Here is a 285466-nt window from a genome sequence, read left to right on the forward strand (position 1 = left end):
GAGCGCAGAACAGAATGAGGGCTGGAGGCGGCGGTGCATTTTTGCAAGTCCCGGGGATCAGAGCTCTGGAGGCGGGGGTGGAGAAAGTCCATTGCCCTGGCACCTCCAGGTGTGTGGGCGGGACTTACGCAGAGCCCAGCAGCCGCTCTAATGAGGGTGCCCCCTACCCACGCTCCTCTGAAGGGATGCGCTACATCTTCACCCTCCTACCCTTCCCGGCGGCGCCCAATCCCACCTTCGCTAGCGCTCCGGGAGCCTGTGGAGCAGCCGGGAGGCGTGGCCTACCGGCGGCCCGCCCCTTTGATGTGCTCCGCCGCCGCTGTGATTGGACAACCGCTTGTGACGTGCGGAGACTGCGGTGGGCTCCGGTGCTGCGGCAGCCGCAGCGCCAGCCGCGGCTCCGGCTCCGGCTCCGGCTCTCGGGTATTTAAAGGGGACGCGGCGGCGGCCCGGGGGGATGGGGGGCAAGTGGAGGGGACGGCCCAGACGCACATCATCCACGGCCCCTCCCGACTGGAGGGACTTGTGAGAGCCGAAGCCCAGAAATCCGGGGGTGGATAAGACACCGCATCCCCTCCAATTCCCGTAAGCACCCCTTGCTCCATCCTGAGCCCAAATACCTCAGCTAGCCCGTGTCCCCCTACTCTTCACACTCCAAACTCAACCGGGACAGACCTCTGCCGCCGCCGCTCCCCACGTGAGTCCTGGACTCGCCGAGGTAGGGGAAGGCTGGGGTCCCAGTGCGGGGTGGGGGCTGCGCTGGGTCTCAGAGCGCTCCTTCACGCGCGTGTCCGTGGGGGAGTCGCTGGAGCAGAGGAATGAGTTCCTCTCCTACCCAAGGGACTAGGCGTCCGGCTATCGCTCTATTTCCGACACAGACAAGGCGAAGGAATCCGTGCTCCCTTGCTCCCTGCCACCCACGAGTCCCCTGGGCTCCCGAACTGTCCCCCCTCCACCACCCCCCGCCGCCCCGCACTGGAGCGAAGCACCGGCCAGCTGGGGGTGTGCCAGAGTGCCTGCTTTCCAGCCACCTCTAAAAATATCTCTCCCCAGACTCCACCGGCAGCTGCCACCTCCTTGCCCACTGAAGATCCCCTCCTAGTTTGTCTACCCGGTCAGGGAAACACAGAGGTGACTCCTGGTCCTTTCTTTCTCACTGGCACCAGAGCTCCAGGACGTCAACCCAGCTGTCAGGACAACAAGCTCACAACCCAGGGGAGTCTCCAGGGCAATAGAGGCAGTTTTGGCTGCAATTTTCCCAAGAGGCAGAAGAGACCCTTGAGTTCTAGCTCTAATCCTGATTCTGATGCTGTGTGACCCAAGATGTTAGCTTGACCTCTCTGGGCTTTTGTTTTTCTTATTCACTGCTAGCGGTGAAGGAAGGGACCAAGGAAGAAACCATGGTGAAGTTGGGAGTGCTGTCTGGGGGAGGGGGAGAATTCCAGCTTAGTGGTGGAAAGTGATTTCTAGTGATTGATACTAGAAGACCTAGTCTTGAGCAGAGGACTTGTTACTGTAGTATTTCTGAGATCCTTGCCCCTGCCATATCCTTATCCTGCAGTTTCTTGTGAAACAGTGCCCTGTGGACTCCAAGCATCCATTAATGGGAATTTTCAAACTTTGTTATTCCCATGGATATAATGTAACAGCACTTGTGTAAAAAGGTGCAGGGATATGAGGGGCCAGTGTAGGGGTGGGGAAATGCTGGTTTTAGGTAGAACTAGAATATGGACTCCCTGCCAGCCCAATGAAACCCTTCTGTCCTCTGCTTTAGCCTGCTGGAAAAGCTCAGAGGTCCTGTCCCCCTTTCCTCTGAGGGACTCTATTTGGTGACCACAAGAGGATTCAGTCACTCAGGAGAAAGCTTCCAGAGGTGAGTGACCTCTCTGAATGTCCCAAGAGTCAGATTTCAGTGGGGCCTGGGGTGCCTCTGACTACTGTGGGGTAGGGGTGGGTGTTGCAGCATGGCCACCTCAATTTCGAGGGGAAGAAATCCACATTGTCTGGCTTTCTGCTCTGGGGACTAAAACAAACAAGGGCAACTCACCGACAATTTATCTAATTTCCCTGAATACTAGTATTAGATGAAAAGAACCTAACTTTTGCTGAGAAGTTTTGAACATGATTAAAAATAAGTAGACTATTCCACCAAATTAAAAAAAAAAAAAGAATCAAGGGCAAAGAAATGAAAGCTGGTCTCTGGGCTGGGTGATTCCTGGAGACCCTTTTATCTTCATATCTGCCTGGCACGTGTCTGTCCATGTTTGCTTTTACAAGGGGTGTGGCATCCTTTGACCTTTCCTCTTTGGACTCACCTGTCCCCTGGGGGACATGTGATATCAGCCAGGATTCTGGAAGGCTGAAAGTCCGTCTAGATGGGACCTGGGACAGCCCTCCCACCTCTAACCCCCCAAACGTGCCCTTCCTTTACCTCACATGCCTCCCTCCCCTTCTCTCCCATCTTTTTGACCTGTGTCTCCTCTCCCAATCCCTTCCCTCTTTCTGCCCACTGACCCATTCAGCTTTGTCCACAACTAGATTCCTAGACTACAAATTCTTAGAGAAAAGGCTGAAACCCACATTCCATGTGTAGCCAGGGAGTGGGGACAGATGGGGTACCTCAAGATGGAGGGACCCCTTCCTCTGACTGGTGCCCTGCTCCTGCGAAGTCCCAGTCTCTTTCTTGAGAAGCTGTTGCTTCTCCTTGCTGTCCTGGGATGGTCTGGGGAGAGTCACCTTGACAAAGTCAGAGGGGTACCCAGTGTCACCCACTCTCACCACCAGAGGGCAGCAGCCAGCCAGACCTTTGCTCCTTCCCCTGTCTAGTCTCCTGGCTCACAGAAGCGGTCCAGATGTGTCCCAGCTGCATCTAGTCTCTCATTTAAACCCAGGGTGGAGGGGAGCAACTGGGACCTGTAGGTTTGAAGCAGCATTGGTGAAGCCCCCATGAAGCCAAATCCTGTCCCCAAAGTTACATAGCAAAATCTGGCAGAAATTTCAACCTGACTCCTGGCGGACTGCCAGTCTCTAGAAGCACCAGGGAGTGAGACAGTCCTAGGTCACCTGTGGTACCCAGGGGTCCTAGTCCTCCAGCTGCAGTGGATGCCCAATCCTGGGCATCTGCCTCTTCCCTTTTGAGGACAGTGGACAGGCAAGGCTGTGGCCAGGTGTTCACGAACCAGGCTTTGCCCCATGGAAACATCGTAGCCTTGGGCAAGTTATTTAATCTCTGAGTCCTTTTCGTCTGCTGAATCCATGGAATTGTGATGAGCAAGGACAGAATATGATTGAAGCTGATTTGTAAACCATGATGTACCATACACAAGAAAGGGGCAATGAACATATAAAGAAAAAAACACTGGTCTCAGACTCTGAGATCTGGTTTTGAGATCTGTCTCTGCCATATATAGTGGGTGATGTTTGCACAAGTTGGTTACCCTTTCTAGGTCTTCAATAATATCTGTAACCTTTCCAGCATCATGAGGGATTGTTAAGAGGATGCCCAGCAAGGGCCTTGTGGTCCTTAGCTTATTTGATGGGCTGTTTCTACTGAGTGGTTCCTGGGGCTCAGGAGAGGGGATAGGATCAGGTGGATGTTAGTGGTGGAAACAAAGCCACCTGACCGGGCACCCTCACACGGACCTTGTATGGTTGTCAGGAGCTCTGGACCAACGGCTGGAGGCCAACAATCCCTACAGGTGGTGCTCAGGGTGATGTGCTGACAATGAGCGGGTGTTTTCCAGTTGCTGGCCTCCGATGCCTGTCTAGGGTAAGTGGGTCCCTCCAGGGGTCTCTTAGGATGAGGGCTCAGCTCCATGTTCCCATCATGGGGTGGGAGGAGCCCTATCCAGCCTCTTTTAAGCCTGCCCTCACCTCTGTTGCACCTCCACTAATCCCTGGAAGCTTCCATCCCAAGCGTGGGGCCCTGATGCTTTATATCCTCAACTCCAGGAATCCTGGGCCATCAGATAGATGTTGGTGAGACCAGAGAGTAACTGTAGGCATGAAGTTGAAGGGACAGACAATTCTGTTAGGGAGGCAGACAGCCAGGTTCAAATCCCAACTCAGAAGTTAGGAGCCTTGGACTTCCTTTTTACAGGATGTGCCAGGCCATAAACATCACAGGAATATTGGAAAGGGAGTTAGGAAGAAACCAGAAAGAGGAGTGGTTTTGTCTCAGCTAATTGGGGTGGAAGGTTGAGAGGGAGAAAGACAAACGGTTTACCCTGAAGCTGTGCAGTGTGCTTGCTGTCACTCTGTGGCGGGGGCAAGCTGCAGAGGGCTTCTGCTCTCCACATGCTTGCCTTCATGCCCTCACCCTTGCGTGTTGCCCCGCATCCTCTCCCTGATCCCCCATTAACATGACCAGCCAAGGTCTTGACGTCCTGGAGCTCCCCACTCCCACTCTTCCTATCCCTTCTGCCCTGTGCTCCCCTAGCATGAGGTGCTCCCAGCCCTCTTCTTCCCCACGCCTTCCTCATCCCCTCCACCCCAACCATGCCCCCATTGCCTCTCCTTCCGCCTTCTCAGCCACTGCTGCTCTCTTTCCTCTTCCTTACCTATCTCCCAGGTATGTCGTGGCCTGGTGCGGGAGGCTCCTACTTCCCCAAGTCCCACTGCTTCTCCTGCTGCCCACTTGCTTCGGACTCTGGCAGAAACCCCATCCGCTGACAAGTTCCTCCCAGGGAATTGGCAAGTGATTAGTGATGAGCTGTCAGCACAGGGCCCTAAAACTCCCCAGAGAAGTTGTGTGCCATTCTTGGACCCCTGCCCAGTGCCACCTGGCTGGAAGCAGCTCACAGAGTCTGCCTGGATTTCGGGTGGTCAATCCACCTACCTGATTCCTCCAAGAGCTAAAATCCAGTTCTCTGGCCAATGCAGAAGCCCAGGCACCTCACTCTTCAAGTCTGGCACTGATTGCCCACATGCCTTGGGTAGTGCCAACAAGTCTTCCCTGGCTTCTACTGTCCACCACAGTCCTACAAGCCATCAGCTCTACATGGCTGAAAAGTGAAATGACGAATCTGCTCCAGTTGAATGAATGAATGAATAGTTTCCCTTGACTATGTTAGGGAAGAGGAGTGGAGAGTCCCTCCCACCTTCCTGTGTCCATCACCAACAAGGGGTCACTGGAAGTCTCTAGAATGATCTGGTCCAGAAATCTTCCCAACGGAGTGACCCCTTGGAAGCTACTTTCCCACTCTCCTGAACCTCGGTTAAGCCCTCATGGCCCCAGATGAGAGTAGAAGAAAAGTGCCAAAGCAGCCCTTCAGGGTTCAAGAGGATGGTCCCCTGAGCCCAGAGCAATTAACACAGAAGTGCAAGAGGGTGGACAGGGAAGGCAGGGGTGGGGACGCCGGCGTTGCTTAACCAGCTTAACCAGCCTTGGGTCCTCCTCAGGTCTTCGACGTGCCAGCGTCTCTGGCCGTGGCCCGCTAACCTGCCTCTCCCGGGCCGGCTCCTGCCGCGCCCCCTCTCGCTTGCTCCCTCCTCCTCCTGCTCCTCTCTCCCCTGCTCCCAGGACGGCGGGATGGCTGCGCAGGGCTCGCCGCGCTACCTCCTGACCTTCGACTTTGATGAGACTATCGTGGACGAAAACAGCGACGACTCGATCGTGCGCGCGGCACCGGGCCAGCGGCTCCCGGAGAGCCTGCGTGCCACCTACCGCGAGGGCTTCTACAACGAGTACATGCAGCGCGTCTTCCAGTACCTGGGCGACCAGGGCGTGCGGCCGCGAGACCTGCGCGCCGTCTACGAGTCCATCCCGCTGTCGCCCGGCATGGGCGAACTGCTGCAGTTTGTGGCCAAGCAGGTTTCCTGCTTTGAGGTTATTCTCATCTCAGACGCCAACACCTTTGGCGTGGAGAGCGCGCTGCGCGCCGCCGGCCACCAAGGCCTGTTCCGCCGCATCTTCAGCAACCCTTCCGGGCCCGACGCTCGTGGGCTACTGGCGCTGCGGCCCTTCCACTCACACAGCTGCGCGCGCTGCCCCGCCAACATGTGCAAGCACAAGGTGCTCAGCGACTACCTGCGCGAGCGGGCCCACGACGGCGTGCACTTCGAGCGCCTTTTCTACGTGGGCGACGGCGCCAACGACTTCTGTCCCATGGGGCTGCTGGCCGGTGGCGATGTGGCCTTCCCTCGCCGCGGCTACCCCATGCACCGCCTTATCCAGGAGGCACAGAAGGCTGAGCCCAGCTCCTTCCGCGCCAGCGTGGTACCCTGGGAAAATGCCACCGAAGTGCGCCTCCATCTGCAACAGGTGCTGAAGACGTGCTGAGGACGCGGCCTGCAGGGGGCGCCCGGCGGGATGGGGGCCAGGGAAAGACAAACCTAGTTTTATTATTCGCTTTCCCTTTCGTTTTGGTGGGTCCCTCCGGGAATTTCCGGAATCCGGAGCTCGTCCATTTGGGGGCTGGAGGAGAGAGTTCGGAGCTGTCCCCATCTATGCAGTTAACCCAGCTTGGCTGTCTCCCCCAGTTCCACTGCAAGCGAATTCTGGAGTTTGGCCCCACCAGGGTGGGGCGCAGACCCAAGCAGGCAGCAGTGTTTTCCAAAAACCTTGCCCCTTCCCAACTGGGAGGAAGGGGTTGCCTTTCAGGGTAGAGAAGGAACATCTCCCACTGTGTTGCATTAACTGTTGCCTTGGGCCGCATGACTTCCTTCCCCTAGATTTCTGTCAGGGGGACCCAGGTCCTGAAATTTCAGCCCCGGACTCCCCGCGGAGAGATGGTGCTCTCCTCCGACGCCAGTCTCAGGCCTAGGTCTTGCTTTACCTTCTGTGACCCTACACTACACTCCCGCCTTCCCCCACGCACGCGGTCAGCGTTCCCACAGGAAGAAATGCCAGAGGGAGCAGTCGCCTCCTGGTGGTGGAATGAGGTAGCACACTGTCCAGGGCTCGGGTCCAGCCAGCCAGGGACCTCAGAGAACGCGACGACGTCTCCTCCTCGCACCCCAGCCTCTTCTATGCAGCAAGAAACCAGGGACTTAACCAAAGTCGCCCCGCCGGCTGGACCCTCTGAACCCCTCCCCTCCCCTATGGAACAGAAAGCCATGATGTTTTAAAGCAGAGCCAGTGAAACCCAATCCCTTCCTCTTTCGGTGTTTCAGAGCTATAAAGGAGGTAAAGGGGCAGAGGTGAGTGAGATCTCTCGCGCCGCAGTCTGAGGGATGAGGGTGAGATGATCTCTCAGAAAGCCCCACTTAAGTGAGGGAGCTGGAGACCCCACTCTTGGAGGAGTGTCCAGTTTGGGGAACCAAGACGGGAATTCATAAAGTAAGGAACAGGCAAAAGAGCAAGGTGCAACCTGTCTTCACAGAGTGGCACAAGGGTCTCATGGAGAGGGCTCAAGCAGGGAGGAGACGGGAGATATTCCTGCTTAGGGCAGGCAAAGGGACTCAATCAGTGGGAGCCTATTAACTGGGTTACCTTTCAGTCTTTCGGCACACCCCGTTCCCCACCCTGCAGGGCAATCATCAAGAGGTCACCAGTTTTATTCCAAGTTGGCACTTGCAGCTGGAGACCCTATCTTGCATGGTCCAAGGGTCTCCTGTGGATAAGATCACCAAACACCTTGGCTTCCAGTTCTTTCCTGTCTCTAACAGGCTTCTGGGTACCTCTCCCAGGACCCCCTCCCACTGCAATGGGGGGAAGGGACAGACAGTTAACGGCCCAGAGGTGTGCAAGCCTGGTCCAGTCTTGAGTGAAGCTGGCTTTGGTGTGGGACTCAGGCTCACTCAAGGCAGTGCTTGAATCAGCATCGCAGAGACCAGGCTGTCAGCTGATGGGCTCCACATAGTTCCCAGGGAAGAATCCAGACCCCTCAGAGCAGACACCCTCACACCATCCATCAGAGTAGCGGCGGGTGATGCAGATAACTGTGCCCTCAGAGAAGGAGAGCTCGTTGTCCTTCTGGCGGGTGTATGGGTACAGTGTCACCACTGGAGGGAGAGAGGGGAGGGTGCCGTGAGATGTGCCTCCTGCTGCACCCTGGGATGCTGGGGCCCACACCCTGAACTCTAGAGAGCACCATGGGGACTGGGGCAGGAGATGCCTTCTACCAAGCCCTGGGCTCCTTCCCAGCTGAGCTAATACTCAACATCAGGCCAGCTGCTTTTCTGTGTGGGTGTGTGGGGAATAACAGGGTCACACTTTTGCAAATGGAAGGGAGGATGGCTCTGGGCTAGAAGACTGGGGGGAACCTGACCCCACGATCTGTTGCCTTTCAGTCCCAGAACTCAAGTACCTTTCTCCAAGTATGCGTCAGGGACCCAGCTGGGCTCTTCAGACCCAAAGCCTGGTGGGGGTGGAGGTGGCAGCTCCAGATCATCTACATCCAGGGGTGGAGGAGGGGGCAGGTCGAGGGGCATGGGCAGCTCTGGGGCTGGGAGAGAAGCAGAAAGGCTGCAAGTGTGACACAGGCACCCCCATCCACTCCAAGAAACTTCACTGTTGGAGAGCAGGGCCCCAGGATCTACCCATTCGATGTACTCTGCCTGCAGCCCTTGTTCATCCTGCTCCTCCCACAGTGCCTCTAGCAGGTGGTAGGTGCTCAGTAAACACAGCAATGTTTTACAGTGTAGGGTGATCAGACTCTGCCACTTGGCTGGGCAAGCCTTGAACAAGTCACTTAATTTTACTTCACAGGCTCAGTTTCTTCATCTGTTGAATGGGAGTGTGAAAGATCCTAAGCGGTCAAATTTAAGCAAGAAAATGGATGAGAAGCTTTGACTTGGTAAAAAGCAAGGGCTGAATTATGTAAGCTTGCTTCCTCTGTTTTCTTCCTGTCAGTCCTACCATGGACAAAGTATTCACAGACATAGGCCCGGTTGGATCCAACTGGGGTGAGGTGGGAAGTATCGAGAGGTGAGAAGACAACCCCAAAAGTTGAGATAGGAGGAGGAGGCGGGGCTCCTTACCCGGTGAGGGCAGAGACAGTTTCTCCAACGAAGGGGGTAGCAGGAAGAAGTCAGGGGCAGCAGGGGGTGGGGGTGGGGGTGGGGGGGCTGCCTGCCCCTTGGTCATGGAGACCCCACCGACACCTTCGGCGCTGCTGAAGAGCAGAAAGAAAGGGGCTTTGCTAGGTTGGGGGACAACTTCCTAACTCAGTGCCGAAGCTGACCCCGCCCCTTCAATCACAAGTTCCGCCCTTGTCCGCAGTCTTAATCCACCTTCACGACCACCCGCAACCTAAAACCTGTGGGGCTCACCCGGCTGAGGCCAGTGAGGAGGCAGAGGAGGCGGCGCAGAGTCTGCCGTCGGGCGCCACGGGGGGCTGCACCGGTTCGGGGATCCGGGCCGCTCTCCTGGGGTGGGGAGATAGGAGGGGTGACGTCGAGGGAGAAGGCGTCATGCGAGCAGGGGTTGGTTCGGGGAGAAGAGGCAGTTGGAGGAGGAAGTTTGGCTCCTGGCTTGAATGGGCGGGTGGTGGGGAGTAGTTTCTGGTTGGGGGGAGTGAGAAGAGGGGGGCAGGTTAGGATTGTGGGGAGATCTCACCCTAGGGTGGCGGAGGCGGGAGTAGCAGGCGCCTTGATGCTCTTTCGAGACAAGGTCCCGGTCCGCGACAGCTGCGTGCTCAGATCCTGCGGGGGGGAGCAGGGGGCGGGGGCTGACACCCACAGGGGCCTGCAACAGCCCCCCTCCATCCCAGAGAGGAAATGGAGGAGGGGCAGACGAGAACTGGGAGAGTGGGGAGGAGGGAGAGCAGGTTCCGGCTTCCACTTCCCAGCCTGCTCTCCCACCCCACCCCTCTCAGTCTTGCTCTTGGCAGCCCGGGGCCTTAAATCTGCCATAGGCTCAGGCAGAAACAGGGTCTGAAAGCCACTTCCTCTTGCAGGGCCTCAGCGGCTGAGCCCCGCTCTCGCCCAAAGCCTCTGAGCACTCAGCTTTGTGGGCCTGAACTCTGAGAAACCCCAACTCCAGCCCGCGGCTGAGGAGGTAGGGGTTGAGGTAGAGACCTCCACCTGTCATTTTCGCGGGCCTGAGAAGCTGGCTTTGGGGTTCAGGGCAGAGAGGAGCAGAATGTACAGTGTACAGGTGACAGACAAGCCGTGAACTCGTGAGCAAGAGCGCACTTCAGCTGGTGATGGAGAATAGGCACATGAGGAATGATGTCCTCTGATACCCTCCGCTAGGGATAAGCCAAAAGGGACTTGAACTCAGGCAGAAAGAATTTAGGCTGGATAAAAGGAAGAACTTACTGGTAAGAGGGCCTGGCGACTGAAGGAGGGAGTGTGCTTTCTGTTTTGGAGGGAGATGCTGTGTTAAGGAAATCAAGGGGCCATTTAGATACAGGAGAGCAGCCAATCTAATCTGGAATGTTGAAGGGTGGGGACAAGGAATGGATAAAATGGGATTAAGGGTGTGTCCCCTCCACCTCACAGAAAGCAGTGGGCTGTGAAGAAAATGCCAGTCTTTACCATGTCCTCATTTGAGTGCCTCCATCCCCCGCCCAACAGCAACTCTGGGGGACTGTTCAGCCCAATGACCTCAAACCTCCAGACAGAGGAAGTTGCTGTTCTCACGTGGCTGGGGAACCATTCTCATGCACCCTGACATCTTCCCTCTCTGCTCTTCCCCTTCACACACACACCCATCCTGTACCCACAAGTGTGTGTGTGTGAGCCCAGATGGCATTCTCAGCAGGTCGTGTGATAAGGGTAAAGGTCAGTTATTAAGAGAAAGGTCATGATGAATTTTGCAGGAAGAAGATAGGCCCCCTCTCCTATAAGGGGGCCCCATGGGGAGCAGCAGAGCCACTTAGGGTGATGGCTTCAGGGAGTGAGGAAGGACAGGGGCTGCAGGGTGGGACACGAACATGGTCCTGGAAGAGAACTGAGGATCTAGAGAGAAGGGAGCCATGAGGCAGAAGAGGGTGGGGGGACTTCCCTGGTGGTCCAGTGGTTAGGGCTCTGCGCTTCCACTGCATGGGACATGGACTGCGGAAAAAATCCCCATGAGATGTGGCCTTAAAAAAACAGAGGGTGTGCTATGGAGAAAGAGGAGGGGCCCCTGTCTCTACCTTGATCCCATGGCCAATGTCATCCAGGCAACTGAAGTTGAGGGGTCTCCTGTAGTAGGGCGTGAGGTGAGGCAGGCTCTCAGGGGCAATGATTTTCTGGCCAGGAGGCAGCCGCTGGACAGTGGCTAAGGTGCCGATCTCCCTTCGGGCCACTTTTTCCATATGCATGTTCACCATCTGTGGGACAGTGTTGGAGGTGACCGCTCTTTCCCTTAAGACTTTGGAGAGGGGGAGAGGCCATGGGAGGCAGCAAGGTGCAGAGAAAGAGTGAGTTTTGTCCCTAAGGTCACATGGCATTTGGGTAAAGAGTTGCCAGGAGAGGATGGAGCCACTTTGGAGCAACTTCTGGTGGGAGAGAACAAGAGTTATTATTAGCTGAGCAGGAACCAGAGGAAAAGAGAAAACACAGTATCCTTAAGGGGTGCTGGGAAGAGACTGGGCCAGCTTGGGAGCAGAGGGAGATAATGTGGAGGTGGCTAAGAATTGTGGCTGAACCATCTCTCCCTCTTGGGGGACAATATAAGCGAATCAGCTTCCTCTTGGAATGTTCTCTGGAGAAACCTACGTCTCTGAGAGGGTGGGAACTTCAGTCTGCTGGGGTGAGAGAAAAAGACAAGCTCACACTGAACGTGCGAGTGATGCACAGGCCAGGCTGATGTGTAGCTCCGTGCGTGTGGTTTATGGGGTAATTCCTCGGCCAAGGATTCAGGAAGGAAGGAGGAGGGTGTATATGCGAGATGGGGTGGGGCACTGTGTGGTGGTAGCAGTGCTTCCAGGGCTGAGAATGACCTTGCCAAGCAAGCAGTCTGACTTTGGGATATTTATAAAGTCACCGCCTGTGTTTAGATGAAAACAGTGTCCGTTTGCTGCTTTTCTGTGCTATGTAGCCACTGTGATGGGGAGAGCCTGCTTTCTATCATGTAGGAAGGAATTCAGAAAGAGTTCTGCCATCAGGGAGTTCCTGGTCCGAAGGGGCAGCAAGGCCCACCCCTGAGACACAAGGAAGCGCAAAAAGCTTGGCAAGTGCCAACTTTCTGGGATAGAGTGGGTGTTTGGATGTAGAGGAAGGCAGGAAAGAACTTTTGCTGCAGATGTTCGGGTGGGGTGTAAGAGTTAGGGGCTGAGGCGAGCAGCCTTTCCCCAGCTCTCACCTGGCCCAGTGTGCTCACGCGGGCTTCCACCTGCCGCAGGGCAGCTGCCTGAAGATCCAGCATACGCAGGGTGTGTCCAGCCAGATTGCCCACCTGGTAGGCCACGCTGGCCAGGGCCTGGGTGGTGAAAGCCATGGTCTCCTCCAGTGCTTTTCGCTTGTCTGTGGCCTGAAATACACACAGCCCTGGCATGTTCCACTGGGTCCTTGGCTGTGGGCTGGGATGGGATAGGGTATGAAGAAGTTGGGGTCTGAGTTGGGAGAAAGCGGTTACCATCAGATGTTTGAGGAGGTTTCTGTAAGAACGACGCGGTAAGAAGGACTCAAGGGGTATAAGGAAAATGAATCTGCAGCCCTGTGGACTGGGTCCAAGGGGAGGTAAAGACACCCTTCTCAGATACTCACACTGAGGATTAGCCCTCCCTCCCTCCTGAAGACATTTTTTTTTGGAGGGGGAGTGGTAAATGGCGAACAGTAGAAAGGAAAGAGGAAGTCAACACTGGCTGGAAGAGATATTATTGGACTTGAAAACCAAACAACCAACCTCAGGCCCTCATTCCAGACCTTCTAACCAGAATCCCCTGGGCATGCGGCCAGTGAATCTGTACTTTTAAAAGCTCCTTAGGTGACTTCTGAGCTCCTGGCTTAGCTCTGGTCTGCAAGGTGGTGTTTGGGAACCAATAATTTGGTCCATTTTATAGATAAGAAACTGAAGCCCAGAAGGGGTAGAATAAAGCAATGTCTAACTGTAGCCTATATAGTGAAAATGTTAGCTGCCTAGTTGTGTCCAACTCTTTGTGACCCCATGGACTGTAGCCCACCAGGAGTGGGTTGCCATTCCCTTCTCCAAGGGATCTTCCTGACCTAGGGATCAAACCCAGGCCTCCCGCATTGCTGGCAGATTCTTTACTGTCCGAGCCACCAGGGAAGTTTAGCGTGTATAACTGGGGCCTATACAGGGTCCCACAAGGCTGGCTCCTGTTTTTCTCCTCACCTTCATCCCCTTCCTCTCTCCCTCTCACTCATGGTCCTCCAGCCACATTGGCTATTGGGTCTCAGCTCCTGATTAAGCTGAGATTGCTTGTACCTCTACTTCAGGTCTTCAGAGACACTTGCCTTCACCACCCGAAGATCTCCCCTAGCCCAGCTCTGTATTGACTCTGAATTAGATTTACTATTTTCTTCATAGCACTTAGTACCATCTGAAATTTTTTTTATCTATGTACTTTATTATCTATCCCCCCATACACACACATACACATCCACACACACTAGAATGTAAGCCCTAAGAGGGAAGGGAGCTCATCTGTTTTATTCTGTATCCTGTCCTGGAATAGTTAGTGTCCAATATACAGATGAAATTTGATGAATATGCATTTGTGAATTAATCAGTGGGTTGAATGCAAACCCAAACGCTTGCTGGCCATCTTCCTACTGCCTGCCAGGCATTGTGCCCGGTGCTGGCCAGTGCCACACTTCCAGACAGTGGTGGTGGGGTGGACAGGGAGTGTCTGAAGACAAGAGGGTTTGCTTCTCTAGTCATTTGTTTCCCCAGGCAGCTTCCTCATCTCAGGCTGGGACACGAGGGTAGGGGCCAATCCAGGCCAAGTCTGGGGAGAGACCAGCAGACTAATCAGTAAGGCTGCACCCTGAGATCTCCTTGTTAAGGGCCTTCGGTTGTTTCTCAGGGTCCGTAGTGGAGAACAGACCTAGAACCTATCTAAGCAGGGTGCTCAGAGAGACCTGGGAGCATCTAGTGTAGCCCAAATGAAACTTGAACCAAAGGGTGGACCCAGAACCTTCTCCCCTCAGGTGCTTCTCCATGCCTTTCTGTTCCAAAGAGGCTAAGAACTGATTATTTGCATCCAATTTACATCTCATCAGCATACAGAACTGAGTGCTTTGAAAAGGCAAAGAGATCAACCCAGAAAGAATAACAGGTCTAATTCTAGTTCAAGACTGTCCTTTAGTAGATGAGGAAATGAAGGCCCAGAATGGAGCAGTGACTACTCTGTATTAGCTGGCATCTCTTGTACTCACCCCTCCCTGGACTGGCATGTGGAATTCATCACTGTATTTTTCCTGTGAGTCCAAACAGGAAACATGTCTGCTTGGGCCCAGCTCTGGGCGGACAGAGCCTAGATGCCTACCGACCCCTGGCTTTGGTCTTAACCCAAAGTCAGGTCTAGAGAATCAAAGGTCTGGGATCCATCTTCATGGCTGACTGCTTATTCATCATGCAAATTACCCTGTCTACAAACTCAATGGACCCTGACAGAGAACTCTGCAGTTGACCCCAGCCTGTCCTCCCCCATTCCCCAAGGGTTTCCTGACACCTGCTTGAGATGGAGGGGGCGGTGTCGACGGTCGTGGGAACCAGGTCTTATTTAAGACCAGTTTTGAGAAGTCATCCAAATCCTTCCTAGGCATTTGCTCCTCAGAAAATCCTCAGAGAAGTCAGGAAAGGTAACTGGTTCTGTGGTCTATTAGTGTTCTGCGTGAAGGAAGCTGAAATCCAAGGATTCTGACCTGGGTCAGGGCTTCTGATTCCCTGAGCGGTTTTGCAAGGGCTGCTTCACCTCACTAGAATTAACTTTGAATATCTATATTTGTCTTTCATCCATCTGATGAAAGATGATGATGATGGTAACAGCTGCCATTTATCCTGCCCTTCTTAAGGGAGAAACACGGGGCTAAATGTGCTAATACATTATTACGTTTAACCCATGTGACCACTGTGATAAAAGGTATAAGAATCACAAGGGAAACTTGCCCCATGTCCCGGAGCTGGAAATTGGACTCAGGTCTTTCTGACCTCAAATTCTGTGTGCACACCATGTGTGCAAATGAGAACCCATCCAGAAGTGCTTTGAGATGTGCAGAAGTTATTGAAGGAATGGGAAGGAGAGCCTCCATCCTAGTCCTTAGGAGGAGCTTGCCTTCCACTGCTGGGGGAATGCAGCTAGTTCACAAGCCACATTCCAGCTCAGTTTCAGTGCCCACAGTCACTCAAGATCTACAGCGGGAGTAGCATTTGCAACTAGAGGTTTGGGGGGCAATGCTCTGGAGTCAAAGTTGCTTGTTCAAATCCGGGTTCTACCATTAGCTTGGAGACCCTGGGAACGTAAGTTAACCTTTCTGAAGCTCAGCCTCCTGGTTGTGAAGTGGGAGTGGTCCTCACCTCGCAGACTGGGTTGAGGAATGAAGGGGGCAGTGAAGGCAGTTCAGGTGCAAAGCACTTTTATCTGCTGTTACCATTCTCTTTCTTTAATCTGCCATTTTCTCATAAGCGTTTTCTCCTTTTATTTTTATTTTTTTTCAACACTCACTCCTACGGAGCCGGGAGGTCCCAGTGCAAATAAACTGTCTTAAAATCATACAGCGCGTCAGGGAGGGAAAGGCAGAGAGGAGAGGGTTCAGCTTCAGAAGTCGGGAAGGCTAGGCTGATGCCCAGCTCTGCCATTGCCAGACGATGTGAACTTGGACAAGTCACCTTGCCTCCCTGCACCGCTGTCCCTTCATCTATGAAACAGGAATAATGACACTGTCTCACGAGGCCGTGACAAAGGCTGTCCTCTTCTGTCATCCAAGCAGCTACTCTCTGTCCTTGGACAACCCCACAGTTTAGAAAACTGTTCTGAAATGCCACTCTCCTTGCATTTCGCTGGTAGTCTGCTGCATGCAGTCACATTGTCCATCCCCCTGCCTCTGAGTCAAACTCCATCTCTTTAACCCAACATAGTGTGACATCTCTCAGCTCTCCCTCAGATATCAGGGACAGAGTTTTCTCTTGTTCATCTCAAGTTCGAGACAATGTTTGGGAAGTTCTTCTGAAGTCTCACCTAGAGCCAGCATGAACATGGAATGATGGCACCAACAGGTACGTGAGGACAAGTCTTTAGGCCTCTGGATCTGAGTGGGAGGTTCGGAAGGAGAGGAGCCTGGGGTGAGGCCTATAGCAGGACGGGGTAGCACTGCCTTCCCTGGGCATCTCTGAGGCTCTGGGAAAGAGGAGTACAGGAGGGCCTGGGAGCACGAGTCAGCATGAGAATTTAAGGGTCTGGGATGAAGCCGACCTGGAGTGGGAGGATAGCTCAGCCAACGCCCAGGCCAAGCACCTGTCAGGATGGGCTCTGGGCCCCTGGAGGGGCTGGGGCGCCAGGGCTGCACCCGCTCTGCTTACCTGCACGTAGTTGTCCTCACAGTAGTCTGCGACTCGCAGCAGGGAGCTGTGGTTGCCCCTCAGGGCCTCCCGGCCCGTGGGGATCTCGAACTCCTGCAGTTGCTGTAGCTCCGCCATGGCCCCTGGCCTCTGCCCGGCTCCCCGGGGAGCCTGCCGGTTTTGCACCTCACTCTGCCCTTGATTGGTCGCTCTGCCTTTCCTCCCTCTCGCTGCTTTTGGTTTCCTCTGCGTGAGAGACCCAAACCTGCTAGCGAGGGGCAGGCATGCTCATGCGGGGACAAGAGGAAGTTAGTCCCCTCTGCCTGGGCCTGTGCCACTCTGTCCCCTGCCCACAGGAAGGGAGAAAAAGGGGGGCCCCTTTGGGGGCCCAGCCCCCCAATCCCTCCTAGCAGAGGAAGCCAAGGTCGGGGCGGCTGTGATTGCTCCCTGGGCCTGGAGAGGAAGCTGCGGCGGGGGCTGGGGTGGGAGACAGGAGGAAGGGGGCTGGTCTGCTCTGGGAGGTGGAGATGGATTTTCCACTCATGGAAGGGGAGGAAAGGGCAGAGGGTGGGGGCTTCCTTGGGAAGCTCGGGATGAGTCACCAAGAGACAGGGGACTGGAGGGTGGAGAGGATATGGAGACGGGTCATGCTGGGGGCCCATAGGGTGGTGCCGCAACAATGGAAAAAAGCCGATGCGGCAGCCAGAGGAACCAGGCAGGACACCGAGAAGATACAACCAGAGGTCCCCTGAGAAGTGTTATCAAGTCTCCGAAGGGTTACCTGCAACGAAGATCTGGTGTGCGGACATGCTCTGTGCCTGGTGGAGGCCGGACAAGATGAAACTGACCAGGTGGAGTGTAAGGGACTCAGATTAGACAACAGGAAGGACTTGGCTTTGAGAAGCACCAGGTTTAAATTCCAGATTGACACGTCAGTCATAGGAAGCAGCAGTGGCCAGAGCACCGAGCCCGCTTCAGGAGGTATGTGCTCCATTTCCTGAATTCACAAGAGACTCAGACTGGATGATGTCCGGGGTCCTGCCCTGGTCTCAAACTCTTAGAGCTCAGAGCTGTCCGTGGGACTTGATTCCTGGAGTAAGGGAAGTTAGGAGGGACTCTGGACCTCCTCGCTGCCCCTCTTACTGGGGAGTCTGTCATTCTAAAGTCAGGTGAAAAAAAAGAAACCCTCACTGACCACGTTGGTCCCTTAATATCTGCTCCTTGAGAGGGTCCCTTGTCACTGGACAGGCGTCAGGTTGAGCAGAAGCTCAGTGACTGTTCAATGACATAGCCCTTGGGTGGTCCTGGGAGAAGACCAAGAGAGAGATCAGGATGTGACTCTGTGCTCAGGGACTGCTGAGGAAGACACGTATGCCGGGCTCGGAGGGAGGCATGGGGACAAAGAAGCATGGACGTAGGTGTTGGCAGTGGCCGTGGCCCCTAGCTGATGGGCATAGCATCCTGAGTACATTTTCATGGAACGAGTGAATGAAATTTGAGCTCGGAGAACCTTGTAAGGTGAAATGGTGGGGCTTGAGTGAAGGACACAAAGGCTTCTCGAGGAGGGAAGTTAGGAGGTGGTGTAGGACTAGCCTCATTGGAAATAGCCTCAGAGCAGGCTCAGACGTAAGGGAGGAGAGGGCTTGGGAGAGAAGACTGGGGAAAGGGAGCAGGCAGGGCTGGAGGGTAAGATTGGGGAAATGGGCTCTAAGCCAGAGGGGTCACTATAGGAGAGGGGCTGATTGCGGGGGGTGGGGCAGGTTGCCTGCAGTGGTGGTAGTCTGGAAGCCTCAAGCTGCTGGATGGGCTTAGAACCTTGAGCCTATGATCAGCTTAGGCATCAGAGATTTGGGCTTCCAGACCATCTGCTTTGTCTAAAGACTTTCAGCTGATGAGGACCTAGGAGGCTCAAACTTCTTCCTCTGGGTCTTGAAGTGCACGCTCTTTCTTGGCAGGTGAGAGGGGCTGAGGTTACACTGGACTGGGACATAGTCTTAGAATTATTGAGGTTAGGAACCAAGCCAGGCCTTCCTGATAACCCTGTGGTAGTGATAATGACGATAAACATATTGTGTTTATTATATGCCAGGCAGTGTGTTAAAATATTTTACAGACATTATTTTCTTAATCCTCACAATAATCATATAAGGTAGGTACCATTATTATACCATTTTGCAGATGGGGAAACGAAGGTTGAAGGAGGATGAGCAACAGCTTGGAAGTTGCCAAGTCACAATCAGAATTGGAGTCTGGCAGACTCCAGAGCCTTTCTCTTAATCACTAGGGTAGTCTTTCTTCTGACAGGACCTGTATTTTCCTGAAAACTACCTAATGACCTACCTGTGTTGTTAGGTGCAACAATAACTTTGCTTCCCAAATCTGTCTCACTGAAAGAAACTGCTCTTCTCTCCCTTCTTCACACTCTGATCCCCATTTTCTCCATAGACAGATCTTATCTAAGGGCAAAGACTGTGTGCGCCTCCCCCATCCTCTCCTCCTGAGCCTGGCTCACAATAGGGTAGGGGCAGGGGCTGCAGTGAATCCATGGTGAGCGATGAGAATATGTGGTGAGCAGGGATGAGGTTAGAAGCAGAGGTATGGAGAGTACAGAGAAGGAGCTGGGGGTGACCAGGGGATTTAAAGTCCTGGCTGTGGATGCTTTCCAGGGCCTGGTCTCTCCAGGACAGGATGGCCCAGGAGCTCAGCGAGAAGGAGCTGTTAAAGATGGAGGTAGAGCAGCTAAAGAAGGAAGTGAAGAACCCAAGAGCTCTGGTGAGCCTCCTCTTTCGCTCCCTGCTACCTCCTCTCTGTCCCTTTCTGGTCCTCGTGGAGACGGGACGCAAAGGAAGGTGTGATGAACAGCAGGGTGGTGGGGCCTTTCCAGGGCAGCAGAAAGGGCAAAAGGTGCCTCTGGAATGGGCTGGGAGGCGGGGTGTGATCCCACAAAGGTGCACAGGAGATACCCCCAGAGCCTGGAGGGCTTGGTGTGGCCAATTTGGTCCCTGGACTGCGCCTGGCCAAATATCCCTCACGGTAAGAGTCAGGCTTTCAGGTTCTGGTCAAGGAACTCATGCCCCTCTCACATCTGCCTGTGCCTCTCATCTCTCTCCTCTCCGGCCTCTATCCCCACCCTGCCCAGAAGCAGGGACTGAGCAAATCATGAATCCTAAGCAACAGAAAAGGGCTAGAACCACACTCTGCTTTCTCCCAGATTTCCAAAACAGGAAAGGAAATCAAGGATTATGTGGAGGCTGAAGCAGGAAACGACCCTCTTCTTAAAGGCATCCCTGAGGACAAGAATCCCTTCAAGGAAAAAGGCGGTTGTGTGATAAGCTGATGGTGCTGGAGCCCCTCACCCTGAATGCCTGCCCTCCTCAGCCCTCTCCCCACCAGAACCAAGTACCCTGGGATGTGCAGGGAAGCAGTGGATGTTCACTCTCTTAGTCACAGGACGAGTAGAGGCCCGGCTGCACTCATTGTGAACCCATTCCCCAGTTCCACTGTGAACTCTTCTCTCCCATTACCTCCATCACCTGCTGGGTCACTGCTGACCCCACCCGGAAGCGCTCCCAGGAAAGCCTCCCTGGCTCAGGACGCAATTCCCTGAGAGCCCGGACAGTCCTTGGGAAATAGTTACTCCTCCTTAAAACTCCTCCTATTTCCCCCTCCACTGTCTGCCTAGGAACCAGCATTTCCATCCAGAGCTTCTGGGCTGAAAATTGGAGTTGCGGGGGGCATCCTTTGCCCCCACCTCATGTCTGGTTCTGTGGAACTCCCAGTCATTTAGATAACCTGAGATGGCCTGGTGACACAAAGAGCTTGTAAAGTCATGATGTCATGATTTATTGAATATTACTGAGTGTCTGTTCCACGTTGGGCTAGGATAGAAGAGCAAGCAAAATTCAAGTGGCTCTTATTGTCATGGAATCTAGCAGAGAAGACACGAAATAGAGTTACAATTAAATCAGTAAGTGCTACAGTGGCAAAGGGGGAGTTGAGGCTGGTGTAGGAACACACAGCAGAGGGACATTCAGGGCAATGAACAAGGTCAAGGTGAACTGTTGCAGACAGTTGGGAGGGGAGGGTGAGGACAAAGCCAGCCAGCTGGAGCTGAAGATGAAGTCAAGTCTAAAGGACTTTGCTGTGAGCTCAGGTAAGAACTTTCTTTTTTATTCTCATTGCAACAGAGAGCTGACGAAGGTATTTAAGCAGCAGAAGGCCAGACTTTGATTAGCATAAGGGAGGCTGGATCCTGCTTAGGGCTGAAAGACTAATTCCTAGGCCTTGTTAGCAAGAAGATTACTGTCTAAAGAAGCCACAGACAGACATTCATGATACAACGTGTTCAGTGCAATGTCAGAGAAGTCTGTGTGGAGTATGAGGGGGACATAGAAAGACTACAGAATCCAGCTGAGTGGCTGCATTGCATCCCTGGAGAGAGTGAGATAGATGGGCCCCAGGCTGAACAGTTTGTCCCCTGTGGACAGGAATTCCATAATAGCAGAAGCTCCATAAATGCAGGATGATAGAGGAGGCTGGGCCCTGCCCAGATAGGAGATAAAAGACCACATATTCCTCATTCTTGAAATTAAGGAGACCTCCCAGCCTACACATGCATAGAAAGGCTCCTTGGAGGTCGGAAGAGAGGGGACATCACCTCATAGTAAGTGATGCAACTACCCATAGGCCTCTTCACTAAAATCTACCTTGGCTAAAAGATGCCCATACACACATGGGAGAATGCTGAAATATACCAAATACAGACTCAGAACCAGGCAAAGCAATATGACCGACGAAAGGAAACCCGGAAGAAATGCCTCATAAATGATTGAAACTACCACAGTGGTGTGACTCTCTCTCCGAGCCCACCATGTATCTGTTCACATGTACTATAGTCTTTTTCCCTCCTAATAAACACTGTTTCACTACTTTCCATCTCTATGTGGAAATTCATTGCTACACAGCTGATGGGCCAGGGCCTTATCACTGGCCACTGATTCTGGTGGTCTAGTGGCCAGGATTTAGTGCTCTCACTGCCACCGCCTGACCTCAGTCTCTGGCTGGGAGCTGAAACCCTGCTTCAGGTCGCTGTAGGCCAAGGCCACCTGAGATCGAGAAGACAGGAAAGGCCTCAAAAAGGAGGTGATGTTTACAGCTGAGTCCTACAGGATTAAGTTGTAAATGGGTGATATAAATCTGGCTGAAGGGACAGTATTAACAGAAGAAAAGATCAAAGGTTTGAATGCAAACATTCATCAGGTCAGAGTTGTTGGAATGTCAAGGGAAAGGCCTAGATATTTAGGATCTGCTGCTAGAGAGGTGGAGTTGCAGGTGATCAGAGGGTCTTGTTTGTGATACTGAACCACCATTTCTGCTGGGAGTGAATTGGTAATGTTTGCATTTAGAAGGGTTTTGACAAGGCTTTTGACAAGATTGAAAGGGGAAAGAGCGGAATCAGAGTGGAATTAAGGAGATGACTGTGAGCTGGTTAAGGAGAAGTGGGTTAGGGCAGAGGCTGTCTAGAGGGGAGGGGGGGGTGAAGGGTTCTTTGGGAAATGAAGTTTTCAGATCTTGACATCTCATTAAGTGATGGGCGAGGGACAGGAAGTGGTCAAGGATACCAACAAGTTTCTAGCCTCGGGGGTGTAGAGAGAAGGATTGAAAGCAAGTATTTGCAGACAAACTCAACATAATACATTCATCTGATTCAGTGCTGCCAACTCCCTCAGCCCCTCCCCAGTGGGCCACAGCCCTGGGGCTTGTCCGGTAAGCTCGTGGGCCACTGGTCAGAATTCAGGGTCTCCCAGGGACTGTCCACTCCTTTCCCAATTCCACAGTCACCCTGCTTCACCATTCTGCAACCTCAATAATAAATGCAGCCACTCCAATACACTGTCCAAGAGCAGGAAAAGAAGAGAGGCGAGAAAGAGAAAATATTTAAATACATCTTCTAATTTTTTTAAATGAAGAAGTGTTAATATTCCAGTAAGACGGGAAAAACAGATGGGGGCTACAGTCACATGGGTGTAGATCACGACTATAGCCTCCTTCTTGGTTGGAGTTCTTGGTTCAGGGGGCTGACTCCAACCTTCATTCCTCAGGACTCTGAACCCTTACTGAGGATCCAGGTAGAGCAGTGGTTTCTTCTGCTAGCCTGTGTTACCCAAAAAACCCAGTCCAGTTCTTGGTCAAGCTAAAAGACATAAAAGCCAAAGAGCAGGAGACGGATTTATTACTTACAGCACAGTAAAAGAGAACACCAGGGATCTTTCCCAAAACAGAAATTGGAGAATTTTTTAACTAAGGATACATGCACATTCACGAAGTATCCACAAAAATCCAAGCCTGCGTCAATTGAAGTCACAAGGGTCAGAAAATGTCAACATCATCACCTCTTAGGTTCCAGTTGATCTGATGGTTTGAGCGCTTCAGGCTAATTTTTAGAAGTGAAACAGAACCTGGAAATCTTTACAACTGATAAATTATCTTTACTATGGCAACTTCTCTGTCCTGATAATAGTCATTTGTTTTTGCATTCTTCTGTTCCTTAAGATATTTGATTCATGAGACCTGTCCAAAGGCAAGCACTGTGACCAGGTTTAGATCACAAAATAGCTCAGGCCAAAAACGGCTTCTCTTATGTCAAGACGGCCACCCCTGGTTCTCTGGAGACTCCCTACCTATCATTTTATACATTTACTCAGGGCTCAGTGCCCCAGGGGTTCTCTTGATTCCACCTATACCCTTCTGACCCCCTAAGATATGGTGACAATCATAGAACCTCAAGATCAGTGATGGGCCCAACACCCTGACTCCCTTTTCTGTCTGTTTTCCTAGTGCCAGAGGAGACTTCAGTGGCTGAGGGCAACCCCAGCTTTCACTTGGAAGGAATTAGTATTTTGTGCCCTGGTGGCAGCATTCCTTCCTTCATATTAGGAAGTTCAGCAGAGGAGAACTTGGTGTTCTGAGGGTGCATCATTGAAGTAATCTGAGCCACCCCTCTCCAGTTCCACCCCACAGATTCCTGAGCCTTTTGACTGAAAGGAAGGCCCTGATGGATGTTGTTACCGGTTCAGGTCAAAGCACATCCAGGAGCCTTCCTCACAGCCCATCTTTGGAACACGATGATACCACACTGGGCCTTCACCAGACCAGTCCTCACTCTGTGAGCCCACCAGCATCCTGATGATGGACACATGATGAGACCAGCAAAACCCTAGGGACCATTGCTTCACCGAATGGAGGAAGAGGGCAGTGAAAAAGCCAAGCAGGGAGGGTCAGAGGTGTAAGGACTCCAAGCAGAGATGGAATCACTGAAATTCTGATGACCCTGAGGAGTAAAATCATGCCAAGCCAGGAAAAGGGGCAGGAGGGATGCCCTTGAACTCCTGATTTCTGGGTCAGCTAACATCCAATGAATGATTCCCAAGTTTCAAATTCTCTCTCACCTTTCTTCCAAACTGCACATTCACCAGAGGCTCCCAGAATGGGATTCCCAGGCATCAGAAGGAGGAGAGGGGCAGAGGGGACAGATGACTAGTTTATTCCGGACTCAGCTCCTAGGACTGCCTGCAGCTTGAAATCCTGCCTAGTGGATCAGGCAGCTTCACCTGCCCCCGACCCCCGCCTCCAAATGCCCTTCTGGATGTCACTCCCACACCTCTAGGGAGTGGAGTGGGGGTGGAGTCTTATCTGCATGGCGTGTTGGGGCCTCAGGCAGAGGGCAATTACCCAATCTGGACCTCAGGGCCTCTGGGAAAGTTAGTCAAAGCGCCTGCTGCCTCCTACCAGTTCCCCACCTGAACCTAAGACCCGGAGGCTAGACCAGCTTTGTGGCTGTATTATTCCACCTGAGCTGTCACACAGGGCCTCCTGCTTAGGAAGGCCCTTGCTTGGTTTAACACTCTGCTGCCTCCATCTCGAAATTCTTAATTTTTGACTGCACGTCCTACACTTTGATTCTGTCTTGGATGCACAGATTACGTGTCCGGTTCTGTGTGGGGAGACAGAGACCTCCGCCTAGTGGAGGAGGCAGGACACTTATCCAGGAGCAAGGTTTAAAGTGGGGTTTAAATAGCGTCGAAATGCTTGTACTCCTGGCCCTCCTCCCCCATTTCTGAGGGTTTGAAGCTGGGGGCGGGCCGGTAGTGGAGGCGACTCTGCGGTAGTTTCTCAGCATCCCCTTGGCCCCTTTGAATTTTCTCTATCAGACCACGGAAATGGGTGAAGTGGATGACATCACCCGCAGCATCAGAGCTGAGGACAAACCAGAGAGGCCAAGAGAGGAGAGAAAGGCCTAGAAGAGCTGCAGACTCTGCCCACTCCCCCATGCTGTCTAATCAGATGCAAATTCTTTAAGAGTCTACCTTCTACCTCCCTCACACATTCCTCTGTTTAGCCCTTTGCTCCAACAGGCTCGCACAGAGCTCCCCTCACCCTGTCCCCTCCACCCCCACCCCTAGGCTGCTGTGTTTCTCTGTGGCTGCCTTGCTTACCTCCTATAAAACCAAGCCAAGACTTGTGGGTTTAGCGCCAAGGCCCGTCGTCCCACACCGTAGGGTTGGGCAGGAGGGCCCTGCTTACCCTTGAGGCCTCAGCTCTCCCCACTGCTCCCCCGACCTGTCCCCAGGGCTCCATCAGTGGAGCTTTTCTTAATTCCTCCACCAGCTCATGCTGTGCTTGAGATACTGTCTATATCCAGCTAATTCAGATAGAGTCACACGCTTTCCCATAATCTCTCCTTTATGACTGAATGAATAAGTCATTCAAAATTAGGTAGTTCATGGAATCCCCTCCAGCAGTTGTGAAACAGGAGGGGAGGGGCAGGGTACAACCTCTGAAAGAATGACATAGCCCAGGGGCACAACATAAATTAGTTAGAACCAAATGGGTCCAAGATGGCAGAAGAGTCAACTTGACTAGATCCTGATCCTCAGTATATGCTCATTGTAACACAGCAGCAAGCTAAAAGACACACCCAGAGGCACCATCACAGTTCCAGGGTCAACCATTAAAGACCAAAAAGCGGGCAGTGGCCTGACCCCTGGAAATCCCCGCCCCTTCCCCAAAGTAACTGGAATGATTCTTTCACTCATTAGCCTATGAAATTACCCAGCTCAGAAAAGCTAATCACACCACATTTCAGGGCTACCACACTCACCCTCTGCGATGGCCCACACTCTGTCTGTGGAGGGTTTCTCTCTGAATAAAATCCACTTCTTACCTATCACTTTGTCTCTCACTGAATTCTTTCTGCCATGAGATACAAAGAACCTGAACCTCAGTAAGTCCAGTCACTAAGTGAGTGAGTCTAATGAAAAAAATCACAGGTTCAAGTACCCAGCAGGGTTTCGGCTGGATTTGAGTCCTGGCCTCCTCAGTTCGAGTGTCAGACTAGGTTTTGGCTGGGTTCAAGTACTGGCACATGGGTTGAAGTCCCAGTCGGAGGCAGATAGTTTCAGTCAGGACTTTGTACTCCCACTTCAGGGGCATGAGTGCCCTCCCTGGTAGGGGAACTAAGATCCCATGTGCCATGCAGCACAACCAAAGAAAAGAAAATTAGGTAGTGTAGGATTTGAGAGGTGTCAAAGGCATGCTGACACTGTTTCCACTGCTTCCCCATCTATGATGCTAAAGCTGAAACTCCAATACTTTGGCCACCTCATGCGACGAGTTGACTCACTGGAAAAGACTCTGATGCTGGGAGGGATTCGGGGCAGGAGGAAAAGGGGACAACAGAGAATGAAATGGCTGGATGGCATCACCGACTCTGTGGACATGAGTTTGAGTGAACTCCGGGAGTTGGTGATGGACAGGGAGGCCTGGCTTACTGTGACTCATGGGGTCACAAAGAGTCAGACACGACTGAGTGACTGAACTGAACTGAAAGGCATGCTATGAGCAATCACTCCCTCCTTTTCTCCTAGACTCCTTCCTGGAGAAACCAATGTTAGCCACTTATCAAGTGTGCTCTTAGAGATCTTTTATGCATAAGCAAGCCAACACATATAAACATTCTCCCCCTTTTTACACAAATGGTAGCCCTTACATACTGTTCTGAGCTTTGGTCTGGATTTCTCTGTTTTTAACCTTACCTAGATGGATTTCATTTACTTTTGTGTCCACATGTACCCCCGAGCCTATAATCTTTCATTTTACTCTCTTTTATTTTATATTTTTATTTTTTAAAATTTTATTTATTTGGCTGTGCCAGTTCTTAGTTGTGGCATGCAGGGTCTTTGATCTTTAGTTGTGGCATGTGGGATCTAGTTCCCTGACCAGGGATCGAACCCAGGCCCCGGCACTGGAAGCAGGGAGTCTTAGCCACTGGACCACCAGCAAAGTCCCTCATTTTATGCTTTTAATCTTCCATTTATTAGTCAAGTTTCAAGCTCCTTGAGGGCAGGTATCAAGTCTTTGTTTGACTTTTTTGTTTTCCAGCACCTAGAACATAGTAGGTACTCAACAAATGGGCGTGGAATAACTGTGTGGCTCTACTTTATAGGCTTACTACGGGCCAGGCATTGTGTGTTGAATACACACTATGTCCTGTACAAATGAATAAACAAGAATGGACAGCCCTGGGCATCTAGCATAAGGAGTAGGCAGGCCTAGGCACAGACCTGACTTCCCTGGAGGTCCCGAAGCTCTGCTGGTCCCTCTGCTGGTCACTCCAGGCAAGGACATCCTGTAGGCAATACGTTCCAGACAATGCTGCCCTTAGGGGCCCTTCACAGCAATAAAACCAGGGGGGTGGGCTCCTTAGACTGTTGGAGAGGCGGAGAGAGTTCTCCCCTCAGATATTGGGACTGGAAAGTGAGGGAATGTGGGGCAGGGGGTGGGGTTGTCTCAGCAAAGCTGAGCTAGTAGGGGAAGGAAGAGAGGATGGTGGTGGGTTCAGAACCATTAGTGAGTAGTTGTGATACCAACTTAGTAGATTGTGATCAGCTTAAAAAAATAATAAATAAAAACCATAGAAAATATCAGAGTGTACTTTTACACGGAATAAAGGTAAATATTGTTTCTCAAACTTCTATTTCAGCTTCGTGTGTGTGTGAAGTGGTTGGCAATATAAAACACCTTACTGAGGATCTTGGTAGAAACAAACAAATGGTGACAGTCACCAGAGAAATGATGAGATAGGTCCTGGTGAGTAAGTCCTGAGTGGGGACAAGGATTCACAGCAGAATCAAACCTTAGGGTGGAAGGCAGGGCATCTCTATCTCAATGCAGCATCTTCCTATACCCCTGAGGCAAAGACCTTGAGCTCCCTGACTCCAGCTTCCAGGCACCAAAAGCTCAACATTTCTCAAGCCTGTTCCACTGATGGACAACTCAGATTGTTAGAAAGTTCTTCCCACACGCCCCTTTAACTTCCACCCGAGAGTGCTCATTCTTTCTGCCTCTGTTACAACCAAAACCAGGAATAACTAGGCAAATAAACTGACAACCAACTAGTGTCCTCTAAATTTTATTTTCCTTCCCATATGAGCATTATTCTTTTCTCAAGAGTCTGAGTTTTTATCTTTCTGGTTATCTTTCTAGCTGTTATCGTTACTGAATCTATCGTGGATGGGACACAGAGAAAAGGACTTTTTGCTTACAATTTTACTAACTCTCACAGCACTGCTAGGTAAAAGGCACTGTTATTATCCTTTTACGGATGAGGCACAGAATATTGTTTCCAGCTTTATTAAGATATAATTGAAATATAACAATGTACAAGTTTTAGGTGTACAGCAGTAATGACTTTATATATTATATACTGCCAGATGATTATCACAATAATTTTAGTTAACACATTTATCACCTCACATAGTTACCATTTCAGAACATTTAAACTTCTTACCCAAGTGCAGTCACCCAGTTAGCAGCAGGATAAATTTATCAGTGCTTTTGTGTGATCCCTAGAATGGAACCTGATCCTCTGAATATGGTTCAGATGGCTCAGAACAGAGAGAGGAGCTTTATCCTAACTCCCTCTCTGTGGACAAACTTTGATCTCAGATTCCTCATCTATGACCCGGACACAAACACGTCTTTAGGCAGGTACTTTTTGACTTTTTTGTTCATAGACTTGTTTTTTATTTTATTGAAGTACAGTTGATTTACAATGTTAATTTCTGCTGTATAGCAAAGTGATTTAGTTACACACAAATATACGAATACATTCTTTTTCATATTCTTTTCCACTATAGTTTATCACAGGATACATTTTTTAAAATAATTTTATTTATCTTTGGCTGTTCTGGGTCTTCATTGCTGCACAGGCTTTTCTCTAGTTGCTACTAGAGCTAGTCTCTAGTTGCACTGTGTGGGCTTCTCATTGTGGTGGCTTCTCTTGTTGAGGAGGCGTGTGGTCTCTATAGTTGCTATTCTGGGGCTCTAGGGTTAAAGGCTTAATAGCTGTGTAATACGGGCTTAGTTGCCCCACTAAGGCATGGGGGATCTTCCCAGACCAGGGAGCAAACCCATATCTCCTGCATTGGCAGGAGGATTCTTTACCACTGAGCCACCAGGGAAGCCCCATCACAGGATATTGAATATAGGTCCCTGTGCTACACAGTTGGACCTTGTTATCATTTTTTGGCTTTTTAAATTGAGAAATATAACACAGGTTCAGGACAGTACATACAACATAATGTGCATTTTAACAAAAATCTATAAGTGAACAATTTATCTAACTTCCACCCAAGGACAAAAAATACAACAGTATCAGTACCCCTGGAAGACTGCTGGTGGCCCCCTTCCAACCACAGCCCTCTCTCTTCCCCAAAATATTCCATACCTTCACTTACATGTGAATTCCTTCTTTGCTTTGCTGGGTAATTTTACTGTTTAAGTTTGCAGCTCTAGACAATCAAAAACTTTTTCCTGTTTAGAAATTTTAAACAAATGGAATAATTTATTATTTATCCTTTCCTACCTATCTTCTTTTGTTCAACAGGTTTTGAAACAATTATTCATCCATTTTGTTGCATGGAGTTGTCCATTTGTTTTGTTGCTGTGTGATGTCCCATTGTGTGGCCTTACTGCAAATTATTCATCCATTCTACTGTAGGTGGACATCTGAGTTCCAATTTTGGCTATCATGTTGACAAAAACACTCTTACACATGTCTCTAAGTGCACAGAAGCAAGCATTTCTGTGGCTATATGTTGCTGTTCAGTCACTAAGTGGTGTATGACTCTTTGTTACCCCATGGACTGCAGCACGGTAGACTTCCGTGTCCTTCACTATCTCCTGGAGTTTGCTCAAACTCATGTCCACTGAGTTGATGATGCCATCCAACCATCTCATCCTCTGTTGTCCCAACCCCTTCTCCTCCTGCTCTCAATCTTTCTTGGCATCAGGGTCTTTTCCAATGATTTGGCTCTTCACATCAGGTATTGGAGCTTCAGCTTCAGCATCAGTCCTTCCAATGAACCCCTGAAGAGTTGATTTCCTTTAGGATTGACTGGTTTGATCTCTCTGCTATCCAAGGGACTCTCAAGAGTCTTCTCCAGCACCAAAATTTGAAAGCATCAATTCTTCCATGTTCAGCCTTCTTTATAGTCCAACTCTCACATCCATACATGACTACAGGAAAAACCATAGCTTTGACTATACAGACCTTTGTAGGCAAAGTGATGTCTGCATTTTAATACACTGTCTTGGAGTAAATACACTGTCTAGGGCTTCCCTGGTAGGACAGATGGTAAAGAATCCACCTGCAATTTGGGAGACCTGGGTTCGATGCCCGGGTTGGGAAGATCCCCTGGAGAAGGGAACGGCTCCCCACTCTAGTATTCTTGCCTGGAGAATTCCATGAACAGAAGACCCTGCAAGGCTAGAGTCCATGGGGTCACAAGGAGTTGGACACGACTGAGAGACCTTCACTTCTTTCAGGAGTAGAACTGGGCTTCCCATGTGGCACTAGTGATAAAGAACTCGCCTGCCGATGCAGGAGACATAAGAGACTGAGGTTTGATTCCTGGGTTAGGAAGATCCCCTGGAGTAACACACGCCAGCATCCTTACCTGAAGAATCGCACAGACTGAGGAGCCCCCTGAGGTGGCTACAGCCCATAGGGTCACAAAGAATCAGACACAACTGAAGCGACTTAACACACACACGCACAAAACTGCCAGATTATAGGGTATGATATCTTCAACTTCTCACCAACTTACATATCTCTGAGAATTCACAGTATTCCATAATCTCGGTAACATTCAGCTTAGTCGCTCAGTCATGTCCGACTTCAGGCAAGAATACTGGAATGGGTTGCCTTAGCCCTCCTCCAGGGCATCTTCCCAACCCAGTGATGGAACTCTGGTCTCCCGTGTTGCAGGCAGCGGATTCTTTGCCATCTGAGCCACCAGGGAAACCCAACATTCAGCATAGTCAATCTGGTAAGTGTGTAATAGTATCTCACTGGTCTTTTAATTTGCATTTTCTTGATGATTGATGCGTTGCATCATCTCATGTGTATTGGTTATTTTGGATTTCCTTTTTTTTTATGAAGTGCCAGTTCAAGTGTTTTGTAATTTTCCAGTAGGTTTCTTTTTTTCTTATTGAATTTTAGGATTTTTTAATATACTCTAGATACAAACTGTCAGTTATGCATTACAAATATATTTTCCTTTTCTATGGCTTAATTTTTCACTTCCTTATTGGAGTCTTTTGATAAGAACATAGAATATCATATTAATATGGTGATATATATCAAGCTTTTAGAATCTTTTGTGTCCTAAGGAGACTTTCTCTACCCTGAGGTCATGAAGATAGTCCCCTGCGTTGTATTTCAAAACTTTCTTTTTTTTCACATTAAAGTCTATAATTCATCTAGAATGTATTGCTGTGTTATTGTAAACTGGGAGGAATTTGATTTCATGTTTTTCCATATGGACACTCATGATCCCAGAATAATTTATTGAAAAAAGGCCCTTTCCCACTGCTCTGTTGTACTATATTTATCATAAGTCACTGTCCAAGTATATGTGCATCTGTACCTGAGCTCTCTATTCTGTTCTACTCGTACGTTTGTCTTTCTCTGCCCTAGTATCACACTGTCTTAATTCCTACAGCTTAAGAGTTGATAATAAACTTTAATATTTGATTGTGCAGGTCCTCCCACATCTCATGCCTAGGTATTTTTGAAGTTGGGATCGCCATACACACAAATCCATTCAAATGTTTAAGCAGTGTGTGGGATGGGTTGGGGAGGAACGGTGCTCAGGATGAGAGAAGGGAAGACCAGAGAGAGTATTCTGTTTCCATGGCATTCTCCCAAGGGCGGGACCACATAATCACAGTGCCAGTCACCCTGTAGGGAGAGCACAAGTGCGTCAGCGGGCTCCCTCGTCACTTATTCCCGAGAGACAGACAGCTCTTAAAACCCAGATACCAACCCAGAAGACAACACTCCATTCCCTTCTCTTCGCGGCTATCCCAGAGGTACAACCTTTCCTGCAAATCACGTGCGCGTGCCCAGCACCCAAATACCGACCCTGGGCAAATTCTCCAAAAGAGATTCGCTCCGCCTTGTGGGCGAATCCCACGGAGATCCCTATCGTCTGCTTGGGAGAAACAGCCCATCGATACGACGAGAAAGCGCTAGCAGACAGCCTGACCGGCCGAAACGGACTGAAGAACGGATTCCTTGACTTAGGGATTTTTTTTTTCCACTGAAAGACACAAACAAGCTCGAAGTCTACTGCCCGTGTGGCGGACAGACCTATTTCAGTATCAGACCGACTTCCGGGCGGAGCGATCCCCAAACACACGCCTCACCCTCGGCTCGCTCGGGCCTTTAGTGCCCAGCGACCAGAGCAGAATGTTTGGCACGTTAGCCAATGGGAAGAAGGATTCCGGGCAGCTTGCGCGGGCAGGGGGCGTCTCCCAGCCCCGAAGCCTGCGACTGATCCCCGCCGGAAGCAGGGTGCTGGAGACCCTCCGGGCGCCTTTGGCAGTCCCTGCGGGGTAGAGTCTCGCTCCGAGTCCCACAGACACGCTTACTTTTCGGCCCGGGCTCTTGCGCATGCGTGCGGCAACCTTCAGGCCGACCCTGAAATGAAAGCATCTTGGGAAAGACCGAGGGAGCCTAAACCGCGGTCCGATGGGTCACTGGAGAGAAGGCAAGGCACGAGATAGCCACCACCGCCGGAGGCCTCCAAAATAGGAGTTGTAGAACCAAAAGGTTTGGAGAGGTCCCACCGAGATTTGAACTCGGATCGCTGGATTCAAAGTCCAGAGTGCTAACCATTACACCATGGGACCTGCTGGCTGCTTTAGGCGGCCGGGAGTCTCCTCAAGCCACATAGCGGGCGAGTGGGGCTGCCTTTGGAGAGCAGCAGTAGATGCCCAGTGTCCGCCGGCGCTGAACTGGGGGCTCTGGGCCCCGAGCCGCAGGAGCGGGCCGAAGCGGAGTGGCGAAAGGGCTTCTGCATCCCCGGCGTCCCGTACATTCCCGGTCCCGGGGTGTCATTTCTTGTCGCCTCTCTCTCTCTGCTCTCCCGCAGGGGTCCTCACCGAGTTTGGGGAAGCACGGAGTGCGGCAGGCTGGCGGGTTCGGTCTTAGCAATGATGGACTTGAGAGGGCCGGCTCTGATCTCCAGCTCACGAGCAGGAGGCTCGGCGCTCCCATCCTGGGCTTCTTATTGTTTATTTATTTACACGAAGGGTGCGCTGGATAGGTTATCTTGGCGGAGCCGGGAGGGAAGCCTACTGGCGCGTGGGACGAATGCGGCTCAAGGCCCCGGTGCCCCGAGCGCGAATCGCTGCCAGGAAGTGCGCCCCACCTGGTTCCTTGGCGTTCCACGTGGCTAGAGCGCCAAGAAATGAGCACAGAACGTCTCACTTCCATTTCCCTCTCCTGCTACTTGGTGGATGGTTCCTTCTAACAAAATTAGAAGCAGATCAGTGAAAGACAGTCGATTTTGGACTTTCTTTTTAGTTAAGGTGTAAATGGATAATGTCCCTTAAAGTCGATCTCGCGACAGATAATTTTATAGGCCGTTTGCTCAGCAGTTTCACTTTTGGAACTTTATCCTTAGGGACTACTAGGATGAGTACCAGTTGGTCAAGAATGTTCTCAGCTGTGTGGTTTATAATAGTAAAAAATAAAAATAAATGTCCATGGTGTGAAAATTGATTAAATAAATATTGACAATATCTATACAATACATCGGAGAAGGCAATGGCAAGCCACTCCAGTACTCTTGCCTAGAAAATCCCATGGATGGAGGAGCCTGGTAGGCTGCAGTCCATGGGGTCGCTACGAGTCAGACAGGACTGAGCGACTTCACTTTCACTTTTCACTTTCACACATTGGAGAAGGAAATGGCAACCCACTCCAGTGTTCTTGCCTGGAGAATCCCAGGGGCGGGGGAGCCTGGTGGGCTTCCGTCTATGGGGTCACATAAAGTCGGACACGACTGAAGTGACTTAGCAGCAGCAGCAGCAGCATACAATACATACTGTGCAAGAATTTAGGGGGAAAATTATTGTATTGGCATGAAAAGATACACTGTCCTAAACAAACCAAAACAAAACTCTGCCTACCAATTAGTGTGTATAATAAAATCTCAGTTACACACAAACAGAAAAGCAGAATGCATACAGATACAATGAATATTTGCCCTGGGCCATATGATTTCTTGAGGGATTCAACACTGTATGGGGCTGGGTGACAAGCAGAGCTATGCGATATACTCAATCTCCAGGCTCCTGGCTGCCAGAGTGAAAGTGTATGTCCTTACCCTAGCCAACTGGATTTAGAATCCAGAAGCAGGAACATTTTAGAACTTAGCTGGCTGCTCAGGGTGGCTGTGACCCCGAGTCTCAGAGGCAGTGATGGCAGCCATGCCATGTCCACTGGCAGCGAACGCAGCGTCCTTAGTAAATTGTCCAGGATCCTGACCTTGGCAGGTTCCTGGTTGCCTAGTTTCCCTTTATTCTTGCCCGTCTTTCTGAGTTTGCTTTCCTCTGCTGTTATGAACTAAGATCCTCCTAATAAGCCCCTTTTCTACTTAAGGAACCTAGAGTCCTTTTCTGTTACATATAGTCAAGAACCTGCCTTAGTCCAAATCCAAAAAGCTCTCTTGATGACAGTTATCGCCTGGGAATAAATTTATGAAGGCCTTTTTTTAACTCTTGTATATTGTTAGAAGAAACATTAATGATTTTCCTTTTTGAAGAAATAACCAAATTCCCCTTGAGTTTCTATGGTGAGATAAGGGTATCCCTCTCTCGAGGCTGGAGTGATGTAATATCAACTTGACTTAACATCAAATGACTTGGGCAGCTCTGGACCTCAGCCTTCCTGTTCTAGTTTCTTCTTGCAAGGGTTCAGTACAGGCTAAAGTGTATTGCAATTAATTTTTCAAAAGCTACTGCAGAAAATACTAAAGGGTGATGATTATATCCTTTGAAAGTATATGCATAGTCCCTCTCTCCAGTGTGAAGGAGGATTGATTGTCCTCCTATTTCCATTTCTCCCTACTCTACTCCCTAGTTCTTCCTTTTCAATTCCCTCCACCTTCTTTCTCAGCTTGAACAAAACCTTACCAGCCCTACTTTCTCATTCCCCAGGGGCTGTAAAAGAATCATCTCTCTTACAACTTTTGTCATGACTCATTGGAATGATAAGAAATTGTGTTCTGTGGCCCAGTCTCTCCCATCTTCTCTCCCTCTCCTCCTTGGTCAGGCTATGAATTCCTTGGCACTTGCTTATCTTTGAGCGTGGCTAGTGTTCTTGCTTGGAGAATCCCAGGGACGGGGGAGCCTGGTGGGCTTCCGTCTGTGGGGTCGCACAGAGTCGGACACGACTGAAGCGACTTAGCAGCAGCAGCAGCAGTGCCTTAACAGACATGTTCCCTGAACCCCATTAGAGGGCACAGGGTAACTTAGGAGGGAGAAACAACAATCTAGTTTTGTGTTCAGAGGCCCTTTAGCATCACACATACAAACACACTATATATTTATTTTTAATATATATATTATACACTTTAAAAACATATATAGTGTGTGTATATATATATAAATGATAACAGAGACAACATGTAATCTCCCTGCCCCAGTATAACTAGTTTCTTTTAACCCACTGTGTGTGACATCCTAAAGATGGCATCTCATGACATCTTTGAGGATAGACTCTCAAGCCTCCACAAGGTGGCTCCTGAGCTAGGGGATTTGAGGGCTCTGCTGGAGGTGGGATTAGCGTAACTTCAGCTATAGCACCTGTGACTGAGGGCTAAACTGGGGCAGAATGTACCCCAGAAAGTACAATGAGGCCAGGGTTTAAGAAAACAGGGGTGAAGTCCAGGATTAGTAACTTTAAAGATATTCTCCCATTTCTTATGAGCCTGTAAATGAACAGACCATGGAGTAGGGACGATAATGCTTTGAGTAGTCAAGGTGGAAAGTATTCATATTCACTCTCAAGGCTGTGTTCAGTCTGTTTCTTGTAACCATGCTAGGATGCTCACAGTTAACTGGGGTAGAATGAGCCTTGATCTTTTTCCTGGCCACCCATGATAGGTGAGATCTGCCACAAGTCACTATTTTGCCTTGAGAACCCTGATTATGCCAGGGAAGCCACCAGTGCCGACTTGTGCAGGGCGACATGCCCTGTGTCTCCACTGGCCACATCCCAACCCCTCCTGTCCAGCCTCCTGCTCTGAGCCTGGCGTTCCCCAGGCTCTAATGAGGAAATCTGAGCCACTTCATTTTTTCTGGCTGCCCTGGGTCTTCATTGCTGCATGTTGGCTTTCTCTTGCAGCAAGTGGGGGCTACTCTCTAGCTGTGGTGTGCGGACTTCTTTTTGTGGTGGCTTTTGTTGCTCTAGGGCACGCGGGCTTCAGTAGTTGTGGTTCCCTGGCTCTAGAGTACAAGCCCAATAGTTGTGGGACATGGGCTTAGTCACTCTGTGGCTTGTGGGATCTTCCCAGATCAGGGACCGAATACATGTATCCTGCTTTGACAGGTGGATTCTTCACCACTGAGCCACCAGGGAAGCCCTCCACCTCACTTTTTAAAAATCATTTTATTGAGATATTATCTATGTTAAGAAAAGTGCACATACCTTTACTGAAGAAATCAATTATTTTTTACAAATGTATACGAGTAAAGACTCTGCCTGCAACGCAGGAGACCAGGGTTCAATCCCTGGGTTGGGAAGACCCTGGAGAAGGAAATGGCAACCCACTCCAGTATTCTTGCCTGGAGAATCCCATGAACCGAGGTGCCTGGCAGGCTACAGTCCATGGGGTCACAGAGTTAGACACGACTGTGCAACTACCACTTCACTTTTGCTAAAACATTTTTTCAACGTTCATCCATGTCATTTTATATACTAGCAGGATGTTTTCCAGTGCTGAGTATTCCATTCTATGAATATACCACAGTTTGTTCATTCATTTTTCAGTTGACGGACATTTGGGTTTTTTCCAGTTTGAACCTAATGTATCTGGATCCTTTGTCAAATATTTATACTGAAGATATTTTCTTCTAGTCTATGGCTTGTCTTTCTACATTCTTAATAGTGTCTTTTTGGAAATTTCCTGGTGGTACAGTGGTTAAGACTCCACCTTTTCACTGCAGAATGCCTGGGTTTGATCCCTGGTCGAGCAACTAAGATCCCACAAGCCACACAACCAAAGAAAAATAGTGTTTTTTGTTTAGCAGAAGGTTTTCATTTCAATCAAGTCAAAATTATTCTTTTTATTAGTACCTGTGTTCTTGCATGCAGAGATCAGGGATATTTCCAAGCACATGGGATACAGGGGCTTGTGCAGTTATACAGACTACTCAATTACATAATGAAAACTTTGATAATATCTTGGTAAAATTTAAAGAGGTTTGAGGGATATAGGTTTTATATAGCAGACATGTCTGAAGCTGGAACAGGGAGGCTGAAGGACAGAAAGGTGGCTGAAGCATCCAGGCAAAGGATTAAGAAAAAGAGCTGTATATAGACAAGAAAACTGTGAAGGTCATTAGGTGTAGGTTTGAGCAGAAAAACTGGAGTAGACAGCAGTGACTTCTTTGGAAGCTGATCCTGAAATTGTTGCTGGGATCTGGAACACAGACTATGGGCCTAGCAAGACTATATCAATAATGGCAAATGGTAGGGAAAAAACAGGATGTTGGCATGTGTTTGTGATTTCATGCCGTCTTCATGATGGTCCTATGAGACAGAGGAGTTTTAGGCTGAGGCAGCCTGTTTTAAAGCAAGTGTACTATGGCTCTGCTAAGAGTGGCTTGCAATCCAAATTTACTGGCTGTCCTGTAACATGGAACCTTCAGGACTAGAAAAGCTGAAATCTCCCACCCAAGAGAAAGCACCAGCAGAGACAGAAGACCTAGCCGGAGACCAACTGGAGCAAAAGCCTAGCCTATTACACTGAAATGCTTTTACCCTGAGGAGGAAAAACCTGGGGGCGAAGAGATTATAGATGGTCTCTCTGTACCTTAGATGCCTGTAACTTAGATGATAGCATCACGGCAAAGGCCAGGTGTGGAGACCTGTGGTTACCAGAATGGATTTCCTAGTCTCCAAGGCTATGTCTAGACAAGGTGTCTGGACTGAAATAAAAGAAAAGAATTGCTAATTCCGTAAAAATCTGACTGATAACAGCTAGTGTGTTTTAACTCCGGGGGCCAATCCTGGGCTTGTGAACAGCACTAGCAGGAAGTAGGCAGTTATGGCTGTGGAGGCCTCAGAAAGGTCACCCTACCCAATGCTCACTCAGACGGGGAACAGGAAGGTAATGGACTGGGTGGCTCCTCTTAGAAGAATCTGGATTCTTCTGGGTGGTGCTAGATGGGCTAAGAAAGGCGCCCCCTCCACTGCCAGGGCTTGGAATCCCTAACGCCTATTCCTGTCAGTGACAGGAAACCTGTGGTCTGCTCCACCTCTGGGCTTCAAACTATAGACGAGACAGTTTAAGACAGTTTGGGTCAAGTTTCTGGTACATGCAGACAAATGCATTCTCATAGATACCCTTTATAAGTGGCTTGTATATATTGTTGGTCAATTGATAATCAAAAAACAGTTGGGGAGATACCTTCCTGAGTCAGGGAGAGTATCCAAAAGGAAGCAAACCCCAGTCCCATTTCTACTTCAGTCACATGAAATGGACACACCTCATGTATGCAAGAAAAAGGCCACTAACCCAGTAGCCAACAGGATTCCTCTTTCTGACACTCAAAGAAATTTTCCTTTCTAGAGCTGGGGAGTGGGACTAAGTAGAGGGGAAACGGACTGGACCTGAGCTCCCCCTGGAGGCCCACACAATTATTTGCACCAATTTGTCCCAGGCTTTGCAGGTGGCGCTAGTGGTAAAGAACCCACCTGCCAATGAATGACAACTAAGAGACACAGGTTCAGTCCCTGGGTCAGGAAGATCCCCTGGAGGAGGACATGGCAACTCACTCTAGTATTCTTGACTGGAGAATCCCATGGACAGAGGAGCTACAGTCCACAGGTCGAAAAACATCAGATACGACTGAAGCAACTTAGCACGCAAGCATGTCCATCAGTCCAGGAGTTTGTTATTGGTTTGATCCAGGCTGCTCTTGGATCAAATTGTGTCTGAAATTCAAGACTGTAGGGAGGCCCAGGCAGGGGTTATTCTCTATGACCTGATTTTTGCTTCCAAACTACCCAAAGAGAAAACATTTTATTTATGCCTGTTTTGAAAACACACAGATACACAGAATAGTTGTATTATTTAGGACACTTTGCTTGTAAGTCACAGGAACCAACTCAAGTTAAGAAAAAAAGGAGAATTATAAGGATATAGTGTTTCACAAAACGCCAGGCAGGACCATAGCCAGACCTCAGGAAAGAACCAGGAGGCTGCCAGAAGTCCCTCATTTCAGCTTCTCTTTGCGCTTTTGTTGAATTCCTTTTCTCACTGCAGACTAGCCTTTTCTGCTCCCCAGTCCAAATAGCATACGGGAGCACTCTGCTGTCCAGTGACCCACTTGATGTTTTCAGATCCAATTCACATTCCAAGAGCGACAGTCGGCTTGGGTAGTGGTTCAGCTTCTCTTGGTCCAATATAGTAAGACCAGGATGTGGAGTCACACAGTCTCTGGGAAGTTGATCTATTACTAGAGAAATTTTCTTGGAGAACTGGCTCATGGTTTAAGCAAACATCCTCCATTTTAAGAACTCCTCTTGGAGTCTTGGCTGGAGTAGAAGGTTCCAGATCTTGGGAACAGGGATTCCTGGAATCTACTGATGGTAACTGCAGCACATCACAACAGTCCCTGCTGGAGGATGTTGAAAGATGCTACAGTTGCCATGACCTCTATCTCCCTGTATCAAGAATGCAAGAGACCTACCTGGTGGTCCACTGGTTAAGACTCCATGCTTCCACTGCCGGGGATAAAGTTTTGATCCCTGATCAGGGAACTAAGACCCCACATGCCATGCTGCAAGCAATTCATGAGGAAGACAGACTTTTTTGGGGGGGAGTGGGAAACAGGCCTGGGACAAATTAAATATGTCTCAATATTTAAATATTTAATGTATATAATTATATTTATCATTATTAATATAATTAATTTTGTATATAATTATTTTTATACATGTAAAAGCTGTAATAACTAAAGCTAGCAAACTGTTAAAGTAAATGTTTCCCAGATAGCTCAGTTAGTAAAGAATCTGCCTGCAATGCAGGAGACCCTGGCTTGATTCCTGGGTTGAGAAGATCTGCTGGAGAAGGGATAGGCTACCCACTCCAGTGTTCTTGTCTTTCCTTGTGGCTCAGCTGGTAAAGAATGTGCCTGCAATGTGGGAGACCTGGGTTTGATCTCTGGATTGGGAGGATCTCCTGGAGAAGGGAAAAGCCTAACTCCAGTATTCTGGCCTGGAGAATTTCAGGGACTGCATAGTTCATGGGGTTGCAAAGAGCCGGACATGACTGAGTGACTTTCACTATCCTCTTACCTTGACAAATTTATCTTTAAAAGGCAAAATCCAAAATATTGTAAAGCTGTGGTTTTTATAGTTAAAGTTTTGAAAACTTAAGCATGATACAGCTAGAACCACATGTATAAAATTAAAGAGTAATGAAAATTACCTATTTTAAAATGTTCTTAAGCCACACACACAATTGTGAACAGCACACTACTTTTCTAGTACTTTTGTAACCATGCATTGAAGGGCGAGAAAATACACCTAGGTAGTGAGCAAGACTTTATTGTTATTTGTTTTGAGAAGAAGAATTTGGCAAATTTAAAAATGTGTCTTTTTCTTTTACCTAAGCACTTTGCTGCTCAAATCTTACCTACACTTCAAAGCACTGTCCACAGACTTTCAGTGCATTTGGATGCAACTGTCTTTTTGTTTTGAGAACACAGGGCAAGAGGAATAGAGAAGCATTTCTCTGGGGCCTGGACAGTGTCTAGTCTCAGAGGAGATATTTAGGGAAACAGGTTATGCTGTCCTGGTGCTGAGCACTAGATCCTGAGTGACAGAGATGCCCATCATGAGTAAACACATGTGCCTGTTCTTTTCCTTCAGTTCTATTGAGATATAATTGACCAACAGCACTGTATAAATTGAAGAAAGTAGGGAAAACCACTAGGCCATTCAGGTATGACCTAAATCAGATCCTTTACAATTATACAGTGGAAGTGACAAATAGATTCAAGGGATTAGATCTGATAGACAGAGTGCCTGAAGAACTATGGACGGAGGTTCATAACATCATACAGAAGGTGGTGATCAAAACCATCCCTAAGAAAAAGAAACACAAAAAGGCAAAATGGTTGTCTGAGGAGGCCTTACAAATAGCTGAGCAAAGAAAAGAAATAAAAGACAAAGGAGAAAAAGATATCCATCTGAATGCAGAGTTCCAAAGAATAGCAAAGAGAGAGAAGAAAGCCTTCCTCAGGGAACAATGAAAAGAAATAGAGGAAAACAATAGAATGGGAAAGACTAGAGATCTCTTCAAGAAAATTAGAAATACCAAGGGAACATTTCATGCAAAGATGGGCACAATAAAGGACAGAAACGATATGGACCTAACAGAACCAGAAGATAATAAAAAGAGGTGGCAAGAATACACAGAGGAACTATACAAGTTCATTAAGATCTCTTAATGACCCGGATAACCACGATAGTATGATCACGCACCTAGAACCAGACATCTTGGAGTGTGAAGTCAAGTGGGCCTTAGGAAGCCCACTATCACTTTGATTATCACTATAATCAAAGCTAGTGGAGGTGATGGAATTCTACCTGAGCTAACTCAAATCCTAAAAGATGATGCTGTTAAAAGTGCTGCACTCAACATGCCAGCAAATTTGGAAAACTCAGCAGTGGCTACAGGACTGGAAAAGGTCAATTTTCATTCCAGTCTCAAAGGACAATGCCAAAGAATGTTCAAACTACCGCACAATTACACTCATTTCACGTGTTAATAAGGTATTGCTCAAAATCCTTCAAGCTAGGCTTGAGCAGTCTGTGAACCCAGAACTTCCAGATGTAAAGCTGGATTTAGAAAAGGCAAAGGAACCAGAGATCAAATTACCAAAATCCGCTGAATCCCAGAAAAAGCAAGAGAACTCCAGCAAAATATCTACTTCTGTTTCATTGAGTACGCTAAAGCCTTTGACTGTGTGGATCACAGCAAACTGTGGAAGATTCTTATAGAGATGGAAATACCAGACCACCTGACCTGCCTCCTGAGAAACCTGTATGTAGGACAAGAAGAAACACTTAGAACCGGACATGGAACAACAGACGGGTTCCAAATTGGGAAAGGAGTACATCAAGGCTGTATATTGTCACCCTGCTTACTTAACTTACATGCAGAGTACATCGTGCAAAATGCCGGGCTGGATGAAGCATAAGCTGAAATCCAGACTGCCAAGAGAAATATCAATAACCTCAGATAGGCAGATGACACCACCCGTACGGCAGAAAGTAAAGAGGAACTAAAGACCCTCTTGTTGAAGGTGAAAGAGGAGAGTGAAAAAGCTGGTTTAAAACTCAACATTCTAAAAACTAAGATCATGGCATCTGGTCCCATCACTTCATGGCAAACAGAAAGGGAAACAATGGAAACAATGACAGACTTTATTTTCTTGGGCTCCAAAATCACTGCAGACGGTGACTGCAGCCATGAAATTAGACACTTGCTCCTTGGAAGTAAAGCTATGACAAGCATATTAAAAAGCAGAGATGTTACTTTGCTGACAAAGATCCGCATAGTCAAAGCTATGGTTTTCCTCTAGTCATGTATGGATGTGACAGTTGGACCATAAAGAAGGCTGAGTGCCAAAGAATTAATGCTTTTGAATTGTGGTGCTGGAGAAGACTCTTGAGAGTCTCTTGGACTCCAAGGAGACCAAAACAATCAATCCTAAAGGAAATCGACCTTGAAAATTCATTGAAGGACTGATGCTGAAGCTCCAATACTTTGGCCACTTGATGCATTGGAAAAGACCCTGGTTCTGGAAAAGATTGTAGGTAGGAGGAAAAGGGGACAACAGAGGACAAGGTGGTTGGATGGTATCACCAACTCAATGGACATGAATTTGTGCAAACTCCGGGAGATGGTAAAGGACTGGGAAGCCTGATGTGCTGCAATTTATGGGGTGGCAAGGAGTCGGACACAACTGAGTGACTGAACAAAAACATCAACTACAACTGTTTAAGTTTAAAATGTAGAGCATAGCAGCCGCCATTTCTTCTGCCTTCAGTCTCTGGATCTTTTGTAAAACTTAGAACAGCGCTATGTTGGGACAGAGCATCCGGAGGTTCACAACCTCTGTGGTTCGTCGGAGCCACTACGAGGAGGGTCCAGGGAAGAATATACCATTTTCAGTGGAAAACAAATGGAGGTTACTAGCTATGATGACTTTGTTCTTTGGGTCTGGATTTGCTGCATCTTTCTTTATAGTAAGACACCAACTGCTTAAAAAGTAATCCATGAGACAGATAGGAAGAGGAGCATATTAAGAGGTGCAGTCTCTTAAAAGGATCAAACCCTTGAACTCAGCATCCTAGATATGTTTGTAAATAAACTTATGGCATAAATCCTTAAAAAAAATTAAAAAATAAAATGTAGAGCATAATGATTGGACTTCCATATATCATGAAATGATTATCACCATAAGTTTAGTGAATATCTACCATCTCATATAGATACAAAATTAAAGAAATAGAAAAATAATATTTTTTCTTGTGATGAGAACTCTTAGGATTTACTCTCTTAACCATTTTCATGTATGACATAGAGCAGCATTACTTATATTTATCATGCCGTACATTGCAGCCCTCGTACTTACTTATTTATCTTATAACTGGAAGTCTACACCTTCTGACCACCTTCATCCAATTTTCCCTTCCTCTACCCCCTGCCTCTGGTAACCACAAATCTGATCTCTTCTGTGAGTTTGTTTGGTTTTTAAAATAAATACATGCGTCTGTGATATGCCGAGTTCTCTAAAGCACAGGTAGGGGTTCATCTTGCCTGGGTCTAAGCACAGTACTGAATGGAGCAAGCCAACATCGTCTCCCTTTATAGCTATGGTATTATACACAAAATACATATACTATTATAGTAAATGGTTATGCACATTAGTTAAAGTTATAAAACTTTTGCAACAGAATCCTTATGACATATGCAATGAAATGAGGTATGTGCTTTATTCTGTTTGGGAGAACAAAAATATTATGGCCAGTCTGTATCTATATCTGCTGCTGCTGCTGCTGCTGCTGCTAAGTCGCTTCAGTCGTGTCCGACTCTGTGCAACCACATAGATAGCAGCCCACCAGGCTCCCCCGTCCCTGGGATTCTCCAGGCAAGAACACTGGAGTGGGTTGCCATTTCTTTCTCCAATGCAAGAAAGTGAAAAGCGAAAGTGAAGTCGCTCAGTCATGTCCGACTCCTAGCGACCCCATGGACTGCAGGCTACCAGGCTCCTCCATCCATGGGATTTTCCAGGCAAGAATACTGGAGTGGGGTGCCATTGCCTTCTCCAATCCATATCTGAGAAATGTTGAATTGAAGTTAAGTCAATTTCTTCACACCAGGACTTCTCAGAGCCTTGAATATACTAATATGAATTGTGACTGTCAAAGAGGGAGATAGAGCATGCAGTATATTTTTTAATTATTTGACTACCAAAACATTTGTCATGAATTAATATCTCACACATTTTTCAGAGATTCTGAACTACCGTGGCTGTCTTCAGTAGGAAAGAGTAGAAACAAAAAGGCAGCGCAGCGGTGGGAGAATCCACTGACTCCCAAGGTAACAGAGAAAACCCGTGTCATCACGATGGCTCCATTCTGCAGATGACGTCAGTCTTGAGTAGTAAGCAACTGATCTTAAGGCCCTGGAATTTAGTGGCTTGGCCACTGCGCTTACAAAGTATCTCAGCACAAGGTCCAAGTTCAATCCCAGGCATTCTGTAATGTGTCTTTATGGTAGGTATCTGATGCCAGGGAAAGTTTTACTCCAGCAGTGAGTGGACTACCCCAGTGAGCTCTGCCCTCCACCTTCCTGCATCCTATCCATGTGCTGGACTTCAGGCGAGCTGACTCCACAGAGCCCTCCTCACCTGCATGGGCCCTTGTGAGTTCTCCCCGCTCTGATCCTCTGAGCCTGGCTGCCCAATGCTACTAGTGGAATGAATTGAACCAGGCTGCCACTTCCTCAAGGTAAGGACTCTGGGTTATTCATATTATTTGAGTCCACAAAGTAGGACCAAAAAAAAATTTGTGGATGATAGTTGATGCTGGAGATTATCTGTGATGTAATACCCACCAAATAACCCTCAAGGACCCAGAAGGATACCAATCCTTTTGATCCTTTTGAGCCAGCATACCAATCCGTCATGTGCTCTTTTGCATGATATGATGTGAAACAAGAGTTGGACACGACTTAGTGCCTAAACCACCACCACCACCACTATATGTACAGTTCAGTTCAGTTCGACTCTTTGTGACCCCATGAACTGCAGCACGCCAGGCCACCCTGTTCATCACCAACTCCCGGAGTTTACCCAAACTCGTGACAATTGAGTCGGTGATGCCATCTAACCATCTCATCCTCTGTTATCCCCTTCTCCTGCCTTCAATCTTTCCCAGCATCAGGGTCTTTTCAAATGAGTCAGCTCTTTGCATCAGGTGTGTACAAGTGTTTCACAAATGTAAGAAATCAAACAATAATTATTATTAATACAACCTCTATTGCCCTGATCAGTGATTGGTCCATTTCTAATGATCTACAGTAACTGAGCCAGACCCATCTGCCCTACTCATCTTATCAGGAGTTCACATTTTCATAGCTTATCCTCCAGTTTCTCTGTTTTAGATACTTGCAACTGGCTGGCCTAGCACTTTGCCGACGCCTAGGCATCTTTATGTGGCACACTGGAGACGGTTCTTGAAGTAGTGGAGAGCTAGCTTGAACTGGACCTTATTATTGGTGTTGGCCCGGTATATGCTGTAGGTCTTCTCCAGGGCTGCCAGCTCTGGGTCCTCCACTGAAGAATGGGGCTGGTGACCTATAATCACATCTGAGCAGGACCCCACGAGCAGGCTCCCGAGCCCATCAATAAAGAACTCTGCCAAGAGAGGGGAAGCATGAGAAGGAAATGTGACCTTCAAGCCACAGACCCAGGGCCCTACTGCAGGTCCAGAAGGACAGTCAGGGGGAGGGGACATGGTTTACACCCTTGGGGCGGTTCCACCCATGTGGAGCCACCTGCCCGAGCTAATGAGTTGGAAGGACAGACAGTGATATGGACAGATTAGCTTCCAACGGGACGGAACTGTGGACTCCAGGACTGAGGACAATTTAAGACGGGAAGTTCACCAGCTGCAGTTACAGAGGAAAGGAAGTCTGGAAATGCAGGAGCAGCAGCAGGTAGGGGCCAGAGCTGTAGGGAGAGGAAGGGGAAGGGTATCTCAGAGAAGTAGGAACAGCCTGCGGGAGGCAAGAAGGCAGAGAGAGTGGAGGGAGGCAGGGGAAACTGTGGGCTCCCCAGTCTGGGGAGAATGGGCAAGCTGCCTGACCTGTGGCAGATGGCCTTCCCTCCCTCCCTCCCTGGGGGAGAGCGGACTTCTGAGGTCAGTCCACAGCCCAACTCCCTCTTCCCTCTCCCAGCCTCCCCACCTGAGTGAGCCACTCGCTTCAGGCGGGGGTCAAAGCCAACTCTTTGGAGCCGCTCTGTGTGGGCCAGGAAGAAGTTAACGACACCGCTGGTCACCACGCAGTTGGGGAAGCCGTCCAGGGGCTGGAAAGATCCTGTCCGCCGATGGAGACAGTCCCCGTTCTTACTGTGCTCCAGGAACAGCTTAAACTGGAACATATTTCCAAGCACACTGCCACCTACCTAGCCAGTGGACAGAGAAATCTGCATTAGAGAACAGACGATATCCATGTAGCCCCTGCCAGGAAGCCTTACTGGATTGAACCTGTTATGACAAGAATCACACCCTTTCTCTATCTACCCTTCACACTAGGCCTACACCAAGTCCAAAGGGCAGACAACTCTGCTGTGCTTACCCTCCTGCAAGCTCACTCTTTCCAGATGGCTCGCTCCCTTCTGACAGGAGAAGCAGTGTTTGGATGCAGGTGAGAGGCAGCCTGCATATGCAAGGGTCCCTATATGGACTTCCTGCAGCCAGCCGTCTGTCTCAAGCTCCTTCCTCCCATTCTCTGTTCTTGGCCCACCTCTCTGCGCTGTCTGTCCCTGCCTTCATGGGAGATAAGTGCATCTCTATGTTGGAGCCTGGGCAAAACAGGACAAGCAAGAATATCTGTTCCTGAACCATCACAATCCCCCAGAGGGACACAGCAGTCTGTTGTCTGTTGTCCCCTGTTCTTTCTCTCCTCCTCTTAGTAAATGGACTGAGTTTTGATGGACTAAATTAAGGTCTAGCTACTATCCCACTAAGGTTGAAAGTTTCCCACTTCCCTCACAAGTTTTGACCATGTGTTTAAGTCCTGGCTGAAAGGATGTGATTTAGAACAGATGCTTGCTACTTTTATAAATATCACACTCTTAAAAGAAAACGGCTTGTCTTTCAATTCCCATCTTTCCCCATTTCTTCTGACCATACAGCCGAGGACAACAAAAATAGTCGGACAACGGGGAATGGATCTGGTCCAAAATGCCTCTGGAAGGAAAGTCCAGCACCAGCTCTCATTACAGGGGCAGGAACTACACCTTCTATGTCATTTACGCGACTCTGATTGGGTCTCTAGAGACATCTTAGTCAAGCCAGATGCTTTGGGGACTGTCCGCTTGGAGTAAGAGATAACCATGGTCACTGTGCTACTTCTTATCCATTTTCTTTCTTTTTAACAGGTTTTGCTTTGACATATTAAAATCGCATATTTTGAGGTTATAGATCTTGTTGTTTTGATAGATGTATACATTGAGAAAAGATCACTGCACTCAAGCTAATTAACAGCTCCATCATCTCTACACAGTATAGTTATCTCTGCAAATTTCAAGATACAACGTAGTGTTATTAATTATTGTCACATTTTTCTTCTCTTTCCTGTATGTGAATGGATTTTTGATGTTTTTGTTATTCTTTTTAATCTCATTAAGGCTACACGTGCTTTCACAGCTTCGTGCCATTTGCATGTTTCTAAGAGTGTGTGACAGAACCCGAGCCCTGCTTGCCCTCTCCCACCCCTGCAGGGAGGAAGTTAGAAGTGATGCATAAACGCGACATTTCAAAGACGGAACAATGGTGCGTTTGGGGATGGGGGTTGATGTAATTTGCTCAAAGAAAAGTAAGAATGGAGGCAGAAGCAGAACTCGCACATCTGACTCCCACGTGAAGGTCTCAGCCCCGGCGGCCCCACCCCTCCTCCTCCGGCCCCGCCCTCTCCTCGCTCTCTCTCCCCGCCTCCCCTGAACACCTCCCTCCCTGCCCTTCTCCTTCCCTTCCCCTCTGGCTTGTCACACAGCGGAGACAGACCAGCAGCTCTCCCTTACCACATCCAGTTCGGTCTTCTCTAGGACATCCACCAGCACCTCAATCTTGGTCTTGTCACTGAAGAGAAAGTCATCGTCCACCCAGAGAACGTATTTGGTGGTGACCTGAGATATGGCCAGGTTCCTCCCAGCAAACCAACCCTGTGAGTAGAGTGAGGTTAGATGGTGGTGGCCTGCCCTGCTACCTATCAGCGTCACCTGGCAGCTTTCTCAGTTCCCAAGAGCCACGTGGCACTGCCCTCCAAACAGTGGTCGGGAAGCTCTAGGTTAAAGGGAGTCCATGCCTCAGAGACACTGGGAGAAGGACAGGGGCTCTCTGAGACCAAGAAAGGTGGGAGCGTCCTTCCTTGGCCCTGTGGCCAGTATGGACTGATGGAATTCTTTTCACCTGACAGAGTCTCTGGGGCTCTCAAGCCCTTTCCCCTCATGCAGCCTGGAAGCTGTTGCAGGGGGAGGGCACTCTGGTGTGTATCATGTCCACCTCCTCCTTTGCTTGAAGGAGAGTGAGTGGAGGAGATGCATCAGAGAGGGAGAAATGACAGGGAGGAGCGGTTTCTCTGCTCTTGGACCTGCAAGCCAGAAAACTAGACTGTCAGACACCGCAAATCACTTAGAAGCATCGCAATCAATTTCTAAACCACGCATGAGAAAAGGTGGATTAACCACCCTGTTAATGCAGAAAAGGGAAAGTGACCTGAAATCTCTGTGAATTTGAAGTCAGCAAAAGGACTCAGAGGAGAATCCCACACCCTCCCGCCAGGATCTTGCTGCCTTGCGAAATCTACTGAAGCTGGCCCCTCCGGGGTAAGGACCTGACTCTGACTGAGGCCTTCTTGTCCCAGGATTCAGGTGTCTCCCCACCCGGGAGGGACATACCTTGCCGAAGGGCATGGTGTAATACTCCACATGGCTGTCATTAATTTTCAGGGGCTCCTTGCTGTCATCAGCCACGATCACGGTCAAGTCCGGGTAATACTCACGAATGCTCTGGAGCATGGTCATGAGCTTGTGGGGACGGAGGAAAGTTTTGGTGGCAATGGACACCAGGTTTCTGAGCTTCCTCTCTAAGTAAGAAAGGGTAGACATCAGAGTTCTGTCTTTGGGAAGCCTCACTGTCTTGACTTGAGCCGTTCTGAGGGTTTCTCTATATCACGACCTCTCAAGTGTTTGTGGACCTCAGGCCTCTTGTATACAGTCAGTACTTAATAAGAGTTCATTAGTTGGATTAGAAAAATACATTTAAACATACCCTATTTGTTTTTCATGGCATCTGGTTCCATCACTTCAAATAGATGGGGCAAACAGATGGGGGAAAAGTGCAAACAGTCTTGGACTCCAAAATCACTGCAGACAGCGACTGTATGAAATTAAGACACTTACTCCTTGGAAGAAAAGCTATGACAAACCTAGACAGTGTGTTAAAAAGCAGAGACTTCACTTTGCCAACAAAGATCTGTATAGTCACAGCTGTGGTTTTCCAGTAGTCATGTACAGATGTGAGAGTTGGACCATAAAGAAGGTTGAGCACCGAAGAATTGATGCTTTCAAATTGTGGTGTTGGAGAAGACTCTTGAGAGTCCTCCCTTGGACTGTAAGGAGATCAAACCAGTCAATCCTAAAAGAAATCAACCATCAACACTGAATATTCATTGGAAGGACTGATGCTGAAGCTCCAATACTCTGGCAACATGATGCTAAGAGCCAAGTCATTGGAAAAGACCCTGATGCTGGGAAAGAATGAGGGCAGGAGGAGAAGGGGGTGACAGGATAAGGTGGTTGGATGGCATCACCAACTCAATGGATGTGAGTATGAGCAAGCTCCAGGAGATGGTAAAGGACAGGAAAGCCTGGCGTGTTGCAGTTCATGGGGTTGCAAAGTGTCAAACATAACTTAGCGACTGAAAAATAACAATAATGATTTGTTTAAATTTTGTCTGTGTTCTATTCTAAAGTCTTTTTCCTGGTTCTGTTGGTTCCATTCTGCTGTTTCCTACTGTCTACCTGGACGTTTCATTTTATGCTTGCCTGTGTGTACTGGGCTTGTATCCGCTTTCACGCCAGGAGTTGAAATGCATAGAGCCTTGCCCATCAAGGGATTAGCTGTGTAGAGTCACAGGGCCCAGGAAGAGGAGAAAAGCTCTAAAGGACTTGAGACCTGCCCTGTCATCGCTGCACTCCTACAGAGAAACTTGCCTGATCTTTATCCTCTGGAAGATATAAGTGGAAAGAGGTCCACTTGGAGATCGGAAGGGGGTAGACCAGGTTGTATGATTTATAGAAGTAGCTGGAGAAAGGATAGCCTTTCTATGGAAAAGACCCTTAGGTCAAACAACCGTAGCTGCTGGTGTGTTTAGGAGATCTAGCCAGAGAATGGAGCCATGCCAGTTGATAGGCAGGTGGGTCATCTGGTGGGGTGGGATCAGCTGGAGTTAACACATGCTGAAAGTCACACCCCACCAACTGTGCATGAGTGCAACAGAACCCCACTGCAGAGCCACTTTCTCAGAATGACAGAAATCAGAGGTCATTCCAGACCCCCTTTTTTAATACATGTTGCACCATTACCCAGCTCCTCCTGAGTCTTTGGGAGTGAGTGCGAATAAGATAGGAAGACAACAGTACAGTGATTTCAGAAAAAGACTGGCCTTGGGCGGAACAAGCCTTGCAAACTAAAGAACAAAGGCCCTTGGGGTCCAAGTCCCGGGAGGAGAAACCAGGATCACAGAAATAGAAGATTAACGTTACCTCTGGTCCACTACTGAGTATACCTAGTTGCTACAAGACAAGAAGCTCAACTGTAAATTTTAACCATGTATGTTCCTGGGCTTTCTTGCAGAAAATTCTCAAGCATTTCTTCTCATGCACAGAAACAATTCTCTATTCCTGACAGCCATCATGCAGCTACCTGCTGCTGATCCAAGAAATTTGATGATTTCTGGAAATTATCAGTGATCATGAGACAAACCATCCCTTTTGCTATAAAAGCAACTCACCCCATTTCACCTAGGGAGCTGGCATTTTCCCTGCCTTCTCTCTTATGCACAGACTATCTCTGTGAATAAAAGGCTTTGCACGCTGAAGAGTCTTGTGGAAGTGATATTCATTTCTATGGTATGGTATGAAATCTGGTATGATGTGGTATGGAATCTGGAAAGGGCTCAGTAACGGAAAGAGTTACGTAAATCATGTTCAAAAGCATGTTGAATGAAAGCTCTACCTTTTCTCTTCTCAGGCCATGTGACAAGTTTGGTTCTTTCATTACAGTAAAGAGAGAATCAAGAGCCTAAGTTACCACAGGAGGCAGTCAAGGTGGGATACTCCCGGCCAGAGGGGTGGTGTAGCATTCTGCTTTGAGATTCTTTATTGTTCCAAACACAGAGCAAGGATAAAGAAATATGCAAAGACAGAGCCATGTTCAAAAACAGATGACGCTTCTTCCAAGGAACAGGAATCAAAAGCAGTGAGCAGAGCTGAAGCTGGGTCTGCTGCAATCTGGGGTCAGAACAGCAGAGGCTGGGAGGCAGAGTTTGAGTGTTAATGGAATAAAAGTGTCTCATGAGGTATGTGGGTCTACAACCAGGCTTTTTGCTAGAAACCATGGACTGGAGCCAGGCTGCACTCCCTCCAGCTCTCACGACATACTACCCGCTGGGCAAGGAACCTCAAAGAGCCATCATTCCCAAACACACCTCTGGGTTCAGAGATGACAGCACCTCACACAGCCATGTCCTGTGCCAAGCTACCCTCAGGCCCAGCAACTGGCTCTTCGGTGATGCCCATATCACTAGGGGACAGGGACCCCAAGACTATAGTATATAATGATGGACTGAGAATCTGGGGCAACTGTAAAGCTCTGGGATGGGAAGGAATCAGGAGAGAGAAAGAGGGAGAGAGGAGAAAACAAAACAAGCTTGAAAAGCCTCGTATTCAAGATGAGCCACCAGCAAAAATCCCAAGACATTCAAAGAAAACTAGTTTGAAAGAACAACAGCCGGCAAATCCACCCTGTACTAGAAGTATCCACTCTAGATAGACAAACAATAGACAAATCTGAAAGGGACTTAAAGTGAGAATGTTTAAAGTCTTTAAAGTGATAAATCACAGAATCACATATATGAAAAATAAAATATGAAACAAAACAGGCATAAAAGAAATGAGAATATTAAGATATGAAACCAACTTAAATTATTTAAGATATACACAAAGAATCAAAAGGGAGACATGATTTAAGATATTCAAAAAAATTTTAACAAATTTAAGAAAATATGGACCTAACAGAAGCAGAAGATATTAAGAAGAGGTGGCAAGAATACATAGAAGAACTGTACAAAAAAGATCTTCACAATGAAGATAATCAAGATGGCGTGATCACTCACCTGGAGCCAGACATCTTGGAATGTGAAGTCAAGTGGGCCTTAGAGAGCATCACTACGAACAAAGCTAGTGGAGGTGATGGAATTCCAGTTGAGCTATTTCAAATCCTGAAAGATGATGCTGTGAAAGTGCTGCACTCAATATGCCAGCAAATTTGGAAAACTCAGCAGTGGCCACAGGACTGGAAAAGGTCAGTCTTCATTCCAATCCCAAAGAAAGGCAATGCCAAAGAATGCTCAAACTACCGCACAATTGCACTCATCTCACACGCTAGCAAAGTCATGCTCAAAATTCTCCAAGCCAGGCTTCAGCAGTATGTGAACCGTGAACTTCCAGATGTTCAAGCAGGTTTTAGAAAAGGCAGAGGCACCAGAGATCAAATTGCCAACATCCTCTGGATCATGGAGAAAGCAAGAGAGTTCCAGAAAAACATCTATTTCTGCTTCATTGACTATGCCAAAGCCTTTGACTGTGTGGATCACAATAAACTGTGGAACATTCTGAAAGAGATGGGAATACCAGACCACCTGACCTGCCTCTTGAGAAACCTGTATGCAGGTCAGGAAGCAACAGTTAGAACTGGACATGGAACAACAGACTGGTTCCAAATAGGAAAAGGTGTACGTCAAGGCTGTATATTGTCACCCTGCTTATTTAACTTATATGCAGAGTACATCATGAGGAACGCTGGGCTGGAAGAAGCACAAGCTGGAGTCAAGATTGCCGGGAGAAATATCAATAACCTCAGATATGCAGATGACACCACCCTTATGGCAGAAAGTGAAGAGGAACTCAAAAGCCTCTTGATGAAAGTGAAAGAGGAGAGTGAAAAGTTTGGCTTGAAGCTCAACATTCAGAAAACAAAGATCATGGCATCTGGTTCCATCACTTCATGGGAAATAGATGGGGAAATTGTGGAAACAGTGTCAGACTTTATTTTTGGGGGCTCCAAAATCACTGCAGATGCTGATTGCAGCCATGAAATTAAAAGACACTTACTCCTTGGAAGGAAAGTTATGACCAACCTAGACAGCATATTAAAAAGCAGAGACATTACTTTGCCAACCAAGGTCCGTCTAGTCAAGGCTATGGTTTTTCCCGTGGTCATGTATGGACGTGACAGTTGGACTGTGAAGAAAGCTGATCGCCGAAGAATTGATGCTTTTGAACTGTGGTGTTGGAGAAGACTCTTGAGAGTCCCTTGGACTGCAAGGAGATCCAACCAGTCCATTCTAAAGATCATCAATCCTGGGTGTTCATTGGAAGGACTGATGCTAAAGCTGAAACTCCAATACTTTGGCCACCTCATGCGACAAGTTGACTCACTGGAAAAGACTCTGATGCTGGGAGGGATTGGGGGTGGGAGGAGACGGGGACGACAGAGAATGAGATGGCTGGATGGCATCACCGACTCGATGGACATGAGTTTGAGTGAACTCCGGGAGTTGGTGATGGACAGGGAGGATTTGCGTACTGTGATTCATGGGGTCGCAAAGAGTCGGACACAACTGAGTGACTGAACTGAACTGAACTGAAGAGAATTCTATGAACAACTCTATGACCAAAAAAAATAGATAATTTATGTTAACTTTAAGACAACTTTATAGAAAGATTTTAAAATTTGACTCAATGTACATATAGATCAATAACCATTGAAGCAGTAGAGCTGTTAATTTTAAATTTCTTCCCTTTCTCTCACTCTTTCCCGTTCACATTCCCACCCCAACCACCTTCCCCAAACCTTGGACCAAAAAAAAAAAAAGACCAAAGGACAGACAAGTTTTAATAAAACCCCAAGAGACATATTATTCCTATTTTATTACAATTCAATTCATTTCAGCAAACAGTGAAAAAAGGAAAGGTATCTAACTTGTCTTATGAGACTTGTATAATATTGATAACAAAACTGAGCAAGGACATTACAGAAAAAGACAGTCTCAGTTTTGAATACAGATATAAGAATCATCTATATAAAATAGCAACAAATTTAATTCCACATTTAATCAAATAACACACTGCAGTCAAGATGGGTTTATCCCAAAAATGCAAGAACAATTTCAACAGCAGAAAATCAATGTAAGTCTCTTCATGAACCCAGTTAAAGGAGAAAAATTATTTCAGTGGGTGCAGACAATTTCTTTGATAAAATTCAATACTTATTCGTATAAATATGAAAACTCTCAGCAAGGAAATAGAAAGTAGAAATAGAAAAATTCTTAGAAACAGAAGGAAAGAAGGAAACTTTCTTACCCTGACACATCTACCACACTCCTACCCAGCAAACGAGAACAGTGGTATAACATTAGAATGCTCTTAAAGTCAGGAACAAGCAAAAGTGTGTGCTACCTCCGCTATTATTCAACACTACTGAAGATTTTACCAAAATGCATTAAGACAAGAAAAAGAAACAAATGACAAGAATTGTAAAGGAAGAGATAAAAATCACTATTTGTTTAACAGACTCTATATGTTAAAAAAAACACTAATATGTGTGCAAGAAGGATGCCTATTAAGTCCAACATTCAAAAATCACTAATGTCCTATATACTAACATCAATCAAAATGTAGAACAAAATCCAATTTATAAAAGTAAAAAAAATAAAAATAAACTACCTAAGACCAAATCCAATAAAATGTACAATTCCTTTACAAATAAAACTACAAAATATATTACTGCAGAACCTATGAAGAGGCTATGACATGAGAATATCGCATGGAGAGATATATTCATGGTTGTGAATTTCCAACTTCATAAAACTGTCAATTCCTCTCTAATTAATCAACACATTTTAGAAAATTCTAACCAAAATCTCAAGGCATTTTGGAGGATCTTGATGAGCTGATGCTAAAACGCTAATGAAAAAGTAAATGACCGAAAAGCTAAGAAAATTTCACTAAATAAAGTACAGTCATCCTGCAATACAGAATTTATCTGCACTAGATAGAAAGCCTCTTATAAAGCACATGGAAATGTAAAATGAGCCCCAGGATACAGATCAATGCGACCCAACAGAGACTGGTTCAAACCCCTACATGCAAGAAGCTGTGTGTGTGAGGGGCTGGCTGTTCAAGCGGGACAAGGCTGGACCACTTGGTCCGTGGTGGTGGGACAATAGGCTCTCCATGTGTAAAATATTAGGTCCCTATCACATGCCACGCATAAACATAACTTCTAGGTGGATTAAGTATCTAAATGTGAGAAACAAGCATATGTAACTTTTGAAAAAAATACAGGAGAATATCTTTATGGCTTTAATGTAGGGAAGAATTTCTTGAATTAAGGCAAAAAGGCAAAAGCTAGAAAAAAACAATGAATCAGTTTTATTAAAGGATAAAGTTTTATAACACAAAAGACCCCAGAAGCAAAACCAAAAGACAAGCCATGGACTGATAAAAGGCCAGAAACTAGAATTTTATGCCGTACAATGTGATAAGTTTTATGAAAGGTTCAAAAATGCATTGTACCACACTGTAAGCTCTGTGTGTGCACCTGTGTGCAGGAGTAGAAGTCTGCATATTAAAGTGTGCAGAAACCAGGAAAGGAATGGCCATGACTGCTGGAAGAAGGAAGGGAAACAGGACCGTGGAGATTTCCATTTTATGGGTAATACTTCGCCTTTAAGACAAATCTGAAGCCAAAAAAGTTTTTTTGTGATCTTCTTGTGCTGATTTCTTTTATTTTCGAGATAGTTATGATGATGTTAAGCACATACTGTACATTCCTCTCTGCAGATATTTAATCCTATTGCTTTTAAATAAGTTATATTTTTAATAGAATCTATCTGAATACGATACATTTTGAATATATAGGAAATATCGTCAAAAATGCCAACTAGCTCAAAATTCCAAATATACTGAAAGTTACACCATGAAAATACTTCTTCCCATCTCTGTCCCCAACATTTTGGTTCCTCCCCAGGAGTTTAACAGGTATTACTAACTTCTTGTTTATTTTTCTATAATCAAGCAGCTATGTCTTCTTTACCCCTTTCTTTTTACAGTAGCTTACTTTTCACTCTTTTCTGAACCTTGCTTACATCCTGTAAAGCATTTTGTATCAGTATAAAAAACACTTCCGGCTCATGTTTTCCTCCTCTGTCCTTCTGAATGTCATTGCATGGCATTTCATTATACCCATGGACCACACTTGATTTAACCCCTGGTGACTCAGATGCTAAAGAATTTGCTTGCAATAAGGGAGACTCAGGTTCAATCCCTGGGTTGGGAAGATCCCCTGGAGAAGGGAATGGCAACTCACTACAGCACTCTTGCCTGGAGAATCCCACGGGGTCACAAAGAGTCAGACATGACTGAGCAACTAACACACACAACCATTTTTAAGGTTTTTGTCATTGCAAACAATGCTGCAATAAACACCCTCAAACAAATGTCTTTTCACACAGATGTAAGCATCTATAGGATAACTCATACAAGTGGAATCGCTGACCCAAAGTGCATATACATTTAAAATGTTGCCAGACATTGCTAAGTTGCTCCAGAAGGGTTGTGTCAATTTACATTCCTATTGGCAGTTTAAAAGAATGTTTCCTCACTACTCCTCCAATACTTTTTGATACGGATGTAGTTTTCATTTGCACTTAGTGTGAGACTGAACTTATATTTTAATGACAAAGTATTCTTGAATTTAACTTTTTGTGAACTGGATTATTCTTCTCTTATTTGTTCTTTTCCTACTGATTCACAACATCACTGACTCAGTGAACATGAGTGAACAAACTCCGGGAGATAGTGAAGAACAGAAAAGCCTGGCATGCTGCAGTCCATGGGGTCACAAAGAGTCGGACATGACATGACAACAACAACCTACTTTATAGGACTACAGTGAGAATTTATTTGGCCACACTGTGGAGCATGTGGGACCTTAGTTCCCTGACCAGGGGTCAAACCAGTAACCCCTGCACTGGGAGCATGGCATCTTAACCACTGGACAACCAGGGAAGTCCTCACAAGTGCTCTTAAGTAAAATTAGATCTTTGACTTTGTGTTGAAGGTATTTTTCCCCCAGTTTGTCCTTTGACTTTGCATACGGTAGGTTTCTGCCCCCAAAAATTATTAAAAATTGGGAATTCCCTGGCAGTCCAGTGGTGAGGACTCCACGCTGTCACTGTTGAGGGACCAGATTCAATCCCTGATCAGAGAACTGAAATCCCACAAGCCATGTCAGTGGCCATAAAAAAAGAAAAACCATTAAAAATAGTTATGTATTTTATGTTTCCAGTCTTTTACGGCCTTTGGGTTTTGTATCACATTTAGAAAAATCTTATATTCCAAAGCTATTTTTAAATTCCATGTTTGTTTTTTTCTCTAGTTGTTGTTTAGTTGCTAACTCGTGTCTAACTCTGGGACCCCACGAACTATGTAGCCTGCCAGGCTCCTCTGTCCATGGGATTTCCCAGACAAGAATACTGGAGTAGGTTTCCATTTCCTTCTCCAGGGGATCTTTCCAACCCAGAGATCAAACCGGGGTCTCCTGCTTGGCAGGTGATTCTGAGCCACCAAGGGAGCCCTTTTTTGAATACTTAAATTAGGATTTGCTCTATTAGGAATTTATCTTGATGTGAGCTGTGAGATATATTCAACCTGTCATTCTCCACATAACTACACAGTTATCCCACATGATTTCTTGAATAATCCATCTTTTCCCCCTTTAATTTGAAAAATTACCTTTATCATATAGTAAAATTTCAACTTGTCTATTTCTAGATTTCTAATTTGATGCTATTGATATATCTAATCCTCCTCCAGTACCACTCTGTTTTTATAATTATTCTCCTACTCTGTCTCAGAGGGGATCCCTTCTGAATCTCATCAGTAGTCTATAGGACCCACTATGGAACCCCAGGGACAGGGCCTTACCTGGTCCAGGGTCATATAACTTGGGCATAACAGGAAAGCGGATGGTCACTGGAAACTTGGCCACTAAGGAGTTGGACTCCAGACTCACTGGAGGGAGAAATAAGGTCAGAGTTGTGTACTGCTTCTGGGTCACTCCCCATGCTGCCCAGGAAGCCAACGAGATGGGGGAATGAAAGATTAGTGGAAGGAGATTGAGGACAGCACAGAGTCTGCAGCGTTCGAGCTTCTGACTCACTGTGTGTCCCTGGGGCAACCCGTTGACTGCCTCAGAAACTCACATTTCTTCCCCGTGAGGCTCTGGAGGGTGAAGTGGGCTTGGAATCAGAGGGATGGGTTAAGTTCGACTTTGTTATTTATTATCTGAAATACCTTGCGTACATCATTCATCTCCTTTGCCATCTATAAAACCGGGAAAACTCTACCTGCCTCCTTTGACCTCTCAGGTCACTCTGTGATAAGAAATATTTGAAAACCTGAACGTGGAGGGAACTCTCCCCCTAGTTTGTGTTCATGGGAAATCTGTCCCACAGTTCATTTAGTGTGTGGGGGGCTGTCCTGGGAATGCATCCTGTGGAGCTGCTCAGAATGGGAAAGAGTGCCTTTAATTCATCCAGAAAGAAATTGGGGCTGCCCTTAGCGTCAGCAATTATTCTCCCAGGAATTCTGGGGCTGGGATGGGAGGAGGAAGACAAAGCTACTGTCCTCCCAACTACAGGTTTCCTCACATCCCCACTTTCCAGTTAGTGCCCAGGACAAGACACTGGTGCCCAGACTGCACCCTCTCTACTGCAGCTGAAATCTTCAGCTCTGCTCGCTGCCGAGAATGAGAAACGGAGCTGGGTACACAGCACGAATGATGTGCCTTCATGGAGAGACGAGCGGGCATTTTGCCTGCCCTGTGGGGTCAATGGCAACGGGGGGTTATTACTGGATACATTAGCTGGCAAGTTCAGTGTTTAGAGTTAGAGATAGGAGCCAGGGAGGCAGGCTTCTGGGAGGAGGAAGCCTTTGAGGGCTGGCAGTGTTTTTCTGGGTCCCTAAGCATTTTGTCATCCAAGGAGAGGCTCTCACCCACATCCACCCTGTTGTGCTGGTACTCTGTGCTGGTATATGTCACGTGCTGGAGGATGAAATTCAAAACCTTCCGGCTACTGGTCAAAATGGTCAGCTGCTTCTGGCTTCTGCCCTGCACCACACTGTCTGGGGTGTCAGCGAGGGTGTTCAGTGTCCCCAGAGAAGCTTTCAGGGTGACCTAGGGTGGATGAGACAGCAAGAATAAATGCAAAGAATAGTACATACTCAGAATGGCCAGCAGGGGACAGAGCGCATAAGGATGAGAGGATAGACAGTGCCCCTGAAATTTAGGGTCTGTCTCTGCAGGAGTTACTGCCTCAGCTTCAGTAAGGAAGAATCTAGTCCTGAGACCTGGTGTGTTCAAGGGACACTTCTGAAACATTCTTAACTCTTGCCGTGCAGGATACCATTTTTTTTTTTACTAGTTTATTTTTATTGCAATTATTTTTGCCTGTGCTGGGTCTTTGTTGCTGTGCGTGGGCTTTCTCCGGGTGCAGCAAGTGGGGGCTACTTCGTTGCCGTGGTGGGCTTCTCACTGCAGTGGCTTCCTCGTCGTGGAGCACGGGCTCAGTAGTTGTCGCGCATAGGGCTTAGCTGCCCCGAGGCATGTGGGATCTTCCCAGACCAGGGATCAAGCCAGTGTCCCCTGTACTGCAAGGCAGATTCTTAACCACTGGCTCACCAGGGAAGCCTCAGGATACCATCCTTAAGGATTTCTTCCTACCCCTGCTGGCGACTCCTTGAATTCAGTTTGCTAATTCCTCCTCATCCATCAGACCTCCAAAGAGAGTTTTTCAGGGCTTGGTTCTGAGTCCTTTTCCCTTCTTAACCTTTCTCATTCCAGTTGAGCTACTTCAAATCCTAAAAGATGATGCTGTGAAAGTGCTGCACTCCATATGCCAGCAAATTTGGAAAACTCAGCAGTGGCCACAGGACTGGAAAAGGTCATTTTTCATTCCAGTCCCTAAGAAAGGCAATGTCAAAGAATGCTCAAACTACTACACAATTGCACTCATCTCACACACTAGTAAAGTACTGCTCAAAATTCTCCAAGCCAGGCTTCAGCAATACGTGAACTGTGAACTTCCAGATGTTCAAGCTGGTTTTAGAAAAGGCAGAAGAACCAGAAATCAAATTGCCAACATCCGCTGGATCATCGAAAAAGCAAAAGAGTTCCAGAAAAACATCTATTTCTGCTTTATTGACTATGCCAAAGCCTTTGACTGTGTGGATCACAATAAACTGTGGAAAATTCTGAAAGAGATGGGAATACCAGACCACCTGACCTGCCTCTTGAGAAACCTGTATGCAGGTCAGGAAGCAACAGTTAGAACTAGACATGGAACAACAGACTGGTTCCAAATAGGAAAAGGAGTACGTCAAGGCTATATATTGTCACCCTGCTTATTTAACTTACATGCAGAGCACATCAGGAGAAACACTGGGCTGGAAGAAGCACAAGCTGGAATCAAGATTTCTGGGAGAAATATCAATAACCTCAGATATGCAGATGACACCGCCCTTATGGCAGAAAGTGAAGAGGAACTAAACAGCCTCTTGATGAAGGTGAAAGAGGAGAGTGAAAAAGTTGGCTTAAGGCTCAACATTCAGAAAACAAAGATCATGGCATCTGGTTCCATCACTTCATGGGAAATAGATGGGGAAACAGTGGAAACAGTGTCAGACTTTATTTTTTGGGGCTTCAAAATCACTGCAGATGCTGACTGCAGCCAGGAAATTAAAAGACGCTTACTCCTTGGAAGGAAAGTTATGACCAACCTAGACAGCATATTAAAAAGCAGAGACATTACTTTGCCAACAAAGGTCTGTCTAGTCAAGGCTATGGTTTTTCCAGTAGTCATGTATGGATGTGAGAGTTAGACTATAAAGAAAGCTGAGCGCCAAAGAATTGATGCTTTTGAACTGAGGTGTTGGAGAAGACTCTTGACAGTCCCTTGGACTGCAAGGAGATCCAACCAGTCCATCTTAAAGGAGATCAGTCCTGGGTGTTCATTGGAAGGACTGATGTTGAAGCTGAAACTCCAATACTTTGGCCACTTGATGTGAAGAACTGACATTTGAAAAGACCCTGATACTGGAAAAGATTGAAGCAGGAGGAAAAGGGGACGACAGAGGATGTGATGGTTGGATGGCATCACCGACTCAATGGACACGAGTCTGAGTAAACTCTGGGAGTTGGTGATGGACAGGGAGGCCTGGCGTGCTGCAGTCCATGGGGTCGCGAGTTGGACACGACTGAGCGACTGAACTGAACCTTTCTCACTAGAGGTGTTGGCTTTAATACCATTCATATGCTGATGATTTGAAGATGCACATCTTTAGCTCCAATCTCTGCGATCCAGCTGATTGCTCTGCTAGGAAGTTTCACCATCTTCAAAACTTGAACTATTGATTGTTTTCGATAAACCTGTTTTCCACCCCACCATGGTTTTCCTTGCTTTGTGAACAGCACCTTTAACACTCAGCTGTTGAAGTCCCCAGCAGAAGTCACTCCTGTCCTGCTGTTTCCCTGACACCTGCAGTCAATCTATGAGTGAATCCTGTCGGGTCCACCGTCAACGTGTAGCTAAAATCCATTTGCTTCTCTTTATCCCCACTGTTATTCTCTTCCCTTCCCTTCTTGTCTTCTGCAACAGCCAGTTATCTTTAGGAAAAGTAACCTGGATAACTTATATGCAGAGTACATTATGTGAAATGCCAGGCTGAATGAAGCTCAAGCTGGTATCAAGATTGCCAGGAGAAATATCAACAGCCTCTGATATGCAGATGACAACACCCTAATGGCAGAAAGCGAAGAGGAATTAAAGAGCCTCTTGATGAAAGTGAAAGAGGAGAGTGAAAAAGCTGGCTTAAAACTCAACATTCAGAAAACGAAGATCATGGCATCTGGTCCCATCCCTTCATGGCAAATAGAGGGGGAAATAATGGAAACAGTGACAGATTTTCTTTTCTTGTACTCCAAAATCATTGCAGATGGTGACTGCAGCCATTAAATTAAAAGATGCTTGCTCCTTGGAAGAAAACCTATGACAGATCTAGACAGCATATTAAAAGGCAGAGACTTCACTTTGCCTACAAAGGTCTGTATTTTCAAAGCTATGGTTTTTCCATAGTCATGTATGGATGTGAGAGTTGGACTGTAAAGAATGCTGAATGCATTCTTTACATGCATTTGAACTGGTGCTTTTGAACTGTGGTGTTGGAGAAGACTCCTGAGAATCCCTTGGACTGCAAAGAGATAAAACCAGTCAATCCTAAAGGAAATCAGTCCTGAATATTCATTGGAAGGACTGATGCTGAAGATGACGCTCCAATACTTTGGCCACCTGATGCAAAGAGGAAAGTCACTGGAAAAGACCCTGATGCTAGGAAAGATTGAAGGCAGGAGGAGAAGGGGACGACAGAGGAAGAGATGGTTGGATGGCATCATGAACTCAATAGACATGAGTTTCAGCAAGCTCTGGGAGATAGTAAAGAACAGGGAAACCTGGTGTGCTGAGGTCCACGGGGTCACAAAGAGCTGGACATGACTGAGCCACTGAACAACAACAACCTGGATAACGTCATTCCTGCTGAAAATAGTCAATCAACAGATACTTTCTGAGATCCAAACTACAGGTACTGGGAAAAGAGTAGACAGACTTCCTGACTTCCTGCCTTCGAAAAGTTTATGTTCTAGTGGGGAAGAGTGGCAATAAGCATATCATGTACTTCGGGTATGATAAAAGCCATTAGGAAAGTAACACAGTAGAAATGACAAAGGTGGGGGAGGGAGGAGGGAGGTGAGGGTACTTGGGAGCGAGGTGGGCAGAGGCGTCCTCTGGAGAATAGAGCAGCTCCATCACCGCCCATTCCAGCCTCTCCCTGGGAAAACTAAAACCACACATCCCAGACTCCTTTTCAGTTAGGGTTCTGGATGCAATTTGCATCTCACCCCTCAGACATACTTGCAGAGACCTTAACTTGGAGCTATGTTAAGTAGCGAAAGAAGGACAGGCCACGGAGCATCCACCTTGCTGGTGCTGACACAAACAGAGGCAACACAGCCCAGCTGTGGCAGCAGCTACCCTTGAGCTGAAACCAGCAGGAGCCTTGGTGGTCATTTTTTTGGAAGTCCTCCCTGGAACGTTAGCCACCCCATGGCTGGATAATTCATGACTTTTATAGGTACCCTTCCCCCACTCCCCACCACGGACTCATGTCTAATATTTAATCAGGACAGAAGTTCTGTCAAGATCTGAGACCAGTCACCACTGGGGGAAGAAAGCATAGGTAGTGAGCCAAGGACAGGATGTCAAGAGCTAAAGGAAGCTTGCCTTATAGATGGGAGCGTCTGGTCCTTCAAACTGGAGACCTGGAGGACACAAGGAAAAGGACAATCAACACCATTTGAGAGGATGCCTCGGGCTTCCTGATGCTCTCACCTTCCTGTCCAACTCCTACATGTCGCTCCAGAGTCATCCCAAGTGTCACCTACCCAGGGTGTTTGCTGACCACTCCCCACTTCCCAGGGCTCCATTAGATGGTGTCCCATGGTCCTCTTCAAACTCTGGTGGTTCTAAAGCCTCTGCTGCCCACCATCAGTTTTGGATGGGTGCTGTGAATTAATCCAGTCCCTTCCAGATATCTCTGATACTGAAGGGAAGAGAGCAATAGATAAATAATGGATCATCCATATATGAGTTTCCCTAAATAGTCAAATTCAGAGAGACAGAAAATAGAATGGTGGTTGCCAGGGGCTAAAGGGGAAAAGGGAATTAATGTTAAATGGATACAGAGTTTCAGTTGTGAAGGTGAAAAGTTCTAGAGATGGATGCTGGTTGTAGAACAATGTAAATAAACTTAATGAACTGGACCCTTAAAAATGGGTAAAATGGTAAATTTTATGTTACATGCATTTACCCACAATAAAAAAAAAGAACTATGCGAAATGGCAAATCACTTTTAAATGACTATTCAAAAACACTAGCAATTTATCCCAAATGTTTTTTACTTTAGCATCTATCTCTGTTCTTATAATATGACTAATTCAAGTTCTAATTCAAACATATCCTTCCTATGTGCTCTTAGATAACTTACTAAACTCATCTGTGAGGTTGGCAAAATAATATTTACCTCACAGAGAAGTGATGCTGAACTATCTAGAAGAGTGTGTAAAAACTACTCATGGAGGGGAGTTTTAACTGGCATAGACATCCTTTTCTTATGCACTCCGTGGAGACGGGCTCATGCTTTGATGCTGGAGGACACCAAGCAGTCCATTACGCCCTAAGATTCCTCGAGGCACCTAGGTTTCTGTCCTCTTCTACGTTATCTCAGATCCCCATGGAGGTCACAGCTACTAAGGGTGATTCCCAGTGATGGAAAGAGTGAGACTAACGTTAAATGAAATCATATCAAGCTTTGTGCATTGTGCTGGATACGCAGCATGAATGACTGTTTCCTTCTGCCCCCACCTTTTGCTTGAGAAGGAATAAGAAGAAAGTTGTTTCAGTCTTCTGAATGGAGAGGTACCTACCTGGGATGGGAATTGTGTGCAGGGGCATCACCTCCACCCCGTGGATCGGGTACCCAAAGGGGAGGTTGGCCTGAGCCAGCAGGGGCGGTGGGCGAGGCAGCCCTTCTCTGTAGGGAAACAAAACCATTAGCAGCTACCTTGACACCTGTCCTGGTTAGTTCTTACAGTGATGTCTGTACCCAGAGCTTTGTGCTGCCAATAGGGAGGAATCATTCATAGATGGTCCCAATCTGCCCTCCAGTCTCTCTCCTTTATTCCTGCTCCTCTCTCCAACCTCTAACTCCACAAAGAATCGAAGCAGATTACAACAAAGCACATTCAAATCAAAACCACAACTAGCAGGACTTTCCTGGGGATAAAGAATCTGCCTGTCAGTGTAGGGGACTCAGATTTAACACCTGGTCCACATGCCAAAGGGCAACTAAGCCCATGTGCCCCAACTACTGATTCACACTCCCTAGAGCCCATGCCACCGCAATAGGAACCCCACGCACCGCACGTAGACAGTAGCCCCCACTTCACCGCAACTAGAGAAAACCCCATGGAGCAATGGAGAACCAACACAGCCAAAACAAAACAAAAAAAGGTGAAAGGGAATTCCTTGGTGGTCCACTGGTTAGCACTCTCAAACTGCTGATGGTCCGGGTTCGACCCAGACCATCTAGTTGGGGAACTAAAATTCCACAGGCCACCAAGAACGGCAGAATAATAACATGATAGCACTCAGCGTTTGCAGCTATTACTGAGGCATCATCACTGATGCAATGAAAACGAACTTGGGCAAACTTCAGGAGATGGTGAGGGACAGGGACGCCTGGCGTGCTGCAGCCCATGGGGTTGCAGGGAGGCCTGGCGTGCTGCAGTCCATGGGGTCGCGAAGAGTCAGACACGACTGTGTGACTGAACAACAAAAATTCCTGAGGCAGCAGGCATCCCAGGCAATAAGAGTGGCACCACCAGGCTCCTTTCCTGGGAACTACAGACAGCATCTAGCATCAAGCTACTGTAGCTTTGGCATCTGTGCTTTATCTCTATTTATTTTGTGCATTCCATTAGCAAGATGCATCCAGAGGTAACTGTTTCTTTGCTCTACACCATTTCATTTTATGAAAAATTTCACAGAAACTGTCTACATTCAGACAGCAAGGGAAACTTGTATCTGTATAGAAGGATATTGTTGTTGTTCAGCCCCTAAGTCATGTCTGACTCCTTTGTGACCCCATGGACTGTAGCCCACCAGGTTCCTCTCTCCATGGGATTTCCCAAGCAAGAATACTGGAGTGGGCTGCCATTTCCTTCTCCAGGGGATCTTCCCAATTCATGGATAGAACCCGGGTCTCCTGCATTGCATGAGGATTCTTTATCGCTGAGCCAGCAGGGAAACCTGTCTGTATAGAGGGCTGTGTGTGTGTATGTTAGTTCCTCAGTTGTGTCCAACTGTTTGCGACCCCAAGGACTGTAGCCCCCCAGGCTCCTCTGTCCATGGCATTCTCCAGGCAAGAATACTGGAATGGCTTCCCATTTCTTTCTCCAGAGGATCTTCCCAACCCAAGGATCAAACCCAGTTCTCCTGCATTGCAGGCTGATTCTTTACCGTCTGAGCCACCAGGGAAAACTCCTGAGAAACCAGGGCAGCCCATATAGAAGGTTACCTTTGGTATAAAAGAAATATTCTCAACCACAAATAGGATTAAGAAAGGAGGAGGGAAGAATTAGTAGTAAATAGAAAGAAAACTAAACAAATGAAAGAATGAGACAGTTAATTCCAGGCAAACTGAAATATTACATACAAAAGGAAATGTAATTATAGTACAACAACCTCAGATAAGCAGATGATACCATTCTAATGGCAGAAAGTGAAGAGAAACTAGAGTCTCTTGATGAAGGTGAAAGATCAGAAGAGTGAAAAAGCTGGCTTAAAGCTTAACATTCAATCCCTTGAAGGAGGGCATGGCAACTCACTCCAGTATTCTTGCCTAAAGAATCCCCATGGACAGAGGAGCTGGGTGGGCTACAGTCCATGAGGTCACAAAGAGTCGGACACGACTGAGTGACTAAGCACATACACACACTCACACACACACAGAGTTTTTCCTGTAGTTATGTACAGATGTGAGACTTCGACCATAAAGAAGGCTGAGAGCGGAAGAATTGATTCTTTCAAACTGTGGTTCTGGAGAAGACTGTTGAGAATCTCTTGGACCGGAAGGATGAAATCAAACCAGTCCATCCTAAAGGAAATCAACCCTGAATATTCACTGGAAGGACTGATGCCGAAGCTCAAATACTTTGGTCATCTGATGTGAGGAGCTGACTCACTGGAAAAGACCTCGATGCTGAGAAAGATTGAAGGCAGGAGGAGAAGGGGACGACAGAGGATGAGATGGTTAGATAGCATCACCGACTCGATGGACACAAATCTAAGCAAACTCTAGGAGACAGTGAAGGACAGGAGAGCCTGGCATGCTGCAGTCCACGGGGTCACAGAGAGTCTGACACGACTTAGTGACTGAACAACAAACAACAACATATGGCTTAACTGGGCGTCACAGTCATTCAGTCATACAATGGAAATATTAAATGTCGAATTAACCAAAAATTATGTGGCGTGTGGAAGTGCACAAGAGGAGAAGTCAAGAACTGAAGGGGGCTCTGTGTTCATCTACTATAATAAGTAAAATGGATAATGTCTAATGCTGAGAAGTTTGGAGTTAACGGTATAAGTATTTTACTTAGAAATATGGTGGTAATTCCAGAGGAAACAGCTCTAAATGTTAGATGAGAATAGTGGCCTCTGAGGAGTAGGACTGGGAAGTAGGGAGCGGGGTTAGGCCTGTTAGTATCATTTGCCTTGAAACAGTATACACATATTATTTGACTTTTTTAAAATGCTTTTAAATTAAAAAAAAAAAAAGGAAAAGAAAAGAACAGAAGACTCCGTACTAGCAGTGACAGCTAGTAGAGTGTGAAGAAAATTGGGGAACCCACTTCTATTCTCACTTTGTCAAACCACATTCTATGCCCCAATTTCATCAAAGACTGCACAGAGGGGAGTATCTCTGGCAATTATTTGACCACATCCTGAAATGTCTGGGTTTTTTTTTTTTAAACAGAACAGGAACTTAGCTGGTGGTCCAGTGGCTAAGACTCCTCATTCCCAATGCAGGCAAAGGATCTGGGTTTGATCCCTGGTCAGGGAATGCTGCAACTGAAAAAAAAAAAAAGAATCCCACATGTGGCAACTAAGACCCCACACAACCAAATAAATAAATATAAATATTTAAAATAAAAATAAATAAAGCAAAACAAAGAACTTCAGTTGGGTTCTCTGGGAAGCAGATGCCGAGCAGCTTTTGAGGACATAGTGTTATTGGGTAACAATTCCAGGAAGCATGGGCAGAGGCAGGGTGAAGGGAAGAAGCCAACAAGGGTGAATTATGAGCTGAAGGTGCTTCCGTGGGCAGTTGGGCTCAGGCCTGAACAGAACCCATCCCAGAGTTCTCCTAACCACGAATAAGACAGCTGGGGTGTTTATCCACTAACTCCTACCCACCATCAACTGAGGGCCCCCCAGAGCTGTTCATTCCCAAGTGCTGCCCCGTTTCTGGCCCATCCCAAGGAGGCCAGCACGCTTCCACAGCAGAGCGGGTCTCGGTGCGGGGGCGGGGGGTGGTTGCAGGCGTGTGAGGTGAAGAGCTGTCGGTGTGGAAGGGAAGGTCCGTGAGGGCAGAGTGGACGTGCGCGGGAACAGGGGGAGCACTGGCGTCCTGAAAGGACTGAAAGGAGCAGAACCTGCTTTCCCTTTGTCCAGGGCTGATGTTTCTCAAGAAGGGGCTGGGATGCACTGTACTGTGTGTCCTCCAAGAGGGAAAAGGAAGGAGAATTGAGGGGCAGAGGAAGCTGAGTGAGAGGGACCATCCACATTAAACACCCTCCCTTCTAAGGCCTGGGATGGGAACACCCTTCCCTTGTATAGTATGAAGGAACATATAGATAGAACTACTACTTGTTTTTTTCCACACTGCTGCTCTTTCAAGCTCCTTTATTCGTTGTTGCCTGGTGTGTGTTTGATGAAGTGAAGACAGGACCACCAGCAGACAGGGGTCTGCTGATGTTGTTTTCAGTCACTCAGTTGTGTCTGACTCTTTGCAACCCCATGGACTGCAGCACGCCAGGCGTCCCTGTGCTGCATCATTCCCCAGAGCTTGCTCAAGCTCATGTCCTTTGAGTCGGTGATGCCATCCAAACATCTTATTCTCTGCCGTCCCCTTCTCCTCCTGCCTTCAATCTTTCCCAACATCAAGGTCTTTTCCAATGAATCAGTTCTTCCATCAGGTGAAAGTATTGGAGCTTCAGCATCAGTTCTTCCAATACACATTCAGGACTGATTTCCTTTAGGATGGATTGGTTTTATCTTCTTGCAGTCCGAGGGACTCTCAAGAGTCTTCTCCAACACCACAGTTCAAAAGTATCAATTCTTATTCTTCGGTGCTCAGTTTTCTTTATAGTCCAACTCTCACATCCATACATGACTGCTGGAAAAACCATAGCTTTGACTAAACAGACCTTTGTTGGCAAAGTGATGTCTCTGCTTTTTAATACGCTGTCTAGGTTAGTGATAGCTTTTCTTCCGAGGAGCAAGTGTCTTATAATTTCATGGCTGCAGTCACTATCAGCAGTGATTTTGGAGCCCAAGAAAAGGAAGTCTGGCACTGTTTCCATTGTTTCCCCATCTATTTGCCATGAAGTGATGGGACCAGATGCCATGATCTTAGTTTTTTGAATGTTGAGTTTTAAAGCAACTTTTTCAATCTCTTCTTTCACCTTCATCAAGAGGCTCTTTAATTCCTCCTGGCTTTCTGCCATTAGGGTGGTGTCATATGCCTGTCTGAGGTTATTGGTATTTCTCTCATCAATCTTGATTTCAGCTTGTGCTTCATTTTGCGTGATGTACTCTGCCTATAAGTTAAATAAGCAGGGTGATAATATACAGCCTTGACATACTCCTTTCCCAATTTGGAACCAGTCCATTGTTCCATGTCCGATTCTAATTGTTGCTTCTTGGCCTGCATACAAGTTTCTTGGGAGGCAGGCAAGGTGGTCTGGTATTCCCATCTCTTGAAGAATTTTCCACAGTTTGTTGTGATCCACACAGTCAAAGGCTTTAGTATAATCAATGAAGCAGAAGTAGATGTTTTCCTGGAATTCTCTTGCTTTTTCTATGATCCAACAGATGTTGCAATTTGATGTCTGGTTCTCCTGCCTTTTCTAAATTCAGTTTGTACATATGGTAATTCTGAGTTCACATACTGCTGAAGCCTAGCTTGAAGAATTTTGAGCATTACTTTGCTAGCATGTGAAATGAGTGCAGTTGTGCGGTAATTTAAACATTCTTTGACATTGCTCTTTTTTGGGATTGGAATAAAAACTGACCTTTTCCAGCCCTGTGGCCACTGCTGAGTTTTCCAAATTTGCTGGCATATTGAGTGCAGCACTTTCACAGCATCATCTTTTAGGATTTGAAATAGCCCCACTGGATTTCCATCACCTTCACTAGCTTCGTTTCTAGTGATGCTTCCTAAGGCCCACTTGACTTCACACTCCCAAGATGTCTGGCTCTAGGTGAGCAATCACACCATCGTGGTTATCTGGGTCATTAAGATCTTTTTTGTACAGTTCTTCTGTGTGTTCTTGCCACCTCTTCTTAATATCTTCTGCTTCTGTTAGGTCCATACCCATTTCTGTCCTTTAGTGTGACCATCTTTGCATGAAATGTTCCCTTGGTATCTCTAATTTTCTTGAAGAGATCTCTAGTCTTTCCCATTCTATTGTTTTCCTCTATTTCTTTGCATTGTTCACTTAAGAAGGCTTTCTTATCTCTCCTTGCTATTCTTTGGAACTCTGCATTCAGATGGCTGTATCTTTTCTTTTCTCCTTTGTCTTTTACTTCTCATCTTTTCTTAGCTATTTGTAAGGTCTCCTCAGACAACCATTTTGCCTTTTTGCATTTCTTTTTTCTTGGAGATGGTTTTGATCACTGCCTCCTGTACAGTGTTATGAAACTCCATCCATAGTTCTTCAGGCACCCTGTCAGATCTAATCCCTTGACTCTGTTTGTCACTTCCATTGCATAATCGTAAGGGATTTGACTTAGGTCATATCCAAACGGTCTAGTGGTTTTCCCTACCTTCTTCTATTGAAGTCTGAATTTTCCAATAAGGAGTTCATCATGTGAGCTACATCTTCAACTCTGTTAGCCTTTGCCCTGGTTCATTTTGTACTCCAAGGCCAAACCTTCCTGTTACTCTAGATATCTGTTGACTTTGCTTGTTATCTAGGTATCCTACTTTGGAATTCCAGTCCCCTATGATGAAAAGGACATTTTTGAGGGGTGTTAGTTCTAGAAGGTCTTGTAGGTCTTCGTAGAACTGTTTAACTTCAGTTTCTTCAGCATTAGTGGTTGGGCATAGACTTGGATTGCTGTGATATTGAATGGTTTGCCTTGGAAAAGAACAGAGATCACTCTGTCATTTTTGAGATGGCAACCAAGTACTACATTTCTCTTTTGTTGACTATGAGGGCTACTCCATTTCTTCTAAGGGATTTTTGCCCACAGTAGTAGATATCATGGTCATCTGAATTAAATTCACCCATTCCTGTCCATTTTAGTTCACTGATTGCTTAAATGTCGATGTTTACTCTTGCCATCTCCTGTTTGACCACTTCCAGTTTACCTTGATTCATGGACCTAGCATTCCAGGTTCCTAGGCAGTACTGTTCTTTACAGCATTGGACTTCACTTTCACCACCAGTTACACTTCTGCTTTGGCTCAGCCTCTTCATTCCTTCCGGAGCTATTTCTCCATCTTTTCCAGTAGCATATTGGACACCTGCCAACCTGGGGGGTTCATCTTTCAGTGTCGTATCTTTTATCCTTTTCATACTGTTCATGGGGTTCTCAAGGCACGAACGCTAAAATGGCTTACCTTTCCCTTCTCCAGTGGACCACATTTTGTCAGAACTCTCCACCATGACCCATCCATCTTGGGTGACCCTGCACAGCGTGGCTCATGGTTTCACTGAGTGAGGCAAGGCTGTGATCCGTGTGGTCAGTTTGGTTAGTTTTCTGTTTGGTGAGTCTTCTGGTGAAACAGCCAAATTTCTAGGTTGAATACCTGCTAGTTACCCCTTGATGGTGTCAGCTTTGCATGAAGACTTTCTTCCGTCATGGCCGCCAGGCAAGTACAGCAATTCCAGGCATAGATTCCAACAACAACACCCAGAGTAAGAACATTTATTTATCCTTTCAATCCCAGGGTCGGGAAGATCCCCTGGAGGAGGAAATGGCAACCTGCTCCAGGCCTGGAGAACCTCATGGACAGAGGAGCCTGGTTGGCTGCAGTCCATGGGGTCCCCAAAAAACCACCTGCCAAAGCAAGGGGACACAGTTTCCATCCCTGATCTGGGAAAATCCCACATGCCTTGGAGCAACTAAGCCCCTGAGCCACAACTACTGAGCCCACGCGCCTAGAGCCTGCGCTTCACAGCAAGAGAAACCACAACAACGAGAAGCCCGTGCACTGCAACTAGAGAGCATATCCCCTGCGCTCCACAACTAGAGAAAGCCCACTTGCAGCCAGAAGACCCAGCACAGCCAAAAAAAGTAAAATTTATTAGAAAAATCACAACCAATGAAAAGAAAAAAATAATTAGGTCATATCCGTCAAGCTAGTTTTTTTTGGAAATACCAAAGTCACATCGAATTTCCTGGTAGCCAGGGTACAAAGTAATTGACAATCAATGTTCTGGATTTATTATCAAAAGGACAAAGCAGACCAACTGAATGGGATCAAACTTCCTGGCACTGAACTAAAAAATAAAATATGTAACAAACTTTATCTCAGAGTTGATGATGTCTCAATATGTACAGAGCAAACACAGTGACAATTTTCAGATAGTTCTGTTGTCAAGGACATAACACTAACCTTCAGTCAAGGATATAGGACAACCCAGTGATATTGACTATTTGAGGGACTAAGGTAATACAGTTGAAATATAGGCTTCAGGGATCCGCTTAACCATGGAAATCATTGAGATTACCTGGAAGAAAGATTAGACTGCTTAAGTACGAGAACATGAAAAAGCCAAAATTTAAAAGAGGAAAGAGACAGAAATAAGAAATTAACAGAAGAGGAAATACAAATGGCCAGTAAATTTATGAAACACATTCAGTTTCAATATTAATCATGGAAATGAAACTTTACGAAAACAACAAGGCAGACTTCCCTGGTGGTGCAGTAGATAAGAATCTGCCTACCAATGCAGGGAACAGAAGTTCCATCCCTGGATCGGGAAGATTCCACACGCTGTGGGGCAACTAAACCTGTGAGCCACAACTACTGAACCTGTCTGAATCTGTACGCCACAACTACGCAACAAGAGAAGCCACCCGTACGCTGCAACAAAGAGTAGCCCTCACTAGCCGTAACTACAGAAAGCCCCACACAAAGCAACAAAGTCCCAGCACAGCCCTAAATAAATAAATAAAATTTTTTTAAAAAGAGGACTTCTCTGATGGTTCAGTGGTTAAGAATCTACAGAGGATATGGGTTCAATCCCTAGTCAGGGAACTAAGAACCCATGCCGTGGGGTAACTAAACTTGAAAGCAGCAACTACTGAGCAGGCACATTGTGGAGATGGTGCGTCTAATGAATAAATAAAAACCAGCACCTTTTCCTTGAAGTTTTAAAATTTGATAATAACGAGTGTTGATTAGGTAGAGGCTATATATATAAACAGGGCTTCACAGGTGGCGCTAGTGGAAAAGAACCCGCCTGCCAATGCATGAGACTTAAGAGACATGGGTTCCATCCCTAGGCTGGGAAGATCCCCTGAAGGAGGGCACGGCAACCCACTCCAGTATTCTTGCCTAGAGAATCCCATGGACAGAGGTGCCTAACGAGCTACAGTCCATAGGGTCGCAAAGAGTCAGACATGACTGAGCGACTTAGCCTGCAAGCATGTATATAAACAAGGCACTACATTTACCAACTCTTCATGAAAGTGTCAATTAATATAGGTCCTCTTGAAGGCAATCTGGCCATATTTACTAAAAGCAGAAATAAGCATATCCTGTGGTTGAGCAATTCAGATGCTATAGTTAGGGGGAGAAACCTGCAATTGTCAACAGTAGGACATGCATATAAGGAGGTTTGTTTCAGCACTGTCTGAAATGAACATCCTTATACACATCTTAATAAATGAAGGAAAGAATGCAAGTACAATGTAATATTATAAATTATGAAATTGTAATCATGAAATTTTATAAAAATCAGAGTATCTTTCAATAGGGGAATGGCTTAATAAAATTCAATGCATTCACACTCATAGCTGTAAAGCAATTAAAAAGAACAAACTAGATGTATCCTGGTGGCTCAGAGGTTAAAGCATCTGCCTCCAATGCGGGAGACCTGGGTTCGATCCCTGGGTCGGGAAGATCCCCTGGAGAAGGAAACGGTAACCCACTCCAGTATTCTTGCCTGGAGAATCCCATGGACGGAGAAGCCTGGTAGGCTACAGTCCATGGGGTCGCAAAGAGTCGGACACGACTGATCGACAGAACAGAACAGATGTATAGACACTCTTAACATATCAGAGTCTCCTGGTGCTTCTCACCTCCTCTTTTGTGAAGCAGCAACAGGAGACTCAGAGCTGACCCACAAAAATCCCAAGGAAGGAGTCAAAACAGAACTGGCAATCGTGTGGTTTGAAGGAGGCGGGCCGTTTGAGATGTAGAGGCACATACCACTCAACAAACCAGTGGAAGTTTATGTGACTGGCAGGGTTTGTCCATGAGGCAGATCAGACTCTGATTTGATGGGCAGCCAATCAATGAGAAAGACACACACAGCTGGATATAGAGGCTGGAGATACCATTGAAGTGTCCCAATAGCAGACAGGGGCTGTCCACCAGAAAGGAAACCTGCTGCTTTGTTCCTCCAGACCGAGGAGCCATTGCAGAAATCAGAAAAAACTGCAATTTGGTTCTACCACCTCCTGATCACAACAGTATTGTTTTCTTTATTCTTTCATTTTCCCCTTCCCCATTCCTGGTGTGTGTGCACATGCATATTTATTTATTTGTTTGCTTGTTTGTTTGTTGTTGAAATGAGGGGATTGTGGGATCTTAGTTCCCCTACCAGAGATGGCACCTAGGCCGCTTCAGTGGAAGTATGAAGCCCTAACTACTGGACCACCCAAGGAATTTCCACATGTTGAATTTTTAAAAACTAAATAGCCAACAGTATGTTTTGATCAACATCAAATGGAGATGGGGTGGGGGAATACTGGTTATGAGAAAATATCCCTTTCTCCATTAGCAGCAGGCTCACTAATCTCTTGTCTTTATATCCAGTAAGTTATTTGGCTTTCAATGTTTAACACAACAAGATAAAAGTCGCTGCATACTTTGATCTATTGGAGAATTTTATTTTTTAAATTTTATTGATTTGGCTGTGTCAGGTTTTGGTTGTGTCATGCAGGATCTTTGTTGTGGCCCATGGACAAGGACTCTCTAGTTGGGGTGCATGGGCTCAGTAGTTCTGGCAAGCGAGCTTAGCTTCTCTGCAGCATGTGGGATCTTAGTTCCCTGACCAGGTATTAAATTCATGTCCCCTGCATCGCAAGGTGGATTCTTAACTGCTAGACTGCCAGGGAAGTCCCTCTATTGAAGAATTTTAATGTTTTTCATTTATCATTGTAAAACCAAGGATAATTTTATAATTGTTTATACATAGCTGTTACAGGTAGAACAATCTGTATTTAAGGAAGGATGAATTACTAGAAAACAAATGAATCTTGGATAGTATTCCACCAAGTCAAACATCTTGTTGTTTGTTTTTGTTTATTTCTGCCTGTGCTGGGTCTTCACTGCATTGTGGCACCTGGGCTTAGTTGCCCCATGGCATGTGGAATCTTCCTAGACCAGGGATCAAATGCATGCCCCCTGCAATGGCAGACAGATTTTTAACCACTGGACCATCAGGGAAGTCCAAAAATCTTATCATTTAAATAAACTTCCTGTTTAAAATGGGAAAAAAAATCATTGATGGAAAAAGCACATTTCAGAGTGATTTGTTCTTATGGTACTAATTACATTAAAAATATACAACTAAGCCCTAGAGCTGCAACTGATGAAGTCCGGGCACCCAGATCCTGTGCTGTGCAACGAGAGAAGCCACTGCGGTGAGAGGCCTGCCCACCACAGTCAAGAGCAGCCCTCACTCACCGCTACCAGCAAATCTGGAGAACTCAGCAGTGGCCACAGAACTGGAAAAGGTCAGTTTCCATTCCAATCCCAAAGGCAATGCCAGCGAAAGTTCAAACTACAGCACAATTGCACTCATCTCACACGTTAGCAGAGTAATGCTCAAAATTCTCCAAGCCAGGCTTCAACAGTACGTGAACGGAGAACTACCAGATGTTCAAGCTGGATTTAGAAAAGGCAGAGGAGGCAGAGATCACATTCCCAGTATCCGTTGGATCATAGAAAAAGCAAGGGAGTTCCAGAAAAACATAAACTTCTGCTTTATTGACCATGCCAAAGCCTTTGACTATGTGGATCACAACAAACTGGAAAATTCTTCAAGAGGTGGGAATATTAGACCAGCTTACCTACCTCCTGAGAAATCTGTATGCAGGTCAAGCAGCAATAGCTAGAACCGGACATGGAATGGACTGGTTCCAAATTGGGAAAGGAATACATCAAGCATGTATATTGTCACCCTGCTTATTTAACTTATAGGCAGGGTACATCATGAGAAACACTGGGCTGGAAGCACAAGCTGGAATCAAGATTGATGGGAGAAATATCAATAACCTCAGATATGCAGATGACACCACCCTTATGGCAGAAAGTAAAGAAGAACTAAAGAGCCTCTTGATGAAAGTGAAAGAGGAGAGTGAAAAAGTTGGCTTAAAACTCTACATTCAAAATACGAAGATCATGGCATCTGGTCCCATCACTTCATGGCAAATAGATGGGGAAACAATGGAAACAGTGACAGACTTTCTTTTCTTGGGCTCCAAAATCACTGCTGATAGTGACTGCAGCCATGAAATTATAAGACACTTGCTTCTTGGAAGAAAAGCTATCACCAACCTAGACAGCATATTAAAAAGCAGAGATATTACTTTGCCGACAAAGGTCTGTCTAGTCAAAACCATGGTTTTTCCAGTGCTCATGTATTCATGTTAAGAGTTGGACCATAAAGAAAGCTGAGCACCGAAGAATTGATGCTTTTGAACTGTGGTGTTGGAGAAGACTCTTGAGAGTCCCTTGAACTGCAAGGAGATCCAACCAATCCACCCTAAAGGAGATCAGTCTTGAATGTGCATTGAAAGGACTGATGCTGAAGCTGAAGCTCCAATACTTTGGCCACCTGATGTGAAGAACTGACTCAGTGGAAAAGACCTTAATGCTGGGAAAGATTGAGTGCAGGAGGAGAAGGGGACGAAAGAGGATGAGACGGTTGGATCATCACCGACTAAATGAACATGAGTTTGAGTAAGCTCTGGGAGCTGGTGATGGACAGGGAAGCCTGGCATGCTACAGTCCATGTGGTTGCAGAGTCAGACAGGACTGAGCAACTGAACTGAAATGAACTGAACTGCAACTAGAGAAAGCCCGCACAAAGCAACAAAGATCCAGTGCAACTAAAAACAAATAAATATATATATATATACAAAACCCCAGCAGTACGTATTTATATATGTATACACACACATAAATATGCGATCATGTGTGCTTATCTGTGTAACGATACGAGAATTATATGGAATAACATCTTTTCTATTACACAACACCCCCAGAAAAATCTCTACTTGCTGTTACCAAAAAGTTGTAGAGTCCCCCATTCCTCTCGGTGTGCTGGGACAGAAAGTCTTTGGGGAACCTGACCTTGGCCAGACAAGTTTGTACTTGCTGAGGTTGAGAGACAGGTTTCCAGCCTGAAGATGCCAAATGACACTCAGAGGAAGAGAGTGTGTGAAACAGAGAATGTGGAAGCAATCTTTGTTAACTGGTGTGTTTTGCTACGAACAGGGCTAGGAGGATCTGGGTAGGCCCTTACCATGTCTTTGTCCAGGCTCCCGGCCTAAGAGTTGGTTGGTCCCATTCAGCTGATATCTACCTGAATGCAGTACCCAAATTCTGACAGCTTGGCTTATGTCTGTATTGACACATTAAAAACCCAGGGCTGAGTCTTACCCATCCCACAAGTTCCAGACCTGCCCCACTCCAGCAAGAAGCCACTGGACTGTCAGCAGTGTGGAAAGGAACAGTGAGACAGCAGATAGAGTTTGTGCATCTGAGAGTAGTTTATCCAGAGTGTAATTACAACTGAGGTTGGGGGGTGGGGAGTCCCTCAGACTGGAGTGGGAAACGAGTCCTTGAAGGACTTGGGTGAGGAGAAAGACAGTGGTAGCCTCAAGCAAGATGTTTCTTTCTGAGGGGATTGAATAGCAGAAAACTCTTCCCGGAGTTGGGCCTCTTGGATACCCCTAAATTGGTAGCCAGCATACTGGCCACTGAATGCAGGTACCTCAGTGATTTGGCCCAGTCCACTGTCCATCAGGAAGCTTGGACACTGTGTGTGAAAAGGGCTTGTGAGGCAAAATCACTTGCCCACCACAAAGAGACACAGAGCCATTGATATTCACGTGTAATGGTGTGGGAGAGCCGGCCCATACCCACACAGTGCAGTCAACTGTTGAATTTTCAGGAATTTTGCAAGCCAGCTTTTAAACACAGTCATTAAATTATGGGAACACAGCTGAAAAGCAGTCAAAACTCACCACTTCCTAATTATTTTACTACATCTTCCTATTATCTCTGCTCTGGAGGTTATTTTCATCTATTGTACCTGAATGGTGGAGATATTTTATAACTGGAATCCAGTGATATCTTGTCCATTGCTTGAAATCACCCACAGTGTGACTATTGAACCACAGAAATTAGCAAATGCTGCAAGCTACTATCAAAAGCCCACTGTTAAACACTTACCATCACTGTTCAGCCTTCTCCCTTCAACACATATAAACACGTCTCCGCACACACACAATCGCAGAAACACCCCCTCCTCATTTAAACACAAATGTCACACACTGTACGAACCGTCCGCATCTTGCTTTTTTAACTAAATAAACGAAGGGAGCTCTTTTCCCTTTCTTTTTTAATGGCTGAAGCTTCATCCTCCAAATTGCTTTTCTTCCCTCAAGGAGTGAGCCAAACCCAGAGCTCGGTCTAGAGTCACACATCTTATTCATTCCTTCCTTGACTTGCCCAGCCTTGTGCTAAGCCCAGGACAAAGAGGTCAGTAAAGGCCCTTTCTGGGAAGGGTGAGAACCCAGAGCCAAACTCCAGTAACTAGAATACAAGGTCATTGGTTCAGTAAAAGAGGTCAGGCCAGCTTGAATGTCACCTTCTTCCTGAATGTTCTTTTTTTAATTCTCAGACCTCCCTCCTAAACCCTACTACATCCCTCCCTCTGACTCCTACTATTATTGAGCTGGGGATGGAACTCTTGAGTTCCATGCAATTTGCTGAAAACACTCCTCAGGCCACAGACTGCCCATGTGTACTCAATGCTGGGTTCCACGCACCCAGATAATGGCGGTACAGGGAGGCTGTAACTCAGAGAGTAGCCACTTGACTCCAGGGGAGGACACACGCTATACTCCTCTATAACACTATAAGCTCATTGAGAGATATTATTTAGATCAGATTGATCTTTGTACCTGACTCAGTGCCTTGCCTTGTGCTGAGTCTCCCCATCCAGCTACTTCCTTACCGGCCTGAGACCCAGTTCACGTCAGTTATCATTATTGGGCTGTGTTTTTGTTCATACCTGAATTGCCAGGTATAATACCAAGAGAACTGGGCATTTCAAACAGGTGAAGGAGGGGAAGGTGAGAACATGCCTAGGCCTTGGCCCTTCCTGTTTGGAATCTGTTCCTTCTGTAACCCCTTCTGCCCAGCTTCCTCCAGACGAGCCCTCACTCCCAACTAGTACCTCCTCTGATCCCTTCCTGTCCCCATCTTACAGGCTCCAATATCTTCAAAGCTCCCTTCCTGCTCTGCCTTCCCCCACCATGCACCGTGCACTCCTGGGGCTCTCTCCTGAGGACTCTGTGACTTCTCTTTTTCGGCAACCCTGTGCCGTCCCAGACAGAGATGGAGCCGTCTTATGTGTTTCCCCTCCCACCATCCACTAATTCTACAGATGCCTGATAGCCCTGCTCTGTGCCAGGAGCTAACAGTCCCTGAGCACAGGGACCTCACAGACAGTGACAAACAGAGACCAGGAGGTAAAGAGCAGGCTTTCCTGGCAGGAGGTAGGGTGTTACAGGGGCCCAGGGCCAGGGTACCCGTTCTGCATGTGTCAGAGTTTACCATGTCATATGTCTATTTACATCTTTTTCTTACCTCTTTTACTACCCTATAATTTCACTGAGGTTGTTAAGGCCTTTCATGGATCAGCTTACTAAATGTCAACCCGAGGCCCTATCACTATTCCACCTGGTACCTATGGCCCCCCATCGAGGAAGTTAAACTGCTTGCCCAAGGTCGCCAATCTGAGACATGGAGGACACAGCCAGTCTGCCTCCCTTGGCGGCACTGTTAACTACTGAGCCCCACGCTCCTCGCACAGCCTCGCACAGGGCTCAAACCCCAGCCAAGATCACCTGCACACTGCACTGGCTTCCTGACCTCCAACACTCCCTTCTGCTGCTCTTCCATCTTCCGGGGAGTCTTCTGTTTGTATTGAGTCTGGGGTAGCGGCACATTCTTGAAATCAAACCTGCAAGGGCGAAAGTCCCCTTTTCCCTTCCTTAATTGAAGACTTAAGCTCAGTCAACCTAGCAGTAAAGCCTGGGGAATGGTCATCAAAGCAGCACATACAACTGTCGTAGCAGTAGAAACTGTTTACTGTCTTCCCAGCACCTCAACAGATGTCCCTGCCTTCCCTTTACCTTTTCTCCAGTTTATCCTCCACAGAAAAGCCACAGTGGTATTTTACATATGGGAGTATCTCATAGAATGGGCTGGTGGTGGTAAAGAACCTACCAACACAAGAGATGTAAGAGACACAGGTTCAATTCCTGAGTCGGGAAGATCCCCTGGAGGAGGGCGTGGCAACCCACTCCAGTATTCTTGCCTGGAGAATCCCATGGACAGAGGAGCCTGGCAGGCTACAGTCCATGGGGTCTCAAAGAGTCGGACACAACTGGACTGACTTAGCATGCACCCATCTCATGGAATAAGTTGCCAATTTTAAAAACTGTTCAAGGGTTTCCCTGGTAGTACGGTGGTTAGGAATCCACCTGCCAGTGCAGGGGACATGGGTTGGATCTCTGGTCTGGGAAGATTCCACATGCAACAGTGCAACTAACCCTGTACACAACAACTGAGCTTGCACTCTAAAGCCTGCGAGCTGCAATTACTGAAGCCCATGCGCCCTAGAGCCCGTGCTCTGCAATAAGAGAAGCCACCACAATGAGAAGTCCAAGCACTGCAACAAAGAAGAGCCCCGCTCACCGAAAACAGAGAATGCCTGCTGCAGCAACGAAGATCCAGTGCAACCAAAATAAATTATAAACAAATAAAGAAAAACTGTTCAATTCTTTGCATTATCCAGAAAGTGAAATGCACACTCCACCTGCTGGCTTACCATGGCTGTCACCAATGGCCTCTCTGGGCTCATACCTCCAGCCTCCCCTTGACACGCTAGGCCACAATGGTCCTGGCCTGCTTTCCTGTCATGTAGGCATCAAGAAATCCGTTTTTCTGTCATGTAACCCACCCTGGCTTTGGACATTGTTAATTCTTCCTTCTGGAATGCTCTTTTATGGGGGATCGTGATAGACAATAAAAGAAATACAAATCAGAGTTCAAGGTCACCTTCTTTCATTGTTCCATTAAACTTTATGCCATCAACCATGATATTTTAATTTACCTCCCATAGCTCCAGTGTTCTTGCCTGGAGAATCCCAGGGACGGGGGAGCCTGGTGGGCTGCCGTCTATGGGGTCGCACAGAGTCGGACACGACTGAAGTGACTTAGCAGCAGCAGCAGCAGCACTTATAAAATCCACTATTTAGGTTATTCATGTGTTTGGTTTCTTTTTGGCTATGCTGCATGGCACGCAGGATGTGGTCTTAGTTTCCACATGTGCCCCTAAAGTGGAAGTGTGGAGTTTTAATCACTGGACCTCCAAGGAAGTCCCTCTTAATGTATCATGTACTGTCCATGAAGAACTATAAGAATGATTATGTTAATAATAAACCAAGCAAAACAGTAGGTAATATTTTTGCAGTGCTTCTATATGTCAGGCCTTTTATGAGTTACTAGCTCTTTGCATGTGAACACAGTGTTCCTGACAAATAAACCTATGAAGGAGTTATCACTGTTACAGTTTTTTATATGAAGATACTGAAGTCTGTGAGGTTAAGTAACTTGCCATCTAGCCTGTTCCAGAGTTCAAGTCCTTAAATGCTATTTTTATTATAGCACGCTTTCCACTGAAACTCATAAATGATTCCTAGGGGAGAAAAGAGAAAAGAACCTGCCCAGCCATTCTGTGCTCCCCTGGTTCTTGATTTCCCTACAAATTCTCTCTTAATATAAGCTAGCCAGAATCTGTTTCTACTGTTTTCAACCAACAATCCTGGTCAACACATCCCAAAGGTTTAACTCTGGGCTATGCACACAGCAGAGGGACAGTACATTCTCAACATATAAATGAACCAGATAATGCAATGTGGTTGAGATTAAAGGCTCTGATGGCCTGGGTGCATGGAGGCTGTGCCACCAACACTGCACTTTTCAGTCTTTTCCTTCCTTCGCTCTTTATTATGAAATGCTTGAGACATGTCAAGTATCTTGGGGGTTTCTTGGTTTGTGTGCTTGTCATTGGCCTCACAACGTAGCTTGTAGCCTCTTCGTTCCGCAACCAGGGATCAAACCCAGGCCCCAGCAACGAAAGTGCCGAGTACTAACCACTAGACTGCAAGGGAATGTCCAAGTTTTATAAATCGCTACTGAAGGGCTATTTCCTCAGCTGTCTTTACTTGGTTTATTCTTAGTAGTTCTTTCCAGGGATCCTGCAAGAGTGGAAGTGCCTTTCTTCTCTCCCTGGCCCTACACCCTCAGGAGAGGGCGGGGAGAGTTTCCACACTACCTCAGGGCCCAAGAGCCCGCGTGGTCTGCATTACCTCCTCTGAAAGTGTTCGAATTCAGCTTGTCTCCTCATTTTCACCGCAGGGAGGTCAGTCTGGCCATAGGCATTCTCAAAGTTATAGCTTTCCTGATGCTTCCAGGCTTCACATTTGCACTGGTTCTTCGGGAAGAGCCTAAAACAATATAAGGACTAAGATCACAGACTGGGTGGGCTGGTGGGTGAGGCGGGCACTTGAAGGCGATCCCAGTGTGCTGATTCCCCCAGACTCTCCTTTCTCACAACCACCAGCCAGGTCGGGTTGAGACTCTAGAATCCCAGCAGGAGCCATTCCCAAAGACACAGCGAGAGGAAAGGATAAGAAGGCCCCATCTCAAATCCAACTTACAGTAACCAAAGCAGACATGTGGCAGGAGGATGGATAGGAACTTGGGATTAACATACACACACTACTAAAATAGATAACCAACAAAGACCTACTGTATAGCATAGGGAAATCTACACAATATTCTGTAATAACCCACATGGGTAAAGAATCTGAAAAAGAATGAATATATGTACATGTATAACAGAATCACTTTGCTGTACACCTGAAACTAACACATCATCGTGGGTCATTACACTCCAAAAAATTATTTTAAATCATAAAAAATAAATTTTGTAATAAAAAAAAAAAACCCTCTCTTGAATCATCTCCTGCACCAAATTTCTACTTAAGATCCCACAGGCCATGTGGCTTGTGGGAGCTTAGTTCTCTGACCAGGGATTGAACCCAGGCTCAGCAGTGAAAGCTCCAAGTCCTAACCACTGGGATGCCAGGGAATACCCTAAACGTCTTTATTTTTTTTTTAAATAATTTTCATTTATTTTTGTTTGGTTGTTGCTGGGTCTTCATTGCTGTGCAGGCTTTCTCTAGTTGCGGCCAGCGGGAGGTACTCTCTAGTTGCGGCGCAGGGTCTTCTCATTGTGGTGGCTTCTCCTGTTGCGGAGCACGGGCTCTAGGCACATGGGCTCATTAGTTGTGGCTCACAGGCTCCAGAGCACTGGCTGAGTAATTGTGGCACAGGCTCAATTGATCAGCAGCGTGTGGGATCTTCCTAGAACCAGGGATCAAACCCTTGTCTCCCGCATTCACAAGCGGATTCTTTACCACTGAGCCACCAGGGAAGCCCTCTCCAAACTTCTTTAAACCTGAGAGTCGCAGTGGCATCTCAGTTCCACCCACCTGAAGAGGAGGCCAAAGGGACAGAAAGGCAACATCTTTCCTATAGTTTGGGTTAAACGGGCCCTCCAAAACCACAAGGGACTTTGCTGGGTGTTGTAGGGAACAGAGTCTGTGCCCTGCAGACCAAGATCTTTTCTGGTCCTGTAGCTTGGAAGCACATTCACAATCAGCACAGGTACAGGAAGGTAGGGAACTGGCTGTAAGGTGGGCACAAATAGGATACTGTCAGCCACAGGAGGAGGGAGGGAGAGGTCAGACCAAGGGGGAATAACTGGCTATCTCACCAGATTCCATCGTGGGTAAAGAGGCGCTTGACATGTTCCTCAGGGAGAAGCTTCAGCATTCCGGCAGCCAGACTAGGCTGAAGGAGTGGTGCTTTGTAGCTGCTGGATTCTGAATACAGGTACACACTTCTGAACATAAATAACACAATGCCCAGGGCCAAGAATGAGACCGACATCTTGAGGATCCACAGACATCTAGAGCTGTTAGGACACAAAAGGGCAAATGCTGTGTAAATCTATTTTCCTTGATTACATGAAACATAAAAGGACCTGATTGTATAATATAGATGGGAACAGTAACTGCAGGGAAAAGGTCAATTAAACCTCTATCTTCTACTACTTACCAAGACTGATTTCTGATAAACAGAAAAGAAAAGAATCACGTTGCAACAGACACTCAGAAAAATCACAAATAAAAGAATGTGCCAAAACCCAAGGAGCGGGAGGGGAAGAGTAAGGCTTGCAGCATTAATGTCAACATAGTTGAATTTGAGGGAAAAAAAAATTAAATGGGGCCAAAAGGATCACTTACTGTGATCACATGAGTGATCTACACAAACAGATGTAGATCATGTAGCGGTCATGAACTGTATCCACTAGATAACAGCATTATTTAAGCAAAGAATGGCAGAATATGGGAGGAGAAAGATTACAAATCCAAAGGTGGAAAGGTGGTCATGGATTCTAACATTCTCATGTCTAACACTCTAACATCTCATTCCCTAACAAATCAAGTCTCAGAAATATATAAAGCAAGAAAGCAACTAATTTTTTAAAAATTTATGTATTTTATTTATTTTGGGTTGTACTAGGTCTTCATTGCTGCAGGAGGGCTTTCTCTAGTTGCGGCGAGTGAGGGCTACCCCTCACTGCAGTGTGTGAGTTTCTCCTTGCGGTGGCTTCTCTTGTTTCAGGGCATGGGCTCGAGAGCGAGGGCTCAGTAGTTACGGGTCCTGGACTCTACAGCACAGACTCAACAGTTGTGGTGCAGGGGCTTAGTCGCTCTGCAGCATGTGGAGTCTTCCCGGACCAGGGGTTGAGACCACATTCCTTGCATTGGCAGGCAGATTCCTATCCACTGTACCACCAGGAAAGTCTGCAGCTAAATTTTAGATCTCATATTCTGTTAAAGAGCATTTAGGACATTTACAAAAGTTGGCCACTTATTTGAACACAAAGAAAACCATAATAAAATAGAAATCATTCAGATTATACACTCCACACACTGACAAGTGCAATCAATATGTAACTGATAGGGGCTTCCCTGGTGGCTCAGTGGTAAAGAATCTGCCTGCTAATGCAGGAGACAAGGGTTTGATCCCTGGTCAGGGAAGATTCCATATGCTGTGGAGCAATTAAGCCCGTGCACCACAACTAGTGAGTCTGTGCTCTAGAATCCAAGAGCCACCGCTACTGAAGCCTGCATGCCCTAGAGCCTTTGCTCTGCAACAAGAGAAGCCACCACGATGAGAAGCCCACGCACTGCAAGGAACGGCAGCCCCTGCTCACTGCAACTAGAGAAAAGCCTGCGAAGCGAAGAAGACTCAGCACAGCCAAATATAAATAAATCATTTAAATATAACCTATAATAATAGTAAGCCCCCTCTTCCACAACATGGAAAAATTTTTTTAAAGCTTTCCAAAGCAACAGTTTGAGTCAAGGACAACATCAGAACAAAAAGATAATGAAGATACTACATACAAAACTATGCAATACACTAAAATTATGCTGAGTGGAAATTTTAAATTTAAATACAAATCTCTGATCACAAGACATAAAATTAATAAATTAAACAAGTTTGAAAATGGATAACAAAATGAATCTAAGAAAATTAGAAACAAGAACCTAATAACAATCCAAATGGAAAGTGGCAAATTAGAAAACATCTAAAATGGAATAATTATTAAACCCAAGCAGGGAGGAGACAACTTTTGAGATATCTGCCTACTTAATAACCTCCCTGCTCTAAGACTCTTCTCCTGCCGGACCCACAGAGGTCACACCTATGAGCTAGTTGTATCACAAGATTCTCCCCTGACCATTGGCTGACTGGACCAAAGGCGAACACCTCTGAGCTGGGCCAATCAGCCAGAATTTCTTTCCCAGGAATTGGTAAGCAGAGGCCAGCTAAATCTGGCCTCCTGAATTGAGAATAGAGGAAAGGAGAGAAGGAAGCGAAGATAGAATAACATAAGAGACACAAGGAGAAGTCTAGATCTTGAATACCTAGATGAAAGAGATGATCTAAACAGATCCACTAAAGTGGGGAAAAAAAAAAACCAAGGAAGTTGTCAAAGGCCTCAACAAAATCCAAAATTCCTATTTCATAAGTAAACAATTCCACACCAATTTACAAAAACTAGTTTTACAGTGATGCAAGTATAAGTACTGAAGAATAATGCTGTAAGTATGCTAAACAAATAGCAGAGTATAATGGTATCCTAAATGAAAGATTCATCACTAATAAATGAAGTTCTTCTAGGAGAGCAAGGATGACTCAATCCTATAGTGTGGCTGAACCACTCCAACTTTATCCTAGGCCCACAGTCCTACCTCTTTTCTTTTTTTATTTTTAAAGAATAACAGTGTCATCAAGTTCATTACATAATTTTCAACCCAACAGAAAGAAACAAAACAGGAACAACAGAGGGATGTGGTCTTGGCCTTTTTGACGGTTTGGTTCTTCTCCTTCTGCTAGCAGGAAATGAAACTGTGTGTCATTGAATAAAAACAAAACAAAATGAGGAGAAAAAAATTCTCTGGGCAAATGACTTTCCTTGTATTCCATATAATTTTTCCTCCTTAAACTGTTACCTGCTCCCCTTTCTGCAAGACTGAGCTTTAGCTTACTCACAAGAAGTGTGCCTAAGCCAGGGGAGTCTCCTATCAAGTTTTCCCCTGGCCTTCCTCTGACATGAAAACTGAAAGAATGCCTTTTGCTGATGTGAATGGTTAATGGTCATGAGAACCTCCCCTCCACACACACAAAGGGAGTGAAAAACATCCATTTCCCATTGATATGGATGTGATTCTCCCTACTAGTCAGATTTTATTTTCAGCTTTGGTCCTTTAAATCTCCTTTACCCTTTTCTGCAGCTTTGAATGCCTCTGGATCATCTGCCAGCTCCTGCCCATGTGTAAGTCACCCACAATAAACTTCATAATAGCTCTTCATGCAGGTGCCTGTTTTGTTTTTGGGTCTCAAAGTTCCTTCTCAGTTAGGAGGATATTATTCAATATCTCTGCCTTCCAATAATTATACAATTTATTAATAAATTTCACCAAGTGGAAATTCAGGTCAGGAGAACACCCAAAATGATTATATTGACAGATGATTTTTGAAGTCGTTCAATAAAATTATCCATCCTCTTTAAAAAATTTATTTACTTTTTAATTGAAAGATAATTGATAAATGATCAGAATTTTGTTGGTTTCTGTCAAACATCAACATGAATCAGCCAATGCAGGGGACTCAGTTTGATCCCTGGTCGGGGAATTAAGATCCCACATAGTGATGGGCAACTAAGCCCATGCACCACAATTACTGAGCCTGCACGACACAACTAGAGAAAGCCCCCACGCTGCAACAAAAAACCAGCACAGTCAAAAGAAAAAAAAGAAAAATAAACTAAAAATATAGCTACCGTACGATCCAGCAATCCCACTCCTGGGCATTTATCTACACAAAACTATAATTCAAAAATATATATGCACCCCTATGTTCACAGTAGCATTATTTACAATAACCAAGACATGGAAGCAACCTAACTGGCCATGAATGGATAAAGGTCTGGTACACCTTTATACAATGGAATATTACTCAGCCATGAAAAGAAAATAATGCCATTTGCAGCAAATTGGATGGACATAGAGAGTATCATACTAAGCAAAGTCAAAAAGAGAAAGACAAATACTATATTATATCACCTATATGTATAATCTAAAGTACAACACAAATGAACATATCTACAAAACAGAAACAGGCATAGAGAACAGACATGGTTGCCAAGGGAGGGAGGGTGAGGGAGGGAAGAACTGGGAGTTTGGGATTAGCAGATATACACTATTAGAATGGATAATCAACAAGGTCCTACCCTATAAGACTGGGAAATATATTCCATATCTTGTGACAAACCATAATGGGAAAAATATGAAAAAGTATATACATATATATATATAACTGCAGCTGCACAGTAGAAACTGACAGATAATCAACCATGCTCCAATAAATGTTTTTAAAAAGGGAAGCACCTGGAAGAAACGATACTACACTAACAATTATGAGCACACCTAACATCTGGATCTTGGTTTACATACAGCATTCCCCTCTAAAGAAAATCAGAGCCCCTTGCAGAAATGGCTGATTCTGGCTTTTGGTGAGGAAAATGCAAAGCAAGTCTAGAATATCCTGTGATGCCAGAAGGGAAGGGGGCTATCTAAGAAGACCCCAGTTCTAAGAAAAAGGAGCCAGTTTAAACGGTCTTCTACCAGCCATATTTGAGATAGTTGATACAACAACAAGAACAATGACTATAATTAACTATAACATATTAAATAAAATAAAACCCATAAAGTTAATAATACTCCAAGGGAAAAATGCAAGGGGTGATCAGGGTACTTAAAAAAAAACTTTAAAATTATAGACAAAAATCCCAAGTACATACAAAAAATAAAAACAATAAAATGAATTTTATTATACCCATTACCTACCTTCTACTCCTGGACAAAATGGATTTATCTGTTTCTTCACCTATTCCCTCACTTCTCAAATCATTTTGAAGAAAATCTTGTCATCACATCATTTCATCAGTAAATATTCTATCTTTGAAGGGTAATGTGGCAGTTATGTGCTCAGATGAACCGCTGGAATTCCCTTCCCTCTGTAATGCCAGGTTAGGGATGGCCACAGAGAAACTTGCATGAGATTCAGAGGCAGTGCAGACGCTGGCAAGTTCCAACCACCTGGTCCTCTTTCCCTCAACTCTGTGTCCAGCCCTCCTTCCCAACAGCTGGGCCTGCTGACCAGCTATCTCAGGTTCACTATACGAACTTTCTCTGAGAACTCACAGTAGTGTAACCATGAGGAACAAACAACCTTTCATATACTTCTCCAGCCGCTCTCTTTGTGGCTGTACTCCAGAAAACAGATGTTTCTGAATTCTTCCCAGTTCCAGCTCATTCACCTCTGACAAGATGATTGGTGACTTTTCTCTAATTTTATTTTTTGCACTTGTCCCAAAATTGTGCTAATTCCTATAATAAATTTCTTATTGTGCAATCCTCATTGAAGTTCTGCTTCTTTGCTTAAAGCTTGGGGGATTCAGATAAAGGTTGTGTACAAACACCCAATACCATTATCAGCTAAAAATCTAACAATCAGTCTTTATTACCATCAAATGTGCACAGGGTTCCCTTCTGTCTTTTTTTTTTTTTTTACAGACTGAAATAAGTCGGTGGGCTTCCCTGGTGGCTCAGAGGTTAAAGCGTCTGCCTCCAATGCGGGAGACCCGGGTTCGATCCCTGGGTCGGGAAGATCCCCTGGAGAAGGAAATGGTAACCCACTCCAGTATTCTTGCCTGGAGAATCCCATGGACGGAGAAGCCTGGTAGGCTACAGTCCACTGGGTCGCAAAGAGTCGGACACGACTGAGCGACTGAACGGAATGGAACGGAACGGAAGGCATACATATGGAACCTAGAAAAATGGTACTGATGAACTTATTTGCAGGGCAGGAAGAGACTCAGACATAGAAAACAGACTTGTGGACACAGCGGAAGAGGGTGGGACTAACTGAGAGAGTAGCATTTGACATATATAGACAACCACCCATAAAATAAATAGCTAGTGGGAAGCTGCTGTATAGCACGGGGAGTTCAGCTTGGTGCTCTGTGACAACCTAGAAGGGTGGAGTGGGGTGTGCTGGGGTGGGAGGCAGGCTGAAGAAGGAGGGGATATATGTATACATAGAGCTGATTCACGTTCCTGTACACAGAAACTGACACAACACTGTAAATCAATTACAATCCAATTAAAAATAGAATCAAAGCAGAATCTAAATAAGATGCATACATGGGTTGATATGTTTCATCAGTTCCTTTTAATATACACCATTCCTCTGTTTCTCTTCCTAGAAACTTACTTGTTTAAGGAACCATGTTGTTTATCCTACATAATTTGGATTTTCCACATCTGGACTGTGCTCATTTCAGCCCCCCGGGGCCATGTTCCTTTGTTCCCTGAAATTCCTTTAAATTTGTAGTTAGATCAAGAGCCTTGATCAGATCCAGGTTTGATTTCTGAGAAAATCCCTTCATCGGTGATGGTGTGTGCCCCTCCATCAGAGAGGCTAGGTGCAGCATCTCTCTTTTGCGGAATATCAGTAGGCATTTGTTGACTGCCCACATCACGGGTTCTGAGTATTCTGGGGCTCAGGATCTCTATTTTTTTAAAAATTTGTTTTTGATGTGGACCATTTTTAAAGTTTTTATTGAATTTGTTATAATATTTCTTCTGCTTTATATTTTGGGTTTTTAAGCCATGAAGCACGTGGGATCTTAAAGCCTCCACCAGGAATCACACGCCCTGCACTGAAAGGCAAAATCTTAACCACTGGACTGTCAGGGAAGTCCCTGGACCTCTTTATAATCTTAAAAATTACTGAGGACTCCCAAAGAGTTTTTGTTTCTGTGGGTTATATCTGTCAATGTTTACCATTTTGGAAATTAAATTTGAGGACTTTTTAAAAGTACGTATTAATTTAGAAATAACATAATAAACCCATTAAAAGCTAACACAACATATTTTTATGAAAAATAATTACATTTTTCCAAACAAAAAGTAGTGAGAAAAATGGCATCATTTTACATTTTTGCCTATCTCTGTAATATTTAGCTTAATAGATAAAATTAATCCTTATATTGTTTCTGCGTTCAATCTGTTACGTTGTTTGGTTGAAATATGTGAGGAAAATACAGCCTCACACAGATATATAAGATAATTGTGGATATTCATCTTTGATACCATGCCAAAAATCAAGAAGTAGTAGTTAAAAGGTTAGCAGCAACCTGGAATCTAAAACCATATCAATGAACTTTTTTCATTGGTATGATTTGGACTTTGAATGGATCTTTCACCTACACTCGATTTTATAACACCATGCATCATTCATATGGAAAACATTGGTTCACTGAGCTATGCTGATCTCCCAAATGCATTTTTAATGCAATACAGAGAATTCATTCATTAATATCGACACCAGTCTCATCAGAAATGTCTCTAAATAATAAAAGTCTCAAACTCATTGCAGTAGAAATAAGTTTTACAAAGTTCTAATTTTTTGGAAAGCTTGAATTTTATGATTGGTAACAAATACTACCAGTTGTTTTCTTTAAATGGACAAGATCACTTAGTTAAAAGATATCTACCAAAAACAGAAGTCTGAATAACCAGCTTATTCTTCATTTTTATTCATTCTTTAAACAAAAAATATTTCAATTAAAAAGCAGCTAGTTCAACTTGAGGACAGAAATCAAAGCAAGATCCTCTTATGATCCCCCTCCTAGAGGAATGGAAGTAAAAACAAAAATAAACAAGTGGGACCTAATTAAACTTAAAAGCTTTTGCACAGCAAAAGAAACTATAAACAAGGTGAACAATGCTCAGAATGGGAGAAAATAACAGCAAATGAAACAACTGGCAAAGGAGTAATTTCCAAAATATACAAGCAGCCCATACAAGTCAATACCAGAAAAACAAACAACCCAATCAAAAAGTGGGAAAAAGACCAAACAGACATTTCTCCAAAGACATACAGATGGCTAACAAACCCATGAAAAGATGCTCAATGCTGCTCATTATTAGAGATATGCAAATCAAAACTACAATGAGATATCACCTCACACCAGTCAGAGCAGTTATAATCAAAAAGTCTGCAAACAATGAGGGAGAGGGTGTGGAGAAAAGGGAATTCTCTTGCACTGTTGGTGGGAATGTAAGCTGATACAGCCACTATGGAAGTCGGTGTGGCGATTACTTTAAAAATCTAGAAATAAAACCACCATTTGACCCAGCAATCCCACCACTAGGCATATACCCTAAGGAAACCAAAACTGAAAAAGACAATGTACCCCAATGTTCATTGCAACGTTATTTACAATAGCTAGAACATGGAAGCAACCTAGATGTCCATCAACAGATGAATGGATAAAGAAGCTGTTGTACATATATGCAATGGAATATTCCTCAGCCATAAAAAGGAATGCATTAGAGTCCGTTCTAATGAGGTGGATGAACCTAGAGCCTATTTATACAGAGTGAAATACATCAGAAAGAGAAAGATAAATATTGTATACTAACACATATATGTGGAATCTAGAAAAATGGTACTGATGAGTTTATTAGAAGGGCAGCAATGGAGAAACACACAGAGAGAACAGACTTATGGACATGGCAGGGATGGGGAGGAGGGAGTGGGTGAGATATATAGAGAGTGTAACATGGAAACTTACATTACCATATGTAAAATAGATAAGCAATGGGAATTTGCTATTAGACTCAGAACTCAAACAGGGGCTCTGTAACAACCTAGAGGGTGTGATGGGAAGGGAGGCTCAATAGGGAGGAGACATATGTATACCTGTGGCTGATTCACATTGATATTTGGCAGAAAACAACAAAATTCTGTAAAGCAATTATCCTTCAATTAAAAAATAAATTTTTAAAAAGTGGTTATGAAAAAAAAGCAGTTAGTTCAGCTCCCTGCTCAAATTGCACAAGCACTTTTTCTCGAGGCAACAACTGCACTTCAGTCTGTAGTAGAAATATTTTACTGTTCATCAAAAGATATATTTAAAATTGTTTGTTTTTTCTTCATGCCACATGCAGGATCTTCATTTCCCCACCAGGGACTGAACCCTCACCCCCTGCAATAGAACTACAAAGCCTTAACCACTAGACTGCCAGGGAAGTCCAAAAATGGTATTAAAAAAAAAAATCAATTGATTTAACCATTTCATCAAGGATATTCTGAAGTTTCCCCTGAGTGTGGTGGGAAGAATGCAACTCCCACCAGTTCAAGCGAAGGTACCAGTAGCAGTTTTCCATCACTGTCCCTGCATCATCAGTGTCAAAGTCAGCATAGTGAAAAAGGCAATTAGCATCTTAATACTATCATGAAATAGTTCTGACCTTACAGACTCCCTGAGGAGGTCACTGGGGCCCTCAGGAGTCTCTGCCCACAATTGAAGAAGCCCTGCTCTAGCCTTTTCTTCTATAGGGATGTCAGGGTTTTCTCTCCCTGATTTTAGAAGCTCCAGATGTTCCTGTAACAGAGCAGGAAGAGCACAGCCCTTAGCAGGTAGCCGTTGTTGTGCCTTATTACTCTGACCCGTTACTAGGCATCAGGTCTTTCTCAGCCATTGCCTCAGTGGGCCCTGCCCACAGCAACCAACCATCAATGAGTGACCCTTTGTTGCCTTGCTCAGCTATTGGTCAGGGCCGCAGTGTGCCCCGCCCAGTGGTACCTGTCAATCACTGGGGAGGTGATTGAGTCAACAGGCAGTGGTGCGGTGGTCATCAGGTGGAGAGTGGCTTAAGAGAAAGATTCAGGCCTTCTACTGGAGGCCCTACAGCTTACCCAGACTTGGGTCAGAAGGTAAGTTGGACAGCCCAAGGAACAGACTGGGGACTACGTCCTGTAGGGCTCCAGAGCTCTCACTAAGGCCCCTTCCACTAGCCTTGGCTCAGCCCTTGAGGCAGCAGTGAACCTCTCCCCCATCTCTGTCTCTGCAACCTAATAGAAGGGGCCCTCTGTGTGAGTTGCAGTCTGGGAGACCTGGTCTCCCCATTTGGGTGGCCTGAGCAAACTGAGGGCCAGTTGGGTTGGATGCCTGGCTTCCTCAGGGATGACAGCTGGGCAGGATGTGGGAACTTGGTCCTGAAAGAGCTGCCAACTGAGATCTGCCTCCTCTCAGCCAGGACTGCGGCTCTGGGGTAAAAGTTGTGCCTTGGGACTTTGCCCTTTCTTGTCAGGACAGAGAATAACATTTATCTGGTAGAGATTTACAGGAACATGATTACCTCACTATGACCAGACCTCAAGAACAAAGGCTCTGACACGGAGAAGTCTGCAACAAGTAACCACGTGCATCCCTCACCTTTTGCTTTTAAAGAGACTTGCTGAAAGCTTTCAGTAACTTTGGGGTTCTTAGGGCATCAGCCACTCATCTCCTTCTATGAATCTGTAATAAACCTTTCTCTATTCCAAACTCTAATGTTGAATATTGATGGACCTCACTGTGCATCAGGCATCAGTTCAGTTCAGGTCAGTTCAGTCGCTTAGTCGTGTCCGACTCTTTGCGACCCCATGAACCACAGCACGCCAGGCCTCCCTGTCCATCACCAACTCCCGGAGTTCACTCAAACTCATGTCCACTGAGTCGGTGATGCCATCCAGCCATCTCATTCTCTGCCGTCCCCGTCTCCTCCTACCCCCAATCCCTCCTAGCATCAGAGTCTTTTCCAGTGAGTCAACTCGTCACATGAGGTGGCCAAAGTATTGGAGTTTCAGCTTTAGCATCAGTCCTTCCAATGAACACCCAGGATTGATCTCCTTTAGAATGGACTGGTTGGATGTCCTTGCAGTCCAAGGGACTCTCAAGAGTCTTCTCCATCACCACAGTTCAAAAGCCATCAATTCTTCGGCGCTCAGCTTTCTTCACAGTCCAACTCTCACATCCATACATGACCACGGGAAAAACCATAGCCTTGACTAGACAGACCTTGGTTGGCAAAGTAATGTCTCTGCTTTTTAATATGCATCAGGCATAGGGACTTGCAATTTCAGTAACAACAGCTTTGACTATATAGACCTTTGTCAGTAAAGTGATTTCTCTGCTTTTTAAAATGCTGTCTAGGTCGGTCACAGCTTTTTTTCTTTTAGATTCATGACTGCAGTCACAGTCCGAAGTGATTCTGGAGCCCAAGAAAATAAAACCTGTCACTGCTTCCACTTTTCCCCCCATCTATTTGCATGAAGTGATGGGACCAGATGCCATGATATCAGTTTTCTGAATGTTGAATCTTAAGCCAACTTTTTCACTTTTCTCTTTCACCCTCATCAAGGGCTCTTTAGTTCCTCTTCACTTTCTGCCGTTAGAGTGGTGTCATCTGCACATCTGACGTTTTGATATTTCCCCCAGCAATCTTGATTCCAGCTTGTGCTTCACCCAGCCCAGTATTTTGCATGATGTACTCTACATATAAGTTAAATAAGCAGAGTGACAATATACAGTCTTGATGTACTCCTTTCCTAATTTTGAACCAGTCCGCTTTTCCATGGATGGTTCTAACTGTTGCTTCTTGACTAGCATACAGGTTTCTCAGGAGGCAGGTCAGGTGGTCTGGTATTCCCATCTCTTTAAGAACTTTTCAGTTTGTTGTGATTCAGTCAAAGGATTTAGGGTAGTCAATAAAGCAGAAGTAGATTTTTTTTTGGAATTCTCTTTTTTTCTATGATCCAACAGATGTTCGCAATTTGGTCTCTGGTTCCTTTGCCTTTTTTTTCTTTTTTTTCAATATTTATTTATTTGGCTGTTCCCGGCCTTAGCGGCAGCATGTGAAATCAAGTTCCCTGACCAAGAATTGAACCCTGTCCTCCTGCATTGGGTGCACAGAGTCTTAGCCACTGGACCACCAGGGAAGTCCCTCCTTTGCCTTTTCTAACCCCAGCTCGTACATCTGGAAGTTCTCAGTACGCCTAGCTTGAAGGATTTTGAGCATTACCTTGCTAGTGTGTAAAATGAGTGCAACTGGGTGGTAGTCTGAACATTCTTTGGCATTGCCTTTCTTTGGGATTGGAATGAAAACTGACCTTTTCCAGTCCTGTGGCCACTGCTGAGTTTTCCAAATTTTCTGACATACTGAGTGCAGCACTTTCACAGTATCATCTTTTAGGATTTGAAATAGTTCAGCTGGAATTCCATCACCTCCATTAGCTTTGTTCATAGTAATGCTCTTTAAGGCCCACTTGACATCACACTCCAGGATGCCTGGCTCTAGGGAGTGACCAGACCATCATGATTATCCAGGTCATTAAGGCCTTTTTGTATAGTTCTTCTGTGTATCCCTACCACCTCTTCTTAATTGCTTCTGCTTCTGTTAGGTCCCCGTTGTTTCTGTCCTTTATTGTGCCCATCTTTGCATGAAATGCTCCCTTGTTATCTCCAGTTTTCTTGAGATCTCCAGTCTTTTCCATTCTATTGTTTTTCTCTATTTCTTTGCACTGTTCACTTAAGAAGGTTTTCTTTTCTCTTTGCTGTTCTCTGGAACTCTGCATTCTCTTGGGTATATCTTTGCCTTTCTCCTTTGCCTTTTGCTTCCCAAACACAAAATTGAAGAAAATAAAAAGACACAGAAATTTTAGAAATAAAAAAATAACAGTACTGAAAACTTAAGTGGATGAATTTAACAGAGAATTTGACAAGACTGGAAGATAGGTCAGACTATAACTGCCAAGGAGGTGGACAGATAAATTAGGAACTGGGATTAATAGATAAACATCCTTATATATAAAATAGGTAAACAACAAGAATTTACTGTATAGCACAAGGAACTATATTCAGTATCTTGTAATAGTCTATAGTGGAAAAGAATCTTAAGAAGAATAGATATATATGTATGCTAGTGCTGGAGAAGGCAATGGCAAGCCACTCCAGTACTCTTGCCTAGAAAATCCCATGGATGGAGGAGCCTGGTAGGCTGCAGTCCATGGGGTCGCTAAGGGTCGGACATGACTGAGCGACTTCACTTTCACTTTTCACTTTCACACATTGGAGAAGGAAATGGCAACCCACTCCAGTATTCTTGCCTGGAGAATCCCAGGGACGGCGGAGCCTGGTGGGCTTCCGTCTACGGGGTCACACAGAGTCGGACACGACTGAAGTGACTTAGCAGCAGCAGCGTGCTAGTGCTAGTGCTAAGCTGCTTCAGTCGTGTCTGACTCTTTGCAACCGCATGGACTATAGCCCACCAGTCTCCTCTGTCCATGGGATTCTCCAGGCAAGAATACTGCAGTGATTGCCATTTCTTACTCCAGGGGATCTTCCCAACCCAAGGATTGAACCAAATCTCCTGTGTCTTCTGCATTAGCAGCTGGGTTCTTTACCACTAGAACCAACTGGGAGGCCTGTTACAGGCCCTTCATAACCTAATATCCAAGCTACCGTTTTCTAACCTAATCTGCATCTACTGCCTCCAAACATTCTCACAGAGCTCTGCTATGACATTCTTACTATACCAGTTTATCTACCTTGGGATTTCTCTGATAGCTCAGTTGGTAAAGAATCTGCCTACAATGCAGGAGATCCTGGTTTGATTTCTGGGTCAGGAAGATCCGCTGGAGAAGGGATAGGCTACCCACTCCAGGATTCTTGGATTTCCCTTTTGGCTCAGCCGGTGAAGAATCTGCCTACAATGCAGGAGACCTGGGTTCAATCCCTGGGTTGGGAAGATCCCCTGGAGAAAGGAAAGGCTACCCACTCCAGTATTCTGACCTGGAGAATTCCATGGACTGCATAGCCCATGGGGTTGCAAAGAGTCACTCAGTCATGACTTTCACTTCACTTCACTTCACTTTTCTACCTTATTGGTTTTCCAGCTCTACTTCTTTACGTATGTATATGTATAACTGAATCACTTTGCTGTTTACCTGAAACATTGTAAATCAACTAAACGTCAATAAAAAACAAAATAAAATAACTGCCAAAATGGATAATATAGGAACAAAAGATCTCAAATTAATAAAAGAATCAAAGACACAGAGGAAACAGTCAGTATTCGAGTACTGGAGAAGAGGAACTGGGGCAGAGGAATACTTGAAGAAAAATGACTGAAAATTTTCAAAATTAATGAAGGAGCTTTTATGAAGTTCTATTTAAGCCACAAGAAAGAAAATTAAACAGAAATACACACCAAAAAGCATTGTAGTAAAAATTAAAACACAAGGAGAATCAGGGCTAGAGTCAAGCTTGGGTATCAGCTACTGCCTGAGGGCAGTGGAGTCCTCCAAAAGTAACTGCTGACCTTAGTTACTGGCTGTGGCCCTCATGACATCATCAGTCACCAGGTTAGTGACATTCATCAGACTGACCTATACAACTGTTAGATCCATGCATGCCCACATATTAGGGGGAGGTTTAGGAGACCTCTGTTACAGAAGTAACAGCTGTAGAAACTATCAAGGGACCTGAATTCTAGTCTTGGCACTGCCTCTGACCTCAGTGACTTACTCTGGTTCCATGAAAAAACTACTCTTTTCCACTTGATAGCTTTGGTGGCTTTTTAAAGACTTGTTCTATTTGAAAAGTGGAGTACCTGCTATGTCACTCTTTCGCACGAGTCGATAACTCACACTGTAAAGGGGGAGACGGGATGTGAAGATGATAAACATAGCTTTTTAATCGTAGTGAAGTAGTGAAAATGGCAGCCTTCTCTCCCCAGTCACGCAAAATTGGTGAGGCATTACTACTTAAAGAGGAACCAGAGCTTCTGCCCAACTGTCAACCTTGATAAAACGTGGATCTTGGTCAGTGAGCAGACACAGGTAAATGCTGCCGAGAATAAGACTGGGGTGAGTCATAGCATGGGTGTGGTGCGATTGGGCTACTCGGAAGTTCTGGGGAGGGGGAAGTTCCCAAAGCAGCCTGTCACGACAGCCAAATTCTTCAGCAGAAGGGCTGAGGTGATTTAAGGTGTGAGTGGGGCTTTTGTCACGGTAGCTTGAAGCCACACGGTAGGAGATGCATAACATTAAACAAATGCTCTTCAAAAAACAAATAAAATACAAGAAGATAATCTTAAAAGCAGCCATAAAAGGTTACCTTTAAAAGAAGCTGCTAGTTAATTTTCCAACAGAATATATGGGAAGCCAGAGATACTGAAATATCTTTGATACCACCAGGACTATTCAAAAATGAAGGTGCCCATAAAGGTGTTTCTAGACAAGCAACATTTGAGGGAACTGATAACCAGCATATTTGCACTAAAATAAAGGTAGATTACTCCAGAAGGAAGATCATAAAGAAATAAGGAAGAGAAATAAAACTGAAAAGTGGGTAAGTCTAGATGACTACTGACTATATAAAATAATACTGTTTTGTTTAGTGACAGTAAGAGACAATAAGAAAATCATAAAACACAACAGAACCAAAAAAGATTGACGTAATGACACGTAAGTCAGGAAAAGAGTAAACAGACTAAAAGTGTTCCAAGGTCTTTACATTTCCCTGGGAAGAAGATTAAAAAAAACAATTAAGGACTTCCCTGGTGGTCCAGCGGTTAAAACTCTGCTCTTCCAATGCAGGCAGCATGAGTTTGATCACTGGTTGGGGAACTAAGATCCCACATGCCACGTGGCACAGCCAAAAAATGAAAATAAATAAAATAAGAATTAAATAATTTTTAAAAACAATATTTTAGACTTTGGTAGGTCAAGAACCTTATAATACATGGTGTAACTACTGCAGAAATAAAATATAAATAATAAAGCTAATAGACAGGAAAATAGGATAATAAAAAAAATCAATTCCGAAAGTGCAAGAAGAGAGAAAAGAAGAATATAGACCAGGCAGAACAAATAGAAAGCACTCGCTGAGATGTTAGATTTAAACCAACTATATCTTGTTATTCAGTCACTAAGTCATGTCCAACTCTAAGACCCCCATGGACTGCAGCACGCCAGGTTTCTCTGTCCTCCACTACTCCCCAAGTTTGCTCAAATTCATGTTCATTGAGTCAGTGATGCTATCTAACCATCTCATCCAATAATTACATAATTGATTAAATGCTCCAATTAAAACATAAGGTAATCAGACTAGATGGAAAAAAGAAACCCAAATATATGTGGTTTGCAAGAGATACATCGAAAGAAAATTATATAGAAACATTGAGAGTAAAAAGGAAGATAAATACACTAAGTGTAACCAAGATAAAGCTGCTATCTCTATATTAATAATAAAGGAAGTTGACTTAATTAATATCAAGTGAAGCCTACTTCACTTGATATTAATATAGAGATATCAAGCAAAACCACAGATAGAGGAATACCTCAAGTTATAAAATACTCAGCTCACAGAAAGAGATAACAATTCTTTATTCTAATAACATAACCTTAAAATATATAAGGCAAAATACTGAAAGAATTACAAGGAGAAACATACATATTCACAATCATGGTGAGAGAGATTTTAATCTGATCAACAAAGCAATCAAAAAATTAATAAGCATTTAGATGATTTGAAGCAATCAGCAAACTTTATATAAATGGACTATATAAAGCCCTACATGTAGTGACTACAGAATATGAATTTCTTCCAAACATACACAGAACATTTACAAAAACTGAACATATGCTGGGTCATAAAACAAGTGTCCAAAATTTCAAAGAATTTCAGTAATATAGAGTATATTTTCTAACCTTAATGCAATTAAGTTGCCAGTGAACAATAAAAAGATAACTAGAAAATCCTTGCTTTTAAAAATTCAGAAATGCACTTCTAAATAACCATGGGTCAAAGAAAAATCACGATGGAAATTAACATTCGTTTGAATTACATGACAGTGAAAATACCACAAATCACCACCACTGGAAAGCAACTAAAAAACAATACTCACAAAGAAATTTATGCCTTTGAATATCTCTATTAGAAAAGAAGAAAATCTGAGAGTCAGGAAGTCAAGCATCTACCTCAAAAATCAGAAAAAGATCAGTAAATTAGGCTCAGAATAAAGTAGGAAGAAGAAAATAATAAATATGAGAACAGAAAATAATGAAATAGGAAACATATACTTTAAAGTATCATTGAAGCCAAAAGCTGTTTTAAAAGTGAAAGTGTTAGTTCGACTCTTTGTGACCCCATGGACTGTAGCCCACCAGACTCCTCTGTCCATGGGATTCTCCAGGCAAGAATCCTGTGGGTTGCCATTCCCTTATCCAGGGATCTTCCCTGGATCGAACCTGGGTCTCCTGCATTGCAGGTGGATTCTTTACCATCTAAGCCATCAGGGAAGCCCTTATAAAAGTAATAAGCTCATTGGAAGGAAATAAGATAAAAACAAGAGCAGGCACAAATCACCAAAGTCAGAAATGTTGGGGGCATTACTTGAAACTTAAGGCTATTAAGGAAGTAATAAGAATATAAATGAGTAATTTTGTGACACTAAACTTGAAAATTTAGAGGAAACAAGCAAGTTCTTAGAGAAGAATACAGCTTTAAAAAACTGACACAAGGAAAAATAGAAAATTCTGAATAATTCTATAAGCCAAATTTTCATTTTCAGTTGACTTCCTATTCTTCTAAAGAATAGGGAAAAAACTACAACTTATGAAACAACATAAACGTTTCACCAAAACCTTACAAAGATTTAAGAAAGAAAGAGGGACTTTCCTGGTGGTCCCATGGCTAAGACTCTAAGCTCCCAATGCAAGAGACCCAAGTTTGATCCCTGGTGGGGGAATGAGACTCTACATGCCACAACTAAGAGCGCTAATGTCACAACTAAGGCCCACAGCAGCCAAATAAATAAAAACAAATATTAAAATTTTTTAAAAAAGAAAAAAACCACAGTCCGTCTCATTCATGAAAATAAATGCCAAAGTCCCATGGTAGCCAGTCTCCCGGGTGGCCTTTGGATGGTCTCAGCTTCCAAGTAGTCACACCTTTGTGTAGCCCTTTCCACCCTGGCCAAAAACAGCACAGAGTGGAAGAAGCCCCTTCCCACACGAGTCTGAGTGGCCAATACGAAAACAACATGGGTCACTTCTGAGACTGCTAATAAAAGACTCTGTGACTATCACCTTGGTGACACATTCTCAGAGGATCTGTTCTGGAAAAGCCCACTGCTATGCTGTGAGCTGCCCATGCAGAGCCACGTGGAGAGGAACTAAAGTCCCCAGCCAACAGGCACTTGAGTGAGCTAGGAAGTGGATCCAGCCATCAGCCCCAGTAGAGTCCTCAACTCATCACAGTTATTTCATTAAACTGTGTTATGTTTCCATTGGATAGGTTTATGGTTATTCTTTTTAGTGACTTTATTTTTTTAATTTTCACAGCTTTAATTTTTAATATGGTGATAGGAATAGATACAACCCACCTAAACAAAAGTTCTCTGGGGTCCTCAATAATTTCTAAGCATTACAAGGGTCCTATGGCTGGATGGCATCACCAACTCGATGGACATGAGTTTGAGTGAACTCTGGGAGTTGGTGATGGACAGGGAGGCCTGGCGTGCTGTGATTCACGGGGTCGCCAAGAGTCAGACACGACTGAGTGACTGAACTGAACTGAACTGAAACCAAAAAGACCAAGAACTGCTGATCTAAGTTCTAAGCAATTACTATGGTTCTTGATAATATAATTGAGCTTTTACAAGGACTTATAGTACAATACAGGGAGTATAGCCAATATTTTATAATAAATATAAATGGAATATAACCTTTAAAATTCATCAGTCACTATAGAAAAGACCCTGATGCTGGGAAACATTGAAGGCAGGAGGAGAAGCAGATGACAGAGGATGAGATGGTTGGATGGCATCACAGACTCAATGGACATGAGTCCAGCAAGCTCTGGGAGGTGGTGAAGGACAGGAAAGCCTGGCATGTGCAGTCCCTGGGGTGGGAAAGAGTCAGACACCACTGAGGAACTGAACAACAAAATGTTGCACACTTGAAACTTATTGTACATCAACTATACCTCAATAAAAATTTTAATAAGACAATAATAATACAGAAGAGCTTCAAATTAGCACAGTACTTATGTAAAAATTATATTACATAAGTATTATATTTATATTATATTATTATATTATATATTATATTATATTATATACCTTAATAAAAGTTATATTCTATGTACAAGTTAATCTGAAGAACTCACAGGCACAGACACAGCTGGTTCCCAACACATACCTGGCTCAGCTACAGAGATTCTTTTCAGGAGTAAACGTGCAATCAGAATAAGTATTCAGAATTGCTCAAGCCCATTTCTCCATTTAAGCAACCGATGTAAAATAGACACTAATACCACAATAATTTTAAAGACACAACCAAGCATCTGGTTACTTCTATCTTTAGTGGTGACCACTTGAGTTTTTCATTTGTGTTTAAAATTTAAAATAGCAAAAACAGTGCAAACTGCCAAGTATATTTTGTTTGGTATGAATTTACCACTTATGAGTTAATTCATATATAAACTATTTGAATATCTTTAAAAATTGAAGTTTATTTTTAATTGTCTGCAAATGAAAGAGCAAGATAATAGTAATTATCATTGGTTCAGTTCAGTTCAGTTCAGTTGCTCAGTCGTGTCTGACTCTTTGCGACCCCATGAATCACAGCACACCAGGCCTCCCTGTCCATCACCAACTCCCGGAGTTCACTCAAACTCATGTCCATTGAGTCGGTGATGCCATCCAGCCATCTTATTCTCTGTCATCCCCTTCTCCTCCTGCCCCCAATCCCTTCCACATCAGAGTCTTTTCCAGTGAGTCAACTCTTCGCATTACCATTGGTATTATATATTATTACTGAAGATAATTCTGTCCTATAGAGAAGGGTATTAAAAAATGATCAACTGATGATGTCAAATATGCTAGAGTCATAACTTTTCCAAGAGGTCAGGACAGTTGTATCCCCCGTACCTGGTATAATGCCTCTCACATGGTAGGATTATCAAATTTTGTGGAATGAAATGCTATGAATAAAATGTCCCACACAATCAAAAAAGTACTGACTATCCTCAGAGTTAGATTCCAACCTGCTCCTTTCAACGTAGCCCTTAGACAACCTTTATTCTCCATTTCCACAACTGTAGCTTGGACATCACACTTCAAAGAGTGCTGAGGTGAACTCTGGTGGTACAATCTAGAACAGGGCCTATTCATAACAAATAAGTGGATGAAAGGAATTTACCGACCAACATTTACGGAGTTTTACTGCATGCTACTATAGCAATTGTTTCTTGGGTAGGTAGGGTGTGTTGGAGTGAACTATCCTATCACAGAGGGACAAAAATCAGAAATATCTTCAGAGTCAGGTATTTTTTTAATAAAAAAGATAACTAAAAAGGCAAAGAAAAGGTTAAAAGAAATAGTTTCTTCTAAGGAAGAAACTTTAGTTCCCCAAGGCCACAGGAGTCAGCAGCCTTACTTTCACAGAGATATAAACATAGCAAAACTATCAGGAAAATCCAGAACTTTTGTTCACAATTCCAGCGGTCCATATGTGAAGGGAAAATCAAGTTTGCTGAGGACTTGCCAGCTTTTAATTCCTTGGCACCAGTTGGGAGCCTGGTGCCGGGGCTCCTTCTCACTCATCAAGGAATGTGGGATGAGGGGAGTCTTTGGCTAAGGAAGGGGAGAGGGCTTTCTGCGACGAAAGGGCTACCTCCTCCCCTCGCTCAGCCACAAAAGTGAAAGTGTTAGTCACTCAGTTGTGTTGGACTTCTTGCGACTCCCATGGACGAGGCTCCTCTCTCCATGCGATTCCCCAGGCAAGAATACGGGAGTGGGTAGCCATTCCCTTCTCCAGGGGGTCTTCCCCACCCAGAGATCGAACCTGGGTCTCCCGCATTGCGAGCGGATCCTTTACCATCTGAGCCACCAGGGAAGCCCTTACACACTGCGCTTCATGTTAATGCCCATAAAACATCATCCTTCCGACACGTTTTTGCATTGCCGGGAGACGCCTTCCTTATTAGCATTAAATGGTCGCTTTAGTTTCGAAAAATACATAGAAAGTAAACTTTGGGGATAAAAAGGCACAAATTGTATTTCTGATCCTTCTTCCTGGTTTATAAAACTAAATGAGCCCTCCAAGTCTATTTTTCCCCCTGTTAATTATTACGCTATTCCTTAGAGGATTTAGCGCCCGGAGCCACAAAACAAACATTCTGCCTCGAGACTGTCGCCTGGACCTGAGAACCAACTTTTCAAAATCTCTGACTCCTAAACCCCAGGCTGTTTTTTGAAGCTGCGTAAGGGAAGCAGCCGCTGTTTCTGACTGCCCAGAGCCGGCGGTTTCCGCGCCGGGGTCCCAGGCCCTGGGGACCCACACCTCCAGCCCTGTTCAGAGCCTCCGGGTTCCAGGCCGCTCCGCATGCTCGGCAACACCGCACTAAGCACTCCAGGCTCAAGAAGCAACCTCCACGTCAAATTTTTCATTTCCACCTCTAAAAACCAGTGTTCCCCAGAGCGCAGCGGTCGAGAACAAGCAAGGATTCTCATCAGCGTCCCCAGTAACTGTCTCCTAGCTGCCCCACCTAGGCAGGCGGCGAACTGGACTTAATTTAGGGACGGGCTGCCCCCTCCCTTGACCCTGGCGTCCGCGGGCCCAGCACTTGGCCGCTGCCCGAAGGCGCGTCTCTGGCTGGCCAAGACTGACCGCTGCTCCGGAGACACTCACCCGAACAAAGTCATCACAAATCCCGCCGCCTCGGACGCCCTGGGCTGGTGGAGCCGTGCAGCCTCCCGGCCGATTGTCCAGCCCTAGGCACCAACGCGGGGAAGCCGCGAGAGCTTGGGTCGAACCCGCCCACTTCACCACCAACCCCCGCCCATCTCCCGGGTCTTGTCCTGAGCACAGCTTGGCGCCCTTGCGTCCCAGCATCTTTGAGGTCTTTGGGGGACAACTGAACCTTTTAGGATCTTAGATCCCCGATCAGGGATGGAACTCAATGTCCCTTCCAACGTAAGCTCCAAAGTCTTAACCACTGGCTGCTGCTGCTGCTAAGTCGCTTCAGTCGTATCCGACTCTGTGCGACCCCATGGACGGCAGCCCATCAGGCTCCCCCATCCCTGGGATTCTCCAGGCAAGAACACTGGAGTGGGCTGCCATTTCCTTCTCCACTGCAAGAAAGTGAAAAGTGAAAGAAGTCGCTCAGTCGTGTCCAATTCTTAGCGACCCCATAGACTGAAGCCTACCAGGCTGCTCCGTCCATGGATTTTCCAGGCAAAAGAGTACGAGTGAAGTGCGATTGCCTTCTCCGGCTAACCGCTGGACCACCAAGGAATTCCCGAGGTGACAGTAATGAAATAGTCCCTGCCTATGATTGATACTAGGCACAAACGCTTTATTTACGTGGTACCATTTATTCGTCACAACAGCCCTAAGAGACCACTGAAGTTATCAGCCCCCACTTTTAGGACGGGGAAGCTGAGGCGAAGTAGGGTGATCAGTTGAGTGGAACAGCTGAGATCTGAACGGAGTCTGGGTGACTCGGCAGCTCCTGACGAGTGGTGCAGTTTCTGACCCTTGGACGCAGAGCCCCCAATCCAGCCAGACTTCATCTTGTTGGCCCGAGTTGTTTAAAAAAAAAAAAAAGGCCTCTCCGTGGAGAACCGCGTGGACTCGACGTTTTTTCCCGTGGCACCCGCACTTCCCTTCTCCTGCCAAGGTCACCTGCCCTGGGCTGTCGGAGCCCATCTTTGCACCGCGTCTCTCCCAATCTGTGACACTTCTTGGTGGGTAAACGGAGCTCCCTCTCCACCAAAAAGAATAAAATCCCCGCGCCCACCTCTAGCCTCCCTACGACCGCGGCCTCTCGCTTTCCTTCCTGTTGAGACGGTATCATCCACTCTTCCGCGAGCCTCACAACCTCCGGCGCATTTGAGTTCGCGGACATCAGTCTTGCCCCACCTCCACCTCCACCGCGCTCCACACTCCACACCCCCGCCCCACCGGAACTGTTCTGGCGAAAAGTCTGGGGAGGAAAGCTGCAGTTGGTCAAGTCCCTCTAACACTCTTGTACAGCCACTTAATGCCTGTGTCTAGAAGAGTCTGGTGGATTTCAGGTGAAATTAGCATTTGCCCATCCCTTTTCAGCCAGGTGCGGTGCTGAGCGGCTCCCTGTGGGTCACCTCAAGTGTGAGTGTATTGTATTTTAGTATGATCCAGTATTTAAATCACCAACATAACCTTGTTTTAAACTAGACAAAACAATGGCTTTAATAATGCCATTGAAAAATGACCGATTTTCTGTCCATATAAATTCCAAAAAGGAATTCAAGACTGACATAAAATCAAACAAACCCAGACAATCAGTGAAACCCAAAAAGTCTGGGAAAAGATCTACAACTAGAGAGATCTACAGCCTTGGTGTAGCTGAGTCCCAAAGTCAGCTCAGAGCTTCTCAGCAGCCGGCAAAAAAGAGAAACCCTGCTGGAGGGAGTTCTGGAGTGGCTCTTGCAGAGAACTGTCCTATCAACGTTGCAGGAAGGTGGCTCCTTCCAGGGCCCAAAAATGGGCTCTTGTCTAACACTTGGAAATGAATTGTCAGAGGAGACAGTACATGCTGACAAAGCAAGAGATCTTATTGGGAAGGGGCGCCCAGGCGGAGAGCAGTAGGATAAGGGAACCCAGAAGAACTGCTCTGCCTGGCAGCTCAACTCGCAGCTGCTCAGCTTGCAGTCTTGGTTTTTGATAAGGGGGTTAGTGTCTGGGTTGTCTTTGGCAATCATTCAGACTCAGAGTCCTTCCTGTTGGCTCAGGCATTGCTCAGCCAAGATGGGTGCCAGAGAGAAAGATTCTAGGAGGTGGCAGGGCACATAGTGTCTCCTTTTGACCTTTGTGGAACTCTTCTGGTTGGTGGTGGCTTATTAGTTACCCTTTCCTTTCTAGAATCTCCTATCTTAAAATAATTCAGGCAAATTGTTACTATGGTGCCTGGCCAGGGTGGGTGGTTTCAGTCAGTTTGCCTCAGTTAGCAGAAATAGCTGAAAACCGGATGCTATGATTTCCTGGACAAGAGTAATCAGCAAGACATTGTAGCACTTGCAGGTACATGAAGTAAAAACACCCCATTGTTTACCAAGGGCTTTCACATACCTTGTACTCCTTAATTCTATTCAACTCTCACAATGTACTGCTTTGCAGTTGTGAAGACCCAGCCTGGGAGAGATTTCAGGACTTGTTCAAACTTGTTGCCAGCGTCTGAGTGAAGACTTGCACCCTGGAGTTGTATCTCTAAGGTCAGTGCACTGTACCGCACCTTCCCCCTAGTTGGGTCTAAGGGGAGCTCTTCTGACTTAAATATGAAAGTGAAAGTGTTAGTTGCTCAGTCATATCCAACTTTTTGTGAGCCCATGGACTGTATAGTCTGCCAGGCTCCTCTGTCCATAAAATTCTCCAGGCAAGAATACTAGAGTGGGTTGCCATTTCCTTCTCCAGGGGATCTTCCCAACCTAGGGATCGAACCCAGGTCTCCTGCATTGCAGGCAGATTCTTTACCACCTAAGCCACCAAGGAAGCCTGACTTGGAGATGGGACCAGGTTTATTTAGCCATGACTCTTGCCTCACAGAAGTATTGTGGAAACTGAGCAGGACCCTGTGGCACAAAAGCCTTTTTGGGTCCCCCATTTCTTTCTTTTCTTTTTAATTATTTTATTTTATTGGAGTATAGTTCATCAGGTCCCTTGTTTCTTATTTGCAGGATAAAGTCTTCAGCCTCTTGATCTTCCCTCGGTACCAAAGGACAGATTCAAACTAGGAAATAGGGAATGCAAAAACAAAGGAGGAACAATCAAGAAACTATAGTGCTGGATGAGCAAGGTCCTGGTTCCTCCTCAGGGAATATACATAACAATTTCCTTTGAGTTCTACCGGAACTAAGGTCCCACCCAAGTGAAGGTGCAGATGGTAACTGCAGCCATGAAATAAAAAGGCACTCCTTGGAAGAAAAGTTATGAGCAAACTAGATGGCATAGTAAAAAGCAGAGACATTACTTTGCCAACAAAGGTCCATCTAGTCAAGGCTATGGTTTTTCCAGTAGTCACGTATGGATGTGAGAGTTGGACTATAAAGAAAGCTGAGCACTGAAGAATTGATGCTTTTGAACTGTGGTGTTGGAGAAGACTCTCGAGAGTCCCTTGGACTGCAAGGAAATCCAACCAGTCCTTCTTAAAGGAGATTGTTCATTGGAAGGACTGATTCTGAAGCTGAAACTCCAATATTTTGGCCACCTAATGCGAAGAACTGACTCATTGGAAAAGACCCTGATGCCGGGAAAGATTGAAGGCAGGAGGAGAAGGGGATGATAGAGGATGAGATGGTTGGATGGCATCACCAACTCAATGGACAAGAGTTTGAGTAAACTCCGGGAGTTGGTGATGGACAAGGAAGCCTGGCATGCTGCAGTCCGTGGGGTCGCAGAGTCGGACACAACTGAGCAACTGAGGTGAACTGAACTGAACAAGTGAAGGTGGTAACTTCAGAGTGAACCCAAGATTCTGATGTCCTCCAGGGTTCTTGACCTTCGCCTATCAGTAGAAATTGATAAAAAATCAGACAAATTCAGGCAAGGCTTTACTGGGGCCCCTGCTGTAGTAGGGGAGAATCGAAAACAAGTAACAAGTCAGCTTGCTCCTTCTATATAAGGAATGACCTGGTTCCTTGTTTGGGGTGAGGGTAGGGATGTGTCTAGGGGCAAGCCTGAGGGATGGCTTAGATGGTGTTACCACCCCTTTGGCAGTGTTGAGTGCAGGGCATGCACATTACCCTACTTTTGCTTCCAGTTCTTCAGAAGTGGCAGTGGGTTTTTTGGTTTGCTTTTTTTTTTGTCTTTTTATATTTTGTTGTCCATAACCTCCCCTTAGCATGCATGCTGTTAGTTTTATTCTCTTATAATTTAGTTTCTTTGTATTTTGTTGCTTGGGATATTTGCCCAGGTGCAAGCCCTGCAGCAAAGGGTCCTGAGTCCCAAGTCCCAGCTTCTCAATTCCTGTAACACCAACCTGTTACCTCAACACCAGCCAATCAGAAGTAAGTCACAAACTCTGCAGGCTTCACTCCAAATGTTGCTTATAAACACTTCCCTGAACGCCTTAGGGAAGTTCAGGGTGTTTGAGCAGGAGCTGCTCTTTCTCCTTGCTCGGCCCTGAAATAAATGTTTCTTTTCTCCAAACTCCAAAGTCTCAGTTTGGCCTCATTGTGCATCCGACACAAGAACTTCTGTTCAGTAACATTGCGACCTGTGATTTTGGCTCCAGCGTACATTCTCTGTGGTTGGCAGGAAGGGAAAGTTACCTAAGTAAGGATGTTTGCTCTTTCTCAGCTTAATTTACCCAGGGGCTTAAACACCAGTTCCCATGGCAAGTCTGGCTGTGGTCCCTTGGGTGTCTAGACCCAGAGCCAAGCAGTGTTTGCTGCTGCCCTGAGAGGTGAAGAAAGAGCCTCTCCAGTCTACCTGGAGCCCTAACAAGTGACCAGGTCTGAGCACATTTTACTCCATGCTGTGTGGGCTAGCCTGAGGGTAGCCTCTCCCAGGATGAGATGAGGCTTTCCTCATGGTGGCCGGGGTTGCTATTTTACCACCATGACAGGACCTCCACTTCTCCATACCTGTAGGCTCATTTCTGGCAGTCACTTTGATAAATTAGCAAGTTCTTAAGTCATTTGGACCTCCTCTGTGCTTGGTTATTCCAGCAACTTCCAGTGCCCAGTCTACACACCACCATCACTGGTGTCACTGGGCCAAAGGCCAAACTCTTTTTTTTTTTTTTCTGTTTTAGTTAAATGTGGGTGATTTATAATCTTGTGATAATCACTGTTGTACAGAAAATTGACACAGTTATATACACAAACTCTTTGTCTTTGACAATTGAGCTCTTATCTATTTGGGTCTGAGATGCATCCAGAAGATCCTGGTGCCATATCTAAGCCTTCTGAAAAGTGTTCTTGGAAGGGTGATTAAACCAACTCTGCATCCTGATCCAGTGAGTCAGCCACGAGGAGGGGTGCTCAGGGGAGAAGTCAAATGATTTCTTTTTCCCAGTTGAAATATAGTTGATGTATTATGTTCGTTTCAGGTGCACTACTTCATAGTGATTTGACATCTGCATACATTATGAAGTGCTCACCGCAGTAAGTGTAGAAATTATCTGTCCCACATACAAGGATATTACAGTGTTATTGACCACATTCGTTTTGCTGTATATTACATTCCCTGGCTTCTTTATTTATAACTGGAGATTTTCTGTTCACCTATTTCACACACACCCCCGAAACCTCCCCTCTGGCAATCACCCATTTTTTCTCTGTATCTATGACTCTGTTTTTGTTTTCCTTGACTGTTTGTTTTATTTTTTAGATTCAAGATATTAGTGAGATCATTTGGTGTGTGTAGTTATCTGTAGTCCTGAGTAGGTATCTGAGATCTCCCAGGGGCTCACAGGTATGTTGAGTGTCCTCATCTGCTTTCTTCCACAGCTTGACTCATGACTCATGAGTAGGAGCCAGGCCCTGGGACCTTGACTGCTGTGGGGGTAGAAAGTATTACAGGGTAGAGGCGCTTCCATGTGGGCTGGAGTTCAGCCTTTGGGGACCCATCTTTCCAGACCTTAATTAGGACTTGAGTCCCTGGAGCATACAGCGGTGGCCCTTTAGACTCTTTTGGATCCTTGTTGACACCCCATAAGCATATTTCTTTATGGAATTGCCCAACGGCCATAGTATAAGATCGGAGGTTCTGAGCCTCTGGATCTAGGAAGAGGTCATTGACATAAATAAAAGGTCTCCCATATAGCGTCTCATAATGGCTAAGACTGACCTGTTCCTTAGGGGCAATATGGATGTGGAGGAGAGCTATTGTTGAAGCCTCCTTGCACCAGAGGGAGATCCCCTTGGGTATCATTTTTATCTCTGATTTTAAGATTTGATTGGTTCTTTCCACTTTTTCTGAAGACTGAGGCCTCCAGGCACAATGGAGCTAATAAGTAATGCCCAATGCTTTAGAGACCCTGTGGGTGACTTTATAAGTAAATGATGTCCCATTATCACTTTGTAGTGACCTGGGCAGGCCAAATCTTGGAATGATTTCATGGAACAGTTTTTTGACCACCTCCTTGACCTTCTCAGTCTGGGTAGGAAAAACTTCAGTCCATCCTGTGAAGGTATGTATCATGACTAGTAGGTATTTATACCCTTGAGAAACTGGCATCTGGGTGAAGACCATCTCCCAGTCCTCTCCTGGATAGGTCCATTCTGTTGGATGGGCTGGGGTCTTCAAGCTCCTTGGGGTTGTTTAATTGGCAAGTGAGAGAAGAGGAGACCACTTGCCTTATAGTCGTTTGGAGGCCTGTTCCTCTGAAGGACCTGTCTAGTAATCTTTGGAGGTCCTTGTCACCTAAATGAGTGGTGGCACGTAAGGAGTTAACCAACTTCCATTGGAGGTTCCCAGGCAGAAAAAGGAGTCCCTCCTTTTGGAACCTCGCCATATGATCTTCTTGAAAGCCCTCACTCTTAGCTTTAAGAGTCTCACCTTCAGTGTATAAAGGAGTTTCTGGCAAATTAGTCTGCAGAACTAAGGTGGTAACCCCTATTAAGTCATTGTTCTGTAATGTTGCTCTCTTAGCTGCCTGATCGGCTGTCTTGTTCCCTCATGCCACTTCCGTGCTCCCTTTTTGCTGTCCTTTACAGTGGGAAACTAAAACCTCAGCAGGCAAATAGACTGCCTTCAAGAGCCTAAGGATTTGATCACCATACTTAATTGGGAACTCTTGGGTAGTCAAGTGGCCTCTTTCTTTCCAAATAGCAGCATGTGCATGTAGCACCAGAAAGGCATACTTGGAGTCGGTGTTAATGGCTACTCTTTTTCCTTTTCCCAGCTCTAATGCTTGAGTCAGGGTTATGAGCTCAGCTAATTGGGCTGAAGTACCTGGTGGTACTGAGAAACGTTCATGAGAAACACTGGGCTGGAAGAAGCACAAGCTGGAATCAAGATTGCTGGGAGAAATATCAATAACCTCAGATATGCAGATGACACCACCATTATGGCAGAAAGTGAAGAAGAACTAAAGAGCCTCTTGATGAAAGTGAAAGAGGAGAGTGAAAATGTTGGCTTGAAGCTCAGTATTCAGAAAACTAAGATCATGGCATCTGGTCCCATCACTTCATGGAAAATAGATGGGGAAACAGTGGAAACAGTGTCAGACTTTATTTTGGGGGGCTCCAGAATCACTGCAGATGGTGATTGCAGCCATGAAATTAAAAGACGCTTACTCCTTGGAAGGAAAGTTATGACCAATGTAGACGGCATATTAAAAAGCAGAGATATTACTTTGCCAACAAAGGTCCGTCTAGTCAAGGCTGTGGTTTTTCCAGTGGTCACGTATGGATGTGAGAGTTGGACTGTGAAGAAAGCTGAGTGCCAAAGAATTGATGCTTTTGAACTGTGGTGCTGGAGAAGACACCTTGAAGTCCCTTGAACTGCAAGGAAATCCAACCAGTCCATCCTAAAGGAGATCAGTCTTGGGTGTTCATTGGAAGGACTTATGTTGAGGCTGTAACTCCAATACTTTGGCCACCTCATGCGAAGAGTTGACTTATTGGAAAAGACCCTGATTGATGCTGGGAGGGATTGGGGGCAGGAAGAGAAGGGGACAACAGAGAATGAGATGGCTGGATGGCATCACCGACTCGATGGGCATGAGTTTGGGTGAACTCCGGGAGTTGGTGATGGACGGGGAGGTCTGGGGTGCTGCAATTCATGGGGTCGCAAAGAGTTGGACACGACTGAGTGACTGAACTGAACTTAACTGAACCTGATGGTAAAGATTTAGCCTCTGGTCTTGAAGTTAGAGACTACTGCATACCCTGCTCTCCTTTTTCCATCTAAGACAAAGCTGCTCCCATCAGTGTACCAGATTTCCTCAGGATTGGTCAGAGGATCTTCTGACAATCCCTCTTGGGGTTTTGTCCAATGGTCCAAAGTTTCTAAGCAAGAGTGAAAGGTTAGAGAGCCCTCTGGGGTAGGCAGGAGGGTAGCTGGGTTAAGAAGTTCACAAGGGGATACAGTCAGGCCTGGATTTTTTGAGGATTCTTTGATCAGACATCCATAAATGGCCTCTCCCATTCAGGAATTGTTTCACTTGGTGACTGGTAAAAATAGTTTGTCCTCAAGAGAGGGTCTTAAAGCATCTTCTATCAGGACTGCAATAGCTGCAAATTTTCAAAGGCAGGGAGGCTAGCCTCGGGCGGTTGGGTCAAGCCTCTTGGATAAGTAACCTGCTGACTGGGGCACAGGTCTCAACCTTTCAGTTAACACTCCCAGGACTATTCCTTCCTTTTCATGGACATACAGTTGGAATGCTTTTTCTGGGTCTGGCAACCTTAAGGCAAGTGCTTGGGTTAAGGATTGTTTTAGTGTAGTCTCTGTCTCCTTTGGAGGAGATCCCCACATCAGTGGGATTGAATCATCCCATATCTTTAAGCTTTCATATAATGGCTGGGTGATTAGGCCATAGTTGGGTATCCAGATTCTACAAACCCGGTTAGCCCCAGGAAAGCTCACAATTGTTTTTGAGTTATGGGGGAAGGCAACTTGACATATCCATATATACCAGTTTGCATCTGCTAATCTCAGACTCCCAATCCAACCCTCTCCCACCCCCTTCCCCTTGGCAACTACCTGTCTATTCTCTGATTCTATTTCTGTTTCATAGATAAATTCATTTGTATCATATTTTAGTTTCCACATGTAAGTGATATCATATGGTATTTGTCTTTATCTTTCTGACTTACAAATTAATATTGAATTTAGTGGAATCACAAGTGCAAGCTCCATATTCAAGGAACGAATCTTATTTTTTGTGGTGGAATGAATTATGGGTTCCAGTACTTTACTCCCCTGTACCAGAGTTTTACATCACATGCCTGCCATGGCCACAAGATGAGCCAAGCTGAAACTTGGGTTCAGCCAAAACATTTGCTTTAGCCTGGGGGATGTTAACAGAGGCTGAAATATGCATGGATTGCTTTATTCTCCCTAGTTCCAGCAAGATCTCCTTAGAAGAACATGCCCCAGGTAGCGGTTGGCCTTTTAGCCTTGACTCCAGAAGAAAACCCAGGAAGGGGATTCAAACTGAACCCATGGCCAGGAGCCAAGCCCAGATGACAAGCAGTCTAAAGCTTGCTGAGCCCAGCCTAGGTCTGCTGAAATCTAGTTGATCTTTGGACCCACAAGCATGAGAATAAATGCTTGTAAGCATTGCTGGGATGGCTTTTACATAGCAGTATTGCAATGAAAGTCAGCCAGGACATATTTTTTACTAATAAATACAGTATATTTTAATCCTAAGCTTCAAGAGAAACTCTGATTAATAGTTAAACTTCCTTATGCTGAGGGGTAACTAAGCCCGTACGCAACAACTTCAGAACCCATGCTCTAGAGCCCAGGTGCCTCAACTACTGAAGTTTGCATGCTCTAGATCCTGCGCTCTGCAACAAGAAAAGCCACCACAATGAGAAACGCATGCAGTGCAACTTTGTGCAACCTTGCTTGCCACAATTACAGAAAGCCACTCCACCCCACCTGTGCAGCAATAAGACCAGAAGTAAGGCCATTGGTCATCTCTTTGCCAGAAGCCGGGGTAATCTGCTCCTCAGTCAAAAATAAATAAATAAAAATTATTTAAACTTCCTTAAACAATCACATACCTTGGTCCATGTCAGCTTCACTGTTGACTCAGTCCAAAGGGTTTGACTGGAGAACTATTTACAGAGATGTGGGTAGGGTTAAGAAATCAAAATGAGATGGTAAAACCTTGGGCAGTTAGCAGCAACAAGAAGTTGTTACCATCTTAGGCTGAGGGGCACGAGGTGGGAAGAGGGATATCTGAAGTACCTCCCACTCCAAAGGATATCTGATGGCATTGTCCACCTGTAATTGGACTCCCCTGGGAAAACTGCTTATTTGTATCAGTCCTGTAGTTAACTCAGAGGTCCCCATGGAGACTCAAATGGCCAGGCCAGAGTGGGTAGAGCTTGTTTGCAGTTTTTTATGAGCACTTTACAAAGGTGCTTCACTCAACCAGGTGAAACTGCATAAGCCTCTAATTACCTGTAATATCACAGGGTTTATTGGGTACCTGGTAGCAGTCCCAGGCATGCGAGCAGCATAAACACCAAAGTGGTGAACTGGGTCGGTCATCTGGTAGACTAGCTATACCACCAACAACAACATATGGGCTAAACCTATTATCTCTGAGGGCTTCCCTGGTGGTTCAGACGGCAAAGAATCCACCTGCAGTGTGGGAGACCTGGGTTCAATCCCTGGGTTGGGAAGATCCCCTGGAGGAGGGCATGGCAACCCACTCCAGTATTCTTGCCTGGAGAATCCCACGGACAGAGAAGCCTGGCGGGCTACAGTCCATGGGGTTGCAAAGAGTCTGACACAACTGAGTGACTGAACACACTTATCTTTGAATCACCTGCAAAATAATATTCTTCCCTTAGCCTGATTCTGGGTATCGGTAGAAGAAGGTGGAGAATTTAAGAGTTTCTATGTATCACAGGGACAAGATGGGCAAAAGAAGAGAGTAGAAATTGAGACCCAGAGAGGCGACCTGACCTTCTCAAGGACACACAGGGAAGGGCATGGCTGGAGCTTCAGTCAGAATTGGATCTCTTGTGTCTTGGATTCGGCTTCTGTCACCTCCACCCTGCTGATGCTGATGGCCCCCGTGATCACTGTGGAGTCTTATAAGCGCCTCTTTATTCTTTATTCCACATCTAGTGTGTCGCCTATGGATGTGAATCTAACAGCTGGGCAAACTCAAGGGTCATATCAAGATTAAGATTGGGACTTTTTCTTCAGCCTCAGGTAACACCTGGTTAAAAGGGCTTAAGAAGCAAAGCCATTGGTCATCTCTTTGCCGGAAGCCAGGAGAGCCTGCGTCTCAGAATTTTCAGTGACTCACCAGTCACAGACGTCCCAAATCCATGCTCCTCCACTGTTCCTACAAGTATTGTCTTCGTGGTGGAGAGACTAAAGCAGCAGCTCCTCTAATGGGGAGCATGCAGCAGGTGCTTCTGCGCTTACATTCCTCTCACACCAGAGACCCCAGCATCCTCCCCCTAAGCTTCTTCCCAGCCGCAGGCCAAGCCTTTTTCCTAAGAAGGGATGTTCCAAGGATTTTGTATTAGAGTTCTCCAGAGAAACAAACCCAAAGACCCCTAGGGTATCTATATATCTATATTTAAATAGACAGATTTATTATGAGGGATTGGCTCACCTGATTATGGAGACTAAAATGTCCCAAGATCTGTAATCAGCAAGCTGGAGATCCAAGAGGGCTGATGGAATAGTTCCAGTCAGTGACTGAGTCTGAAAGACCAAGAAAAAGGATTTCCCAAGTGTGGAGATAGAGAATTCTCTCTCACTCAGCCTTTTTGTTCTATTCTGGACTTCAACAGATCAGATGAGGCCCACCCACATTGGGGAGAGCAATCTGTTTTTCTCAACCTACTGATTCAGATGTTAATCCTGTACAGAAACACCTCCACAGACACATGCAGAATAATGCTTTAACCAAATATCTGGGCGACCCATGGCTTAGTCATGCTGACACAAAAAAGTCAACCAGTACAGTCTCTAAACAATTCTGGACCTTCTGATCCAAGGCTAGAACTGGTGGTGCTTGCTTTCACAGCAACAATGTTGAGGGAATCTAGTGATGACTGAGTTGATTCTGGTGAAATGTATGGGACTAAATATCCAGAGGGGCACACAGATCCAAAATACTGATGCTCCATGGCAGGAAAAGGAACTCAGAGCATACTACACCAGCTGTGGAAAAGATGGAGTCAGTTTCTTCTCTAAGTTCATTATGAGCCAAGAGTGGGACCTGATGGTATCCCTCCTCCTCCCTATAATGCAAGTCTCCCCTGTTTCCTGGGTCCCTCCATGCCCCCTTTTCTGGGCCCTGCCCTATTGGTCACCTCCTTTACTTCTTATGTCTCCAACTTCTCCCTCTCTACTGAACCCTGATAGGCAACATTTAACGTGTTTGTGCCTCTTTCATTAAAAAAGAAGAATCCTCCTCAGATTGTTCTTCACTACTAGTCTCCTTCCTCCCTTCACAGCTAGATCTCTGAAATGTCGTCTATACTCATTACCACCATTCTTCCACCTGCCACACATGCCTAAGTCTCCCCATTGTGGATGCCACTCCACAATATCACAAAATTAACTTTTCTTAATATCACCAGTGGCCTTCATGTTGCTAAGCCTAATGTATGCTTTTCAGCTTTCAGCTTTCTCGATCTCCCAGCAGTGTCCTCACAATTCTAAGTCTAGAGAATTGGGTTATTTACACCTCCTTTTTTCAACTGCTGATGAACATACCATACATATTAGATTGCATTTAATTATTCACCCTTCCTTATGCCTTCTATAGTGTGACTTTGCATTTCCTCTGTGCCGCTGCCATCACTATGGGGTAAAAAATGCCCTGGTTCCAGAAAAATGAGACAACCTGAGAAAAGCATTTCCAGCTGACCCACTGACCCATAAGCATGAGTGTGATGGCTAATACGCACTGCTGCATGCCACTGGGTTTGGGGCTGTTTGTTACACAACACTGCTGTAGCAGTTGCAGCTTGATAATGCTGTGCTTTCCCCACAAAAATGTTATCGGCCTCAAAATTGGTCAATCTAGAAATCAAAGCTGTTCACCAGAGGCTGTCTTAAGACTTCTTCCTTTTCTCTTCTTTCTATGTCTTTGAAGTGAAACAAGAATGAAAGGTTCTAGGAGGAAGACATGTCAGCTCTTGGAATTTTTGTGAGGATCTCATATTTCCATGTCAGAATTTGGGATGGGATCTGTCAGTTTGGACCTTGTGGGAGGTCTTCAAATATTATCAAAATTTTTGGTCCAGGAACTGCCATGTGGAACTTAAAGTAACAAAATTTTCTTTCAATTTTGTATGAACGGGTATCCACTTTTTTTTTTGGTTGGTATTTATGATCTTAGATTCCTAATGTTTAATGCTTATGGCCATAAATATTAACAGAGTTTCCTATACTTCCAAAAATGGTGAAATGCTCTTTATTAAATTCTAAAATGCCTTCCAACAATTTCTATTATTTTCTGAGTTATGTATCTCTTTCACACTGGCCCTAAAGTTACATCAGCAGCAGTAGTTTTAGTCATATTTCATAGCTAAGTCATCTATAATTTTTCATTTCTATATTATTTTATATTTGTAATGCCAAGCTAGTGTAGTTTCTTAATGATCTTTCTCTAATCTGTGTGTCACATCCATGAAAAAATGTGAGAGAGAATTGAGTTGGCTCCATAAATAATAATAGGTACCCTTTCTAGGCATGAACTTGGAGTGTCCAGCTCTGAAGGGGACTGCCTTGGCTGGATGAATTTTAAAACCAACTTGGGTTATAATCCTTGTGTCAGAGATCCTGAGTATACATCAATATCAGTGTTTTCCTCTTCTTCCTTACACACAACTCAATAACAATGCCCCAGCTATAGTAAGAAGCTGCACAAATTTTATGATTGGGTTACCCCTGTGTCCTCTTCTGTTTGGCTCTATTACCCGCTGTAACTGATGCTTCGGCAAGTGCCCACTGCTCCCTCCCACCTCCAGGTGTATTATGGGACCACAGAGTCTTTATGCTATCATGCCCATGAATTTCAGGCCATTGCCTAGATTTGGAAAGTTCATTAAATACCCACATCATTCATAAATCCTTAATTCTTCACATATCAGTGACTCCAGGTTCTGCTTGTATCACCCACACACGTTAAGGAAATATCTTGGTTTCATGTTAAGGAAATATCTTGGTTTCTTAGAGCTGAGATTCACTTAAGTTCTCTGTTCTGCCCTGTGCACAAGCTCAGACAGAAAGCAAGGGCAGAGAAGTTTTAGGTATACTGTTTTTTATCACCTGGAACCAGCATTCTCTTTCTAGAGCAAATACAGAGAACATGGCACTAGGTGAACCAGTCACAATTACACCAAAGCTTCATAGGAGGCTTTTGTCCATGCTTGGAACCACGCACTCATTGCTCTGTATATCCCCACAGGCTCTCAACTTGTCCAGAGTTGTGCCAAGGAGCAGAATGACTTCCTACTCCAAAAGACAACTGATGACATTTTCCACCTGTAATCCTTGGGAAAGCTGCTTATTTGCATCTTCCTGACTCACTGGAAAAGACTCTGATGCTGGGAAAGATTGGGGGCAGGAGGAGAAGGGGAAGACAGAGAATGAGATGGCTGGATGGCATCACCGACTCTGTGGACATGAGTTTGAGTGAACTCCAGGAGTTGGTGATGGACAGGGAGGCCTGGCATGCTGTGATTCATGGGGTCGTGGAGAGTCGGACACGACTGAGCGACTGAACTGAACTGAACTGAACAGTTAACTCGGAAGGCCCATGGAGACCCAGATGGCTAGGTGAGGAGTAGGTGGAGATTGTTTGCAGTTTCTTATGAGTACTTTACAAAGGTGCCTCACTCAACCAGATGGTATCGTGTAAGCCTCAGGTTACCATAGAGTTTAGTTGGGTACATTGTGGCAGTCCCAGGCCTGGGAGCAGTGTGTGTGTGTGTGTGTGTACATTGTGGCATTCCCAGGCCTGGGAGCAGTGTGTGTGTGTGTGTGTGTGTGTGTACATTGTGGCAGTCCCAGGCCTGGAAGCAGTGTGTGTGTGTGTGTGTGTGTGCGCGCGCAGGCGCGAGCTTAGTTGCTCAGTCATGTCCGACTCTTTGCGACCCCATGGACTGTAGCTTGCCAGGCACCTCTGTTCATGGGGATTCTCCAGGCAAGAATACCGGAGTGGGTTGCCAAGCCTTTCTCCAGGGGATCTTCCTAACCCATGGATTGAACCAAGGTCTCCTGCATTGCAGGCAGATTCTTTAAGGGAGCAGTGGAAATATCAAACAGGGGTAGTAAGCCAGAGGGGAGCTTTGCCTTAGTCTTCCAATCTAAGCATAGGAAGAGTTCTGGGGACTTCTGACCATACCCCTTTATCTGTAAGTGATTACCAAACCAGGGCTCAGCTATCCAATTATTCAGTGTTGGTTACACTTTTTCTTAGCTTACACACATATCCTCAAGATCTTAAGCCCCTTCTGGCATTCAGTCACTTACAAGAAAGCTGCTGGAGCCCCAGTCAAGCTGTCCATATACCAGGCAGGAGGCAGAAATTACATTGAATCTGTTGGGAATTGAAATCTTCTGCAAGAAATAGAGACTCTCAAAAGTGTGGCTTGACCAAAATTAAAGTTTTATTTACCTTGTATAATAAGAAATCTAGAGAAAGGTAATCCAGAACTGGAATGATGGCTTTACATCACCAGGAACCCAGATTCCTCTGGTGCCCACTCTGCTCTTCCTAGAGTCTTCATCCTTCCGCTCACATAATGGCTGCTAAGGTTGGAGCCATCAACTCCACATTCCTGGGAATGGGGAAGGAAGGACCAAGTATACAAAGTGGAAACTACCAGTGGAGTTTGCCCCCCTTAATAAGCCAGTGTCTTCCACTGACATCTTATTGGCCAGAATTGTGTCACATGACCATCCCTAACTTTAAGATAGGCTGGAAAATGTGGAATTTTTTTTTCAGCTAAACTTATTGACATCCTGAATACAATTGAGGTTCTACTATGAAGAAAAAAGAAGTGGAATGGGTATTGGAAAGCAGTTCCTTTCACACCCAGAGAAGACTGCCATTTGAACTTGGACATGCATGCAACACCCAAGAAGAGAAGCCTACCCTAATTCCCCTGATGGAAGATGTCTACTTTTAGTTCAAGGCAGGGCTTGAATTTGAGCCCTTTATTGAACCTCATCCTTTTCCATAAAGCCAACTATGTACATTTATTTGATTAACAGCTGTCACTGACTGTACTGCTTACTTGTGGAAACTCCCAGGTGACAAATTAATGTAAACCTGATTCAAAACAAATGTTTCTTTCTCTATTTTTACTGTAGTATAGTTGATTTACAATATTGTGTTAGTTTCTGTTGAACATCAAAGTTAATCAGTTATGTTGTTGTTCAGTTGCTAAGTCGTGTCTGACTCTTTGCGTCCCCATGGACTGTAGCACACTAGGCTCCTCTGTCCTCCACTATCTCATGGAGTTTACTCAGATTCATGTCCATTGAATCCATGATACTATCCAACCATCTCATCCTCTGCCGCTCCCTTCTCCTTCTCCTTTTGCCTTCAATGTTTCCCAGCATCAGAGTGTTTTCCAGTGAGTTGGCTCTTCACATCAGGTGGCCAAAGTATTGGAGCTTCAGCTTCAGCAACAGTCCTTCCAATGAATATTCAGAACTGATTTCCTTTAGGATGGACTGGTTGGATCTCCTTGTAGTCCAAAGACTCTCAAGAGTCTTCTCCAGCACCACAACTCAAAAGCATCAATTCTTCAGCAACTCAGCCTTCTTTATGGTCCAACTCTCACATCCGCACATGACTACTGGAAAAACCATAGCTCTGACTACACAGTCCTTTGTCAACAAGTGATGTCTCTGCTTTTAAATATGCTGTCTAGGTTTGTCATAGCTTTCCTTCCAAGGAACAAGCATCTTTTAATTTCATGGCTGCAGTCACCATCTGCAGTGATTTTGGAGCCCAGGAAAATTAAATCTGTCACTGCTTCCACTTTTCCCCTTCTATTTGCCATAGAGTGATGGGACTGGATGCCATGATCTTAGTTTTTTGAATGTTGAGTTTTAAGCCAGGTTTTCACCCTTCTCTTTCACCCTCATCAAGAGGCTCTTTAGGTCCTCTTCACTTTCTGCCATTAGGGTATTATCATCTGCATATCTGAGGTTGTTTTTATTTCTCCTAGCAATCTTGATTCCAGCTTCTGGTTCATTCAGTCTATCATTTCACATGATGTACTCTGCATGTAAGTTAAATAAGCAGAGTGACAATATACAGCCTTGTCGTACTCCTTTGCCAATTTTGAACCGGTCAGTTGTTCTATGTCTGGTTCTAACTGTTGCTTCTTGACCTACATACAGGTTTCTCAGGAGACAGGTAAGGTGGTCTGATATTCCCATCTCTTTATGAATTTTCCACAGTATGTTGTGATCCACGCAGTCAAAGGATTTAGCATAATCAATGAAGTAGAAGTAGATCCTTTTCTGGAATTCCATTGCTGTCTCCATGATCTAACAAATGTTAACAATTTGATCTCTGGTTCCTATGCCTTTTCTAAACCCAGCTTGTACATCTGGAAGTTCTCAGTTCACATATTGCTAAAGCCTAGCTTGAAGAATTTTGAGTATAACTTCACTAGCATGTGAAATGAGCCCAGTTGTATGGTAATACATTGAAATACTAAAGATAAAAATGAATGAAATCTTGCCATTTGCAACAACATTCATGGACCTGGTGGGTATTGTGAACTAAGTCAGACAGAAAAGAGAAATACTATAGGTTTTCACTTATATGTTGAATCTAAAAAGCAAAATAAACAAATATTAATATAACAAAAAAGACACAGATACTGAGACAAAGTAGTGGTTACTACAGGGGGAGGGGTGGAGGTGGGGGGAAAATAGGCAAAGAGGATTAAGAGGTACAAACTAGAAGAGGAAACTCAACTTTGAACTTAGAGTTTTGAGATCTCTGTATTGCAACTCCCATGGTCTAGCATGGCCTTGCATCCCATAGTCTTGCATTTCATGGTCTAGCCCCTTCCCTTTCCAACCACTTCCTTCATCTTTCCATAGATTTCCATAAATTTGCATGAACCAAGCCTTCACATCTCATGTGCTATCCGCTCATTCTGCAAAGAGCTAACCCTTGGCCACTCCGTAAGACTAGGGATATATATGCTGACAGTGGTGACACAGGCCTAGGGGAGAGGCCTGTGCAGATTCTGGAAGTGGGCATGGAATTCCAGGGTCCTGGGCACCTAGGGAGTGGCTTGGGTATGTTTGGGCTATGGGTTGATACATCCCCTTGGCCCAGACTCCTCCTCTCATGAGGACTCCACACCCCTCACAGGAGAAACAGAGCAGGGCCTCTGAAGTGCTTGGCACAAGTCAGGGCCTCTCTTTGCCTCTGTCTAACAAGCACATGCTTTAAACCTATGGCCAGTATATGCTATTTTCTTGCCCTCAGCCTGGAAGCATGGATTGGAGAAGCATGCTTCATGGATGAAGCAGCCCTCTTACTATTACACATAATAATTTGCTTGAATAATTTTTTTCACAACCCCCATGACCTTGGGTTTGGGTATGTGAAGATCCTAGTGAACAAGGAGGAATGCTGTCACTGAAATGCACAGTCATGACTTAACTGAATTACAAGCTGAACTAGTCTCCTGGAGGCGTGGGGAGAGAAGTGACTATCCGGCTTGGTTGACCTGTTTTCCTTAACCCTTCACTTGCCTGTGCTGCCCTGATTTTATTCTGAGGAAATCTGGACAAGCTCTGAGTCACCATAGGTGTGAGTTTATATACATACAGTAGTGAGCCTTGAGCTAAAACTACTGTCCTATACCTTTCATCCACTCCCCAACCCCTAGATTCTTTCACAATCTTTCCATTTCATGGTATTTTCCCTCCACAGTTAGTTCAGCTTATTGGTAAAAACCAGAACCGCACCATAGTTCATTTCTAAATATTTAGAAATTTTCATTGCAATTTCCTCTTTAAGGCACACACTATTTAGAAGTATGTGTCAGTTTCCAAATTAATAAGGTTTCCTGGCCTGTGTATGTGTGTGTATAATTCTAACTGCACTGCACTGTGGTTACAGAATGTGATCTATAAGATACTGACTTTTTGGAGATTTTTGAGGGCACAGTAAAACATCCATTTTATAAGTGTGTGTGACATTAACCTCTGGACCAAGGTTCGTAACATTGTACAGGAGACAGGGACCAAGACCATCCCCATGGAAAAGAAATGCAAAAGAGCGAAATGGCTGTCTGAGGAGGCCTTACAAATAGCTGTGAAAAGAAAAGAAGCGAAAAGCAAAGGAGAAAAGGAAAGATATAAGCATCTGAATGCAGAGTTCCAAAGAATAGCAAGGAGAGATAAGAAAGCCTTCCTCAGCGATCAATGCAAAGAAATAGAGGAAAACAACAGAATAGGAAAAACAAGAGACCTCTTCAAGAAAATTAGAGATTCCAAGGGAAGTTTTCATACAAAGATGGGCTCGATAAAGGACAGAAATGGTATGGACCTAACAGAAGCAGAAGATATTAAGAAGAGGTGGCAAGAATACACAGAAGAACTGTACAAAAAAGATCTTCACGACCAAGATAATCACGATAACGTGATCACTGACCTAGAGCCAGACATCTTGGAATGTGAAGTCAAGTGGGTCTTAGAAAGCATCACTACGAACAAAGCTAGTGGAGGTGATGGAATTCCAATTGAGCTATTTCAAGTCTTGAAAGATGATGCTGTGAAAGTGCTGCACTCAATATGCCAGCAAATTTGGAAAACTCAGCAGTGGCCACAGGACTGGAAAAGGTCAGTCTTCATTCCAATCCCAAAGAAAGGCAATGCCAAAGAATGCTCAATCTGCCGCACAATTGAACTCATCTCACACGCTAGTAAAGTCATGCTCAAAATTCTCCAAGCCAGGCTTCAGCAATATGTGAACCGTGAACTCTCAGATGTTCAAGCAGGTTTTAGAAAAGGCAGAGGCTGCTGCTGCTGCTGCTAAGTCACTTCAGTCGTGTCCTACTTTGTGTGACCCCATAGACGGAAGCCCACCAGGCTGCCCCGTCCCTGGCACTAGAGATCAAATTGCCAACATCCGCTGGATCATGGAGAAAGCAAAAGAGTTCCAGAAAAACATCTATTTCTGCCTTATTGACTATGCCAAAGCCTTTGACTGTGTGGATAACAATAAACTGTGGAACATTCTGAAAGAGATGGGAATCCCAGACCACCTGACCTGCCTCTTGAGAAACCTGTATGCAGGTCAGGAAGTAACAGTCAGAACTGTACATGGAACAACAGACTGGTTCCAAATAGGAAAAGGAGTACGTCAAGTTTGTATATTGTCACCCTGCTTATTTAACTTATATGTAGAGTACAGCATGAGGAACGCTGGGCTGGAAGAAGCACAAGCTGGAATCAAGATTGCTGGGAGAAATATCAATAACCTCAGATATGCAGATGACACCACCCTTATGGCAGAAAGTGAAGAGGAACTCAAAAGCCTCTTGATGAAAGTGAAAGAGGAGAGTGAAAAGGTTGGCTTGAAGCTCAACATTCAGAAAACAAAGATCATGGCATCTGGTCCCATCACTTCATGGGAAATAGATGGGGTAACAGTGGAAACAGTGCAAGACTTTATTTTTCTGGGCTCCAAAATCACTGCAGATGGTGATTGCAGCCATGAAATTAAAAGACGCTTACTCCTTGGAAGGAAAGTTATGACCAACCTAGATAGTATATTAAAAAGCAGAGACATTACTTTGCCAACCAAGGTCCGTCTAGTCAAGGCTATGGTTTTTCCTGTGGTCATGTATGGATGTGAGAGTTGGACTGTGAAGAAAGCTGATCGCCGAAGAATTGATGCTTTTGAACTGAGGTGTTGGAGAAGACTCTTGAGAGTGCCTTGGACTGCAAGGAGATCCAACCAGTTCATTCTAAAGGAGATTGATCCTGGGTGTTCATTGGAAGGACTGATGCTAAAGCTGAAACTCCAATACTTTGGCCACCTCATGTGACGAGTTGACTCACTGGAAAAGACTCTGATGCTGGGAAGAATTGGGGGTGGGAAGAGAAGGGGACGACAGAGAATGAGATGGCTGGATGGCATCACCGACTTGATGGACATGAGTTTGAGTGAACTCCGGGAACTGGTGATGGACAGGGAGGCCTGGCGTGCTGTGATTCATGGGGTCGCAAAGAGTCGGACACAACTGAGCGACTGAACTGAACTGAACTGAACTGTGACATTAAAAAAAAGAATGTATATTCTCTACCTTTTGGTTATATGTGTATGTGCATATATGTCCATGAACATAAGTATACATGAAACAACTGACTGGTTGAAACTTGGGAAAAGAGTACGACAAGGCTGTATATTGTCACCCTACTTCTTTAACTTATATGCAGGGTACATCATGTGAAATGATAGACTGGATGAATCAGAAGCTGGAATCAAGATTACCAGGAGAAATATCAACCACCTCAGATATGCAGATGATAATACCCCAATGGCAGAAAGTGAAGAGGACCTAAAGAGCCTCTTGATGAGGGTGAAAAAGGAGGGTGAAAAGCTGGCTTAAAACTCAACATTCAAAAAACTAAGATCATGGCATCTGGTCCCATCACTATATGGCAAATAGACAGGGAAACAATGGATACAGTGAGAGACTTTATTTTGGGGGGCTCCAAAATCACTGCAGATGGTGACTGCAGCCATGAAATTAAAAGATGCTTGTTCCTTGGAAGGAAAGCTATGACAAACCTAGACAGCATATTTAAAAGCAGAGACATCACTTTGTTGACAAAGGACTGTGTAGTCAGGGCTATGGTTTTTCCAGTAGTCATGTGTGGATGTGAGAGTTGGACCATAAAGAAGGCTGAGTTGCTGAAGAATTGATGCTTTTGAGTTGTGGTGCTGGAGAAGACTCTTGAGAGTCTTTGGACTGCAAGGAGATCCAACCAGTCCATCCTAAAGGAAATCAGTTCTGAATATTCATTGGAAGGACTGTTGCTGAAGCTGAAGCTCCAATACTTTGGCCACCTGATGTGAAGAGCCAACTCACGGGAAAACACTCTGATGCTGGGAAACATTGAAGGCAAAAGGAGAAGGAGAAGGGAGCGGCAGAAGATGAGATGGTTGGAAAGCATCATGGAGTCAATGGACATGAATCTGAGTAAACTCCATGAGACAGTGGAGGACAGAGGAGCCTAGTGTGCTACAGTCCATGGGGACACAAAGAGACAGACACGACTTAGTGACTGAATAATAATTCCATTGTATGTATATACCACATCTTCTTTATCCATTTATCTGCTGATAGGTACTTAGGTTGCTTTCATATTTAGGCTTCTGTAAATAATGCTGCAATTAACATATGGAAGCATATATCTTTTTGAACTAATGTTTCTGCTTTCTTTGAGTGGAGATGTTTTCACTTTCTTCTTCCACTTCCCAGATGTGAAACTGCTGTATCATATGATTGTCCTACTTTTAACCTTTTAGAGGAACTTCTATACTGGTTTCCCACGGTAGCTGTACCAGTTTACATTCCTACCAACAGTATATTAGTGTTGTAATGTACAACACAACAATACAGTCAATACTTTGCAACGACTTTCTATTAAATTGGCATGTTATATACCTTAAATGAATATAATGCTACATGTTAACCATATTTCAATAAAAATAGTACTAAATAGAGAAAAAAGAATCAATGCACTAAAAAATTGACTTTCTAATTCATTATGAAGATGTGTTTGTTAAGGTAGGGAGGAAGAACATATTATATTTGACTATTAACCTCATTTGTAACTTAAAATACATCTGCCTCTACTTATATTCTTGCCTCAGCCTCACAATTGGGCCCATGTACTGTGTGTGGGCCAGAACCCCAAAGGCACAGGTGCTGTCTCCCAGCTAGTGTGTGACTGCATCTTCAGCAAACCTTTCTACTGTTCTGTTAAGCCACTGCTTCTGTGACAGCGCCACTTGTTAAGACCAGGAATTCTGTGAGCATGAGCTCATTGTCATACTTAGTCAGTTCAGTCGCTCGGTCATGTCCAACTCTTTGTGACCCCATGGACTGCAGCATGCCAGGCTTCCCTGTCCATCACCAACTCCTGGAGCTTACTCAAACTCGTATCCATTGAGTCAGTGATGCCATCCAACCTTCTTGTCCTCTGTCGTCCTCTTCTCCTCCTGCCTTCAATCTTTCCCAACATCAAGGTCTTTTCCAATGAGTCAGTTCTTCGCATCAGGTGGCCAAATTATTAGAGTTTCAGCTTCAACATCAGTCCCTCCAATGACCACCCAGGACTGATCTCCTTTAGGATGCACTGGTTGGGTCTCCTTGCAGTCCAAAGGACTCTCAAGAGTCTTCTCCAACACCACAGTTCAAAAGCATCAATTCTTCAGCACTCAGCTTTCTTTATAGTCCAACTCTCACATCCATATATGACTACTGGAAAAACCATAGCTTTGACTAGATGAACCTTTGTTGGCAAAGTAACATCTTTGCTTTTTAATATGCTGTCTAGGTTAGTCATAGCTTTTCTTCCAAGGAGCAAGCATCTTTTAATTTCATGGCTACAGTCACCATCTGCAGTGATTTTGGAGCCCTGAAAAATAAAATCTCTCACTGTTTCCATTGTTTCCCCATCTATCTTCCATGAAGTGATGGAATCAGATGCCGTGGTCTTAGTTTTCTGAATGTTGAGTTTTAAGCCGACTTTTTCACTCTCCTCTTTCACTTTCATCAAGAGGCTCTTTAGTTCTTCTTCACTTTCTGCCATAAGGGTGGTGTTAGCTGCATATCTGAGTTTATTGCTATTTCTCCCAGCAGTCTTGATTCCAGCTTGTGCTTCATCCAGCCTGGCATTTCGCATGATGTACTCTGCATATAAGTTAAATAAGCAGGGTGACAATATATAGCCTTGACGTACTCCTTTTCCAATTTCCCTACATACAAGATGACGGAGTAGATGGACGTGCACTCATCTTCTCCTGAAAGAACTCTAAAATTACAACTCACTGCTGAACAACCATCAACTGGAGAATGTGGATCCCACCAAAAAAAAAAGATTGTCATACTTGCTTCACCACAAAAAGTGTCCCCTGATTGCCATTCCACATTTTATGAGAGGCATCATGGTAATGGGTAATGCATTCTATGCAGGGGGTTCTGGCAGGAGTGCTGAGGGCAGGCAGGCAAATTTGTACCCAAATGTATCTTACCCCCATATGGACAAAGCACTGCCCTCCATTATGGGGAAGGGTTGAGTGAAGTCCATCCACCTTGCCTCTAGGTAGCCAGCTATTCCCAGGGAATTTGAGGAGGTTAGTATCGTCTGCTTTGGCAGGTTGGGCACTCAGCAGTGGCAGGAGCCAATTCACCCTTGGGAAGGGAAGAATATGTCTCCACTATGACCGCTTTGTACCTGGGCCCACTGAGCAAGCACTAAGGTGGCTAGGCAGGGAAAACAACCTCATGCCAGCTATTTACATTGATCCTAGTTAGGACCTTCCAGAGTAGAAAGGGTCTGCTGTAATCAACCTGCCTCTGAGTGGCAAGTTGGTCTCCTAGAAACAGGAGACAGTTTAGCCATTGTTTCTGCTGCTGACCAGTCAGACACTCAAAGACAACAGCAGAAAGAAGACCAGCCTTGAAGTTGGGAGCCCACGCACAGGGCCATGCTTAGCTGCACCCCTGCCATTATAGCTACACTGCTCATGGGCACATTGGCATGCACTGGGCAGGGCTGGAGGGTGGGGAAGGAGAGGCTGGCTGACATCCATTGAATGAGTTAGCATGTCCACCTGGTTGTTGAGCACCTCTGAGATGGATGCCCTTTAGGGTTACTGATGGAAAAATATGCACATTGATGCCCACTCCCATGTCCGTTCACACGTATCTCTAGACCTCCTCTCTCTAGTCTTTCAATTTTTCTCCTTCCAGACCATCCACCCAAGCTTTTCTTTACCATCCGGAAGTTCAGTGAGAGGGCAGACCCTTCCCAAGCCTCGGCTTTCATCACTTTTGCTAATGTACCATGGCGCAAAGCAAATCACCTGGCCCAACCTAGATTAAAAGGGTGAAAAATAGGATCTATTTTTTGATGGAAAGATTGGCAGTCATGATGAAAGGGGTGTGAATACAGCAATTTGTGGCCATTATTGCAATCTACCACAGGGCTTTAGAACAAAGAAAAATCAAGGGTGTGGCTATCACACCCTTTTTAAAAGACCTTTGAGAAGATAAAGGCAGTGCCAATAAATTCATTCAGCTAGACAAAAGTGTTCCTGGAATGATTAACTATAAACCAACAGAAGCCTGATATGTCTGTTCTTAAATATTTTATATTAAGAGAGAGCATAAAAGAAATGTTTGCATGGCTTTTAGCCCATGAAGTTGTCTGAAATAAAATACATAGGAAACATTCATTTGTGGTAGAATTATTGGCAAGGTGCCCCCAACTTGGACTGAAAGAGGTAGGAGATGTAAAAGGATTCTGATGCCCCCAAGTTTCTACTGTGAAAGGAAAATAAAAATGGACTCTGTACTGCTAAGAGCACTCTCCACAATTGAGCCAGGAAGCCACTAGCGAGCGAAGTGTGACATATGCACATCTCAGCCTGGATGGAATCTAACCTTTTGACCTGATGAAGTCATGCTGAACATGTGCCAGAAGCTCAAGAAAATTATCAGACTCTTACCCTAAAATAACTTGTGATTCCTTGAGGACAAATATTTCCCAATTTGCATCAAAGTCCATCACAATTCTTACCAGGTAACTTTTAACAACCCAGTGGCTTGGAACTTTCTTTTGGGGTTCCCCAAATCTGTGCCTCTCCAGTTGCAATTCTTAAGATCCCAAATAAATAAATAAATCCTTTGCTTATTTGCAGCTCCTGCAGTCTTATTATTATTTTAGTTGACACTGAAGACAAGAAGGCTAACAAATCTCCACCAACACAGAGGACATATTTTTAATGCCTGCTTCCAAAGTGACCAAGGAGGAGAATAAGAAAGGAAGGATCTTGTGAATACTGAGGTAGATCTTAACAGGAAGGCTGCTAAGGTGGTAAACACTCTGCTGAGAATGTCATGGTGCTATGATGGGCCCATCTCCACACTCATACTGTTTGTCTTCTTGGGAACTGTGAGAAGTTGGCCACTCCCTCTTTCTAGGTGCCCATTTTTCTTTTGGTTTCCACACTACTACATCTTTCAGCTTTCCCTCCTACATCCTGACAGCTGCTTTCCAGTCTCTTTTACTGGCTCTCTCTCTGCTCAAACTCAAAATGTTGGGGTAATCCAAGGTCATTTCTGAGAGTCCTTTCTCCAACTATACAATATCCCTAGGCAATTTTACTAGATACCATGACATTAGATACCAACCCCATGCCAATGACTATTAAATCTGTGTATCTATCATTTTCTTAAATCCAGACTCGCTGCAATACAGCAATCCAGTTCTGACACTAACTACTCAGAGTTAGCACAGACATTACAGGTCTAAGGGCACAATCTCCCCCAATTGCCCTTACTTCACATGCCAAGTTTAGGGGTGTCCAGACCACCCAAACTTCTGACCAAGTGGCTACAAATTCAGGAGTTGTCATCCCCCTCACATTCAATAATTTGCTGGAATGACACAGAACTCAGGAAACTTTATACTTACTATACAGTTTTATTATAAAGGATATAAATCAGGACCAGCCACATGAAGAGATACATGGTAGAAGGTTTTGGAATGAAATTAGATGAGCTATTCTCACTTAGCTGAAGGCTGAGCTAGTTTGCCCTGCATTTCCTGGTTCTGGAACAACTTGATTGTATATGTTAGTCAGCTGGGGCCACTGTAACAAAATACCATAAAATGGGTGGCTTAACCAAAAGGAAGTTCTTTACTCATAGTTCCGGAGGCTGGAAATCTGGGATCAGGATACCAGCATGGTCAGGCTCCAGTGAGAGCTCTCTGCCTGGCTGGAAGACTGTCACGTTCTTGCTATGTGCTCATATGGAGGAGAGAGAGACTAGAAGTTCTCTTATGTATCTTTTTTTTTGACTCATCCCATGGCATGTGATGTGAGATCTTAGTTTCCCAACCAGGGATCGAACCCATCCCTCTTGCAGTGGAAGCTCCGATTCTTAGCCACTTCCCTGGACTGCCAGGGGAGTCTTGTGTATCTTCTTGAGAACACTAATTCATTCTTTAGGGTCCCTATCCTCATGAACTCATCTAAAGCTAATTACCTCCCAAAGGACTCATCCCCAATACTATTATACTATGGGTTCAGTGCATGAATTTTGAGAGGACATAATTCTTCCATTGTTCTTGTTGTTCAGTCACTAAGTTTATCTGACTCAGGCTTCCCTGTCATTCACTATCTCCCAGAGTTTGCTCAAACTCATGTCCACTGAGTCAGCGATGCCATCCAACCATCTCATCCTCTGTCATCCCCTTCTCCTCCTGCCCTCAGTCTTTCCCGGCATCAGGGTCTTTTCCAATGAGTCAGCTCTTCACATCAGGTGGCCAAAACATTGGAGCTTCATCTTCAGCAGCAGTCCTTCTAATGAATATTCAGGACTTTACTTTCACTACCAGCCACATCCACAACTGAGTGTCGTTTCTTCTTTGGCCCAGCCACTTCATTCTCTCTGAAGCTATTTTTCCGCTCTTCCCCAGTAGCATATTGGACACCTGCCAACCTGGGGGGCTCATCTTCCTGTGTCATGCCATTTTGCCTTTTCACACCGTTCATCGGGTTCTCAAGGCAAGGATATTGAAGCAGTTCATAGCACTGCCATTTTTTTGTTATCTTATTTTTCTGTTTGTGAATCCCCCCTAAAGCCTGTCCTAGGTGACTGCAAAAAGAGCTGTGTCTTGGACCTCTTTGATGTTTGCTTGGGTTCTCTTTCTTCTACTGTATTGTACCCTTTGTTGTCTGAAGCATATTTTGCTAAGTCTCATGAGACTTTTAATCATCTGATTGTGTGTTATTGCTGCATCCTATTCCTGCTGAGCCACCTGTTTGGCTTCCACTGCTTCTGTGAACTTCCCAAAGGTCAGATACGCCTAAGGGGAGAGAAAGAGAGCGAGATGAGGCATTGTAATTGCTTCAACAGGGCTGCTGCAGAGCCCCCATGGTGGCTGGAGGAAGGGGCCAGGAATGGCTCTAGCAGCTGGAGATAACATGAGGTCAGAACACCCTTCCACCTCCACATCCGTGTCCAAACTGAGTTCACAGCCCAGAATCCTCAGCTGCCCAAAGTACTCCTGTACATCACTGTCCTCAGGTAGGAAACAGCCCGTGGGCGCCAGAAGGTGTCTATTCAACTGACTACCTCCCTAGGGGAGAAGTGTGGGTTCCAGGACCCCCATCACTGACAAGCGCTCTTCCAAGGTCCTTTGATGGCCTGTTCAAAGCCCCCAGAGAGACAAGATAGAAAACTGAGCCCCTGAAAGTGAGGCATGCAGCTGGTTCTCAGGGTTTCAAGAGTGTGAGGCTCTCTGATCGTGGATTAACCAGTCCACTGCTTTCTCACGGTATCTCCACCACAAAACAGGAAGAGGATGAGTGAGACTTTCAAATCATGATTTTACAAATATGGTGTTCTTTACATGCAAGTGCTTCTAATAAAGAATTTAAAAGAAAGAGGAAGCAGGTAAAGATATTGCTTAGGATGAAGGTTTAAAATTCTTATTATGCATAGGCCTTCCCTAATAACAAATAATTAAGAGACTTGGCCCTGGTGGCTCAGTGGTAAAGAATTCTCCTGCAAATGCAAGAGACATGGGTTCGATCCCTGATCTGGGAAGAACCCACATGCCATGGGACAACCAAGCCCGTGGGCCACAGCTTTGGGGCTTCCCTGGTGGCTCAGAGGTTAAAGCGTCTGCCTCCAATGCGGGAGACCCAGGTTCGATCCCTGGGTCGGGAAGATCCCCTGGAGAAGGAAACGGTAACCCACTCCAGTATTCTTGCCTGGAGAATCCCATGGACGGAGAAGCCTGGTAGGCTACAGTCCACGGGGTCGCAAAGAGTCGGACACGACTGAGCGACTGAACGGAACGGAATGAGAATACAGGCAGTGAGAATAGATCTCAGGACGCCTGATGCACACGCTTTATACCTAGAACAATTTACCAACTAATCCAAATTTTTTATTAAAAAGGAAGTAAAGGGGAAAATGGCTTTGGTTGTCCTGTCAAATTCTACTTGTTTCATTTCTTCCTCCACTCTCCTAACATCTACTTTTTCAAATATAAATGGTTCAAAACATCTATTGAAGACTACATCCTGGCCCACTTTCTTCCAGAAATTTTAACACACTCAACTCCCAAACTCTGCCTGCTCTGTCTGCTGTTTCTATTCTTGCTCAAAGTTTGAGGAAGAAAACCCAATCCTGAGAAATGAAAATATAGTTGGAAAATAAAATTTCTCTCTAGAAGGGTCAGTTGAAGGCATCAAAATTTCCCATAAAATCTAATTTTATCCTTACGCTTCTTAGATATGGTTTCTTGTGGTCAGCCTAAATTTCCCCATCCAGAATGAAAAAAGCTTGCCAAACAATCTCAGCTGTTCTGAGAACAATTTGAGATCCCAGACAAACCATGTCCTGGAAGTAAACCTACACACATCCTAGGGATAAAGTAAAAAAATAAATAAACTCACTCTGCATGCATGCTAAGTCGCTTCAGTTGTGTCTGACTCTTTGAGACATTATAGATGGTAGACCACCAGGCCCCTTTGTCCTATTCTTGTCCATGGGATTCTCCAGGCAGTAATACTGGATCGGGTTGCCTTGCCCTCTTCCAGGGGATCATCTCAATCCAGGGATCGAACCCATGTCTTTTGTATCTCCTGCGTTTGCAAGTGGGTTCTTTACCACTAGCACCACCCGGGAAGCCCAAACTCACTCTAATAAAGCCTAAAACCAAACATCAACCAGACAGGGGTAAAAGTGAAAGTTGCTCAGTCATGTCAGACTCTTTTGAGACCCCATGGACTGTAGCCTACCAGGTTTCTCTGTCCATGGAATTCTCCAGGCCAGAATACTGAGATGGGTAGCTGTTCTCTTCTCCAGGGGATTTTCCCAACCCAGGAATCAAACCGGGTCTCCTACATTGCAGGCAGATTCTTTACCAGTTGAGCTACCAGAGAAGCCTTATTAAGGTTACCTATTGGTAATTTAACTGCTTGCCAAAACCATATGTAACACTATGTAATAAAAAGGACATGAGAAGGAAATAAGTAAATAACCTGCAGCTAGTGACTCCATGGTGGTCCAGTGACTAAGACTCTGCACTCCCAGTGCAGGGGGCTTGGGTTTGATCCCTAGTCAGGGAACTAGATCCCACATGCCACAACTAGAATTTGCACACTGCAACTAAAAGATCCTGCAAGCCATGACTAGATCCCGAGTGCTGCAACTAAAACCCAACGCAGCCGAGTACATAAATATTAAAAAATAAACAAACACCCTGCAGCTAAAATGGTCAAATGAAGCAATGTCTTCATTTTATTTGTAGCTACTTCACACAATTTCTCACTCCATGATACCCTAGAGTTCTCTTTACACTTTGAGTTACCTCCTTAACCACTGTACCCCTAGCTAACCTAGTTTACAATTCTTTTCTTTCCATATCTGAGGTATAATTGACATATAGCAAGATGAGGTGTTGACATAACAGTTGATAGATGAGTTTCAGATGTGCAACACAATTCACTGTTTACATATATTGCAAAATGATCACAATAAGTCAGTTAATATCTGTTACCATACACAATCACATTTAAAAACCTTTAAAATTTCAAGTATGTGATTCAATATTATTAACCATAGTCACTATGCTGTACGTTACATCCCTGTGACTTATTCATTTTATAACTGGAAGTTTGTACCTTTTGACTCCTTTCACCTATTTTGACCACTGCCCATCCCCCACCTCTGACAACCACCAATCTGAATCTATGAATTTGTTTTACGGTTCTTTGTTTTTTTGGCTTTTTGAAGATTCTATATATAAGTGAGATCATTTGTATTTGCCTTTCTATGTCTTACTTCACTTAGCATAATGCTCTCAATGTCCATCCTTTTTGTCACAAATGGCAAGATTTCCTTCTTTTTGATGGCTGAATAATATTACAGTGTGTGTGTGTGTGACATTTTCTCTATCCTTTCATCCACTGATTGGCACTTAGGTTGTTTCCACGTCTTGGCTATTATAAATAATGTTGTAATGAATGCAAGAGTGCATGAAAACAATTCTTAATAGCAATTATATTAAATTATGTCTTTTCAAATAACGGATATGGTTCCTGTCTCCTCCCTGAACCAGCAGCAAAAGGAATAACAGCATCAATGAGTTGAAACACATCAATTATGGCAAAATTCATGAATTCGTAATTCTTAGGCAAAAAAAAAACTTTGGTTTTGGAGAAAGCTTAGAAACCCACTTGTTATTCAGAAAACAGGTAAATAAAGGTGGAACTTCCAAACATTTATCCTGTAAGAAGTGTTCCTAAGAGCAACCAAATGATTGATGAGGGAAAAGCATTTATGATATAAATATTCCAGTTAACAAAGAAGGAATTTTAGAATTAAAAAATAGCTAATAAAATAAAGAAACTAGGCAGTGACTGTAAGCAGCTGCTAAAAGCTGCATATTTTCACTCGTATGTGTGCATAAGAGTAACAAGATTTTTTTAAATGTCTAAAGTCAAAAGATTCTTTTAATAAAATAAAATTTCTTTTAAAAAAAGAGAACACTGAAGGGTTTGGGGGGAATTTGCTTTTGTTTGGCTATTCCCGACCTTAGTTGCGGCACTCAAATCTTTCGATCTTCTCTGAGGTATGTGAGTACTTTAGTTGCAGCATGTGGATTCTTAGTTTCAGCATGGAGGATCTAGTTCCCCAACCAGGGATGGAGCCTGGTCCCTTACCTTGGGAGAGAGGAATCTTAGTCACTGGACCACCACAGAAGTCCCAAAATAAAATTTCTAAGTGAAAAGAAGCAATGAGAAAATGTTCAACATCAGCCATCACAGAAATACAAACCAAAACCACACTGAGATATCACTTCACACGCACTAGAATGGCTATGGTTTTTCCAGTAGTCATGTACGGATGTGAGAGTTGAACATAATGAAGCCTGAGTGCTGAAAAAATTAATGCTTTCAAATAGTGAGGACTCTTGAGAGTCCTTTGGACAACAAGTAGATCAAACCAGTCAATCCTAAAGGAAATCAAGCCTGAATATTTACTGGAAGGACTGATGCTGAAGCTGAGCCTCCAGTACTTTAGCCGCCTGATGCAAAGAGCTGACTCATTGGAAAAGATGCTGATGCTGTGAAAGATTGAGGGCAGGAGGAGAAGGGGGTGACAGATGATGAGATAGTTGGATAGCATCACCAACTCATTGGGCATGAATTAGAGCAAACTCTGGGAGATAGGGAAAGGCAGGGAGGCCTGACACGCTGCAGTTCATGGGACTGCAGAATCAAACATGACAGTGACTAAGCAACAAGGGTGACTATAACCAAAAAGACAGACAAAAATAACAAGTATTGGTGAGGGTGTGAAAAAAACTGGAAGCCTCATACATTACTAGTGAGAGAATGAAACAATACAGCTACTTTCGAAAACAGTTTGGCACTTCCTCAAAAAGTTAAACATCGAAAGTTACCATAACCCAGCAATTCTATTCATAGGTATATACTCAAAGAAAGTATTGCACAAAAACTTGCACAGAAATATTTATAGCAGCCTTATTCATAATAACCAAGAAGTAGAAATAACCCAAACATCCATCAACTTATGAATAAACAAAATGTGGCATGTCCATACAGTGCAATAATCTACAACATGAATGAACCTTGAAAAAATTTTAAGTGAAAGAAACCAGTCATAAAGACCACATATTATATGATTCCATTTTTATGAACTGTCCAAAATAGGCAAATCTATGGAGATAGTAAGTAAACTAGTGGTGGCCAGGGACTGGAGGATGTGACTTCTAATGTGATTTCTTTAGAGGGAGGGAAGAAAACGTTCTAAAATTAGATTCTGGTAATAGATGCTCAACTGTATGAATGTACAAACACCACGGAATTGTATACTTAAATGGGTGAATTTTATGTTATGGAATTATATGGATTATGCTTCCCAGGTGGCCCAGTGGTAAAGAATCCACCTGCCAATGCAGGAGACATGAGTTCGATCCCTGGATCCCAAAGATCCCCTGGAGAAGGAAATGACAATTCACTCCAGTATTCTTGCCCCGAAAAATCCCATGGACAGAGGAGCATGGCAGGCTACAGTCCATGGGGTTGCAAAGAGTTGGACATGACTTAGTGACTCAGCAGAAGGGACTATATTGTTACCAAAAAAGAGAAGCAATGAGGGCACTTTCCTTTCATGGTGGTTAATCCTACATCTTATTAATACAATTGATGTTATCTTGGCAGTAATTAAATATGGTAGTTTGCTTTTTTATTTTTTAATTGAAGGATAATTGCTTTACAATGTTGTGCTGGTTTCTGCCATACAACAACATGAGTCAGCCATAATTATATATATGATCCTTTCCTCTTGAGCCAAGCAAAGTAGTCTGTTTTCTTCATTATCAAAGCAACCCTGAAACTTAAGTATTAATAACTCTATCTATGAGTAAACAGCTCGTTTCCTGAGTTTGAGGTTAGGTCTATATAGTTCCGGCACTCTGCCTGAGAAGAGCATGAGTGATTGCAAACCCAGGGTTAGTGCACAGCAGGGAAGAACTGTGGTCTGAAGGAGCCAAGGTCAAGGCTGAGCCTACAGGGAAAGCAGAGCTGATTTTGACTCTGGGAATCCAGGTGGAGGATAATTACACAGGTGCTGATTTCTTCTAGACTAATCAAGAAGATAAGTTCCTGGGGACTTCCCCAGTGGACCACTGGTTAAGAATCTGCCTGCCGGTGCTAAGGCTGAAGGTTGGATCCCTAGTCTGGGAACTAAGATCCTGCATATGGCAGGGCAACTAAGCCCACAAGCCTCAACTTCTGAGCCTACCCCAGAGCCCAAGCTCCACAACAAAAGAAGACTCTGCCATGAGAAGCCCATGCACTGCCACTAGAGAGTAGCCCAGGGTTGCTGCAACTAGAAACAGCCCACACAGCAACGAAGACCCAGCATAGCCAAAAATCAGTAAGTATCTTTTTTTAAAGAAAGAAAAAGGTAGTTACTGGCTTTGGGACATGAAAAAAAAAATGGGGCTGGTGACAGAGATAATTACTCTAAACCCAGTAATCTCCTCAGGTCCATGCCCAGTGCTAACTCTCAGTAAACACTATGGGCTCTGCTCTCAACCCTCAGTGCCAGGGTATCTTAGTTCTTCCCCTGGGGTTGGTGTGGGGGTCGCACCAGCTCTGGCTCTCCTTGGGAAGTTTCTACTCTTCAGGCTGAACTGCAAGACTTAGTGAAGTGAAAGAAACAAAGTGCAGGGGTGCAGGGGCTCTTCCCCCTCAGCACAGTTGATTTTGTCCCAGGGGAGCTTGCAGACACTCTCGCAGGAGAGAGGGGCCTAGCAGACAGCTGTTTGGAGAGCTTCTGGATCCTCCTTCCAAGCCATGCCTTGAGATGGTTAAATTTTTGACTTCAAACAATTCACAAAGCAGCCACAAAAGCCATTTCAGCAAGGAAGAGACATGAGATAGGTGTTTGCATCTTAATGTATGATTTCATCTCCAGATGATGTCCAGAAACCAAGGACCCTCTGAGCAAAACCCTTATTCCTGGACAGTGAAAATACTATTGAACTCATTCCAAGTCCCTTCTCTTTCCTCCCTTCTCTGGATTAGGTTTCCAGCCTTGACCAATTTTCTAGCCTGTCTTGTCCCCCCACCTCAACTGCCCCCAAATAAGGAAAATATCACCTTATTTTCCCTTTCTGGATGGCATCACTGACTTGATGGACATGAGTTTGAGCAAGCTCCGGGAGTTGGTGATGGACAGGGAGGCCTGATGTGCTGCTGTCCATGGGGTTGCAAAGAGTTGGACATGACTGAGCGACTGAACTGACTAAACTGAGGTTGACTTTGCCCTCAGTGACTTGGTAGATTCGTCTCCCTAGGTGGCTCAGCAGTTTCTTTCTTATACACTTTGTCCCATCCTAGACCATCTCCTACCTACTGTGTGCACGTCATGCCCTGGAAACCATTGCCGCTGCAACATTACCACTTCCTTGTTCTTCCCAGCCTCCTGCAGGAGCATTTTCACAGCTCCCTGCCTCATCCACCCTGTCCCTGCTGAACTCTTGGGACACTATTCCCAGGCTCTCCTCACCCTGCCTTCTCCCTCCAGAGTGGGGCAGAGCTAGGGCTGTCCACGCTGGTCAAGAGAGGAAAGACAGAGTTCAACTTGGGATAAATATTGCAGCTCCTGGAATCACACACCTGCATGGGTTAGGCTACCAGATGGAAAGATGGGAGGTAGAATCTGCACACTTAGGGACCTTCTCTCTCCTTGCCAAGAGAGCAGCAAGACCCAATTATAAATAATTGGGGGGCCTACCCAGCCTCACGAGTTCCTGGCCCAGGGCTTACATCTCTGCCTTGTCATACTGCCTGACTGAACCTCATTTACTGGCCTCTTCAGGTCTAAGGTTGTTTCTCTTACTGACCCAGGTTCTTCCTCTCCTTCCACATCCATGTGATTGTATGACCAGCCTCTGCAGGGATCATTCCAGCTTTTGTCTAGTCCTCCCCATGTCTTGCCTGCATCACACACTCAACTTCATCCCTAGGTGGCTCAGCAGTTTCTTTCTTATACACTTTGTCCCATCCTAGACCATCTCCTACCTACTGTGTGTGCATCATGCCACTGTGATATATGCCAGGACCGGCTGCATAGATCACAGAGTTGTCATTTGTATTCTTAACCATTATCTGTATTCAGTGTCCATAACTGCCCAAATCCAGCAAGCATGGGTAGGGGTGAGGGCAGGAGGCAAAAGAATCACCGGGTTGGTGTTGCCAAACTCCCTCCCCAGATCTTCTTTGTCATCCTCAAATTCCAGTGGTCCAGTCTCCTAGGTATAGATGGGGAAAGGAAAAAGGTGAAGTGAGAAGGCTTCATCATGTGGTTTGGGTCTCTTACAGCCGTTCTAGATCTCTTCCCCTCATCCCCAACCTTACAATTAAGCGATTTATTTAAATGGGAGGTATCTTCTAGAAAATTACCATATTCAGAGACCAAATTGCCTTTCTTAAGTGTGCTTTGGTGGAAGCTGAACATCAGTTGTCTGGTTAGTTGTCTTTTCCAGTTTTTCCTTTGAGTCCATACTAGGGGTCAATGGCACCTGCTGCCTGGGGATGATACAGGGCATGAAAGATCCAGCAAATGTTCCAAGTGTTTCCCACTGCTGGGTACTTTTTGCTGCAAAGGCAATGCCACTCTCTGATTACATGTTTTCAGGGAATCCAAAGACATGACCCAGTCCACCTAACAGTCCTTGGATAGTATGATAGCACCCATCTCCTGTGCTACTCCCAAGAACATATCCATGGACCCCCAAAGGTACCCACACCCTAATTGCATGTGGAAACTGTGAACATATGATACCTGGGAAGAGGAATTCGAGTTGCAGGTGGGATTAAGGTTGATTAGTTTGAGATGATGTGGGTTTGATCCTTGGGTCAGGAAGATACCCTAGAGAAAGAAATGGCAACCCATTCCAGTACTCTTACCTGGAAATTCCATGGACAGAGAAACCTGGCAGTCCATGGGGTTGCAGAGTCAGACACAATTGAGCACACATGCACACGGTTTGAAATGGGGAGATTATCCTGGACTTTCCAGGTGGCCCCGATGTAACTGAAGATTCTTATAAGTGAAAGAGGGAGGCTGGAGAGTCAGCATCAGAATGTGTGTGAGAAAGACTGGGTCGGCCACTGCTGGCTTTGAAGATGGAAGAGGCTAGAAGTCAAGAGTGGGAGCAACCTCTCGAAACTAGAGAAGGCAGAGAAAAGGGTTCTCCTTCGGAGAACCTTCCTGCGTTACAAGAAGGAATGCAGTCCTGCCAATACTTTGATGTTAGCCCAGCAAGACCTGCTTTGAATTTCCAAACTACAAATCTAAGATAGTAACTGTTGACTTAAGCCTCTAAACACATGGCAATTTATTACAGCAGCAATAGAGAAAGAACACTTGTCTCCTGTAGCCAGTGCCCTGCAGCACCCTCAAGAGAGAGTAGGGGCCAATACAGTCTACTTGCTAGGGCCAGGCTGGTCTGGTAGCCCTAACTGTACACTCTAAAGTTCTCTTTGCTATTTCACTGTGAAGCTGGCAGTCTGGGCACATTTTCCAGGCTTCCTTAGCCTCCTAGGCTGGAATCATTAAGCCTAGTTTTAGGGCCCAGTTCTGAACCGTATATGGATGACCATGCCGTGTGACAGTGTATCCATGGAGTTGTGTAGTCTTTACCTGGGCAGTGTAGATCAGCTTGTTGATTCCACTGATGTTTATCTTTGGAGGGTCTCTTTCTACATGGGTCATGAACAGGAGGTGTGGGTCTAATATAATTTGCTGCCATAATGTTCATCCCCACAGAGCCTGAGACTTGATGATCCGGTCACCTCCGGCCAAGCGCTAGACAACTGTCAGTCCCATGCATTAATAAATAGATCTCAAGGTCCATTTGGGGGAGTGTTTTCAGGACAAGCACCACAGCCTGCACTCTGCTCACTGAGCACAATTCTTTTGCCCATGCAGTCTGAAACCATTTTCTAGGGATGGACAACAAAATACCATACATTGGGTGGCTTAAACAACAGAAATATTTTGTCACACAGTTCTCGAGGCTAAAAGTCCAAGATCAGGTGTCAGTGAGTTTGGTTTCTTCTGAGGCCTCTGTCCTTGGCGTGCAGACGGCCCCCTTCTCATTGTGTCCCCATATGACCTATGTTGCACTTTCCTGGTATTCCTATGTGTCCAAATTTCCTCTTCTATTTTTTTTTTTACTTTTTTTTTGAAGTTTTTATTTTATATTGAACTATAGCTGATTTACAATGCTGTTAGTTTCTTATGGACAACAAAGTGATTAAGTTATATATATGCATCCATCCGTCCGTCCGTTCCGTCGCTCAGTCGTGTCCGACTCTTTGCGACCCCGTGGACTGTAGCCTACCAGGCTTCTCCGTCCATGGGATTCTCCAGGCAAGAATACTGGAGTGGGTTACCGTTTCCTTCTCCAGGGGATCTTCCCGACCCAGGGATCCAACCCAGGTCTCCCGCATTGGTGGCAGACGCTTTAACCTCTGAGCCACCAGGGAAGCCCCATATATATGTATATATAACTTAAATTTTATATATATATATATTCTTTTTTTCATTTAGGTTATTACAGACTATGGAGCAGAGTTCTCCATGTTATACAGTAGGTCCTTGCTGGTTATCTACAAATTTCTCTTCTCATAAGGATACCAGGCAGACTGGATTAGGACCTACTTTAACAGCCTCATTTTAACTTAACCACCTCTTTAAAGCCCCTCTCTCCAAACACAATCTAATTCTGAGGTACTGGGGCTTAGGGTTTTTTGTTTTGGCTGCACCTCACGGCTTTCAGGATCTTAGTGCTCTGACCGGGATTGAACCTGGCCTCCAGCAATGAAAGTACAGAATCCTAACCACTGAACTGCCAGGGAATTCTGGGGGGTAGGGTTTTGGTAGATGAATTTTAAGGGGACACAATTCAGACCATAACAGTTTCCAAGAACTTTGGTTAGGCTACTGGTCCCAGTTCATGCCGAGGTTAACATTCCATCCCTGTATCACTCAGAAATTGAACCATCTTACCTAAGGCATCAGTATGCTGCCTTAGCCCTTATTGTCAGAATAACGTCTCCAGGTAATGGTACTGGATCCTGCTGGTGAGACGTCAGCCTCTTCAGTTCTCAGTCTACCCACCAGCGACAAGTTATGGGAGAGATTGGGTTCCCTTGAAGCAGCCCAGTGACACATTCTAATCCAAGTCACATGAAGGCAAATCGTCTCTGATCATCTGGATGCAGAGAGATGCTGGAGCCAGGGTTAGTGAGGTCTCCAGTGCATGAAGCTGCTCCAGTCTGCACAATAGGGCACCAGGCCACATTCAGTTTGTAGGGATTCACAGGAAGATGTCAGTTACCAATGACTTTTTCACTGGCCACATAGGGTTATTATAAAGTGATAACACTTTTTAAACATCTCTGCCTCCATTAGCTTCTTGGTCTAGTGACATCCTGTACTTCCCTGCCCCCTAACCCCCACCCCCCAGCATCCTGTGTTGGTTCAGTCATAAGAGTAGGCTGGGAAGCCTGTTGGGAACAAGACTGTGGACTTGTTTCACTACCACTTTCCAGCTGTGGCAGTGCCCCATTGGGAACCTCCTTTGTGGTCAGAAGCAGTATCACAGTGGCAACCACTTGAGTATTGTCCCAAAGGGCCCACTCATCGAGTTACAGTAGTCCACTGTCCAAGCTGAGAGTCTGTCCCAAATCCAATGGCAGTAGTTTTCCAGCCATGTCCCTGGATATTTCCTGGCACCATAGACTTGTATTTCTGTGCCCAAAGGGACTGAAAAGATTTGATGACCTTGGTTGTCATCAAGACCCCAGCATACCTTGACCAGCACCGTCAGCCCTCCTTAGGCAAGAGAGGAACTTGGCTTCTGCCCTAGTCTTATTTGTTCTTGAAGGGGTGACGTCTGGTCAGCCAGGTGGTGTGAAGGCACCAGACCAGCACCAGTGTGCACAGCGCAGACCTCAGCAGGGTCTCTCAGTGCTCACAGCTGGCCTGGCATCTTCACCTGCCATAGCCCAGATCTTTAAATTTGTGGCCTTCTACTGGCTTGAGAGTGAGGATTTCCCTCATGGGCAAGTCATCAGTCTCCTGTCTGGGAACTCCCTAGCATAGATGCTATGTCCACATTGAAGTCTGAATCTTCAACCCGTTTTTCTCCTCTTTAGTCTGAAGGGCATTTACTTTGCCCTGTGTCAGGCCTCTATTCTGCGGAGCTGGTTGCCCAGTTGTTAAAGAGTTTTCTGGACTTAATTGTCCCTGATAATTGGTGCCAACTGAACAAACCAGTCAGACCCTGAACGACTATCTCATCACCTGGGTACTCATGGTTTCCATATAATCACAGTTACCTTAAGGAAATGTATAGGTTCCCTTCTACCACCCATGGATGCTTACCAGACAAGGTAAGCTCCTGTGAGTAGGCCACTGTTTCACTGTGGAGGTAAAGACCCACTAACTCCACCAAGCCATTCCATGTTCATCCAAGTTCCTCCTCTGTGTTCACACCATCAGCCAGGCAGGCTTCCACATCAGTCATTAGACAACCAAATGTGTTCTACTTTTTCTCATCCAACACAACTGGTATAGCTCTTCCTTCACTATAGCTAAAGCGCCAATCCCTCTAGTTTCATTGGGGGGTATAGATTGAATGTTTGTGTCCCCCAAATTCATATATTGAAACCTAATTTCCAAGTGATTTATTTGGAGTCGTCGTCTTTAGGCAGTGATTAGGTCATGGAGTGAAGTCCTCATTAGTGCTATTCAGTTCAGTTCAGTTCAGTTGCTCAGTCGTGTCCGACTCTTCGTGACCCCATGAATCACAGCACGCCAGGCCTCCCTGTCCATCACCAACTCCCGGAGTTCACTCAAACTCATGTCCATCGAGTCGGTGATGCCATCCAGCCATCTCATTCTCTGTCGTCCCTGTCTCTTCCCGCCCCCAATCCCTCCAAGCATCAGAGTCTTTTCCAGTGAGTCAACTCATCGCATGAGGTGGCCAAAGTATTGGAGTTTCAGCTTTAGCATCAGTCCTTCCAATGATCACCCAGGATTGATCTCCTTTAGAGTGGACTGGTTGGATCTCCTTGCAGTCCAACGGACTCTCAAGAGTCTTCTCCAGCACCACAATTCAAAAGCATCAATTCTTAGTATCATTATAAAAGAGATCCTTTCATCTCTTCTGACGGGAGGACACAGTGGAAGACATCCATCTATGAACCAGAAAGCAGAAGAAGGATTTAAAAATTCCATGTAGCCAGCCCGTCACTGGCTACAATGACAAGATGGGCCCAAGCCCCATGTGGTATGGCTTCTATAGTGAGTTGCATTGTGTCCCCACAAAAGATATGCCCACCCCAAACCTTAGAATGTGATCTTTTTTTTTTTTTTCTTTTGGAGCCCCATTTATTTGTGTTTGAAATATGTGACCTTTCTTCTAACTTGTGGTCTTAAACTTGTTTTACAAAACCCAAAAGGAAAATCCAGAAGAAATCAACAGTAGAGGTTATATTAAATAAGAGTAACATACAAAGCTATAATTAAGATGAATTAAAGAAAGCCAACATTAAAACTGCAAAACTTGTTTGTTACTTGTTGGATCCAGCCCTACACTAGGAGTTAGGTAATATTATACAATTATTTTCAAGTAGATCACTTTATGTTGCTCTAACACGTTCATCAGTGCACTGTTAAACTAATCAAAAACTCTACACATGTATATTCCCTTAAAATAGCAGCACATACTACCGCTACCTGCAAAGCCATCACTCTCAAATGACACAGGGAGTAAAAGGAAATAAAAAGCAGAGGAGTAACATATTAAGGAGAAATAATGGGAATTAGAAGATTCATGCAGTTCAGCTCTTTTTAATCAGCCAGCCAGTTTGCTAGCAACAAGGGATGGTTTCCGCTGAGGAAGGTCCTGTGGAGTGGGAATGTGGTCACCAGTGACCTCTGTCTTATCCGGGGTTGCAGTAGGAAGTTGCTTGTTCTTCATTTTTGCTTTAGCCATGTTGTAATCCCCAGAATCAAAATATTTTTGCCCTTTCTGCAATCGTTTCCTTAAAAAATCGGAACCTCCAGGCTTTTGTCCTAGATGAGGATACCTTGCTTTTAATTTTGCTTCTTCAGCTTTCTCTGGACTAGTCACTTTATCTTCCATTTCCTTCTGCTCCTCCGCGGAGGCTGCCTCGGGGACTTCCGCAGACATACTGCTCCCTCTTACTCCGCTTCTCCCTAGAATGTGATCTTAAATGAAGTAAGGATCTTTGAAGATCACGAGAGCATCAGATGAGGGGGTTCCTAAATCCAGGGAGGATTATCTTTAGGAGACACAAAGATAGAGACACAGAGAAGACCATGTTGGCAGAGATTGGAGGGACCTGTCTTCAAGCCAAGGAGGGCCAGTGATTGCTATTAACCACCAGAAGTTAGAAGAGAGACATGAGACAGATGTTCTTAAGGGCCTCTGGAATAAACAGACCTGGTGACAGCCTGACCTGACTTCCTATTTTAAGCCATCAGTTCCGGGGTAACTTGTTACAGTTATTCAAGGAAACTAATATGGCCTCGTTTACAGCAAGATGAATAGGCCAGGACTTCTCTGGTGTACCAGCCGTTAAGAATTCACCTGCAAAAGCACGGGACACAAGTTGGATCCCTGGTCCAGGAAGATTCCACAGGCTGTAGGGAAACTAAGCCCATGTGCCACAACTACCAAGACTATCCCCTAGAAACCAGGAGCCGCAACTACTGAAGCCCACATGCCCTCAGTCAGTTCACTCAGCCGTGTCCGACTCTGCAACCCCATGGACTGCAGCACATCAGGCTTCCCTGTCCATCACCAACTCCCAGAGCCTACTCAAACTCATGTCCATTGAGTCGGTGACGCCATCCAACCATCTCATCCTCTGTCATCCCCTTCTCTTCCTGCCTTCGATCTTTCCCAGCATCAGGGTCTTTTCCAATGAGTCAGTTCTTCGCATCAGGTGGCCAAAGTATTGGAGTTTCAGCATCAGTCCTTCCAATGAATATTCAGGACTGATTTCCTTTAGGATGGATTGGTTGGATCTCCTTGCAGTCCAAGGGGCTCTCAAGTCTTCTCCAACACCACAGTTCAAAAGCATCAATTCTTCGGTGCTCAGCTTTCTTTATAGTCCAACTCTCACATCCATACATGACTACTAGAAAAACTATAGCTTTGACTAGAGGACTTTTGTTGGCAAAATAATGTCTCTGCTTTTTAATATGCTCTCTAGGTTGGTCATAGCTTTTCTTCCAAGGAGCAAGTGTCTTTTAATTTCATGGCTGCAGTCACCATCTGCAGTGATTTTGAAGCCCAAGAAAATAAAGTCTGTCACTGTTTCCACTGTTTCCCCATCTATTTGTCATGAAGGGATGGGACCAGATGCCATGATCTTAGTTTTCTGAATGTTGAGTTTTAAGCCAATTTTTTCACTCTCCTCTTTCACTTTCATCAAGAGCTCTTCAGTTCCTCTTCGCTTTCTGCCTTAATAATGGTGTCCTCTGCATATCTGAGGTTATTGATATTTCTCCCTGCAATCTTGATTCCAGCTCATGCTTCATCCAGTCCAGCATTCCACATGATGTACTCTGCATATAAGTTAAATAAGCAATGTGACAGTATATAGCCTTGACGAACTCCTTTCTCAATCTGGAACCAAATTGTTGTTCCATGTTCCATTGTTCCATGTCCAGTTCTAACTGTTGCTTCTTAACCTGCATACAGATTTCTCAGGAGGCAGGTAGCGTGGTCTAGTATTCCCATCTTTTGAAGAATTTTCCACAGCTTGTTGTGATCCACCCACACAGTCAAAGACTTTAGCATAGTCAATGAAACAGAAGTAGATGCTTTTCTGGAATTGTCTTACTTTTTCTATGATCCAACGGATGCTGTCAATTTGATCTCTGGTTCCTCTGCCTTTTCTAAATCCAGCTTAAAAATCTGGAACTTCTTGGTTCACATACTGTTGAAGCCTAGTTTGGAGAATTTTGAGCACTACTTTGCTAGTGTGTGAGATGAGTGCAGTTGTGAGCTAGTTTGAACATTCTTTGGCAATGCCTTTCTTTGGGATTGGAATGAAAACTGACCTTTTCCAGTCCTGTGCCCAATGCTGAGTGTTCCAAATTTGCTGACATATTGAGTGCAGTACTTTAACAGCAAAGGATTTGAAATACCTCAGCTGGAATTCCATCATCTCCACTAGCTTCGTTCACAGTGATGCTTCCCAAGGCCACTTCACACTCCAGGAGGTCTGGCTCTAGATGAGTGATCACACCATTAGAGTTCCATAATAAGAGGCTTATACACTGCGACTAGAGAAAGCCCTGCATGAAGCAATGAAGACCCAGAACAACAACCCCCACCCCTGTAAACAGGCAAACTTTGACCAACTTTTGACAAGAGTTACAAGTTTAGAATTAGGAACATAGAGTTTCTTGTTTCCTTTAAAAAAAAAAAAACAACAGTTTTTTCTTGACTGTAAGAGAAAATCATTTCAAGACACTTGACTTGGTAAGCATGTCTGCGTCTCAATGAGGCTCATGGGCTGTGGTTGCCACCACTGGCAGGCATCCGAGGCCACTCAGAAGGAGACATTTAACTTGCCAAACAAGACATCAGTATAGAGTGAAAATTTTGGACACCAGAGGAATTTTCTAATACTTCATGCTGTCACAATTCAAACAGGTGACACATTTCAATACCAGCTATACATTTATACAATGAATGTGTTGGACCCTTCACCTGCAAAGTTACTTTTTTTTTTTTTTCTCTCTTCACTTTTTTGCCCAAACTCTAGTAGGTGCTTTCTCATGGAAACACAGATTCAGCAATAGCTGAAAGCTGAGTGAGCAACTTGCACCAATAAGCAGCTCTGCACTTACTTTGGGTTTTAAGTGGCCATTAGTTCAGCCTCAAACTCACTTTTAACACCTGAAAGCACCAATCCTACCTCGAGCTGCTTGACCTGCAACGTTTATCAAATGGCAATGGCTATCAGATCCCTGGAAGTCCTGTCCCGTGAAGCATGCAGCCCCTGAATAGAAGGACCTCTACCCTCTCGCCCAAAGTATTGCAGTTTCAGCTTTACCATCAGTCCTTCCAATGAACACCCAGGATCGATCTCCCTTAGAATGGACTGGTTGGATCTCCTTGCGGTACAAGGGACTCTCAAGAGTCTTCTCCAACACCTCAGTTCAAAAGCATCAATTCTTCGGCGATCACCTTTCTTCACAGTCCAACTCTCACATCCATACATGACCACGGGAAAAACCATAGCCTTGACTAGACGGACCTTGGTTGGCAAAGTAATGTCTCTGCTTTTTAATGTATTATCAAGGTTGATCATACTTTTCCTTCCAAGGAGCAAGCGTCTTTTAATTTCCTGGCTGCAATCAGCATCTGCAGTGATTTTGGAGCCCAAAAAAATAAAGTCTGACACTGTTTCCACTGTTTTTCCATCTATTTCCCATGAAGTGATGGGACCAGATGCCAAGATCTTTGTTTTCTGAATGTTGAGCTTCAAGCCAACCTTTTCACTCTCCTCTTTTCCTTTCATCAAGAGGCTTTTGAGTTCCTCTTCACTTTCTGCCATAAGGGTGGTGTCATCTGCATATCTGAGATTATTGATATTTCTCCCGGCAATCTTGATTCCAGCTTCTGCTTCTTCCAGCCCAGCATTCCTCATGATGTACTCTGCATATAAGTTAAATAAGCAAGGGTTGGGGGCGGGAGGAGAAGGGGACCGAGAATTAGATGGCTGGATGGCATCACCGACTCTGTGGACATGAGTTTGTGTGAACTCTGGGAGTTGGTGATGGACAGGGAGGCCTGGCGTGCTGTGATTCATGGGGTCGCAGAGAGTCGGACACGACTGAGCGACTGAACTGAACTGAACCCTCTCGCCCACCACTGAATTACCAGATCTTGGGGCACATATATTATTCTCTATCCTGCCCACACATACTCCAGTCTTTTTTTTAATCGGAAGATAACTGCTTTGCAATGTCATGTTGGTTTCTGCCACACAACATGAGTCAGCCGTAAGTATACATATGGCCCCTTCCTCTTGAATCTTCCTCCCACCCCACTCCAGTCTTCTTTCAAGGACACTTTATGAGCCCCATGCTGGGCACCAAATTTGTCACACTCATGTACCTATGACAAAGCAGGGCCAAGGCCAAGGTCTACCTGATTTGACCAGCAAAGATAGATATTTATAGTTTATTACTTACATGGATGGTGAAAAGAAGATAAAGGTTTTCCAGTAAAACTTTCATCTTGTCTTCTATTCACCAATGAAGACTTCTTCTGCAGAGGTGCCAGTCAGCCTTATGAAAGATGGTTTCTAGAATTAAATGTCTATGTGACTCTAGTAACATAACCTCTCTAAACTTCAATTGCTTCATTTATAAGATAGGAATAACATTCAATTTAGGATTGTTGTCAGGGTTAAATAAATAATACCTCATATACACTAATGCCTTAACAAGCACAATATTTATCACAACAAATATTAGCCACCATTAGGAAATATCCACAGGGTTTCATTCCCATGTTCAGTTCAGTTGAGTCGCTCCGTCGTGTCCAACTCTTTGCAACCCCATGAATCACAGCACACCAGGCCTCCCTGTCTATCACCAACTCCCGGAGTTCACATCAAACCTCATGTTCATCGAATCAGTGATGCCATCCAGCCATCTCATTCTTGGTCGTCCCCTTCTCCTCCTGCCCCCAATCCCTCCCAGCATCAGAGTCTTTTCCAGTGAGTCAACTCTTCGCATGAGGTGGCCAAAGGATTGGAGTTTCAGCTTCAGAATCAGTCCTTCCAATGAACACCCAGGACTGATCTCCTTTAGAATGCACTGGTTGGATCTCCTTGCAGTCCAAGGGACTCTCAAGAGTCTTTTCCAACACCACAGTTCAAAAGCATCAATGCTCTGGCGCTCAGCTTTCTTTATACTCCAACTCTCACATCCATACATGACTACTGAAAAAACCATAGCCTTGACTAGACGGACCTTTTTCGGCAAAGTAATGTTTCAGCTTTTTAATATGCTATCTAGGTTGGTCATAACTTTGCTTCCAAGGAGTAAGCGTCTTTTAATTTCATGGCTGCAATCACCATCTGCAGTGATTTTGGAGCCCCCAAAAATAAACTCTTGCACTGTTTCCACTGTTTCCCCATCTATTTCCCATGAAGTCATAGGACCAGATGCCATGATCTTAGTTTTCTGAATGTTGAGCTTCAAGCCAACTTTTTTACTCTCCTCTTTCACTTTCATCAAGAGGCTTTTTAGCTCCTCTTCACTTTCTGCCATAAGGGTGGTGTCATCTGCATATAAATTACTCCTTTTCTGGGGGGGGGGGGGGACTGTGCTACATGTGGCTTGTAGAATCTTTGTTCCACAACCAATGACTGAACCTGGGCCCGGGCAGTGAAAGCACTGAGTCCTAACCACTCAACTGCCAAGGAATTCCCTAAAGCTGTTTAAGTGTTTTTTCTTTCCTTTCCTACCTTAATTATTCCTGAAACAAGTCAGGGAACAAATAAATACTACTCTGCTTGGGCTTCCCTCATAGCTCAGTTGGTAAAGAATCCACCTGCAATGCAGGAGACCCCGGTTCGAATCCGGGGTCAGGAAGATCTCCTGGAAAAAAGGATAGGCTACCCACTCCAGTATTCTGGCCTAGAGAATTCCAAGGACTGTACAGTCCATGGAGTCACAGAGTTGGACTCAACCGAGTGACTTTCAGTCACTTTCACTGCTATATAAAGCTTCCCCTAAGGCTTGAGAATCATGCCCCAACATCTACCCAATTATTTGGGAAGGCACTATAACAGCAACACTACAACGAGTCCAATGACCTCATCCCATCTCATCCAGAGTCACTGCGCAGAGGACAAGAGTAGGTGTGGTGTAAGTATACTGAGTAAATATTCCCCACTGTCCCCTGTGGAAGTCAAGGTTTCACTGATCTGCTCAGTATCTGGGGCTGCTTAAAAAAGTGGGAGGGACAGTTCTTAGCGTGTTCATTCTACACCAGACTTCTAAGGGTTGCCACATTTGTCCACTCAAAAGATAACCTGCATGTGTGCTGAGTCACTCGTAATGTCCAACTCTTTGCAACCCTGTGGACTGTTGCCCACCAAGCTCCTCAGTCTATGCTATTCTCCAGGCAAGAATACTGGAACAAGTAGCCATTCCCTTCTCCAAGGGATCTTTCCAACTCTGGGATGGAACCCCAGTCTCCTGCATTGCAGGCAGATTCTTTACCTTCTGTGCCACCAGGGAAGCCCAAGATAACCTGAAATGACACTTTAAATGGGGAGTTGTTCCTCTTTTAAGGAAAAGGCTGGACCAATAATCAGGAGAGCCAAGTCAGGGTCCAGGTTGTCTCACACAAGGCTGTCCCTCCACCCATCTAGTCTTCAGAAAGTAAACAAAGAAGAGAGGGCAAGGTCACAGTAGATGGTGACCGAGCTCCCTTCCATGAACCCTCCCCCCTCAAGGCCATTGGCATTAATTTTCCTTACGGTAGGTATCAGGAAGAGCAGCTGCAACTCATGTGCAAACATTACCCAACATTTTTAATAGTTAAGGCCTTATACCAGTATGTCAAGGGAATTAAGAGCAAGGCACCATTTAAAGGCCACTCTTCAGTTCAGTTCAGTCGCTCAGACGTGTCCAACTCTTTGCAACCCCACGAATCACAGCACGCCAGCCCTCCCTGTCCATCACCAACTCCCGGAGCTCACTCAAACTCATGTCCATGGAGTCGGTGATGCCATCCAGCCATCTCATTCTGTCATCCCCTTCTCCTCCTGCCCCCAATCCCTCCCAGCATCAGTCTTTTCCAATCAGTCAGCTCTTCACGTGAGGTGACCAAAATACTGGGAGTTTCAATGCCTACTTCGAACCTGAGTGGCTCTGGTCCCTGGAGACCAAGTCTCCACCCCCAGAGGTCTGACCATCTCAGCAACCAGATCCCCCAAACCCTCCCTGAGACACAGACTCTCTCACAGCTTTCAATATAAGTTTCCTTTTATTTTGAAATTGAAACAGCAGAATCAAGTGATCTGTAGCAGAAACAACTTTCATGGGAAAGAAAACTGGAGTGCTCATCCAGCAAAAGAACAAACTCCAAAAGTCTGAGCCAGCCGCCCCATCTTCCCAGACCAAGCACAGGGCAGATTTAAGGGTGGGAGAAAGGGTACAATCAAAATTTGGTGGTGACGGCTGGCCGATCCCCAGCAAAGTACAATTTTCAAAGTGGCCACAGTTACAGAACAGGGTCACACAATCACAGGCACAAGTCCCCCCGCTCCAGTCCCCACCAAGTTTTGCATTCATAAAATAATTTTCCACTTTCCTAAGTGATGTCTCAGGACTGAACACAATTCACTTTGCCTCAGGAGAAGGGACTCTCTTATTCTGGTTCCTGGGATCAGGACCAACATGTTGGAGTAAGGGGAGGATTCAAGTGGTGGTAGAGAATGTTTATTCCTCCTGCTAACTCGTTATCTGCTGAAATTCATTTTGAACACCTTTACACTGCAGTAGGTTATAGAGACTTGACACAAAAGGGTTACAAGTGCCCCCCTGCCCCTGCCCTCCACAGGTTGAAATGGTGAGTCCAGTCTTCAGCACCGCAACACACACAGTCTTTGTTACGTGGGGCTGAGTGAAGTCACCTGGCTGAGAAGCCACAGGGAGAGCACAGACAGGAACTCACCGACAGGAATGAGGTGCAGGGTAGGGCAAGCCAGGGGGGCAGACTGAGAAAGCTGGACCTGTTAGAACAGCACATTATCTTAGACCAGGTGCAGAAAATTGCCAAAGAGTGAAACTTATTTGCGGGGGAAAAAAAGAGAAAAGTTTAGGGAATTAAAACAATCCAGTGGTTACTGGAAAATGTCTCCCTCTTAAGAACTTTTTTTTTTTTTGGCTTTTTTTTTTTTTTTTTTAATTTTTTGGAAAGTATTTTTAAGGTAATGTTTTTTTTCCTTTGGAAAAAGAAATCTTTTTCCCCCCCTAATCTAAGCAAGTGGAGTTGCCACTACCTAATTTATCTCTATTGTCTTGCTAAGAGGTAGATAAAACAAAAGTGAAATAGGGCTTCTATGAGGAGGTCCATTAGAGGGTGGGGAGGGGCTGGGATCGCCCAGTGGAACTCCCCGACTACAAAGGCTCCTGACGACCAGAGGACCAGGCCCTCGGCCTCTCAGGATAAGGGATCCTGCTCCACCTCTCCAGAGCCCACTGTCCCTGTGAAGACTGGGAAGGGGTAGCGGAGGCAGAGAATCTCAAAGAAACCCTGTTGAAGACGTCTTAACTTCGGCTTCCCCGGGCTTCCTGGCTGTGGGGCTTCCTGGCAGTTTCCAGGCCAGGCCCCACATCTCACCTCCTGGCAGCCTCCTCTGGTAGAAGACAGGAGGCTGCCCCCCTCTGGTAGAAGACAGGAGGCCCGTCCTCTCCTCCCCCTCTGGTCCAACAAGATATGGCAGGTGAGAGCAGGGCAGGCTGCAAGGAAGAGGTGAAGCAACAGTCCCCAGGCTGAGGAAGGCAGAAAGGGGGGCCTAATGACCAGTCCTCTCAACCCAACCAATGAGTATCTAGCAGGCACACCCATTCCTCAAGGACAAATCTTCTGTGGCACAAGCCTCAGCTCACTCCTCCTGGCTGGGATCCACCCCCTTACTCACCAGTCCCAGCCCTCGGTTCTAATCTCCCTGTGAGGATTGAGGTAGTTAATCCATTTATACTCGTAGCATCCATCATCTGTGGTTACTCAGAACACATGCCCCGAGGAGCTTCCTGCTATTTCATTTAAGAAAAAAATTCTTTTGTCTCGTCCATCCAGATTCAACCAGACTAAGGCACCAGTAACGGTGCCATCAGACTGTGCCCCCAAGGAGGTGCACAGGACTGAGGGTCAGGGCTGGGACTCCGGCCCTCACCCTCTGAATCCACCTTCAGTCATGAGGCCTCCTCCCTGTCCTGTACCCCAATAGAGAAGCCTTATGTATCCAAAAGAAAGAAACTGCAGTTTTCAGCTGGTGTTGCCCTAAGTCTGAATACAAGAGAAAAGCCCTGCCTCTAAATCACCAAGAGTTTGGAAGGGAAATGGCTTTATGTCCCCTGGCACCGAGGATCCTTCTTCCATCTTCCTGCAGTTACGGGGGCAGGCTGTGCTGTTTTCCTCCTACCGGTTTTCAACAAATAGGTAAAAGTGGGCATGTTTTGAACATCAAAGCCTCTAGGATCTCCGCATCAACACTTCAGGGGGAAGGGGGACCCCCACCCTTGAGTGAGAGAAAGGAGGGAAGGTGGACTAGAGGCAGCTCGGGCGGTCTCTCGGGGGCTCTGTGAGGTAGTTAGGCAGCACCGCTGTTCCCAGTGTGGCAGAGAGTACGTCTGGGGTGGGAGGAGGGGAAGGCACCCTGGAGAGTTAACTGAGGCCCCTCCTCGTTGCCAGTCTGCCAGGCCTGAAGAGAACTCGCAGTGCTGTCTCTGCAGTGGGGGCAGGGGATGGAGCGCAGCCTCACAGGGAGGAGCCCCAAACCCCCTCCTTCCCCAAAGTGCAACCGGAGCCACTGGACCCCTTCTCAGCTCCCTGTGCCTTGGCACGTACCGCCCCCACATCCCCCAGGAACCTCAGAAGGGCAGGGCCAGGTCTTTTAGCCCCTACAGTTCCCGGGACCTCTCCCCCTCTCAGACAGCCCAGGTACGGGTTCAAAGGATGGTTATTGCTTTGATTCAGAGATGGCGTCTCTCACAGCCTGTCTTTGGCACAGGGGAAAATGGACACACAGAACCAACTGGAGGGCTCCCCTCCAGTGTTCTCTGGGTTCTCTTCTGCCGGTCGTGAGGCATAACTTAACAGAACAGCCCCCACCGGTCCCAGAAGTGGAGAGCTCAGGGTAAAGGAACAAAGACCGAGAAAGGACAGAGCAGCGCAGGAAAGAGTAGAAGGTGATGAAACTCCCTGTCCCTAAAAACGGCTCTCTCCTCCCCGGGCCCCTCAGAGGAGCCGAGTCCACAACCAAACCGCAGAAGGCAGCCAGACCCTCAAGGGCCATTGGGTGTCACTGTCAGACGCAGCTTCAAAGTCAGGGAATCAAACCATTTTGGTTTTTTCACGTGTTCCACAGAATTAAAAAATACATCCTAAAAGTGATGGTCTTTTCTTAAAAATATATATGTAGCTCACACATATATCAGAGCACAGAAGTTGTTTTTTTAAAAGTCACTGTTTTCAGATCATCCAAATCTCTCAAGTGCATTGCACATTAACTTGCTATCTCACCAAGGATGGGGATATGGAGGTGATGTGCAGGGGGCGGAGTTGCCCCGAGGCCTTGCCCAGAGGTCAAAGGCGGAACCACCAAGACAAGCCCTTTATCCTGCTAAACCTTAACCACCAAACCATGTTCCTTTGCTTTCCCGTAGCGTAACTTGCACAATTTTCCTGCTGGGCAAATATCAGCCATGCCGAATCCAGGTTTGACAGTCCCTTGCCACACTCCTGGTCTCTTCTGGGAGCTGAACCAGCCAGAGGGAAAGGATGTGGGCTGCAGGTGTGATGGGAGCAGGATCCCAAGGAAACTGAACACTGCAACAATCACATTTCAGGTACTGTGGGGGGTTTTATTCTGATGGCAGTTTGAACCAGATATCAAAGCATGCTTGCTGCTGGAAATTCACCTTAAATCACTAAATGGCCGATGTCTGAATGTTATCTGCTTCATTTTGGAATAAAGCATATAGAGCCAGAAATACAAGTTGGGAGACCCTTTTCTGTGGTTTGGACAGGTGGGAAGCTTAATTAAACTGGCCTGGTATCATCTCTAAAGGCTTTCCTGCTTCCTCCTCTTTGGGGCAGACAGTTCTGGGGGTCTACAAAGGAACGTCATGGGAAGAAAAGTGACAAGACACCAACGAGGCAGGAACCCGTCCCCAGCTACATTCCCAAATCCCTCGCCCCTCCGTGCCACCCACCACCCTAAATCAAGGATTTGTAAGTGTGGGTCCATTGTTAGAATCAATCATATCAATCAAAAGAAGATGAGGAGACAGAAGGGCCAGTTATCTGTCTGTCCCTTGGTCTACTGATAAAGACCAAAAATGGCAAGATGGGACTGAAATGAAATGACAGTCACAATAAATGAAAAGTACTGCAACGACAAACCAGGTGGACCTCTCTGAGGGTGAGAGGGTGGCTTTGTCTCTTCCACCAATGGAATCTTGGCTCCCATATTTTTAGAGAAGTATACATTATTTTAAGGGTATGTTTTTTAGTTATTATTTCTCTCCTCGATAAAACGGAGGCAATACTTTAAAATATCCCAACAGCACCACTGGTGGGAAAAGACAACCGGGGTGCCCTTTAACCAAAGCAGGGAGGGAGACCACAGGCCAGTTGTTGCAGGCTGTTGCTTCGCCCTTGGGGCCACAGCTCTGCCGGGCCTGTCAGTCTCATCAGGCAAGATTTTCCTGGGAAAGGTGGGTGACTTAAGAGATCAGAGCCTGGCCCTGGGCTCTCTCACACTTGGGCCTTCCCTCTGTGCCCAGCCTCCCTCCAAGGGGCCGTGCCGGCTGCCTTTCCCACAGGGCCTGTTCTCCATAGAGATTTCCTAGAGTTACACTGGCTCATGTTGTAAGAAATTATGAAACATAACTTTCTCGTTTTTTTTTTCTTTTCATTAAAAAAATAAAATATTCAAGACTATCAGCTTCTCTTTTGCTTTGCTTTTCTTTTTTATATAAAATATCAGCAAGCCGCAAAGAAAAAAAAGGATTAAAAAAAAAAAGAGGTGGGGGGAACAAAAAGGAAAGTAATTGCTGAGGTAACTTCATACCTTGAGGTAGTTTACTTCGCGCACAGCATTACCTGACTGACTCCGCCCACATGTCATGGTTGTCTGGTTGTCACTGTTGTTGCAATGTTGCAAGGAGGGGAGTCCCGAGCACGAGCACGGGCTGCAGAGGCCTGCCTCCCTTCCCCACACACTGGATAGCATTGTCCAAGGCAGCTAAAGTGCACCACCTGGCTCGTACACGCTGACGATCAGCACGTGAGGAGGGGAGGCCGAACCTCACTTAACCGATGGCTGCTGTCTTCCACGAGGGCTGACCTTAACATGGGACCTGACTGAGCCTGGAAAATTAATAAATTAAGCTTGTTTACCCTTTGTGCATAATGCTGCTGGTATTTTGAATTTTGTTTCTTTTAGGCACACATAACATCACGCCAACGACTCGTGGAGGCAGAAACCATCAGTTAAATACGCCTCTAGGATAAACACAGAAGCAAATACTCTCCAATTCACTGAATATTCGTAATAGATGCCAAATGATGGACTTCAGCCTTTTGAGGAGCTCAGGGTCGGGTTGCACATCCCACCACCACCAGGGGAACAGTGCCGTGGTGGGGGAGTGCCCCGCAACCCCGCTTCTGGGAACCAGCCCTTCTGAGAGCATGTGGGCCGGGGTGAAGCACAGTGGCAGTCTTCAGGGCCACTCACGTCCTCCGTGGAACTGAGACTTTATCAAGGGGAGTTAGGGTCCCCTTCCCAGTGCTCGTATCCAATCATTAAAATAGACTGTAAAAAAATATAAAATCTGCCTGAGAATGGCAGGAATCAGGGACAGTACAGTGGTCAGCCCCTGTCCCGCTGAGCAGTCAGTGCCACCCATGCGCTCCTGGACATGACGTGGGACTTTCAAGGTTAGAGGGACATGAACAGGGCGGGAATCTTGGCGGGGAAGCCCCGACCGCACGGGCAATTTGAACTGCACCAGTTTCTCAAGGTGGTGATCTGGAATCCATCAGCCACAAGGGCACTCCTTTTAAACGTGGATTACTATATATTTTAATCATCTGTCTCTCCCATTCTTTATTCCTCGCTGTTCCTATAGGTTGGTTAGGAAGGGATTGGAATTAATCTACAGATGCCTATGTGTCTTCTCCCTTCGAGTCAATAATATACACAAAGCAATGCATTGGTTCCTACTTTTGCCAGTAGCAGAAAGATGAGCTAATCAGTGTGAATATAGGAAGAGGTTATGTCAGGGCACGAGATAAGAGGTATTTTAATCAATAAACCAAGGAGGAGAAGGCTGGAAAGGCTTTAGGGTCAAGAAGTAAATCATCCTTTGAGATTGATTAAAACACCCCTCTGCATGTTTTAAAAACCTGAAGGAAATTTTATTTCTCTTCCCACTGGGGTCTGACCCACCCTCTCGATGGGACCTGAAGAACTTAAAACAATCCACGTTTAAAAGCACCCTGAGCTAGAATTTCCAAGGTGACACCCTCAGGGGTGGGCAGTGTTGGGCCAATTGGTTGGGTGTTTGGGGCTGAGAGATCAGGGTTCCTCACTGGAACAACTTTCTCAAGCACGTGGGCAAACCTGATCTACATCCCGGCCCAAGTGTCCCTGATTCCCGCTCATTCTCAGGCCTGCTGGGGAGATCATGCTCTCGATTTCGGCCTGTTGTCCTCCAGCCGACATGATGGGGGTCAACGTGAAGGGGCTGGTCACTTCCTCCGGGCCTGGGCCTGGTTACTCTGTCCCTTTTGGTGCAGCTGTTTGACTTGGGCCAAGATGTCTCGTATCTTCCGCTGAGCCATCTGCAGAGAGAACACGTGAGTGAGGATCTTCAAAGGTGGGGATAGACAGCCCTACCGGGGTCTGGATCCCGGCAACAAACAGATCACATGGGACTTAGAAGAAAGGTTAAGAGAAGGCTGAGAGTTAGAGTGACAGAAAGTTTCTTTGCCTCTGAGCAGACCCTGAGCACCCTGGATTCACACAGGGGAATGGAGGAGAAAAGCAGATTAAAGTCATTCATCAGAATTTAAAACATGACCAAGCTGACACATGTTGCTGAACTGAAGGGGGAACTCCCTAAGTTTCCAGGAGTATGTGTTGTCAGAAGGTCAAAAATCAGGAGGCCTTGTCACCAATCACAACTCCACTATGCATGTAAATATCCCGGGAAAGGGGATGAAATGGGATAACCAAAAGGTAGTGAAGTAAGCTCCACCGTGAAAGTGGAGAAAACAAAGGACCGGTATCTTTAACTCTCTCCTTCTTAAAAATTTCTTCCCTATGAACAAAAGTTTCGTGAGGGAAACCAACTGTAAACTGTGATTCACTTGACAGAAATATACCAGAATGTCTGCTTTCCATAAGATGAGTGACTGATTTTCTTGGTTAAAGAGAAAAGTTGGTCTAAGTTGGGGAGCGAATGTGGAGTCGATATTTTTATACGTTAATGCCTCCTGTCAGCCCTGTGCATAATGTTTAAAAAAAATTTTCATTTAGTTCTCATTCTAACCAACAAAAAATATCCCCCTTCAGTATTTAATACATCCTGGCTCTTCTGCATCCCTGAATACATCATTTACTCTCTTAACCTCATGATCCTCATTTGTACCATGAGGCTGTTATGAGAATGACATGAGTTTAATAGAGACCACACAGAATGGTGCTTGATGTAGCAGGAGCACCCACAAATCTTCAGATAGTTTCTGTGGCTATTAATGGCTCCCAAAGGACTGTCAGAGGAAGCTGCCACACCACACTGGGGATCTGGGTTCCTGTTTGGCCCTTGACTTCATGAACAGCCTCAGGTGGGCCACAAACCTGCTGTGACAGGCTTATCCTCTAGGAATGGAAAGCCTTCACAGCCTTCCAGCTCCAAGAGTCGGGGGCTTTAGGAAAACCCCACTAGTTTCAATCATCCTGTAACCTGAATCTGGTATTTGCCCTCCCTTCCAGACTCTGGGGTCAGTCCCAATGCGGGGCACTGCTGACGGGCTCACTGGAAGCAGCACGGAAACGGATGGTGAGCGCCAGGATGAGACCAGGAGGCTGGAAGCACTGGAAGCAAGGACGGAGCAGTGGTTCTGGGGAAGGTGAAGGAAATGCACTGGAAAGGGCAACCCATGGTGTTACCCCACAAACCAGACTGCGCGGTGGCTAAGACCCATTTTTCTTCTCCAGTGCAAAAGAGGAGGACTCTGGTTAGACGACAGCGAAGACTATCAACATATAACACATGACATGTAACATTAATAGTTACTGTACATAACATATACCTACGAAAACAGTCAAATCACTGTCCCTACAGTCTTAAGAGGGAATAAGACATCTACACATCACACCCTACACCTGGAAGAGAAGAGTGACCCGGGCCAGAGGCAGGCAGAGTCCTGCTCCTCTGATCCTTAGGTTCCTGCCACCCTCCTGTGATGGTGGGGGGTGCCATATGTACCTGGCTGGCATAGAAATGCCCAATGATCTTGACGATGACCTGGTCGTTCTCATCAGGGGTCTGGTCTCTTGGCACCACGACTTCAGCTGCTGTCAAATTTTGTAGCTCATTCACCTGGGGGCAGGAGCAAGAGGACAGGTCAGAGAGGCGCTCGGGTGCTGACAATGTCAAACAGGGATGGCAGTGGAGGGAGGGGCAAGAGGTTCAGTCACTAGCTGGTAGAAACTGGAGGACTCAGGAGCTGAGCTTGGAGAGTAGAATCAAGTAAAGGGGCAAAGTGCAAGAACTAAGGTTGGGCAGACCTGGAAGATCCCCTGGAGAAGGGAATGGCTACCCACTCCAGTATTCTTCTGTCTGGAAAATCTCATAGACAGAAGACCCTGGCAGGCTACAGTCGATGGGGTTGCAAAGAGTCAAACACAACTAAGTGATTCACACTCAGAGATCACTCAGGGTGGGGAAGTAGGGAGCCAGGGCAGAGCTGTCAGGTTCAGGGACTAATATCCAGAGCTTTCAACCTGACCCTCATGGCTCACCGTCTTGCCACCTTTGCCAATAACCCGGCCGGCTGCTGACGCTGGCACCCGGATATGAGTCTCCAGCTTTACTTCTTCCTTGGGACCGAAGAAGTTCTCCTCCTTGAGTTTTCCATAAATTCTTCCCTGAGCCTGAGAAGAGGAGGTCACTGTTATGTTGGCAGTTCACAGACATATGACTAAAGGGAAGCTCCCCAAGCCCCACTCCCTCGTGCGGGGTGGATCACCACCTAGGACAGGTGACATGAAAGGTCCACAGCACTGACCTGTCCACACTCCTTCTGCTCACTTGTAACACTGGGAGGCCTGGGCAAAGTAACTGAATATGAATACACAACTCCCCAGACGAATACAGTACCTAAACTACAAATCAGACCTAAGGGGTCTGGGAGGCTTGCATGGACTCGGACAAGCAGTTGAAAGGAGAGTCAAGCCCTGAGTGGCAGTCGGAGGAGTCACTCAGCGGCAGGCTGCTGTTCACTGTACACAGCCTAGGGCTGTCCCCATTCTCCATCCCTCCCTAGATCAGAATAAGCTCTTTGGCTGTCTTGTCAGAAGTCCAAGAACCTAGGAACGTAGTAGGGACATAAAGGAGAGAACAGCCTTCCTTAGTCACTACAGCAGAGGGCAAGGAGATAGCCTTCTTTCCGTGTGCCTGTTCACTCTCAGGAAGCAGACAGGGAAGGCAATAGAATGCAAGTTGGATGTCAGTCTGAAAGCAGCTGTGCAGCCCTGAATTTACAGAGAAGCTTAAAATCTGATGCAGATTTGCACTCCCACGCAAACTTGACTCCCCTGGGTCCTACTCGAAAAAACAATAAAGATCAGAACCTTGAACTGGGCTTCTGGGGGTCCAGTGATGATGACCATACGAACTTTGGAGTCTGGAGTTTCAGGAGGAGCAATCTACAAAGCAAACACTGGTCACAGATAAGCGCTCTATCGCCCCCTCCTCCAGAACCCTACCAACACCCTGCTTCCACTTCCCACTTCTGACGGCTGACAGAGTGAAGAACAAAGACCCCGGACCCAAGGCTATCGCCCCTGTGCCAACACTCTTATGAGGGCACAAGTGCATTTGTCTCTTGACGTTTTCGAAGTAGGGCCTCCTTGCTCACCGCCCAGATGGGTTCAGTTGAGTCCTGCCAAGAGGGACCACTGATGGTGGTGGCAGTAGAGGGGAACGGATTGACCTCCTAGAGAATCTCTGGGAGCCTTTATTCACCAGAGAACATACACTCCATTTGACCAAAACCTTTCAGACCACTGAAACCAATGGCTTTAGACTTGTGGAATTTAACAAAGCATTCATTCACTGTGACAGTTTCTCCCTGACCAGGGAAGGGGGGAACATAGCTAAAATTTACCGGGCAACCTCTGTGCACCAAGCACTGAGCTGGGGGCTTTGGCTGCATCATCTCAGAGTATCCTCATCACTACTGTACTGACAGGGAAACTAAGGCTCAGGTACTACAGCTCAAAAGCTGCGACTGAACCCAGTCAGCCTTGCCTGAACGGAAGCTCTCCTGTGCTACGATACCACTTCCCCCCTTAGTCTGAAAGTGAAGTCAAAAGCAAAAGGAACTGAGACCCCACAGGAGAGGGCGCTAACACTAGGCAGATGGGGTGTCTGAGAACCAAACGAGAGGGTGATGGGAGCAGAGCGCCCTCCCACCCCGGGAACCAGAGGAGAACAGAGCTGGTCACCTTGATGGAGGCGCTGGCGAAGCGGGAGAGCTGTTTGATGTGCTGCCCCTTCTTGCCGATGATGGCGCCCACCGCCTGGGCGGGAATGAACACCTGCACCATCTCCTGCTCTGGAGCCTGCTGCCAAGACGGGACATGTCATTAATGCAGCTCGAGTCAAGGGGCACAGCCCAGAAGCCCCTCCATGGCCCGGCCCTGCACTGTTAAGGAAGAAGCGGTACAGCACCCAGACACCAGCCTGAGCGACATGCTCTGCAGCTCTCCCAATGCCCCTCAGGGACAAATGGAAGAAGCTGGGCCAGACGAAGAGGAAGAGTGCTGCCAGCATCCGAGGCTGCTGTCCACAGGGCTGATGCTCTGGACAGCTACCGCTAGGTGGGAGCCCTTCCGTCTCCCTGTAAATTACCAAGTATCAGGCTCCCACAAGGAGTTGGGCCCTAAGTGAGCTCACAGACAGCCCAGGGTCCCCTGCACCTACCATAAAGGAGCTGTAAGGCGCAGCTCCAGTGACGCTGCTGGGAGGTGGTGGGACTGCACTGGAGGAGGCTGGAAAAAGACCTACAGCTGCCAAGTTCAGGCCAGGGATGAGATGTGACTGCAGCTGGGGAAAGAAGGCGAAGAGAAAGAGGTTGGCTCCTTCGGATGGGGCCAGGTAGCTCTTGAACTTGGTGCTGGCTGAACAGGACGGGAGAATGGCATGCTTCTGCCCCAAACCTGCCTGCCCCTCTGGTATTCACAACACTCACATGTACACGAGGGCTCCCACCTCTGAGGTGAAGGGACACTGTTTTAGACCCTCAGACGTCCTTCTTCTCCAGCAGTCCCTCCCCTCTGATGGAGGCAGACCTCGGACTCACAGCCCACGACAAGGCGGGGAAGACGGGTCTCTGACTTCAAGGACTCGCATTTTTAGTCATGTGACCCACATCCTCTCTCACCTTTAAAAACCAGATGAAAACTAGGAACCCTCTCCCCCACTAAAGTGCTTATAAACACAAAGTTTACGGGGGACCACAGACCTCAAAGCCCAAGATTGGATCCCCACTTGCACCCAGGAATCAAATGAAGAACCCCTGTTAATTCAGTGTTAAAAGGACTGATCAATCTTGAGGTCCAAAAGCAAGGTCAACATCCCCAGGACCCCAGCATGTGAACACCCACCCACTTGGAGACCCACTTCTGCTATGGCTCCAGCTCAGAGGCGTCCGACACTCACGCTCATGGCGGCCACGTCATTCTCATAGGCTTCCCGCACTTTCTTCATGATCTCCTGCTCGGCCCGGCAGCAGTTCTCGATGGCGCCCTTCACAGTGATGGTCCTCTCGGGGTTATAGAGGGTGAGATCCTGCAGCCTGGTCAGGGAGCAGAGCGGCGTCAGGCTTCCGCTGACAGGCCAGGACCGGGAAAAAAAACCTGGCTGAGGACATCACAGCCATGCCGTTTCCACAGGATGTTTGGTTTGGGGCAAATATGAACAGCTCTGTCTCTGGCCTTCAGCTCATCCCCAGAGCAAGGTTTCCCTACAGGGAAGTGAGGACACTCGGCACAGACTGGTACGCAAGGAGGGTGCTCCTGATTGGAAACTTCCGCAGGGGCGCCAGGCAATCCATTTTCTGGGCCCTTCTGAAGCAGAACAGGTAATCTGCCCACAGGGACACAGTGTTCACAGAGGGGCTACCGGATTCCTCCTGAGAAGGCCACCACACAGAGCCCCCGCTCAAGACTCAGGAAAGGATCTGGGTCCGTCCTCTCCCCGTGGCCTGGCAGTGTGCCGGGAGCACCCCCGTGCTGGCCTCTGGCTGCAGGCTCTCCTCCCCAGATGCAGAGCGAGAGACAGGACGCGGCAGCTGAGGGCTGAAGGGGCAGCACCCTAACCACAGCGCTGATAGAAGGACTCCAGCCCTTCCAGATAAACGCTCTTCATCGCGCTTTAACTATTATTCCATAAGCAGAAACTGTATCCGACTTACAGGACAGGTGTTAAGGATGGCTAACAAAATATGCCATCCTGGGGGCCCAGGCATCCCACTCGCAGAGGGAAAGCAAAGTGCCTTACGAGGAAATGGTGATTTTTGTCTCCGTGTCCTGCTCCACCTTCTTCAGGTTGCGCCCTTCCTTGCCAATGAGACGCCCCACAAAGTTATTATGGGCCAGGATCTTCAGGGGAACCTCGTCAGCCCTTGGGAAGAAGTGAGGGACAAGAGCTCCTTAGATGGAAGGCTGCTGCAGATGGGGGTTTCCGGGACAAATGCCAGAACCAAATCGTGTTTTCAAACAAAACCAGAAAGATCAGTGGGAGAGAAATGGGAAGTAGGGACAGGTGGCAAACAAGGTCACTATGGGTGATGGTTATGTTCCTTATCTTAACTGTGGTGATGGCTTTTGTAAATATACTCGTATTAAAAACTCATCCAAGTGTATACTCTCAAATGGGCATACTATAGAATTTAGCTCAGTTGGTAAAGAATCCGCCTGCAATGCAGGAGACCCCGGTTTGACCCTGGGTCAGGAAGATCCGCTGGAGAAGGGAAAGGCTACCAACTCCAGTATTCTGGCTGAGAGAATTCCACGGAGTGTATAGTCCATGGAGTCACAAAAAGATGGACATGACTGAGCACCTTTCACGGAATTCTATGTACCTTTGGGTTAGTGGCTCAGCTGGTAAAGAATCCACCTGCAATGCAAGAGGATCCGGTTTCGATCCCAGGGTCGGGAAGAGCCCCTGGAGAAGGGAATGGCAACCCACTCCAGTATTCTTGCCTGGAGAATTCCAAGAACAGAGGAGCCTGGCTACAGTCCATGGGACTGCAAAGAGTCGGACACAACTGTGCAACTTTCTTTCATAGAGTTCTATGCAGCTAATAAAGAACAAGGTGAGCCTATGTACTGATGCACGACAATGAAAAAATCAGACTGTACAACAGTATATTAATGATGATCCTATTTGTGTTAAAACACACGCATATACATACATGTGAACATGCCTACGAGGGCACAGCACTGCTAGGATACACAGAGCCTTATTTACAAGGAGGAGGATTCATTTTTCTGCTTTTACCCTGTTGTACAATTTCTGTGCCCCCTGTGTTAAGAGTTGAGGAGGCGGCAGTGCCTAGAGAAGCTAATGCCTTACGTTTTGGTGTCCTTGGCCTCCTTGTGCATAATCTCCAGGATCATCTTACACGCAGAAGAACAGCCCTCAGGGGTCGAGTGGACACTGATAGCCTTCTCGGCAGCACCTGCATTCTCCTTCCTGTGTACGTCGATCCTAACAAGCACATGGATGGTTAGCTGTCCCTGGTGAAGCTCCTCAACCCAAAGTACAGGCCTGCTCTTCTTGGAACAAGGCCAAGTGCGGAACTGAGACAGGCAAGGAAAGGGCAGCCTGTTGCTATGGATTCTGTCTCAGTCAGGAGGTGGCAGCCGAGAACGATGGCATCTCTCATGGGAATCCAGGGCTGGGGATCAACAGCCCTCAGCTCTGAAGCTGCATTTCCCCCTTGCAACAACTATAAAGGGAAGGTACACTGTGTCAAATAAAAAGCAAATAATAAAAGGGTGCATTATGAATCAGAACACAAAATGACCTGTTCTGTTCCACAGATGGGCAATAAAGATTAGAGAAGAGCAGTGACCGTGTGTGATGGGAGACAGAACTACGCCCTCACTGAGGTCCCTGACTGGCCTGTCCTGCAGCCACCGATAATCAGTGTTGAGGTCACAGAGCACTAAGGAGAGGTTTTCTTCCCGACTAGTTTTGCTCCATGAGAAGTTCTACAAAGAAACCCTTCTTACAACTACAGTGTGTGGCCCAGCCACTGCCACCAAATGGCACATCCCAGGCTTATTCCACCTCCCGACATTTCCTAAGAGGTAAAGTTGAGTTGAAACCCCTCCATGAGTTTCCAGGAGGGGCCTCGCCTCCTGGGCACCAACCACTGTTTGCTGGCCCCACCTCTACTTCCCCTGCGGCCAAGACTCACTTGGACTGGGTCTGTTTTGTGATGTTGCGGATGGTGGCACCCTCCTTGCCAATGATGGCGCCCACATATTGGGTGGGCACCAGGAGCCGTAGGGGGATGTCCACTTGCTGCTGTTTGGCTGGGGCCCCAGCTGCCACAGGGGAGCCCTGGCGGGGCTGACCCCGAGAGCCGAAGCCTCCTCGGCGCCCGTTCTCAGGACCCTGTGTGATCTGATCATCAGGAATGTAAGAAACCTTCAAGGCATGGTTCTCCAGCTGGTGGCCGTTCAGCTTCAAGATGGCTCTGAGGACAGACAGAGATCTACTGGTCACTCCAATCCATGCCAGTCACACCAAATGCTCTCCAGGTATAAAGCACTCAGCTGGGTTACAACATGGAACATTCCAGAAGAAAGGGAGATGACCACCTGCCCACACGCCCATCTCCACCTTAGAGACACCTCCAGTCTAAATAAAGCATCAAATAAGGTAGTATAGCAAAAATAAGCTATTTCCATTGAATTTGGGGATTGGCTTATTAATTTCCAGTTTCCAAGTAAACGCCAAGGAAACAAGTGGAAACAGAATGGCTTGCAGAAGTTTAAGTCTATCTGGAATGTCGGCAAACCAGGACTAGTGAACACTGAATGGGGGGCCATGTGCCATCCATTCCCTGGGCTGATGTTAACAAAATGTTAACAAAGCAACAATATGCAGAAGTAAGTAAGCAAGTGTGGACTTAAAACCAAGTTAAGGCCCAGAGATTGGCCACAGGGACCTCCAGAAAATTGAGCCCAGCAGACACCTGAAAGAAAACTGAAGGTTTGAGAAAGTGGTACAGTTTTAAACTAGGTTGGAGGAAACAAATGGGATAGAGGCAACATGTTGAAGGAACGAGAAAGCCATCAAAAGCAAAATGTGGCAAAAAGCCTATAGCAGAATATAAATAAAGTATATCAGTACCAATGGGGTGGGGCAGGGTGAATCAACCAAACTGCTAGGGAGCCAGAAATTGTGGATGTGATGAGACTCAAGGTGACTCCTGAGGTATTAATAAAATGTCTGTTTCTGCCACATCACAAATCTTTTAGGTCTCAGTTCCTTCTCATCACCACTAGATGGCACCGTCAACACAGCAAAGGACCCTATGGTTCTGCAACCAGAGACCTATCAAAAGCCAGCATCTTCTAAAGAGGATTCCCCACCTTCCCTGGGGAAGTCTTTGGGTCTCTCCCTTCAAAGTTTATCCTATCAATCCCAAGGAAGTTTCTGAACCTTTGAGATTCCTGAACCAAAAGACAAGAGTCTGGCACTGGTTGCAACAAAATGAGAGGTTAGGCGGGGACTGGTGCCCACCCACACCCCATCCTTGTCAAAGCAGGGGAACCTGGCTCCCAACAACCACAAAGACCCTCCCTATCCCACTTCTGGGTCCACTCACTGCCTGGTCTGTTCCCGGTTGGAATAGGTGACATTGACCACTGCTGTCTCACTCTCCGTGTTCACTGGGGGAGCAAAAACAGAGATCAGGGTTAGAGCAGTGAGTCCTGGAGATGGCACCAATGATGTTCTTAAAAGGCTCATCTTTGAGGGCCATGCAGTCAAGAAGGAAATACTTGAATGACAAAGCAGAGCATTTCCCCTACAGGCCCCTTTCATCACAACTCCTGGAAAATTCAAATTAGCCTATCATTTTCCTTCAACTTTAATATGCCTTCCTTCTATTTCCCTGCCAGCCCTCAAGAGAGCCAGGCATACAAACGGATGCGCAATCAACTTAAAAGCAGTTATGCAGCAGAGAGCACACACATACACATATGCCCCAATCTGGAAATTTATTCTTAGAAAGAAATTTAAAATTTGTGAAAAATCACCCACTGAGAGAGATTAGACAAAGAAAAGGTCTGTAAGGACATCCCTGAAGAGATTTGAGAAAACACCTAAATCCATTCTAGAGTACCCTCAAGGATTCACTGATCAAATGTAAGTGTATCATCACCTAGCTGAATAAGTTGACAAGAGTGGCTGCCATGGAGTCTGGGGGGGCAGGATTTGGGAACGGACTTGGGTTGGATGTTAAAGAGTTCCATGTGATCTGGCCACATACTCTTCCCCCATTTTGAATTAATAAAATTAATCTCTACTTTTATATATCACTGTCTTGTGATTTTGGGTTCCCAAGACCTGCTCAAGAAATCAGGGCTCTTTCTTAGGCTCAAAAATCACTGCAGATGGTGACTGCAGTCAAGAAATTCAAAGATGCTTGCCCCTTGAGAAAAAAGCTATGACCAACCTAGACAGCATATTAAAAAGCAGAGACATTACTTTGCTGACAAAGATCCATCTAGTGAAAGCTACGGTTTTTCCAGTAGTCATGTATGGATGTTAGAGGTGGACCATAAAGAAAGCTAAGCACTGAAGAATTGATGCTTTTGAACTGTGGTTTTGGAGAAGACTCTTGAGAGTCCCCTGGACTGCAAGGAGATCTAACCAGTCCATCCTAAAGGAGATCAGTTCTAAACATTCATTGGAAGGACTGATGCTGAAGCTGAAGCTCCAATACTTTAGCCACCTGATATGAAGAACTGACTCATTTCATTGGAAAAGACCCTGATGCTGAGAAAGATTGAAGGCAGGAGAAGGGGACGATAGAGGATGAGATGGTTGGATGGCATCACCAACTTGACGGACATGAGTTTGAGCAAGCTCGGGGAGTTGGTGATGGACAGGGAAGCCTGGCATGCTGCAGGCCACGGGGTCGCAAAGAGTCGGACACGACTGAGCAACCGAACTGAACTGAGACTGCTCAGCCCTGGCATGGGGGGACTTGGAGCAAAAAAAAAAAAAAAAATCCACCCCTCCCCGTACAATACCAAAGGCACTTATCACCACAAAACTGCAGTGCAGACCACTCTTAGCCCCTCTGGCCTGTCAGTAGAGCTCTCCCATCTCAATGGAGAGGAAGATTCTGCAAGAATCTTCTACCAGTTAAGCAGAAATACAGGAGTGAATCAATCAAACAAAACCTCTGCTCTCATGGAGCTTAAACATACTAGTAAGAAGAGAAAGCAAAAAGTGTAATAAGCAAAGACTGTGAAAAGATGGTATGATAATGGACTATTACTCAACCATAAAAAAAAATTAAATCTTGCCATTTTCAGAGATGTGGATGGACCAAGCGCATATTACGCTTAGTGAAATGTCAAAGAAAGACAAATACTGTGTGATATCACCCATACAGGAAATCTAAAAAAATATAGATGGATATACATGCAAAACAGAAACAGATACAGAAGACAAATTAGTGATCACTAAAAAGGAGTGGGGGACATCAAGGGTATGGGGGTATGGACTGACAGATACAAACTACTATGTATAACGTAAAATGATAGGGATTCCCTGGCAATCCTGAGGTTGGGACCCAGCGCTTTCACTGCCAAGGGCCTGGGTTGGATCTCTGGTCAGGGAACTAAGATCCCACAAGCCAATAAACAAATAAGTAAACAAAACAGTCAAAGGACAAAAATATACTGCACAGCACAGGGAGTTATAGACATTATCTTGTAATGACATTCAATGGAGGATAATCTTAAAAAATACTGAATCACTATGGTGTGTAACTGAAACTAATATATTATAAATGAACTAGACTTCAATAAAAAAAAAATAAAGTCATGTTCTCCCTGAAAAAAAGTAGAAGGGGTTGGGTGCTACAGAGAAATACAAATCAGGGAAAAGGAGGTGGTGGTTAGGGGTATAATTTCACGTAGGGTAGACAGAAAGGGCATTGCTTAGTAAGTGGCATTTGAGCAGACGAAGAGTTTATTGTTACAAAAGCAAACATTTCCCATTCTGTTTTCTCCAGGGAGCAGGCATCGCCCCCAGATTTGGTGTGTTATGGTTCTCTGGTGAGCCTTTGAACTAGCAGTGACCCCTGCCGGGCACCCCTACTAAAAGCTCTCCAATGTGCTCCCAAGCCACTGCTGTCTGTCCAGGAGTAACTGAGTCATCAGTCTAAGACTTAAGCAGGACTGGACAATGGTTATCAGGGACTGAGCAATGGTTATCAGTGCTTCCAGTTATGTCCTGGTGCTTATAATAAAAACAAGGTCCAGGGTCAGAGCAGAAGAGAACCTGTTTGACTGATTCAGCACCTCAGATCTTTGTCCAGGAGAGTATTTTAATCATTTGTAATGATTTACAGCTTGCCCCTTTCCACAAAGAATCTGGAGATGAATATTTTGTCTTGTCTAGGTTTCTTAAAGATCTGCAAACTCAAACCATTTTGGCTGCCTAATGCCCAAGCTCTACTTTATCTCCAGCCCAAATCACTTCAAATTTTTATTCATTCATTCATTTACTTTTGGCTGAGCCGGGTCTTACTGCTGCACATGGGCTTTTTTCTAGTTGCATTGAGCAGGGACTACTCTCCATTACAGTAGGCGGGCTTCTCATTGCTATGGCTCCTCTTGTTGCAAAGCGTGGGCCAGAGGTGCAAGGGCTTCAGTAGTTGCAGCTCAAGGGCTCTAGACAGCCAGCTTCAGGAATTGTCGCACCCGGGGCTTTGTTGCACCATGCTCCATGGCATGTGGAATCTTCCCTCTTCCCAGACCAGATGAAACCCACATTCCCTGCATTGACAGGTGGACTCTTAACCACTGGACCACCAGGGAAGTCCTCCAAATTTTATTTTAGCTCATTTTCTCTGAAAATAATTTTTAATCTTAAGCAATGGAGAAACTTCAAAAATCATAGCAAACTTTTCATGATTTAGAATTCTTTTTTATTATTTCTCCTGTGGACCTACTATTTTTTTTGGCTGTGCCAGGTCTTAGCTGCGGCATGTGGGATTTAGTTCCCTGACTAGGGATTGAACCCAAGCCCCCTGCATTGGGAGACGGAGTCTTAGCCACTGGACCACCAGGGAAGTTCCCGTGGGCCCAGTCTTGAGAAAGATTTTGCCTGCCCATCAATATGTGCAAAAGTTCTCTGCTTTTTTTTAAAAAAATTGACCAAAGACATCCACCTGCCCCTCACCCACCAAAAGACAACCTGTTGATCATTTCAGACAAAAACCAAGAGTTATGAAGCTTTTAAAGTAAAAGGACTACAAACTTACTTAGCTTGCATGCACAGCTTCCATTCTTAACCTATTTCTAAAATCTTGGTAACCTCTTTTTTCTACCTTGGTTGGCCCATGGAGACTCCATGCTGGGAATGAGTGACTTTGTTGATTCTCTTATTAACCAGAGAAGCCAGTTCCAGAGAAGTAGCAGAGCCAAAGCTAGGACACTCCACTCTACCTCCCTCTACAGTACCCTCTGGCTGTCTTCGTTTGGTGTTCCAGAGAGATGTGGTACCAGAAAATGAAGCAGAGCAGATTTACGCCCTTCCGCATCCCCCCACAACATCCTTCTACCCCTACCCCACTGCCCCACCACCTCTATCCACTCTTACCTTGCTCGCAGTTCTCCACTGTACCATACTGAGCCAGCAAGCTGTCCAGTACCTGAGAGCAGGGGGAAGGGAGTACGGCTAACCTGAGTACCCCAGGAACTCACCAAGTCATCACTGGGCACACCCCTCACCCCAAAGCACTGGGAAAGCCTTTGGTGGGGACTGAACATGTTACCTGCTTGGTTTGCCCTTTCTCAGGTACTAATGCTGGTGGTAATCCATCAGAATTTCTTCACAGAATGTACTTGAGCTCAAAAAGGAACTTAAGATCCTTTTTGGAAGCAGACCTGTAGCACCCGGGTCTCCAGCCGGTCCTCTGTCATCACTAAGCTTGGGGTTCAGGGAATACGCTTCCCGCCTCCCTGATGCCTCTCACCAGAGGGAATGCCCAAGAACTCATGCTGGAAGTCTTAGGCTGAGGATGCAATCCAACTTCCCACCCCCCCACCCCCTCCCCTAGAATCTCTGGCCTAGCACCAAGCCCCCAGGACACCTCCCAGTCATCTCTGCCACCTCAGGCTAACCCAGACTTCCCTCCCAGTCTCCACGATCCCACTAACAGTGTCCCTTAATCACTTACTTCCCATCGAAGCTGGGGTGGAATATTTCGGATCTGTATTTTTCGACTCCTGAAATTAGAGAGAAAATATCAGTGACAGCTCTGGATACTTTAGGGGCCTGTGACCTTGCAGGTTTTAGTCCTCGTTCCAGTCTATCTTCCTACCTTCTACTCAACACCAAAGCCTTAGAGTCTAAGAAGGATAAGCTTTGGGAATGGAAATTTGGCCTCTTTTAGAGAGCGAAATACAGTGCGACCACAGATGGGAAAGCCAAAACCAGGTGCCCTAAGCACTAGGATAACATAATCCCCCCAATCACACCTGCTTTGTTCACCTCTCTTAAGTTCCTCACTAGCTATATCTTACTCAGCAACCATCCGTTACCACCCACCGCGCTTCAGACTCTAGGAATACAGAGCTAGCTATGCGAATTATTACATGAATCGTTCACCTGATACCTTTTTAATCGGTGTCTACTTCATGCTGGATGACTGTTCTACATGCTGGGGACACAACTGATAAAACAAAGTGCCTGGCCTCAAGCTGCTCACAATTTATTAGGGGAAACATACACGCAAACAAATTACAGCAGGAGAGTTGGCAGTAGCTAAGCTCTTTCTTTGTGCAGATACAGATTTAAACTTGTGCTCCACTTAGCACTGATCTTTAAAAGGTTGTTTAACTCGAGGCTCAGTTTTCTCCTTTGTAAAACAGGGATAATACCTATTCACAGGGAGGTATAAAGTGATGTTAGATAATATTATCAAGAGCTTAGCAAAGGGTTTGGAGTAAGCATCGTACTTAAAATGTAATAATAGACACACGTGTGGATACTAAGGTGGAGTGATTAACACACACACAATCCAGCATCGTGACCACCCCCTTCCCTCCTCCCAATTTATTATAGTTCCTCCTTCCCATCTTTCAAATGCCTCTTAAAAATATAATTTTCCCTGAGGAAGGCTTTCAAGTTCGAGGTTGATTCCCAGAGCAATTAATTGCTCACCACCCAAATCAATGCCCTAATCCCTGGGCTTAAAACATTTCAATTGACTTGATCTGCATTGGTCAATTGTCACTTGTCTTTGTGTATCCTTGATTACAAAACTCTCAGTTTCGGGACATGGTCCAGCGAAATCAGTGGCACGAGGGAAAAATGAGAGCAGGAAGCAAGAAAGTCCAGTTCTAGCCCTTCAACTGCCCCCAACTGGCTGTCCTGACTAAGCCACTCAAGCTTTAGGCACTCAAGCTTCTGGCTGACATGCAACAGGGCCAAGTCAGTTCTTGCCAAGTTAGGGGGAAAGCATGCTCAAAACACAGGAGAGCAGGACTTCCTTGGTGGTCCAGACTCCACACTTCCAATGCAAGGGGCATGGGTTCCATCCCTGGTGGGGGAACTAAGATCCCACATGCCATGTGGCGTGGCCAAGAAAAAAAAAAACCTATACACACATGAGAGCAAGCGAAGGGATGCTACACTCTGTAAATGTTTTGATCTTGGCTCTCTGCCCTCGGCCAGCTCACTCATTTCACCCACGACCAAGTCTTTAGAAGTAGAAGGGAAACAGAAGGGTCTTAAAGACCTCTTCTAGCTCTGCAGTTTTGAGGGCAGAGAGTCTTTATCAATGAAATACAGCAACGAAATCTCTTCTGGGGTTGAAACAACTTAAGGGAAATGTGGCATAATGATTCTCTACTTTGGTTTGGTTCATGAACCTGATCTAAGGAGGTGAGATCATAGCAGGACAAAAGAACAAGCATCAGAAACAAGCCCACTTTCAGGTCCTCAGGTCCCACACCAGGCCAGCTTCTTGGGATCCAATTCAATGGCCAAGAGTGAGCTTCACGGTACCTGCATGACATGCCATATGGGATTTCCCATGTACAACTCATTTTGTGATGAAATGGGCAAAGAAAACGCAGGCGCTCTCACAGGAGGAAAGTCAAACTCTTGGCAAACTGAAGAGGTGATTTATACCATTAGAAAACGGAGAACACTGATCTACCTTAATGCTTGTGACAGGGGTCACCCAAGCTGAGGGAGGACCTCTCTCAAGCAAATGCTTCTGGAAGGACCACAAGGGGATGGGCGGCTGCCAGCCTGGAGTTCAAACCAGTAAGGGCTTAAAGCAGCCCCCTACGGAAGTTTAGTTTGAAGAGCACTCTTTCAGGATGGTCCCTTACTATAATCTCAGGTCAAGGGTCAAAAATACCCTCTTCAGAAAAAAAAAAAACCCTCTTCTTACTTCAAACTCCCTCTTTTAGGGGCTTTCTTTTCAGGGTAGGGAAGAGTTGGGAGGGGATGGGGAGGTGAAATCAAATCTCAGTTTGGGATGTTAATCCATATCCTGAAAGCAATGGCAGTCTGGAATGTCTGGAATGTTCCAGGAGAAGGAGGGGGGAGGAGAGCAAGGATACCCAACCAATGAAAGAAAAGACATCCTGCAGCCCTCCCCCACTCCCAACAGGCGCGGCTCACCCACCTCTCCAGGGCACACACACACCCAATCCTGGGAACCCCCGCAAGGCCACTTCAGGCCTCCAAACCTGGCCAGCAAGGCAAACCTTGACAAAAACACAGAGACCAAGAACTTTTGTCTTTTAAGCCCTTGGCCTGGTTTGTATTAAGTATGGTGCTACCTAATTTCTTTCAGGCCCAAAGCACATGGGGTCACGTTGAGAACTGGATCCAGTACTCAACTCCCTTCCAGGAACCCATGGCTAACTCATTCACCCTACAGGCATTTCCAGTTGCCCAGTACAAGCTGGGCCAGGGCAGGGTGCTGAGGCCTTAGAGGGTCAGGATGGAAGTTAAGAAGCCCTGACTTCTTGACTCAGTACCTTAGTTTCCTCCGTGGAAAACTGACAGGGCTTTTGTGAGGACTTACAACAGGCAGAAGGCCTGCTAAATCATGGTCCTCAGACCAGGTGCTCAGTCCCAGTCCCAATTCCAGTCCCCAGGAGACTAGCATGGGAAGAGGCTGCAAGTCTGACAAGGGGTGGCCACCTGTGATAGACAGTTAGGCTTCTGCACTGCTGGGGAAATAGCGGGAAATACCACAGCCCACACCCCTACCTCCTATGACAACCAAAGGGCCCCAATCGAGCCCTCGAATGATAGGCTTCCACTAGCTCAGAATGGAGCCTTTGCACTACAGGCAACAGAGCACTGCACACTAAGCAGGACCCTAAACTCCAAAACCTACTGTTCAGAAAAGCAAGAGAACTCCCAGAGGTTCAGGAGCCACCACCCATCCTGGAGCTGATAAACCTGTGAAGTAAAGAGTGATGCCTCCAGCCCCTGGCAATGAAGGCAATGGTTGCACAAGTCAAATTATTTCCCTGGATGCCAACACCCTGTGGCTTCTGACCCCTCTGCCTGCCCTAACCAACAGGGCCCTGGGGCAGCTCCCCTGACAGAGCAATCATAGGGGATGCTCCTTTCTGATGTGGTTGGGGGCAAGCAGGGGACACGAGGGCCACAGCGACCAAGTGACCTCATTCGAGCCCAAGGGAGATTCCAGGAGAGACCAGAGGGAGAGAGCATCTAACAGCTAAGGAGATAAGTAGGAAAACAAGAGATTCAGGAAGAACAGGAGTTGGTCACCTGGAAGTATGACTGGAAGTTCCCCCAAGGCAGGGAGCTCTGGTCTTTTTTACCTTTTTAGAGACATGTCATTGACCTTGAATGGGAAGGAAAACAGTTCATTAAGGAAGACACTAACATTTCAGGAGTGCTTACCAGACGCCAGGTGCAGATTGTACACCTCCAAGAAGCCTCCCACTATACATGCCTACGGTGACTGCGGCTCCACTTTATAGACTGAGGCCCTGAGATTGAGGGGTTGAGTATCTGCCAAGTCACATACCCAGAGTCAGAGTCAGTACTGAAACACAGAGGCTGTCTGGTTCCAGCCTCTTCCAGGCTTGTCCCCTTGTGCTGCCTTTTTGATGACAGAAAGGAAACAAAAGTCTTTGCCGAAATACAGGAAAGGTTTGGCTTGAGGACAAATTTAAAATACTCATAAGAGTTCAAGCATCAGAGTCAAGAGCAGACATGCGGAGTGGGTACTGCTCTCCAGGAAGTCAAAACACCCACCTATAGACACTTATTCTTAAGACATGTATTTCCATAGTTAGCTGAAAAGTGATTCTATGGTTTTTGAATATTGACTAGATATTTGATAATATAACAGGCTTTGGTAACCATATGTTTATTTTTGACATCTGTGAGTCTATTTGTTTTGTATATAGGTTCATTTGTATCATTTAAAACAAAACTAGATTCTTAAAAAAAGTCAGGGAATTCCCTGGCAGTCAGTGGTTAAAGGGTTTCCAGGTGGCAAAGAGGTAAAGTTTCCACCTGCCAATGCAGGAGATGCAAGAGACACGGGTTCAATCTCTAGGTTGGGAAGATCCCCTGGAGTAGGAAATAGCAACCCAGTCCAGTATTCTTACCTGGAAAATCCCAGGGACAGAGGAGCCTGGCGGGCTACAGCCCATGGGGTGGCAAAGAGTCAGACACAACTGAGAGACTGAGCACACAGGCACTCACACCAGCAGTTAGGACTCTGAGCAGCTCTCACCGTCAGAGGTCAAGAGTTCAATCCCTGGTAGGGGAGCGAAGATTCCACAAGCCTCAAGGCATGGCCAAAAAGATAAAATACTGATATTTAGAAATACATACTGAAATAGTTACAGATAAAATGTCAAGTCTAGGTTTACTTTAAAGTAACCAGGGGGAAAATTAATATAGATCAAATATGATTTGGTAATTTTTGGTGATGGGTAAATGGGGGAATTATTTAATTATCCTTTCTACTTTTCAAAATATTTTTTCCATAACATAAACTTTTTAAAAAAGATAATTCTAGCTCACCCAATTTTAATGTCATCACAGATTCAAAATTAATGAGTCTAAGCCAATGAAGTTTTATTCTTTTTCATTATTTTTATTAGCAAGAATCCAGGTCCTGGTTAGGAGCCTCATGCGGGCAGGGAGGACAGGTCTGAGGTCCAAAGGCGAGACAAGCAGATGCACAGGTAGAATGCTTTCAGAAGGGGGCCTCCCCAGACGACAGAATGCATACCTGGACAGAACACACCCCTGGGAAGTCTTTACGTCTTCAGGAGGACAGCTAAAAACTGCCTGCCCCAGGAAGTGTTCTTTTTCTAACCCCTGCAGGCAAACCACCTCCTTCCTCCTTCCACCCCCATTTCCAGAGGGTAGGATGCCACCTTCAATTATGCTAGCGACCTCCTCTTGCCCTAGTGGGAAGACTCCCTTTACATCAAGATGGAGCAAGCCAGTTGTGGGGAGAGGCAATAGTAGGTTTTGGAAAACTGTTCAGGGGCAGAATCAAATCAAGGCTTTCATCTCTCCAGAGAACTAGGATTAGGTCAGATTCTCCAGATTGGACCCTCATCTCCACCTCTCCCCGAGGCCATGGTTCTCTGACTAGCAGGCTGCATGCTCTTGAGCAAGTCAGGCCTTCAACTCTCCAGACCTCAGTTTCTCACATCACAGAAACAAGGATTAGGATTTTACTGGAGCTTGTGTTCCCAGATAGAGATCAACCGTGTTCGCCTATAGTAATGCACTTTCTTTCTTTTTTTTTTAATGTATTTAAATATTTATTTAGTTGTGGCATGCAGGATCTTCACAGTGGCATCTTTGCTGAGGAATGTGGGATCTTAGTTCCCTGATCAGGGATCAAACCCAGGCCACTCTCCATTGGGAGCATGGCGTTCTTACCACTGGATCACTAATTTTAAAAGTTCCTACACCTTTTTAATTAGAGTGATTTTCTGTGTCTTAATGGTCTACAAAAGTGGTTGTGAACCAATTTTTCCCCTGGAGATTCCTATTAGGAAATATGATAAAAGGTAAGAAAACTCTTCACCAGAAAGATGCAAACATTCTGCACACAATTTAAAGATTTCATGGGTTAATGAAATCTTTAAATGGAATCCATCCATAGCCCAAAGTTAAGACACTCTCTCACACATCCACACTTAACTTCATCCCCAGTGATACCCAAATTCACTCCAGCCTCCAGGCATCTCCTCGAAAATGTGGGAAGAAACAAGCCCAAGGCAATTAGAAAACTAAGCTTGCCTGGTGATGGGGTTGGGGTTATTATTACTTGGCTATTTTAAAAGAATGAGCAACTAAGATTTTTCACAAAGAATGAGCAACTAAGATTTTTCACACTTGCAATAACACCACGTTCTTTTCATTCTAATCAGCAGTCAAGGTCACTACCTCTTTCTTAAGGTTTCTGGTGTCCAGCTGCTGGAGTCATTCATTCCAGACTTTCCTGGCACCTGCTATGCACTGAACCTGTGTTATCCACACTGCAGTAGCCATTAGTCTAGTCACATGTGGCTACTGAGCACTTCAAATTAGCAACTGAATTTTTTCTTTAAAATAAAGGTTTTATATAATTTGACTTTTTCTTCTCTAAATTTTATGAACTCTAAATACAGATCAAATGCGTCCAATGAAAATTCATCATATGAATTGGAACAGGCTCTAACAGTAAAATAAAATACACATTGGGTTTCTAAGACTTCATGCTCATCATGATCAGTTATTCAGTCATGTCCGACTCTTTCTGAACCTGCAACCCAGCAGGCTCCTCCGTCCATGGGATTTCCCAGGCAAAGAAAACTGGAGTGGGTTGCCATTTCCTTCTCCAGGGGATCTTCCTGACCCAGGGACCAAACCTAGGTCTCCTGTATCACAGGCAGATTCTTTACTGCCAAGCCACCAGGGAAGGTAGTATCCCCCAAAATTAATAACAATAATAATAATAATAAAGTATTAAAGTAAGTTTATACAGATTGCATGCTGACAATAATCTTTGGATAAATTTTAAAAATAATTGTTGAGTTAACCATCTACACTAATTTCACTTTTTTTGAACTTCCCTGGTGGTCCAGTGGTTAAGAATCCACCTGACAATGCAGGGGACATGAGTTCGATCCCTGTCCAGGAAGATTCCTCATGCCTCAGAGCAACTAAGCCCACGAACCACAACTAGCGAGGCAGTGTTACGGACAAGAGAAGCCACCAAAATGAGAAAGCCCTCGAAAAGCAAAGACAACTCAGCACAGCCAAAAATAAACTTAATTTTTTTCACTTTTCTCTCAATGTGGCTATTAGAAAATTTACAGTTACACATGTGCCTTGCCTCACATTTCTATTGGACAGTGCAAGGCACTGTGCTACAGTACAGAGCATGGAGTGATGAGGAAGCTAGGCAAGCCTCCTGCTTTCAGCTTACAGTCCAGCAGGACACCCTATCTTGGTTAGGGATGGGAGAAGGGTACAGACAAGATTAGCTGCATTGAGGAGGTGGGCTGGGCACAGTAACCCTTCAGAAGTGGGTGATACTGTCGACTCCTCAACAAGAGAGTCCCATGCAGCTGACACCAGAGAAGAGGCACCGTCCCCCCTCCCAAAGCTGGCTCCCATCCCAGTTGCTTTGCCCAACTGAAAACTCACACATAAAAGATGTCCTAATGTGCCAACCTCTGCCCTTTCCATAAGATCACCATTGACCCAGTCCTTCCTCCCCACCCTGCCTCCTTATCCCTGTAGAGTGGAGAGGTGGAGAAAAAAATAATTGTGGAGGAAAGCTTCTGAAGGGGGCGGACCTGGCACGCTCCAAGCATGGCAGTAGCTGAGAAAGGGGGCGGGGCTGGGGAGGGGAGGAGAAGCTGGCCCAATGCCCAGGGCTCTGTGCCAGGCTGATCCAGAGGTAGGGCAGCCAGACAGGCAGGCAGCCGGGTGGGTTGACGGGCAGGGTAGGGGCTAGAAAGGAAAACACGGACCTGCTGGAAGATGCAGGACCAGGCAGAGCAGATGCCACCATCAAGGGGTCAAAGTATTGGGGGATCTGGACCGCAGGGACACCACTGAAACGTATCTCTGGTCCCTCGAACATGGTCTTTTAAGGTATGCAGCACACACACACCGTCCCATGAGCTCAGTGTGTGTTCCTGAACTAATGCTGAGGACAGGAAGCAAATTCTGGGGAGAAACTCTGGAACGAATCATAGTCCCTCTCTGGAAGGCTCTTGTACTGTGTTTAAAGTGCTCCTGGCCTGCCTGGAATCAGGGAAGAAGACGGGGATTCATTAGGCTTCTCAGATGACCAAGGACACACACACATCATTAACCCAGCAACAGGAAGCTGCAGTTGAAGAAAATCAGATTCCTACACCGAGGAAATCAGATGTAGACACTGAGGTCTAACAGAGTCCTAAACAGTCACCCTCATTTGACAGAAGAAGAAACTGAGGCACAGGAAAAGGAAAGAGACTTGGAAACTGAGGTAGGACTAGAACTCAGCTCTCCTCCCGGGCTGGTTTCTGCTCATCTCACCAAACTTCAGTTCTTTCTCTCTGACAAGAAGTGTTAACACAGCAGAAGCTTGTATAGCCCCAATGTCAGCAGCAGGAAAAATGCCCATATTCTGTATGGCTAAGTGCGTGCCAACTGGCTTTTATTGCATGCGGCTCCAATTTGGGCACAGGATTTAACTTGCAGAAGAGCTAACTGCACTATAATACGGCTGGATGATTGTCAGAGAGATCTGTTAGCAGGGAAAAAGTATAGTCACCAAATATTGTCTTGCAAAATTGCATCTTGGTTTGGGATAGGCAGGAGTTCAAAGGTGACAGGCAGTTGGGAAGGCGCTACCTGGTGTTGGAGAGCAAGCAAAAGAGAAATAAATCCTTTGCTCAATTTACTCATCTCGGAAATACATGGTTTGACTAGAGAGCCCACTTCTTTTTTTTCCCTTGCCCATCTGGGCAGTGCCAGAGGAAGCCAAAACAGAAGCTGAGACAGTGGAGCTCTTTCGAGACAAATTCCAAGTCGGCATGGGCCAACTGCCACTCCCTCCCTCCCTCTAGGCTCTCTCTGCCTAGAATCCGTGCTCTTTCACCTGAGGGCTGCCTAGAGCCAGAGCTGGCCTCCTGAGCTCTACAGTGTGAAGTGCAAGGTGTGAAGGAGCCATGCACTGAACCGAATGCACAGAGGCAAACAGGAGAGGTGCCCATTGAGCAGCGCAGCCCTGCTGGTGGAGGGAGCGACGCTGTGGTAAGAAATGAACTACTGGGGACACTGCTCACCTTCATTCTCTGGCTGGTAATGGGAAGCATTTCCAGGATCTTCCCTCAGAATCGGGGAGGCTAATACACTCTGATAGAGGGAAAGGTAAAGGGGGCTAGAAAGACCTCACAGAGAGATTGATTTAGCTTCATCCCCTCAGTGAAGATATCAGCATCTCCCAAAGAAGCTTCAAAGCCAAAAGGTCTGGCCTCAGGGGCCAGAGACCTGGCTGAGGGTGGAGCTGACACTCAGGGGAAGGCACTACCAGGGTGTGCCTCAGAAATGAAGCAAGGGGGCAGCAGGGGGGGTCCTCCCATCATGAGGGACCAGCAAGCTCTGAAGCATAGCTCCAGGCTACGATTTTGAGGAAGGGAATTAAAGAAATGGAAATTAGACCAGTCTAAAGAGAAACCTTCTTCTCTTCTTCTGCAACTCACAATTTGCACTGAGAAAGAACGACCTTGGTGTCACTCGGGTGCTTCTTGGAATTGCTAGTGTTCTGTGAAAGGATGAGAATGTATGCCAGTGGACGTTGAAAAATACAATTCACCCTGTTGGTGGGAAGGCGCTCTGGTTGTGTTCCTCCAACAGGAGGTTAACAACCTCAAGGAATTCTCTCCTCCAGCTGCCAACACAGACCTGTTGGTGGTGGAAAACTTCAGGAACTGCTGTTTCTTTCTTTCTAGTGGGTAGTGCATCAAAACAACTCTCCTCTGCCACGGACGCGCAGCCCTGAGTTCTGCCCCCGCCCTGGCGTGTGAGGGAGCCACATGCCCTCTCTGTTAAAGGCCTTTCTCCCCAGTCCCAGACTCTGCCAGGGCGTCCCCTCAGCGTCATGCGAGATGGTTCTCACCATCCTGGGCCAGGAGCAGGGGCAAGGGCTCTAAGAGCCCAAGGGACCCAGGGCGGCGAGGACAACGGGGAGCAGGCGCGGCAAGGCAAAGGAGAAAGAGGTGCCTGGGAAGGGCGGCAGCAGCTGAGGCTGGGGGAGGGCTGGCAGCAGCTGGGGGGGAGGAGGGGAGTCCTCATGAACGGGCAATTGAGAAGGGCCGAGCAGCTGAGCGGCCGGGCTGGCGTCGCCGGGCCTGTGCCCCACGTGGGCCGGCCCCTTCCCCCAGTCCCTCTCACCTCACCCGGGGGAAGCCGAGCGCTCGGCCCCCCAGCCCCGGCTGCTGGGTGGGCCGAGCTGGCAGAGCACAAGGAGGGGGACAGAGGGTGTGCCCGAGGCCCCGGCGGTCTAGAACGTTCTGCCGCCAGAACCCCCTCGGCTTCCCGACTCGCCACAGCCGGTCCCACCCGGCCCCGGGGGCCCCGGGCTATCCGCGCAGGGCCCGGAGGGGGAGGGGACGGCCGCCGGGGGCTGCCGGGTGGGGGTGGGGACCAGGACTTTGCCCTTTGTCTCTCTCTCTAGAGCCACCGGCCGAAACCCGACCCCATCGGCGAGCCAGGCAGCCAGCGAGGGGCAGGCTCCCCCTCTGGGGTCCTTTAGTAAATCCAGACCCGACCTCCCTGTGGTCAGGGCTGTGACTGAGGTGGTCCTGTGGGGGAGGGGGCTTCCCGCCTGCAAACAGGCCTGCAAGCATTTAAGTGGGAACCGGTTGGGGGTAGGGGGCTGGAAGTGGGGCCGCAGAAGCAGGAGGGGAGAAAATGGCCCGGGAGGCGGCATTCCTTAGAGACCTCGGCTGGGCTGTGGGAGGAGGCAGGACCCGGGCCGGGAGGCCTCCCACTGAGAAGGCAGGAACTGAGGCCTGGGAGTGGGGTGGGCTGGGGGCGCGGAACCAAGAGGCCTTCCGGGCCTCGAGAAAAAAAGACCTCCTCCCTGGGCGTTCTGGGAGCCACTATAGAAAATTTATAATCAGAGTCACACCTCCACGCAGAGTAGGGCATTTGTCTGGGGGTGCGAATGACATTCTTTTGTCCGCCCTCTTGGGGTGTCATCAGTTAATGATAGTCTTATATTAATAACTCACGTTTACACAGTACTTTAGCAAAGAGACGGACACAACTGAGCCACTAACACTTTAGGGTTTACAATCCACACTCTCCTGTGAGCCTAGAACACAAGAGGTTGATTTGAGCCTCTAGACCACAGAATATTGAGAATATTTTTATTTTTCATTCTACAGCTCAGAAACAGGCTCAGAGGTTAAGTGCCTAGTCCCAAGTGGACACCAGCCCACCACGGGTCACCACACCATGAAGCCTGCTCCTGCTCATCAAGGTTCTCGTTCCTCAAAAACACGTATGAGCTATGAATTATGATTCTGTAGGCTTTGTAACAAAGGTTAACTCTTTGTCCTTTCCTGCTAGGAGGCAGGGTGGGAGGGGAAGCCACTTGGGCCCTGCCCTTCCCCCCAGCCTCCCATTTTCCCTAGGTTTGAACCTAAACAAAAGGAAAAGGGAAAGAAAAAAAAAATCAGCCCAAAGCTCCAGCCCTGGCACCTCCAAGAATGCCAAAGGATGGAAGCTCTTAGAACTCAAAATACATACATACCCAGTTTATTTTCCAGGTTTAGGAGATGGGGAGGTTTCAGATGGCAGGAGGCCCAAGAAGATACTGACCCCAGATCCCAAAGTGTACCCACATCTGGCCAAAGGGCAAGCTGAGATGGACATCTGAATCCTAAACCACTCAAGTCCTTCTCCAATTCATTCAGCTCCCTTTCCGTAGGTTTTTCATTAAGAGAAGAATTCCCATTTCCTATCACAGCTGCCCAGACACAGGGAGAACATTCTTAGTTTTCTTCAAGCAGTCAAGATTGCCTGAAAATCCCAATGAGAAGAAAACACAATGCAAAGCAGGTATAAAACATCTAGAGTTAGGAGGCTCAGAACACAAGAAAAATTAATGTCAGGCATGTTTTTATTTGCTAACCTTATGCTCTCCCTCAAAAAACATTCAACTTCTCTTAAAGGATCAGCTGCTCCCACCTTCTAAGAGAGCTCAGCCTTGAAGGTACAAAGGTCTGAGTTTGAATCCCAGCACTTCAAGGTACAACCTTGGCTAAGCTACCATAACCACTCAGAGGGTCATTCATTCTGTGGAATGAAGACTAATGCCTGCAAGGTTCTTAGAAGTCAATGTAGGAACAATGCCTACATCTGAGTAGATACTCAATAAATACTTATTGCAAAAGGCACTCATCTTTTGACCTACAGCACAAAGAAGGTGCCTGGAGGAGGGCTCTGCTCTCCCCACTAGGATACCACCACTCTCTTCCAGAAGAGGTATCACCCCACAAACATCTCGCTGCCTGCCCACGGTTTTCTCCCGAATCCACTCCTACTTTTCCTGCCCATCCTCCGAAATACAGCTTACACTCACTCAAAGCCTACCTCCTGCTAGTTCCTGAGGTTGTGTGCCTCCCACTGCAGTCTCTTGGCTTCTGTGGTCCCACAGCTTTTCTTGGATCTAAAGTGAAAATGCTGAGGGGCAGGAATGTTATCTTGCACCTTTTTTTGTGCAGCTCCTTCTCCCTATGTCTCCATTCCCTGCCCTGAAAAAGACCAAATAATGCTAGATAAAAACCAATAAATAAGCAAATGTTTAATTCAGGAGAAGGGTCGAGCAAACACTCCCATTTTATATAAAATGGGGAGGCAACCACCATGTAAGAAAATCAAAACCGATGATGCAAATATGGCTGGAGGGAGGGAGGAATGGGGTGTTACTGTTTATGGAGTACAGAGTTTCAATCTGCAAGATGAAAGGATTTCTAGAGATAAGTGGAGAGGATGGCTGCACACCAATGTGAATATTCTTAGTACACCTGAACTGTACACTTAAAAATGGTCAATTTTATGCTCTATATATTTTACTTCATGAAATTATTTTAATTATTGCTTACTAATTTTAATTTTTAATATAAAATTTATTTTTTTTAGTTTAAAATTAAGTTTTTTACTATGCCACACAGCTTATCAAAAAAAAAAAAAACAAGGATAGAGGAGGAAACCTAAAAGCTCCAGGAGAAAAATTATCTGATAAAGTGTATTTCCTTGCAGCTCCACACTAAAGACTAAGGTCTGTCTTTTTATTACATCCTGTTCTTTCTATTTCTTGTACCTGGCAGAGGGCATGTCAATAGCAGAGTCTGAATAGATAAAAATAAGTGCATGCATGCATACATGCATGAATAGAGGTACCAAGTTTTGGAGCAATATGCAAACTATCAGATGTCTAGTTAAATATTTTCTTACATGATTTAGTTGTAAATATGTATTTTTAAAATTACACCCCACTTCATCCCGTAAAATGGCTGATGATTGAGTGGCAAGACCCCCTTACACTCAGACTAAAGTGGCTGACCGTGTGGTGTCAGAGAGGAACTTAGGCCTAGACAGGCATTATTCTTCTTATAGTTAGAAGTTCAGGGAATTCCCTAGGGGTCCAGTGGTTAAGATTCTACACTTTCAATGTATAGGGCAGGTGTTCCATCCCTGGTTAAGGAACTAAGATCCCACACACCATGGGGCACAGCCAAAAAAACAGAAGTTTAAAGGAAACTACCCAAGATGGTCAGGGGCAAGGGTTAGAAAGTGAAATAAAGATGATCTGAGAGGTCTGTGAGGTTGTGAGGTTTGTGAAATCATTTTATTCCCCCTCCTGCCTCCCACAGCTTATTTTGGACTTATATCATTCCAGCCTATTCTAAAAAGTCAGCAGAAGCAGCTTTGAATCAAATGGTAATAAACATTGGGAGGAAACCCCTCTATTTAAAATGAAACTTCAGCCAGCTAGATTTTCCCTTCTTCCACATTAAATAAAAAGTTGCTGGAATGGACACTCCAGAAAAGAAGTGAAAAGATTATTCTTCTGAACCCTGCTGTCTCCCCAACCAACATCTAATTTACATCCAGTCCTCACTCAGAACAGACTGGCTGCAGCCACCAACAGCCACGTCTGTGAAGGATCGTCTTTGCCCTTTAATTTAGGGTTCCGTCTCCAAATCCTGCCAAGGCAACTGCTCTCTATTACAGTTGGACTTCTCCTCCCAAGCAACTTAGAGACCTGGAGGAGGAAGTGGCATAAATGTCTAATTCTGAATAGATAGCCCCAACAAGTTTATTCCACCCAACAGCCCCCACTTTAGTTCCTGTCTCCCCTCATTTTCTCCTACTCAAGAGTACCTAATGGAAAGTTGACAAGCCCCAAGCAATCCCAAATGCCACTCCAGAAAAGAGGCAACACACATCATTCCACATAAACTAATTGTAAAACCCTTTATAGTAACTGATTAAAGTCACAAGCCTGTTAAATGGTCAAAAACCACATCCGGATTGAAAGCCCTACCCCTCCCCACCCCACTAAGAGAAGATTCCATCCTCACTCTCTGGACTGAGACGTGGAAAGGGGCTCTAAGTCGGTGGGTAGGTATGTTTGTCCCTTTTGAGCAGAAAGGGCTGAAGAAAGGAAGAGGACATGAAGCTGGGTCCAGAGTACACCTTTGGAGACTACTTCCAGACCAGGGAAAAACACTGAGACCACCACCGCTTTGCCATCTAAGACGGCACAGGGAGGGGAGCCATGGATGAAGTCACTACCTCTGAATCCAAGGGACCCCCAACTCCTGAATGCCTCCTTTGTTAGCTTAAGTAAGAGCAGAACTTCAAGACAAACATGCCCATCTCCTACCAGGTAGGGGAAGCTGCTTATTTCTTCCTTCCTCAGACCTTCTAGAGGATGTAAGGGTCCCCTTCACCTGAAATTCTCACAGCACCTACCTCATCTGCAGAATCAGGGGAGTTCTCTCACCAGTTTCCCTACCCTCAAGCACCTTTGAGAGTGGCACCAGGGTAAAATTTCAGTGAGGAACCTGGTCCAGGCTGAGGATCAACAATAGAAAATATGCTCTATTCTAAAAGGATGGTTAAGAGACAATGGTAGGGCCCCTATCTAGGGGTTCTTGGCAGTTGCCCTGATGAGCTTCACCTCTATTTCCCAAAAGGTGGCCTTTCCTTTTAGCACACAGGTTATCAAAAGCATCCTACACACAAATCCCCTTCAATATACCTACCCATCATTGTTCCACATAAAATGCACACCATATTCACAGAAGTGGACTTGATCATCCTACCTACTGCCTTAGGAAAATAGCCCAATGGTTACACCCAGTCCAAACACAGGAGGCACAAGTCCATATCGAAAACAAAGAATAGGAATAGCTAATGTGTGGGAGCACCAGTTTACAGTTAAGGTCATGGTGGCTCAAGGAGATTAATTAACTTTTCCAGTTTCCCAGTCATTGCCTGACTCCAAAACTCTTCGGAGATCTCTGGAGACACCTGGAAAGGTGTCCACACTCCTGTAGGACTGAGTGAGGGACCTAGGGAAGGTCATGAAACTCTGACCTAATAGTGCTTCCTCTCTCCTTGAGCCCCAAGAATTCTGAAAATGATTGCTGTCCTCCCTGCTCCTGTTGCCAAAGAACTCAGACTCCATAAACAATCTTTACACAAAACAATCTTTTAAAAATTTCTAAATTCTCTCGTTTCTCCTCTTAAAGATTCTAACTATATCCAATTAACTAAATTAAACCATCCAATCAAACTTCACTCAGACTTAACATTTTCCATTCCAAGTGGCCAAAACATCTGGATGAAAAACTAATTTTTTAACTGAAACTAACTCAAAATGAGTAAAAATGAAGCCTTCCTTAACCCACTTTTCCTAAAGAAATGTTGAAAGGATTGACTAACATCCACAAAACAGATATGCTGTAGAGTTAAAGAGAAAATGAAAAGGGACCCTTCACTTCTGTCTCCTCTCTAACAGAGATCTCCACAACCTCCCCCCCAAACTATGAACAAAGTTCCCACCCATCCTGACCGGTCGCTTATATATGCCTTTAGCCACCAAAATGCCACTTGTCTAATAAATCAGACTTGTCCTTAGGGGTTTTGAAAATATCCGGACAATCTAGTGAAAAATTCTTTTTTTACTCTTCCAGTTATTTGCTCTGTATTTCATACAAAAGCAGTTTACTGGTGGCTCACCATGCTCTCTGCCACACGACCAGAACATCAGATCCTGGAAGCCTGGACTTCTGCACTAGGACTGCGTTTCTGGTGGTGTTTGTTCTGTATACAGTTACATTTCAGCGTTTCGCAATCAAGTTTTCTCCAACTATATTAAAATGATGAGGTCCAGACCTACTCTTCTCCTGTGATTTACCCATAATCAACACACATCTTATTTGAGCAGTCTGCATGTAGGGTGAAAGCTTGTTCAAGCCTCTTCTTCCTCCACTCCATGCCTCTTTATTGCAAACCTACTGTCTGCAAAGGAGAGGCAGGGCTTACAAAGCTGACTCTGCTTGTTCAATACTAGGATGACCCCTTGGACCTACTAAAAAGTACAGAGCCCCCTGTGAACAAACTCCAGGTTCTTCTGCTAGAACACAGTTAACAAACCGAGGACTAGACATCTCCCTGTTTGTGCTGCCATCACAGGCGCTCTCCTGGATGATTGTTTTCCAGCCAAATCAAATCAATTACCAAAAAAGCATACATTTTGATTCCACGTTTTTTCAAGGACAGACCTTTTCTTATTTCTTTTGACAGACATTTAAAAGGTGTGGACTGGACACAGGTGGAAATAGTATGCAAATCTGACGCTAACATGGAGTCAAACACTGGTTGAGACCCTGAGAAAGATCTCCACAGCCTCACCAGTGGCCAACTGAAAGACCTGTTGTCAATCATTTACAACTAAATAAAACCCATGGTAGATCCTCTGGTTACTATTACTCCCTTTGTTATTGTTTCAGTCAGCCTTTGGGACGTGGGGACACACAGTCCATCTACTAAAGATTAAATATCATCACACTCTGTTAACTCTCCAAGGTTCTATGCCCTATGGCTAAGGACCTCAGGTCTATGGGATAGGGCAGCAACTAGAGGCACTTCCATTTTCTCTCCACCTCTCTCATCTTTTACTTTCCCCTGACCCGCTCTTTTCCTGTCTCCTCTGCCTCTTCACTCCACATTCACCCACCAGCCTTTAGCTTTTGCCTTAGAATAGAAAGGTCTTGAGACAGTGCGGGCGCTGGAAGGTCTGCACCATGGGGCCTGGGACCTCTCCCCATGTGGAAGGCCGGGAAAGCCGAGGCGAGGTTTGGGATCTGGGGGTTCCCAGGATCAAGGCGAGGCTGTGGGCCGACGCGTCGCAGCCAGGGGTCTCGGGGACCCTGGGAAAGGAAGCCCTCCTCGGAGACCCAGGCCTGCGGCTGTTCCCGGCCAGGGACTGGCTCAGAGGCAGGCGGGGGCCCCTGCGCGGAGCGGGCAGAGATTGCGAGGCCGGGGCTGGGCTGGGGCTGCGGCGGGCGGGGAAGCGGGGAAGGGTTAGGGCAGCGGGGCCGGCGCGGGCTCTCCAGGAAGCGCCTCCAGCGCCGCCTCGACTTTCTCTGCTTTTTGAAAAAGCGAAGGGAAGGCAGGCAACTCCGAAAGCAAAAATCGCCTTGCCCTGGGCTGAATCTAACACCGTCTTCTAAACCTGGTGTCTGAGAGCCCCTCTCCCGTCGGTCGCTGTACGCCTCCGGCCGCTCCTCTTTAAAAGGGAAGCGGGCAATCCACCCCAACCCCCATCTCTCTTTCTTTTTTTTCCCCGTCTGGAATTTCCAACCCAGGACTAACTCGTCTGATTTTTCCAGTCTCCCCTGCTGCTTTTTTCCTCCCCTTTTCTCTCCCAAACACTCCCATCCCAAAATCTAAGCTGCACTTTCTGGAAGGCATTAGCCACATTTTAAGAATCTTTTAAAAGGATGGGGAGCGAACAATATGGAATTTAAATTCTAACAGTTGGCAAAATGTCTGTTCTTCAAACGCGTTTGGTTCATACATTTATTCTAATGACAACATGACCAACACCAACACCACCTCACACACACACACAAATCAACACACATATAACCAATCTGTATCTCTTCATCACAAAAACCCTTAAACGTCTGCAAATAGCACTTAAGTCTCCCTCTTTTCACTTTAAACCAGATCTGAAAAAAAAAATTTAGTGTTTAAAAATTTTATACTCACAAGCCTATCTCAATGGTATCTTTGTCAACTGTTACACATTACAGAATAAATAAGCTAAAAAAAAAAACGAGGCTTAAAAGTACCCAAACACGTAAAGTATGATTCAAATGACATATATTAAGGTAATTTTAAAAGATTAGACGCTCTGAAGCTTTGAATCAAGATTCTTCCAATGGTTAACGTCATGTATTTCACCTCTAAAACATAATTACAAGAAAGAATGTTTTGCTCTTGTTCCAGCAAAGTCTATGTCATTACAATTTTACATGTGGAGCAGTTAACTATACTTTGAATAAATTAGTGATGGGAATTACAATTCTTCCACCTCTTTACGCAAAAGTTCTCCATCTGGGAAACCACTGGAGTAAAATTTCATCTACTTTGGGTTAGAAAGCCAAGGGTTCTGGAAACCTACAGCTCTTTCAAAGGACAGTCGTATACCACTGTCTTTAGGAAAGTCATCTTCAAATACTGAGCACTAAATGCTAAGTTAAAGATTTCTCTAGCAGTGAAAAAAATTAACTTGCAAACATTTACTTTCTAGGTGACAATTAAAATGGCAAGAGTGAATTGATTTCCACCTTTCCTCCAAACAGTGCAGAAAAATTAAGAATCAACTGATTTTTTTCAACTTATTTAAAACTCAAAAAAACTGCTATTACTTAAACTTTTTACTAAAAGTGTTAATTATTTCTACTTTCAACTTACTCCTTGAAGACCTGGTCAAATGTACCTTTCAGCTATAATCACTATGGCAAAAGTGCCTGCAAATACTCCCATTCTAGTACTTTTCCTCCTTTGCAGTTTTTTTTAAAAGACATTCCCTTGCTTCTCTTATAATTCATAAGAACAATTTTCCTTAAAGGCAAACCCATTCCTGAAGGCAAAAATTTTGTCTGTTTTGAATACATTCAGTGATCCAGTTATTTCTTCGGTGTCTCCACAAATCACTTAAAAATATTTGTTGCCATTCACAAGCCATCCCTTTACTGGGATTTTTAAAACAACCAACTTTTAAAAATTAAACCATAAAATCAGAATAAAGGTTGCACACATACTCTTCTGAGAGTTCTCACACTTCATTTGGCTGGAAAATCATTTTTTGTGTGTTTTTTGATAGTTAGAAATACAAGGAAAAGTGTTCAATTAGCCCACCTCATTTTAAGTCAGAGAAAACAACACTAACCTGCCTAAGAAAATCAAAGTCTTCATCTTGAACACATTTCACCTAGAGAAACGGAATACATTTTTCCTTTTTTTCTTCTTAACAACACCTTTTATTTTGATGACACCAGTTGACAGGAGGTATGCTATCTTTAGGCCACATTCCTCTAGAAAAAGTCACACAGTGGTCAATTAAACAAAACTTTAATTCCCTTTTAAGGAATTTTCTTCCAAAATACCCAAGTCTCATTAGGATGATATCCTTTTACCTTCACTACTCAAGTGTCTCAAATTTAAAAATAAATAAATACAAATGCTTTCCTCAATTGTTTCTAAAATGCTTTTGCTTTCCCTCCTTTGTCTTAACACTTGGCAGTAAATTTATATAAATTCTCAGTAAGCTGAAACTTTTGACTAAAATTCCAACACTGACTAAGAGGGTATTTGGAAAGGTGATCTCAAGATAAATTTAATGCCATTCATCTAAAAAATTCAATTTAATGTTTTCAGTTTAGTATAGTGTTCATTCTCTTGAGTTCTTAAAAAGGAACAAACTGTATTTATCAAATAGATACAAGGTTAAAACAAAATATATTAATACTTCAAAATCAGTTACTCAGAGGGAACTGCTAAAAAATATTGTATCTTTTGCTTGCTAACCCCCACCCTCTAAAAACAAAAACAAGACAAAACAAAAAACCCAAGAACTAGGTTGGGAGGTTTTTATGAATCTCTTGGAAACCTTTAAAGCCATAGTTCATTTGGAGCTGAGTACATCAAGAAGAGTTCTCTATTTTTAAGTAGTGAAAACAATATATATACATACTAGGTTGCGAGGTTTTTATGAATCTCTTGGAAATCTTTAAAGCCATAGTTCATTTGGAACTGAGTACATGAAGAAGAGTTCTCCTCTATTTTTAAGCAGTGAGAACAATATATATACATACACAAACACCCCCCCATATATATACATATATGTGCACCATTGTTCATTTTGCTTAAAATACATAGTTAATTAACTAGTTCCTGTTCTATACATCCACAAAACTGAAAAAGTCAGGAACAAACTAACTGAAGAAATACTTTTCAGACAGACTGAGAACACATACCACAACATGCTTCCTCAAAGAACACAAAATGATAGAGCAAACCGACTTCAGGAAAACAAACCCTTTTTTAAATCCTAAAACTTCAAAAATTGATTCATTCTAGAAAAATGAAGTGCCTTACCACCACTCAGAGGAACAAAACACAACTGACTCAATGTTTGTGCTCAAAAATTGTTTCAGGAAGGGGGCAGAATACACAAAAGTTTGAATATGGGTGTGGAAAGGAAGATTTTGTACCCAGTTCTCACAAACCCCACCCTTTCCCAACTCAAAGAAGCCCTCAGTAATACATTTTGGAGGGAACAAGAAGCCTAAAAATGGCTTTAAAGCAAGCAGATGGCTTAGGGGAAAAGATCCATAAAATACAGAGCACCATGAAAATTAAAATATAAATGTTTGGGGTTCCATTTCATCACATTTTGCTATTTTTCTTGCTTTTCACTTCATTCCCTTTAAAATTTAAACCATCCTTTAAAGTAAAAGGAAAAAAAATTCCACATATTTCAGAATTCCAGTTATTCTGGTTATTTCCCATCAACAAGTTTCAAACACTCAGCTTTCAGTTCAAAAATCCACTATCTTCTCAGTAAATCTACTGATGTCAGTGTACATACTTCTTATTCCCTTCTCCAGGAAATGCTTCCAAATAATAAATAATACTTTTTTTTCTTTCTTCTGATTTTATTGGTTCTTTATTCCTTAACCCTAATTGCCTTTCCAATAACAGAGTATTTCAAGCACTGGAGGTTAAATCACAAGCTCTGTAAACATACTTACAAGTCATATTGATCATCTATAGATACAGTAGTTCCATGTTACTTAAATATCTCAAGCTAAAGCACTGAACAGATTTTTCTCACATTAAACTTTGTAGATCCTCTTAACTGCCTTCAAAAAAGCACAGTGACCCACCTCCACCTTCCCACCCAGAAAAAGCCAGGGACTATCCTGAAATGCAGCAAATTTCCAGTTGAAATGAAGGGGGTAACGGATCAAAGATTTACTGGGGACTGCAACAGGAGAGAAAATTTTCCACTGTCAACACGTTTAAAGTAAGGTCTGCAGAAAGATTCTGCCCTTATACTTCCCAGCCAGAGTTCAATGAAAGATATGAACTATGAATCAGTTTTGGGGATAACATGATAGAGGTACCCCCTCTGCTAAAGAGAGGACAGGAAGGTATTGGAACAGTCTCTCTCTTACACACTTATACACACACACACACACACACCCATTCATCCAGGGAGTTCTAGACCCTCCAAAGAGCCCCAGCTCACAGCCTGAACACAAAGCTCTCACCCCAGATGGTCCCCTTGTAACAATGGACTGAAGGAGTGGGGGTGGGGGGCTCGGAAAGGATAGTACAGCCAAAGGGTATCTGCAAAATCCAGTTGGAAGGGGTGGACCTCTGAGGGGAGGGACTAGAGGTAGGGGTCTGTGAAAAAAAATTATGCCTTTGCCTGTTGCAGAAATATAAATAAAGCACAAGCTTTAGGGGGCAGGAACTCATTCCGCTTCCCCTAGGAAGTCAAAGGGGACCCCTCTCCCAATTCACTTAAGAATTATGGTGAGAGAAGAGTGGAAAAAACAGGCCTGCTAGAAAGTTGCTGAATGTCCATGAGTCTAAACTCTTTTAAAAAGATTTTTAGCTTCCCTACAAAAATAGCCCCACAAACCTGAACAAACACCCCAAGGTTTCTCCCCTATTGATCTTTTCCCTTTTACTTCTCCAAGTAACATCTCCTAGTCCACCCCAGCCCCAGCTTTTTTTTTTTACAAGCTGTAAACCACCCATTACAAGATCTTAGCCAATCTTCCCTCCCTGCCCCCAACATCCGGAGTTGGGGGTGGGAAGGCCAGTAAAGGGTTTCTTCCCCAGGAGACACGATGGACCCCTAAACACAGCCTCTCAGCATCCCCAAGCTGACCCCTCCCCAGAGAAGAGCTCATTCCTACCTTTGTTTTTTGGGGACGGAGTGTTCAATCTCTAGGCGTTTTCCTTGCAGCTCCACTTTCCCTACAGATTAAATTGAAAAAGACAATATGAGGGCTTGGACAGGGGGTAGGGGGCGGGAAAAGGAAGGAGAAAGACATTAGGGTGATTCAGGGGTTACTGGGATTTGAGATCTTCCTAGGAATCCAGGTAGTGGGTTCCGCAGCCGGATGTAAGAAGGTCGCTGGAGGAATGGTGGACTCTATAAATTCATTATCGTGTTTTTTGAATTTGTGTTTTGTTCTCTCACTGAAGCTAGCTGAGACGTGGACGGCTCTGGGAGCCGGATTTGGGAGATGCGAGGGCGTCCGTGTGGGCCGGCTACCTTTACAGCTCCCAGATGTGGGGAGAGGGAGCCAAGAAAGGGCTCCCCGTTTGTCCTAAAGTGTGTGGCGGGGGGTGGGGGGTGGGGTGCAGAATGAAACTTTATTTTCCTGCCTAGCCAGGGAGAAGGGCTTCGGGTGGCGGGGCGGTCACCTGTCGGGACCGGCCCGGAGGCGAGGCCCGGGGGAGCAGAGCGGGGCCCCGCGGGAGGGTCCCCGGCGGCCGCGGCGCGCGCCTCTCGGCCCAGCCTGGGTCTCGGGAAGCAGCATGGCGACCCGCCGCCGCCGCCGCGCCACCCCGCTCACGCCCCACTTTCAAATCAAAATGGCTCAAGCCCCGGGCCCTGGGCGGGAGGCGGGACCCCGCTGCTCTCCGGTCGAGCCCGAAAGCTGCAGTCCCCACGGAAACCCTGGAGATCGGGAGCCGAGCGAGGACCCTTCCCCGCCCGGAAAGGCCTAGGGCGGAGGGAGGGGAGGGAGTGCTGGGGAGGGGGGGACGTCCAGCCTCGGGCATCGAGGGCCTGACTTAGAAGGACGCCCACGCGGGGGTCGTCTTGGTGGCGAGTTCTCCCGCTCCTGCCAACGGGGGCTCCCGCCCCGTCGGTGGGGGGGTAAGGGGATCACCTCACTAAAACCTCCAGCTCTTCATCTAGGGCTGGGAGGGACCGGCGAGGGGTCAAAGGGGGAACCGAGAGGGCGTCGGAGGAGGTGGGTGGAAGTCGGTGCCCAGGCCGAGTCCCGCAGGCCGGGAGTGGAGAGGAGTTGGCGGGCAAGGGAAGAGGAGGAGCAGGTCCCCGTTGTTCAGGCGGTGCTTTCTCCGGGGAGGGGGTGGACTCTTACCCGAGAAAGTTTCGATGGCCTTCATCGCCCAGTGCTCGTCGGGGCAGTCCACGAAGGCATAGCCGGATTTGACCAAGAACTGGCCGCTGTAGGAGATCTTGTGCTCCGCAAACACTTTCTCCAAGTCCGCGGGGGTCACGCTCTCGTTGAGATTGCCGATGTACAGCTTGTTCATGGTGGCGGTCTCGGGCAGGACGCGGTCCCGGGCAAGGCCGAGCGGACGGGCGCGGGCTGCGAGCCTCCTAGGCCGAGGCGGGAGGCAGCGGCAGCAGACACAAACTTTCTTTGCACCCCACCCTTGAAGTTGTCCGGAGCCGGGGCGGGGAGGGCGGCCGGAGGGCGCGCAGAGGTCGCGGGAGAGTTCGGGGAGGCCCGGGAGAAGTGCCCGCGGCGCGCTGGGAGGCGGACGACGCGGCGCGGCTCCTTCCCTTCTGTCCGAAACCCCTCCGAGCGGGCTGGTGTGTCACGTTTCTCCGCGGCCGCCCTGGCGCCGCCTCTAAATAAAATCGACTTGAAAAAAAATGGAGCGGAAAAAAAAAAAAAAGGCAAAGCCACGTGGTGAAAGCCCCCACCCACCCTGCAGGGGAAGACCCCCGACGCCTCTGGGCCCTTGGGCCCTCCAATTCAGCCCAGCCCACCAAACTCCCACCCGGGGGGGTGGGGGTGGGCTCTCAACTCACCCCCCGGGTAAGCTGTGTCGGAGGGGGCTGCTTTCGTGTAGCTCTACTTGCCCCCTCCCCCTTGCAAGAATCTGGCCCCTAGGGAGGCGCCCCGCCCCCCCATCCCCCTACCCGGGCCCTAGCTGGGGGAGGGTGGTCCAGCCCCAAATCTCCCTCCTCTCACGAGGTTGAGTAAAATGTGCGGTTATTTTTTATTCGAGTGGTCGGGGGTTGGGGGGAGTTTGCCCACCCTACCCCAGTGAACTGCTAGCGACTGACAGGCGGGGGACGGCCGAGAGAGACAAAGAGAACGAGGACTCTGGGGTCTTCAGGAGGGGGTCGCGCGAGCCGGTGGTTTCAAAAGAAAGGCGCTTTTCCCCTAGATCTTTTGAGTGTGTGTGTGGGAGGGGGGGTCCTCGGCCTCCCCTACCCCAGCTCTAGGAGACTCCCTTGCCTCGGGGAGTCCGGGACTGAGGGGCCCCGTGAGCGCGGGACTGGGAAGCTGGAAAACACGGGGGATCGCGGCTGGAAACCAGGGATCCGCAGAAAATCGTGTTTCGGGATTCCCTCGGGAGAAAGGATGGCTCACACCCTGGGTTCAGCTGTTGAACTCTAACGTCTCCGGGTCCTGGGGGAAAGCGCGGCTCCGGCCCAAGATGACCCCGAGAGAGAGGGAGGGGTGGAGAGAAGGAAGAGGAGTGGTCGCACGAGCGGACCCGGGCTAACCGAAGGGGGAGGTCTCAGGGAGGGAGTGACAGGGTGGAGATCCGAAGGATCCCCTTCTCGCTCCCAGACGCCGGGGCAGACAGGTGGAGTCCCTCCGCCCGTCCCTCTCGTGACAGCGACGGCAGCTTTCCCAGCTCCGGGTTCGGGCCTCGGAACTTTTTTGGGGTGCAGGATTTGGATCCTGGCTGGAAGGCGGGAGAAGGGCCGAGGGCCGGGGGGGGCCGAGCGCTAAGCCCCGCCCACGTCCCCAGGTCAGGCCCGCGGGGGGAGGGGGTAATTTCCGCTCGGCGCTCGGGGAAGCGAGGGGCGGGAGCTCAGCTCCGAGGAGGGGGCGGCGGCCCCTCCCCCGCCCGCCTGGGGAGGGGGAAGCGGATCCGCCCTGGTCCCTTCCCTCGCCTTTGACCAACTCGTTCCGGATCCTCTGGCCCCGGGAGCCCGAGGGACGGACCCGACTGGGCGAGGGGCGACACGTGGGCGGTCGCACCCCGTCTCGGCGGTGGGGGAGGGGGCGGTTGGCCGCGCGTCTCGGAGTCCCGGGTGCGCGGCGCAGAGCCGGGCGTGCGGTCCACGCGCAGCCGGGATCCCAGGCCGAGGGGCGAGCGAGGCCAACGAGTTTCCAGCGGCGGGGGCTGGGACGGCGCCAGCGGGTGGTGGAGAGCGCGGCCCTGGGACCCTGGAGCCCCTTTACCCAGCGAACCAGGGCAAGAGGGGGGTGGACCCCCAATAATGCCAGAGTCTCCCCGAGCTGGGCGGAAGCTGGGGGTTTGCTCCTGGTTCTGCGAGAGGGAGAAATAATTTTGTCGGGGGCACGCGTGCTGCGAGGGCAGGTGAGGAAGGGGGTCACTCTCCCTTTCCCGGTTCCCGACCCCATTGTCTCAGTCGCCGGCGGCCCGGGCCGACTCCGCAACACGTGTTAGCTGCACCGATATGAATGCCTTGGGTTTTTTTTTTTTCCTTCTTGTTATTATTTGGTGTTTGCAGAGTCAGTGAGCCGGCTCCGACTTCGGCGCACCGCCCTTCTGGCAGACGATTTTCCACCGTTCAAAAGTCGGGAGTTAAAGGACCGCACGCTGCACCTTTGTCCCCCACCCCGTTTTCCCCGCGCACTGAAAAGCAGTGGGGTGGGGGAGGGCTTCCAACTCGGCTTCTCCATCTCCACCACCTTCCAAACCCACCCTCCAAATCCGCGTTTTGTTCTTGCCAGCCACGTGTTTGTCGAATTTTTACTTCTGTGATTTTTTTTTTCTTTCCATGAATCTACAGAAATCTGAATACTTTAAGCCATCAGTTGCTGAGTAGACAAAAAATGTTTTCTATACAAGAAGGTGGACGATATCTGCATTCCACCCCCCAATTCCTCCGACCCTACCCGTTTCAGACTCTTAATATTTGGCTCTTGACATAAACAATTTTAAACAAACCAGCGAGTTTCCACTGCCTGTCACATAGTAGGCATTCAATAAATAAATTCTCTTAAGTGAAAAACAAGCTAATACAAGCTGTAGAGCGAAGAAAATTAAGAGGAAAATTAGGAGGCTAGGGGGAAATTTTTATCTTGGCCAGAATGTGTGGGTCTGTTGCCCGGGGACTCTTCTGGGTGCTGTGTGTTTACTTTTGAAAGGGCTAAAAAATGGTCTTAGAAAGGCTGTTGTGTTCCTTGGCCTTTCCCTAAATAGGAACCCAGCTTCCTGAAATCTATTCTGTTATATTGGGGAACAAGGAAGAGGGTACTCGGCGGGGCATTCCAGGTCCCAGAAACCTTAAGTGCTGTTTCCCTCATTTAGTTTAAATCTTCAGGAATTAATAGAAGCACCTCTCAGGTTTTCTCCCTGGGGAATATATCCACTACTCTATCTCTTTATTCCTAAAACAAAGGCAAGTTACACCCCACAAAAATCTCCATTCAGCTCTCTAAACGCCTGTAAAATGCAGCCCACATTTTTCCTATCCTAAATTCAAAGGGAAACAAATTTAAGTTAATAATTGAATATTATTCAGTTTGCTTTTAGCTTGATTTTTTCTATTTAAAAGTATAATAGAAGTGTAAAGGTTATCTGAAATTACTGTTTTTCAGATGTTTTAAAATGACAAAGGAAAGAGTATAAATGTATTAAACAAAAAATTTACAAAATGCTGATAAACTGATTAGTACTTTTTAAAAATCAGCTGTTTCACTGAATTCTAACCCTCCCCCAACCCCCACCACCAAGTGCTTCTGTGTGTAGTCAGAGGCTGCAAGCACACAAGGGAAAGGAGACAGCTGGGTGAGAGGCAGACCTTTTTAACCCCCCCAAATCAGTTTTGCCTCAGTGACCTGGCTATTTTAGGCTGAGGTTGGGGGGACTGAATGATGTTGATTGGTGCTTCATCTCTTCCTCTGAGTGAGTCTAGCTCTAAAATTAACCTGAGAGAGGGGTTATTTCTTTTCAAGACTCACTCCCAGGTTAGGAATAGGGGTGGGAAGACTTGGGATGCCATAATTTGTCATCATTCTTTTCCTTGGCTTTTTTAAAAATTAAAGACAACTAGTATACATTGTATTTCTTACATTTGTTTTTTTCTACATCACTTCTGTGGGAAAATTTAATCTTCAGTGCAGAGTTAAATTTACTTTGTGAGTTAAAAGTATAGCTAAAAGGTAAATAGTTTTTGAGAATAATGATTTTTTAAAATATTACCATACTTTTTGTTCTCCTCCTCTTCCTCCTTTATTTTTCCTGAAGAAGTGTTTGGTCTAGTTACATAATTCAGTTTTCTGAATTCAGAAACACTGAAACTTGACTCCATTTTAAAGATGGGGGTTCTGATCCATTTTCCTTCAGTGTGAACATACAAATACTTGCAGAGAGAAAAAAATTTAAGAGGATAATACAGCTTAAAATTTTTAAATATAAAGTGAAAAAAATCAGCATTTCCACAAATTAATTTTAATATTTCTTTTCAGGTTTTTTATTTGTAGTAATTTTATATTTTTTATTTTGTCCTCTTATTTGTATATCTTGATTTTTTACTCACTCTTGCACCATAAGTATTTTCCCATACTCCTTCCAAGCTTTGATAATGACCATTTTTAGCCAAAATGTTATATTCAGCCCAATAGATGTGTTAATCATGAATCATTATTCTTAGGTGTATAAGTTACATCAAATCTTTTACTTTTGTTAGCAGTGCTGACTAGGTATTTGAGAGCATATAACTTTTTCCTCTTTTAAATTAGCTCCTTTGGATAAATCCCCAGAATGTATATTGCATTTTAAATCTAAAAGTTATCAATGGCTTTCTATTTCAAAAACTTCATGTGCTTTACAAAAAAAGAGGACACAAATTGGAAAGCACTTAAAAGGAAAATACATTAAAATAGAATTTTTACAATTTTTGTTTTCTAATGAATCATGATCAATATTGAAATAAACTTATGGTTTCTATGAAATACAGAAAAAGAAGACTGCACATTTCCTGACATATGGCCACTTTGACTTCAAAGTTTTTGAAAGAATTTGCCTTTTGTTTGCTTGGTTTTTGTTTATTTTGTTGTTGTTTGCTTGGTTTTCATTGTTATTATCTTGAGATATTTTATTTCTTCCTGCAACTTGAAGTTTTAGTGTGGTTCTTTTAAATACCTACAAACTTTGAAAAAGTGTGAATTTGTCCCATTATTAAAGCACATTCAGCATTTTCTCCTGTCAATAAGGATAATTATATGATTAAGATAACTCATAAAATGTAAGAGAATTATAAGCAGAAAAGGAAATTCCCTCCTTCAAATTATTACTTAAGTGTTTAGTATTTAAAGCCTTGAAAAGAAATGTGTTTATTCCAGAGATAGAAGAGATGGAGGAAAAAAACTTTAAGAACAGTCATTTGTTTTTCTATGGGTCACACAATGTATGTGACAAAAACTGCTTAACTTTTGGTTTTGGCTCAGGTTTACAATGTAGAAACTTTTAGATAAGGGAGAGAATAATTTATTTAATTAATTTAATTAAAAAATAAATGCTTCCAAATTCAATTTATTAGTCAATTAAACTTTACCACACTAACCCCTATTCACACATGTAAAAGAAATGGTGATAACATTCCTCAGATTACACAAGTTTTTTTTACTGCAAAATCATTTGGTTAAAAGATAATAAACAACTTTCTTTAGTCCTTATTTTGCACAAAATGTAAAACAGATAGTTGTTATGTTTGGGTCAAAATTGTACAAGTGAATAAAAGACAAAGAATTAAATGTTATTTTTTGAAGTAAATGTTATTTTCCCAAATAAATTATAACAAGCAACAAAAGTGAGGGAATGCATACATAGATATTATTTAAGTGGGAATAGTAGTAAGACTATTACTTAAGCTTTTCCTTGAAAGCTACATGTCTTCTAAGTAAATGATTTTAACTCAAAATGAATAAGTTACAACATTAAATTTCATGGAGTTAATTTTATTTTATCTGCATAACCTCTATGCTTTTCAAGACTAAAAGAATTTTTCTATCTGGAACTCAAACTTTTTGTTTCCTTCATTAAAATTTTAATTCTGATGATAAAATTAATTTACCTTACTCCTGTTTCTAGTTGGACTCTTTTTCAGGAGGTGTCTTGAATGTTTAAATGTTTCTGAGTGCTTAAAAGGGATACTTTTAAAAATATATTTAAGATGAAAAAATTAATACATATAGTATTTCACTGATAGTTCATCAGCAAAATACTCATTAAAAACACTTCAATCTGTCTTTGTAAAGCAAACTTTTTCTTTGTAAAAGAAAAAGGACCCAGCCTAACAGTACATTGTGGTGTTTGTTTTTTTGTTTTTTTTTTAAAAAAAAGGTTGTTTAACTAAACTGAGACACAATTCCAAAAGTTACTTCAGTTTTCATGGGTTAACAGTCTAGACTTTTGGTCCATCCACTTCTCCCATAAATACTAAAAAATTTTTAAGAATTATTATTAGCACAACTTCCAGTTTTAAACATAACCTGAAAGTATTTGATGAGCATGTGTGTGATAAATGATTGAATACTTTTTATGAATCTCATTTCATTTCTAAAATGTGCTTACAAAGTGTGGAGGAAACAAATATTAGAGTTGGTTCTGAATTGCTTTGAAATGAGGTTCAGGGTCTCTTCCCCTCTCTTCCTCTTCCTCCCCGCCCCTCCCCCCACCGCTCCTCTTTTTCTTCCCCCTCCTCTCCTTTGTTCCTCCATTTTTCCTCCTACTCCCGACACTGCCAATTCCTTTCCTCCTCCCCCTTTACCTTTACCCTCTTTTCAACTTTTCTTTTTTCTTTGTTACTGCTCTTCCCCGTTTTGTTATTCTCTGAGTCTTTTGCCCTTCAACCCATTCCTTCCCTCTTTTTAATCAGTATACCTATTCAAACTTTCTATGCTTTTCTTCATTCCTTCCCGCTTCCTCTCCCACTACCATTGACGTGTCATTTAAACTTATTTCCGGTGAAGTGGAAGGACACAGAGATGCTTGAATTATTTTATACACCAAAATGGGAAACTTGTTAAATTTTTGAGAACTCCAGGCTTATTGAGACCCCAGAGCTCCTTCACCCTTGTACTCCCAGTGTGTATTGTCTGAACATTCCCTAGACACTTTTCCTTCTTTGTATCATTTTCCTGTGTCTTATGTTGCTTATAACTAATTCGGTTATTAGCATTTTATGCATCAAATCCTTGAGAGCAAAGACTATTACCCAGGGAGTGGAACACAGTGCTAACAGGTGTCTGACATATGTATATACACACAGATATATATATATGTAAAATAAGTATCTTTTGATGCTACCTGAGAAGAAGATGAATTCAATGTAATCAGATAAAATGCTCTATTCAGCTTGTAAGTGCATTTTCTTTCCTTCCTTCCTCCTCCCTTCTTTCCTTCCTTTCATTTCCCCTACCTTCCCCTCCTTTTTTCTTTTTTAAATACAATACTCAACAATCATCAGTTGAAATACAAGTAAATGCAGCCATCCAAAAAACTGATTGGCCTGCATCAAGAATAGCAACCAAATGGCATCTCTGGGCTTTTCACTGCCTAGTCTTGTGCCATGACAGTGCCCAATGCCCAATGTGGAGCATCCTCTTTCCATGTCTGGTCAAAGAAATAGTCTTGAAATTATTCTCAACTCAGTGTTTCAGGCAGTCATTGGCAACCAACAGAGTTGGCCAATCTCTTTACTATCTTGATCTCCCTTGATACCACACAACCAGCATGACAATCCCAATCTACATACACCTCCTGCCAAGATCCCTCTTTGGGTCTTTCCTCTGGAATGTAGGCAGCTCCCCATTAACCATCATCCAAAGCAAAAATGTCATTCCAGGATAGCACTCCATCTTGATGATTCTCAGAATGTCTGGTATAGTCACCCAACAATAGCAGATGTTTATTGAATATTCTAGCTATCAGTGCAGGCTTCCCAGGTGGTGCAGTGGTAGAGAATCTGCCTGCCAATGTGGGAGAACCCAAGAGACGCAGGTTCGATCCTTGGTTCAGGAAAGATCTCCTAGAGTAGGAAATTTCAACCCACTCTAGTATTCCTGCCTGAAAAATTCCATGGACAGAGGAGCCTGGCAGACTACAGTCCATGGGGTAGCAAAGAGTCAGACAGGACTGAACACAGACACACCAGTATCAGTACAGCTATAAACACTCAGGGAGAAGGCAAACAAATTTTAATAGCAGGTTAAAGAAAAAAATAAAGCCAGTTATGCAAATAGCAAAATGCTTTGCTTGGTTTCTAATTTATACTACTCATTACTAGCAAGAATATAGGGAAATAGAACATTCCATGTAACTGTGGAGGAGAAGTTTAAAGCAAAAAACACTTTTAAAAATTCATACCATTTGACTAAAGAAATTGCACTTTGAGTAACATTTCTACCAAAAGTCCAGTATATAAAGCGTTTATTCAGCCTTAAATGAATTTCTGATAACTGCTACAATATAAATGAACCTTAAAAACATTACACTAAGTAAAATAATCCAGATACAACAGGACAAATATGACTCCACTTACCTGCAACTGCTGCTGCTGTTGCTAAGTTGCTTCAGTCGTGTCCGACTCTGTGTGACCCCATAGACGGCAGCCCACCAGGCTTCCCCATCCCTGGGATTCTCCAGGCAAGAACACTGGAGTGGGTACCTGAGATACCTAGAATGAATTCAGAGACAGAAAGTACCAAGATTTGGGAGAAGGAGGTGGGGTGGGTAGTTACTGTTTTGAGGGTGCAGAATTTCAACTTCAGAGGACAGGAAAGTTCTTGAAACAGTGCAATGATTGCACAACACTGTAAATGTACTTAATACCACCGAATCTTACACTGAAAATGGTTGAAATCATAAATTTTATGTTATATATATTTTACCAAGATTTAAAAAGGCGAAAAAGGTAGATTCCATGGTGGCCAGTAGACTGGTGATCCAGTCCATTTAGGACTCTGCTTTCACTGCAGGAGGCATGGGTTCAATCTCTGGTTGGGAAACTAAGATCTCACATGCTGTGCAGTGTGCTGCTTCCCCAAAAAAAATTTTTTAAAGGCAAAACACTTAATGAAAATTTCAAAAAGAAAAAGAAAACGTAATGAATAAGGATGTGTTATGTATCTGTCAAGAAAAAACAGTTGGCAATATATTATAATGCTTTAACACATGGAACTCTTCAAGTAACTTTATTAGTAAAAGGCCAGTGGGACTTGTGTTTGGAAGAACTGGAAAGGTGCTGGAAACAGCAACTCTGCTCTTAAAGCATGTGTGCAAATTCTCACATGCTCTGAATCACGTTCTTGATTGGGGTGGTGATTTCCTGCATCTATACATATGTCAAAGCTTATCAAATTGTTTACTTGACCTATATCTTATCTTTCCTACCGTCCTTCACAATAAACTGTCAAGAGTTCCAGATCAAGCCTGAACATACAATGTAGAGGGAGAACTGTGATTTACATTGAGTTTAAAATTAAAGTTATAAATAGACTAAATTTTTAAATAAGAATTTGTGAAATTATTAAATTTGATCAGTTTTTCACTAAGTGATATGAAAATGAGATTCCATAGATCTTCACTGACGACTGTGATTAGAGAAGCATAAACCTACTTCATGGTACTTTCTGCTTAGACAGCTCAAGAAACTGGCCACAGGAGTATGTTGTTTCCTTAATTAAGTACAGAAGAGGTATATCATTTCAAAGTGTAACCTCAATAATATTGGTTTTACTGTCAAAACAGATACTTTAGCATTTGTCATAGAGTTAAATTGGGGAAGATTGTTTGGAGTCAGTATTTTGTATAAAATTCCTTGAATACATAAGTCCTACAATTTTGAATTTTCTCCTTTATCTTATCCGTTCCGTTCCGTCGCTCAGTCGTGTCCGACTCTTTGCGACCCCGTGGACTGTAGCCTACCAGGCTTCTCCGTCCATGGGATTCTCCAGGCAAGAATACTGGAGTGGGTTACCGTTTCCTTCTCCAGGGGATCTTCCCGACCCAGGGATCGAACCCGGGTCTCCCGCATTGGAGGCAGATGCTTTAACCTCTGAGCCACCAGGTAAGCCCCCCTTTATCTTATCTGAGTATACAAATTCTTAACTCAGTTACTAGCATAAATCTTATTAAAATAAAACTACATTTGTGTTAAAAAAAAAAAAAAAAACTATGTTTAGAGTTTAGAAAAACTTAGGGGAAGTTTACCAAAAAATGCATGTCGCAAAACAGTATTTGTGCTTATGTAGTCTGTATGATTGAAAATAAAAATTACATGTGCATAAAGGACTAGAAATTACCTTATAGAAGCTCTTGTACATGGAGACCCAGAGACATGTACAAGAATATTTATATCAGCACTGTTTATAATAACAAAACCTAGAAACCCTACAAATGTTCATTGACAGGAGAATAGGTGAGTAAAACCAGGTATAGTTATGCAATGGAATACTAGTGAGCAGAACGGATTTCAGCAATGTGTCATCATGGATGAATTTCATAATTTGATTTTAAAAAGAAAAACCAGAGACTGAGTAATATACACATTATGGTTCCATTTATCTAAGTTCAATAACTATGCAAAACTGAACAGTATGTAGGGAGACTCATAGGATACTTCAAAGATTGGGAATGGATGTCCTAGTTCTTAATCTGAGTCATGGCTTCGCAAGTATTTATTATTATTGTTGAAACTCTGTGTGTATAGTTTGCATTATTTTTGTTAAGTATAAATATTTCATAATAAAAATTAATGGAAATAATAAAGCTTGGAAAACTTGTTAACAATAGTTTTTTCTTTCAGTTTTAATAAGCTGTAGTTGATATACAGCACTGTATAAGTTTGTGTATATTGCTGAGTTGACACATTAACTTTAGTGACCATTCATAATCTTATATAGATATAAAATTAAAGAAATAGAAATAAATAGTTTTTCCTTGTGATGAGAACTCAGGATTTACTCTCTTAATAACTGTCATATATAATATACAGAAGTGTTATATTAATCATTTTGTTCTTTACAGTCCTATTTATTTATCTGATAACTTGGAGTTGGTAACTTTTGATCACCTTCATCCAGTTCTCCCTCCCCTCACCGCCCCCATCTCTAGTAACCACAAATCTGATCTCTGTTTCTGTTTGTTTGTTTGAAGTAATGACCTACAACACTATGTTAGCTTCTGATGCAGAACACTGTGATGTGATATTTCTATACATTTCAGTATTATCACCACTAACAAGGTTTTAAGACTATTAGTAAATTTCTTTCTGTTCCCCCTCCCTGTTTCTCTCTCTCTCTCCCCACTGTCCATTTCTCTCTCTCTTTATTCTGCTATATTTTACAGGGTTTCCCAACTGTCTATTACATTTTTATAACAAACTTTTTAAAAAGGTGAAATGGATACTTAAATTAATCATCCCAAATCACAGATGTGGCTTGACTTTAGCTAAAGGTCTGATTAATTATACACGTATTCATAGTAAACTGAGGGGGTCTGTGCTGAAACTTAGGACCAGCTGGTGAATAATAGGAAGCAAGCATCCAGATTCACACCTGCCCAGTCTATCCTAGATCTTGCAGATACATTTCATTTGCATCACTGGAAACCCATAGGGTGAGGCTTATTTCTTTCTCATTAGTTTGGGAGTTTCTTGCTGAGGGATCATGTCCTTCAATACATTGGAAACCACATGGCAGGATCCATGTTGTTTCCTTTCTCTGAGTGGCTTCATTATTTTTACCACCTAAGACCTCTTTTATTATTTCCCTATAAGCCCAATATTCTGAAAACCATTGCCTATCAAAAAATTCCATTGATCAAGTGAGAATTTCCCTGTGGCTTAGCAGCAAAGAATCTGCCCGCAATGCAGGAGGCACAAAAGACATGCTATCCCTGGGTTGGGAAGATCCCCAGGGGAAGGAAATGGCAACCCACTCGTTTTCTTTCCTGTAAAAGTCCATGGACAGAGGAGTCTGGTGGGGCTATAGTCCACGGGGTCACAAAGAGTCAGACACAACTGAACATGCTTGCATATATAAGCCCAATATTTTTCAAAATGTTGCCTTATCAAAAAATTTCATTGATCAAGTGATAACAAATGAGTGGCTAAGACCCTGGTGCTGGGAAAGATTGAGGGCATGAGGAGAAGGGGGCAACAGAGGATGAGATGGTTGGATGGCATCATCAACTCAATGGACAAGTTGTAGCAAACTCCAGAAAATAGTGAAGGATAGGGAAGTCTGGCTTGCTGCAGTCCACAAGGTTGTAAAGAGCTGTACACAACTGAGGGACTAAACAACAAAGCAGAGCTTCTACATGAATGGCAAGAAGTTACACTATTTCCACCAAAAGCAGAGGGACTTGGCATTGGAATTTACCCATACAGCTGTGCCTAGAATAATTTGTGTTAGCTGTCTGGTGTGCATGCATTCTTAGTCGCTCAGTCATGTCTGACTCTTTGCAACCTTTTGAACTGTAGCCCAAAAGGCTCCTCAGTCCTTGGGATTTTTCAGGCAAGAGTACTGGAATGGTTGCCATTTTCTCCTCCAGAGGATCTTCCCAACCCAGGGTTTGAACCCATGTCTCCTGTGTCTGCTGCATTGCAGGCAGTTTCTTTACCCACTGAATCATGCTGAAAATAGCTCATGGATAACACTGTACCCATTCCACCTTCCTTTCTTCTTAGAATCCTGGATCTGAGGACTCTAGAATTTGAGAAACATTAGTCAGGACCAGCTTTCCTAATTTCAGTACTTTGCTTGGGAGGCGAGCAGAAGAGGAAAGAAGAGATGCAGAGAGAACAACAGAAAATGTGGTAAACACCCTGAGGAGGTTGTATCATTGCTCCTATTCTATAGGTCAACCCTGCCACAGATAGACCAGGAGTCTAACCCAAGTACGCTTAGACATAAGTCCTTGCACTTGCCATTATATCAGTGGAGCATTTAAAAATCCCAATGTAGCCCACATATACATCACAATTTATTTCATACAAATGTGTAAAGACAACTCAATGGGGAAAGGATAATCTTTTCAACAAATGGTGCTGGAACAATTCAATATCCATATGCAAAAAATAAATATCCTTTCATACCCCATCCTATATACAAGAGTTAATCATATACCTAACTCTTATCATTTAAGCATATAATTAACTGAAAAACCAAAAACTGTAAGACTTCTAAGAGAAAAATCTTTGTGACCTTGGATTAGACAAAGCATTGGTATGACAGTAAAAGCAAAATTCACAAAAAAGCCTAATTGATAAAGTGGACTTTATCAAAATTTTAAAAAACTGCTTCTCAAAAGATGTTGTTAAGGGAATGAAAAGACAAGTCACAGTGGTGATTACCCTATAGAAACACTATGTTGTGTATCTGGAACTAAAATAGTGTTGTAGGTCAATTATACTTTGAACAAAGAAACAGAAAAAGGTCAGATTTGTAGTACTGGAGATAATGGGTGAGGGGAGGGTGAATTGGAGGGGAGGGTGAAGGCAGTTAAAAGTTACAAACTTCTAGTTATAAGATAAATATGCATTAGGAATATGATGTACAACATTAATACTATAATCAACGATGCTGTGTGCTATATATGAAAGTTGTTAGGAGAGTAAATCCTAAGAGTCTCATCGTAATAAAAATTTTTTTCTCCTTTTAAAATTTTCATAGATGTCTGGTAAACACCCTGGTAATCATTTCACAATGTAGGTATAAGTCTAATCATCATGCTGATTGGATATACAGTGCTGCATGTCAATGATACCTCTAAACTGGAAGAGAAAAATAAACAATAAAAATGCAAAATAAAAAGAGACACATAAACTGTGAGAAAAGTTTTGTAAGTCATATATCTGACAAAGGACTTGCATCCAAAGAACTCTCAAAATTCAATAACAAGAAAACAACCACCCCTCCTCCCAAATAGTCAAAAGATTTGAGCAGACATTTCACCAAAGTAGATAGACAGATAGCAAATAAAACCATAAAAAAGCTACTTAACATTATTAGCCATTAGAGAAATGCAAATTAAAATCACAATGAGATACCATAATATATCTATTAAAATGACTAAAATTTAAAACTGACTAAATTCAGTTTTGGCAAAATGGTGGAAGAACTTGCATACAGCTTGTAGAAATGTAAAATGTTACAACCACTTCAAAAACATCTTGGCAGTTTCTTAAAAAGCCAAATATACCCCAATCCTAGGTATTGTTCTTTTATATGTCCATACAAATAAAAGTATATGTCCATACAAAGACTTGTCCACAAGTATTCACAGTAGTTTTATTTGTAATAGCCAAAGTTCAGTTCAGTTCAGTCTCTCAGTCGTGTCCAACTCTTTGCCACCCCATGAATCACAGCACGCCCGCCAGGCCTCCCTGTCCATCACCAACTCCCGGAGTTCACTCAAACTCACCTCCATCGAGTCAGTGATGCCATCCAGCCATCTCATTCTCTGTCGTCCCCGTCTCCTCCCACCCCCAATCCCTCCTAGCCTCAGACTCTTTTCCAGTGAAGCTGGAAATAATCTAAATATCCACCAACAGATGACTGGATAAACAAACTAATATATCCATATGATGGAAGAATATTACATAGCAATAAAAAAGAATGGACATTGTGCCACAATGTGATTGAATCTCAAGTACACTAAATGAAAGAAGCCAGATAAAAAGAATACATATTGTGTGATTCCATGCATATAAAATTCAAGAAAATACCAACAAATCTACAGTGACAGGAAGCAGATTGGTGATGGGAGGGGTAAGTCATAAGAGAGGGGGCTCAAGGAAACTTTTGGAGACAGCAGTTATGTTCTCTGCCTTAAGTGGAGTGATGATTTCATGGGAGGAGACACATGTCAAACCATTGCATTGTACACTTTAAATATGTGCAGTTAAGTATGTGTCAGTTATACCTCAACAGTGTCATTTTAAAAAATCCCAATACTGAGGAAGGAGTGGTGAATTGGAAAAATAACCATTTTCCATCATCATAGTAGAGATAAGTTCATGCAAAAATCATCAAAAGTTGTTAAATAAGTCTGCTGCTGCTGCTAAGTCACTTCAGTCGTGTCCGACTCTGTGCAACCCCTTAGATGGCAGCCCACCAGGCTCCCCTGTCCCTGGGATTCTCCAGGCAAGAACACTGGAATGGGTTGCCATTTCCTTCTCCAGTGCATGAAAGTGAAAAGTGAAGTTGCTCAGCCGTGTCCGACTCTCAGCAACCTCATGGACTGCAGCCTACCAGGCTCCTCCAGCCATGGGATTTTCCAGGCAAGGGTACTGGAGTGGGTTGCCATTGCTTTCTCCCTAAATAAGTCTGAGGGTGGGGGACTTCTGATGAAGAAGCAGGCATCTGTATTGTCCTAAAGTGTCTCTGTGTACATTGCTCATTAGTTATAAGGAGAACTGTACAGTGGGAAAATCCAACTTCGGGTGATCAAAATTATTATCAGTCATGGGAAGGCAGACACCTTGTTCCTCCAGGTGCAATACTTTCAAAAAAAGACACAGTTTCATTTTCCAGTGTTCTGGTCAGGATGTATAACCCGAATCTAATCTAGAAGAAACATCAGACAAAACTAAATGGGGAAACATTCTATAACATAACTGGCTTATACTCTTAAAAATGTCAGTATCATTAAAGAAAGACTGAGAAACTGATTAAAGGAGAATAAAGAGACATAACAATGAGATGCAGTACACAATCCTGGACCGGATCTGTGAACGGAGGAGAGATACCTGAAAGGACATTAGCAGGATAATTGAAAACATTTCTAATACCGACTATATGTTTATATCAATGTTAAATGTATCACATTTCATAATCGTACTTATTGTGGTTAGATAAGTGAATATCCTTGTTTGTAGGAAATATACTTGAAAATATTAACTGGTAAAGGAGCAGGATGTACATAATCTACTCTCAATTTAAAAGATAGATAATAGAGTGATGGAAGAAAAGTGGCAAAATGTTGAACGTTGGTGAATCTGTGAGTATATTGGAGTTCTCCACATTATTTTTACAACTTCCCTGTAAGTTTTAACATATTTCAAAACAGAAGGTTTTAAAAATCTCCAGACAAATGACACACAGAGTCTCTGGGAATGACACTGAGGCACTAGGATTTTTAAAATCTTGGGAAAGTTCAGGTTGCCATATTTGGCAAGTAACAGCACAGGATCCTCAGTTAAATCTGAATTTCAGATAAACAACCATGTTAAAACACTTTTTATTACAAATACATCCCATGCAGGATTTGCTGCCTACTCAAGCAAGTACCCTCTTGGAATGCAATTCATTCTGCTATCTGTCCTCTGCTGGTCTTCGATATCTAAAATCATCTCCATTTCCACTCTTGCAGAGAGATCAGGACAGGAAGATATTAAGTGGAGAGATAGGGGTAGGGAGATATTAAATGGCCAGAATTTATGATGATGAAAAGAAACAATGAATCTAGCATTTTCTATAACAGTGGAAATGGTGGTCAACATTTTTTTAGTACTGATTATGCATACGATATTGTTGTTGTTCAGTCACCAAGTTATATCTGACTTCTTCATGGACTGCAGCACATCAGGCTTCCCTGTCCTCACCATCTCTAAGAATTTGCCCAGGTTCATGTCCCTTGAATTGGTGATGCCATCCAACCATTTCATCCTCTGTCACCCTCTTACCCTCAATCTTTCCCAGCATCAGGGTCTTTTCCAGTGTGTCAGCTCTTCAATCAGGTGGCCAAAGTATTGGCGCTTCATCTTCAGCATCAGTCCTTCCAGTGTATTCAGGGTTGATTTCTTTTAAGATTGACTCGTTTGATCCTCTTGCTTTCCAAGGGACTCTCAAGAGTCTTCTCCAGTACCACAGTCTGAAAGCATCAATTCTTCGACGCTCTGCCTTCTTTATTGTCCAGTTCCCACATCCGTACGTGACTACTGGAAAGACCATAGCCTTGACTATATGGACCTTTGTCAGCAAAGTGATGTCTTTGATTTTTAACACACTGTCAAGGTTTGTCACAGCTTTCCTGCCAAGAAGCAGTTGTTTTCTAATTTCATGGATACAGTCATCATCCTCAGTTACAAGCAGGAGATGCCAAGTGTAAATATCAACATCTTAGGAATCAGTGAACTAAAATGGACGGGAATGGGTGAATTTAATTCAGATGACCACTATAATTACTACTGTGGGCAGGAATCACATAAAAGAAATGAAATAGCCCTCATAATTAATAAAAACAGTCCAAAATGCAATACTTGGCTACAACCTTAAAAACAACAGAATGATCCTGGTTCGTTTCCAAGACAAACCATTCAGTATCACAGTAATTCACCACCAGTGCCGAAGAAGCTGAAGTTGATCAGTTCTATGAAGACCTAGAAGAGCCCCAAAAACTAACACTAAAAAAGATGTCCTATTCTTGGTCCCCACAATCACGGTGGATGGTGGCTGCAGCAATGAACTTAAAAGACACTTGCTCCTTGGAAGTAAAACAATGAAAAAACTAGATGGCGTATTAAAAAGCAGAGACATTAATTTGCCTACAAAGGTCCATATAGTCGAAACTGTGGTTTTTCCAGAAGTCATGTATGGATGTGAGAGTTGGACAATAAAAAAGGCTGAGCATCAAAGAATTGATGCCTTTGAACTGTAGTGCTGGAGAAGACTCTGGAGAGTCCCTTGGATAGCAAGGAGAACAAACCAGTCAATCCTAAAGGAAATCAACCCTGAATATTAATTGGTAAGACTGGTGCTGAAGCTGAAGCACCAATACTTTGGCCACCTGATGTGAAGAGACAATTTATTTGAAAAGACTCTGATGCTGGGAAAGATTGAAGGCAGGAGGAGAAGGGGATGACAGAGGATGAGATGGTTAGATGGCATTACCAACTAAATGGCCATGAGTTTGAGTAAACTCCAGGAGATGGTGAGGACAGGGAGGCCTGGAATGTTGCAGTCCATGGGGTCACAAAGAGTTGGACATGACTGAGTGACTGAATAGCAAATTCATCATAGGGGACTGGAATGCAAAAGTAGGAAGTCAAGAGATACCTGGAGTAACAGGTAAGTTTGCCCTTGGAGTACAAAATGAAACAGGGCAAAGGCTAACAGAATTCTGCCAAGAGAACACACTGGTGATAGCAAACACCCTTTTTCAAAATATAAGAGATGACTTTACACATGGACATCACCAAATGGTCAATACCAAAATCAGATTGATTACATTCTTTGTAGCCGAAAATGGAGAAGCTGTATACAGTCAGCAAAAACAAGACCTAGAGCTGACTGTGGCTCAGATCATCAGCTCCTCGTAGCAAAACTCAGGCTTAAACTAAAGAAAGTGGGGAGACCACTAGGTCAGTCAGGCACAACTTAAATAATGTCCCCTATGAATATGCATTGTAGGTGACCGATAGATTCAAGGGATTAGATCTAGTAAACAGAGTGCCTGAAGAACTGTGGACAGAGGTCCGTAATATTGTATAGGAGGCAACAAACAAAACCATCCTAAAGAAAAAGAAATGCAAGCAGGCCAAGTGGCTGTCTGAAGAGGCTTTACAAATAGCTGTGGAAAGAAGAGAAGCAAAAAGCAAGGGAAAAAGGGAAAGGTACACCCAACTAAATGCTGAGTTCCAGAGACTAGCAAGGAGAGACAAGAAGGCCAGCTTCAGTATGCATAAGATAGCCAGTCTCTAAGGTGGCCTCCAAGGCCCCTGCCTCCTGGTAGTCACAGACTTGTGGAGTCCCTCCCACATGGTGCTAATGCGGGTCCCTGTGAACAATAGCATACAGATGACCTGATGGTATGTCGCTTCCGGGTTTAGGTTTTAAGACACTAGGGCTTTCATTTTAGGTGCGTGCCCTGCCTCTGGGGGAAAGAAGCCACGCAGTGAGCAGCCTTGTGCAGACATCCACGTGGTGAGGAACTAAAGCCTTCAGCCTACAGTCATGGAGTGAACTTGGAAGGTGACCTTCGGCCCCAGAGGCTACAGCTGAGACTACAGCTCAGCTGACATGAGAGACCCTGAGCCAGAACCACCCAGCTAAGTATCTCCCACATCAGTGATCCTCAGAAATTGTGAGAAATAAATGTTCGTTGCTTTAAACTGCTAAAATTTGGAGTAATTTGATAAACAGCATAAGATACCTAATGTATCAAGATATAATGTAACATAATGTGTTTTCTAAGTGTAATACTTTCCAAACCAATGCTTTAAAGCAGGAGCTATTACATTCCTCATTTTACCAGAAGGTAAACCAAAGCACAAGGAGGACACATTATTCCAAATCACCCTTATAGGTGGACCTGTCTCCAAAGCCCTCAGCCCTCCTTGGCAATTTCAGCATCTTCTATGTTTTGGGTGCTGGACTGAATCAACCTGGACTTATTATTTCATCTTACTTAAGTCTCATGATAGAGTGAGGTAGATAAGGTCATTCCAGGGAAAACTACCAGCCAACACTGGCAGGAAGCCCTCAAATTAACGAGACACGTATTTCACACTTCCCATAAGCTAGGCAGAGCAGATTTTTTTTTCTGGTCCCCAGTTTAGAGACAATGAAGCTAAGGCTCTGTGTGGGTAAAGCTTTTGAGGAAACAAAGCCAAACAACCCCGGGAGTGGTGAGAGGGTGGAGCTGGAGCTTGAATCCTTCTACTCCTCTCTCTCCAACCAGGCTACTCCCTAATCTAACTAAAACTTCATGTTTTTTGAAGTTGCAGAAGGCTCTCCCCCTACCCATCACAGGAAAGTGTGTATGTTGTGTTGATGGGAAGATGGGGGCACTCACTGGGGACCCTGAAAACCACTCCATCCTTCATGTGCCCACGCAAGGAAAAGGAAGGGAAAGCCCTCACTTCCTAACCTTCTTTTCCTTTCACTGGGATGTGCTCCGACCCGGGAGAGCGATAGGCTCAGGAAGGCTGTTCTCTCTGGGAGGGCCAGCTCTTTGGCCTTTTATTACCTAAATCCCAATTCATTCCATCCCTGGAACTGAGAACCTGTGACCACCCCGTCCCACTTCTAATTCCTCACTCCTCTTCTCCTGCAACTACTAAGGCCTGAGCCCTTTTTTCAACAAACAAAAGCAGACAAAAAGAAAACAAGGAACTCCCCCCAAACAAACAAAAAATCCCAAACCTTTGAAAACAGCAAGAAGGACTGGAATTAGAGCGAAGAAAGTGAGAGTGTTAGTCGCTCAGTCGTGTCTGACTCTTTGCAACCCCATGGACTATAGCTCACCACGCTCCTCTGTGCATGGGATTCTCCAGGCAAGAATACTGGAGAGGGTTGCCATGCCCTCCTCCAGGGGATCTTCCCGAGGCAGGGAATCAAACCTGAGCCTCCTACATTGCAGACAGACTCTTTACTATCTGAGCCACCAGAGGGGACTTCCAAACCAATCCCCTAGAGCAGATAGATGGTCAAGAGAGGCTATAGAAGTGAAGTGAAGTGAAATGAAGTCGCTCAGTCATGTCCGACTCTTTGCGACCCCATGGACTAGCCTATCAGGCTCCTCCGTCCATGGGATTTTTCAGGCAAGAATACTGGAGTGGGTTGCCATTTCCTTCTCCAGGGATCTTCCCCACCCAGGGATCGAACCCGGGTCTCCCCCATTGTAGGCAGACGTGTTTACTATCTGAGCCACTGGGAAAGCCTCATCACATATTAACTGTGACAAATTAACTTTGAATTTCTGCATCTACTCAGTGGGGACAGTATCTTCTTTACTGGAGTGTCAGGAAGAATAAATAAATGAGACCACATTATATGTAGACCATTTAGTAGAGGCAGCCCCTATCTTTTTTCTCTAGTTCTTATGTGTCTGTCTGTCCAAAGGGTTTGTCTTGCTTCCTCTGATGCTGCTTCTGCAGAGCTGCCTCTGATAACTGCCCTTGAAGGATCAGTCTTCTTTAGGTAGTATATATTTTCTTTAAGATCTTTCTGAAAAGTATCTTGATCTGAATGGCAGTGGAGGCTAAGTGGGAAAAAATATCTGGGACTACGCCTGTGTTTGTGATGTGAATGGAGGGGAAAGCTGGAGGTAATCCTTCCAGCAATCAGGATAGACCAGACGACTCAGCAGAGTTTGTCAGGGTTCCAGTCACCTCTTGTCTCCTCTTCAGGAGGAGAATAAAATCTGCCACCTGGTATAAGGAAGCTCCAAGAGGGATGGCTGCTTCCTGAGTCAGTCAGTAAGCTTGAAGACCGAGTGAATTTCTAGAACAGAATCCACAGCAGGGAGGTTGCAGCCAGCCCTCTGAGTCACCTTGGCTTGGCTTCAGAGTCAGGCCTGGAACATCTGTGGTGTCCCTGCGGGCCTCATGGGGGGCAGGGGTGAGTCACCTCCATGAGCTGGAAGAGCCAGGAAGCCCCCAAAGCTCTTTTGCTGCTCCAGCCCCCAGGGCCTCAATCAAGATGCCAGGAGGATCTGGGAAGCAGGAGGCTGGGATCTCTTGCAACAGAACTGCCATCACCCTCCCCTCCCCACTCTGATTCCTTGACTTCCCTGATTTCTCAGATACCCCCAGATGCACAGACCTTTGCCACCTGTCTGGACCATTAGCCTCTGTGTCTGGGCTCCCAACCAGTGGGGCGTGTCTTCCTGCCTCTCCATCCCCTGTGTCCTCTCTGATCCCTCACATTCTAGAAATTCTCCACAGTAGAATTCTCTGCTCCCTCCTGAGCCTGTCCGCCCCACCCCCACTCCTGCACCGTACTGCTCTGGATTCTGCACACCAGGGCATGGCCCATCATGGCATTGACAGGCTGACTGGGTTGCCAGTTGGGTTTACCGAACTATTTTTTCAATGTTTATTTTATTTATTTGACTGCACTGGATCTCTGTTTCAGCATGGGGGATCTATGCGCACTCTTAGTTGTGGCATGTGGGATCCAGTTCCCCAACGAGGAATTGAACTTGAGCCTCCTGCATTGGGAGTGTGGAATCTTAGCCACTGGAGGGAAGTCCCTATTGAACTATTTCGATTAAGTTCAGCAGGCCCTTCTGATCCCCAGAAACTTCCCAAAGTCATCTTTCCCATTCTCTGGCCTCCCACTATGCCTGGCAGGGAAGGGGCCTGTTGGCTCCCCTTGGAGTCTGGCATCTTCTCTGATCTTCTTCCCCAGGACCCAGGCTACATTTCTCCCTAATCTGTCCACTCCTGGGCATGAGAGCCACAAATCAAAGGGAAAAAGGGAGGAGGGCTTCATAAAGATCAGTTCCAAGAGGGGGTAAGGTAGGGACCAAAAGCACAGCTGGTCTTCCAAGCAATTGTGCACCTCCACTCCTCCAAACGAGTCCCCAGGTTACCCAGCAGGGGCTCAGGACTGCTGGGACCCATTCCAGAACCTTCCTTTACTTCGGTTGGGCATGAGACATAAGGGTCCCAGGGAATGGTGTCCACCCTTTTTGGATAAGCTGTGCCTTCAGCAGAGGCCCAGGTTTGGACATTAACCCTTCTGAGTCCATTTACTGTGTTGCTCACCAGGAAGCAGGATCACAAGCAGCCCCCACACCTTCTTTGCAGGCCAAATCTGAACTGATGTCTAATCTCTGCCTATTGATAGCTAGGAGATGGAATTTGCAGAGCTTGCCCAGAGAGAAGTTTTCTGAGATGGTGGAAAATGGGTAGTGGGTAGGCGAGGTTTCTAGGAAGCAGAGGTGAGTGACTGTCTTAGTCAGTTACCTCTCATCCCACACAAGCACTTAATTTCATGCTGGACCTGTTCCCAGGCTGGGGAGTTGACCTGGAAAGGAAAGTGGCCTTTACTCTGCCCTTCAGCTAGCAGGGCTGTTTAGGGTTCAAAGTACCCACAGCGAGTGGAGAAGGGACAGCCTGGGAAAGAGGCCTTGGGGGTCAGCCAAATGTGCAGGCTGTGCCCTGTCCCTTCGGAACCAAGAGCCCATGTGGACAGAGCCATGCACTAAATGCTTGGAGAAAGAAAAGGGCGCCTCTCAATAAGTCTCCAGTCCAAGGATCAGATACCACCCTTAGCCTGAGGAAGCCTCCGTGCGATGGGGCACACAGCCTGGCTCCCAGTGCTGAACTTAGAGCCCAGGGTCTGATGGAGGAGAGCAGGGCCTCAGGGGCCCCACTCCCATAGCAAAGACAGGCCCCACTCCCAAAGCATATACTTCTCATTTACAGGAGAGCAGAGTGTTTGAGGAGAGAGAATTGGAGCTCATAAATCTCTCCAGTTAGAATTGAGTTGTAGCTGGCCCGCCTTGCTCTGTGTCCCCACAGGGTCCATGATCCTCTTTTCCCAACTCTGCCTGCCCCTCAGCAGGAAGGTAGCTCGAGTGGAAGTTCTCAGCTCACAGCTCTCACCAGGAAACCCCCATCCTTCATGTTCCCTTAACCCTCTGCCCATCACTCTCCACCCTTTCCCCAGCCAGCTGGACCCCCTCCTAGACATCTAGATGGAGACACTGCCACACTGACTAAGCCTTAGGCCACTGTGGCCCCACGCCCTCCAACCCAGGAGTAGCTTGATGCCGGTGCGAGTGACCCTACTCCAGTTAGTGCCACCCTACCTGCACCTGCCCTCACCAGGGGCATTCTTTCTAAGTGAGGGCACCTATAAAGGAAGTGGGGATATACTGGGGCCCAGAAGGGGAAGGGGAAAAGAAAAAGGGCACTTAAGGTACCCTGTCCACGGGTCAAGCCCAGACAGCAGCTGGAGATCCCCAAATGTTAATCACCAATTAGCACAGTCCAAGTGGAAAGGACAACTTTATTATGTGTAAAATGGACTTAATGTGGCGGGAGCTGTGGGCTTAATTTCTTGAGATAAGATGCTTTTAGGCTAATCAGCAGATCAGTGATACCTGAATATAAAGGAGCCAGGGCAAACTTTCCTGAGACAGACTCTGAAGGGCCAGGAGGGAGGAGGAGAAGACCCCTGCCCTGTCCTTCTGGGCGAGCTGGAAAGGGAGCCTGGTAAGAGAGCATCTGGGAAGGGGTGGCCATGGCCAAGATGCTGGAGGTGGGTGGCTCTCGGCACCCCTGAGGTGTCCGGCACCCTAGCACTTTTCTTCTATACAAGTAATAAGAAGGTGGCTCTAAAGGTTCTTTTAACACCCAGATGACAAGGCAGGAAGGCAGGGTCTTGCAGCCCACACATCTGTAGAGCTAGCTTTGGTGCTCAGGGCTTGGAAGGAAAGTTCTGCTGAAGATGCCCTGTGGAAATGGGACTCGCTCTTGGCAGAAGCATCAGACATCCCTGAGTGGGGACAGTGAAGTCTGAGAAGCGGAGGGGGCTTCTATTTGTGATTTTCACTTTGGGCAAGAGGGCTGCGATGATTTAGGTGACAGCCAACTTGAGAGCTGGAAGGCTGGCTGGAGACTCTGGAGGTGAGAATCTTGCCAGTTCACATGCCCATGATGTCTAGCCATGGGGGCCAGGAAGGGGGCCATCCAGACATACAAGCCTTCACTGCTTTCTCCTGCCAGGATCACTCCCCACTGCCCTCCTTCCTCCTTGCTTAGACTTCTCCTAAAACCCCCAAAACAGGTTCACTCTTGGCCAGGTTCCACATGCCTTCTAATGCCCCTTCTAACTCTAATGCCAGCACCCCTCACCATCCCCAAGGTGTTTCTCCAGCGTCTTAGAAAAGCTCTAACTCCCAAGGCCTGGCCCCCAGCTTCCAGATTCCCCACAGGCTCCAGGGCTCCTACGTGCACCACCATACTGGCTACCCCCTCAGCACAGGGCTTCCCTCTCACCCTTGTCCTTTTCTCTCTTATTTCAGGAAAGAACCCTTGGGAGATGTTGGCCATGAAGACCTTCTCCTTGCTGGTGGTGTCCCTGCTTCTGGCAGTGGTGCTGGGGGAGAAAGAAGAGGATCACTCCAAGCCGGGGTGAGAGGAGGGGTCAGGTGTGGGGGCTGGGGGGTGATTGGGTTCTGGTTTTCAGGAGACAGGTAAGAAAGGGAGGAATCCCATGCCAAGAAGAAAGATGCTCGAGGGAAAACCTTACAGGAATCGGAGTGCAGAACGAGGCTAGAACCAGGGAGTATGTTTTACCAGCTACTGTTGCAGCTGGAGAGATTGCAGTTAAATCTCTGGAAGGACTTCTCAGCAGAGCTGGAGAGATTGCAGTTAAATCTCTGGAAGGACTTCTCAGCAGTGAAGTGTCTGAAGTAGGTAATAGTATCTCCCTGATGAAAGCCTTAACTGCTCATTTATTTGTGCATTTGATCAGATTTTATAGGAAGCTTCCTGTGTGCTTGGCACAAGGGATACACATGAAGAGTGGTCCACAAATGCCACCCGTCCTCATGGAGCATATAGATCCAAGGGGAAGACAAAGACCCATCTAAGCAAATGTCAAACTGTCACGAGTGCTGTGAGGACAGGCAGAGAAGGTTATGAGTGAATATAACAGGGGGAAATAGAGTGAAGGGCAGGGAAGCCTGGTGTGCTGCAGTCCATGGGCTTGCAGTCAGTCAGACATGACTTAGCAACTGAACATACTCACAATAGTAGGGGACTCTGTTTGTGTGTTGGGGAGACCAAGAGAGATATGTCTGAGTAGAGTTAGGTCTTCTCAGATGCAAGGACAAACCATATGTCCCTATCAACTTGGCCGTGTAAGTTTGAGGCACAGACACGTACAAGGAGAGACAACATCATGTAGAAATTAAAGACCGTAGACCTGGACCCAGCCTAGCTGAGGGTAAGCCCTGGTCACGCTCACGCTGTGTGCTAATCTCTCTGCATCGTGGTTTCCTCACTCACCAAAGATGTGTAGTGTCTACCTCCTACATAATGAATTTATGTATTAAAGGACTTGTAGAGGACCTGACTCATATTAAGTTCTGTTTTATAAGAGCTCACTCTTATTCGGAAAAGTGAAAGTGAAGTCACCCAGTCATGTCCGACTCTTTGTGACCCCACGGACTGTAGCCTACCAGGCTCCTCCGTCCATGGAATTCTCCAGGCAAGAGTACTGGAGTGGGTTGCCATTTCCTTGCCCAGGGGATCTTCCTGACCCAGGGATCAAACTCAGGTCTCCTGCATTGCAGGCAGGCGCTTTACCATCTGAGCCACCAGGGAAGCCCATTATTAGGAAACTGAGAACCACATAACTGAATTGGGTGGCAGCAGGAGAAAAGTCGCGAAGGAGGGAACTATGATTCGGTCCTTGGGGATGAGGGGAACCTCTGATCTTTGCCCAGAAGCCAGAGCCTCACATACTGAGGATACAGGAAGTGGGCTCTTGAGTTGAGGATAAAGTCCCAGGGGCTTGATGCATGGACAAGAGTGTGACTCCATTAAAAACTGACTCTCAAGAAATGGGCTGCTTCCTTTTCAAATGGTGGTGACAACCATTTATCGCTGCTCTCTCTGCTCCTTCTATGGCACCTCGGTTTCCCTCTCTCTCCCCTCCCTGCCCCTCAGATTCCACTCTAAGGCCAGTGGCTCCCAGCCTCGAGCAACCAGGTATGCTGAGGGCACCTTCATCAGTGACTACAGTATCGCCATGGACAAGATCCGCCAACAAGACTTTGTCAACTGGCTACTGGCGCAGAAGGGGAAGAAGAGCGAGTGAGTCATGTGCACCCCACCCCCTGCTCCCTGTGCCCTGTGTGATGCACAAGTCCAGTGTCACCTTTCACTTAGGTGCTGATCGGGAGCTGAATTGCAAGGCAGTCCTACCTGGACTCTTGGCTCAGGCAGCAGTCCGGTCTGAGCGCAGGACGTGGGCAATTTTCCAACCCTTTTCTTCTAAGGGGAAGGGTCAGGGAAGGTGCACTGGGCTCAGAGAGGATCCCTAGGGGGCTGGGGATGAAGGTAGAGGAGCTGAAATCCTGCCAATGACTCTTCGGTGGTGGCAGGTTCAGACTTTGGAAATAAGACGAATTGATCACCGTCTTCTCTTTGCAAAGTCTCTTTCCCTGACTTTGCTATTTGACCTACATGGTAGCTTTTGAAAAGCTTTTCACTGGCAGCTGAAGACAAGCAGTTGGGAGATTGACTGAAGAAAGAGGTACCCTCTGCTCCTTGGGTTGAGGTACCAAATGATTGGAGCTTCTTTGGACTGGAGAATATCTGGAATCGCCCTGGCCCCACCTATTCCCTAATCTTTATTTTACCAGCTGGATACACAACATCACCCAGAGGGAGGCTGGGGCCCTAGAGCTGGCCCATCGGTCTAACAGGAAGGAGGAGGCAAAGAAGGAGCAGGGGTGAGTTGGCCCGCAGGGGAAGGGATGGGGGTGGGGCCTCCGACTCACTCCCACCTCATAGTTCCCTTTCCCAGACTCTGGAGCAGGGCTAGGCCACAGACAAGCATCCTCTTCTACCCAGTATTCAAAGAGGGGTCTTCACAGAGCTCCTGGAGATCAGGCCAAGCCTAAGGGAATAGCCTAGAAGGAATGGGGGTGGGGGTCCTGGGAGGGGATTTGGGGCTAGAGTTTCTGAGATTGATGACTTAAAGTGGAGGGTCACCAAGTCCAGGAGAGGCTCAATAGGGACTTCAGAAACTGGCTTCTCCCCTTTTGCCTGCTAAACTTCAGGAAGGCTTTTATGGAACAAGGACCCTCCCAAGGCCAGTCCCCTGAAATCAGTTACCTTGTCTCTGTAGGAAGCTGAGGAATTGACACAGATCATTCTAAAGAGTGAACATTCCCAAAGTAATCTCTGGGGGGTTGGAATACACTCTGGGAAACTTGTAGAGGTGGGTGGGTGGGATGTCTCCCACCAGAATTGTTTGTCTTTGCCTGTATGGAAGAGCCTGTACTCCCTGGAGGACAGATCTGGGTGGAGCTTTGAAAGCTGAGACAACTGAGAGGCAGCTGTGTTGACTCGCACCCCCCACCCCTGCCCCACCTTGTCCCACCACGTCCGAGTCCCAGCCCCTGTATTTACTCTCTGGGTGGGGCCCAGGCTTAAGGGGCCTACCAGAGGCTTTCTCCTTTGTAGCTCCCTACCCAAGAACCCCAGTGATGAAGATTTGCTAAAGCATTTACTGATTCGAGAGCTGCTGGCCTGGATGGTGGATCAGATGGAGCTCTGCAGGCTCAGGTGGGAGTTTGGCAGCTTTGGGCATCTTGCACATTGGTTGTGAGCTCTCACTCTGGAGTCAGACGTGAGTTGAGATCTTCACCCCAACACAGGCTGACAAATTACTTACACTCTGAAACTTGGCATTTTTGTGAAAGTCAGGATTATTTAAATCACTTCATAGGATTTGGTGGGGTTTAAATAAGATAATGCTAGGAAAAGGCTGAGAGCAACATCTGCAGAGTGAGTTTGGTAATGTTGACAGATATTAGTGCCACTTTCACTTCTTCCTCAGTTTCCTCCAGGTTAGATGCTGCTCTCACCTGCCCTACCCACCCAAAACCATACCATCCTCAGCTTTCTGTCAGTACCCTTGTGCCATGGAGCCTTCTAGATGAAACCCCTAGTGCTGGAGGAATGTTGCCCTTCTCAGTAGCTCCAGCTGGTCTCAATAATCCTCGAATCCTCCTCCTCAGCTAGGAAGTCTTTCAATTTATTAATATCATATCTTAGAAGCAAGGGATGGCTCCAAACCATAGAGAGATCCAGCCACCTGAACAGTGAGACAGGACATTCATTTAAGACGCAGACACCAAGGTGCAGAAACCAAAACAAATTCAGACTTCGGTGATGGGAAGTTGAGAGATTGAGGGAACAAATCTGGAATGGCTTCCTGTAAGAGGGTTAGAAGGAACCTATGTGGCCAGAACACGGAATAAAGAGTATGAGAAAATCTCCTTGGTAAAGTGGGTAGCAGTCTATGCACTTTTTGGAATAATTACCATTAGAAAGGTAATTTGGAGGTAGGAGGAGTTGAACTATGGCTGGGTGCCAGAATACACTTACTTTGCTGACTCTAAGCCGATATTCCCCTCCCCTCTCCACTCTGCACAGGTTTCAGTGACTCTGACCAAACCCAAGCTCAGAACTGGACTCTGCCCTTCATTTACTCAGCGCCTGCATCAGCTCCACTCCAAGATACCCCAAAGAAACCAAACTAAGTTTAAGCTGAAATAAATGTTTGTGCGCATTGTCAAAACTTACGTGTCCACTGATGACTAACTGGGTGTTTGTCTCTGCGTGTGCACTACTCAGTGAAAAGGAGGTATGGCTGTTACCTGTTAATTCATCTATTGTTTCCATGAACACTAATTGGAAACTTAACACAGGCAGGGATTATGCTTAACACTGGGTATACAGCAATGATGGAAACAGACACAATTATTGTCTCCAAGGGGTTTACAGTCTAGTGATGGAGACATGGGCTTCCCTGGTGGCTCAGAGGTTAAAGCATCTGCCTCCAATGCGGGAGACCCGGGTTTGATCCCTGGGTCGGGAAGATCCCCTGGAGAAGGAAACGGTAACCCACTCCAGTATTCTTCCCTGGAGAATCCCATGGACGGAGAAGCCTGGTAGGCTACAGTCCACGGGGTCGCAAAGAGTCGGACACGACTGAGCGACGGAACGGAACGGATGGAGACATACCTTAATCTTTAAATCTGCAAACAGTGACTTCCCTGGTGGTCCAGTGCTAAGACTCTGCGCTCCCAAAGCAGGGGGCCCAGGTTTGATTCCTAGTCAGGGAACTAGATCCCACAACTAAAGATCTGCACTCAACAGAGAAGCCTCATAGATGGAGTAGGCAATCGGGAGGGCCTCTCTGAGAAAATAACATTTAAGCTGAATGAGATTTTTTAAAATATTTCTTTCTTTCTTTTTGGCTGTGCTGGGTCTTCCTTGCTGTGTGGGCTTTTCTCTAGTTGCTGTGAGTGGGGGCTACCCTGTAGCTGTGACTTACTGGCTTCTCATCATGGTGGCGTCTTTGGTTGCGGAGCACAGCCTCTAGGGTGCTTGGGCTTCAGTAGCTGTGGCACAAGAGCTCAGTAGTTGTGTCTCCTGGGCTCGAGAGCACAGGCTCAATAGTTGTCGCACATGTGCTCAGCTGCTTCGCAGCATGTGGGATCTTCCCGAACTAGGGATGGAACTCATGTTTCATGCATTGACAGGTGGATTCTTTACCACTGAACCACCAGGGAAACCTTACTCTGAGATCTGAAGTGAGATCTGAAGGATAAAATGGCCAAAAGGTGAAGAGAGACAATAAATACTAGCTGGTAGTATTGTTTTATGGTAAAACGGGCAGTGGGGTGGAGAGAAGAGCACAAGTGGAGACCGGGCAGGTAGGCAGAAGCAGGGCCTCAAAGGCCACATTAAAGCTTTGGGATTTTATCCTTAGTGTAAGGGCAGGTCCTTGAAGGAGTTTGAGCAGGGGGAAGTCAGAGAAGATCTATTTGCAACTCCAATCATACTGATGATGGTGAGAATTATATTGAGATGAAGAGGAATGAACATGAAATCCCTCTTGCAGGATTCCAGATTTCACACTAGGGAGACGGCAGGGAAGGTGAAGCAAAGTGGGAGAACTCAGTTTGTCCAAAAGTCAGTACCTTTTTCTTTCTGTGTTTCAAGACTTTTCCACCTTGGTGTGCTGCCTTCTCTCACTGCCCTGCATCCACAGAAGGCACTGCTGTCTCTCCTTCCCACTCAGTTTAGTTTATCTTTGCTAATGTCCCCCTACCCCCTGATCCAGTCACATTTTAGCAGACTAAAGTCAAACACACCTAGATTCAAATCACTCTCTAGGTCTGTGACTTGGCAAGTTAGTTCCTCTCTCTCTCTGATGCTCAGTTTCTTGTCTGTAAAAAGATTAAAAAGTACTCACTTCATAGAGTTGAAGAATTTTAAGATAATGCTTGGCACAAAGTAACTTTTGTTATTATTATTCACACATGAAACATCAATTTAAAAACACGGGGGTATTAGGACTTCTCTGGTGGTCCAGTGGTTAAGACTGCGCTTCTGGCTTCTGGTTCAAGATAGTCGAGTAGAAGAAGGTGGACTCATCCCTATAAAAAAAAGCTACAAAATTGCAACTAGTTGTTGAACAACCATTGACAGGAGGACTCTGGACCCACCAAAAAAGATACTCCACATCCAAAGACAAAGAATAAGCCACAACAAGATGGTAGCAGCATCACAACCACGATAAAATCAAATCCCATACTCGCCAAGTGGGTGACCCACAAACTGGAGAACAATAATATCAAAGAAATTCTCCCACTGTTGTGAAGGTTCTGAGCCCCACGTAAGGCTTCCCAGCGTAGGTATCCAGCAAAGGGACTGGGAATTCCCAGGGAATCTGACTTTGAAGGACAGCCACATTTGATTACAGGACTTCTACAGGACTAGGGGAAACAGAGACTCAACTCTTGGAGGGCACAAACAAAATCTGTGTGCGCCAAGACCCAAGGGAAAGAAGCAGTGATCCCACAGGAGACTGAACCAGACCTATTTGCCAGTGTTGGAGGGCCTCCTATGGAGGCATGGGTTGGCAGTGATTCACCACAGGGATGGGGCCCTGGCAGCAGCAGTCCTGAAAGCTCGCCCATGGCTTAAGTCCTCTTGGAGTTCACCATTAACCCTACCATATAGCCCAGAGACCCCAGGGCTGGGTGGCCTCAAGCCAAACAATTTACAGGGAGGGATCAACTTCACCCATCAAGAGATAATTGGATTAAAGCTTTACTGAGCAAGGCCCTACCTACCAGAACAAGACACAGTTTTCTCCACATAGTCCCTCTCATCAGGAAACTTACACAAGCCTCATTCCCCACAGGGCAGACAGAAGAAGTGAAAAGAACCACAATCTAACAGCAGTTAGAATGAAAATCACACCACAGAAAGTTAATCAGGATGAAAAAGCAGAGAGTTATGTCCCAGATGAAGGGATAAGACCCCAGAAAAACAACTAAATAAGTGGAGATAGGCAACCTTCCAGAAAAAGAATTCAGAATGATAGTGAGGTTGATCCAGGATCTTGGAAACAAAATGGAAAAGATACAAGAAATTTTTATCAAAGACCTAGAAGAACGGTTCTGTGGTGGTTCAGACAGTAAAGAATCTGCCTGCAATGCAAGAGACTCAAATTTAATCCACTGGGTTGGGAAGATCCTCTGGAGAAGGGAATGGCTACCTACTCCAGTATTCTTGCCTGGAGAATTTCACAGATAGGGGACCCTGGTGGGCTATAGTCCATGGGGTCGCATGGACTGTAGTCCAAGGGGTGGGGTTGCAAAGGGTGGGACATGAATGAATGAATAGCACTCAGAAGAACTAAAAAACAAATAGAGATGAACAATATACTAGAAGGAATCAATAGCAGAATAAATGAGGCAGAACAGTTGAGTGATCTGAAGAAAAGGATGGTGGGAATCATTACTACAGAACAGAATATAGAAAAAAGAATGAAAAAAAAAAAAGAAGACAGCCTAAGAGACCTCTGGGACAACATTAAAGGCACCAACATTTGCATTACAGGGGTTCCAGAAGGAAAAGAGAGAGAGAAAGGACCTGAGAAAATATTTGAAGAGATAATAGCTGGAAGCTTTCCTAACATGGGAAAGGAAATAGTCAACCTAGTCCAGGAAGCACCGAGAGTCCCAGGCAGGATAAACCCAAGGAGGAACACACTGAGACACATAGTAATCAAACTGACAAAAATTAAAGATAAAGATAAAACACTAAAATCAACAAGGGAAAAACAACAAATAAAAATAAACTACTGTAAGTTATCAGCTGATTTCTCAACAGAAACACTACAAGCCAGAGGGAATGGCAAGATTATTAAAGTGTTGAAAGGGAAGAACCTACAACCAAGAATACTCCACTCAGCAAGGAAAACTTTCCAGACAAGCAAAAGTTAAAAGAATTCAGCATCACCAAACCAGCTTTACAACAAATGATAAAGGAACTTCTCTAGGCAGGAAACACAAGAGAAAAGACCAACACAAAACAAACCCAAACAATTAACAAAACGATAATGTGCATGCTAAGTCACTTCAGTACAAGAGTACGACTCTTTGCCAACCCACCAGCCTCCTCTGTCCGTAGGACTCTTCAAGCAAGAATACTGGAGTGGGTTGCCATGTCCTCCTCCAGGGGATCTTCCTGACCAGGGATCAAACACATGTCTCTCACATCTCCTGCACTGGTAGGTGGGTTCTTTACCCCTAGTGCCACCCAGAGGACCATGCTGCTGCCGCTGCTGCTAAGTCACTTCAGTCGTGTCTGACTCTGTGCAACCCCATAGATGGCAGCCCACCAGGCACCCCCATCCCTGGGATTCTCCAGGCAAGAATACTGGAGTGGGTTGCCATTTCCTTCTCCACCCAGAGGACCATACATACCAATAATTACTTTAAGTGTAAATGGATTAAATGCACCAGCCAAAACACACAGACTGGCTGGGTGGATGAAAATATGTACATGTATGCACTTTCACTTACAACACCACTTTACTTAACCCCCCAAATTGTAAGTACCTATTTTATACTGTTAGGTTAATCCTGTTTCCATTATGGCTTGCAACTGTAATTATCTTTTACTTTTACCCTGACTATTGATTGTTGATAAGCATCTTTTACTGTCTTAATTATGTAACTATTATTCACTTAATAGCATTGTATCATGACTGGCCAACAGAAAATGATAGAATTCTAAATCACTAAAACTACTATGTAATAGAAAAACCTGCAATTACTTTTAAAAATTCAGATGCATATCAGAATTATCTCAGAATTTTTTGAAAAATACAAATGCCCAGGTATTGCTTTTTTTTCTCCAAAGATCCAGATGTTTTTCTAATAAGCTGCTGCTGCTACTGCTAAGTTGCGTCAGTCGTGTTCGACTCTGTGTGACCCCATAGACGGCAGCCCACCAGGCTCCCCCGTCCCAAACAATTAGACTATATGAAGATTTTTCACTTTTATCTAGTTTGTTTCACTGTTTCTATTTCATATTCAGTGTTCCCATTTAATTTAGCTTATGGTTTCCAATTTCTCCATCTCTCTTTTTTTATTATGCTCTTTCTCAAACCTTTATCAAGCATACTAGAAAAGTTTTTGTACTCGTCAGTCAGTTCAATTCAGTCGCTCAGTTGTGTCCGACTCTTTGCAACCCCAAGGACTCCAGCACACTAGGTTTCCCTGTCCAAAACCAATTCCCAGAGTTTACTCAAACTCATGTCTATTGTCGGTGATGCCATCCAACCATCTCATCCTGTGTCGTCCCCTTCTCCTCCTGCCTTCAATCTTTCCCAGCATCAGGGTCTTTTCCAATGAGTCAGTTCTTTGAATCAGGTGGCCAAAGTACTGGACTTTCAGCTTCAGCATCAGGCCTTCCAATGAATATTCATTGGACTGATTTCCTTTAGGATGGACTGGTTGGATCTCTTTGCGGTCCAAGGGACTCTCAAAAGTTTTCTCCAACACCACAGTTCAAAAGCATCAATTCTTTGGTGCTCAGCTTTCTTTATAGTTCAACTCTCACATTCATACATGACTACTGGAAAAACCATAGCTTTGACTAGGTGGATCTTTGTTGGTAAAGTAATGTGTCTGCTTTTTAATATGCTATGTTGGTTGGTCGTAGCTTTTCTTCCAAGGAGCAAGTGTCTTTTAATTTCATGACTGCAGTCACCATCTGTAGTGATTTTGGAGCCCCCCAAAATAAAGTCTGTCACTGTTTCCATTGTTTCCCCGTCTATATGCCATGAAGTGATGGGACTTATATGCAAAGTACATCATGAGGAACGCTGGGCTGGAAGAAGCACAAGTTGGAATCAAGATTGTAGGGAGAAATATCAATAACCTCAGATATGCAGATGACACCACCCTTAAGGCAGAAAGTGAAGAGGAACTAAAAAGCCTCTTGATGAAAGTGAAAGAGGAGAGTGAAAAGGTTGGCTTGAAGCTCAACATTCAGAAAACAAAGATCATGGCATCTGGTCCCATCACTTCATGGGAAATAGATGGGGTAACAGTGGAAACAGTGTCAGACTTTATTTTTTGGGGCTCCAAAATCACTGCAGATGCTGATTGTAGCCATGAAATTAAAAGACGCTTACTCCTCGGAAGGAAAGTTATGACCAACCTAGATAGCATATTAAAAAGCAGAGACATTACTCTGCCAACAAAGATCCACCTAGTCAAGGCTATGGTTTTTCCAGTGGTCATGTATGGATGTGAGAGTTGGACTGTGAAGAAAGCTGATCGCCGAAGAATTGATGCTTTTGAACTGTGATGTTGGAGAAGACTCTTGAGAGTCCCCTGGACTGCAAGGAGATCCAACCAGTCCATTCTAAAGGAGATCAATCCTGGGTGTTCATTGGAAGGACTGATGCTGAGGCTGAAACTCCAATACTTTGGCCACCTCATGTGAAGAGTTGACTCACTGGAAAAGACTCTGATGCTGGGAGAGATTGGGGTCAGGAGGAGAAGGGGACGACAGAGAACAAGATGGCTGGATGGCATCACCGACTCGATGGACATGAGTTTGAGTGAACTCCGGGAGTTGGTGATGGACAGGGAGGCCTGGCGTGCTGTGATTCATGGGGTCCCAAAGAGTCGGACACGACTGAGCTACTGAACTGAACTGATGGGACCAGATGCCATGATCTTAGTTTTCTGAATATTGAGTCTTAAGGCAACTTTTTCAATCTCCTCTTTCATTTTCATCAAGAGGCTCTTTAGTTCTTCTTCACTTTCTGCCATAAGGGTGGTGTCATCTGCGTTTCTGAGGTTATTGATATTTCTCCCAGCCATCTTGATTCCAGCTTGTGCTTCATCCAGCCTGGCATTTCGCATGATGTATTCTGCATGTAAGTTAAATAAGCAGAGTGACAATATACAGCCTTGATGTACTCCTTTCCCGATTTTGAACCAGTCTGTTGTTCCATGTACAGTTCTAACTGTTGCTTCTTGACCTGCATACAGATTTCTCAGGAGGCAGATCAGGTGGTCTGGTATTCCCATCTCTAAGAATTTTCCACAGTTTGTTGTGATCCACACGGTCAAAGGCTTTGGTGTAGTCAATAAAACAGAAGTAGATGTTTTTCTGGAATTCTCTTGCTTCTTTGATGATCCAGTGGATGATGGCAATTTGATCTCTGGTTCCTCTGCCTTTTCTAAATCCAGCTTGAACATGTGGAAGTTCATGGTTCATGTACTGTTGAAGCCTGGCTTGGAGAATTTTGAGCATTACTTTGCTAGTGTGTGAGATGTGTGCAATTGTGCGCTAGTTTGAACGTTCTTTGGCATTGCCTTTCTTTGGGATTGGGATGAAAACTGACATTGTCCAGTCCTGTGGCCACCGCTGAGTTTTCCAGATTTGCTCGCATATTGAGTGCAACACTTTCATAGCATCATCTTTTAGGATTTGAAATAGCTCAACTGGAATTCCATCACCTCCACTAGCTTTGTTCTTAGTGATTCAAGTGGGCTTCCTAAGGCCCACTTGACTTCACATTCCAGGATGTCTGGCTCTAGGTGAATGATCACACCATCATGGTTATCTGGGTCATCTTTTTTGTATAGTTCTTCTGTGTAATCATATGTATACATAAATAATATAAATAATATACATTTTGGAAAACTTATGATCTTTGACTAGCTAAACAATTTATGACATTTTGATTCTACTTGTTTGACTTAATATGAATAGAATGCTAGATTTGTAATTTATATTCACTCAAAACTTTGATATAGTTCCATGTATTTTGGTATCTAGTATTATTACCGATTAAAGTCTAGAAAGTTTATTATCTTACTGATTTAAAAAAAAATTTGAATGAGGCTTCAAACTTCGAATCCAATGCTGAGAATATAAAGAAATACTATGTTGCCAAAAAGAATAGAAAATGGGAATTTTAGACCATCAAGTTTTTGCACTTGGTCTTATGTCCCTGGATATTTTCCAGTGTTTCCTAGTTTATAGTCTATGGGAACTTGAATAGAATTTGTATCTTACTCTTGTGTGAAAACCGTATAAATCTTAATTATATTGAACTTGTTCATAATGCGTTTCAGGTCTACTATATCCATCTACTTCTCTGTATATTCATTTTATTAATTCTTGAGAGTTTGATATTAAAACTCCAACTAAAAATCTTAATTTATCTACTTAAAAACTAATGTTAATATATAGTGGATCTATATGTAACCTTGTTCTGTATTTTCCAAGTCTCTTGTATGTGTTATCATATTTTCATAATTAAAAAAAGCAAAACAAAAAATACTGTGCTTCCACTGCAGAGGTAAATGGTTTTATCCCTAGACAGGGAAGTTCTGCATGCTGCATGTAGGGCCAAAAAAAACAAACAAACCAAAGTATTAGTTTAAATTCAGGGACTGGCAAACTAGATTGGCTGAATGGCTGGGCTGGTAAACCAAATTAGCTAAGTGAGGAGCATGTAAAATAAGGGGAAAGATTGGGACTGTGAAAATGGGAAAGAAATGTGACCCTAAAGGCATTCTGATGACCAAATAAAACTCCTTGGAGAACTGAATTTGCCTGAGGGCTGCCAGTTTGCAATCTCTTCCAGTTGTAACATTTTGGGTTTCCTTTTCTTTAAACTCCTTAAGTTCTAAAAGTATGTATCACACAATTTAGAGCATGCCTTTACTCAGAGGATATATTTTAGTGATTCTCCATGATAGAGCTGACTGCATTGAGGAGGTGTTTGGATCTGTATTTCTGCAGTCTTGTGTCTCTGTGAGTCAATGAATCTGAAAGGGTTATTTTTAAAAGTTTTGTACACTGTCTTACTATAGGCCAGGCATTTGTGCTCAGTACTTTCTAAACATCATTTTTTTTCAACTTTTGGTGTTTTTCTTTTACTCTTGTTTTTGTTCATACTTAAAAATCATGGTGATCTCATTTAATTTAAAGCCTCATCACAATCCTTCAAGATAATGATAACGTAATAGCTGTTAATCACGCACTATACTGCCTCCATCGGAGAAGGCAGTGGTAAGCCACTCCAGTATTCTTGCCTAGAAAATCCCATGGACGGAGGAGCCTGGTAGGCTGCAGTCCATGGGGTCGCTACGAGTCGGACACCCCGGAGCGACTTCACTTTCACTTTTCACTTTCACACATTGGAGAAGCAAATGGCAACCCACTCCAGTGTTCTTGCCTGGAGAATCCCAGGGACGGGGGAGCCTGGAGGGCTGCCGTCTATGGGGTCACACAGAGTCGGACACGACTGAAGTGACTTAGCAGCAGCAGCAGCATACTGCCTCCATGAGGCAGAGAATTATAAGCCCATGCTCTAAGCCACTTTGCAGTAAGACCAGCGCCTCACTAGTCACTTAAAGCAAGTGAAGGCATCTGGGTTGGTTAGCATTCAGTGGTGTACTGGACCAAAATGCTTCTAAGAGCATTGTGAAATTGGCAGGAATTTTGTGAGCAGGTTGCAAAAGCACTGATAGCTTGAAACAATAGCTTGAAAGGGCATACTCAGAGTATTTACACTATGGAAACTGGCAATGCTATAAATCAGAGCACCTCTCTTCCAACCTAGAGAAGTGATTATTTACCAGCACATTACTGGTCAACAAACTTTCTCTTATAGAGAACAAATGTGTCTGAAGAAGGAAATAAGCATGTCTGCTCATGGATGCCAATGAAGGTTATCAAGGGCCAATGCGTGTACTTCAAGAAGTATGTGTGCATTTGAGTGTGCGGGTGTGCTGTCTCTTCAGTCCTGTATGACTCTTTGTGACCCTATGGACTGTAGCCCGTCAGGCTCATCTGCCTATGGGGATTCTCCAGGCAAGAATACTGGAGTGGGTTGCCATGCCCTCCTCAGGCTATCTTCCCAACCCAGGGTTCACTTCAGTTCAGTCACTTAGCCGTGTCAGACTCTTTGCGACCCCATGAACCGCAGCACGCCAGGCCTCCCTGCCTATCACCAACTGCCGGAGTCTACCCAAACCCATGTCCATCGAGTCGGTGATGCCATCCAACCATCTCACGCTCTGTCGTCCCCTTCTCCTGATGCCCTCAATCTTTCCCAGCATCAGGCTCTTTTCAAATGAATTAGCTCTTCGCATCTGGTGGCCAAAGTATTGGAGTTTCAGCTTCAGCATCAGTCCTTCCAATGAACACCCAGGACTGATCTCCTTTAGGATGGACTGGCTGGATCTCCTTACAGTCCAAGGGACTCTCAAGAGTCTTCTCCAACATCACAGCTCTCTGAAGTAATGAGTGTGAGTGAGGGGTCAGTTTGTACATGTTAAGGAGTCACAGAATGAAAAATGAGATCGGTGTGTCTAGACAGCGTCAGTGAGGATCTAAAGGACTGAGTTTTTTATGTTAAGCGGTGGTACAGTAAGAATATGAAAATATGAGCTCAAAATCAATGTGTGTATGTATGAGGTTATCGTGTTTTTCATAGTCGGGGTGGGTAGGTATAATGGAGGATTGAGTGTGTATGAAAGGGTGTCAAATATATGTGTTAGAGGGGACAAATCTGTGTTTGTGAAAGTAAGTTTGTGTTTAAGGGGGCTTCTGTTATGTATGTTCAGTATCTGAGGGTATGCATCAGAGTGAACCTAAAGGTAGGACTATGATAGCCTGAATAACTGTTTCAGCCTTAGTCCTTGAATCTATTAACATTACATTCTGCTTCAAAAGAGAGGAAAAAACAAAATAACAGGGCTGAATATTTTTAGCAAGATAGAGCATTATTTCTCTACCTAGAAGCAGGTAGCCTAGGGCTGGTGTGACAGCTTGTTCCATGGAATCCTCAGGGACCTAGACTCTTTGGGCTCATGGCTCCACCATCCCTCAAGGCCCCAAATGCCAACTAAATATCCTGCCACCTATCTCTGCTCCCATCCTTTTACTTCCTGAGGCTGTGCCACGTGGCCTGCACAATCTTAGTTCCCCGATCTGTGTCCCCTGAATTGGGAGCACAGGGTCTTAACCACTGGACAGCCAGGGAAGTCCCTGCTCCCATTCTTTTTTTTTTTTTGCTGCGCTGGGTCTTCATTGTGGCACCATGGGCTTCTTTTGTTTCAGTGCAGAGGTTTAGTTGCTCTGCAGCTTCTAGGATCTCAGTTCCTGACCAGGGATGGAACCTGCATCCTCCTGTTTGCAAGATGGATTCCTAACCACTGGACCACCAAGGAAGTCCCTCATGTCCTCTTTTTATCCTTTTACTTGAAAACACTCTGGTAACATTAGTCACATTCCTGGTTTTGCCTTGACCTGAAGCCCAGCCGGTATCTTTCCACAGAACTTCAAACCAGTACATCTGAATGACAATCGGCCATCTCTCCTGTGATGTCACACAAACCTCAATTTCAGCATTTTCAAAACTACTCAGTTATTTCCTCAACTTCATCTTGTAGTCTGTTCTACCTCTCTGACTGGCACCACCCTGTTGCCTAAGCCAGGAAGTTGAACATCCTGCTAAGTTTTCCCACGCACTCTGCCCCCATCTCAGGTTTCCCTGGTAGCTCAGCTGGTAAAGAATCTGCCTGCAATGTGGGAGACCCCGGTTTGATTCCTGGGTTATGAAGATCTGCTGGAGAAGGGATAGGCTACCCACTCTAGTATTCCTGGGCTTCCCTGGTGGCTCAGCTGGTAAAGAATCTGCCTGCAATGCGGGAGACCTGGATTCAATCCTGGGTTGCGAAGATCCCCTGGAGAAGGGAACAGCTACCCACTCCAGTATTCTGGCTTGGAGAATTCCACAGACTGTATAGCCCGTGGGGTCAAAGATCGGACATGACTGAGCGACTTTCACTCACTGCCCCTGTCTCATCAGTTTTACCATCCCACCTTAATATGTCCTTAATTTGTCCCATTCTCTCTATCCTTACTGCCACCATCTTAGTTCCCCCCTTACCATTTCTTCTTCGGACTGCTACAACTGACTCAAAAATTAAGTCTAGGTTGCCACTAATTTTCCTGTAACAAAATTTATTACTGCTCTCTGACTTAAGAAACCTCCACTGGCTCCTCCTTTGCAAGACTCAATAATGTTATAGAAACCATCTAATTAAAAAAAAAAAAAAGAAAAGTCAAAGTGTTGTCACTTAGTCCTATCTCCCTCTGCAACCTCAAGAACTGTAGCCCGCCAGGCTCGTCTATGAGATTTTCCAGGCAAGCATACTGGAGTGGGTAGCAATTCCCTTCTCCAGGGGATCTTCCTGACACAGGGATCAAACTCAGGTCTCCTGCGTTGCAGGCAAATTCTTTACCATCTGAGCCACAAGGGAAGCCCTTGGAAATCACCTATGGAACTTTCTAAACACACAGAAAACCGATTCTATCACAGACCTGATGAATAACAAACACGGCTGATATTCATGTGCCGAGCATTGTACTAAATGTTTCGTTATATATTTTCTGGCTTATTTCTCATATCTTCATGAGTAGGTATTGCTCTTTCACAACTGCGGATGGAACACAAGTGATTAAGGTATTTGCCTGAAGTTCCCTGGCGGCTCAGCGATAAAGAATCCGCTTGCCAATGCAAGAGACATCTCTGGGTGGGGAAGATTCCCCTGGAGAAGAAAATGGCAACCCACTCCAGTAAATCCCTTGGACAGAGGAGGCTGGCCGGTTATGGTCCATGGGGTCTTAAGAGTAGCACAGGACTTAAGACACTAAACAACAACTGGATCATATGTAGTGGAAGCTATGAATCTAGGTAAACTAATTTCAGAGTCCAAGTTCTTAACTATAAGGCCTTCCCCAGTCAGAAGCTCTGAGTGATTCCAAAAGGTAAACCCTATTAGCATAGAATGGATTGCTGTACGCTTGATATGGAATCCTTGGTGTTCAACTCAGCGTTTGGCACTCAGCAGACAGCCAATGAGCTGTGGCGGACCTCCACTTGGAAGCTGGGGTAGTAGCTGAGGACGGTCACAGGAAGTTAAGAGGATCCGAGGAGTACACGTGGGTGGAAACACCCGGCCACAGTTTCGCAGCTCCTTCCCGGCGCAAGAGGCGGGGCCGCTGGGCCCCTAGCGGAGGGCGATTTCAGCCCCGCAACCGGAAGTCTGGACGTAACTTCCGTCGCGCGAAGATGACGTACAACACGCGCTTCCGCGTCGGGGAACCGGTGGCGGATCCCGGGACGTGGAAACCCGGGGTCCCGGCAGCGGGGCGGCCCGCGGGCCACGGCGGGGATGCACCGTCGTGGGGTGGGAGCTGGCGCCATCGCCAAGAAGAAGCTTGCCGAGGTGAGGGGAAGAAGGCGGGCCCACAGCCACCCCTGACTCGCGAGAGACAAATCTCTCAGAGCAGAGCTCTATACCCTCAAATAGCCTCCCGAAAGAATTTGACGCAGGCTTCTCGGATGCCGGGGAGCTGAGTTTTTCCAGCTTCCGGTGGATTGGAATGTCACCATCCCAGAACAATCAGTACTTCCCCCCACGCCCCCCAATTTGATTACAAGGGAGTCGTCTGTTCCCTCCTCTCCCTAAGAGAAACCATTTGCCGAGACCCTCCTCTTTTCGTACTTCTGCGGAGGCGATACAAGTGGGAGCCCCCAGCATCTATTCTCTCAACTCATCCTGGTCTCTTTGCCTGACAGGCCAAGTACAAGGAGCGAGGGACTGTCTTGGCTGAGGACCAGCTGGCCCAGGTGAGTAGGTTGGAGGGCTCCAGGTAGCAAGAGAGATCCCACAAGGCAGGGCAGGACCCCTCTGATATATACCAGATTGTTTGGATCAACCAAAAATAGGGTATTTGGCAAATCCTGATTTCTGTGCTGCTCAGATCATTTAGGTGACTGGCTAATAACAATGATAGCGGACATCTTTGAATGATTACCTATTTTCAGCATCCCAGGCATATGCCCATTTTCTTTAGGTACACTGTCTTGTTCATTCCTCTTGACAGTTCTAACAAGAAAGAACTCTGTTCTTTGCAGTTTAGAATTGAGGGCACTGAGGTGTTAAGTGCTTTATCCAAGGTTACATAGATAGAAGTGGTAGAAGATTTCACTTGGTAAGTAAGTGGTAGAAAACTTAAGCCATGTAAGTGGCTGAAGATTTCCTACTGTGTGAATGCTTCAAAATTGATTATTAGGTGCATCTTTGATTTGGGTCTTTTGAGTTTTTACTTTAAATGCCAAAGAATTACATGGAAATATTGCCTAACCTCTGGCACCCACCACCATCACATCTAGGTGCGTGCCAGAAGTATGTGACAGTGACAAGGGTGTGGTTCCTGCAGTTTCCTTCTCTAGTATTTCCTTTTCTGTACATGCCCTCTGGTGTACTCATTTATTTTTCCTGGTGAAGAAAAGGAGGCAGTGAGGCAGGTAAATGGGGCCCTTGAACTGAGGAAAGGTAGACACAGGCTGTGCTCTTCTAAACGTCCCACTCATAGAGGGAGATAACATGCAGGAATCAACTGGAAATGGTGACTGTAATAATATACAAATTTTTAATAGGAGAAAATGAGGAGATGCTGGGCCAGGAGTGGTTATTCTTGGTGTGTTGAAGATAGGCTTTGTTAATTAGGGAAAGAGAAGGAGTAATGCAAATAGGAAATTAGAACATCCCCTGAAGCTAAAAAGAATGTAGCTTTAGAATGTAATGTGGTAGACTGTAGACTCAAAACCCTTTCTCAGAGATTCTTTATCCAGGGTTATCCTCAAGGAGGTCCTTGACCCAAAGATTCAACAACACACCTGATTCATGCCAGGCTTGCTTACTCTCCTATCTAGCTTTTCTATCAGTTGCTGAAGATTTCCCACTGTGTGAATGCTGCAAAATTGATTATTAGGTGCATCTTCAATTAATTAGATTTTTAAAAATAATTTTATATTGAAATATAGTTGATTTACAATGTTCTGTTCATTTCAAATGTACAGCATGTTGAGTCAGTTACACATATATCTATTCTTTTTCAGATTGTTTTCCCATATAGGTCATTACAGAATAATGAGTAGAGTTCCTTATGCTATACAATAGGTCCTCGTTTGTAGGTCCTTCAGTTTAATAACATCCCTCCCCACCAACCCTGGGGAAAGAAAAGCACTTACAACGTGTTATATAATAAGAGTTGTTAAGAGAGTAAATCCTAAGAGTTCTTATCACAAAGAGAAACATTTTTTTTCTATTTCTTTAATTTTGTATCTGTATGAGATGATCGATGTTCACTAAACTTAACTGTGATCATTTCATGATGTATGTGAGTCAGATAATTATGCCGTATAATGCCATATATACAGTGCTGTAAGTAAATTTTATCTCAATAAAACTCGAAGAAAGTGAATGAATGAGTAAATAAAATTTTTAAAAAAGAAAGAATGGGAAAGGAAAAATTGTTAGATGCATACTGACTTTAGAACAGAAACACGTAGGGGAAAAAAATCTGTATTTTAGAATTGAAGCAACATTACAGCATCTTGTTTCTGTTATAGCAGAACTGTGAAGGAGAGGCAGGAAAAAAAAAGGAAGGGAACGGTTATTTCAGCCTCTGCCATGCCACTGGCCCAGGGGCCTACTCTTGGCATTTAGTTATCACTTGGTTGGGTTGCCCCTAACCTTCCCCTTGTTCATCTTGCAGATGTCAAAGCAGTTGGACATGTTCAAGACCAACCTGGAAGAATTTGCCAGCAAACACAAGCAGGAGATCCGGAAGAATCCTGAGTTCCGGGTGCAGTTTCAAGACATGTGTGCCACTATTGGAGTGGATCCTCTGGCCTGTAAGGAATCCATAGGGGTAGTGTTCTAGGGTTGCTAAGGGACAGAGCTCACCTAGTTGTCATCACTATTGCTGGAACATCTGTAAAGGCTTATAGGGAGATCCAAAGGATGTTATCTATAGGGAGTACCTAGCAGGATAACTGAATGTCCAGTTTGATGGAAATGATGGAGAGGTTGGAGTGCAGGCTGAGTGGACAGTGTACATGATCTTCCCTGGAATGACGTGCTCTGAAATTTTTTTATGACTGGTTTTTCCCTTTATTAAAAAAATATTTAGTTTTGATAAAAGTGGTATGTGTTTCAGTCAGTCAACAAAGAAAATAAAAGAAAACGAGAAAGTAGAAGTCTTTTGACCCTGCCCGTTATTGCAGAGATAAAGTATGGTTAAGGTAAATTTACTTTCTAGACACCTTATCATATTTATAAACCATTTTTTAAAGATATATGGGATTATGCTGTAATTACTACTTTATAACCTGCATTTTTTACTCAATAAAATATCTACAGTGGATTTTCGAATGCCAGGTCTGCTTATTCTCTTAGCTTTGTCTAGACCATATGTCCCATTATATTTCACTCTATATCCTGAGCCAGAGAGCAGCCAAATAGAACTGCTTTTTAGATTGCTTACCTTTAAAACTTTTTGAACCTGTTGTTTAGTAGGAATAACCAAGAGTCAGATTGTGTTGAGCATCCTGAGTCCAGAAGGGCTTAACACTGGGCAGAGAAGACTTCCCATAGAGTAGATGTTTTAATCTAGCTTTGAAAGAAAAAGTTGTAACTAATGAATAACCTAGTTTTTGTTTTTCTGTCTTTTAGCTGGAAAAGGATTTTGGTCTGAGATGCTAGGCGTGGGAGACTTCTATTACGAGCTGGGTGTCCAGATTATTGAAGTGTGCCTGGCCCTGAAGCACCGGAATGGAGGTGAGGGTGGCTGAATGGAGTCCTGTGGACTGGGCTTCCTGTGGACTGGACTTTGAAAAATGATCTTTCCTGTCCGGCAGTCTGCAGGCCAGTAAGGTCTTGAGAAGCTGTTTGGTCCTGAGAAGCACATTAGTGCTTCATGCAGTTGAATTCATGGCTGGTCTCCAGGGCCAACGGTAAACATGAATGATGCTCTCTATTCTCCAAAGGTCTTTGGTAAGGAAAGCTTAGCTTCTAGTTGTTATGGAACATATAGGGAGGTAGAAAATAGGCCTTTCCCCTGATAGATGATATGTCTGGGTTATGATTTTCTCATTAGGCCTGTTCTGCTTCTCCAAGGTGTGGTGATGCCAACTGAGTCTGTGCTCCCCAAAATGTGACCTTCAAAATGGTCATCCAGTGGTGTCATCTTAATAAGCGTACTGAAAGGTCTTAATTAAAACCAGTTAGAAATCATTGACTGTAGACACAGCCTTGGTATCAAGAGAACATTTATAGTTTTTCAGATATGATGCTTTTTTTTTTTTTTAAAGTCATAAAGGTAATCCTTCAACTGCTTTCTGTCCCCCCTCTCCAATAGGTCTGATAACTTTGGAGGAACTGCATCAACAGGTGTTAAAAGGAAGGGGCAAATTCGCCCAGGATGTCAGCCAGTAGGTTTTATTTTCCAACCTCTTGGAGTATAGAAAGGTCTTTAAAAATCAGGTGGAAATCTTTTCTCCTTACTGTTTGTAGGTCTAGGCTAGTTTAGAAATCTTTTTTATTCCTCTTTATACTCAGAAGAAATATTTTAGAAAACTGAAAAGAGATATAAAAAACCAAACCACCCATTGTTGTCTCAGAGATTATAACTATTAAACATTTTGATAGATTTCCTTCTAAGCTTACATAAATATGTGAATGTGTATATATACACACACATTTTTTTTAAACGTACTTGAGGCCATGTATACTCTTGATGTTATTTGTGGTCAACGAGATTAGAGCAGGCACTGAGAAAGGCTGGGGAAAGGAGCTGAGCTCAGGAGATGGGGTCTAAGTTGCTCTGGTTCACTAGCCTTTATGCATGACTCCAATTTGAGAAAAGGTGAAGAAAGCAAATCAGTATGTAGACTGCATATGTGGTCTGCACGTTTTCAGACATGGGTTTTCTTCTCTAATTTCAGTTAATTGTCAACTAAGAAATCAGAAAATCTAACACTACTGGGTCTGAATTTCCAAATAGCAGTAATCAGCTGGGTTGCCCCCTTTCAAATGGATAAGCATTCTGTATTTTGCCATCGTTCACACTACTCCCTATTAAGTTCAGCTTGCTTATTCACATTTCCTGATGGGCTCCTGGGAGCATGTTTTTTACCTCTGGCGTTGGAATGGCTTGCTGAATGGAAAGCCAGACTCCTCTACCATCTCCCTTGAACGTCCAGGCACTATTTGGTGCACTTTAACCCTGCCTTTTTACCGATGTAGTTAAATGTTGTGCAGACTTGTGAGTCTTCCATCAGGGTATCCTGCCTAGGGCAGAGCTGAAACTGCATTGTTGCTAGGTCTGGTCTGCCAGGGATCTTTACGCTGCTCTTCCTCACCTCAGAGACGACCTGATCAGGGCCATCAAGAAACTAAAGGCACTCGGCACTGGCTTCGGCATCATCCCTGTGGGTGACACTTACCTCATTCAGTCTGTTCCTGCTGAGCTCAATATGGATCACACTGTGGTGCTACAGCTGGCAGAGGTACTGGTGTGCCTTCTGAGAGTGTGTGTGTGTGTGTATGAGTGTGTGTGCATGGCAGTCTAGGAAGGTATTTTCTGATCTCCCCACCATCACTCATGCCTTTTGCTGAAACTGTCTAACGGATGCACTGCTCAGACCTGTACTTATTTAGCAGATGTTTATTGAGCAGCTACAGTGCAAAGCACTGGGCCAGGCTGTAGGGGCAAATAAAGATGGGTACCACATAGTTCCTGCTCTCAAAGAGCTTACATTCTAGTGGAGTAGTAGACAGACGTGCAGACAACTAAGTGAATATCCTTGGTGAACAGATTTTTTTGATGTCTTTGTAAAACTACTTTATGGATTCTTTGAAAAATATTTTTAATCTTTTCTGCCATCCTCCTGTTCCTCAGTAAGCTATATGTTCTTCCTTCAGATCCTTACCATGCGTTTAGGGAAGACAGTTTTCTCAGTGCTCTAATGTAGACTAGAACTGAACAAGGGAGGGGGCTTTTCTGGGTTGGGGAATGGTTTGGGTGAGGCTAGACAAGGGCTGAATTCTTAATTTTAGATTATGATCAGTTTTGATGATCATCATTCCTTCCTATCAGTTAATCATTATGAATCTTTGCCATACTCTTGAGTTTTCTGATAAAAGTCTACATTAATATTTAGTACCAGGGATTCTACTTAAGACTGAGCACCTCAGTCTGCCTACCTCTGTCGTCCTGAAAGTCACTTCTTACTCTCTGCCGGGACCTCTAAACATTCTTTTCTGTGCTCCCTTAGGCTTTATCCAAGGACAGGTCCATCTCCTGTCTGGATAAATTACTTGTCCCTGGGCAGATGCTGGATTCTAAGGGAAAGCACAGATTTAACTCACTCCCCATTCCTTCCTTCAGAAAAATGGCTATGTGACTGTCAGTGATATCAAGGCCAGTCTTAAATGGGAGACGGAGCGAGCGCGGCAAGTGCTGGTACGTGACTTTTGGAATGGCTGAGAAAAGATGGGCCCCAGATGGAAGGAGGTGGGTAGACAGGTACCACTCAGGCAAGGGCTGCAGCTTCTTTCTGCTAACTTCTTGCCTTGGAGGCTGTTGCTACCACATAGAAGTAATCCCAGTGTTTCTCTGCAGATGGCACAGAGAGGTAGAACTCACAAAGGAAGGGGCTTCGAACACTGGCACACAGGTACAACCAGCCTGCCACTGCCACTGGGGAGTCACCAACACCCTCTCTCATGAACTGTAGAGCCTGTTCAGATGGTTAATGTGGTTTGGCTGAAATTAACAGTGGATATAGACTGAAGGGGATTATTAACTAATGATAATACATTTCTATAATTAGTACATTTATATATAGTTTTATATATACAAGTTTCCTGGTACTGATGAGACTAATGTGAAGAGAGAGTAGCATGAACATGTAGGAGCCCTGACTTTCAGTATCCTTCCCCGGGCAGTTAAACTAAAGACAACCTCATCTGTGTAGGGATGACATAAACATTTGTTTAATAATATTAGGTCAAGTCAGCCCATCTGGAGCATATTTCCAGTTACGGGAACTATGAGTCCATTCTAATGCACACTTTCCATTAACTTCTCCAAAAAGGTTTCCCTGTCTTGTAGCTGTCTGTTACCCAGTAAGTTAACTGAAAGTTAGTGATCGCCATTTTGTTTTAGGGAATGGTGTTAGTGATTTACTCAAGGCCATTGTGGCCTTACCTTCCTTCCACAACATCCCCCTTTGTCATGGTCCTCTTTGCCAGCAGCACAGATGAAGCAACTTGGTGGTAGTTCTCACACAGCGGGCAAAGATCTAGGTTAAACACATCATTCCAGTTTGGCTTTGTGAATATGTGAAGGCGCTCTTGTAGATTTAGTTTGAAAACCCTACTGAAGCCAAGATAGGTTTGAGGATTATATACCCTACTTTGTGGAAACTCCCTTTTCTCAACTGACTTTTTCCTATTTCCACCAGGAACACCTGCTGAAGGAAGGGCTGGCTTGGCTGGACCTGCAGGCCCCCGGGGAGGCCCACTACTGGCTGCCAGCTCTCTTCACTGACCTCTACTCCCAGGAGATTACAGCGGAGGAGGCCAGAGAAGCGCTTCCCTGACTGGGAGTGAAGTGGGCACAGCAACAGGCAGGGAGAAGAGGGAGGAGCTGGTGGCGAATAAAACCTGCATAACTTTGTTTAAAAAAACCAAAAAGACCCCCAAAAATTCCAAGTTTTTTTCTTCCCCCAATATTCTTCATTCATTACTTTATTATTTTTTTAAAGTGCCTTCACATTGCATTTTTATTGGAGAAAACCTTGTTTATCCACTAAGGATAACCTGAGTAACAGCAAACAGCGAGCACGTATAAAATGCCTTGCACGGGTCATCTGCTACAAGGTCATGGTAGAGCCAGGCCTAGAATGAAGGCTGTCTTGTCTCCTGGCTAAGACAGTCTAGTCTCTGTAGCCCTGAGACATAAATTCTAGTCTCTGTTAATTCCAACCCCTTCCTCTTAAGATGTTCCTTATCTCAAATGAGCAGACCCTAATAGGCCAATAAATATTCACTTTCAGTCTCTTCCAGCCTTCTCTGTAGAGGTTTCAGCTTATGGCCGCAGACTCGGCTGTGAGTGTGAAGGAAATACAGGTCAATGTTAAATGGTGGTTAGAGGAAAGAAAATGGAATTTGAGGGGAATCAACCTAATAGTGGATGCAGTATTTCTCAAATTCCTTACTGACTTCCCCTGATCACCAGGTCCCTCTAGCCTTACTGGTGAGACTCATTTATTGAACACCCATGAGACACCCAGTTTTACAAACCTTTTATATAGTCTTCACAATGGTAACTGTCAAAGAGGTGCCCTAACCTTTCAGGTGAGGAATCTGAATTGACAGGGGCCACCCACCACCGTAAGCAGAGCTCAAGTTAGAGCCCAGGGCCAACTAACCCCAGAGCCCACACTTGCCTTTAGCTTTGCATGGCACAGGTTAATAGATTTTGTATTTAGTTTCTTCCTATACAGATGGTCAACCAAGAGAAGCCTCTGTACCAGAAAGCAAGAGCCTTCTATAGCAAATAGAGGAGATCTTCATGGTCTTTAATTCTAAACTCCCAAGGGCTGGTTTGCTATCAGAAAACTAAAACCCAATGGTTTGGAATATCCATATTGACACACCTTTCCCTTACCAAGGGGATATATAATCTGAGCCTATCTCTAGCTCTGCCTGTCCTTTAGGACATGTTCACTTCCTGAATAGGTATTTCTTTGGAAGCAACTGAGACCAAGATGGCATTCCCCTCCTTGACTGCCAAAGTTACAGCCTCAAAAAAAGGGACTGTACTTCTGATGGGTGGGAACTCTTGTCACTAGCAGTCCTGCTTCCACACCACATCATGTAACCCAAGTTTCTGGCTTCCAACGAGCACTATCTTTATCTGACAGTTTCAGGCCTAGGTGAAAGGTTTGGCTGTCAAAATGATCACATTTTTCCTTTTACACAAACCCGCCCACACCCACAGGCGCTTCCTCCTTCTGCCAAAACAAACTTTATTGCACCAAAAAGGAAAAAAAAAAAATTCATTTATGTACAGTCAGATATAAAGACATCTCTTTGACTCCTGTGCATATATTTCCTCAAGATTTAGGGCATAAAAGTCAGGCTGGTATGCCAGACACGTTCTGCCCATGGCAGGGCCAAGGAGGATTGTCACTTGAAAGTGGGAACACTTAAATGGATGACAGACAACACTGGACCAACAGACCAAGGGCATTCTTCTAAGCCCTAGCTCTGGGAATGGAAGAGGGGAAATTGGAAGCAGGGTCCCTTTTTGAGTCTCCTTGTGAAGAGACCCAGCCTTTAGGTACAAAGCTAAACCTCCATCCCCTAAGCCCACTTACTGTCCAGTTTTTCTTCCTGCCCTCCCAAGTAGGACATTCTCCTTTGTGCCCACCCTCCCACCCCTGGGAGGTCCCATGATCCACAAGGCAGAGGCCTCCCTAGCAGCGGGCAGAGCAGGTACGAATTACCATTATCCTCCCCTTTACATGTGGCTGGATACTGACTGAGACCCTGTGTCATGTGGCTCACTATTAGCCCACTGGGAGCCCTAACAGTAAGAATCTGGAAAGTACAGGAGAACACATCAAAACAGGGAAGGATGGGTTCCCTTGATGCCCAGTATCATAGGGCACCTAAAGCACATTTTTCTGAGCCAACCAGCTGAAGGATCACTGCAGCTAAATACAGATAAGAGAAACAACACAGCCAGGGAAACATCCATCAGTCAGTGACAGCAGATGGAGGTGCAGTGGGGTAGAGGGGAGCAGTCTCAGAGTCCCAGCCCCCGTCCCCTTTGCCACTGGCTACCCTAGTTCCCACAACTCCCTGGGCTTTGAAGTGAGGAGGTGGGACTACAGGCTGAAGTGAAAATACACAAGGACAGCCAAACAAAATACAATAGGACTAGCATCAGCCTCCTCTTTGTATCCCACCCCCAGGAGAAATACCCTAGCTGTGACTAGTATTTATGAAAAATCTGTTAAAGAGACTATTCTATGTAGTGGCTCTAACCCCATACACATAGCAGCTGCTTGTGCTGGGGAATTTTTGAATCAGTGATTGTGGGAACAAATGGCATTTTCAGCTTCTTATGGTGCCTGTGAAGGCTTTACCACGACCTTGGTTCAGTCCCAGTCACATTTACCTTCTGTCTTAAATCTAAAATGGGTGAGGGGATGGGGGACAGAGGAGAAAGGTGCTCAGGTGCTAGGTAAAGCTTACTCATCAGCAGCCTAGACTCCACCACTGTTCCTTCTCTTTGGTCTGTCTAGAACAGTGACTATAAATTAGGAAAAACTTTTTACGCTGGCCCATGGGAAATAATGGGGGTAGAGGCAGGGAGGAAAAGGGCACTGGGGAGCCCTGCTTCAAGACTGCAGACAGACAGACAGACAACCACCCAGACTGCTGAAGTGTCACAGACAGCCCCCCACCCCAAGCTCCCTTCCAGATATCCCCATAAATCTTTTGGGAACACTCCCTCTAGGAATTTCGATTTCCGTCTCCCACCTGTCCCTAAGGAGCTGGCCCTGTGGAGAGGTGTGTTGGTTTTGTTTTTTTTTTTGCCAGAGGCCCTCGCCCTAGGTGCTTCTGCATAGGTACCTTGGCCCCTGATTTGGGATGAACACAGTCCCAGATGCTCGAAAGCCAAGGAGGGCAGATCAGAAACAGCCTCCCCTCTCCCACACCCTGGGATCCGAGCTTGCTTGGTTCTTGCCATCTTGCAGGATGACGTCACATTTGGAGGGAGATACACAGTGCCTCTCCATCCCTGGGGTGGGGGAAAGGGACTTTGCTGGGACTCTCGAGTTGGGGGAGGGGAGAGGGGAGCAGGGTCTAAACCCTCAGGCTCCCATGCAGGTCTGTCTCTGTCCCAGATGAGCTGCTATCAGAGTCCATTTCGGCGTTCTCATTATGGAGCCTCTCCAGCACTTTCTGACGAATCAGTCCCAGGCGCATCAAGAGGGACTGGTAGTCAAAGTGGCCCCGTTTCTCTCCAAAAGGGTCCTGTGGGGGAAAGGAGACAATCGGGAAGGAAGATTCAAGTCTGGGTGGCTCACCCTAGAGACAGCTTTAGGCCCACATGAAGTACACGCTCAACTACTGAGCATGGGGACAGAGGAAGGCATAGTACAGAGATTCCCAATAGCAGACATCATCCTTGTTTAAGAATACTGTGGCACGTTCAACAATCAGACAGGTCTGGCTTGAGCTAACATTAAAATGTGCTTGTATTCCCCAAAAGCAAGTCAACATGCAAAAGGGGGACACATTAACAGGGAGAGACGGAAGAGAAATTCAAGACAAGGACTGGAATCAAGTATGGTGATGTTTTCAATTAACCTCATACAAACTATGAGAGGTTCTCTGTGGCTTAGATGGTAGAGTCCACCTGTAATGCAGGAGACCTAGGTTCGCTCTCTGGGTCGGAAGATCCCCTGGAGAAGGAAATTGCAACCCACTCCAGTATTCTTGTTTGGGAAATCCCATGGACAGAAAAGCCTGGTGGGCTACAGTCCATGGGGGTCGCAAAGAATCAGACATGACTGAGTGACTAACACTTCACTTTCATACAAAATATACAAGGGAAAAACTGTCCTTCATTCCCTATACTCAAAAGGGAAATTTACTTTTCTAAGATCACGGAGAACTCAGGAATTCTGACTTCTGGATAAGCACCTGCCCTCCTCCCCAGGGATCAGTCACCACATTCCTGTCCAGATTTTTGGGCATCACTCCAGTCCTTGTCCAGAGAAGGAAATGGCACCCCACTCCAGTACCCTTACCTGGAGAATCCCATGGACGGAGAAGCCTGGTAGGCTGCAGTCCATGGGGTTGTGAAGTGTTTGACACAACTGCGCGACTTCACTTTCGCTTTTCACTTTCCACTTTCACACATTGGAGAAGGAAATGGCAACCCACTCCAGTGTTCTTGCCTGGAGAATCCCAGGGACAGCAGAGCCTGGTGGGCTGCCATTTTTGGGGTCGCACAGAGTTGGACACGACTAAAGCAACTTAGCAGCAGCAGCAGCCAGTCCTCGTCATTTGAGATCAAAGATCACTGAACATCATGTGGAAAGGGGATAACTGTCCTTAAAGTATCAAAAATAACTATGGGTGGGGTGGAGGAATAAAAGGAATATAAATATATATAAATTATAATATAAATATATAAAAATATAAATATAAATTAATTCCATAAAAAAGGAATTAAAAATGCTAAATAGGGATTATGGCAACAACATAACTTGGGCCACGGTTTACACAAGTGGAGACCTCTTTCCTTTGCAGTTACAAAAAAGTACATGAGCCTCCCTCACATAATGTCTGCTTCTCCCACATAATCTCCTGTCACACTTCTGCACACACATCACCCTCATAATCAGGGCCAGTGGATGTAAAGCACAGTCTCGAGACTACAGCTTGCACTTTCCACGTGTGAGGGTTATAGTCCCCAGAGGCTGAACTTCACACTTACTCTGGAGCTGTCAATTTCTCAAATCTTCCTTTCATCACTGGCTCCATTTCGACCCACTCTCCTCTTCCCCAGATGCTGATTTTTCTGCCCTTCCCTCATCAGAAATTGTTTTTCCTTCACAGACTGAGTATTAGAAATACTGCTGCTGCTGCTGCTAAGTCACTTCAGTCGTGTCTGACTCTGTGTGACCCCATAGACGGAAGCCCACCAGGCTCCCCTGTCCCTGGGATTCTCCAGGCAAGAACACTGGAGTGGGTTGCCATTTCCTTCTCCAATGTGTGAAAGTGGAAAGTGAAAAGTGAAAGTGAAGTCGCTCAGTCGTGTCCGACCCTTAGCGACCCCACGGACTGCAGCCTACCAGGCTCCTCCATCCATGGGATTTTCTAGGCAATAGTACTGGAGTGGCTTGCCATTGCCTTCTCCGAGAAATACTGCTAGACACCAGCAAAGAGAATTCCTGATGGGGAACAAGCTACAGCATGTAGCGTCCTCAATGTACTCTTAGAAAAGTTTCAGGGAACAAGTCAACCTTGAACTTGCCCTGTCTTCTGAGTTTAAATGGGGCAGGTAGAGAGGAAGTCCTTGAAGAAATATAGGGAAACTACCATCTCTGAGGAGCACCTGAGGAAACAGGACATTTACTCCCATGGCTCGTGGTGTTGGGTGTGTGGAAACAGACCAAAAAGAACTGGAAAAAACCTGATGACATCTTAGTCACTTAGCCAAGTCACCACTTTTCAATAGCAAGTAAAGGGTCCAAAAGACACAGGACTGGTCCTTCAGGACAGGAGGATTCTCAATCTATTGCTTATATTTGAGTCTATTTACAATTTAGTTTAATAAGAACCTCTTCATTTAAACAAACCTGAATTCTGCATTCTTACTGGAAGCAGAAGCACATTTCTGGTAGAGAATGAACAACTGGTTACCATCCTTGTAACAGGAATCTTTCAACAATAGTAACTGCACACTCAATGTTTCCCTAAGCATTCTTTCTCTTGGCACCCCTCTGAACAGGGATGAAATCCCAATAATTGACTCTCTAATCCCTAAATTCTGAGAAGGCTGATATTCTTAGTTTGAATGGACTGCTGACCAAGATTGGAAGGAGTTCCAGGATAGAAAGTAGAATGATTCAGATTCTACTCATGAGCACCTATTTTATGCTAGGAACCAAGAACTAACCCCAGATGGCTTCACTCTCTTTGGGTTTCAGTGACTCAAATGCATTAGGTTCCTTTTGGTTCTGAATGCTATGACAGATGTGGACGTCATCCTTGTGGGGGGGTTTAAATGGTCTGTTGTAAGGTCTCTGGAGCTAGCAGCAGAGGCTCTGTTGTTACCTGCATAGTCTGGCCTTGAAGGTGCAGGCGATCTTTGCAGGCCACCTCATAGAAGTCATAATACTCCAGGAAGGACTTCTCCATCACCCCTCTGGAAAACAAGCAGAGAAGTTTAAGTTAGGCACAAGAGAGTAAGGTACCACCGCTTCACCATCTAACTTTAATGCCAAATTAAGCAGCTAGAGTTCCCATGACCAGATTTGGTTTCCTACGAAGATCTTTGAATGGAAAATAGAGAAAGTAACCACTGACTGCCCATGGTTTATTTCCCTTAGATTTTAAGGATTTTAAAATGGGAGTGACTGTTAATACTGATCACCTGAACCCCAACTTCAACTCATGACTTGCTCAATCGTTTTCCAGAGGCCATCCCTAATTCCAAACCTTATTCAAAATTCTCCCAGATACACCTGACACATTGTACATGAACCCTGTATCAACTTAAAAAAAAGAAAAGTAGCCCCTTTAAATCTTAGAAAAGCTTGTTTCATTAACTCTTTGTTCACCTAGTTGTAACACCTAGAAGCAGACACTAAGAAATGGGTTTATTATGAAGTGCTCTACACCTCATTTGGCTGTGTACAGTCATAGACCTTTACCTTGTCCAGGTTCTCATCAATCAAGGGCTCCCTGAGGGCATAGACTACATCTTTCCCATCAGGCCTGGCATTCTCCCAAAACTGAGAGGCTCTCTGAACTTCCTCTTAGATAACCCTTTGGTCACTTGCTCTTTAAAGGCATGAACCACATCTTTCCTTTTTATCTCCCTCTGGTGCCCAACACTGGACTTTGCCCTAAAGGTACAAACAAGCTAAATCTCCAAAAGGAATACCAAGTATCAAGTGGGCTCTCTTTACACATACCTTAATGGTTCAGGGCAGGGACACTTTCCTTCCATCATATCACAGACTGCCACTCTGATGGTCTCATGCCGAATACATTCATTATAATTTTTGCTGTCTCCTGGATGTCTCTCCTATAATGTGACAGATAGCACAGTATCCAAGTATAAAATTCAAGTAAAAAGAAAACCGAATGGGAAGAGACTTTAGATTAGTATACGGTATATGAGCCAAGCAAATTAACTATGAGGATACCTTTCCCACTACATGGCAGACACGAAGAGCAACTAAGGACTTGAGACCGCTCACCTCTCCCCAAGCATACCAACACCCATCCTCTGCTATGGATCATTTGACTACAAGCAGCAAACCAGATGCATCAAATTGCCCTAAGCTTGAAATGAACAGCCTTGCAGAAAGGATTAAGTGGGAAATAACCATATGTAAGAATAATGGTGGGACAAAAAGTTATAAATGATGCTAGGAGTCTCAACCTGAAAAACCTACAGATAGCAGGATGCTTCCTGGTTAACTCCTTTACATGCCTGTTGGTGCCACCATCATTGAATCAACTATTATCTATCAGATGTAGAACTCGAAATTTTCAAAAGAAAAACTCCAAACTTGGTTTAGAGAGCTGATATGAAAATGTGAGAGCATGGTGTCCCAACCTTTAACCCTTCCCTTGTTGCCCTCTCCTATCACCATCTATCAATAAGAGCCTCGGCCCTGATCAAAACATAAAATGAACAGGAAAGGTAAACGTGCTTTCAGCCTACCATCTCAGTTCCCAATGTGCAGCTGAGCAGAATCACAAGGGCAATGTGGGATACTGTAAACTTTTTGAGGAAAACAAGAGTATTCAACACTTGTGAAAACTCCATGCTATTACCTTGAGGTAGCAGTTCAGTTTTAATATTGACCTGGATTACATTCCTGTTGATGACATACTGTTTTTGTGAAGCTGGATTTTCAGTCTCTACTTTGATAAACTGCAAGGAACAGAAATAAGGGTGGTGGCTCTGATCTGATTCCATGATTTTAAAAGTTGTGTGACACTCAGTAGGTGTACTCATCCTATTATAAAGTCAGTGTAGTCATCTGAGAAGGAAGTAAGTGATCTGGACCTAACTACTTAACAAAGGAAGAGTCTGGCATTTCTTTCTGCCTGGGAAATTGAAAAACCACCAAGACAAGAGGGTTCGGTGAACCAAGAATGTTTGGTAGACTTAAGAATAAAAGTCACGTGTCTTGAAAGTGACATGGGCTTCCTAGTGGCGCTAGTGGTAAAGAACCTGCCTGCCAATGCAGGAGAAATGAGAGATGCAGGTTTGATCTGTAGGTTGGGAAGATCCCCTGGAGGAGGGCACAGCAACCCACTTCAGTCTTGCCTGGAGAATCCCATGAACAGAGGAGTCTGGCAGGCTACAGTCCACCAGGTTGCAAAGAGTTGGACATGACTGAAGCGACTTAGCATTCATGGCTTGAATTTCCAAACAATAAGCTCCTTGGCTAGCCAATGGGGTCCATTTCCATTTCTACTACTCCTGAAACTGCATTCACTATATGTTTGAAAGGATGGCTTAGGGAATAATTTTTGTTCATTTTTAGAGGGTATTTCCCTTTGTTTAGGTCTGCAGAGGAATCATCAACACTAATGTTATCTCAAATAGTTCCAAAATGAATTAAGCTGTTTTAATCACCTAAACTGAATTATTATCCTTTGAGATATCAGTGCAATTCTTTTCCTGTGCTCACGAGTAACCCTGGGAGGGTCTCTGGAACAATGTAAAACTTCGGGCTCCTGGGACTATATCCTGATCTGTGCATCCTTGTGAAAGTTAACTAACTTCTCTGAGTCACAATTACCTCAGCTGAAAACAGGGATAACATTTATTTTGCAGAGATAGTATGAGGATGAAATGAGAAGTCAAACATGAGTTTCCTCCACCTTTTCTTTGGCAGCACTGACTAAAATATTCTTGCCCTAGCCAACAACTGTTCCTTTGGCTCTGTAGGTAACAGTACTTCAGGACTCCAGAAGAAAGTCTGGCTCAGTAGCAGTCTCTTGGGAGCAACTTAAAGGGATACTGGAGAATGGAGGCATACAGAAGAACCTACTGGCTGCAACCTTCCAAACAAGACGTGGAAATCAATTTCCAAATGACTCCACTGACTTCCACAAGGTAGATTAATCCAAGTCAATGGAAATAACTTGATAATGTAATTTAGTAAGAAAAAAAATGTTATTATTAAGGCACACACATGCTAGTTCCAACACTGACAAGTTTTAGTACACTGGACTGAGCCAGGTCAAAAACAAAACAAAAACCCTCAAGCAGATCTTTCAGATCTTTTAAAACCCTATATTCAATATTCTACACTGCAGAGCTGGGCCCACCTGACCTTACCTGCTCAAAGCCAGGTTCGTTGTGATAGGGGTTCTCGGTCATCAGGGATTGGATGGAGATGAGCACAGAAGAGATGCTCTGGGCTGGGCTCCAGGCAGGGCCGGTCCACGTACTGCAAAACACAGCAGAGGGGAGGGAAGCATGTGAGGCAGAGAGAGACGGGAAAGGCCACACAGAAAGACCAGTGTACAAGTACCCTGGGGCCTGGCAGCACCATCGTAAGTGACTCACTTTCTCCTTCACTATGAATTCTCTGGAATTTCCCAGCCTCCATCTCCTCTCATTCACCAGAAATCAGTCAACTGACTAATCCTCTTATCAAGTGGCACAAAAGAGGGTAAAGCAAGCATGGTAACTTTGAAGGGATTTTCTCAGGGCTAGGAGAGAAACAGTAGACCGGGGAGGTTCCCTTCATCAAAATGAAAGAAATAAGGTAAGAAAACAACTCCAAAGACAGTCTAAATGTTCACCTCTATGGATCTCAAAGGGCTTGCTATTTATGGGTGGTGATGGAGTCAGAGAGGAGAGAAGTTGAGCACAGAGGCAGAGAAGGGAGTGAAGTCATCTGGTTAGAGGCCATGTGGTGGGACTGACGACTGGGGATCCAGTCTCTATCAAGCCCTCAAAGATTGTCAAATTCTCTGAAGACTACATAACTCTGACAAAGGACAGAAAGGAAATAAAGGGCATTCCCAGAGCGTGGAGGATTTGAAAATAATACATGAATAACATCTTCAACAACAGAGAAACACCAAAATTACTACTCTTTCATAAATCTGATGGAATGTTGGGAGGAGGAGGGAAGCTTGGACATAAAGACATTTATGTTTTAGCTCAATTAATAGAAGAGATGGCACCTGAGCTGGAAGCTGAACATAACCTAAAACAGTACTGGCTTGTTCAAGTTAACTGGCTACTTCCTTCTCCCTGCTAGTCTTGAGAAAAGGCCAGTAAGTGATGAGGAATAACAACTTCCTCAGAGCTCACTCTTCAGTGCCTCTCAGTTTCTCTTCTCAGCTTTGCTCCCCCAGGAACCCTAGACATCACACTCTTTGAAGCTTCTAGTATGTGGGAACTGAAGTCAACAGGGTAAACTTTCAATGTAAATCAGCCCAATATTTTTTATAGTTAAGGAGGAAAGGAGTGACGGTGATAAAAGTGAATAGACAACTAAGTATGCACGGGAATATTCTCCTCTGATTCTTGACGGCAAATGTTCAAATTCAGAGTAGCTTCTTTTCCTTTCCACCCAATACTTGTGTCACTTTTACTCCACACCGTCTTACTTCCCCTGTTTCTACTGTGAGCTAATGTTTACTCAAAATAGTTTTATACTGGCCTAATGAAGGAAAACTTAATACAAAAACATGTTCAAGAACAGCTTCCATACAGAAGCAACTAAATCTCCTTACCACTATGGGACACACATATCACCATTTTTCCAGCACAGACAATTCTCTACCCTAATGAGATAAAGGACTTCTTTAAAGACAATCTCCTTTAAAGGACTTTCTCATTGCCACAATCATGGAACATCTGAGAGCAACAGGGATAAGGAGAAGTTTGTTTCAGCTACCTTTTCCCTACAAACCTTAAAAGTATTGGACTGGACAGGAAGAAAGAGAACAGTATCATCAGTCTGGGCAACTTTCTTAACTTCAGTTTTTACTTGTTCTCTGACTCAGGGTAATTCAGATCACACTAAAAAGACCAATCCAGAATATGCTAGAAGATATTTTCTTTCTGAATTTTTAACCCCCAAAGGTGGTTAAAAGGGAATGGATGAGAACTACATGAAGCAAAATCTTGGCATCACCTAGAAACAAAAACGTACTTGAAATTTGTTTCGTATCTGATATGATTTCCAATCTGACATTTTTCATTCAGTTGTTAAAATAATCATCACCACCACCACTTCCTCCAAAGCCAATCATGCGAAACTCAGAAATAAGACATTCACACCCTTGAATGGCACAGGATCTGCAGCCTTTCTCAACCTGCTCAGGAAAGAATTAAGCCCTGATGCCCTAAAGTAGTGGTTCTCCAACAGTCTGCACCAGAATCACCTGGAGAACCTGGAAGACACACTGCTGGCCCTACCCTGAGCTTTTGAGACAGTAAGTCTAGGGTGGGGCCCAGATCCTGTGTGGCTATAAATTCCCAGGTGCTACTGCTGCTCGGGGTGAACCACTTCACTAAGGCATCCACTGTACATCACAAATTCTGTTTTGTGCATCTAGAATGATACTAATCAAGTACCATCCGGGGAAGAATTGAGGAAACAGTCATTCCAATTATTTTCCATGTTCTGTGATCAGATGAGAAACCCTGGTTGATAAAGGCTGGCCTAGAGTAGTATTTGCTGACAACCAACTTGGCCACTTAGGAGTCTCCTCTTACCCTAGAATACTCAAGCAGACTTTCCCATTGCGGTAGAAGTTGGGGTTAAACCTCACTGTGTTATTGCCCGTTGTCATCAGTTTGACCCGAGGTGGGTGGATGGGATAGTCGGGCGGACACCGAAACACGAACAGGAAGAAACCCCCTTCATAAGGAGTGTCAAATGGGCCTGTGATCAATGCATGAATCTGCAAAATAAAACCCCATCTCAAAATTGTGAGGTGATGTCCCATCCCAAACCCTCCTGACTTCCACTTGCTACCCACACCAGAAGCAGGACCTTCATCTGAATCCATATTCCATATCCTCACCATGCAGAATCAATGGCCTGTGCTCACTCACACTAATAAATATTTTTAGAATTTTAAGAAACCCTACTACAGTGAGTGGAGTGGCATCTTACTCAGGGGTTACATTCTAGAGCCCAGGGTGAACACTGGATCTAGCCAAAAATCACCCTTGAGTGTTCCTTAAAGCATGTTTTCCGTTTGGACTTTCCTGATCAGCATTTTATATAACAAATGAATAGAACACCAACGTGCAAAATATAACACACACCTGTAAAATATTATGCTAGCAATGTTTAATTTTAAGAAATCAATACTTTTTTTTTAAACTGAGTACGAATATTTGGATTTGCCTAGGTTAAACATGTGCACGATGCAACTCCACCCTCCAGTTATGTAGCACAAAGTGGGGGTAGATGAACAGAAAAGAGGAAAGGGATTGGAGGCCACGACAACAGTGCCAATCACAGGACAGAGCTGAGGTCTGTGATGGGGGCCTATGGTATCTGTTTCCTCTGTAGAGGATCAAACGTACTGTAGAGGATGTGGCTCAGGCAGCATCCAGCTGTGTGAAAGATACAAAGAAAAACGGGGAAACTCAGGGTCCACTCGGAGCCACAGACTATCCCCAGAACTTTCCCCAACACCATAGGTTAAGTAATAATAATAATAAAAATCAGCACTTAGACCTGAATTCTCTTCCTCCGGCTGTGATTATCAAACAAATTTCTCTTCTCCAAGGGAGGAAAACCTTAACTGACTCAGTTATATTTCTTCATCTGCAAAGGCTCCGAGGCACTTAAGTCTGCTCAGAATTTAAACAGCAAGAGGGAAAAGAACCTGCAATCCAATGCCTCCATCTATAGTCCCCACCTTGTCCTGGTGGCATCCTTTGTTATCTTTTAGCCTTCAGTTCTTTGGAATAACAAGCTCAAATGGTATCAACATGACATCAACTCTGGGATCCCAGGGACTAGTATATAACACTGATACTTGACTAAGGACAAGACGTCCCAGGAAAAAATTTCCAACCACATAAAAAGGAAAATCTCAATCTAAAGGGAAACCTATTTAAAACAAAAGAGACACACAAAAAAAACACCAAATCTGAATTTTTACTGTAAGAAACATGATACTATGAGGCATTTTCATTTAAACAAGAAATCCAATTTCTTCCTAATATCAGTTTAAGTGAAAATTCATCTCTAAGGTAGAGTAATCAGTGACAGAGAAGTCTAGGTAACTATGCCAGAAGAATTTAAGCTTTCTCTGTGCTTGTGTGTGGACAAGACAGAAATGGTCTTTGGGGTGGAAGGGATATTCAAAAGGATCAGTAAGGACAGGAGCCTAAACAAGGCCCTGCAACCACAAACACTGTTCACTCAAGCTTGCCCCATCCCCAACCATCTTTTCATCTGATTTATAGCACCACACTTAAAGGTCAAGAATGGCAGGACAGGGGAAAATTTGGATAGTACAGTAGGATGTCCATATAATTTATCACCCAAACTGGAGCATTTCTGAGAGTGAAAGAGAGCCCTATTAATAGTTAGGCTTGGACAACGGGCATAAACTGGGCTTTTCTAAGCCAACTAGAATCCTTTGGCACCCCAAAAACAACCTGTTCAAGGCTCTGCTCCACCTGACTGTGTGACCTTGGGCAAGCCACTTATTCTCTTGCAGTTTTGATTTATTCATCTATGTAATCAAAGATGTGAACTGGATAATCTCTTTTAGGCTCTTCCAACTTTATGGCCCCAATTTCCCCAAACCCCACCAAGGTACATACCTTTGTCATGTCAACAGTATCAGGTACAACGAACATTCCTGGAGGAGGCTCCTTATAAATGGACATGATATCCCTGTATAACACCAAGAGGAAGTGGGAAGGGAGTGAGGGAGAGGAGGAAAAAAGGGGAATCCCTTGTGCAGGACAACTGTTGTCACCTCAGTGAGGCCAGGGTTCGAGAAGGTGGTGCTTGGTACCACAAATGTTTGCACTGTCTTGTTGGCTGAGAAATCTCAGCTGAGGGAGTACTTGTCAGGCAAGCAGAGAGCAAATTATCATCAAAGGGGCATTGTTTCCTGAGGAGGAGGGTAGTGGGGGGGGCAGGAGGAATCAGAGATCACAATGGCATCAGATGTCACCCTGGAAAAGCCACATCCCATTTACTCTCACTTCCTCCCACATGGCACTTCATTCACTCCCCACCTCCGAGATTCCCAGGTACTACTCCTGAATGCTAAATGAAGACTTTTCAGTTACTAGGAAGGCTTAATCACATCCATTAAAAATCTAATTCTATAAACCACAAGTAGACCTTTGTTGGCATGTGGATTATATGAAGCAAGTGAGCTAACACGAAGCAATAATGGCCTTCTTGCCCAGGAGACTAATAGGGTACAAATGTCTTCAGGATGGGGAAGGGATCCTGTGAAATTGCTGAGAATCGCACATGTGGAAGAGGACACGTAACCATTACTATATAAGATGAGAAAACTTCTAGGTCATAGCTCATCAACTAGAATGGGTCAGTTGTGAGCAAGGGTCTACAGAAGTATGTCCTAGTTGGAAAGTTTAGGGACTTGCTATGGAAATGAGTTTGAGCAAGCTCCTGGAGTTGGTGACAGACAGGGAAACCTGGCGTGCTGCAGTCTATGGGGTCGCAAAGAGTCAGGACATGAGTGAGTGACTGGACTGAACTGAACTGAGGAGACATAGGGACATTAAAAGTGCAAATAAGCAACAGAGTAAAGGGAAAGAAGTATTGGCAACACTGAGAGGTATGTTAGGACTGGAAGGCTGAAAATGGCCAAAGGGGTACAAGAGTTGAGGAGTGCTGAATTTAAGTTAGTGGTGGCAACCTCGATGGAGTTGGCAAACTGTGTCAGGCACTGGGCCAGGTACTTTACACACAGTATGCTGTTTAATTTTCAGAACAATTTGTAGGTAGAAACATCTGAAGGAACTTGGAATGTGGGGAATGTGATTACCTAGATGAGGGTGACTGTGATGGGGGCATGGGGAGAGAATCTGGTTGTCAGCAAACAGGTTTCAGGATTGACAGTAGCTAAAAAGCATTCCCTTTTCCTCTGTGATAGGTACTATACGCTAAGCAATTTCGCAAAAACATTATCTATTAAATGATATGATCTAAGACCAGTCATCCAAGAAATAAGCACAGAAGGGACCTGGACCTTTGTCCCTATATTTGAATTGGGTATATTGGCTTCAGAAAGTAAACCACATGACTCAGGGGAAAGACTACAGAAAACAAAGTCTTGAGTGGGATATTACAAGCCAAAGTGAGACTAGGGGTGGGGGAGGAGTGTGAAGGAAGCTTGAGTTCCTGGAACAGGTGTGAGAGCAGTTTTGGGATTCTAGAAAAGTGGTTCAAGGGAAGGCTGCGGGCATACGGGGGAAGAGACCTAGACTTGGGGAGGGGACTCCGAGGAGGGGGTTTGAGGAGGCCGGGAAGAAAAGCCAGGCTGGTCTGGAGTCTCAGGGCAAAGCAAGCTGTGTGTGTATTACAAACGGGGCACGGGAGGAGACGACGCAGGGGACCGCTGGGTGGGGCCTCCCGGCAGCATCTAGCAAGCCTGGGGTGGGGAAGAGGGGAGTAAGGTGGTGCAGAGGGCGGGAGCCGCTGTTACTGAAGCGCGAAAGGGTCGGGTTTCGGGCGGGAGGTCGGGTGGTGGGGGGAGGGTGTCCGGACTGGAGACCAAGGGCTCAAGAGAGGTTACTGAGGGGCGGGGTCGGACCTGGAGGGGCTCGGTGCTTGTGGGGCGGGGGGGAAAGAGGACTTGGATCCCGAAGCTCCAGGTAAGCAAGACGTGGGCCTTGGAGTTGGGCCACCGCGAGGGCAGTGCGGAGGCAGCGGGGGTGAGGGGTGGTAGTGGGGAAAGGTGGGGGCGCGGGGAAGGTCGAGTCCCGGAGCTCGGGGCTGGGGGAGGAAAAACCCCGGCTCACCGCTTGATCCGGAGTAGACACTGCGGCGCGGTTCGCTCGCCGTCCCAGTCGGAGCTGAGTGTGGGGTCCCAGTGGCTAAGGAGCGCGGCCCCGTGGGCAGCGGCCGAGGGCGGGAGCCCCGGCAGCGGAGCCAGGCCGCTCCCCGGCCCCCCGGCCCCGCCCGCCGCCGCCGCCGCCGCCCACACATCCGGCAGGAAAGGCGGCCCGAACCCGCCGCCGCTGCCGCTAACACCAACAACACCGGTAACGCCGCTTGCCCCAGGGCCCGCCGCCCCGGCGCCTGCTGTCGCCGTCGCCGCCTCTTCGGTCGGACTCTCCGCCATCGCTCCTTCGCTTCCGGGACTGCTAGGCAGCACGTCCGCCGACCAGAGCGGCCGCTGCTCCCTCCCGCTCCTGCACCACCGAGAGCCGGGCCAGAGTGTCCCCACCCTCCGCTTCCCCGGCCCGGGCGGCGCTGGCTCCGCCCGCCCCCTCCCAGAGCAGCGAGAGGCGCTCTGCAAGAGCGTCCACCCACAGTCCTCCAGAGAGGGTGGGGGTCGGAGCTCGCCGGGCAAGAGTGTGTACTGGGCCTGCGCGGACCCCGCGCTTTGAGAGAGTAGGTTCTGAGGCCGGTTGGAACTCCTAGGTGTGGTTGTGTGTACAAGTCCAAAGAATATTTTATTTTCAAGCGTTGAAAGGGGAAGAGAGGGGGACCATTTACCGCATTTAGGAACGCGACCCTCAAACCTGCGCAAGGGGGAGGATTGAGGCTCCAGCTTCTTTGTGAGGAGTTGACTCGCTTAGTGCCCTTCCTGTCCGAAAGTCTGTGTGATTTATCCTTCCTGCACCCTCACTCACGGAGGCAGGCTGCCATTGCCCCCTGCCTGCAACACAAGTAAGAGGAAGGAAGGAATCAGAAACTGCGAGTGGAAAAAACTACCTCGTTTTAGAATTTATTCGATGTATATTTATGAAGGGCCTGCTAAATGCCAGGCACTTTTCCTAGGCGTTGCCATAGGGATACTGAAACAGACCTAGAGAAGCTTGGTTAAAAAAAAAAATCAAGCCTCCTGACTCCACTCTCAGCATTTCTTCCCACAAGTCTTTGAATATGCAGGAATTAAGAGGATGTGAGTTTAAATCCTGAAAGGATTTCTCAGGACTTTATTGAGATATGTAAGCTGAAAAAACACTATGGGCTAAGGAACACAAGCTATCAAGAAAAAAAAAAGCCTTCCCTTTTCTCCCTAGCAAGAGTACAGGGTCGTAATCTAACACTCCCGTCGGGACCTGGGGCAGCACTGAGCAACCAAACATACTGATATTTCTGCAGGAAAGCATATGAATATTCATACTAGTTGGGTAATTTATGAATATTCATACTAAAACAAATAGCTTCACTTTATATTTTTGCCGCCAAATTTGTTTTTATGAATTTTCGCAGTTTTATGAATTTTCCAATAAGGGACTGTGGAGTTGAATGATAATAGCCAGCATTTATTGGGAATTAAAATATTGTGTTAACATTTATTGAGTAAAAAAAAAAAAGAAAAAAAAAACCCACATTTTTTGAGTGCCTAATATGTGCCAAGGGCTTTATATACTTTGTCTTGTTTATTCCTTTCAACAAACCTGTGAAGAGAGTATTGTTATTAGTCCCTTCTGATAGGTGGCATATTGTTACAGCTTGGAACTCTCTCACACTATCACATTGTACCTTGTACTAATTATGGTACATAAAGGTACAACTAATTTGATACCTGTTGCTTCCTACTCCCCACCCCTGTTTCTTGGGACTTTAGATCATGTATTATCTATGAATCTAGCAGGGGCTCTGTCATAAACTTAGGTACTTAACATGAAGCAAAATGAATTGATACACTACACAGATTTCATGTTTTGTTGGTGTAGTGTTTTACCTCTCTATAATAACAATGCCCAAATATCTGTGAAAGGATTCTCAAGAAACTGGTAACATTGGTTTTCTCTTGATGGTTTGGTTGCAACATATATACATACGTACACACACATATTCACACACTTGTACCTTTTATTATGTGCTGTGCATCTGTTGCCTATTCAAAGCATACATTTCATTTGTTTTTCAAGGATTCCAGAATTTTTCTTGGTTATTACTTAGTAAGATGATCAAAAGTCAACTCACAGTGTAACCTCACATAAAGAAAAACACTACTCCCTAGCTTCTCCAGGGCTGCAGACTGCAGAGGCCCATGGGTGAGCGTCTCTTCCCTCTCACCCTCAGTGAGTCTTGTTTTCAAGTATAAGGTCCATTAGCAATGGGACAATGACCGAAAACACAATCTTAGAGAAGAATGAGGTTCAACCTTTTGATCTGTACCACTCTGCAAATATCCTCTTTGAGCCAATTTCTGCATCCATAGAATGGTGATAATTATTACCTCTCAGGGTTTTTCTGAAGATTAAGTGTGGCACTTTTAGCTGTGTTTTGCAAAGTGTAAGCATTGTCTAAATGGCAACCCACTCCAGTACTCTTGCCTGGAAAATCCCATGGACGGAGGAGCCTGGTAGGCTGCAGTCCATGGGATCGCTAAGAGTCAGACACGACTGAGCGACTTCACTTTCACTTTTCACTTTTCTGCATTGGAGAAGGAAATGGCAACATACTCCAGTGTTCTTGCCTGGAGAATCCCAGGGACAGGAGAGCCTGGTAGGCTGCCGTCTATGGTATCACACAAGAGTTGGACATGACTGAAGCGACTTAGCAGCAGCAAGCATTGTCTAAATAGTTGGCACCTCACTTGCCCATGTACCTTTTCTGAGCCTGTGCTCATAATTTTATCTACCTGGAATACTCTTTCCCTTCATTAGGGAAAATCCTAATTATTTAAACTCTCTAAGCTTCTATTCCTCATCAGTAATCTTGATAAAGTAATAGCAGCTATAAAGAAGAGATAATGTGATAACGAATGTACACAATACCTGGCCAGAGTAAGTGTTCAGTAATTATTAATTCTTATTATTATTCTTACTCATTGTCAAGGCTGGCTGTAATATTACTTTCTCTGCCAAGCTTTAACACCCCCAGGCATATTATTAATATTATTATTAATTAGCCTTTTAAAATGACTCCATCCTCTGAAGTAACTCAGATTTTTGTTATAGCACATACTGCTTTTTATTTTAGTGGTTTTGTTACTCATCTGTCTAGTTACTGCATATGACATTCTCTGGGATGTAAGCATGGAGTAACCTTCATCTCCAGGACTTGACAGTCCGTGAAGAAATGGTGAACAGAATGGAAATTAAGACATGGTAGCCAGTTGCCCTTCCCATTACCATGGATCTTTAAGATTTCACTTCCTTTTCCTCAGAAATGCCTGTTTTCTTTCCAAAGGGCCGGCCAGCCTTGTACAAAGAATCATCAACTCGAGGCCTGAAGGGCTGCAGTTGCTTAAAGGACCAGCTCACTAACTCACAAGGCAACTCCAGAAGGCCTATAAACTGGGAAGAAGGACCAGGGAGAGGCTAGCAGGACTTTGTGAACTGGCATTGCTTGGTCCAGTGCTACTTTTTTCAAGGCAATACCTGGCGCTTTTCCCTGGCAGCTTGGCCAGAGGGCAAGAGTGCTTTCTGGAGCCAGTCCCATGGCCTCTGGGGATAGATGACACAACCAAGCAGTCTCCCTGGGAGAACTGGGAGATGGGAACTTGGATCCAAGCCTCTCTCCTCCCCAGCACACTGGACTGCACTGAGCCATCTCTTAGTGCAGCAGTTTGGTAGCACCTTACTCGTGGCAACCTGGCAAGCACTCTTCCCCAGGACAGAGGCCAGCAAGTACCCTGGAGTTCAGGTCACTGCTGTGCCTCAGCCCTCTCTAAATAGATACATCTAGATACATCGTGAAGATGGTCCTTCCCCAAGGTCCTGTGTCCCAGTGCTGTCTAGAGTGCCTCTCCTCCCCAGGGCCTAGCCTTTTGTCTTTTGTTTTGTCTAGGGTGCCAGGTACAGATGAAGAACTCCCACCCAGGTTGGAAATTGGGGACTAAATGGGAAAATCAGAACTTGGACTGGGTATCTTGAGACTGCTGATTATAAGTAATAATAGCTATATTAAATTTTTTAAAGAATATATGTATTGTGTTATTACACATATCAATACATCTTTATATTACATATATTAATACTGTACATGTATATTAAAAATCTGTACATGTATATGTTACATGCATTATCATTTGCATATGAGTGATAGTTGCTTAGTCGCGTCCAACTCTTTGTGACCCCCTGGACTGTAGCCTGCCGGGTTGCCATTTCCTTCTGCAAAAGGTCATATTCTTGACATCTTAATAAAGGTCTTTGTAGATTCCTTCTAGAGGCCAGTGTTAGTCACTCAGTCCTGTTCGACTCTTTGCGACCCCATGGTGTGTCCATGGAATTCTCCAGGCAACTGGGATTGCCTGGGTTGCCATTCCCTTCTCCAGGGAACCTTCCCAACCCAGGGACTGAACCCAGGTCTCCTGCATTGCAGGCAGATTCTTTGCCATCTGAGCCACCAGGGAAACCCAATATTTTCCTGTATTATCTTTGTGGTTTGTTGTCACAACCACCATGAATTGTTCTCTCCCCCATTTAGAGCCGAGAAAATGAAGGCTCAGGAGAGAAAATTAACTTCATAGGAAATGACAGGGCTGAGATTTGCACTCCCTTCTAACTCGCAAGTCCATGCTCTTTGCCACCATGCTTAAGACAGTGGTTACTCAATATCATGACTCCTCTGAGCATATAATGAAAACAAAGGACCCTCTCCCAAGAACAATGTACCCCTGTCTCCACTCATATTTTGCAGTAAGCAAAATGATCCTACCCATGGGCCACAGACCTTAGATAAAGAACCTCAATTGTAATGGATTATTTGCCCGGCTTGGGCTAGGAGCACATTGTCTCTTGACTCTAAGGTTCCATGGGCTCACGAACCAATCCTGCTGCTTTGGATCTGAAACCCCAGCAGTTTCAAAACTGATTGGAACCCATGATGAAAGGAAATTCTTATCAGCACCTTGGGAAAAAATAGGTTCCCGGAACTTCACAGGAAGGAAAAGGCAACCATCTTCCCTAAGGGCTGCTCCTGGGTTACTGCGCGAGGGCAGTGCCCTGGCAAGGATACCAGCCTGATATCCCAAAGGTTACTGCAGTCCATTTGCAAACAGCATTACCAGTTGTTCAGTTGCTCCCCTGATGATACCTGAGCTACCGTTTCAACCTCAGTCTGGTTCCTTCTCTTTGGCCCTGAAATTCCTGGGCTCTGCTTTAGGTTCTATCACTGGGTTGCTGTGGACAGTCTTGAGTTACATAAGGGGAAGAGGCTAAGAGGCCAAGCAGCAGATTATGGTAGACCAATAGTTCTCAACTGGAAGTGATTTTGTCCCCTAACTAGAAGACATTTGTCAATATCTGACATTTCGCAGTTGGCTGTCACAATCGGGGAAGGGATGGTTGCCACTGGCATCTAGTGGGTAGAGACTAAGGATGTTGCTAAACATCTTCATACAATGAATTATCTGACCTCAAATGTGCCAGGTGAGCAAACCTGTGGGAGAAGACCATGATTACTGAATGTTAGGTGGTCTAGGATTAAAACCGTTGGCCTGCTATATGACCTTGAGCATGTCACTGACCTTAGATGAGTCAACACAGTGATTAGAATACAGGTTCTGGAGTTTGAATCCCAGCTTTACTAACCAGCTGTATGACCTTCATAGGATTCCTTACCTCTGTGCCTCCCTCATTTTCCTTACCAATAGAGCGACTTATTTCCTAGGGATGTTAAAGTTATTAATTGAAAATGCTTAACACCATGCCTGTCATGCTATGTCTAACCTAGACAGCATATTAAAAAGCAGACATTACTTTGCCGACAAAGGTCCATCTAGTCAAAGCTATGGTTTTTCCAGTGGTCATGTATGGATGTGAGGGGTGGACTATAAAGAAAGCTGAGTCCCGAAGAATTGATGCTTTTGAACTGTGGTGTTGGAAAAGATTCTTGAGAGTCCCCTGGACTGCAAGGAGATTAAACCAGTTCATCCTAAAGGAGATCAGTCCTGAATATTCATTGGAAAGACTGATGCTGAAGCTGAAACTCCAATTCGTTGGCCACCTGATGCAAAGAACTAACTCCTTGGAAAAGATCCTGATGCTGGGAAGGACTGAAGGCAGGAGGAGAAGGGGACGACAGAGGATGAGATGGTTGGATGGCATCACCAACTTGATGGATGAGTTTGAGTAAGCTCTGGGAGTTGGTGATGGACAGGGAAGCCTGGCATGCTGCAGTCCATGGGGTTGCAGAGTCAAGACACGAGTGACCGACTAAACTGATGCCTGTCACGAAGCTTCCCTGATGGCTCAGATGGTAAAGAATCTGCCTGCAATACAAGAGACCCAAATTTGATCCCTGGGTGGGGAAGATCCCCTGGAGAAGGAAATGGCAACCCACTCTAGTATTCTTGCCTGGAGAATTCCATGGACAGAGGAGCCTGGTGGGGCTACAGTCCACGGAGTCATAAAGTCGGACATGACTGAGCGACTAACACACACATTTATGCCTGTCATGCAAGTGCCCAAATGTTAGCTGTTTTTATTACAACCAACACTTGCTTCCTTGCTTTCCCTCTTCTTCAGCACATAGCTTGCCTACCCACAGAGCCAATAATTTGTGGCACTGTTCAGTATTGTTTCCACTGTTGGTTTTCAGCATTCCCCAAAACTCCTAGGAGAATGCTTAACACCTAAATACCTGCATGACTGTATTTAATAAATTGCATGTAAATTGAATTCATTCTTGATTCACATTTTTGATTTTTTGGTGTTTTAACCTTTGCTAGGGGTCGCTATGGGTCGGACACGACTGAGCGACTTCGCTTTCACTTTTCACTTTCACACACTGGAGAAGGAAATGGCAACCCATTCCAGTGTTCTTGCATGGAGAATCCCAGGGACGGGGGAGCCTGCTCACCCCGCACTGCTGCTAAGTCACTTCAGTCGTGTCTGACTCTGTGTGACCCCATAGACGGAAGCCCACCAGGCTCCCCCGTCCCCGGGATTATCCAGGCAAGAACACTGGAGTGGGTTGCCATTTCCTTCTCCAATGTGTGAAAGTGAAAAGTGAAAGTGAAGTCGCACAGTCGTGTCTGACCCTTAGCGACCCCAGGGACTGCAGCCTACCAGGCTCCTCCATCCATGGGATTTTCTAGGCAAGAGTACTGGAGTGGCTTGCCATTCACCCCACACTGGCTCCTGCCAAAAACATCCTTTTCATCTCTAGCAGAGCTAAGATTTTAAATTCTCAGGAACACAGACCATGTCCCTCATCAGCTTTATTCAAGAACATTTAGGCACTCTAAATGTTCTAACTGAGAATGAAAATGAAACTTACAGTGGAGCCAAATGCTGGCAGAAGGAGGCCCACCTCTAACATGCTATTCAACTTCTTTAGGACAGTTTCCCTGTCTGTGCCACCTTAATTGTGTGGCCAAGATGAAAACAGATGGGACAACACAGCATATAAAGGCTTAGGCTGGCCTGAGCAGGGAATCCCTAATTCTGCCACTTAGCAGCTCTGAGATGATGAACAAATTATTTTGTTTCCCTAAGCCTCAGTTCCCTCATTTGCAAAACAGGTATAATCACTGTACTTATAATTCATGGGGTTGCTGAGATAACAAATGCAAGACACTCTGTAAAGAGCTTGGTACAAATTAAGCCCTTCAAAAATGTTACATATTATTACACTAAATTTGAAAAAAGCACCAATCATCATTAGACAAATCCATGTTCTCTCCTCTGGGAGATGTTATTACAGTCATGGCAGTGCTACTTCTCAGCCCTGAGGAGTTTTAACCACCAATGGCTGCCCCAATCCCACTTCCTTGTCTCACCTTTCTATTAATATATGAAGGCCCTCCCCAAGGGCAAAGGACTGAAGCATTGGCATATGAGTTTAAAGAAACATTGTGTTTAATGGTAAAAGTCAGCACACTCCAGCACCGGGCATGGCCTGGAGTTGAAGCAGCAGGGGTGGATATGTGACTTCCACGCAGCCTCACATGGCGAAGAGGATGAGGAAGGCGACCATCAAGCAGAAGAGCCCCATAGCCTCAGACAGGGCAAAGCCCAGAATGGCATAGGAGAAGAGCTGCTGCTTCAGAGACGGGTTCCTGTCAGGCACAGAGACAGGGAAAGAAAAGGGTGAGGGCATGTGTCATGGGTGGTGGTGGAAGACTCAAGTGGTTTAGGTGAATGGGGAGTGCTGAATGGGAGAGGGCCCAGCTTACATATATCCTGGGGACTGAACAGGCAAGCAGTGTATCAACATGGTAAGTTTTAAGTGAGCCAAGTTGGAAACATTTAAATTCTGAGAAAATAGGATGTAGATGAAATCAGTGCAAAGCTCGAAGGATCTTTTGCTGAAGGTGGAATTTACTGTAGGAGATGCTCTAGACCACCCTGGACCTTACCTGGCATAGCCAATAATCAAGCTGCCAAACACTGTTCCAATGCCGGCCCCTGAACCAGCCACACCAACTGTGGCAGCCCCAGCACCAATAAACTTGGCCGCTGTGTCAATGTCCCGAGAGACAACACTGGTCTGGAATTCCCGCCGGGCCACCTGCAGTGGGCCACTGCTGTGGGAAGGCTAGAAGGAGCGGGAGAGAGAGGGAAGTAGGGAAGGAGAGAGAAAGAGATAGTGAGGCTCAAGGACAGGTGGTTGACTCCGCCCCTCACCCCACCCACCTGAGCTCGGAAATTGTTGGAAGGCTGCTTAGCAAGTACAGAATGCTCAGACTGCAGGGTGTGATTAGAATTAGTCTTAGGGTCCACTTGCAGACAGGGCTAGGGAAATGTCATTAAAACTCAATTTCAGTTTTCCAAGTTTCACCTACAATGCTCACTTTGCGGGTACTTAGAACTATTAAAGCACCCCAGATTCTCTGACTGTCCTCCCACTTTGCCTTAAAGGCAATTGCACAAACTTAAAGGAACCTAGTCTGGGGACATTCTTAAGAGGGTCCATTCTCCTTTACCTGTACAGATGGGATCTCTGGCCTACTCAGGAAGGAGGCGGACACAGGCCTGATCAGACCCCTGGTACAAGAGCGGATCTATAAAATCAGAAACACACATTCCTCCAAATCAGGCAAGAAGACAAAAAACCCCTCTAACTGCTGAGCTTCTGTCAAAAAAGATTACAAATATTATAAATAAAACACGTCCAAGGTATTTCAAGGTCAATCAATGCATTATTGTTTCTGTCAGACATGGCTGCACCAGAGACCCTGGTGCAGTCAGCAGTGGCAATCTTTCCGTTTAAAACTGGGTAACAAAGTTCACTTCTATGAGCACAGTCCTTAATCAGTATCCCAGAATGGAAAAACAAACCAACAACAACAAACCCACACTAACATCAAATCAAGTACAGGAAGGGTTTGTATCCAGACCACCAAAGGAATCAGAAGGGGAAAATCTTATTTTGCTAAAAATGTAGTCACTGTTACACACCCTGAATGGAGTGGGCCAGTAAGCCTGGAGAGGCTCCTGAAACAGTCACCTAAGCAGAGACTCCTATAACAAAGCTTTCTTGAGCTATTTTAAGAAATATAATGTGGCAGTTCTCAAACTTGGTTGAACATTATAATCACCAGTTCTAAAAAAAAATACAGATGCATGGATTTCATCCCCATAGGGTGCAGCCTGGGCATCAAGATTTTTCAAAGCTCCCCATATGATTCCAACGTGTAGCCAAGGTTGAGAATCACTGTTTCAGAGGGCAATCTTGCTGTGGGCAAGCTAGATCCAGACTCTGACCACATTCCCAAGCCAAGATAGCTTGGTTTACATGCACAAATAATCAGGGGTTAACTGCATCCATCTTACTGTTTCGCTAAAGGAGCAACATCATCAGGATGCAAGCTCCTCTCAGTTCATTCATTAAACACGAATGGCTCCCACACCTGGTGCTGCAGAGCACCCAGCAGCTTACCAGAGCAGGAGAAATGAGTAGTGCCCCGGTGGTCTGCATTTTTTTCAGTCTGCAGAGGGGGAAAAAAAAAAAAAATCCATTGACAGCCTGGTTGTTTGCTTACAGTTGCGACCTTCGGTCGTCCCCTTCACCCGCCCTTTCTCCCTGGACCACGCTCTTCCTCGAACCATGCCCCAGCTGAGAACATTAGAGGTCAGAGGGACAGCGCAAACTCCCGTTCCACCACTTTCAGCGCGACAGGTCTGTAAAGAAAGGTCATGGAGACTGGAAGTAAAAGAAGGCCGGAGCCCAGCAGGGAAATGATGCTCAAAGAGGATGATCTCCGGGACAGTCTGGGGAGGCAGGAACTAGACAGATGCCGTTCAGGGTCCTGCCCATTTCAAACAGCAGTCCACCGCCCGCCTCAGCTGGGACAGTTAATCGCTCATTACCGTCGGTAATTAAGATTAATTGTTAAGGTAACAGATACCCATCGCTTTCCCCGGCCCTACGGACAAATGCCCCTCCACACAACCCAGTCACATCCTTGCCGACTGCTGGCTTTCGGCTTCAAGTCACCTGTACTCCCACTGCCCTGCTGCCCCTGCTCAGACCACAGCGCTCGCCCGGCTCAAGGTGACTGACTCACGTCCCGGCTTTAGCTGTAGGACTCGGCACACTGCTCCCGGACCCACGTGTCCCGGGGTTCCCCAACTCTCATTGGCCGCAACCCCCCCGCGCCTTCATTGGTTAACATCCTTTAGTCCTCCTTTCTTATTGGTCTTTCGCAACTTCTTTCTCTCTCTCCACAGGAGCTTCGTGGCAGTTCCCGCCTCCATGAGGGCAAAGGCGGGGTTTTCCTCCGAGATCTGGCTTCCGATTGGCCGATTTCTGAAGTGCTCGACCATAGAGTCTGCCGGACTAAGAGGTTCCGTAACTTTCCCCACAAAATGGCGGCCAAGGTGGAAAGCTGAAGAAAAAGGCACGGGAGAGAGACCGGACGGCTTACGCAGACAGACACATGACCTTGGACCTTAGCTTTCATTCGAGCGCTCGGGCCCTGAGGCGCGTTGTCTGTTGGGATTTGTAGTCGCTTCAGAGGCCCCAAATGTTGTTGAGATCCCGCGAGACTCCTAGGCTGGGCGAGCCAACGCCTTTGCAGCGATTCCCGCCCTCAAGATTTGTGGGCGGCTTGCTTCCGCAATGAAGCATACAGGCCAGCTGCTTGCTTGTAAGTTCTCTAGTGGGCTGGCACAGCTTTGTGGACCGCTGCCAGCGTTGAGCAGTCATGGACTAGCAACTGGTTGTTTGTTTAAACTATTTTCGTATTGTAAAAATAACATTACAAGGATAAAACACTTAACATTCTGATAGGAAAACGATGGGAACAGGCAGAAAGAAATATAAATTAAAGGAAAAATATCTTCAATTAAACCATACAAAGAAATAGAAGTTGAAATGCAACTTTTCTCACTAATCAAAAGTGCAGAGTTCTTTTTACTAATGTGAGCCAGGTACTTGTGTACTTGCTAGTGAGAATATGAATTAGAACATTTCTTGAAAGCTCTTTGGCAATATTTGTTGAAAGACTTTGAATGGTCCATCTTTGACCCAGAAATTCTCGAGTAATTGAGAGCCTTTAAACTCTTCATCCCTTTACCCAGGAATATCACTCATAGAAATCTATCTTGAAGGAAAAAATCAGAAATGCAAAGATTCTCTTCAAAGGATGTTGAAGAATTTATTGAAATTGGAAACAAGTAAATGGTTAAATAAATTGCCACATTTTCACTTGATGAAATAAGCAGATGTTTTAAATTATGTTTCTTTCTTTTCCTTTCAGTTTAATAAAAATTTATTTAGAATTCCTGGGATGGGGGACTTCCCTGGCAGTCTAGTGACTAAGATTCTTCGCTCCCAATGAGGGGGGCCCAGGTTCCATCCCAGGTCCAGGATCCAGATCCCGCATCCTGCAAAAAGATCAAAGATCCTGTGTGCCACAACGAAGACCTGGTGATGCCAAATAAACAAATGAAAAAAAAAAAAAAATCCTAGGATAGTGGTTGTGGGCATCCAACCTCGAGAGGAGCGAGCACTAGGAGATCACTGAGAAATCACACAGTCCCAACATCCCTGGCCCACATAAGGAGAAAAAGTTGTTTCCCCGAAAATGGGTCGGTTCTCATTCATCCAAGAAGGATTGGGAGGACAGATGCTAGGGGAGCCATCAAATGTTGCTAGGGGGAAGGAGGAGGGTGTGCTGGACCCCAGACTGTCTCCTCAAAAACTGGGGGCAAAACAGATTCACTTCTCTGGGGGCCAAGTTCTGGGTCACCAGGCTTATTTCTTACCCTTGATGTCACTTCCCTGGGTGAAATTTTCATGCTGTAGGTTCAGCACAAGGTTGTCAGCAGTGAGGTAGGTATGATAGTGTGATGTGGCAATTGTCTTAGAGATGTTCTGGGCTGCCTAGATCTTGTGCAGTTTTGATGTAGCCTGGGTTCTTTCTCAGTCCTTCTCCGAGATGAGCAGGGTGGGTTCAAAAAGACCAAGTCTCAATCCCTGGCTCCATTCTTACAACTCCTGTTGCTGGCCAAAATCTTGACTTTATGTGCCCACTGAAGCCAAATAAAAATTACAGAGAAAGGGTTTGGAGGAAATAGAAGACAACTTTAATTCTCAGCTGGTAGAGAAGGGAACAAAGTAGACTCATGCCTCAAGAACTGTGCCACCCTCCATGAGGGGTATAGGGGCTTATATAAGATGATGGCTTGCAGTCAGGAGTTGGTGATGAGGGACAAAGGTGTTAGGATCTTGTCAAAAATTGTAGGCTGGTGTCAGTAACCCAGTAATTGAGTCTGGCAGTTCGGTGCTCTGTGGCCTTCTTTCTGATATGAACTACAAGGGGAAGGGTGTTGTTAGGGTAAACACCAGATACAGGATGCATTTAGCATAGAGTCAAAGGAAAATAGGTGCGAAGTGTAGTTCCTGCAGAGATAGGGGGCAGAAAAGCAAACTTAGTTACGCGCATTCAGAGTTAAGAGCTGCTGCTGATGGAGCAGCCTGGTAGGCTGCAGTCCGTGGAGTCGCTAAGGGTAGGACACTACTGAGCGACTTCACTTTCACTTTTCACTTTCACACATTGGAGAAGGAAATGGCAACCCACTCCAGTGTTCTTGCTTGGAGAATCCCAGGGACGGGGGAGCCTGGTGGGCTTCCATCTATGGGGTCACACAGAGTCGGACACGACTGCTAAGTCACTTCAGTCGTGTCCGACTCTGTGTGACCCCACAGGCGGAAGCCCACCAGGCTCTCCCGTCCCTGGGATTCTCCAGGCTAGAAGCAGTTAAAGTTTAAAAAAACAAAATAAAACTAGGAATGTTAAGGCCTGCTCACAGTTCTCTTTATTTTTTTGTTCTCAGGAAAGGGAAAGAAAGAAACTCATTCCTCTCTTTTTCTTTCCACTGCAACGCTCCACTTTCCCAGCCCTCCTTTGGGCTCTCAGATCCAGGGTTGCATTAAGATAGCTCCTGGCAGTGGGCAGCTGCCAGGAACAAGGAGGCAGCATCAGAAATTGAGGCAAGGCCAGTAAAATCATGTTTCTGGTTTTACATTTTATATTGAGAAAATCTACATGATGTAAGACAAATTTTAAGGATGTACATGCAGAGTTGTAGAGCATTGTGAAGAAAAACAAGAAAAAGATTAAAAAGAAATGAAAACAATAGTTGTTTCTGGATTTTAAAAGTTCAGTTCAGTCACTCAGTCGTGCCTGACTCTTTGCAACCCCATGGACTTCAGCATGCCAGGCCTCCCTGTCCATCACCAGCTCTCAGAGTTTACACAGACTCATGTCTGTTGAGTCAGTGATGCCATCAAACCATCTCATCCTCTGTCATCCCCTTCTCCTCCCACCTTCAATATGTCCCAGCATCAAGGTCTTTTCAAATGAATCAGTTCTTCACATCAAGTGGCCAAAGTATTGGAGTTTCAGCTTCAGCATCAGTCCTTCCAATGAACACTCAGGACTGATCTCCTTTAGGATGGACTGGTTGGATATCCTTGTAGTCCAAAGGACTTGCAAAAGTCTTCTCCCAACACCATAGTTCAAAAGCATCAATTCTTTGGCACTCAGCTTTCTTTATAGTCCAACTCTCACATCCATACATGACTACAGGAAAAACCATAGCCTTGACTAGACAGACCTTGGTTAGCAAAGTAATGTCTCTGCTTTTTAATATGCTGTCTAGGTTGGTAGTAACTTTCCTTCCAAGGAGCAAGTGTCTTTTAATTTCATGGCTGCAATCACCATCTGCAGTGATTTTGGAGCCCCCCAAAATAAAGTCTGTCACTGTTTCCACTGTTTCCTCATCTATTTCCCATGAAGTGACGGGACCAGATGCCATGATCTTAGTTTTCTGAATGTTGAGTTTTAAACCAACTTTTTCACTCTTCTCTTTCTCTTTCATCAAGACATTCTTTAGTCCTTCACTTTCTGCCATAAGGGTGGTGTCATCTGCATATCTGAGGTTATTGATATTTCTCCCGGCCATCTTGATTCCAGCTTGTGCTTCATCCAGCCCAGCATTTCTCAAGATGTACTCTGCATATAAGTTAAATAAGCAGGGTGACACTACAGAGCCTTGACTTACTCCTTTTCCTATTTGGAACTAGTCTTTTGTTCCATGTTCAGTCCTAACTGTTGCTTCCTGACCTGCATACAGATTTCTCAAGAGGCAGGTCAGGTGGTCTGGTATTCCCATCTTTTTCATAATTTTCCACAGTTTGTTGTGATCTACCCAGCCAAAGGCTTTGGCATAGTCAATAAAGCAGAAATAGTTGTTTTTCTGGAACTCTCTTGCTTTTTTGATGATCCAGCGGATGTTGGCAATTTGATTGTATGTATTAACAATTAAGTCAGTCCAGAAAGTCAAAATTCTAGACTCTTAGAAAAAATATTTTAAGATCGAGATTTGAGATTTAAGATATCCTACCAGAATGGTACAATGGAAAGAATATGGAGTTTTGAAATCACACACCCTTGAGTTCCCATCATGGCTATATCATATAACTAGATATGTCTCTCTCTAAGCAGATTACCAAATCTCTTTTGGCTTTAGTGTAATAAGCTACTGTTTACTGAGGCCTCACCATATAGCAAGCATTGGGTTAGGTGCATTCACCTATTATATGACTTAATATTTACAACACCCCTTTAAGTGGATATTATTATCTCCATTTTACAGATTACCCCCATGTTATAGAGCATCATTTTTTTCCAGTTTGGCATATTTGGTAAGAGACAAAGTCAGTATGTGGGTCCAGGTCGGTCTGGGTCCAAAGCTCTTAATCATTAGTTCTTGAACCTCCCTGAAACTGGAGAACCTATAAAACAGGGTTAATACTATTCACCTTTTAGAAATGTGAGATAAAACAAATCCCAGGCATAGGTTGGTATTTGGCAAATATTCCCTTTCTGTTACTACTCTAGGACAAGTTATAGTTTCATGAGGAAATCCCTAACTTTGCATGTACTTTTTTTTCCACACCCAGATTTGTTACATAGCTCTGCTGCTGCTAAGTCGCTTCAGTCTTGTCCGACTCTGTGCGACCCCATAGACGGCAGCCCACCAAGCTCCCTGTCCCTGGGATTCTCCAGGCAAGAACACTGGAGTGGGTACTCATAGCTTAACTTCAACACTGTCGAGTTTATCCTGTGGCCTGCTGGAAACCAGATATTTCATTACTGTGCTTGAGACATGAGTTTTGGAGTTAAATAAGCAGTAGTCCTAGCACTGCCACTTACTGCCTTGTGATTTGGGGCAAGGCTCTTAACCTCTCTACGGCTCTGTCATCATCTACAAAAGAATTGTTATGAGTAAATGAGGTAGTACATGTAGAGGTGCTCATTTAATTATTAAAGTAAAAAGTACTGGTAAGCTAGGAGAAGCTATAGGAAGCAGAAGGTAGTTGCTGCTGCTGCTGCTGCTAAATCACTTCAGTCGTGTCTGACTCTGTGTGACCCCATAGATGGAAGCCCACCAGGCTCCCCCTTCCCTGGGATTCTCCAGGCAAGAACACTGGAGTGGGTTGCCATTTCCTTCTCCAATGTGTGAAAGTGAAAAGTGAAAGTGAAGTCGCTCAGTCTTGTCCGACCCTTAGCGACCCCACAGACTGCAGCCTACCAGGCTCCTCCATCCATGGGATTTTCTAGGCAAGAGTACTGGAGTGGTTTGCATTGCCTTCTCCGGAAGGTAGTTAGGAAACCTCAAATTCAGACCTGAAATCTCGGGATTGTACCAGCTGACTTGGAGAAAGACCAAAAACTTCTTTGGGAACTCTGAGAGGTAAGAGGATTCCATAGTAGGCAAAAAACCTTTTTTCTTAATGGCTACAAAGTGATTTATTAGAAAAAAATTTTAATTGAAATATAGTTGATTTACAATGCTGTGTTAATTTCAGATGTACAGCAAAATGATTCAGTTTTATAAATATATATATTTCTTTTTCAGATTCTTTCCCTTATTACAAAATATTGGCTATACAATATTTTGTATTTGCATAGTACCTACTGTGCTATAAGGTAAGTCCTTGTTGGTTATCTCTTCTGGTGTGTATATGTTAATCCTAAACTCCTAATTTATCCTCCCCACCGCCCCACCCCCTGCAACTTTCCCGTTTCGTAGCCATAAGTTTGTTTTCTGTGTCTGTGGATCTCTTTCTATTTTGTAAATAAGTTCATTTGTATGGCAAAAAAAGCCTTTGATGACAGTGACAAAGGGCAAACTTATGCATAACAATACCAGCAGTTCCCTCTTTCTTTTTTTTCAGGTCCCTCTTTCTGAAGACAACCCAGAATCTTATCTCAGATCATCTTTCTTTTCCTTCGAATCCAGTTTCACTTTTCCTTTAGGAATTCAGTGCAACAAATATTTTAAAGCACTTAACAGCTTCAAGTGGTGCACCGTGCCGGAATACACAGGTGAATAGAACCAGTTTCCACACTAAGTCGTGTCCGACTCTTTGCAACCCCATGGAGTGTAGCATGCTAGGCTCTTCTGTCCTCCACTATCTCACAGGGTTAGCTCAAATTCATGTCCATTGAGCCCATGATGCTATCTAACCATCTAGTCGTCTGCTGCTCCCGTCTCCTTTTCCCTTCAATCTTTCCCAGGTCTTTTCCAATGAATCGGAGCTTTGCATCAGACAGCCAAAATGTATTGGAGCTTCAGCTTCAGCATCAGTCCTTCCAATGATTAGTAGAAATCTCAGAATTAGCAAGAAAATGAATAGGCAAATAAACACTAAATACTAGTATCTTAATGAGCATCACAAGAAAACTACTTGAAAAATACAATGAAGGGAGGGACTAACTCCATTGAGAACCAAGGAAGACCTTTCTGGAAAAAAAAAATTTTGGCTGAGCTTTTCTTTAAACGTATATATAATTTTATTTAGTTAGTTCTGGTTGTGCTGGGTCTTTGTTGCTACATGGACTTTTCTCTAGTTGTGGAAAGTGGGGGTGAGTCTAATTGCCGTGCGCTGGCTTTCCCACGTGCTCCGTGGCATGTAGGATCTTCCCAGATCAGGGATTGAACCCATGTCTCCTGCATTGACAGGTGGATTCTTTACCACCCAGCCACCAGGGAAGCCTTGGGCTGAGCTTTGAGGATAAAGTAGGTTACCTAGATATGTCAAGGGAGAGAGTGAGAATGGATGAAGATACTCCAGTCAGAGTGAACTGTGTAGAAACCCAGGAGAGTTGGTGTAGCCAAACAGACTAGTCAGGCATAGTCTTGGGACAGCAAAAATATGACTGCCATACTCCAATCCTGGCAATATGGCCAGATTAAGTATTCTGAAAATTCTCTTGCTATGACATCTAAAAACACTACATAAAATATAACACATATATTGCATAGACTTGTTTTTTAAAAATCTTTATTTATTTTTGGCTGTTCTGGGTCTTCATTGCTGCACCTGGGCTTTCTCCAGTTGCAGCGAGTGGGGTACTCTCTAGTTTCGGTGCTTGGGCTTTTCATTGTGGTTACATAGCCATTCATTTGTTGCAGAGCATGGGCTCTAGAATGAGGGCTTAGTAGTTGTGGCCCTCAGGCTTAGTTAATGTGAGGCATGTGGAATCTTCCTGGACCAGGGATCGAATCTGTGTCCCCTGCATTGGCAGGCAGATTCTTAACCACTGGACCACCAGGGAAGTCCCATAACCTTGTTTTTGAAAATATATTCTATATTATATCCAAATTGCTAATTTCCCACAGCCTGAAAAAAATACCTCCTTTGTCAAATGACCCAGCTGGTGATGATATATTCTGTGACAACAATAGAAATGAATATAAAAGGAGTTTTTGGTTTTTTTTTGGGGGGGAGTGGTTAGTGATTCATGATGATAAATGCTAGCTTTTAAATGCATAAGGACCCTAGAGAAAGAGAAAACAAATTAGAGCTGTACACATGTATACTAAACTGAAGCTGCCCTGTCTGGAAATATGGTGGAATAGAGAAAGGAGTATTAGTTATAGAAATTAACTGGCTTGAGTTTTAATTCCCCATGGGGAGAAAAGAATTTGGAATCTGTATAAGGGGAGTTAGAATTGAAATTTCCAAATAAACCTAAGATCCTCAAAATGCTACACCCTTTGAAGGGTGGACTTAAATGTGGATTACCATCCACAGGGAGGTGACAAAGAAGCTTGTCTGCCTATTCCTGGCTATCAGTGAGGAAAAACAAAAAACTAAAACTAGGGACTTCCCTGGTGGTCCAGTGGCTAAGGCTCTGTTCTCCCAGTGCAGGGTTTGACCCCTGGTCAGGGAATTAGATCTCATATGCTGCAACTAAGACCTGGCACTGAAGAATAAATAAATAATATATTTTTAAAAAACTAAAACTTTCCTGAGAATTTATAACTACAAAATTATACTTTATGTTGGTTTTGGATTCAGATATATACCCTGGGTCCAGGAATGCTCAAGCTAAGGAACTGACATCAAAAGTTATTCTAGGCTGGGGGTGTCCCTGGTATGAAATAACGTAAAACTCCTTTGAACCTGTGCAAGATTCTCACAATAACTGAAAAGTAATCTCCATAAAGAAACAATCCACAATGAGCAAGGATCAGCAAATATTAAAAAAGAGCAAGAATTTCAGATAATGCAATATTCAGATGACAAGTCAACTATAAAAGAGGCAGTAAAGTGCAGTGATTAAGAGTATAAACTTTAAAACCAGACTACCAGGCATTCTAGTCCAGGCATTCTACTTACTTTCCAGGTTTTCTTGGGTAAGTTGATTAAATTCTCTATGCCTCCATTTCCTTATATGGGATTGTTATGAGGATCAAATGAATTAATATTTATAAAGTACCTAGAACAGTACTTGGCACATAGTGTCACAAATGTGCTTGTTATTATTTAAAACTAAGTATGTTTACAATGATCAAGGACATAGGAAAAAAATCAAGATGGTATAAAAAAGAACTTGCAGATTTGAAAAAGAAATAAATGGTGGTGGTGCGTAAATTAGGAGTTTAAGTGGGCTTTCCTGGTGGCTCTGTGGTAAAAAGAATCTGCCTGCCAATGCAGGAGACTTGGGTTTGATCAGAGGGTTGGGAAGACCCCCTGGAGAAGGAATGGCAACCCCTCCAATATTCTTACCTGGGATCCCATGAAAAGAGGAGCCTGGTGGGCTACAGTCGATGGAATCACAAAAGTGTAGGACATGATTTAGAGATTAAACAACAATTGAATCATTGTGTGATACACCAGAAATTAACACAACATTGTAAATCAACTACACTCCAATAAAAAGCAAAATAAATAAGAAATGAACAATTAAAAAAAGAAAAAGAAATAAATGAAATAAAAAGTGAAAAATATAGTAACTGAAATTAAGAAAATAACCTGATGGATAGGTTAAGCAAAAGATTGATGACAGCTTGAAGGAGAAGTTAAATAGGTCTGAGAAAATTATCCAGATTGAAGTACAAAGAAATAAAAGATCAAAAATATGAAAAGGAGGTTAAGGGACATGGAGGGCAAAATGAGAGCTGACATCCACATAATTAGAATATTAGAAGGAGAGAATAGAGAGAACGGGAAAGAATCACTATTTGAAAAGATAATAGCTGAGAAGTTTACACACTGATGAAAAATATGAATCTTCTGGTTTAGTAATCTCAGCAAAACCCAAATAGGATTTTATAAAATGAGAAAAATCCCATGTTAGTCAAACAATAGACCACTCTACACAGAGAAGATATTAAAAGTTACCACAAAGAAAGAACAGTTTATCTACAATAGAAAGTTTCTGAGAAGGTAACATTTGCACAAAATCTTGAAAGAGGGACAGTAAGGTATGAGGATTTATGGGGAGGACATAGTCCATGGAGAAAGAACAGAAGGTGGAAAGCCATTATTAATACATCCCGGGAGTAAAAATAGACCAGTCTGAACAGAGAGGAGGGATCAAGAGGGAGTATCATTGGAGATGCAGTTAGAAAGATAATGGTGGTGAGGGTGGAAGAGGAAGCTCTGTAAGTATTAGCTTTATAAGAATTTTGACTTTTCCTCCGAGTGAAATGGTGACTCATTAGAGGGTTTTGAGTAGAGAAGTGACATAGTCTGACATACGTTTTGAAAGGGTAATTCAGAGAAAATAATACTGACAAGGACAGGCAGGGACCCCGCTTGGAGGTTACTGTCATAATCTCTATGAAAAATGATGTAGCTTCAATCAAGATGGTAGCAGTGGAAGT

General features: G+C 45.3%; 10 protein-coding genes, 3 long non-coding RNA genes, 2 other non-coding genes and 1 pseudogene across 23 annotated transcripts; 9 read left to right on the forward strand and 7 right to left on the reverse strand.

Annotated features, from left to right (window-relative positions):
• The first annotated feature begins 454 nt into the window (after positions 1 to 454).
• PHOSPHO1 (phosphoethanolamine/phosphocholine phosphatase 1) lies at positions 455 to 6342 on the forward strand. Of its 4 annotated transcripts, none has more exons than XM_055407614.2 (4): positions 455 to 718; positions 1775 to 1873; positions 3659 to 3769; positions 5522 to 6342. In XM_055407614.2, exons 3-4 carry the CDS (start codon positions 3725 to 3727, stop codon positions 6278 to 6280), a joined length of 804 nt encoding a protein of 267 aa, XP_055263589.2. In that variant the 5' UTR covers positions 455 to 718; positions 1775 to 1873; positions 3659 to 3724; the 3' UTR covers positions 6281 to 6342. The 4 variants fall into 4 exon arrangements, with proteins under 4 accessions (XP_055263589.2, XP_088685118.1, XP_088685119.1 ...); XM_088828992.1 differs by having other exon boundaries at positions 455 to 697; XM_088828993.1 differs by having other exon boundaries at positions 455 to 585.
• Positions 6343 to 7479: 1137 nt separating this feature from the next.
• ABI3 (ABI family member 3) lies at positions 7480 to 16675 on the reverse strand. 2 transcript variants are annotated; one of them, XM_088828991.1, is made up of 8 exons: positions 16358 to 16675; positions 12176 to 12343; positions 11025 to 11201; positions 9500 to 9585; positions 9214 to 9309; positions 8923 to 9053; positions 8250 to 8387; positions 7480 to 7944 (listed from the first exon to the last, which is right to left on the reverse strand). In XM_088828991.1, exons 1-8 carry the CDS (start codon positions 16472 to 16474, stop codon positions 7781 to 7783), a joined length of 1077 nt encoding a protein of 358 aa, XP_088685117.1. In that variant the 5' UTR covers positions 16475 to 16675; the 3' UTR covers positions 7480 to 7780. The 2 variants fall into 2 exon arrangements, with proteins under 2 accessions (XP_088685117.1, XP_055263584.2); XM_055407609.2 differs by having other exon boundaries at positions 8923 to 9056.
• On the forward strand, positions 15927 to 21265 carry GNGT2 (G protein subunit gamma transducin 2). 2 transcript variants are annotated; one of them, XM_088828996.1, is made up of 3 exons: positions 15927 to 16054; positions 19003 to 19108; positions 19548 to 21265. In XM_088828996.1, the coding sequence occupies exons 2-3, from the start codon at positions 19025 to 19027 to the stop codon at positions 19671 to 19673; spliced, it is 210 nt and encodes a 69-aa protein (XP_088685122.1). In that variant the 5' UTR covers positions 15927 to 16054; positions 19003 to 19024; the 3' UTR covers positions 19674 to 21265. The 2 variants fall into 2 exon arrangements, with proteins under 2 accessions (XP_088685122.1, XP_088685120.1); XM_088828994.1 differs by lacking the exon at positions 15927 to 16054 and adding an exon at positions 16933 to 17317.
• An 11256-nt stretch (positions 21266 to 32521) lies between these two features.
• Positions 32522 to 32593, reverse strand: TRNAQ-UUG (transfer RNA glutamine (anticodon UUG)). Its single transcript has one exon. It is a non-coding gene; the product is annotated as a tRNA-Gln (tRNA).
• A 4933-nt stretch (positions 32594 to 37526) lies between these two features.
• Positions 37527 to 141552, reverse strand: B4GALNT2 (beta-1,4-N-acetyl-galactosaminyltransferase 2 (SID blood group)). Of its 3 annotated transcripts, XM_088828999.1 has the most exons (12): positions 141321 to 141447; positions 117975 to 118066; positions 84912 to 85112; positions 83440 to 83577; positions 65166 to 65272; positions 63964 to 64001; positions 59624 to 59804; positions 58553 to 58639; positions 49178 to 49365; positions 48302 to 48442; positions 46462 to 46681; positions 37527 to 45910 (listed from the first exon to the last, which is right to left on the reverse strand). In XM_088828999.1, the coding sequence occupies exons 3-12, from the start codon at positions 85085 to 85087 to the stop codon at positions 45705 to 45707; spliced, it is 1482 nt and encodes a 493-aa protein (XP_088685125.1). In that variant the 5' UTR covers positions 85088 to 85112; positions 117975 to 118066; positions 141321 to 141447; the 3' UTR covers positions 37527 to 45704. The 3 variants fall into 3 exon arrangements, with proteins under 3 accessions (XP_088685125.1, XP_088685123.1, XP_055263590.2); XM_088828997.1 differs by lacking the exon at positions 117975 to 118066 and having other exon boundaries at positions 141321 to 141552; XM_055407615.2 differs by lacking the exons at positions 117975 to 118066; positions 141321 to 141447 and adding an exon at positions 106370 to 106492.
• LOC148774721 (cytochrome c oxidase subunit 7C, mitochondrial pseudogene) lies at positions 43017 to 43373 on the forward strand (annotated as a pseudogene).
• On the forward strand, positions 98918 to 99047 carry LOC148774722 (small nucleolar RNA SNORA3/SNORA45 family). Its single transcript, XR_016035607.1, has one exon. It is a non-coding gene; the product is annotated as a small nucleolar RNA SNORA3/SNORA45 family (small nucleolar RNA).
• LOC148774723 (uncharacterized) lies at positions 108758 to 112135 on the forward strand. The gene is made up of 4 exons (XR_016035409.1): positions 108758 to 108933; positions 109396 to 110724; positions 111771 to 111825; positions 112052 to 112135. It is a non-coding gene; the product is annotated as an uncharacterized LOC148774723 (long non-coding RNA).
• LOC148774724 (uncharacterized) lies at positions 140024 to 159973 on the forward strand. Its single transcript, XR_016035521.1, has 2 exons — positions 140024 to 140592; positions 158698 to 159973. It is a non-coding gene; the product is annotated as an uncharacterized LOC148774724 (long non-coding RNA).
• Positions 148074 to 148452, reverse strand: LOC148774725 (cAMP-regulated phosphoprotein 19). Its single transcript, XM_088828465.1, has one exon. The coding sequence runs from the start codon at positions 148430 to 148432 to the stop codon at positions 148094 to 148096; it is 339 nt and encodes a 112-aa protein (XP_088684591.1). The 5' UTR covers positions 148433 to 148452; the 3' UTR covers positions 148074 to 148093.
• Positions 159974 to 160481: 508 nt separating the features above from the next.
• On the reverse strand, positions 160482 to 199512 carry IGF2BP1 (insulin like growth factor 2 mRNA binding protein 1). Its single transcript, XM_088829000.1, has 13 exons — positions 199338 to 199512; positions 198138 to 198198; positions 175772 to 175820; positions 175192 to 175243; positions 171176 to 171239; positions 167830 to 167952; positions 166990 to 167125; positions 166252 to 166374; positions 165774 to 165893; positions 164898 to 164972; positions 164067 to 164198; positions 163531 to 163644; positions 160482 to 161881 (listed from the first exon to the last, which is right to left on the reverse strand). Exons 1-13 carry the CDS (start codon positions 199510 to 199512, stop codon positions 161789 to 161791), a joined length of 1317 nt encoding a protein of 438 aa, XP_088685126.1. The 3' UTR covers positions 160482 to 161788.
• Positions 161769 to 164933, forward strand: LOC148774726 (uncharacterized). The gene is made up of 2 exons (XR_016035522.1): positions 161769 to 161896; positions 163035 to 164933. It is a non-coding gene; the product is annotated as an uncharacterized LOC148774726 (long non-coding RNA).
• A 24470-nt stretch (positions 199513 to 223982) lies between the features above and the next one.
• On the forward strand, positions 223983 to 227285 carry GIP (gastric inhibitory polypeptide). The gene is made up of 4 exons (XM_055398595.1): positions 223983 to 224074; positions 225617 to 225763; positions 226315 to 226404; positions 227141 to 227285. The coding sequence occupies exons 1-4, from the start codon at positions 223983 to 223985 to the stop codon at positions 227283 to 227285; spliced, it is 474 nt and encodes a 157-aa protein (XP_055254570.1).
• A 13880-nt stretch (positions 227286 to 241165) lies between these two features.
• Positions 241166 to 249004, forward strand: SNF8 (SNF8 subunit of ESCRT-II). The gene is made up of 8 exons (XM_055407618.2): positions 241166 to 241317; positions 241671 to 241721; positions 243656 to 243794; positions 244615 to 244719; positions 245300 to 245372; positions 246308 to 246449; positions 247331 to 247405; positions 248409 to 249004. Exons 1-8 carry the CDS (start codon positions 241264 to 241266, stop codon positions 248544 to 248546), a joined length of 777 nt encoding a protein of 258 aa, XP_055263593.1. The 5' UTR covers positions 241166 to 241263; the 3' UTR covers positions 248547 to 249004.
• Positions 249005 to 249960: 956 nt separating this feature from the next.
• UBE2Z (ubiquitin conjugating enzyme E2 Z) lies at positions 249961 to 265165 on the reverse strand. Its single transcript, XM_055407617.2, has 7 exons — positions 264722 to 265165; positions 262541 to 262613; positions 260465 to 260652; positions 258065 to 258176; positions 255675 to 255787; positions 254812 to 254902; positions 249961 to 251997 (listed from the first exon to the last, which is right to left on the reverse strand). Exons 1-7 carry the CDS (start codon positions 265042 to 265044, stop codon positions 251827 to 251829), a joined length of 1071 nt encoding a protein of 356 aa, XP_055263592.1. The 5' UTR covers positions 265045 to 265165; the 3' UTR covers positions 249961 to 251826.
• Positions 265166 to 272670: 7505 nt separating this feature from the next.
• Positions 272671 to 275413, reverse strand: ATP5MC1 (ATP synthase membrane subunit c locus 1). 2 transcript variants are annotated; one of them, XM_055407619.2, is made up of 5 exons: positions 275274 to 275413; positions 274716 to 274764; positions 273760 to 273837; positions 273193 to 273371; positions 272671 to 272892 (listed from the first exon to the last, which is right to left on the reverse strand). In XM_055407619.2, exons 2-5 carry the CDS (start codon positions 274752 to 274754, stop codon positions 272778 to 272780), a joined length of 411 nt encoding a protein of 136 aa, XP_055263594.1. In that variant the 5' UTR covers positions 274755 to 274764; positions 275274 to 275413; the 3' UTR covers positions 272671 to 272777. The 2 variants fall into 2 exon arrangements, with proteins under 2 accessions (XP_055263594.1, XP_055263595.1); XM_055407620.2 differs by having other exon boundaries at positions 275344 to 275407.
• Positions 275414 to 285466: the final 10053 nt, after the last annotated feature.

This window comes from Moschus berezovskii, chromosome 20 (genome assembly GCF_049115385.1).
Source record: "Moschus berezovskii isolate FMDL1 chromosome 20, NW_MosBer_1.0, whole genome shotgun sequence".
Lineage (NCBI taxonomy): Eukaryota > Metazoa > Chordata > Mammalia > Artiodactyla > Moschidae > Moschus > Moschus berezovskii.

Coding starts and splice junctions, on each gene's coding strand:
- PHOSPHO1 (XM_055407613.2), top strand. CDS start 3,725: ATGAGCGGGTGTTTTCCAGTTGCTGGCCTCCGATGCCTGTCTAGG. Junction 3,770..4,570: donor GCCTCCGATGCCTGTCTAGG/GTAAGTGGGTCC, acceptor CCTATCTCCCAG/GTATGTCGTGGCCTGGTGCG. Junction 4,693..5,400: donor AAGTTCCTCCCAGGGAATTG/GCAAGTGATTAG, acceptor GGTCCTCCTCAG/GTCTTCGACGTGCCAGCGTC.
- ABI3 (XM_055407609.2), bottom strand. CDS start 16,474: ATGGCGGAGCTACAGCAACTGCAGGAGTTCGAGATCCCCACGGGCCGG. Junction 11,202..12,175: donor GCGTGAGCACACTGGGCCAG/GTGAGAGCTGGG, acceptor ACTGTCCCACAG/ATGGTGAACATGCATATGGA. Junction 8,388..8,922: donor ACTGTCTCTGCCCTCACCGG/GTAAGGAGCCCC, acceptor CTTCTCTCCCAG/CCCCAGAGCTGCCCATGCCC.
- GNGT2 (XM_088828996.1), top strand. CDS start 19,025: ATGGCCCAGGAGCTCAGCGAGAAGGAGCTGTTAAAGATGGAGGTAGAG. Junction 19,109..19,547: donor TGAAGAACCCAAGAGCTCTG/GTGAGCCTCCTC, acceptor GCTTTCTCCCAG/ATTTCCAAAACAGGAAAGGA.
- B4GALNT2 (XM_088828997.1), bottom strand. CDS start 141,424: ATGGACAGCAGCACATCAGGCCTCCCTGTCCATCACCAACTCCCGGAG. Junction 85,113..141,320: donor ATCCAGAAAGGGAAAATAAG/GTGATATTTTCC, acceptor GTGTCCTAACAG/CTCTAGATGTCTGTGGATCC. Junction 83,578..84,911: donor TTTACCCACGATGGAATCTG/GTGAGATAGCCA, acceptor ATATTGTTTTAG/GCTCTTCCCGAAGAACCAGT.
- LOC148774725 (XM_088828465.1), bottom strand. CDS start 148,432: ATGTCTGCGGAAGTCCCCGAGGCAGCCTCCGCGGAGGAGCAGAAGGAA.
- IGF2BP1 (XM_088829000.1), bottom strand. CDS start 199,512: ATGAACAAGCTGTACATCGGCAATCTCAACGAGAGCGTGACCCCCGCG. Junction 166,375..166,989: donor ATGACGTGGCCGCCATGAGC/GTGAGTGTCGGA, acceptor TTCTTTCCCCAG/CTGCAGTCACATCTCATCCC. Junction 164,199..164,897: donor CCCCAGAAGCCCAGTTCAAG/GTTCTGATCTTT, acceptor TCCTCTTCTCAG/GCTCAGGGAAGAATTTATGG.
- GIP (XM_055398595.1), top strand. CDS start 223,983: ATGTTGGCCATGAAGACCTTCTCCTTGCTGGTGGTGTCCCTGCTTCTG. Junction 225,764..226,314: donor CAGAAGGGGAAGAAGAGCGA/GTGAGTCATGTG, acceptor TTATTTTACCAG/CTGGATACACAACATCACCC. Junction 226,405..227,140: donor GAGGCAAAGAAGGAGCAGGG/GTGAGTTGGCCC, acceptor TCTCCTTTGTAG/CTCCCTACCCAAGAACCCCA.
- SNF8 (XM_055407618.2), top strand. CDS start 241,264: ATGCACCGTCGTGGGGTGGGAGCTGGCGCCATCGCCAAGAAGAAGCTT. Junction 243,795..244,614: donor TGGAGTGGATCCTCTGGCCT/GTAAGGAATCCA, acceptor TCTGTCTTTTAG/CTGGAAAAGGATTTTGGTCT. Junction 244,720..245,299: donor CCTGAAGCACCGGAATGGAG/GTGAGGGTGGCT, acceptor CCTCTCCAATAG/GTCTGATAACTTTGGAGGAA.
- UBE2Z (XM_055407617.2), bottom strand. CDS start 265,044: ATGGCGGAGAGTCCGACCGAAGAGGCGGCGACGGCGACAGCAGGCGCC. Junction 260,653..262,540: donor ATACTGTTGACATGACAAAG/GTATGTACCTTG, acceptor TTTATTTTGCAG/ATTCATGCATTGATCACAGG. Junction 255,788..258,064: donor ACGAACCTGGCTTTGAGCAG/GTAAGGTCAGGT, acceptor GTCACATTATAG/GAGAGACATCCAGGAGACAG.
- ATP5MC1 (XM_055407619.2), bottom strand. CDS start 274,754: ATGCAGACCACCGGGGCACTACTCATTTCTCCTGCTCTG. Junction 273,838..274,715: donor TACTCATTTCTCCTGCTCTG/GTAAGCTGCTGG, acceptor CTGATTTTATAG/ATCCGCTCTTGTACCAGGGG. Junction 272,893..273,192: donor TTGATTATTGGCTATGCCAG/GTAAGGTCCAGG, acceptor TGTGCCTGACAG/GAACCCGTCTCTGAAGCAGC.